This window comes from Bos javanicus, chromosome 17, assembly GCF_032452875.1.
Source record: "Bos javanicus breed banteng chromosome 17, ARS-OSU_banteng_1.0, whole genome shotgun sequence".
Classification (NCBI taxonomy): Eukaryota; Metazoa; Chordata; class Mammalia; order Artiodactyla; family Bovidae; genus Bos; species Bos javanicus.
In genome coordinates this window covers 68623896-68841207 of record NC_083884.1, presented here as the reverse complement: position 1 = coordinate 68841207, position 217312 = coordinate 68623896, and the positions used below count along the sequence as shown (strand labels likewise).

The 217312-nt window shown below is 48.5% G+C and overlaps 4 protein-coding genes, 2 long non-coding RNA genes and 1 other non-coding gene across 10 annotated transcripts; 4 read left to right on the top strand and 3 right to left on the bottom strand.

Moving 5' to 3' along the window:
* The first annotated feature begins 3129 nt into the window (after window positions 1-3129).
* C17H22orf31 (chromosome 17 C22orf31 homolog) lies at window positions 3130-8598 on the top strand. 2 transcript variants are annotated; one of them, XM_061385267.1, is made up of 3 exons: window positions 3130-5213; window positions 5872-6318; window positions 7619-8598. In XM_061385267.1, exons 1-3 carry the CDS (start codon window positions 5211-5213, stop codon window positions 8045-8047), a joined length of 879 nt encoding a protein of 292 aa, XP_061241251.1. In that variant the 5' UTR covers window positions 3130-5210; the 3' UTR covers window positions 8048-8598. The 2 variants fall into 2 exon arrangements, with proteins under 2 accessions (XP_061241251.1, XP_061241252.1); XM_061385268.1 differs by having other exon boundaries at window positions 3131-5089.
* A 53-nt stretch (window positions 8599-8651) lies between these two features.
* ZNRF3 (zinc and ring finger 3) lies at window positions 8652-153564 on the bottom strand. The gene is made up of 9 exons (XM_061385241.1): window positions 152825-153564; window positions 69176-69301; window positions 20885-20959; window positions 20359-20490; window positions 18898-19008; window positions 17783-17950; window positions 15614-15716; window positions 13247-15010; window positions 8652-12198 (listed from the first exon to the last, which is right to left on the bottom strand). Exons 1-9 carry the CDS (start codon window positions 153122-153124, stop codon window positions 12155-12157), a joined length of 2823 nt encoding a protein of 940 aa, XP_061241225.1. The 5' UTR covers window positions 153125-153564; the 3' UTR covers window positions 8652-12154.
* Window positions 63367-70760, top strand: LOC133229052 (uncharacterized). The gene is made up of 3 exons (XR_009730465.1): window positions 63367-65011; window positions 67885-68571; window positions 69287-70760. It is a non-coding gene; the product is annotated as an uncharacterized LOC133229052 (long non-coding RNA).
* Window positions 153565-181941: 28377 nt separating the features above from the next.
* Window positions 181942-196823, bottom strand: LOC133229039 (uncharacterized). 2 transcript variants are annotated; one of them, XR_009730460.1, is made up of 4 exons: window positions 196696-196823; window positions 192182-192258; window positions 188177-188247; window positions 181942-186437 (listed from the first exon to the last, which is right to left on the bottom strand). It is a non-coding gene; the product is annotated as an uncharacterized LOC133229039 (long non-coding RNA). The 2 variants fall into 2 exon arrangements; XR_009730459.1 differs by lacking the exon at window positions 192182-192258.
* Window positions 196824-196886: 63 nt separating this feature from the next.
* Window positions 196887-201885, top strand: XBP1 (X-box binding protein 1). Its single transcript, XM_061385232.1, has 5 exons — window positions 196887-197171; window positions 198219-198315; window positions 199085-199213; window positions 200310-200455; window positions 200750-201885. Exons 1-5 carry the CDS (start codon window positions 196945-196947, stop codon window positions 200934-200936), a joined length of 786 nt encoding a protein of 261 aa, XP_061241216.1. The 5' UTR covers window positions 196887-196944; the 3' UTR covers window positions 200937-201885.
* Window positions 200074-200145, top strand: TRNAG-CCC (transfer RNA glycine (anticodon CCC)). The gene has a single exon. It is a non-coding gene; the product is annotated as a tRNA-Gly (tRNA).
* A 2525-nt stretch (window positions 201886-204410) lies between the features above and the next one.
* CCDC117 (coiled-coil domain containing 117) lies at window positions 204411-215485 on the bottom strand. Of its 2 annotated transcripts, XM_061385230.1 has the most exons (5): window positions 215163-215485; window positions 214416-214469; window positions 210033-210257; window positions 209455-209592; window positions 204411-207339 (listed from the first exon to the last, which is right to left on the bottom strand). In XM_061385230.1, the coding sequence occupies exons 1-5, from the start codon at window positions 215342-215344 to the stop codon at window positions 207102-207104; spliced, it is 837 nt and encodes a 278-aa protein (XP_061241214.1). In that variant the 5' UTR covers window positions 215345-215485; the 3' UTR covers window positions 204411-207101. The 2 variants fall into 2 exon arrangements, with proteins under 2 accessions (XP_061241214.1, XP_061241215.1); XM_061385231.1 differs by lacking the exons at window positions 214416-214469; window positions 215163-215485 and adding an exon at window positions 211668-212392.
* Window positions 215486-217312: the final 1827 nt, after the last annotated feature.

Genomic DNA, 217312 nt, shown 5'->3' with positions numbered 1-217312 from the left:
TGGTTATAATAACAAGAATAGTAGGCGTTCACTGAGGATTTTACTGAGCTCTCAGCAGGGTACAGGGTTTGTCATCATATTGCATGTATGACAGTCACCCTACAAGGGAGGCACCCTTACCAGCCCCCTCATACACAGATGGTTAATGGCTTGCCCAAAGATCCCCTAGTGCGGAGCTGGGCTTTGACCCCAGTGGGACTTCAAGACCACACACCTCATCACCCACTGTGGTGCACTGCCTTCTTGGCTTTGTGGCTTCTAGCAACCAGTGCTCCCTGCGTGGTCCAGGGCTGGGATTAGGGTGAGGTGAGTGAGGCATTGGCTTTAAGCACAAGGGCCCCCAAACCCAGGTGGTGCTAGTGGTGAAGAACCTGGCTGCCAGTGCAGGAGACATAAGAGATGCGGGTTCGATCCCTGGGTCAGGAAGATCCCCTGGAGAAGGGCATGGCAATCCACTCCAGTATTCTTGCCTGGAGAATCCCATGGACAGAGGAGCCTGGTGGGCTATGATCTGGTGCTGCTGCTGCTGCTGCTGCTGCTGCTAAGCCGCTTCATTTGTGTCCAACTCTGTGCGACCCCATAGACGGCAGCCCACCAGGCTCCCCGTCCCTGGGATTCTCCAGGCAAGAACACTGGAGTGGGTTGCCATTTCCTTCTCCAATGCATGAAAGTGAAAAGTGAAAGTGAAGTTGCTCAGTCGTGTCTGACTCCTAGCTACCCCATGGACTGCAGCCTACCAGGCTCCTCCATCCATGGGATTTTCCAGGCAAGAGTACTGGAGTGGGGTGCCATTGCCTTCTCCAGGGCTACGATCTACAGGGTTGCAAACAGTCAGACACAACTGAAGCGATTCAGCTCCAAACTCAGTAATTAAGATAAATATTTAATCAAGTTTAAAATATATTAAATATATTTAATGGACTGTGTTTTTGAAAATTATTTTATCTTTGGCCTTGCTGGGTCTTTGTTGCTGCAGAGACTTTTCTCTAGTTGTGGAGACTGGGGCCACTCTCTAATTGCAGTGTGTGGGCTGCTCACTGCTGAGCCTTCTCTTCTTGTGGAGAACAGGCTCTAGGGCTCATGGGCTTCAGTTGTTGCGGTTCCCAGGCTCTAGAGCAAGGACTCAGTAGTTGCAGCGCACAGGCTTTATTGCTCCTAGGCATGTGGGATCTTCCTGGATCAGTGAGGGAACACTTGTCTCCTGCATTGGCAGGCGATTCTTTACCACTAAGCCACCAGGGAAGCCCTGGACTGTGTTTTTATGTACTTTTTAAATTAAAAAAAAAATTTTCTTGGCTGTGCCGTGTTGCGTGTGGGATCTTAGTTTCCCCAATCAGGGATTGAACCTGTATCCCCTACATTGAAAGCACAGTCTTAACCAGTAGACTGCCAGGGAAGTCCCAGTGGATTACATTTAAATGCAATATTTTTAAAAACTCTAAATGAATGCCCAAAAAACTCATGAACAGAATCTTAAATTTTTAAATAAAATCAGGATCTCGATTCCTGATTTTCCTTTAGTCTCAGACTCATCTCAGCACAATACTGTTACTGACCCTGTCTCCTAGCTTCTGAGTCAGGCAACTAGTGATGGAGAAGAGACGCAGTAGTTTGTCTTTTCTGACAGAGGTGAAGCGAGAAAAAGAATTTGGTTTTGAACATAATGAGTTAGAGATGTCTGTGGGGCATCTGGTGGCCACGTCTGAGAACCCAGAGCCAGGTCAGAAGGGGTTAGCAGGGTAGGCAGGACACCCTCATATCACATACTTGGCCATGAGAGGTGTGTGTACGGCACATGTGGTCTAAATCACTGGTCCTCTGAGTTTGCATCATGGCTCAGGAATCTACAAATTCTCTCATCCAGAGTTTCTCTCTTCTTTCCTAAAACTTCTGCATCACGAACTTCGATGTGTTCCCCTATGGGTGTGGAAGTTTACTTGCTTGGGTGTTAAAAACATCTTCTGTGGAAATTAAAAACAACTAAATTCCATTAGAATTTGAGGATGGGGCATGAAGGAGGAAGAGGAGAATTCATATGAATTGGCTCAATTTCCTCTTTATTCACCAACCCTCCAGAAAAAGAATAGGAGCTAAGAAAAACTACAGAGAAGAAGAGGGGTAGTAAAGGAGAAAAAGAAAGAAGAAAGATTAATAGAGCTAAAAATACAGTGAGGAGAGCCTGGCTAAACCTCAGAGAAGGGCAGATGTGTTTGCAAATAGAAGTGGTGATTTAGATATGTCAGGAAGAAGAACTCCAAAGGATGGGTGGAAAGTAAGAGTTATTTAGACTTAGCTCAGCACAGTAAAAAAGGTTCATTGGCCAATCAAACTGAGGGACATCTTTCTGCAACACGGAAGCCCTACGGCCTCAACCCCAAGTTCTCTGGACCAAGGGTTGGCACCAATGATGGAAACTTTTGCCATGGTTTCAGGACCCTGGACCAAATGCAGTCTTTCCATCATGATTTCATACTTCTGAACAACCTTCAATGGAACAACCTCTGTTAAAGACTACTTTGTTTAATGTATCCTCATATACCCACTTCCCTGTGCACCTAACACAGCAGGGGACATTCGAGACAACTTCTAAAACCAGGGGGAGAAACTTCCCTGGTGGTCCAGTGGCTAAGACCCTGCACTCCCAATGCAGGGGGCCTGGGTTCAATCCCTGGTCAGAGGACTAGATCCAACACGCCGCAGCTGAAGATTGCATGTGGCACAATGCAGACTGAAGATCCCGTTTGCAGCAATGAAGGCTGTGGGCAGCCAAATAAATAAGTTTGTTTGTTTTTAAAGAAGACCGTTGGTACCATTTTGTGAGATGATGTTGGTAAAGAGTCTAGAACCATGCTTTGGACTACAGTGAGCATTCAATCAAAACAGGTTTTACAGAAATAGGAGCAATCAGTTCAGTTCAGTTGCTCAGTCGTGTCTGACTCTTAGCGACCCCATGAATTGCAGCACACCAGGCTTCCCTGTCCATCACCAACTCATGAGTTCACTCAAACTCATGTCCGTCAAGTCAGTGATGCCATCCAGCCATCTCATCCTCTGTGGTCCCCTTCTCCTCCTACCCCCAATCCCTCCCAGCATCAGAGTCTTTTCCAATGAGTCAACTCTTCACATGAGGTGGCCAAAGTCTTGGAGTTTCAGCTTTAGCATCAGTCCTTCCAATGAACACCTAGGACTGGTCTCCTTTAGGATGGACTGGTTGGATCTCCTTGCAGTCCAAGGGACTCTCAAGAGTCTTCTCCAACACTACAGTTCAAAAGCATCAATTCTTCAGCACTCAGCTTTCTTCACAGTCCAACTCTCACATCCATACATGACCACTGGAAAAACCATAGTCTTGACTAGATGGACCTTTGTTGGCAAAGTAATGTCTCTGCTTTTGAATATGCTATCTAGGTTGGTCATAAGTTTCCTTCCAAGGAGTAAGTGTCTTTTAATTTCATGGCTGCAATCACCATCTGCAGTGATTTTGGAGCCCCCCAAAATAAAGTCTGACACTGTTTCCACTGTTTCCCCATTTATTTCCCATGAAGTGATGGGACCAGATGCCATGATCTTAGTTTTCTGAATGTTGAGCTTTAAGCCAACTTTTTCACTCTCCTCTTTCACTTTCATCAAGAGGCTTTTTAGTTCTATAGCACACGTCAAATTACTCTGAATTATTGGTAAACAACATGAGGATTACTTTTGGGGCAGTGTCAACTGAAGAAGACAGAATTTAACAGAGCTTGAAGAGTATGTATCAGCTGCCATCAGTGTGAAGAGCTCTGTGCTAGAAAGAGATTCTGAGTGCTCTGAGAGGCAGAGCAGTGTTGCTCAGTGATTGAGTCAAAGGCCCAGAAAAGTAAATACATTTGAGTGTTTGGAACGAGGTGGTGAGGAAAAGTCAACCTCAAGACGGGAAAGGAGCGAAGGGAAACAGAGACGCGGTTTCCTGTGTCTTGCCTTCCTGTTCCCACAATGCGGAATAAAGGCAGACCGTAGCCCCAGAGCCAGGTCGCACTTCTCCGGGGCTCACCAACTTTGAAAGGATGCCTGCCTGACCAACCTCCAGACGTTCGCAAACCCTTCCCAGAGACAAACCCTTTCTGATGCCCTGCTCTAAAACTGACCCACCTCTCAGGAGGTGAGGCCGAGGCTCCGCCACTGAATGGGCCCCATTGTCCTCCTGAGCCTCTGTGGGTCCAGATGCTGGCGGCCTGGAGGTGGTTCCATGGCGGCCTGCGGTGCAGTCTGCCTGCAACTTTGATTCACTCTGGGGACAAAAACAAAAACAAACAAACAAACAAAAATCAAACAGGCAACACATGTGATTCCAGGAACTCCTGCCAGACTCATGCTCTGTTTTTCCATCATTTCGCTCTCCTCCTCCCCCTGGGGAGGGAGCCTCCTTTGGCATTCTGCACATGAAATGTCAAAACCCCCAACGGGGCGAGCACCTGATAAGGAGCTCAGCATTGCCCAAGAGTTCCCAGGAAGAGGCGTCTTTGTTCTTGTTTCAAGCCCTTGACACTGCTAACAGCTCTAATTACTGCATTTGCCATGGGATGTAAAATAAAACCACATTCCAGAAACCATGTAGTCTCCCCGGGAGAGACATGCGGGCAGAGGTAGGTGCCCAGGGCTGCAGGAACGTGTTCTTTCATTTCTGGTCCCTAACCTTGGCAGCCGTTCTGAGAACGTAACAGTACCTTCTTTATGTGCACGGAGAAGGGCCCTTGTGCACAGGTAAAGATACATCTCTCTACCTGTACCCACAAACCTGGTCTGCATATTTGAGTATGCTGCGTGCAGAGGGTGCTTCTTAAGAATGTCAGGACCTTCAAAATTCACCCGAGCCATTTTGGGGGAGAAGAGGGCTAGAGAAGTTCCTGAGGCTGTAAGCACAAGAAAATAGAACTTCTTCCAACATAAATCAACTATAAAAATCTGATGATGTAACACCCACCCACACCCACATCACAAACCAAAGTGACATCACAAATACTAGAGATAATGGTTCAAAACTGCCTGTATGAGAGCCAAAATCTAAACAAACAGCAGTTTGCCCATGCATGACTGAGGCAGAGAAAGACAGGTGATAGAAATATTAAAACAAAGCAAAACAAAACAAAAAACAAGAGAGAAAAAGGGAAAAGAAAATACACATTTCTTCCCCCTACTAAGCTAGCTAAAATAAAGTTTAAGGCAACTGAAATATGGTAAGGTGATTTTATTTTATTATAGATGACATTTCTTAGAAAGCCAGGTCTCTTTTAAGTGTGTGATTCTAATCTCTCCAAATTGTTCTCTTGTTCTTGGCTGGTCCTGGGGAATGGAGGCCAGCATCATTTACATTGTGCTTTTGCCTTTATAGACCCCAGAGTATATTTCCCTGCTTAGCAGCTTTTCTTGGCTCATGGCAGTCTGGTTAGAAGCGATTTCAGAACTTGGCGGGATTTTTACCTGCTGTCATTTCTGGGTTGCAGCAGAGTTGAGAACTGGCTACAGCTCTATAGGCAGCTCAAGTGATCCTGTCTCCCATTCCTCTCCCACTGTGGTTTCCCTTAGCTTTCCAGGAGACAGAAATTGCTTTTAATTCCTTATAAATGCTCCCCAACCCTCCCTCCACTTCCAGTGCAAGCATGCTATGTTTGAGAAACTGACCATCACTGTGACGTTGTGAAATTACTATTGCTTTCCTACTTGGTACAAAAGGCTTTGGTGAGCAGGAGAGAGGATATGTAGAAAGGTTTCTAAGAGTTTTTGGGGAAGGAATGGTCTTTAAAAAGATGTTAGTACTTTACCTCCAAAATAGACCTTCTAGTCTCAGCTTGAGAATTGGTCTTTTTTATTCCTCTTTCCCCCTTATGATTCTAGCATCCAATCTATGTGAGACGAGACCCCAGCATCCCTGCCTATGGGCTCCGGCAGTCTATCTTACTGAACACCAGGCTCCAGGACTGCTATGTGGACTCGCCAGCTCTCACCAGCATCTGGACAACCAGAATGTGTGCTGAGCCGAACACCACTGCCCCCACACCAGGTCCCACCTCTTCTTGGGAAGTTGTAAAGGAGCCAGTAATTGCCAGTTCCTTCTCCCTGGTGAAACTGGTGCTCAGGCGACAGCTGAAGGAGAAATGCTGCCCAGTGCCACGCAAGTTTGGAGACGCAAAACCCTCCAAGAGATTAAAGCCCAGGGACGATGCAACAATGAAAACCACCCAGCAGGGCGGAACAAGAAACTCCATCAGTTGCAAGAGCAAGCAGCCAGCAGGGCAGCGGCCAGGCTCGCTCAGGCGCAGGAAGCCTGCAGGAGGTGTCGAGGTAGGAGAGGGCCGGTGGTGGAGGAAATGTGACAGAGTGGGAAGAGGGAAAGGTGAGCTAGGGATTCCCATGAAGAAGAGGAAATCCTGAAGTTAAAGATGGCATGCGGGGGTCGGGGGGAGTTAGGATGGGGGTGGGGGGGTGATATAGCAGAGAGAAGACAAGATCCGGGGTCATGCCTATGTGTCCTCTGCTCAGCTCGAGAGGAGGACAAAGTGGTTTTCAGAAGCAGAGACAAAAGGAACTTGATGTGAAGGGAAAATGAAGATGAGAAAGGCTCAGAGACACACGCCTGAACCCCAGAGCTGAGCCACAGATCTAGCTATAAATCTGAACATGGAGAGCTTGGCATCCAGAGGCCTGACAGGAGTCCAGCTCTGTTACTCCATGGTGGCCAGCAGAGCTCAGGAGGCCACTGTGCGGGAACCTGCTCCATAGCACAGGGAGCTCAGCTTGGTGCTCCGTGATGACCTAGAGGGGTGGGATGGCAGCGGGGGTGGGGATGAGGTGGGAGGGAGGTCCAAGAGGGAGGGGATGAATCTGTGCATATATATCTGATCGACTTCATTGTACAGCAGAGACCAATACAACATTGTAAAGCAATTATAAGTGTTAGTCACTCACTCATATCAGACTCTTTGCGACCCCTTGGACTGTAGCCCACCAGGCTCCCTGTCCTTGGGATTCTCCAGGCAAGCATACTGGAGTGGGTTGCCATTCCCTTCTGCAGGGGATCTTCCCGACCCAGGGATCAAACTCAGGTCTCCTGCATTGCAGGCAGATTCTTTACTGAGCCACCAGGAAAGCGGGGTAATTATATTCCAATTAAAAAAAGAATGCCTCCTGGAGCTAGTCACTCAGGGTTCTGATCCCAAATCTGACTGTAATTGGCTTTTGTCATCTATAAAACGGGGAGTGACAGCCCTTCCTTCATAGGGTTTCAAGAGAATGAAATGAGTTAGTACACGCAAACAGTTTTCGAGCCGAGGCTGGCGCTGAGTAGATGCTTGGGGTCCTGTGTGGCACTCTGTAGGTGACAGCCGTGGCCCACCCAGTGGCTGCGTGGCCTTGGGCAAACCCATTCCCAGATCCTTGCCTTTAGAGCCGTCTCCCGCTGACCTTCCAGTGTTGTGGCAAATCGCTCGCAGAGGCGTCCCTGAAGGAATTCAGTAAACTAGAACATGCTAGACAAATGTTGGTTGTGGCTGTAACCAAGACTCGGGGACACAAATCCCAGATAATTATTCTGAGCTCCCTTCTCAAGTTTTAGCTTTGACTTCTCTGCTTTCTTCCTGGCTAGAGTAAAGAGAGTTCAAAGGAGAAAAAAGCGACGGTCTGCCAAGATCTTGAGAGCAGATATGCTGAACATGTGGCTGCCACCCAAGCGCTACCCCGGGACATGGGGACAGCGTCCTGGAAGGGCCAAGCCTCGCTTCCCGAAACCAGGAAGAGGCAGCAGTTGTCCGAGGACGCATTAGTCATCCACGGCCTCCCCACTGAGAGCTACCGGGCTCTGTACCATTCTGTGGTAGAGCCCATGCTGTGGAATCCTTCTGGGACCCCCAAGAGGTACAGCCTGGAGCTGGGCAAGGCCATCAAACAAAAGCTCTGGGGGGCTCTGTGCAGACAGGCTGCCGCCCCCGAAGATGCTCAGAAGGACCCGCTGCCGGGCACGAAGCAGCCGGAAGACCACGAGGAGCGTGTTGAGGAGGCTGTACCCAAGAAATAGCTCAAGAGGGAGAAATAGGAACTAGAGCTCACAGGATTAGGATGTTCTCTGCTGGATGTCTGAAAAATAAACACCACTTTGCACCTTCCACACGATCTCAGAGCGCTTTACAAATCAGTGACTACCTTCCCCGGGGCAGGGGGGGAACCAAGCACGGATGGGTAGGAGATTCACTTTAGATGCAGGGCCCCCTCTCCACCTTCAGGGTTTGGTCATTCCCAGGCTGGACACTTAAACCTTTTTCCTACAAGTCCCTTTTCCTTAAAGAGGGGCTGGAGGGCCTCAGTCTTCCAAGTAGGAAAAGGCCTGGCAGGTAAAGTCGATGGTTACATCCAGCCTATGGTCCCTATTTTTAAAAAGTAGGCTCCTGGGATTCCCCCTCCCCTGCCACACACACAGACACACAGGGCTGAGCAGAAAACTTGCCACCACCACCAGGGACATACTTACAAATGCTCGCCCGGGACATCACCCGGATCCCCAGTTACCTGAATTCTGTTTACACAGAAGCCCCCGTGGGTGACAGGCACTGCTTCAAGCACAGGTCACCTTTGTGGCATCTGTAAGACCTTTACCAAACAGAGCAACGACAGCATATAACACATACTTGATAAAATTGTATTTTTTTTTTTACAGTCATTTGTACAATTTGTTACAAAACCATAGAAGACTACAATTTGTTTTAAATCATTTTTGGTCGGCAAATATGTAAAATCTGTGTGCAATTATCATGTATTTACAGGGCTTCATGTTAGTCATTTTCAATGATTATTCCAACAATGTCACACTCTCAACATAAGACATGGCTTAAGATAAATATATTAGTAAATAAATATTCTGAGAACATATTTCCATAAATGAAATGTGCTGCTATACATATACAGAATATACATAAGTTGTTTTCTAGCCTTTAAAACATTTTTTAAAAATGGTAATGTTGGAGAAGGAGCCCTTAGACAACTTTATTACAAAATCTTTACAGCAAAAGTCTTTACAAAATATCTTTTAAGTGCTACGGGAGAAATATTAAAAAAAAAAAAAAACATTTTAAAATAGTGCCTTGTTAGACCAATACAATAGAGTTTATATAAAGAATAGAAAAAGGCAGTTCTGTGTAAAAAATAATACTCTTGATTAGTAATTATTTTTTAGACCTCATTTTAAAAGCATTAGTCCTGCATGAGCTTTGAGTAGGGGCTAGCAGCACATTAGGGAGGGTGTGGGCCGTGGGCAGCAGAAGGAGCTTTACAAAACGGTGTGGGTTAGGGTCAGGGTCAAGGTAAGGGATAGGCGAAGAGACAGAGAGATAAGGCCAGCATCCCAGGGCTGTGGCCACAAAGAGGTACCTGGTGGTCCAGAACTCCCCAACCCCCATTTTTCACTGGTTCCAGCACTCTTCAATCTACAAGGCTGCCCTACACCCAAGGCTGGGCCATCGGACCACGCCCAACAGTCACATTCCTGCTCATGGGTGTGTGTGTGTTGGGGGTGGTTCTCCATGGAAGATTCGAGGCTTCTAGTTTCCACGTCTCCATAACCCCCACATGCCCCAGAGAGGCCACTGAGAGAAGATACTTATCATTATTGGAGTCTTACGACTTCAAAGAAGACAGTTCTTTTGACTTGAATGTGAGGCAATATAGTCGGGTCATTATGCTTTGTGACCCAACACAGATTTAAGACAATGGTTAGAGATTTCAAAGTCTGAAAAATTCATTGTTCTGTTTCTACCACCCTATAAAATATGAAAATTAGATGCATTTCTTTTGCCATCTGTAGTTACTGCTCTTTTCAAATGAAAATTGGACACATTTATTCTAATAAGCCCAGTTGAAGCCACATGTTCTCCTCATCCATTTATTGCTCAAGGCTGTTGAGGAGTGGTTTTTTTTTTCCCAGTCGGGACTAAAGCAAGCCACTTTGGCGGGGGGGGGGGGGGTCGGCTTTCAGACAAAGAAGAGGATATGCACTCGAAGGCATTAAAAATAAACAAAAAAAAAAAAACCACAAACAAACAGAATCTCAACAATGAGAAGCTGCTTTTTGTAGTTCATGTTAGAAGCCCCCACTCGTTCCCTATGCAAGTTGCTGTCCTCTGCAGCTGCTACTCTCGGCCCCAGGAATAAAGGCGGCCCAGATCACACGTCACCCGCTCAGGCGCTGCCCACACCCTCACCAACAAGTGTGCCAGGCACAGGTGGGGCTGGGGGTGGGGGTGGCCCCAGAGGGATGTCCCACGGCAGAGGCTGGGGGACAAATCTCACCACAGTGAGCCCCTTAATGGGCAGATGGCTCAATCGTTTGATGCTGAGATTTCTTTCTGACAAATCCTGGCCAGAAGTAAGCAGATGTCCTCACCACAGGCTGGGCTTTTTAAGACAGGGATTCAATAAGATTCTCATTCAAAATGTTCTGGTGCAGACCCTGGGCTGACTTCCCCTGGGGCAGACTAGAGAAGAGTCTTACAGCCCCCTGGCAGAGGTCTCCACTTCCCCACCTATGTGGGGGCCAGGACTCAAGGTTCTATTCGGCAAATGAGCATTTCAGATGACAACAAACACCTGCTGAATAAATGAACAAGCAGAAATGACCAGAAGAGTTAGCAGACACAAGGGGTAAGGTGATTAGTTTCCTTTAAAAAAAACACACCAAAAAAACTTTTTTTTTTTAAGGACAAGAAATACATTGGACAAACAGGTTAATGATCCCTGATCTGAAACAGCTTTAAATAGTTTCTCCCTTTTAAAACGGAAACATCTTTTAAAAAACGGTTTGGGTTTTTAAACTCTCCCTCCCTCTTAAAACGACAACAAAAGAAAACGAAAGGCTGGGACAATATACAAAAACCTACCCTTTGGGGCTAAACTATCTGATAGTCTCTTTCTCTCTGTCTCATGGAGAATCAATACATACATAATAGTGCATTAGGTAGAAAGGATAGTAGACATTTGCAGGCGAGATGAGCAATTTCAGCCATGAGGCAGAGGGCTGAACAACCCTGAAGCGATGGGATGGGAAACTTTCATACGGAGCTCAGACCCTATGGGGTCCCTGCCACGCGCCCCTAGGAAGATATCCCAAAGTCGGAACAGTCCGGGGGCGTGGCCGCGCCCGCTGGGACGCATGCGCACAAGCCCACTCTGCGCCAGGGTGCCCTCCATCCCTCCCCTCCCCCAACTTGGGTCAGACACCGAGGCTGCAAAACCATGTACATTCATTCCTCCTGGGTGTCTGTCCCCACACCCCACATCGAACCATCTCTGCAGCCAGCGGCGGGGAGCCCAAGATCGGGGCTCTGTCCTACCTAGGACGCGGACCAGGGGGGACAGCCTGAGGACGCTGCGCAGAATCGTCCCTGTCACCCTGGGGCTTACGTAGCAATGGCTTGTCCCGGCTCCCCAGTGCGGCAGACCTTCCGCCCGACCCCCGGCTGTTGCCATCAGCGGCCTGCAGGTGCGGGCTGAACAGGTCTGGCTTCCGAGGAGGCCTGACGCTTTGTACGTTGGGATTTGCCACAAGAAAGAAAGAGGCAGCATTGCATTGTTCCTCAGAGTTTGTACCCATATCAACTAGCTTTACTTCAAGTTTCTGGTTCATTTTCTAAGGCAGGTGTAGCCCTGAGCTTTTCAAAGGCCTGAGCTCCCTCCAGGGAGACAACAGTATCTACACATGATGTGGTTCAATTAATGCAGCAGTGATTTTTTTTTTTTTCAGCAAAAGTTGGCAGTTAGGGTTCTTTAAAATATATATTTAAATAACTTTTTACATTTACATATAATATCTTAAAAAAAAAAAAAGCAGAGAAGTCAATCCCACACACCTCAGAACCCCAAGCACACACACTTTACAAAACAGAAGAGTAACATGTTATCAAAGAGGCAAAAGACTCAGAATTTTGTCTGTTGGTTTGTTAATGGGGGGCGGGGGGGGGGGTGGTTTGCCACAGGTGGCTCACATTTTGGGTTGAGAAGGAGGGCTCTTTTTATTACCACTTTTGTGTTTGTCAAAGCTAAAAAAATTTTTTTTGTTGTTTTCTTTTTTCTGTAGGAAGTCAGAGTTTGGAGTCTCCATACAGTTCCCATTTCCAAGGAAGAGTTCCTTCGGAGCTCAGGCTCCAGGGCTGCCACTGTCCACCGGGCGAGATATCAGTCCTGGGAGAGAGAGAACCACCATCAGGGGAGGCGGCCGGCCCCGCAGCCTTTGGGCACCACATGCGGGGACCAGGCAAGGGACCCAGGGGCCCATCCCCTGGGGGCGCTTAAACCGAGATCTGCAGGAGAGAAGCGGCAGAGGCACCTGGGGGCTGGGACCGCCTGGCATGTTAGGGGGACAGGATGGGGGCACGGGGTGGATGACTTCATGAACAAGGAGGGAAGCAAGAGGTGATCAGAGGGGTTGGCAGGGCCTGATCAGCCGGGAGAGGGGTCTACATTTCTAAAATTCAGAGGGTAATGGCAAGTCAGTGAGGGGTTTTCTGGTGTAAAGACAGACTTAATGTTTAAAAAAAGACAACTGTGGTGCCGACGTGGAACAGAGGACAAGATCAGCCAGAGGAGACCAGTCAGAAGGCTACTACCCTCACCCTGGAGAGAGGGAATGGGCCTGGCTGCGGACAGCGGGTGGGGAGCAGCGGAGACCCTTGTGGGGTTTACTATGCAGATGGAACGGTCCCTGTGCTACTCAAAGGTGCTAGGCTGCCCATCGTTCGCCCACTCCTGAGACAAAATGTATGGAAACGTTATCGCAGTTTGACCATGTCTGTTCAGCCTCATAATAAAAGATCTGGACTGGAATTCTGCATGTCTTTTAGCTAAGTTTCATTTTTCTGGGGATTCCCCTTTCTGGATGGGGGCAAACCAGCACACAGGGTTCTCACAGACAGACCGTGGGGCCCAGGACCCTGAAGCAGGAGGGGCAGGGCAGGCTCAGGGCTGGGGCCTGGGCATCTGGGTGGGGAGCCCTGGAGCAGAGGGTGCAGAGGGTCGGGTGGGCTGCATACCCGGCATCTGGGGGAGAGGTGAGGGATGCACAAGGCCCCCAGGTCTGGAGCTCAGAGGAAGGGGTAGACGGGGGAGTACCACCTGGAAATCACCAGGTACGGATGGGGTTTAAAGCCAAGTGCACCAAGAAAGTCACCCAGGAAGTGACCATGGGGAGAGAAGACCCCAACCCGGGCCTGCTGTCACCGTCCGCTCTCACCTGCAGCCTTGGGGGATGTGGCGCTGGACTCCCGAGTGTCCCGGAGAGCTCTGGGGGAGCTGGCCCCGGGGGCCCCCACATCCTCCGGAGGGCAGCCAGGTGGCCGTGGTGCCCTGGCCGGGCAGCACAGAACCCGCTCTTCTTGGGCTGCTCCCAGGCCCCTGTGGGGCCACAGGGCATCCGGACCGGGAAGCGTCCCCCCCCAGGGGCCAAGGCCACGGGTCCCCTGGCAGTCGGAGGGCAAGCCCAAGTCGCTGTCCACATCCTCCGGAATGATGGGGACGCGCTGGCTCAGGTCCCGGGCCCCGGGGTGACAGCCGACCGGGGGCTCCTGGGCCAGCGTGTACTGCACGCGCACCGAGCAGTCCTCGGTGTAGCAGCCGCTGCCCCCGCGGCCGCGGGCCACCTGCTTCTCTTCATAGAAGCAGCAGGGCAGGCCCTCGTACTTCACCCCGTCCGTCCTGGGCAGATGGTCCGGGTGAAGGCCGTACAGGCCCTGGGAGCTCGCGGGCTGTGACTCCCCGCCCGGGGGGCCGCACCCCTCACAGGGCGGGGGGCCCAGGTACAAGGCGCCGCCCCCGGCCGCCCCCGCGCTGGGCTCTGGGGCCGGGGCCGGGGGCTCGCAGCAGCAGGCGCACGACGGCCCCTCCCGGGCCCCCTTCCAGGTCCTCCTGAGGTCCGGGGCGGCGCTGGGAGAGGCCTCGAGCCCCCCTTGTGAGGTAGAGCTGTGGGGCCCCCGGGGCTCCAGGGAGGAGCTGCTGCTATAGTTCATCTCCAGGCTGCAGGTGGACAGCTGGTCCCCCGAGGCGGAGGCCGAAACCGAGGCTGGACCGGGCCAGGGCTCCCCCCGTGCGGCGCTGGGGCCACGGGCTGCTGCCGGGGGCTCTTCGGGGGCCGGGGAGCCATCGAGGCGCACCATGGGGCCCCGGCCCGAGCCCCCCACATCGCCAGCGCGACAGGGGCTGCGGCTGCGGTAGACGAAGGGGTCGTAGTCGCTGCTGAGCGAGCTGCGGAAGGTGGAGCAGCTGCCGTACACGCCCTGGTTGCTGACCTCCGTGCAGTCCACCACCGAGTCGCTGGACGAGCAGCGGCACTGGCCCGAGCTGCCGCTGCTGCTGCTGCTACTACTGCTGTCGCTGCCCGGGCCGTCGGCCAGGTAGCCGCTGCACACCGAGCGGTGGCCGTGGTAGCAGCTGAAGCTGGACGCACTGCCGCTCTCCAGGGGCGAGGCCGGGGCCGCGGGCGCGAAGAGCAGGCTGCCGCCGCCGCCGCCACCCGGGGGGAAGGCCCGCGCCGGGCTCCCGGGGGCCAGGCTGGGGGGCGGCTGCCCCTCGGGCTCGGGGTAGCTGAGGCCCCGGAAGTAGTAGTGCTGGTACATGGTCTCATACTGCGAGAAGCACGCTGCCTTGGAGAAGCTGCGGCCGCCGAACTTGGGCCTGCGGAAGGGGGGCGCGGGCGAGTAGGGCCGGTGCTCCAGGCCACAGCGGTGCGCAGCCAGGCCGTGGTCCAGGTGGAGGGGCGGGTAGCCGCGGATGTAGGCGGGGGTCTGCGGCGAGAAGAGGCCTTGCTCCCCGCGCCGGTCCACGGTCAGCAGTGTGACCGGATTCCCGTGGGCGTCCATGCTGGTCCTCGTGGGGTAGGTGGGCACGGCGCCGGCCCTGTGCACGCGGCCCGGGTAGTGCACTGGCAGGATCACCCTCTGCTGCCGCCCGCGCGCCAGGCTACTGGTCTCCACGCACACGCCGCTCGGGTTTCCCTTTTGTTCTGGGGAGAAGCACAGGAAACTGGTCAGCAGGCGGAGTTAGAGGGGCAGACACCGGCAGACTGAAGCGGTTGGCACCGAGGGGTTCTGACCCATTCTAAGCTCCCACCAAACCCGGCCACGCGGGCAGAGGCCTCCTGCTTCTCCACTCTCAGGGTGGTCACTCCTATTAGGGTCCATCTCCCACATCCCAGCTGCTCTGAGTGACAAGAGCCTCCAGAGAGCAACCGAGACCGGAGAGGAAAGGCCCTGACCCTCTTGGAAAAGCAGCTATGGGGAGGGCACCCTGCCTTCTGGGCCCTCAGGCTCCCCCACAGTGACACAGCATCATGTCACCCCTCTTGTCCTGCTTAAGAGACTGTGGGCCCGAGGCCTGGAGAGGCCAGGGGCCTGGTCCAATGTCAGGAACCCAGTCGTGTCAAAGCCAGAGCTCAGACCCAGGCTGACCCTCCAGCAGACCTCCCCAGGCCCCCCGGTGCCTCCAGGTCCTGGCGGCAGTGCCTTGGTGGTCTGCCGGCTCACCAGCCGTGGTGCCCGTCCTGCTCCCACTAGGCACCTGGGAAAGACAGTGCCTCTTGGCAGGGACAGAGGCAGCGGAGCGTTACCTATGATGTTGTGTCGACAGTGGGGGCAGGTGTGGTGCTGCAGCAGCCAGGGGTCCACGCACTTCCTGTGAAAGCGGTGAGTGCAGGGGATGACCCGCAGTTCCTGGGGCAGGAGAGAAGACACAGAGCCTGAACGTGGGCCCGGGCAGAGGGCGATCGCACATGCTTCTTTCTTCCTGTGGGGCCAGAGTGGACCAAGGAGCCCAGTGCACCGTGGCGGTGCCCAGAGGCTCTGCCATCCCCATCTTTGGCTCCAACCATGGTGCTTGGTGTCAAGGGAGGAAGTAGGCTCCCTTCTTGCCTCTGGAGGAGGGCACTCACATTTGGGCACTCACACAGGCCCGCCAGAGCTGTGTGCTCGCACAGGCTGCTCAGCCTGGGGCGTGAGGGACAGCTAGGTGCGCTCCAAAACCTTTTGCATTTCTGGGATGGTGGCTGGCTCCGGATACCCAAAATGAGGTGGGTAGAAAGGACGATGCCTGGGATTCATGACTGACACGTGGGACAGCAAAGGGGTAAAGCTGTCCCACCTTTCCCTTCACTGCACCCTCAACATTCACCTGAGGGCACGTGGTCTGTAACAAAACTCCCAACATGGAGAGGAGGTGATGGGGTTCTGAGGCAGGCAGAAATGCCCCTAAAGTTCCTGCGCCCAGAGCACCCTCTGGACTTGCCACTTTTGATCTTCCATTCTCGGACCAGCTAGCCGTAGTCACATTCCAGCTAACCCCTAAGGCTGTGCCTGACCATGACCAGAGTCCTACCTAGATTTTCTCATGTGACCTTGGTGATTACTGGGAGTTCAGGCCAGTCTTGGGCTCGTGTCATAAGCAGAGGCACAGAGAGTAAAGTTACTCGCCCAAGATCGCAGAGCTAGAACCCTCCTGGGCCCAGATGAGAGCTCAAGCAGTCTGCAGGTAGAGACTGTGTGAGACCGTTCATTTGAAGGCCTCTGTAAAACCTTGTTTTTCATCCAACAGTCTACACAGTGGCAGGACACTTTCATCAAAGGGGCATCAAATGCCTCCAACTAATTCTGAAGTGGTTTGCCCCCTTACTCCCTCAAATGTGTGTGTTTACGTGTGTTTCTGCACGGAAGGAAATGAAGCAGATGTAGGAAGTGACTCTCAGTGAATGATAACAGCGTTCACTGTATGCTTCTTGCAACTTTTCTGAAAGTTTGAAATTTTCAAAAAAAAAGCTAGAAGGACAAAGGAGACATCACATCCTTTGTCCTTACTTTTTTTTTTCCATACCAACCTGGCTTGTGAGATCTTAAATCCCCAACCAGGGATCGAACCTGAGCCCCTGGCAGAAAAAGCGTGGAGTCCTAACCACTGGACCACCAGGGGAGTCCCCTCCTTTGTCTCTTTATAAGAAAAATGGGTGTAAGTGTTCCACACAGCTTTCAGGAGAGGACTGTATGAAGCTGAGTCCCAGAGTTTTCAGATGAGCAATGCGAAAATTAAGTCTTGCTGTTGTTCTGTCACTAAGTCATGTCTGACTCTTTCCTTTCTCTCAGAGTTTCCTCAAACTCATGTCCACTGAGTTGGTGATGCTATCCAACCCTCTCCTCTGTCGCCCCCTTCTCCTCCTGCCCTCAGTAAGTGTAAATTAATTAATTTAAATTTAGTTAATTTAAGAAGCTCCCTACCCCTTGTGGCTCAGCAGTAAAGAATCTGCCTGCCAATGTAGGAGACCAGGGTTCGATCCCTAGATCAGGAAGATCCCCCAAAGAAGGAAATGGCAACCCACTCTAATATTCTTGTCCAGGAAATCCCATGGACAGCAGAGGAGCCTGGTGGGCTACAGTCCATGGGGTTATAAAGAGTCAGACACGACTGAGTGACTAACACTTTCACTTTCTTCAAATGTAAATTAACTGTAAATATTCTTAAAACCAGAGTTACATAGATTACTGATCAACTTGTGTCCAGCCAGGTCCCCGGGAGAGAGTGTTTATGCATGTGGCCACCCCGTTCCGGGGGGGAAAGCAGTTGGAAGGTCTCAGGATGCCCCCAGGACACTTGGCAGGCTCAGCCCTTATCCCACAAGGCTGTGGGGAAGGCCCGTGGGGCCTGTCCTTCCCGGTCCCGTGCGCCCTCTGCGGGCCAGTCCCCCTCATCCCTGGCTCGTCCCCACGGGGCTGGGCCCCGCCCCCACCATTACCTCCCCGTCGATGTACTTCTCCAGGCAGATGGCACAGTCAGACGTGGAGCTGCTGCTGAGCGTGTCCAGGGCCCCGCAGCTCCCCTCCCGGCGTCCCTTGCTCTTGGAGTTGAACTTCCTGGTTTCCATCTTCTCCAGGGCCTGCACAGCCAGCCTATTCATGGAATTCTGTGCAGCAGAACGTGGCCCGTGTGAGGGTCTGGGTTGTGTTAACAGCGGCGGTCACCCCCCGGGGGGCCACGGTCAGCCTAACGCTAGTCTCCATCCAGCCAGGACAGACTGCTGAGGAATCACTAAACATGGAGAGACCACGGCCCAAGAGCGCAGGTCTTCCAGACTCCCGAGTGTCCACCACATTGGCCTAAGCAGCAGAGCCGGCAGAGGTCTGCTTGAGTTATTTGGCCAAGTCTGCTCTGGGCTAAGGGCTCCTCCCTTCACTGAAGAACGTCCCGAGGGCCAGTGAATAACGTGTGGGGGTGCTCTGCACTTGGCAGACTGGACGTGCTCGACAGACACCAGCTGCTGCTCTGTCACTGACGGCCCACCCGACCCTTGGCGCTGTCTCTCTCTGGGGACATCACACTGCTACACCCCTGAGAGTCTGGACTCCTGAGTGTCCCTCCATTGCCCTCTGCCCCTAAACGGTTCCTTCCTGTAACCACGCAGTGCTGTGTCAGCCGGGGCACTAGCGTGGCTCCTCTGTTCATTGAGAATCGCCTGGAGAGCTTGGTAGATGCAGATTCGGACGCAATAGGTCTGGGGTGAGGCCTGAGACTCTGCGCATCTCCCAAGCTCCCAGGTGATGCTGAGCCTGCTGGTCCCCTGATCATATCTGGGGAGCAAGACTCTCGGGCTCCATGTTAACATTCAAACATTTTTTTTGGAAAAACCTGTGGCTGGAAACAGCACCAGCGCTTGACCCTTGTATTGAGAGGACCGGCCTTTTTGGAACAGAAACAGCTCAGTGCTCTGAGCTCCGCTCTGGCTTTTCTCCATCTTTGCTGACTCTGGGCCAGCAGGGAAGAGGCTGCAGTGTCGGGGCAGGACCCTGCCCTGGTCTGCACTGGCAGCGGGGCCTCGGGGATGAAGGTGATGGGCCGCTCTGGGGCCATTACCTGACTGCGTCGCTGCTTCAGCTTGATTTTAACAAGGAGGATGAGGCAGACCAAGGAGACCACGACGAAGAAAGCCAGGAAAATCCCCATATCGAAGTACTCAGTGGGTTGCTGGAACAGAAGAGACACAGTGAGTCACGGCGCTCTTCAGCCTGGGGATGGGCACACGCGCTGGGTCGGCTCTGGGCAGCGGAGGGACGGAGCCTCTGGGCTGCGTTTCCCCTCCTTTGTGGGACACGCCAGGGCTTCTGCTAACAGGCACCCTGTGCACTCTCCAGGCCCAGGGAGCGCCTGCAGTGCGGCCAGGGGAGGCCTGCCGGGGTCTTAGCCAGGCCTCCTAACAGCTGGGAGAACTCTGCTCACTGAGCCCAGCTCCCTGGGGAACAGTGTAGAGTCCGCCGTACCCGGTGGGAGAGGCCCTTCCAAATAAACACAAATATCACATTTATGGGACAAAGGAGCGAGTGTCGTGTTTTGAGGGAACAGTGATTACTAACCGTATAATTAATGGTTTACAACAACTCAGAAAATTGTACGCTGCTTCCACAAATATCAGCTTCCACTATAGTGAGTCATATTTACCAAAGCGCTCTTTTTTCCCTTTAAAAAGCAGCCCGCAAGTCGGTTCTTCTGCAAACTCCCTCTAGTTTTAGTTCTTACCTTTCCCTCATGGCATACAGCCTCCTAAAACCTTACAGCCACCTGATCTGGGATGTGCATTTGGCCCGCCGGAGTGGAGTTTTGCTCACTGAATGCTACGAGCATCTGGGTATTTTTTGCGAAAGGATCCTCCTTTATGTGAATATTCCAATATTTGGGAAGAGGAAATAAACCATCTATGGAGCACCTGTCCCAGGTTCCTAGAATCTTGAGCCTGAGGTTGGGCAGAGGATGCCAGCAGCATGGCTTTAACACAACTATAAGAGAAGCCTAGAAGACAAAGCTGTTCATTAACCACCTGGAGGTCGTGAGCTCCCATCCCAGTTGAAAGCTTACATTTCCAGATTCTAGTACACGTTAGGGAGTTTTGGTAATGCACTTGCCCCACAGGAAGGAGGAAGCACAGGCTTTATCCTCTTAGTGAAGACCCACGGGAGGAGGGAGACCCAGGAAAAGCAGCTGAGAGTAGGACGCCCTTCCCTTCAGTCCTTAGTCAGCCTTTCATGGGAAGATGGGGCAGAAGAGAAAAAAGGACAGGAAGTCACCCAGAGGGGACACCGGGTGGAAGAGACACCTGGTCACAAGTCATCTATATCTGGAAAGGCTTTTCAGATGCCCTCAAGTAGAAATGGTAATCTCTCCCTGGCCTCCGGGCTTACATCTGCTACAAACCTGCAGGTCCCTGGGGCGCGTCAGCGGTTTAGATGGGGAAAAAGCCGGAAGCAACAAAAAAGGCCGAAGCCGGAAGGGGCAGGTGGCGAGGGGGGCAGGTGGCGAGGGGGGCAGGTGGCGGAGGCTCACTCGAGGGGGGCGGTGTTGGATCCGTGCGCGGGCCACTTTCTGCTTGTTGACGATGTTCATCAGCTTGATGGCGTCTGCGCCCTTCACGTACACCACCGGCCTCTTGAGCGGGTCTTCCGAGCCCTGGTTCAGCTAAGCAAGGACAGAAGGTGCTGCTTAGAAGATGTAATTACTTTCAAGAAGCCAGAGAGAGAGAAAGAAAAGCTGGAGGAAAAGAACATGAAATTCCCTTTCGAAAATCCCCAAACACCAGCATCATAGGCTGGGGGCTCCCAGGCAGATGAAGCTGAGGATGCCCCCCGTTTTAGAATGAAGGGTATTTGACAATGCCTCCCAGCCCCCTGGCTCTTAACCCCTCTTGACACACTCGCTTTGGAGGACAATGCACAAACACGGGTCACTAATGAGGGCAGACAAGTGCAAGGGCCCCGAAGACCCAGGTGATACGACTGTGAGAAGCCAGGCTAAGTAAGGGAGGTGCTTCTCTCAGGGGCCCTGCAGCCTTGGCCTGGCCCCAGGAGCTTACCTGGTCAATAGCTTCTGGGTTCTCGGACACATCGAAGATGACTGCGGTGGCTCCCCGCTGCACCGCTCGCTTGGCCTGGGAGAGTGAGAAAGAGCATGTAGGGACGTTCCCACAAAGCTGGCCTTGGAAATCTGACCTGTATTCGAATGCAGAATCTGATGGTCACAAACTTATGTGACTGGAAGAGTTACTAACTTTCCTAAGCCTCAACTTAAGTGAAAGTCGCTCAGTCGCGTGCCACTCTTGGCGATCCCATGGGCTATACAGTCCATGGAATTCTCCAGGCCAGAATACTGGAGTGGGTAGCCTTTCCCTTTCCTTCCCCAGTGGATCTTCCCGACCCAGGAATCAAACTGGGGTCTCCTGCCTTGCAGCGGATTCTTTACCAACTGAGCTATCAGGGAACCCCAAGCCTCAACTTGCCTGTTTTTTTTTCTGTTTTTTAAAGGAGGGGGTGGGAGTGGGATGGGGGTGGACGTGGGTAGGCAACAGTGCCTTGTTCAGTTGAACCTGAGAACTAGATGAGATAGAAATGGTAAAAATAAATAACTAGGTACTCAATTAACCTCTGTCTCCCTCTTCAGCCTAAGCCTTAACATCAGACTACAAACTGACAACCTGCCCCGTCAGCATAAAGGTACTGGTTTCAGTAATTTCTGCTATGAACACAGGGTCACTGGCAGTAAAAGCACATGCCTTGGGTCCTTCTCTTGTGGTCTCCTCTCCCCCGTGTCGTCCAGCCCCGCAGTTGGAAGAGCCTGTGACTATGTCCAGAGGAATCTCAAAATGGTCCGTTTTAATAACGGACATGAGCTGAAGACCTTTGGAGATGCTGTCGGGTGGGGGGAAAGGCTAGGAGAAATAATTGTAAATGGGGATTTAGAGCTGTTGGCTGCCAAACCTGGCCACACATCAAAAACCACTTGGGGAAGTTTGTAAAGCAGATTTCCTGGCTCAGACCACAGAGCCTGATTCAGCAGGGCTGGAGTGAGGCCCAGGAAACTGAGTTCTGAAAGTTTTCTGAGGATTCAACCATTTGGGGAACTACTGATCAGAGATGAAATGTTTTAGGAACAAATGAGAAGCGGTGGAATTCTTTTTTGGGGGTGGAAAGGATTCCTTTCCATCCTGGTGAACCTTCTAGTTTCATGTCCAGCTAAGGGAACAACAGGGTAAAGCTGAGGAAGAATCAGACATAATCCTTGCTTTTAAGAACCTGAATCTTGTTAGGGAAGCAAGACTCCTCTAAAGGTGAGGGGTGGGGGAGGGGACCAAAATGAAAGCCCAGCCTTCTGTAAGATGGACAAATAATGGCCAGTACTCAGAGGTCAAGAAAGCCTCTATGGGCCAGACTGCTTGAGAAAGAGCGAAAGCTAAATTCCTTCCATAGAAATAACCACTACATGGATACAGCATGGGAAAGCAACACTGAGCCTTAGACTGGAATGTGGCTAGGGCAATGCTCCATCAGCCCTCTAGAGGGCAGTCTTGCCCCACAGCTGCTACAATAAGCCTGCTCCCTGCACTTGGTACAAGCAGGACAGTGAACTCTTCGGGATACAGCGAAGCCCTCGGCAGCTCAACGAGCTCAGGCACCTGAGTGCTGTCCTTGTTCTGCTGAGGACCCCTTCCCGTTGGACTGAGATTCGCTGTACTTGGTCTGCTCTGCCGCTTGCAGGTCCCACCCTGGTTCCCCACTGGGTGCGCCCCAATCAGGAGGAGCTCCTGGGTGCTGTCCCTGGCTCTTCCAGACAAGCTGCCGATGCGGGGTGGGTCACCAAGTCTCTTTCAGTCCCCAGTCTCAGTTTCCCCACCGGTAAAAGGGGGACAGAGCCTGTGTCATGAAGGACTAGTCTCGGCCACTTGTAGAGGCAACGGGCTGTCCAGAGTGCTGCAGAAAGAGCTGTGATGGCTGTCACCTGCCTCCAGCAAGAGAGGATGTGATGTCCCTGTGAGAAAGTTTGGAGCCAGATGGTGTTACTTTCCTCCAGAAAGCTGTTTAGGGGCACAGACCCCTTTGCCTGAGGTCAGCAGGTCCTCGGGGGCCACAGTAAATGGGTGCCAGTCTTCTGCTCAGGGGGTGTGTGAGTCACTCAATTGTGTCCACCTCTTTGCGAACCCATGGACTGTAGCTCACCAGGCTCCTCTGTCCGTGGAATTCTCCAGGCAAGAATACTGGAGTGGGTTGCCATGCCCTTCTCCGGGGGGTCTTCCTGACCCAGGGATCGAACCCAGGTCTCCTGCATGGCAGGCAGATTCTTTAACAAGGAAGATCCTCCCAGCCTTGTTCATAAACTGGCTGCCAATGAGGAAATAAACAGGATCTCTCATTCCTTTACTGGCTTTCAGTCCCTGCACATCAGGCAGCACTGGAGGGGGCTGGGCATGCAGCTTTGTCTTGCTTGGGAGCCTCAGTGGAGGGCGCACCAGTGTCCTGGTTTCTCTCATGAAAACAGCAGGTCAAGAACATGGAGCTTAAATCCTGTTTATAGCTCAACTGCAGACACAACCAGGTTAATACACAGGGCCCAGGGCACCTATATTTTGTTTGAGAAAACAATCATTCTCACAGTGGCTTACTTTAAAAATTAGGTTTGATGTAAGCTGCTGTTGAAGTAAGGCTGTATTTCCCGCACATAGGACTGGACACGAGGCGGGTCAGGAGTACGTTCAGAACTCACTTGTCAGGAGCAGGCTTGGGATTAAGAATGTTGTTGTTGTTGGGTCTGACTCTTTGTGACCCCATGGACTGTAGCCCACCAGGCTCCTCTGTCCATGGGATTTCCCAGGCAATAGTACTGGAGTGGGTTGCCATTTCCTCCTCCAGGGATAGAACCTGTTTCTCCTGCTTCACAGGCCGATTCTTTACCACTGAGCCACCTGAAAAGCCTGGGTTTAAAAACAGGCCATGAATGATCTACACTTTGAAAATGACACATTGATCATACTATTCCCAAAGCAAATGAAAAAACGTACTTGGTCACACAGTTCCCCCTCACCCCACATTTTCAGTTTGAAAATGGATGCGGTGTCCTTGAACGCGTGTTCATGTGTTAGATTTTTCACGTCTTCTGTAGTCAAACTTGGGCTGGAGAGTTACTTCAAAGCCTCATCTTTATGAAGTCACACACCCAAATGTCCAAATTTCTCAAAACGAGGCTGTTTCAATGGATGTCTAGGAAGATGCCTTCTGGTGGATGCTGCTAGACAGTCATTGTAGCTGAGCTTAGCTGGAGAGGGCAGTTACCCCTGATCTGTGCACAGACTAGATTAAGAAGAAGAGCTTGAGAAGGGCGTGGGCAGCAGAAAGCAGGTGGGAGGACCAGGCCAGGCCTCCCAGAAGCAGCCGAAGGCCTCTGCCCACCCTTTCCCGTGCTCCACTCACACGGGCACGTTCCCACCCTCCATCACGGCGGCTGCTTCCACCAGGCCGGCACAGGTCGGCCCCAGCCAGCAGGTGACCACAAGCCCCACAGCAGGATGTGGACTAAAAGGCTGTCATGGTTCCTTATTTACCTTTCCAGGCCTGCTAGACCCGAGGCGACAACGTCCACAGCCACTGAGACATGTCACAAAAGCGCCAACACCTGCAGACTTACGTCTTGCAGAGTACAAAACGTCAAGCTCTAGAAGACAGGGTCTTACGTGACTGGCACTTACTGCAATGCAAGACCCCTGTGGTTATTCAATAAACACTTATTCTGAATGATAGCAAGTTTGCCTGGGACTGTGCTCTAGGGTTCCTGCTCCCTGAACGTGGACTGTTGTCCTCCGCCAAGGAAGTGCTTCTATCGATATGTTTGAGTCTTGAATTTCTGGATGCATACTGTGCATTCTGCTAATAGTCCCACTGCCACCTTGTGGGTGAAGAGACCCACAGCCTAGAGTCTGCTTGGGTTTCGATTAAATTCAGGAATTCCAACCAGGGATGGACCTGGCACTGACCCAGAGTGTGTAGTTACACCCAGACTGGGTTTGGGGCCTGGTCCTACACCACATCAGGGCTTCCCAGGTGGCTCAGTGGTAAAGAATCCGCCTGCCAATGCAGGAGCCACCGGAGATGTGGATTTGATCCCTGGATCAGGAAGATCCCCTGGAAGAGGGCAGGGCAACCCACTCCTGTGTTCTTGCCTGAGACCATCCCATGGACAGAGGAGCCTGGTGGGCTATAGTCCACGGGGTAGAAAAGAGTTAGACATGACTGAGCGCACACACAGACTCCCACCCCATAGCTCCCCTGCAGAGCCCCTGGGAACAGACCGCTTCCCCGTTTCTTCATCAAGCACTGGATGTGGGGTCCCCAGTGCTTAAACTTTACTGTAGGAAAACTTTCGGTGGAATACAGCCTGAATCGGAAATAACCCAAAAGATGGCCCACAATCTCTCCTTTGGCCCTCACACCTGACCAGAGCATAAGCCAGGAAGCTGGACTGTTAGCACTGATACAAAGACTTGTGTCTTCAGCCTCTTACAGGAAGTTCTGATATACGGGGGCTTCAAGCAGACTTTTTCTTTATTTGCCTCTATTGAATATAAGTCTGTGTTCTGGGGTTTTTTTTTTTTTTGCACTTATCATAATCTTCCAACAAGTCATTTAAAATTTTTTGTTAATATCTTTAAGGCTGTGATAGATCCCTTCAGATACCCCGCTCACTCATATCTTTTTGATATTTGGGCTATTTCAGTTTTTTTATTCTTACAGTTAATGCCATGTTGAATGAATCTTGGCTTACACTTCCAATTCTCCTAGGATGGAGGCCCAGGGCCAAAGAAAATGAAGATTATTAAGAATCTTTATACAATCCACATAAGATTTTAATGCTCCTCTTTATAAACCCACTCAACTCTTAATTTATCTGCAGCAAGGACAAGATAGGAAGACAAGGACAATAAAAGACAAATTTGGGTCAACAGTTTTAACTTCTGGATAAAGTGGCACATTGGGGAGCTGGCTAGGAAGGAGGCTGACAGTCTGAGAGTAACCCTCCAGGAGATACTTCACACGTGTAAAGACCTCCAGAGTGAACTATAATCTTACCTAGCCTATTGATGCTTCAAGGTCAAGTTCATGTGCAAAGCCTCCCACGTAAGACTGGTAAATGCTTCTCTTTAGTCAGAAGCAGCTCTTACCCGAGTTCTAATACCTATAAAGATTTCTCCTCTGCCACTTATCACTTTCTATGATGCATTTTCCCCTGCAAAGGTGACCATCTTTAGTATTTTTGCAATTAATAAAAGTGACATACTTGACATGAAAATTCAAACATAACTCAGAAGTTGAAAGCAAAAAATAACCGACTTAGTACCTCCTCAAATCCCAGCTTTATAACATAACAGTGTGGTTTATATCCTTCCATGTATGTTTTTTTTTTAAATTCATGTATCAGCAGGCATAAAGTGCATACGTATATACACTCACATATGAAAATACACTTAAAAATAAATTGGATGTATATAATGTTTTATAATCTGTTCTCAACTGTTTTCCCCCTTATCTCAACAATTTACTCAACAACCTTATATGCAGTATGCAGAAAAGCGTTTTTCTTCTTACCAGCTACATATAGTCTTCCAACACATGGTGGACCGCCTCTCTGACAGGCATTTAGGGGCTCTCTGCCTTTTCTCCATCAGGATCAGTGCTCTATGTACAGTCTTGTACTCACATTCTGGTGGCATCCACTCCTTACATCGCTACACGTGGTCCTGCGGAGTCAGACGGCGCTAACATCTCACATGTAATTGTCTTGGCTGGCTGCTAGGCTCACCTGCCCTGGGGTCTGTGGAGCCAGGACGTACATCTGACCCGTGTCGGTGCCCGGAAAAGCCTAACAGAGCAGACTGCCCTGGGTGGGCACAGCCCATACTCGACAAATTCACATAGTAGGCGGCGGCAGTTTAATTCTCTTTGTGGTGCCATTTATGACTTTATTCGTTCGATGGTAGTAATTAACCAGTTACTGTGGGTGCTAGGCCGGGAGGATGAACACGGTGAGCAGGACGGTGGCTGCCCGGTCCTCACGGAGGGTCCGTTTCACCAGCAGTGTTGGGGCAGGCCTTGCTGAAGAGCCTTGGGGGAGTCGTAACGAAAGGTCTGAGTGTTCTGTTCCGAGGGCCAATGAGTTCGAAATGACCCGCCTGGAGCCACCGATCCCACGTTCCTATAGTAGGTCTCAGGGGATGAGACACCGTCCTGGTTAGCGTCCTTTGAGAAATATCGCATACGCTAAGGCTCTCAGCTACCTGGCAGCCCTAGTGTTTTCGACACAGGACCCTTTCTGCAGCAACTTCTGTCCATACCTTTCCTTCCACGGGAGAAGCTTTGGGACCCAAGGCTCTGTGCAAACGGCTGGCTCAGGTGACAGGAGTCTCACTGCCTAACTACTCCCTGGCTCTTAACGCATGGTCGGAGGGGGAGGGATGGGCCAGAATCTACATTTTGACCTGGAAGACAATGTCTAAAGGAGGTGGTCCCTGGTGTGAAAACACTCAATTAACAGTTGACCCTCAAATAATGCGGGGGTCAGGGCGCTGACCCTCTGCACAACCGAAGGGAAATCGCCATGGAACTTAGAGTCACCCTCTGTATACTCGGCTCCTCAATCTCCAAGGTTCCTCCATGTCCACGGTTCCGTGTTCGCAGATTCAAGCCCCTGGGTTATGCAGCATTGTACTATTGCCCACTGAAAACACCCGTGTCTAAGTGGACCCATGTTTCAAACCTGTGTTACTTGAGGGTCAGCTGTATACAGTGCAATGTGACAACTACTTAAGAAGGCCAAGTGTGTGCCAGGCACCCCAGGAAGGATCCAAGCCAGGACCTTCTAGAGGCGTCTGTCTCCACACACCTGCTGTTGTCCTGGGAGGGGGAAGAGATCTCGGTTGGCAAGCAGCAGGTAAGGGCACTGAGGTCTCCCCCTTTCTTACTCAAGAGTGTTCACGTGCAGCCCTCCTCCAGCATACACAGCCATATGACCCACAGTGGCAGAAACCATGGTTATGGGGAATCCAAGATGGCACCAGAGGCCCAGGGCTTAGTGTCCACGACCTGGCAGCAGCTTCCTGCTTCAGCGGGTCCCCGGGTTCCTTCTGCAGCTGTTCCTGGGGCAAAGCTCACTGTTCCAGCTCAGGCTGATAGAGGTGCATGTGCCTACCCTTCACGTGGTCCTGGCCTTCTTATAGCCAGGGCTCTCTCTGGAGAAAGGTGCCCCACGAGCGCCATCCAGGGGCCAGGCTAAACCACACCCCTTTGCCCTCACCCCGACGCTCAGCCGCTCACCAAGTTTTGCTGATTCCGTCTTCCACATCCATTCGTTGTTTTCCCAGCCCCACTACTGCCATCCTGTATCGGACACTACAGTTCTCACGTGAGTCACAACCACCACCCCCCTGGGGGCTCCGTAGCCCACCCCACCTTCCCCCAGCGCCCCCCACCCCCCACAGGGTCTCCATGCAGCACAAGAGGGCATTCTCTGAATCGCAGACCTGCCCTGCCCCACTCTCCTGAATGACTCTGTGATGCTCTTAGAGTAAGACGTGAGCTCTATTTAAAACGGGTAACCACCAGGGTCCTACAGTACACCCAGGGAACTCTGTTCAATGTCACGCGGCAGTCTGGCTGGGAAGGGGGTTTGGGGAGAATGGATACACGTGCATGTTCGGCTGAGCTCCTCTGCCGCCCACCTGGAAGCAGCACGACACTGTTAATCGGCTATCCTCCAAAAAATCAGAATAGGATGTGACTCCGCCGGCTTTCTGTGAACTCAACCCACCAGCCCCGGAGCCTGACGAGGCGGGGCTTCTGCAGCTCCTTGCCCACTCTCGCCCGTAGCCAGCCGGGCCTCCTCCAGCTCTCACAGCCGCAGGTGCTCCTCTCCGCACCCTGGCCCGCCCGGTCCCACTGGAACAGCTCTTGTGACATCACACTGTCACTGTTTACTTAAAGTGCCTCCCTCACTAGAGGGCAGCCAAGGCCTCAGACTTCTTTCCCGCTCCATTCCCAGAATCCCGCAAAGAGCCTGGCACAGGGTAAAATGGCCTAGAAACGTCTGTTGATTGACCTAAAAAGGATGAGCTTTCGCCCCGGGGGTTAGCATCAAACACACCGAGCCCTGCTGTTCCAAGCACGGGCTGTGGCTCACTCCAGGCCACCTGGTCTCCTATTTCCTCTGACTTTCCGAGTGGCCGAAGGTTCATTCTCTACCAGATCTTCTCGGAAGTCGGGATCCTCCGCTGGGCAGATGTTGGCAGTTTGGTTTCTTATGAGCCGCGGCCGGGTCTTCTGCTGCAGTGCTTGCGTACGGGCCTTCTACTGGTGGTTGGTTCTAACTCAGGAATTATTCTCTCTGGGGAACCTCCACCCCAGTCCCTGAGAGTGGCTCTGCCTCACTGGGGATCTTTATGGGGTCCCAGGCCTCTTGTGGGCAGGTCTCTGATGTCAGGGCACTCGTTGCATGTGCCCCTTCTACTCCTGGGAGGAGTGCAAGCCTCCCTGACAACTCTCAGCAGAGGACAGCTGAGCAAACCACCACCTCCAGGTACATGCGCGGGCACAGACGGCAGGAGATGTGCATTTTCACTGTCCTCTCGTCGCTTAGGAAAACCTGGCTTTCCTTCCTCCTCGAAGACTGATGGGAGAAACTGGCCTGCATGACACAGAGGGGCAGCGCGTGGACACTGGGCTGCCCACCCACCCTGCTGTCAAGATCCCAGAACGGGCGGCAGATTCCAAACCCCCAGACTCAAACATGCCCTTGGGCAGAGCCATGAGAGACCAAAAGTGCAGGCTTGTGAGGCTCGTCCACCTGAGGCGTGAACCTCCAGGCACGGTCCCTGCCAGCAACGCAGGGCCCCCTAACAAGCCCTGCTCAGGCTGCCACTGGGGCAGGGGCCTGTCCACACACAGAGACCACCAGCCAGACGCGGAGACACCCTGCCTGATGCTCACCAGTCTCTCTTGGCTGGTCCCATCCTAGCACAAACAAGCCAGAGCTCCCCAGGTCCCTGCGTGCCCCTCCCTCTGGACACCGCTAAGTGGATTCTAAAGCTGCCCTCCTCACTTTTTCCTTTCCTCCTCCGCCCCTGTGTTCTCGGCTGAGTGACCACCCAGGCACGGGGCTCTTGGGCTTTCTGGTCCGCCGCTGCGCCCTGAAGCATGAGTCACCGCACGACAGGGGACACTCTTTGCCAGCCGAGGGGGCTTGCAAGGCCCGTCTCACCAAGTGCCCTGTTTTCCTACAGAAACCTTTCATTCCATAGGAAATGAGGTCACACACCGGCGCCCATGGGTAACCGGTGAGAAAAGCCTGGTGCCAAGGAGGGGGCGGGCGTCAGAAGAATTGGCCAGAAAAAAAAAAAAAAAACCAAAAAAAAAAAAAAAAGACCCTAACACTCTAACCGGGCAGCGGAATCACCTGCTGCTCTGCGGGGGCGGGGAGGGGGGGGTGGGGTTCTGCAGGGGAGGGTTAGGAGGGAGAGGAGGTGGGGAGGGGCACAGAGCTTAAGAAAATAACCTGGTTTCGTTTCCAGTATGTAGGACAGATAGGGTAGTTACTGAACAAAATTTGCAGGGCATGTGTCTGGTTTACTGCCACGACTTGGGAGACCCTAATCCACTGCCTAAAGGGAGACCAACGCAAAACAGCTCCAACCCAGTGAGGGGGTGGGTGTGGGGAAGTGCGGGTGTCGGGCGGCCAGGCGGGCTCACCTTCCGGGGGCGGGAGGAGGCGGATGGGGGAGGCGGGTGGGTGGTGCGGCCCGGCCCGCTCCATCGGCTCCTGGCTCCGGGGCTTGGCTGCAGCCCGGCCTGACCTTCCAGGTTTCCCTGGCCGGAGATCAAAGCGCCGAAGCCACAAACACCGCTCAGAACTCCGAGGCCCTCCCCCACGCCGCGGGGCCGTCTTCGGGGGGGCGGGGGTTGGGGGGGGAGCCGGGCTCCCATCCGGCCTCCTCTGACCCCACCCCGCCGGCCGCGCCCCTCCCGCCCGGAGAAGGTATTTCTCGCCATAATTAAAGTCATTAAGCCCTCCCGGGGCTCGCGTCGGCTGCGGGTTCCGAGCTCCGGAACGAATGTGATGCATTTTAAGTCCTAGTGAAGATTATGCCGATCTACTTAGGAGACATGTAGCAGCGAGAACTCAGCGGTTAAGTTAGTGGTTAAGGCTGCCTGCGTTTAAATAGTGTTATTTATTCTCAAAATATGTAGCAGCCCCACTTAATTTCTCCTAATTAAAGGAACCGGCAGGAGAGGCTGGGGGCCGCGGCCGTGTCACGGCGCCATCACCAGGTTGGTACCCTTCACGAGCAGAAAACGAACGGAAATGCGGTTCCCTAGATCTTAAACAGAGACATTTAGACCAGTTCCAAGAAACACAACGATCCTCTTTGTTTTAACACCTTGACGAGGAGCACCCAAACCCGGGAAGCTGTCCACGCCCTCCTGCGCCACCGCGCTGCCGGGTCAAGAGGTGTTGCGGGGGGGAGGGGGAACCTCCGCAGGTTGGGTTGTTCCTCGGGAGATGGCCTTGCCTGCGACAGAAACTTCTCGAAGGACTTGTTAGCTGCTGTGTCGGGTTGATGAGTTTCCAGAAGCCCCACTTGAGGCCAGATCTTATAAAGTCAGCAACTAGAAACTTCAAAAAGGACCACCCCCTTCTCTGCATTCGGCAGCTAACGCTTGTTTAATATAAACAAGTGTTAATTAGGTGGCGGGATCGGGCTTAACAACAGTGCCTGCAGAGACTGAAGACCCGACAGGCTCCCTTCCACTAGGAGAGCAAAGGCTGGGCTCCTCGCAGAGAGAACCATCAAGCCTGGCAGACTTGCTTCTCAACCTTGGCAAGTCGTGGGGTGCAGGGCAGCCTGCAGGCCTGGGCCCCTGCCCTGGAGATGCCTATTTCAGGGAGCCTCCCCCTGCAGGATTTTTCTGAGTTTCTCAGTCAGTTTTAAAATTCAGACAGGGCCGAGGTACCACTGAGTCAGGAGCTGCATGAAGCCTCTGGGGTACCTGTCAGAGGCACATTCCGAGGCCTCTCCTGGTTCAGCTGAACTCAGATAGGTCCAGAAGCTAGGTAACTAGCATCCCAGGCAAAACTGCTGATGAGGCAGAGGAATTCCTGAATCAGGTGGCAAAATGAAAACAAAAACAAAAAAACCCTAGGATAGTCTGATTGTATGTTTTCTTATTTTTATTAAGAGGAAGGGAATCTGCATGAAAGAATTTCTGCATGCCCCAGGCAGGCTTGCTTTTCCCATCTGTGGGGCTTGGGGGGAAACTAACAAACCTTTAAATAAAATAAATGCTACCATCTATCTTGAGGGCTTCCCAGGTGGCTCAGTGGTAAAGAAATCTGCCTGCCAATGCAGGAGACTCCGGTTCGATCCCTGGGCGGAAGACCCCTTGGAGGAGTAAGTGGCAACCCACTCCAGTATTCTTGTCTGGAGAATTCCATGGACAGAGGAGCCTGGCGGGCTGCAGTCCATGCACAGAGTTGGATGCACACACGCATACATATCTTAACATATACACCTTCATAGAGACTTGAAAGGCCAGGTTCTAACTGTAATTTCTCCAACTCCTTGGAGTTCATTGTCGGAATGTTTCGGTATGGAGAAAGCTGACCCCCAGGCCCACCCTGCATTTGGGGCGGGGGTGGGGTGGGGCGAGCTTGTGCACATGCGAGGGGTCACCCCAGCCTCGAGGCCAAAGTCTACCCACCCTCCTTGGGAAGAGGGCTGTGCTGCCAGGGTACCCTGCCCCAGAAGGAGGATCCTGGAGGAGAGAACTGCAAGGTCCTGGAAGCCAGCACAGGGCCATCTTGGGGGAGATCTGGGATCCCAGAAACAATTTAGAAGGGGGCTTCCTCTTGGATTGTCTTCGAGTGGCCAGAAGCTGTAGAAACTGGGCCTCCCCCACCTGGTCTTGGGACATGCCTGCCCCAGAGCATCAGACCTAAAGAAGGAAAGTAACGTGTTATGTAAGGGTGAGGCAACGAGTGCTTTCAGACAGCCCTGAGCCTGCACAGCACGTCTGCAGGTGAGGTGGGGCTTGTTCCTGGTTTAGAGCTGGACAGCCAGTGGTTACATGATACAGCCGTGGTATTGTGGGGAGCTGAGAATGTGACATCAGCCTCTCTCCATAATCCGAGGCTAGAGAAATACTCATGGTATCCTGCTGCTGCTGCTGCTGCTAAGTCACTTCAGTCGTGTCCGACTCTGTGCGACCCAATGGATGGCAGCCCACCAGGCTCCTCCGTCCCTGGGATTCTCCAGGCAAGAACACTGGAGTGGGTTGCCATTTCCTTCTCCAATGCATGAAAGTGAAAAGTGAAAGTGAAGTCACTCAGTCGTATCCGACTCTTCGCAACCCCATGGACTGCAGGCCACCAGGCTCCTCTGTCCATGGGATTTTCCAGGCAAGAGTACTGGAGTGGGGTGCCATTGCCTTCTCCGCATGGTATCCTAGGGGTTTCCAAAAGTCAAGCCTGATGGAGATGCGTACAGACATGAATGGTAGTCCACTAACAGTTTATGTGTGTGTGCACTCAGTCGTGTCTGACTCTTTGCAAACCCACAGATTGTACCCTGCCAGGCTCCTCTGTCCATGGAATTTCCCAGGCAAGAATAGTGGAGTGGGTTGCCATTGCCTCCTCCAGGGGATCTTTCCAACCCAGGGATCAAACCTGCACCTCTTGTGTCTCCTGTGTTGGTAGGCATGAGCCTTGGGGAAGCCCCACCCACTAACACCTTAAGTAAGTATTCTATTTTCCAACCCCACAATGAAGTTCCAGGTATCTCTTATCCTAACCCAGCTAGACTCCCTGCTCTTTAAAACTCCCTTTACAAATGCCGTGCAGCTCACACAGTCGACATGAAGTGGGGTGGCAGGGTGGAACGTCCTGCTTATGTACAGGTTAGCTGCTTTGAGAGCTCATGACTGTCTCAGTCAGAAGCCGTTCGTTCGGGAGGTCGGTCCACTGGTCTTTAGGCAGTGCGGGCTCACAGGCGGTACAGCCTCACTGGTTCTTAAGGATCTGCCAAGCTTGTTTCACATCGGTCCTCCCCTGTGTACCCTACTGTCATGATTCCTTGTATCTGTGACTTGTATTAGGACTTGAGTGATATTGTTTCATCGTCTCTTAACTTTACACCAAAGTCATTTATAGCAGCAACAGAACCACACCTCTCCCCCAGCCCACCTTGGGCAGAGTTGCCAGGTGCCCCTCAGCCCGGGGAGGGGTTTGATGACACCCCCCCAACCACGGTGGCCCTGAGGAAGAACAGTAGCTAGAAGGTGACTTGGGAATGGGTGGCTGACCCGGGTTCTTTTAGCACTGCTGGTGTTTAAAGAAAAAAAAATCCGGCTCACCTCCCCATCTCTGACTGTGAGCACCTGCACAACGGGGATGATGCTAACAGACGAGAAGAGAAAGCGCCTGGTGTGCGGTAAGCCCTTCAGCACCCTCTCCATCTCGATGCAGTAGGTATACGAGGAGTGTCTCCTTGGGGTCCCTGGCCCTCCCCGTGACCGCCTGTGTGCAGGCTTCCTCTCCTCTCCAGGTCCCTCCTGCAGGTTCAGTTCCCACACAGAGCAGCAGGCACTCTGCTGGACTCACAGGGACTGTACCTGTGGAAGGTTCTGGAAGTCAGCGTAACTGTGCTGCACACTGTGGACACACAGGAACCTCACGGTTTAGGCACAGAACCAGGAGAAGGTGGTCAGAAACACATCTGAATGTTCTGGGAGCCTCTTAAAAACACGGGGTGGGGGCAGGCCCTCCCTGGAGACCGGGGGCCCAGGGCGGGAGGCAGACCCCGCCTCTGTGGGGCTGAAGGCTCCCTGGGTTGATCCTTGGGCACAGCTGAGAGCTGCACTGCCAGACTGAGACCCTGAGGGGGCCAGAGGATGGGGCAGTGGGAGTGTGCTGCTCAGCCCTAGCTTACCCATCCCTTGTCCACAGCCAACCCCCCGACCCCAGCCCCGGTCCCAGGACAGCCTGATTCCTTTCTCAGTCGGGCTGTTTGGTTTCTAGAAGCCCACTTAGGCTGCTGTAACTCAGACCTAAGGAAAGCGCTCAGAAAAATGTGCTTCAAGGCAATAATTGTGCTTCTTTCGATGTCTGGCTGAGGAAATGGTATGTGCCCCACTCCCCCACCAAGCAGGAGGCTCAGAGTCAAAGGTCAAAGGTCTGGGGGGCAGTCACTATCCCAGGCATCCTCCGGCAGGGTACCTGGGACCCTGCAGGCAGCAAATGTGCCAAGGCCCTCATGCAGGGCCAGGGGAGGGGCTGTGGGCACAGAGCAACCGCCTACCCAGTAAGGGGCAACTTTAGGGTTCACTGCAGAGGATCTCCCAGGGCCCAGGGGCCTGCATACCCTGACTGGACAGAGCAACAGAATGAGAGTTCAGAGGAGTCTTCTGTGATAATAGGATGATGAAAATTCAAGATGAGACTCTGAAGGATTCCATTTCCAAAGTCCCATTTTTCTTCACAATACCCATGCTTTCTTGAACAAAATCTTCAAGCACACCCTGAGCCAAGTTAGCCACAGAGCTGGAATCCCACCTGCCCACCTCAGATCCACTTCCCTTCGGGAAGTCAGGACAGCTGTGCCGCTGGGAGCCCTTCTGGGGACGGGGACTGGGGGTGTGGAGGGGGAAGCTGGCGAGAGCAGCTGAGATAGTGGGGCACGCTAGAAAACATCATGGGAGTTCCTTCAGCCCAGAAAGGCCATATGCTAGTGTCTAATTCAAAGAACAAGCCTTATAAGCCCATCTCTATAGACCCAACACATTCCAGGCCTGGCGCTCAATAAACAGCCACCACAATGGTGGTGGTGATGGAAGGGGAGGGAGACAAGCTGAGCAGGCACTGAGCAGGTCTTCCTCAGGCTGAGAACAGACCCGAGCTGGAGGAGAAAGAGGTTCCTGTGCATCCCTACCCGGCATCAGGGTGGCGGCAGCAGTTACTTCCTGGGTCCACAGTCCCATCCTGCCCACCGCCTGGGCTGCAAGGCAGTCGGGGGTGATCACTCACCTGTGCAGAGAGGTGGAGATCACTCACCTAGAGAGAGGGAGCTGGACCAACAGGGGAAACAAGTGGATCGAGAGCCCAACCATGTGGGACCACCACCTTGAGGGATGCTCCAAGTAGGTGCTCCAAAGAAGAGCTGGGATGGGGGGTGGTGCGTGTGGCTGGGAAGGGCTTTAGCGGCCAAACTGCCCAAATGAAGAGGAAGGGAAGGCTGGCTGGGAGCGGGACACGTGAGGTGCCGGCTGAGGCCGAAGACCTTGCAGACACCGTCAAGTCCTATGAAGGGAAGAGGCGATGCCCTGTAACGCGACGGTGGTTACACAGCTTGGTCCCTGAAGCCACCGTGTGGATACTGACTGCTACTTTGTTGCTGTTGTTTAGTCGCTCAGTCGTGCCTGACTCTTTACAACCCCATGGACTGTAGCCCCGCCAGGCTCCTCTGTCCTTGGGATTTCCTAGGCAAGAATACTGGAATGGGTTGCCATTTCCTCCTCCAGGGGATCTTCCCGACCCAGGGATCCAACCTGCATCTCCTGCACTGGCAGGTGGAGTCTTTCCCAGTGAGCACCGGGGAAGCTTACTGCTGCTGCTGCTAAGTCTCTTCAGTCGTGTCCGACTCCGTGCGACCCCATGGACTGCAGCCTACCAGGCTCCTCTGTCCGTGGGATTTTCCAGGCAAGAGTCCTGGAGTGGGTTGCCATTGCCTTCTTCAGCTTGACTACTACTTACCAACTAACTCTCCTTTTCTCTCGGTAGCAGGCAGCAGGCCCACAGGTTAGTTTCCAGCACACAGCGTGCAAGAGCCCCTATGGTGTACGGACATTTCTGGATCACTAACTGAAATTGCATTTTTTTTCTGGGAGGGGTGCCCTGACCCCTACACAAGGCTCAGTTTGCTTGCTCTATGCTTACAGGCAAATGTGTAATTCTGACAGTCTTCCCCAGGAGTTATTTATGTACCACATATTTCTCGAGTGCCTACCATGATGGTACAGACATATGCTGAGCAGGCCCAGTCCTAAAAGATTTAATCCCTCTTAGCTTGGAGCTGCAGCAGTCACACTGGGGGCCCTGTATGCAGAGCAAGAAATACCCCTTGAATGAAGGAAAAACGGGAAAGGCGGGAAATAAGGGGAACAAAGGTGCCTGCCGACAGGGCCCACGTGTCTCTGCTTTACGTCAGACCTCAACTCATCATCCCGGGCAGGGCATACTGCCTCGGAACCCTCACTCAGCAAATTCTAAAACACCTCTTCTGTGTGAACACTCATAGCGACAACAAATACACAGACAATTATTGCTTCAAGAAGGCAGATTGATTTTAAAGTGTAGTTTGATGGCCTTTCACTGTGCCAAAAATTGAAAAAAACAAAACAAAACAAAACAAAACCAGTTAATGACTTTGAAAGTCGTTTATAATGAAAGAGACCAAAGGGACTGTGAACCACAGAAAGGTGGGGTTGGGCTGGATCGCTTCCTTTGGTCAATAATGGGTCGATGACTGTGTCATTAAGAAGAGGACTTCTTGCAAAGGAACAGCTTAATCCCAGGAAAAGGAAAGAGTAAAAAGGTTACATTAAGGGAATCAGGGATAATCTCTATCAATTACCCAGAGCCTTTCCTGTTGGGGAAGTCTCAAAAGAAGAACAGGAAAAGAGCTGGGTCACGATCCAGGTGCTTACGCTTTGTTTCCCAATCCGAGGGCTTGGCGGGCTGGCTTGCGGTAGGTAAGCGGAGAGGGCTGAGACTACGAGTGGGGTGGGTGGATGTTCAGTCATGCCCCACTCTGCGACCCCATGGGCTCCTCTCATGGGATCCTCCAGGCAGGAACACTGGACCGGGTTGCCATGCTCTCCTCCAGGGGATCTTCCCAACCAGGGATCGGGAACCTTTGTCTCCTACACTGGCAGGTGCTTTCTTTGCCACTGCGCCATCTGGGAAGCCCATGTAACCCACCCACCCCCACCCCCGAAAAACAAGCAGGTGATGGTAGAATATGCCAGGGCTGGTTCAGGAGGCACCCCACCATCAGGCAGGCAGTGGGGGACTGGCAGGCATCCTTGGGAAGCTAAGCAAGTCAAACTGCGTTCCCCCGCGGGAGGCTGGCTGCTTGGAAGGACCAGGGAGCCAGATCCAGAAGAGAAGGTGAGCCTGCTTCTCCTGGGCACCAATATGGCCCAGCTGAGGAGCCGCCGCAGTCCTCACACAGAGGGACAAAGGGGGCCTCTGAGGCAACGCTGACCTCCTCGACTATGGTCCATCTGAATCGATTAAGTGTCTCTCGGTCCTGGAACGGGATTAAAGAGCACCTAGCCCCACGTCCCAGATTTGCAGAGGATGCGGTGACTTCCCGAGGTCAGAGCACACTGGCAGCGGGGGAGGGCGTTCAACTCACATCCTGTCGGCCCTGCCCCCCACTTCTCTGTAGCCTATTATGTTGTGTCATGTCTGAGCTTTCCTTTTGGGAGAAAATCAAAACTCAGGGGCGTCCAATGGTAGTTTTCCAAAAATAGCTGAAAGATATATTTAACCGGTACCTATGCGTTAGAATATAAATATTTTGCATATTATCTTAAGCAGTCGTTTACTAGAACATTCCTACACTAAGAGGTCTGAAACCAAACATTTAAGGAAAGAGCTGTTAAAAAGAAACCGATCTGTGAAAGGAAGACGGTGAACTGTAATGAACTCGATAGCAGACAGGTGTATGTTAGCCTTAAAAGGAGATGGAGTCTTGAAGTGTCAATTCAAATAATTTCAAGTGAATCGAGTTCATTATTAAAAAACAAAAATCCTAAAGTGAGTACTTTTGAAACAACACAGGGGTCCCCTTATTTCCGCCCCATATACTGAATGTGCTTCTACTGGGCATTTGCATAGCTCAAACTTAGAGAGCTGACTGAAGTCCAAGCTTCTCTCAGAGCACCCAGAGCCTGCTCTTCTGACAGCCACACCATCACAAAGCCCAGAGCCCCCTGTCATGAGAACACGAAGATGGGCTACATTCAGATTCGACCGTGGGCAGGGATGAACCAAGACTCCCAAGTACTGGGTTCCCCAAGCCCTGCAGCCCGACTTCAGTTTGAGCCCCCAAGGGAAACGGTGCCCAGGATCAGGGTCTGACTGACAGTCAGGAGGAGCTTAGGTTTGGGGAGGGGTCGCGTTAACCGGTAACAGATGAGGTTATAGATTAACTCATTGCTGGCATTAGTTGGTTAATGTACAATTTGGTAGGTAACTTCAATAGTCCTGGGCCAAGTTCAGAGGGAAAAAAAACAGCAGTGTTCCCTTTTCTCCTTTAAAATTTTAAAAGGAATAAACTGCTGATACAATCAGCATGGATGAATCGCAAAGTATGCTAATTATGCTGAGTGAAAGAAGTCAGATTAAAGAGTCCATATTATATGATTTTATTCATATAAAGTCAAATTAATCTACAGAGGAGAAAGCAAATAATGGTTGTCTGGGGACTGGCAAGGGACAAGAGAGAGGGGGCAGGGAAGGGTTTCAAAGAGGCAAAAGGGAACTTTTTGGAGCGACAGAAAGTCCATATCTTGACTCTGGTCCTAGCTTCATGGATGTGTGTGTGTACGGGGTCGGGGGGGGGTGGTGGTAAAAACTTATCAAATTGTACACTTCAAATATGTACTATTATACATCAATAGAGAACTTAGAATTGGGGGGGGGGGAGAATCCGGAAACATTCTTTCCCCATTATTGCTCTTAACTGCTTAAAAGCAAAATTTTTAAGACACAGATAGTTTTCATCATGTGAATGCTGTTAGCATTAGCTGATATAGGAAAATTCTAAAGCTGGTTTTAAAAATTATCCAGACTGAGCAAGATTAAGACCTCCTTCTGATACATCTCGTCTCAACATTCTAAAACCAATCCACTCTCGGTGAATCTGGATGAATGGGAAAGCTGGGCCGGCAGTCCCGAGCCCCTGGGGAGTTGGACTCCCAGGTCAGTAGGTGGGAGAGATGATCATGTGTAGGGGGGATGATCAGGACTGGAGGGGATGGGGGGTGGCAAGTGTCCCTGTGCACTTGCTCCAGCTGCCCACAGTCCTGGGAGTCTACTGGCCTGAGCGATTCTTTAAAAATTGATAAGGCGGATAAGAATCCACTTGCCAGTGTAGGGGGCGCGAGGCTCCATCCCTCACTGGGGAAGATTCCGTGTGCTGTGGGCAGATAAAGCCGGTGACTACTGAGCCTGCGCCCTGGAGCCTCTGCTCCGCAATGTGAAGTCCCCGCAGTGAGAAGCCCAAGCACCACAACGAAGCCCCTGCAACTAGAGAAAACCTGCTCGGAGCAACGGAGACCCAAGCGCAGCCGAAAATAAATTGTTATTTTTTTAAATTCTGGACTCTCTGACTTCCTAAATAGGTGCCCGTGAGTTCGTTGTTTCTATCTGACTTGTAGGCTTCCCGCTCGGAGAGAAGTGAGCCAGCGATAGGACTCTGTAAGGTTGTTCAGGGGATCAGACAGTTTGTGGGTGCGGAGTGCGTGGCATGGTGTGAGCACCCTGAAGGCACCAAGGAATGGCAGCTAGGATCTAGTCTCAAATGAGTCATGGTGCTAACAAGTGCTGATTGCTATGAATCAGACAATGCTGCTTTGAGAGAAAGGAATTTGAGTCTTGAACCGGGTATATCCATGTGTTTAGGAATCGTTTTAGCTTGCTGTCACGAATACCAGTGGCACTGGCTTTCCCCTGTACCACCTTTAGCTTTCGTCTGGAGCAGAACCGAAACGGTCTCCTCCACAGTTAGGTGAGTCGTCAGAATTTAAAGTGCTCCACCGTGATCTCCCATCCTTCCTGGGTCAATTATGAGTTACACGGTTGACCCAAAACATCAAATAGCTCCTCTGGTCAAGTGTTAACAAGAAATTCACACCTATCAAGGGAGACAGAAAAGAAAATCTGGCCACAATACTTTGTGGCTCCTGCCATCAGGAGCTAGAGTTTAATTCTACAGCCCTTGGGCTTGAGCTTGGTCCTATCGCTGGCTTTGGCCAATGGTTGGTTAGCACATGTGATGTCTGCGGAGGCTTGCTAAGTGCCTGTGCATTGGGCTGGCTCTCTTCTGCTGCTGGGAACCCTGAGAGGACCACGTGAAGGAGCCTGGGCCAGCGTCCTGGCTGATGAAGACCATTTGTGGGGCAAAGCAGTACTCTCCTGGTTTATCTAGAATACAGGGACCAGACCGTCCTCTCTAGGCAAGCATTTCTCTCCTATTTCAAGGCTCTTGGATGAAAAAGGGTTGCAGAGGCGGCTTTGTGCACCACTGGGCATGCTCCTTAGAACAAGGGGAGCTTTGCCCAGAGGGACATTTCTCCAGCTGAAGTCATGTTGCTTGAGATACTGCACCCTGCCCACCCCCCATCCCACCCCCCACTGCTCCCCAACGTAAGCCGCCTTCAGCCAGGTCAAGTTCTTTAAATCAGAATATGAAAAGTTTTAGTTTCAAATAAAAAACTCCTTGGTTAATCAGTAATCACTTAAATGCTAAGAGGTCACTCGCATAAAAGGAACAAATACACTTCTGTTTCCACTACTTCTAACAGGTAATTTGCAAAAATCCCTAAATTCAAGCTTTATCTCAAGTCTCATTAAATTAACCCTTGAATTTAAGTCCCTTAAATTAACCTTCATTGAACAAGTGAAAGGATGGCCTCATTCAGACTCTTCCCACTATAATTATTCAGTGTTAGCAAGACTTTACTTAGCAGAACAAAGGAAGTGGGTTCTAGTGCAACCTTTTATTTGCTAGAGCGCCCATCCCTTGCCCTGGCAAAGCCTTGCTTCTCATTCACCTTTTTTCTAAAGAGAAAGTTCTCTAGCTCATTACAGCCTGTGCCCACACTTGCATCTACCTTGGGTGGTCAGACACCACATCACCTTCTCACATGCACTTATCATCGTGGCTGAGGGGACGCAGGGTTGGTCTGGTGTCTAGATTTTCAGGCGACCGCGAGGTCAGTGCACCGGAAGCTCTGCCGTGAACTGTGGCCATGACTTTTGCCGGGATCACAGACATTATCTAGGGATGGCCAGCTGACCTCTTGCAACATTATTTAATTCAGAGTAGAAGACACAGCTTTCACCAGCCAAGCCGGTTTTCATTGCAATAGCTTGGGGATGTTTTTTTCTTTTCCCCTTTCCTTCCTTCCCTCCCTTCTTAAAGCCACTGGGAGAAGGAAAGAAAAAGTCTGGAAGGAAGGATATTAACCCAAAGCAATACACTGAAACCTAGGTTTTAATTAAAGTTTTCTCTTGTTTTAATATTTATTTATTTAGCTGTGCTGGGTCTTAGTTGCAGCAAGTGGTATCTAGTCCCCTAACCAGAGATCGAACCCATGTCCCCTGCATTGGGAGTGCAGAGTCCTAGCCACTGGACCACCAGGGAAGTCCCTCCATTCAAGGTTTGGTTAAACATTGGGTTTCTTAGGCTACAGCTAGCCATTAAGGAAAAAAAAAAAACTCATACAGTACGTTTTAGGCAATTATTAGAATAAAGGTTTTACATACAGCACATCCTTTAACAGCACTCAGTACATTAGATAACTTTTAGAGGATCTGAAAGAAGTTGTCACCAAATAATCAAGCATTAATAGATAATATTTAACAGGATACCTCAAATAAGTTGTTAACTTTCTGCAAGACTCGAGTGCTCTCGCTCTATTACTTGGCAGATGAACATATATGGAAGCGAAGTTCCACTTGATGGTTAGAAAGTGACAGGAATCACAGGAATCAAGAGTGCGACCCCCCCATGCAGCAGATGTGCCAAAGAGCAGGTCCCGGGTTGGGTCGGTGCAGAGGCGGGCGCTGGGGACGTGGTGAGAGGTGTGGGAACCTTGACTCTGGCAGGCTCTCCGCTTGAGGCAGCCTATGTGCAGCGACACTGCAGCCAGCCTCCCACCCGTTTACTGGTCTCAAGATGCACATAGCAGCCTGTCGTGTGTGTGTGTGTGTGTGTGTACTTGCCAGGGGTCTCTGCGCCCCCTTCACTGCCCACTAGTCCCCTATGGGCAAGGGACCTATCTATCCGAGTTACCACTGTATCGGCAGCATTGAGCAGAAGACCTGGGACACGGGATCTTCCCAAGGGCTCATCAGGTAAAGAATCCTCCTGCCAGTGCAGGAGACACAGGAGATGTGGGTTCGACCCCTGGGTCCAGAAGATCCCCTGAAGGTGGAAATGGCAACCCACTCCAGTATTCTTGCCTGGAGAATCCCATAGATGGAGGAGCCTGGCGGGCTACCTACAGTCCGTAGGGTTGCAAAGGGTCAGACACGACTGAGCGACTAAGCACGCACGCATGGGGACATAGGAGCTACTTCATGAACAGAGAAATGAAATCCAAAGATGTAGTCGGTTCTTCTACACAAAAGGGAGCTGCTGTGAGTCGAGCTCGTTGCATCCTTTCCCCACTGCTGGGAGCCCTGGTACATCTTTGCCTCTGGGCAAATGCAGGGGTTGCAGTGAGATGGCCTACAAGCTCTCATCCCCACCCTGGCTTCTATGCAGTGCGCTGAACTGCCGGGGCTCGGGGATCCCACGGACACGAGAAATCACATTGCCCAAGCAAGCCTGGCACACAGCTCAGGCAGCTCACAGGGTGACTGCTCTGGGGGGACTGGCTGAGGGCATGCAGGGCATTAACAAATAACTTCAGATGACTGAGGGCCATCAAAGATGCCACCACTATTAACTGCCTTGTTTAGAAAATTTAAAAAGTGGGGCGGGCGGGGGGGGAACATCAACCCTGAATATTCATTGGAAGGACTGATGCTGAAGTTGAAACTCCAATAATTTGGTTACCTGATGTGAAGAGCTGACTCATTGGAAAAGACCCTGATGCTGGGAAAGAAGGCGGGAGGAGAAGCAGGTGGCAGAGGATGAGATGGTTGGATGGCATCACTAACTCAATGGACATGAGTGAGCAAACTCTGGGAGACAGGGACGGACAGGGAAGCCTGGAGTGCTGCAGTCCATGGAGGTCGCAAAGAGTCGGACACAACTGGGTAACTGCACAACAGTAACACAAAGCAAGAAAAACAACAGGGGTACTTCCGGTGACATTTCTCATCTCTTCCTAGGGGCAAGATTTTGGCGAGGATCCTCGGGGTCAGCCCTTGGATGTCTTGTGTGCTTTCCCAGCAGCAACATGGAAATAACCAGGGCAAGAGGAAAAATACAGGGGAAAGATATTTAGGGAACAATATTAAAACTATGAAGACTTTGGCACTGGTTTTTTCTTTTTTTCCTTCAGAGCATGGAGATATTTTACCATTATTAGCAATGCTAGGCTGGTCTGGAAAAAGACCGCCACCAGTATCTGTGACGTCTGTGGTTGCTTATGTCAGAGAATGGTGCCCAACCCTGCCCCCAGTTCCTCACGCTAATGGAGTACAGCATCGCAGTTCTCTGTGTCACTGTGCTGACAGTCACACTGGCAATCAAGAATCTGTGATCGAGTTTGGTTCTTAACACTTGGGCCCTCTTCCAAGCCCGCTGTCGTAACAAGTTTAGCAGGCAATGGTATAAGCTGTTTATTAGGTACAAAAAGAAAAAAATAGTCACTTGGTCGTGTCTGACTCTTTGCAACCTCATGGACTGTAGCCCACCAGCTCTGTCCATGGAATTCTCCAGGTAAGAATACTGGAGTGGGTAGCCATTTCCTTCTCTGGGGGATCTTCCCGACCCAGGGATCAAACCCGGGTCTCCTGCATTGCAGGCGGATTCTTTACCATCTGAGCCATCGGGGAAGCCCAGGTACAAGCCATTAGGTACAAGCTGACATGCAGATGACTGTATTCCCTCTTTTCAGTCTGATACAGCTTTCTTTAAGTTAGCCATGAGTGTGTAACATGGCGAAGATTTTTTTTATAACAACATGGGTCAAGTTGCTACCACGTTCTGTCACTTAAGCACAAAACTTTTGAAAAGCAAAAAGATAAATCGAGGGCATGGTGGGAAGGTTTCCTTTTGTCTTATCTTTTTATTTTTTTTTTATTTAAAGTTTTTTTCAAAAAGTACTTATGTATTTATTGGCTGCCTCACACTGGAAGATCCCCCAGAGGAGGGATCAAACCCATGTCTCTCTAGTTGTAGCTCCCTCAGTTGTATGCTGATCGGAGGCCTGTGGGATCTTAGTTCCCCGACCAGGGATCAAATCCATGTCCCCCGCATTGCAAGGTGGATTCTTAACCACTGGACCACCAGGGCAGTCTCTGTCTTATCTTTTTAAAAGGATCAATGGGACCTCTAGAAACTTGGTTGTCTTATCTGGGCTTCCCTGGTAGCTTAGCTGGTAAAGAATCCGCCTGCAATGCAGGAGACCTGAGTTCAATCCTTGGGTTGGGAAGATCCCCTGGAGAAGGGAACGGCTACGCACTCCAGTATTCTAGCCTGGAGAATTCCATGGACTGTATAGTCCATGGGGTCACAAAGAGTCGGACCCAACTGAGCGACGTGCACTTCACTTTCGTGTCGATCTGCCTATTTCCCCGGGACTTCAAGTAGTTTCTAGAAGCTCTGTTGAAAATTAAAGCATGGATGCGAGGCTGGAACCAGGCCAGTAGCTGGCGCTGATGGGAAGCTCCTCACAGGCATCACCCGGCCCGATGGTGGACAAGCTGCAGTGGCCTGACCACAGGCACAGCATGAACAGACAGACTCCCTGGGGCTCCCTGAAGCTGCACTTCAGACTGTCTGAGTGGGTTGAGGGCTTCTGGGAAACAGGCGCAGTGGACATGGCCCTTGGGCTCAGGACAACAGGAGTGGGTGGCAGTGGTGGGCTCCTCCCCAGTGGGGGCATGGACTGTTGGTTAGGAATCCATCTGCCCTGTTCAGTTCAGTTCAGTTCAGTCACTCAGTCATGTGCGACTCTTTGCAACCCCATGGACTGCAACACGCCAGGCTTCCTTGTCCTTCACCAACTCCTGGAGCTTATTCAAATTCATGTCCATTGAGTCAGTGATGCCATCCCACCATCTCACCCCCTTTCGTCCCCTTCTCCTCCCGCCTTCAATCTTGCCCAGCATCAGGGTCTTTTCTAGTGAGTCAGTTATTCGCATCAGGTGGCCAAAGTATTGGAGTTTCAGGTTCAGCATCAGTCCTTCCAATGAATATTCAGGGCTGATTTCCTTTAAGATGGACTGGTTGGATCTCTTTGCAGTACAAGGGACTCTCAAGCATCTTCTCCAACACCACAGTTCAAAAGCATCAGTTCTTCAGCGCCCAGCTTCCTTTATAGTCCCACTCTCACATCCACACATGACCACTGGGAAAACCACAGCTTTGACTAGACCTTTGTTGCCAAAATAACGTCTCTGCTTTTTAACATGCTGTCTAAGTTGGTCATTGGAGAAGGCAGTGGCATCCCACTCCAGTACTCTTGCAGGGAAAATCCCATGGACGGAGGAGCCTGGTGGGCTGTAGTCCATGGGGCTGCTAAGCGTCGGACACGACTGAGTGACTTCACTTCACTTTCACTTCACTAGGTTGGTCATAACTCTTCTTCCAAGAAGCAAGTATCTTTTAATTTCATGGCTGCAGTCACCATCTGCAGTGATTTTGGAGCCCCCCAAGATAAAGTTTGTCACTGTTTCCATTGTTTCCCCATCTATTTCCCATGAAGTGATGGGACCAGATGCCATGATCTTCGTTTCCTGAATGTTGGGTTTTAAGCCAACTTTTTCCCTCTCCTCTTTCACTTTTATCAAGAGGTTCTTTAGTTCTTTGCTTTCTGCCATAAGTGTGGTGTCATCTGCATATCTTAGGTTATTGATATTTCTCCTGGCAATCTTGATTCCAGCTTGTGCTTCATCCAGTCCAGCATTTCCCATGATATACTCTGCATATAAGTTAAATAAGCAAGGTGACAACATATAGCCTTGATGTACTCCTTTTCTGACTTGGAACCAGTCTGTTGTTCCATGTCCAGTTCTGTTGTTTCTTGATCTGCATACAGATTTCTCAGGAGGCAGGTCAGGTGATCTGGTATTCCCATCTCTTTAAGAATTTTCCACAGTTTATTGTGATCCACACAGTCAAAGGCTTTGGCATAATCAATAAAACAGAAGTAGATGTTTTTCTGGAACTCTCTCGCTTTTTTGATGATCCAAAGGATGTTGGCAATTGGATCTCTGGTTCCTCTCCCTTTTCTAAATCCAGCTTGAACATCTGGAAGTTCACAGTTCACGTACTGTTGAAACCTGACTTGGAGAATTTTGAGCATTACTTCGCTAGCATGTGAGATGAGCGCAATTGCACAGTAGTTTGAGCTTTCTTTGGCATTGCCTTTCTTTGGGATTGGAATGAAAACTGATCTTTTCCAGTCCTGTGACTGGACTGTTACACATACACAAGTGGAAGAACCACCATCTCTAGGCTCAACTTCTAATGCAAAGGACAGAACTGATGGGCAAAGAGGAGTTGGGTGGCCTAGGGCAGGTCTGGAGTTACTTGGGGGCCTGGACAGAGCCAAGAGGTGGCTGCGGGCAACTGTCCTCCCCGAGACTTGGCATATTCATCTTAAAGGAGGTTGGAAGTTGTGACCATCAGAGGAGACTCTCCGGACCCAGTGTGGCCCAGGGCTCCGTGCACAGGGAATAGCAGCTCAGGAGAGGCGTCCTTCCTATATGCAACTCCAGAACGTGCCATTTTCCCTCAGGAACTTTTGAAGGCGCTCATTGGGCACAAGCATCCAGTGACCCAGCAGGTGACAGCATAAGATGCGCAGGCACATGGCTTCTCACGTGTCCTTCCCACGCCTCCCAACGTGACGGACGACGGACTCCCTGAAGAGCACCGAGGAACGGTGCATAACTCGTGCTCATCTTCATCATCTAGAATCGTCCAGTTTGTTCTGTCCTCTGCCCACAGCCCGGTACTTTGGGCGCAGAGAACACTGCTCATTTGCCTTTTTAGGACAAGAGAGAGAAAAATGAGTGAGACCATCTGTGCTAGCCCCTGAGGGTCCTTGGGCAAATCAACGATGTACACAAGACAGAACGAAACTGGTGTGGGTAGATTCTCTACACCTGTGATACTTCGGGATATTCAAGAACTAAGAGGTGAAAGTGTTAGCTACTCAGTCATGTCTGACTCTTTGAGAACCCATGGACTGTAGCCCACCAGGCTCCTCTCTCCATGGAGTTCTGGCAAAGATACCAAGAGGTGATGAGTCTGAAAAGGAGCACGGCCCCTCAGCCTCACGGATGTGAGGCTGAAGACATGAGAGGCCCTGCCACCCGGTTCCAACTCCACCTTGGCCTCGGCACCTCCAAGCGGCAGCGCCCCTCCGCTGCTTTGCATGTTGTTCGCACTGTTCTCCTTCGGGACTTGAGAAACTTTGCTTGCAGTCTAAGCGTGGATTTGAGCGGCTCATGGGGCGAGGGGCGAGGGGGCTGGGGGCGGTGGTGGTGGCCTGGGCTCCAACTTAGCCATCGGCTTCAAACGACCTGGTCAGTCCAGGTGACCCGGCTCTCGGCCCAGCCCGAGCTCTTTGTCTGGGGTGAGGCCGGTGGCGGGGTGCCCCCCGGCCGCGGTGGTGGGCCCGCATTGTCAGCTTGTTGCTTCTTTCCCCAAAGAGGATCTGGTTACAAAGAGGAGCTGGAAATGTCTTTGCACACAAGCAGAGACATGGCGGCCCTGCAAAGGCCCCAGGGTAAGGATTAAAGAAAAACAAAATAGAAACCCTTCCATCTCTAATTAGGGTCTTCATTTGCCAAAGTGCCATTCCCCAGCAGGAGAATTTACATTCAGGCCGTTGCTTGGAGTTACTTGGAAAACGTCTCCCAGCAGGTTGGTTCCTCGGCTCGGGCGCCTTTGAGCCAACAGTTTCTGGTTACTTGGAGGGGAGCTGCCTGCATATTGTTTTAACTGGCCTGGCTTCAGCAGCCAGCTTAGCTGTGTGAACAATCTCCCATTCAGAATCGAAAGATAAAAGCACAGTTTGGTTGAAAAATCTTTTCCCCTCCCGCCTTTTTTTTTTTTTTAAACTTGGGAATTATAGGTTTTGGAACTGGCACTATTTCTCTCATACACAAGCGTGTTTTCCCCTCCGCCTTGGTTCCCCGCCAGCAGAGGCTACATCCTGGAGCGCCGCCAGCCGCCAGCCCCCACTTCCTCACCATTCACACCGTGGGGCCGGTGGCAGCTGGCCACGGAGGCCAACAGGAGCTCCCCGTTTGCGAGAGGTCGACCGCAGAATAGTGCGGCCAGCCTGCTGGACCCCTGCGGCCGGCCTCGGAACGGCCTCGGAACTTTCTGTGTGGTTCCGTATCATTCTTTGCATCCACAACAGCGCATCTTCCAACACAGGGAGTCGAGAGCCCGGCCTGGGAAGCAAAACGTTCTCTTCCTTTCTGGAACTCTCAGGACAACAGTAAATTCTAAACCGAGACTAAGGAGTAGGATGTGTTTCCATAACTTTCTACGTGTAAGAAAAATGTTAGCGGGCGATGAATTAAGGAGCAAGTGCAAAAGAGAGAAGAGACATCAGAAGCACAAGGCCACAAACAGAAAAAGAAAAGAGAGAATCTGGATCTCAACTCAGTTAAAAAATGGGCAAAGGACTTGAACAGTCCTTATCCAAAGCAGATATACAAATAGCCAATAAGTACAAGAAAAGATGCGCACCAACACTAATCACTGCGTGTGTGTGTGAGTGCTAGGTCACTTTGGTCGTGTCCAACTCTGTGCGACTCCATGGATTGTAACCCACCAGGCTCCTCTGTCCATGGCATTCTCCTGGCAAGAATACTGGAGTGGGTTGCTGTGCATTCCTCCAGGAGATCTTCCTGAGCCAGGGATCAAACTCACGTCTCCTACATCTCCTGCATTGGCATGCAGGTTCTTTACCACTTGGGAAGCCCTCACTAATCATTAGGAAAACGCAAATCAAAATCACAATGAAAAAATCACCTCACACCCCTAAAGATGACTATGAGAAAACAAAACACAAGAAGTGTTGAGAGGATGTGGAGAAAACTGAACCCCTGTTCATTACTGGTGGGAATGCAAAATGGGGCAACTGTTGTGGAGAATGGTGTGGTGGGATCCCTCAAAGAGTTAGGCACAGAATTACCATATGGTTCAGCACTTCTGTTTTTGGGTATAGACCCAAAAGAACTGAAAGTAGGGTCTTGAAGAGACATTTGTATATCTGTGTTCATAGTAACATTATTCACAGCAGCTGAAAGATGGAAACACCCCAATCATCCATTGAGCGATGAATGCATAAACAAACGTGCACACACAAAGATATTACTCAACCGTAAAAAGGGAAGAAATTCTGATACGTGCTACAACATGGACGCACCTTGAATACATCGTGCTAAGGGAAAAGCATATGAAAGGACAAACATGACTTGACCCAACTGACAGGAAGCACCTGGAGTAATCAAATTCACAGAGACAGAAAGGACAGTGGTAGCTGCCAGGGAGGGGCTAGGGAGAGGGATGGATGGGGAGCTGGTGTTTAAAGGGTACAGAGTCTCAACTGGAGAAAAGGAGAAAGTTCTGAGATGGACGGTGGTGATGGTCGCACAAAATGTGACAGTACTTCATGCCACAGAACTGTACACTTGAAAATGCTTAAAATGATAAGTGTTAGTCGCTCAGCTGTGTCCGACTCTTTGTGACCATAAGGACTGTAGGCCACCAGGCTTCTCTGTCCACAGGATTCTCCAGGGAAGAATACCGGAGTGGGTAGCCTTTCCCTTCTCCAGGGGATCGTCCCAAATCAGGGGTTGAACCCGGGTCGCCTGCATTGCAGGCAGATTCTTTTCTGTCTGAGCCACCAGGGAAACTCCATATATACATACAGAACCACAAAGCAGAGAGAAGATTCAGGGTAAAAACAATAAACGCCACAGGGGAAGGGAAATTAGAGCCCCTGTTTGTGTTCGTGTTGGCCGGGCAGGTTCTACCAAGTACCACTTCAGTTCAGTCATGTAAAAATCCTCTTGGAGTCTACATTTTAAGACCTCTTTGAGTTTATTCCTCTTTTTACTTAAACTGCCACAGAACAGCAATTTACAGCAACATTATAGAAATGCCCAAACTGGGATTCTGTGTCTGGGCCTAAGCACTCCCAGTTCCCTCCACTGCGTGCTCCTCTTTTGCACACCTCTTGACATGCTCCCTGGAAATGCCCTCCCTACCAAAGGGCTCTTCTGTCCTCTAAAACCACGAGACCCAGTCCAATCTCTCTTTCTGGCCACCCCACCCTGGGACACAGCAAGGGCTTTGCTATTCCTGCCAGCCCTACTCCAGGAGTTTCCCTCCCTCCTGCAGTTTCTTACCCCAAACCCAACCATCCTTGAGAGTTCAGGTTCCCCTCTTCTGGAAGCCTTTGCTCGCTAACACACCACCAGTCCAGAAAGACTTTTAAGAGAAAGTGATGTATGAGCAAAGACCTGAAGAAGTCAGTCCTGAGGCTCTCTCTATGATGGCCTCATGGTGCCCAGAGGGTGGCTCGAGCCTTATGGACATCCTGAAGCTGCCTGCTAACGGTTGAGAGACCAGGGCAAAGGAGTGTGTGGGAAGCTATAGTTCTGAGACTTCAGATAAAATTTACATCCCTGTACACATCCACACCTTCAATCACAAATCCTGGCCCAATAACTGAACAGACCTCCTTGGTAACAAAAAAGATTAACTGGCTCCCGAGATTATCGTAGCTACAGAATACAGACAAACCACAGAACTGAAACTGGAGAATCAGTTTCGAGTGGTGAGAGACATCTAAGTTTCCCAATCCTTCTATGAAGCTGCCAAGAAGGATAGTCACTGGCATTTTTTGTTGTTGCTTAGTCACTAAGTCGTGTCCAACTCTTTGCGACCCCATGGACTGCAGCACGCCAGGCTTCCCTGTCCTTCACCATCTCCCAGAGCTTGCTCAAACTCATGTTCAATGAGTCGGTGATGCCATCCAACCATCTCATCCTCTGTCACCCCAAGGGGTGAAAACCCAACCACATTCTTCTGAAGAATGGCTAAATTCAAGGCAAGAGCCTGTGTGGTCTCCACCCGCCATCCCACGCCCGTCTCACCGAGTTCTGTCCTGAGAACACACAGAAAGAAAACAGTCCTCGTTCGTTCAGCCTTGCAGTGCTACGTCCAAGTCAGACAGGCCTGGCCCTGGGGAGGAAGGCGAGGCAGAAAACCCAACAGGTTCAAGTGAATCAAGACTCCTCTCTTTCCTAGTTTCTTCAAGTCACATGACCGACAAGCTAACAGGGCCAAAGTAAATCATCACACCACATTAACTTCTGCATGTTGAGGTGGATCAAGACTCTCGAGAGAGTCGGCTCAGACCCTGGATCACCCCGCAGCGCACGTGGGTGATCCGCAACCCCAAGACCCCACGGCCAGACCCTGAACAGCTCACCGTCTCCTGCTCCCACTGGTAAGAATACAGTTTGGAGCACGCATTCTGCCCACCAAACAGGACGTGGTGAGGATGACATTCTTGAATACAGAGAGCTTGTGCCACCATGGTATGTTCTAGCCTCATCATCTGAGCAGGCAAATGAGAGAGGGACCGTTTCGGGTAGCTTTGTAAAAAGGAACCAAATTGAGTTTTTATAGACAGGGCAAATGAGCAAGAGAAAAAACAGGACGTGTGATCAAAATATTATAAAAGGCAGGTGGCTTAGTGGTAAAGAATCTGCCTGCCAATGCAGGAGACACAGGAGATGCAGGTTGGATCTCTGGGTCGGGAAGATCCCCTGGAAAAGGAAATGGCAACCCACTCCAGTGTTCTTACCGGGAGAATCCCATAGACAGAGGTGCCTGGTGGGCTACAGTCCATGGGGTCACAAAGAGTCAGACATGACAGAGCAACTGAGTACCCACACACGCAGAGCTAGGTAGCAAATTAACAGCTGGAGAAACATCCAGTTTCCCACACGCCTCTAGTTCAGGAAGCCCAAGGCAGAAATTAACATTTGGGCTCCGAGGGAAGGGGGCAGGCCTGATATCTGAAAGGTGAGTTCTCAGGGGACATTTCATCTTTTAATTCTGGCAACACCATCCAGGAGCCCTCCCAGATCATTGACACTGCCTCTGTCTCTACAAATGATGTGAGAGGCTCCACTCCTCTGCGTTATTCAACAAAGAGTGAAGACAGAAGTCAAGCCGGGAGGCGGGGCGGGGTGACTGCTCCGCCATCTGTGGTCCTGGAGGAATGAACAGGTACCACCCGGACCACCCTGGCTCCTGGGACACGAAGCAGGGCCATCTACATGGATTCCATTCTCTGCTGACCCTAAAGACGCGGGTCTAGCAGAGGAAGTCACCCACGACCTGCCAGTCCCACCACCTGCTGGTCCCACGACCTTCCTCAATCCAGCCTCCTCTCCCTTGCCCTCTCCTGCCCCAAAGGAGGCCACTCTTTTCCAACTGTAAGGGGCTCGGGCTTGGTTCTTTCCTTCAGTTTCAGAAAGGCTCCCCAAACTCTCACCAACCTGTGATCTCTACATCCCATCCAAGCCCACCGGGGCATGCGAGACCAGCGCACGCCAACACACACTCAGGCGGCAGAGCCGCACTGGGCGGAGGGGAGGCTTCCCTCAGCCCGGGCAGTGAGGGTCAGAGGCCTGGCTCGGAGGAGCCGCTCATTGTGTGGCCGCCTGGGGCAGGCAGTGCGAGCGCCCGGAGGGGAAAGGTTCCCTTTGAAGCACATGGCGCTGAGCGCTTCCCAGTGACCATGGAAACAGGCACAGTGGGTTCCCAGCCTGAGAACCAGCGAGAGCAGCCTCGATTCAAACGTCAAACACACACGGGGGTCTGAAAAGCGGAGGCAGGAGGGGCAGACGGCCCGCGGGGGCTGGCAGGAACTGAGCGGCTCCCTGGTAGGAGAATCTGGCCAGTGAAGCCAAGCAGGTTCACGGGGTTTCCTTTTCATTCCCGAGGCTTTCTTCTCGCTCCCGTCACTGCCCCTCGGGTCCCATTCAGCACCTCATCAGATCAGTAGAGCCGGCCCTTTGGCTGGCCTGCTGGCGGCGGGGCCTGGAACCCGGAGGGAGGTGATCAAAGGAGCCGCCCCGTGCTCCCACCTCCCTCCTTCCACCCTCCTCCTCGGATGAGGCCCTGCCAAGGTGATCCAGTGGAGGCCGCTGGGGTGGGGGTGGGGGGTGCGGGGTGCGGGGCAAGGAAGAGAGGCAGCTTTCATGTCTGCTGTTCTCTTCTCAGAAGAGACGCAAGGCATGGTTTGAACGGAGAAGACACACTACTGGCAGAGTTACCTCCCTCAAGGATGTCTCTGCTCTTAAACCAGGGACCCAGAAACCACCTAGACTGATGTGCTCGTGGTGCACCTGGATGCCGCCCCCGGATCCTCGCCCCCCTGAGACTTACTGCTTCCGGGTCCTCTCATAGTTGTCCACCTCCCAACACTCAAGATGAAGGAAGTTACACTGAACAAGTTATCTGCGATGCTATGCCCCATCTCTTCAGGGTTCCAATTTAAACGAGGGGTCGGGGAGGTGGGGGTGGGGGTGGGGGGAATCTATCTGTGATTTTTTTTTCCCCAGCAAGGAAGCGGAAGTGATGTGATTAGAGTCTGTTAAGGAGGAAAGCTCTTGCCCTGACTGATGAGAATCTTTTCTCTCGGGTGGGACTGAATCAAAGTCCAACAGCATCCTGCTGGGCACAGGGCCAGGGCCAGTGAGAGAAGTGAGCCCACTTCTCAGCCTGGCCTCATGGCTGCCACTGAGCAGGGCAGGCTTTGGCCCTGACCAGCGGCTCCTGGGGAAGGTGGTGTTTGGACAGGCCTGTAATTTGAAAGGCCCATTAGGTACCTTCTCCCTTTCTTACCTTTGTTGGGCTGCCAAAACATTTACTTGACTTCTTAACTCTAAATCTCTGAAACACACCTGCATTGCCTAAAACAGGCAATTTTCTTAGTTTCTCTCATTCAGAGAAGAAAGCCCAACCTAAGCAGAGATGACAATAGCACAGAGGGATAAAGAGGGTGGGGGCCTGGGAAGAGATGAGGCTTTATCTAACACCAGCTTCCTAACAGAACGCAACGCTTAAGAGATGGGTACATACTGCATTTGTCTTTAATTTTTGGGGGCGGGGCACGGGTTGGTTTGCAGGGCAGTGAGCATAGTTGAAAGCAATTCTACAACAGGTAATCCTTTTGCAAAACAAACTGATTCTATTTTGACCTTTAGGGGAAGAGTCCATTTCCATGTCAAGTAAACATTCTGTGTGGTAGCCTACTGCATCCAGTCATCCATCCATCCATCTAACATACTTGTGATAGAAAAGCCAACTGCACTGTAATACAAGCAGAGGAACTGAAGACTGTGTTAACAGGAAAAATGGGGTGTGTAAGCAACAAATAGTATTTTCAGGGTCTTAGATGAATTTCTGCTGCTGCTGCTGCTAAGTCACTTCAGTCGTGTCCGACTCTGTGTGACCCCATAGATGGCAGCCCACCAGGCTCCCCCATCCCTGGGATTCTCCAGGCAAGCACACTGGAGTGGGTTGCCATTTCCTTCTCCAATGCATGAAAGTGAAAAGTGAAAGTGAAGTCGCTCAGTCGTGTCCGACTCTTTGCGACCCCATGGACTGCAGCCCACCAGGCTCCTCCATCCATGGGATTTTCCAGGCAAGAGTACTGGAGTGGGGTGCCGTTGTCTTCTCTGAGATAAATTTCAGATGCCGCAAATGACACGTGCACGTGTGCTCCGTCATGTCCAACTCATGGACTGTAGCCCACCAGGCTCCTCTGTCCATGGGGATTCTCCAGGCAAGAACACTGGAGTGGGCTGCCATTTCCTTCTCCAGGGGATCTTTCCAACCCAGGGATTGAACCCTTGTCTCCTACATTGGCAAGCAGGTTCTTTACCACTGGGAGCCACCAGGGAAGCTCTATACATGACACAAATAACTGCAAAAAGCTCCCCCCCCGCCCCACCCTTCTCAGTGCTTCCGACCTCATGAAAAGAACCTAGGAGAAGAACCTCACGTCTAGCAAGTGAGATGCATCTGCACCACCGGCTCCCGCTGCCACGTGGGTCTGTCTATCAGCCCTGGTTTCGGCCAGGGACTTTCTGAAGCACATGCTTGCCAAGGCTGAGTGGTCTGAAGTGAGGCCTTGCAGGCCGGCGGTGGTTACGGCCAGAACTCAGAGGAAGGCCCCCACACTGCCCGTGTTCTTGGGAGGACATCATCCCAGTCGATGACTCTCGACCCCAGAGACACCTACACCCTCTCTGTAGAACAAGGGTATGGCCAACAGTTAGGGAGTTCTTTTCACAGTGCCAGTGCTCATTGCAAAACCTTTTAAGAGAAAAGTTATTTTGGAAAGATTTTTCAAGATCCTGAATGTTCTAAAATGGGACTTGTGAGCCACTGTCTTCTCCAAGGCACTAACAGCACAATGGAGGTGGGCACCTCGCTGACAGCTGTCACTCGCCTACATCCTTCCTGTAGCACTTCAAAATTGGCTCTGTCTTTCCCTTTGTTTTGGTAGACTGTCTTGTCTTCTCTACGTAAGCCTGACAGAATATAACCTTAAGCCTGAGAAATCGGGTCCCTGAGCCTGGTCGGCGGGGGCACCCGCGTTCATAGGCATCTGCTGGGATTCTGGGAAGTGGCGGGCCAGTGTCTCCTGGCCCTCTGTTAGCTTTAAGCTTCTTGAGGGGGAAAGACGGTAAATTCTTTATTACAAATCCCAGGAGGGCCTTAAATATATGACCAATAAGGAAAACTAGTGGGTCTCAGTAAAAGAGAGAGCTTTCCTTCTAGTGATAAACCATAATGGAAAAGAAGGTGAAGAGGAATATATATGTGTGTAACTCATCACTTGGCTATACAGCAGAAATGAACACAACATTGTAAACCAACTATACTTCAATAAAATTTAAAAGAAAAAAAATGAGCTTTCCAGAGATTTCTTTGGCATGATACTAAAAGAAAATATCGATTAACTGGACTCTGCTGAAATGTAAGCTTTTCTGCTCCAAAGGACACCATCAACAAAGTGAAAGAAAACCCCCAGTATAGGAGAAAATATTTGCAAATTGTATATTTGATAAGGGACAGGTATCAAGGATATATGAAGAACTCTTAGGATCTGAATAGCTATTCATATTTCTTCATAAAAGATATGCAAACTTTGAATAAGCACATAGAAAAGGCGCTCAATATCATTATCCAACAGGGAAATGCAAAGCAAAACCACAATGAGACACCACTTCATACCCAGGAGGATGGCTGTAATCAAAAAGACAGATAATAACAAGTGTTGGCTAGCATTTGGAGGAATCATACACTGCCGGCAGTAGTAAAGAACGTGCGGCCCCCTTGGGAAAATAGTTTGGTAGTTCCTCAAAGGCTAAACAGTTATCACATGACCCAGCAACTCCACTCTTAGTTACCTACCCAAGATAGATGAAATCCGATACCTACACAAGATCATGCACACAAATGTCCATAGGAGCATCACCCTAGTAACCCCAAAGCAGAAACAATCTAAATGTTTTTATCCGCACATCGATGGATGAACAAGCGACGAACACACACAATGAACTGTTATTTGGCAATTAAAAGAAACAACGTGCTGACAGCTCACTGCCACGTGGATGAACCTTGAAGACATCAGGCTAAGCCAAAAAGAAACAGGTACAGAAGTTCACGTTCTGCATGATTCCATATGTATGGAATGCCTGGGATGGACGGGAGATGAGGGCTCAGAGGTACATGGTTTCTTTCCGGGTTGATGAAAACGTTCAGACATCTGATAAGGGACTTCTGTCCATTATATATAAAGACTATGAAAATACCAAAATTAATAGTGAGTGATGGTGGCCCAATTCTGTGAATATACTAAAGTCCACTGTGTGTCCACATGTGTGCTCGGTCGTGTCCGACTCTTTGTGGCCCCGTGGACTGCAGCCTGCCAGGCTCCTCTGTCCATGGGATTTCCCAGGCAAGAATACTAGAGTGGGCTACCGTTTCCTTCTTCAGGGGATCTTCCTGACCCAGGGATTGAACCCGTGTCTCCTGTGTCTCCTGCACTGTCAGGTGGACTCTTTACCACTGAGCCACCTGAGAAGCCCCCCAAGACCACTCTATACTTAGATAAAAAGAAGCCTTTGTGTGGGAACAACCTGATCCGTCATTTCTTTTCTATTTCTGTGTAGAGTCCAATCATCTGAAAACTTATTTCTTGAACAGAAATGGGTAGAAAAATTTTGATAGGGAAAAGATCTTGGGCATTTCAAAGTTGAAATAGGCTTGACTGGCAGTTGGTTTTAACCACTGTATACACCTCCTAGTAAAACTTATGTGTGTGTGCTGAAATGGAGTGAAACTTGGATATGATGATGAACAGATTCTGAAAGCAGCTCCCCATGCTGACAGAGTTGGGGCAGGCTATGATATACTTAGGGGTTTCCTGGTGGCTCAGATGCTAAAGAATCTGCCTGCAATGCAGGAGACCTGCGTTTAATCCCAGGGTCAGGAAGATCCCCTCGAGGAGGGAATGGCAACCCACTCCGCATTGCCTGGAGAATTCCATGGACAGAGGAGCCTGGCGGGCCACAGTTCAAAGGGTTGCAAAGAGTCGGATACGACTGAGTGACTAACACTTTCATACTTTCATGATATACTTACTGAGTGGGAGAGAATGAGGTTTAATTAGAATTCCCTGGTCTAAAGAATAGCAACAGCAGGCATTTGCTGTGTTGATTTACCGATGGATTAATCCTTTTAAATGTTTTTGTAAGCAGGACTTCCCCAGCAGCCCAGTGGTTAATACTCTGCACTTCCACTAAAGGGGGAATGGGTTCAATCCCTGCTTAACTAATTCCATATGCTGCACAGCGTGGCAAAATTAAGTAACTAAATAAATTTGCCAAAAAAACAAAAAAGTGTTTGCAAACAAGCGTATTTTACTTAACTCGGGGGGACTATGTTCTGAAACAACAAAAATTAAAACAGTGTGTTATTGGCCTTAAAAGGAATACAGAATCTGACAGTAGATAATACTGTCTGCTATAGGTTTCAGTAGGTCAGAATATGTTATCTTTTTAAAGGAGGAAGATACATAAAACGAAGGAAATGACAACTTTGAGAAAGGCAGAGACTCTAATTAGCCACTCCCTGATGTTACACATCAAAATAAATTGAGTGATTTAAAGATGTAATATATTACAAGAAAACCAATGATAACAGAAACAATGCAAAAGGCAAAATGATGCTAAGCTTGCGAGGGAGGGGAGAAAATAATTAACTTTATTTATTTATTTTTTAAAATAATTAACTTTAAAAGCAATAGGAGAAATCATGAAGGAGTGATGGCTATGTACAAACTTTAAGCTTCTGCATGCCAAGAAAGCTAAAACAGACAAAATTAGTAAATACAAGGGCCAGTTTAAAGACATTCCGAACAAGGAATTAATATGTTACTATTAAAAAAAAAAAAAAAAAACTACATTAAGATCCACCCATAAATGAGCAAGGGGCCAGAATAGACAATTCACAAGAGAGGAAATTTAATTAGTAGATGGAAAGATGCTTGGCACTTAATGCTTGCTGATAATCAAAGAAATGCAAAGGAAACAATGAAGTACTATTTTTATCTTTCTAATCAGTAAAGAAACACAGTAACTATAACGGTCAGTGTTAGCTGTTTGTTTCTGTGGAAAATGGTTCACACTTACTTCACTAGTGGCAAGGTAAACTGAGGGAGCTTTCCTGAAAAGCAATTTGCAACTGTTTGCAGCAAGAGTCCTTAAAAAATGTTTATGTCCTTTCATCTATAATCTGCTCCTGGAATATTACCATGAGAGAATAATTCAAAGAGAGAGAGAGAAAAAAAAAAAAACAACGGAAGTCCATCTTACATGAAGAAAGCTTTCAGTGTGGCTTCTTTGTAAGGACTGAAAATAAAACAGAAGCCATCTAATTACTGAACCGTGGGGGTCGACTACATAGTGGTATGTTCCACTGTCATGTCCAATGAAAGGACAGGTTACAAAAGTAACAAAACTGGTCAAATGACTAGCATGCGTTATTAAGTTTAAGAAGGCAGAATAGAGATGCACACCTTCGTAATAATTACATTAAACATCAGACTTGGACTCCCTGGAAGACTGGAAGGGAATAAACCAAGACTGACAGTACTTGAATTGAAGGAGTAAGATTAAAGTTGGACTTTCCCCTTCGGTTTTTCAATAATCCATAATTAATTGTTTCATGCAACAAATATCCACCAAGTGCCCAATATAGGTACTAGGCACTGTTCTTGGCACTAGGAATATAGGACTGTGTACAATTATTATATTGCTTTAAAAAAAAAAAGAAAAGGGACCAGAAAATTGTTAGTTATAGAAACAGTAAAATAAGTTAATGCTATAAATTTGGGGTATATCTTTAAAATAAGGGATTATAAAATGTTAAGATTCTATTAATTGAAACTCTAAAAAAAGGGAAAATATTACAAAAATAACTCATCTAAAAAAAAAAATCTAGGGACTTCCCTGGTGGTCCAGTGGTTAAGACTCAGAGCTTCCACTGCAAGGGCAGGAAACGTGGGACCCCTTTATCCAACCCCTTAATCCAACTTTATGGCCAAAAGCAAACCAAAAACAAACAATTTACTATATTTACAGATTTTTTTTAAAAAAGATTTTGAAGCTAACCGCTTTAAAATCTGATTTCTAAAGACTGAGCCAAAATAACAAAGGTTCCTAGCAAACATCATATTCTTTTCTCTGAGGTTCATTTAAGAGTCAATACTTGTGAAATGGGCTTCCCAGGCGGCACTAGTGGGTAAGGAACCTGGCTGCCAATGCAGGAGACGTAAGAGACGCAGAGGAGGAAAAATAGCCCAAGATCTTCAGGCAGACTAGATATTTATTTTATCCAGCAGTGCTTAGAACTACTGGAAAGTGTTGGTACTCTTTAGTATTTTTATAACTAGCAAAAATGAGGCAGGATTTAAAGGGTTTCAGTATCCCAATTGTTAAGACTGTCTCAAACTTAAAACAGCACAAAACGTATTAGACTACAGGGCCCGAAGTCTGATTTGGAAAGTAAGATCACCAAAGCAAAATGCTACCTTTTATCAGATGAAATACAGTGCTTTCTGTACGGGGAACAAATTCGAAAGACAATGAGGCAGAGAAATGGCTTCTGTCCACAGTTAGCAGACAAATCTGGCCAGCATCCCTGCTCCTCTGCATCTGCACCCAGTGGGACTCTCTGCCCAGCCTGGGCAGAGAGTAAGTAGATGGAGCCTTGGGGCTGATCTCCAGAGATGCAGGTCACCTGACTTGGAACTGTTTCTGTACACATTACCATGACTTACTGTGTTAGGTTCTAACTTCATTTATAATTCAGAACGGCCTCTCAAAAGTAGACAAGGTCATCGGCTACTTTAAAATTTTGTTTATTTATTTTTGGCTGCACTGGGTCTTCATTGCTGCGCGGGGGCTCTAGAGCTTGGGCTCAGTTGTTGTCCCGAGACAGGTGGGATCTTCCCGGACCAGGCATCAAACCAGTGTCCCCTGAATTGGCAGGTGGATTCTTTACCGCTGGACCACCGGGGAAGCCCCATTAGCTACTTCTGATGGTCTTTTCTGCTGGCCTGTCACACCAGCCCGTTTCCTAGGACAGTCTCGTTTGTGGCCTCTGCTCTATTGAGAGCCTGGTTCAGTTGGAGGGGACAGTAGCCAGGGGAGTGCTATGAGCCAGGCTTCCCCCGGTCCGGGGAGGTGGCCGGCAGCCTCAGACCGCCAGAAACATTATTTTGCTGTATTCACTCGCTCTACCGTCAAAACTGCCTAAAGCCTTTCAGGGGATTTCAAAGAAAAGTTTCGGTTAGCCTTTTATAGCTGAAAATGTCTCAGATCTAGCTTTAAAAAAAAAAAAAAAAAAAGTCTTGTGCTTAATATAGCCTGTTAACCAAGAGGTTCCTGGAAGATTTAGGTGAAGAAGAAAAGCATCCCATTAAAAGTTTGTGACTTTCAAACCAGACACAGGACGTGAGAAGCAAAGTGGTATTCCCTGAGATTTTCCTTTTTCCATTCATATCATGCCAATCTTTTCTTCCTGATCTGATTTCTTTTACTAAGTTCCTTTCTTGCTTTCCTTTTTAACCAAATATGGGAGGTATGTACCCAAGTGCTCCTTAAAATAAATCTGAGGAGCCTTCCAAACTTCCTCTCCAGCCAGAAACCCACCTCATCTCAGGAGTATGTTTACAGCGGGGAGGAAACTGATATTTGCCGAATATTCACACCCTCTGAGACTGACGGACGTCATTTTTTAAAATCATCACAACGCTCTTTACAGAGGACAGTGTGGAGAAATGAAGACAGAGGGAGGTGAACCGGCCCAGGGTGAGGTGCACAGAGGAGTGCAGGGGGCCTGGGTGGTGAAGGCACAACGCATCCGTGCAAATCCTGCTCCCCACACTCCTCACGCAGAAACAAACGTGCCCTGACGCGGATCACGCACTTCAGCCAACACACCACCAGACACCATGGCCCTGCCTTCGTGCCAGAGGCCAGTGGGCACAGAAGCAAGAAAGAAGTGGGAATTAAGGGTCTGCTCAGGGAGACAGCACGTGTCCCAGAGAGACGGGGCTTCTCAACGTTGACATTAGTTAACATCCGGGGCCAGAGTGTCCTTTGTTGTTAGGGAGGCCTGGCCTGTGCATCGAGGGGTGCTGAGCAGCAAGGCAGCATCCCCAGCTTCCACTTGCTTGATGCCAGCAGCAGCCCCACCCCACCCCCACCCTCTCCTGGATATTTCTGTCTGAAAACCAAACAGGTCTCCTGATACTGCCAGATGACATTAGGGAGGTGTGTGTGCGCACACGCGTTTTCCTGCCCCCCACCCCCACCCCAGGTGAGAATCGCTGCAATAAAAGGCCCCAGGTGACGTGCTCTGGGAAGGTGTGACACAGATAAGTGTCCCAAACACAGGTGCTCCTAGGGATACCATGGCAAATTGCTCGGTCACAGTGCCCTGAGCTCAGGTATGTGGCAAACTTCACACTTACTTCCCAGCAGTGCCTGTGATGGGGGGGTGGCTGCTAAGAGACCCTGCTCCAGTCGGCCAGTACCTTCCTTTGGCTCTTGAGACACAGCCGGGGATCTCATTCCCAGGGGCGCTAGGCTGGGCTTGGCCTAGGAGTCAGGGCCCCCAGGGTTGCAGGGGACACCCACCTGTGACCAAACCCCGGATGAGGAGGGCACGATGACCCCCACTCCCATCCACCACCCACCATTCATCTCCAGAACTCTTCCACCTCCTCTCTGAAACCCTGGCCCCATTGAACACTAATTCCTCATCCTCTCCTCCCCGCAGCCCTGGCAACCACCACTTTGCTTCTGTCTCTAGGGATCTGACCACTTAAGTAATGGCACTGTGAGTGCTGAAAGCTACCGAAGGATAATAAGGGAAGCGGGGAGGGAGAAAGAAAGGGAGCTTGGGCACCAAGAGCTGCTAGTTGATTTGTGTCTCTGGCTGTGTGTGAACCCGGCATGCACTCTCCCCCGAGGTCCCTCCTATCTCCGGAAGGTGGAATCGGGCAGAAGGGTTTGGTGACCGTCCCAGGCCACGTGGATCTGGGGGCTGGAACTGGGCTTTAAATTCAGGTTAGTTTGGTGACTAAACCCAAATCTTAACTGTTATGTGTTCCCGCTCCCCCCCGGCTGTCTTGAAAACAGTAAATTCCTTTGATTCTGTTTTCTGTCTTGCAGTCGCTTTGGGCACCAAGGGATCTGTTCTCTAGAAGAAGTTACCAAGAAACACTCCGAGGGCTGGCCGTGGGGTTCCGTTCTCCACCGACCCCTCACCCCTGGGTTTCCCGCAGCTCAGTCTCACGGGACGGTGGTTCCCAGCAGTGTCTGCCCACCGTGCTCGGCCAGGAGGCCGCCCCAGGTGGAAGCAGAAGAGGCTAGGTGGAGAGCTGGGAGATCTGAGGGCGAACGCGAGGTCACCATCATCGGCTAAAGCCTCATCAGAGCTCCCAAAGCCTTGGTGTCTGGGCCCGTTCAGCTCCGGAAACACCCGCCAGCACAGTAACCTGACTGACCCTCTCCCTAGACCTAGACACCATTGCCAAGCAAACTCCCCGGCAAACCTTCAGTGGCTCCCAGCTTCCTGGGGGATGGAGATGAAACCCTGTCATCTCAAAGCCTCTTCATGCCCCAGCAGCTTTCAATACCCGCCAAGGAACCTGCTCCCACACTCCCTGCCTGCCTCACCCCCTCACACAGCCCGTCCAGCCACTGGCTTCTGGGGACGGCCCTCAGTTCAGGACAAGAGGAAGCAGCTCCTCTGGGTGCAGGAACCAGAGCGGGGGCGGCTTGTGAGTGCACATGTGACCTGGTGCCCGCAGGGGCTGCTGAGGCACAGTAGCCCAGAGCTGGCCCTCGCCAGCTTCCTTCTTGAAAGTGCATCTTCCACCACCCCTGCCCCCGCAACACACACACACACACACACACACACACAAACACACACAGCTGGGCAGTTCCAGCATGTTCCCAGCCCCAGATCACAGCTGACAGACTAAAGGGAGCACCTGATCCAAGATGCATCGGATCAAGGGATATTAGGGTGCTGTTTCCCCCGCAGGAGATAGCGAGTGGGAGTGAAATGAAGCAGATGCCCAGAAGACTCGGGGAGGGACCCCGGCACTGAGCCTCATGGTCGGCAGCTGCAGTGGAGCACAGCACCCCCATCTCGGGCTCCCTGACGACATTCAGAACCTCAGGAGTGGATCCAGCTGTGGGCTCAACACAGCTCAAGCGGGGTTTCTACTCAAAAGAACCAGCACTCCTCACGTGGCCAGTAACCACTGAAGTGCATCCAATTCTTAAATGCAGAGAAACCGCCAAAGACAACAGGAGCCAAGAGGAAGACACCACCATCGGAGAGGCAGCGGGACAGGCCTCATCTCAGATTTTGGCTCAGCCCCTGGGAGTCATCTGATCTCAGGAGACGTTGAGATGTCCTCAGCACAGGATGGGGATCTAGACACGGCCCCGGGGTTGGCCTGACGATGGGAGGAGACGCTGCGTGGGACGCCCTCGGCTCTCGGTGAGTACCCAGCACACGAGGGCTGCTGTCACACCCTCGCGGGGCGTCCACTGAGGGCTGGGCGCTGCGCTCGGGGCTCCCCGCAGAACTCCCACCACAATGACAGGGGCGGCGTGAGCCCGGGTGAGTACAGGCCCCCAAAACTGAAGGGACCTTTCCAAGGCCACTCAGCCAAAGCTAGGTTCTCTTTGACTTAAGCCACCTGCTTTTCTTGTCTTTCTGCTAACTTCCTGCTATCCTCCTGAAGACTGCAAAAGCCAAGTTCAAATCTGTTGACCATCCTGTGCTTCAGAACCCTAAGAGCCCCCTCCAGCGTGGGGTGTGGGGTACGGAGCTCTGCCCTGCTTCCATGTTTGGTGACTCCAGGCTGAGCAGGCTGTGTTGGATCTGAGCAAGTCTGGTATGTTCCCTGCCATGAGGCTGTCCATGCGGTGGCCGGACGATGTCTTACCTATCCCATAGGATGCTTTATACAATAAATACTGCTTGAATTAAAGGGCTGAAATGCCTGGGGCCTAAACACAGACTCTTCCAACTTTGGAGATGGTTGAAGACCCTTACTTTCAAAAGCAAGCTGCTCAGAAATGTCTACTTTATTCTGTTTTAATTTCTGAAGACTTAGATCGTTGCGGGTAACACAGCCAGTGTTTCAGTGTTGCAACTAGAAATCTCTGAAAGGTAGAATCTCAAGGGAAGCTTTTTAATATGATACAGAAGTACAACATATCAGACGAGCAGGGAACCCAGGACAGCCTTGTCACATGATGTGGAAGAGAGAGGCCCAGGAAGTGGAAGGGACTTGCCCGGGGTCTGGCCTGGAACCCTGGCCAGCTGCATTCTGGGGGGCGGGGTGGGGTAGGGCGGCTTACCCCCATCCCAACTCTGCAACCCCCCCCAGGCCCCGAGCTGATCCAACTGTCTGCCTTTGCCTCCTCCAGAATCAAAAAGATTATAAGGAGAGGATCGTAAATCACTTTTCTCTCTTGAGTTTACAGTGTTCCCTTTTTTTGAGGAGTTCAAAAGCACTCAGTAATAAACCCAGGTGATGAGTTTATGTCTTTCACTCTTAAAATGAAACTTTATTTGAACTCCTGGAGAGGCATTTAACGTTGTTTTAATTTAGGACATTCCTCCAGTATTGCAGCGTTTCGCCCCATGGCATTTTCTGTGGGCGGGTAGGTGAAGGGCGTGGGTGACGGGGAGGGAGAGGGGTCTGTGTCTCCCCTTCCGGGTACAGGCCCTTCCAGATGCTGGCGGACCCTCCCTTGTATGGTTTTCAACAAGTCTCAACATCCACAGGAGGAGGAGGGGGCCCACCCGCACGCCCACGGGGACTTGGCTGACCACCTCCTTCTTGCCCTAGCTGCTGAGAGCAGAGGGAAACACGCCTGAGTGCAGAAAACCACGCCGAGCGTCCGTGGTGGGGTGGACCACCCTGCTCATCCCACGTTACCCTCTTGCCACTGTGCTTGCTTGGGGGCTCGGGAAGAAAGAAAGGGCAAATGGCAAAGTAAATAAAACTGAAGCTGGAAAAAAAACTTCTTCTGAAGAAGAAGGGAGAGGGCAGAAGAGAGGGAGGGAGGGAGCGAGGTGAGGAAGGAGACAGGGAGAGAGGCTTGGCTCCGGGTACCTCCTCAGTCAGTCCAGGTTTTGGGCAAACGCGAAACTGCCCTGCTACCTCTGGCCCTGGCAGTTTTGCTCATGACTTTATGCGGGTGTTAAGCCAAATTCAGTCACTAACCACATGTGAATACTGCCTGGCCACCACACAGCCCCTCCAAACAGAACCATGGCGGCAGGGACAAGGGGTCGGGGACGGCCTATTGCTTGCAAGCAGGCGGAATCTTGTGCTGAGGTCCTGCATTCAATACATACTTGGTGAAGGAATAAACATGACAGATACTTAATGGTGCAGTATACGTCAAGAGTTTCTATTCCTTCTGGCTTCGCGGGCAGGCAGGCCAAGCCATACACAACGCAAGTCACACCCACTCCATGGCTGTTCCAGGTAGAGAAGCAGCAGCTGGGTTCTTGGAGTGACTTCAACACCGCTCGGGCCCCAGGGGACCACGGCGGGTGGGGCCGAGGAGGCCATGTTCCAGCCCATTTACAGACGTAACAGACGCGCGGGTGGAGGCCCACCGGACCGCGGCCGAGCTGCTGAGCCCTGCAGAGCAGCAGCTTCAGTACAAAGGAAAATATCCTACTGGGGGAGTGTTAGCTACAAGGAGAGCACTGTGCCCAAGCCCTGGATGTGGTTGGCATTCCTCCTAGGAAAACACTAACATTTTCTCGAGGGGGTTGCTGCTCTCTTAGCATCATTAGGCAGCATGGCCACCTATTTAAACGACGAAGGATGGGGCCTGGGCCGCCTGAAACACATCGAGTCGACTTCGTGAATTGTAAACCAAACAGGCAATAGTCCCTGTGGGGGTTTTTTTGTTTTTCCTTCTTCTTCTCTAAAAGGGTGGTTGGGGGGTGGGGCGGGGGGGAGGGTGTTCCCTGGTGGCTCAGTGGTAAACAATACCCCTGCCAGTGCAGGAGACACGGGTTTGATCCCTGATTTGGGAAGAGCCCACATGTCTCAGAGCAACTAAGCCCACGCACCCTAGGGCTCGCGCTTCGAAACAGGGGAAGCTACTGTAATGAGAAGCCCGTGCATTGCAACTAGAGAAGAGCCCTCGCGGCAATGAAGACTCAGCACAGCCAAAATCAAACCAAGAAGGCAGGGGAACTTGACAAGTGGTCGGAAGCTACCCAAGAAGACAGATGGGACAGAAACATCACAGACCCGTGAGGGTCTCCTGGTCCAAAAGTCTTCAAGGAAACACTGCCTGGGACATTTTCCTTCTCTCTTTCATTTTCGTATTTAGCTCTTTATTTGGCTTTGCCGGGTCTTCAGTTGCGGCATGCGGGATCTTTAGCGGCAGCATGCAAACTCTTCGTTGTGGCAGGTGGGATCTAGTTTCCTGACCAGGGATTGAACCCAGGCCTACTGCATTGGGAGCGTGGAGTCTTAGCCACTGGACCACCAGGCAAGTCCCCTGGGACATTTTCATGTGTTGGAAAAGGCTCTCAAGTGCCCTGTATCAGAACCACTCTGCTCTGGGGTGAATCTCCTCAGGAGGTCAGAACCAGGACTGTTTCCCCCCACCGCCCCCGCCAGTTCTCTCCCCGTGATACCTAGACAGCTGTTTCTGAGAAGATAAAAAAACATCCAGGCAATAACACTTATCCTTAGGCTGTACTGCCGCTCCTCCAACCAAAATCCTAGCAGCTTTCTCCAGACCTTTCTCTTTACCAAAACGATCCGGTTTAAAACAAGATGTCATCTGTTGTATTTTGACATCACTGACATATGGTTTTCCAAAATCAATGGACCTCTATCTTTTATCTCATACCACAACCAGAGGTAACGCTGACCCTAAAAGAGTTGTTTTTTATTCTTATAAAGTACTTCTAAGTGGAAGAACAAAACAGTCAATGGCAGCAGAAGTTTCTGGAGCCCTCTCTCTGCTACACGTTTTGTCTCTCATCTCACCTCCTGACCGTCCTGTGAGGTAAGTTCTAAGACAGGACCGTAATTGCTGTCTGCCATTCGGAAACCAAAAAAGCTCCACAGCCCCCAGATTTTTCCATAACTCAGCTGGCAGCAAAACAGCAAGGCCCTGAGCTAACACCAGGCTGTTTAGATTCCAGTTGTCCCACTAGGTGTGAATATCCATGCAGGCAGCTACCAGGCTCTGCGTGTGTTCGGTTACTGAAGGTGGCTCCGTGTCTCCTTAATACAAGATATGTGCACCTGAGCACCTTTCTAACCCCCCCCAAATCTCAGAATTCTGAAATATCTGGCCCCAGGGCTGTAAGATAAGGACTGTGAATCTCTATGATCAACCCAGTTTGCCGATAAGAAACTGGGAATCCCCGAGGGCGAGAGACCTGCTCGAGGCCACATGGCGGGCAAGGGCAGAGGCCACTCTGAGGCTGCGGCTGCCACCAGTGTCCAAGCCGCTGACCACCCTGGGGCGGGGGGCTGCCCCAACACACGACTTCAGCCAGGAAAGAGCGCGGTGCCAAAAGGGCTCTTCTCCACACCTGGCTATTTGAGGGCGTGGATGGCACCGGTCAGAACCGGGGCAGGTTGGGGGAGGGCCAGGGGCTTACCTTGCCGAGGACAGTGAGGCATGGTTTCGGGTCCAGCTCCGGCTGTTCCAGTTTCACCACTCCGACCCAGCCGTATTCATACAGGTCCTCTTCGTCATTGTTGTTACACAGGCCCAGTGGGTGCATCTGGGAAACAAGTGGGGAGAAAGCTTCAGTGGGCAGGCTGCAGGCCTGCGGGGCTCCCGCGGTGCCCGTCTCAGACGCCACAGTCAAGAGCAACCTCGAAACCGGAAAGCATATGGGATTTCAGCATAATGAGCGGAACCCTAGGGAGAACACGGTAGGACCGCTACAAATAGACTGCATGGACGCTGTCTCACTGCTCTGTAGGGAGCAGTCACCCAAGGCGGATGCCATCTGATGGAAAGCAGAAAAAGAGAAACAGCTTAACCCCCACGTAAGGGCCGGTCTAAATCACTGTGAAATGCCGTGACGTTCAGCGGCAGTATCCCAGACTATTTGGCTTCCAGACCTGAACAACACATCTACTTCAGCTGATGCAAGAGGACCTGGAAAAGTAAGGAATTTATGGAGAGACCACTAGCCATGGGGCGGCATCGGCAATAAAATTAACAGGCCGTTTAAAAGCCACTCCTGGTTACCGGGAGATGGGTGACATTCTTTTGAGGTTTTCTTCAAAATTTGGCAAAGCCCAAAATCAGAGATAGGTAGAAGAGCTGGTCAAATTTTTACCAGGAAAAGTGACGTCGGTGGAAGCCTGAACACAGAATGATGCTGCCGTTTACGCTCACAGTTCAGTGTTGAGTCTGGTATCAGACGGAAGAATCCCTGATAACCATCCAAGAAGAGGAGGTCCTCGAAGATAAACCTAACCTACCACGATGTTAAGGGGTGTATCACGGTGCTAAGCTCTTTAAATAACCGGAAGAAATATGTCTTTAGGTTCCTGACATGAAGAACCCACCCTGTTAGCCAGAATAGATCAATGTCCTAATCTACAGAGCCTGGGAATATGTTATCTTAAAAGACACAAGAGACTTAGCGATGTGATGAACTTTGATGTCTTGGATTACCTGGCTAAGCCCAGTGTAATCACAGGGGTCCTTACAAGGAAAGGGGGAAATCGTGGAAATAGGGGAGACATGACCAGGGAAGCAGAGGTTGGAGTGATTTGCTTTGAAGATGGAGGTGGGAGCCAAGAGCCAAGGAAAGCAGGTGGTTGGCTTCCAGAAGCTAGAAAAGACGAGGAAAAGGATTCTCTCGCAAGCCTCCAGAGCGAATGTAGCCCTGCCAACCCATTTTTTTCACTTCTGACCTCCAGAAATATGCGAGAGTAAGTCTGTGTTGCTTTAACCCATTCGGTTTGATGTAACTTGTTACAGCAGCAAATAGGAAACTAAAACCTCCTAATCCCCCACTCATTTTATGGATAAAAATGTTTTGGCGTCCCATGATAGTCATTGATATGTGAACATTGTGAATGGACTAAACACCTCTGAACTGTACACTTTATTTTTTTTTAAAGAGGATTCGTAAGTTGTGCTTTATTCAGATTTTGAATCTTACAAAGCAGTTTAAAGAAATGAGGCTGATCTATAGACTAGTACAGACATATCGAATCACAGTGACATACAAAATGAAATTGAAAAGTATATACAGTTTGACACACACAAAATTTTAAATGCATTTTTTACTGATATATTTATGAATATAAATTCTCAAAAAAAATTTTTTTAGAAAGGATACATGCCAAATTCCTATCTAATTTTCTTCTTAGAGAAGGAATTTTGGTATTTATGAACATTCAGAGGGACTTTGAATTGTATACTTTAAAATGGCTTAAATGGTAAATTTGATGTCAATTTTACTGAAATAAAAAAGCTTTTGGGGGGACTTCCCTGGTGGTCCAGTGGCTAAGACTCAGCTCCCGGTGCCGGGGCCCAGGGTTCAACCCCTGGTCAGGGAACTAGATCCTGCATGCCACAGCTAAGACTCGGTGCAGCCAAATAATTAAATAAATGTTTAAATATATATATATATATATACATATTTAATGTCCCAAGAGTTTACTCAGAAACTACTGTCCTCAGTCAACGCGGAGATCCACAGTGTAAGACAACAGTGATTTCCACTCCTCTGGAGTCTAAGCCAGCCCTGTGTCCCTCAGGAGACCCTGTCCTCAGAGTCCTAGCCCCACCCCATGACTGACAGTTCCGCACAAGCAGGAAGGCGGAGCAACGGGGCAGGCGAATTCGGGATCTACATCTGGAAATTAAAGCTCTGCAGTGGCCTGAGGTTTAAAAAAAGGGTTTTAACCGTTGCTGAAACCAGCGTTCCCTACCCTTTGACGGTCAGCCCATGCTGCGCTTACGATGCTCACACTTTCTCATGGGGCACATCCTGAGAGATGCTGGGTCAGGGACAGCACAGGTACACGAGTGAAGAAGAAACGAACTTAAATAGACGTGACTCAAGCCTGACGCTGACATGCCTGATGCCAACAGCAAGGGCTTTGACGGGGAGGAGATGGAGGGACAGAGGGAGAAGAGGGGGCATGGGAAGGCGGTACCAGGAAACCAGAGCAGCAGGAGCTGGAGGAAAAACCGGGGCCCTTTGGCAGACTGGGCAGAGGCTCAAGCTATGGAACAGGACATGCAGGCATGGGAGGGACAGCAAGGGGGTGCCCTGAGCTCGCAGAAACCCCCACTGCACACGCCTCCCACACACTGAGGTCCCCCTGGAGCCCTGGCCTGCACCCCACCTGCAGACCCTCCCCTTCTCGGCAGCCATGCCCTCCCACTCCCCTACCAACCCCCAGACTCCCTTTCAGACCATTGCTGGGGTGACTGTGAGCAGCTCTAAGTGTCAGCCCTGTCAAGGGTGTTGACTTCTGAACAGGGATCAAAGACTTAAAAACCAAAAGGAATTTCTGTAAAGTGCCGGCGGGTGTCATGGGTTGGTATGGGTAGTTTGTTTTCCCCGGGGAGGGTGAAAGGGCCCCCAAGATCGCATCTCAGCGCATCCAAAACCGACCTCGCTGTCTCCACTGACTTTTGAGCTCCTCTCCGGAGTTCTTTCTCTGCCGAGTTCCTTAGAGTTCCTTACTCTAGTTTGTATTTCCAGAGGCCTGACCTGCCCGGCCTGAGAACGCAATCTCAGCCATGTCCCAGGTGTAACTGGTCTCTTCCATCCACCTGCCATATACTGTCTAGTTGGGTCTTTCTCAACTCAGCCCTGATGACAACATCAGCTTCCAGAAGTGCCTGCCGCCCTAGGTCTCCAAACATTCACATCCTGGGGTCCTCTTTTTCCAAGGGCTCCATGCTATGGGGTCTGTAACATCTTATGGGAAAACCCAAACCAACTTTCTGGCCAACCCAAAGCTAACAAAAGCATAAAGAAAAAAAAAACAAAAAGACTCAGAAACCTAGAACAGAGCTTGACAAAAACTCACTGGAGACAGAATACTTAAAGAGGGGAAGGGCAGCCTGAAATGATGAGAAGATCAGGAAAACTCCTAGGTGGGTCCACAGAAGAACAATGCCAGTAATTTACAAGCTACCCTAAACTGTGAGGATTTAACAGAAGATCTGTCTTGTGTTGTAACTCTGCTCTTGCGCTCTCAGAATAACTTTGTGATGTCAACATTCTTGCTTAAGTTAACTGAAGGCAAATTCCCAGCTGGTCCTCTACAGTGAGGCTTGACATTAAGAAGCTGTGTCTAGAGACTTTCCAGGTGGTCCAGTGGCTAAGACTCTGCACTCCCAATGGAGGGGGCCCAGGCTGAATCCCTGGTCGGGGAACTAGATCCCACAGGCCACAACAAAGACTGAAGATCCTGAGTGCCACAGCTAAGACCTGGTGCAGATAAATCACAGAGTTTGTTTTTTAAAAAAAGAAGAAGTTGTGCCTCTTGCTGTTTTCCTCCTGATTTTGTTCCGAGGGGTGTTTGGGGGGGTGGAGAGGATGTGAGCTTTGGAATCATGTAACCATGTTTTAAAACCTGCCTCTTACGAGGCACATCTCCTTGGGCAGATGATTCAATTTCTGTAAACCTCTACTTGCTCATCTGTAAAATGGGAACAGCAGCATCTGCCTCAACAGGGTGCTGTGAGGATTCAATGAGACAGAACACATCATCATAGTTGCACAGCAGACGCTCCATCAGTGGGAAAGTCCTCTCCTTCTTCTCTTTCTGTAGGCAGGTCACGCTCGCTTGCAAGTCACACTTCTGCCTAGAATCCTCTGTCCTTCAAGACCAGTTTCAAGGTCAGCCCTTCCATGGAGCTTTCTTAAATGCACCAGTACAGCTAGAGGCTTGCACCCCTGTGTTCCCAAACGCTTTACATGGTGCTTGCCACAGTTCCTTCACCATCTCCTCAGGGATGGGCAGCTGCTTCTAGAAGTCTTCTCAGAGGTCCCCTTTCACCCCACCCACAGCCTTGCACCCAAAAGGTACTCAATATATGACCACTGCTACCACGCCTCAGCTCTGCTTGGAAGTCATTTGGGCCTCTGTTTGCCTAGGTGAGGGAGCAGGACAAAACAGGTCAGAATTTCAGCAAACGACTGCATGAACTTTAGTGGAGGCGGCTCTTACAGCCATTGATCCCCAAGTCACCAACACATTCCCAGGACTTTACTGGCGACCTCAGGATTTCCTAGCAACAGCACAGGAGCAAAGGCTGCTCCTTCTTGGTCACCACAGCCGGGCTGGCAGGGGCGGACAGCACTCTCGAAGTGAAGTGCGGGGAACACAACGCCGCCTCCCTTCCCTGGGGCAGGCCCACGACAGGGCTTTATCAGGGTGGTGGAGGGGGATGAGGAATAGAGGATAAATTTCAAATTCTCTCACCCTGGTCTGACCTCAGAAGTTGCTGTCACCTCAGATAAGATGAAGGAATAAAGTGAGGAATAAGCAGGCATTGGATCAAGGGCACAGGGAACCCAACAGAGAAGAAAAATAGAGGGAAATCCCAGGATGACAGCTATGCCACTGGCCGGCCGGGCGAGCAGCCCAGATGGGGCCAGAAGGATGAGCACTGCAGACAGCACCAGATAATAAGCAAACAACAGCAGCAGCCTGGGTCATCACCCAGGGGGTCTGGCAGTACTGGGCAGAGTGTTAGAGTTCTGAACAGGAGAATGAAATGTGATAATTATACAGCAAACTAAAGCAATGGAGGCAAAGGGGACAATTATTAGCTCCGGAAAAAAACCAAAATGTCAACGCCAGAATTGTAAACCACAGCAGGGCATGGCATGCAGGACCTGCTTGGGAATAGTGACAGCCATAAAATGTAAATCCCGATCTAGGCATTAATTATCATGTGACTACACTGGGAAAATGCAGAGATGGGAAATGTGTGACAGGGGGCGATGCGGGGGGCGGGGAGGCGGAAAGGTTGGGGCTGGGGAAGGGATGAGGCGGGTAAGAGAACAAAATGTCCATCTTCCATAGGAGGAAGACAAAAAACGTATAAATGGGCTAAAATATGAGGCAGTATAAGCATGCTATTTAGAAATTGACAGAAACTTAGAAATATTCCTTGAGGTGAACAATAGAAGAAACCACTAAATAACTGAAAATAGTTCCCTCTGAGAAGAGCAATCGGGAATGGCAACAGGTGCCCTGGAGGAAGCCTCTTTTTACTAAAAGCCATGAAGTGCCCTTTGCCCGTTATAAATGTACACGTGCTTCAGTTTGGCTAGGATCTTTGCAGGCACTGCTGGACAGAACACCTTCCTCTAGGTGTTCCAGCCGATTCTCTGGGTCCTGCAGGGAAGTATTCCATCGGGCCAAAGAGAGACCCCGCAGGCAACCTGCACAGGACCGTGGCCTTGGAGGAGGGCCGTCTGGGATGGCTCTCGGGAGCCCCCAGGCCCAGGGTTGGCGATGGCGGGAACACAGCTCGGGGAGGACTCAGGGAGAGCGGTGCAGAGAGGACCCGCAGCCCACGCCACCCCCACAGCCCAAAATAACTTCCGGGTGGCACCAGGGTGTGACGAGGACTTGGGTGTTACAGAGGTGGCAGACACAAGGGGCCCTGGTTTTCTCCCAGACACAGACAGATCCTATAACCTCCAGGAGGGGTGCCGAACGACCGACCTGCACTTCCCCACAAGGAGCTGCTCAGGGCCAAATGGCTATCAATGAGTAGAGCAGAGTCCTGGCCACCGGCGGTGCCAGGAATCAAGTGTCTGGCTTCATGCTGAAATATGAAGATGGACCTTCTTCAAATTTCTCGGAGCCTGATGGGGTTGGCTATCAGGGTTTCACTGTTTTCTTAATGGACAAAGACTAGAGGGAACTTCAAAGCCGAAAGGCTATGTCAGACAAGGTTAAATAACTGAAGAAAACAGAACCACTTTCCCTTGGGGACAGGACATCAAGCCAGGCTTTGAAACCAAGACCCGCTCTTTAAGAAGCTCTCAGTACAAAATCCTTGAGATATACCAGGGCGCTTTCCACACGTCTGAAAGGGCAAAACTGAAACCGGGGCTGGTGGAGCTCTTATCCAAGGTTACAATATCTCCACACTCTGCTGCAAGTTTAAAATAACTTCAAAAGGGCCGCCTGCTTCTAAGTGGGTTACTGTTACACTGGAGCCAAACACGGAACGAATAGGAGGAGAGACATTTTGGTCTGTAATATTATCTCATCAAAAAATTCCTGGGGATTTAAAAGGGAAACTTCCTTCCTTTTGTCCTCTCGCCGCCCGTCGACTAGGGTAGGGTGTCAGTGCGGTACAGGGTTTCACAGCCCCGGACCTTTTCTTAAAAGGTGTGGTGGCTGCGGTCAAGACTTATAATTTATGTGAAAGAGTGGAAAAGGACAGCTCCACCCGCTTCTCTCTTGAATCATAAGGATTATTTTTTTTTTCTCTTCTATGTACAAAGAAACAGCTCTCTTTTGCTCTTTGAACAAACATCTTGAACCTCCTTCTGGAGCTAGAATCCAGAGGGCCTCGAACACAGTTTTTCTCCCCCGGTTGTCATAGCAATGGGAACAGAAAGTACCACAGACAGACACAGAAAAGGAGCTGGCTGTTGCTGCTGTTTGCTGGAAACTTCGAAGTGGGAATTGTCTGAGGATTAAAACCAGTGTTTCTTTTGCCGAGGACTCTGGTTTTCTGAACATGGTCTTCTGCCATGGGCATCACTTTTTAGAGAAAAACCAAGAACCACGTCTACCCTTTTTGCTTCCTCTTGGTACCAAAGAACCACTGAGAAGCTGCCTGTCGGAAGCTGTGCAAAGCAGCAAGCATTTCAAATCCACCTTTTCACCTGAACATCTCCAGGCACTGAATTTGGTCAGATGATTATGTTGAAACTTAGATATAGCCCTGTGTCTATCCCAGGTCTGACTTTATAGACCTTCACTTAGAACTTCCAATTCTGACTCCAAGTAGGTGAGGATATATTTCCTAAGTTAAATTTTATTTTCTAAAAAAGAAAAAAGTATCCAATAGCCTATAGAAAACCATCTGAAAATGTTCTGTTCTAAAAATGACTCAAAGTGACTCATACCACTACCTGATGACAAGAACTGAGCTCCGCACAGAAGTCCACGGACACAGTTTTATTTTAATTGCAAGATGTAATAAAGAACACCTGATTGTTCCTACTATAAAGAAGGTAAGGGTTTGGTGCCTGTACACACCAAAGAGTTACTAAATCAAGAAGAAACATGGTGGAGGGGAAAGCAAAGTGGGCTTCTCATTCTCCCAGTTTTACAAACAACTATAAAACCACAAAATCAACAAAGCTACGTGGTGCCAGTCTTAAACTAGAAAAATGGAACAAGTGGAAACAGAATTCCAAAAACACATTTAAGTTGTTATAAGGTCTTAATATGACGTAGACCAGGGCAACATAAGAATGGAGAAAGGACTCACTCGATAAACTGTTGGAACAGGTGTATAGCAACGCATAGAAAAGCTCAGTTTGGCTGTCCGTAAGCTATTCTGAGAATTGATGAGGCAACTTGAGTTAAGGGAAGCCCTTTAGGGAAGCTTGAGAATAACAAAAGGAGGCAGAAAGAACAAGATATTCTTAAAACGTCTCCATGTTATCAGTAGCAGAAAGGAATGAAATGATGATTATAGGATAGACATCAATAGGTTATAGTAAGAAAACTGAGAGACCGTCAGCCTTACTGTGGATTAATGCACAGTAAAACCACCAACGTAAACCAGCGCTAACCACAGGGGAGGGCTGCTGGGCACACGTGGACTCGGGTGGAATCTGTCTAGCAACATGCAACAAACCCGAGATCCTATGACTTCCTTTCCCCCATAATTCCATTTTTAGAGAAAATACTGAGGAATTAATCTAAAACAAATAAGTCAAAAACAAACTAACTAAATAAAAGAAGAAACACAATCCTAAAGGAAATCAACCCTGAATATTCACTGGAAGGACTGATGGTGAAGCTGAAGCTCCAATAGTTTGGTCACCTGATGCAAAGAGGCAACTCACTGGAAAAGACCCTGATGCTGGGAAAGATTGAGGGCAAGAGGAGAAGAGGGCGGCAGAGGATGAGATGGTTGGATAGCATCACTGACTCAATGGACATGATTTGAGCAATCTCTGGGAGATAGTGAAGGACAAGGAAGCCTGGTGTGCTGCAGTTTATGGGGTCGCAAAGGGTCAGACATGACTTAGTGACTGAACAGTAACAACTTTACATGATAAAATCTTCAAGTAGTCCCCCTCCAAGCTATGAAAACGTAGAAAGAAAAAAGATTTCCCTAAGAGTATATAATCAAACCAAACAACATGCTTAATTTATGGGATACTGTACAACCCTAAGAAGATAATGATGAAGATAACAGGGTATAAAAAGTACCATGTATGAAATTGTAAGAAAAGTGTATTCATAAGGCAACACCTATTCAAAAATACCATCTGCAGACGGGCAAAGAATGCAAGGAGACAACGAATTTTAAAAGTTGATGGGTTTAGAGTATAAGGATAGCTGGAGACTTCCCTTTTGTGGATTTTAGTATTATATTCATCCAAACCAACATTTGCTGAGCGCTGACCCGTTCAGCGCACTGACACTGCACAAGAGAATGTGATCAAGGCCTATTGTTGGGACTTCCCTGGTGGTCCATGGTTAAGACTTCATTTTCCAACGCAGAGGGTGTGGGTTTGATCCCTGGTCCAGGAGCTAAGACCCCACATGCAGCCTGGCACTGGGAGCAAGTGATGGTCAAACAGCACAGGCTGCGTGCAAGGGCTCAGCAAAGAAAACACAGGAGGAAATTATTATACACCAGCACACAGTGAGGAATCAGCCATGAACACTATCCTAACCAATGATGACAGCAGCTTAGCTCCAGTCATTCTGACGCGCCAAACTTGCTTAAGAGGCCACCTGATCACAGAAACACCTTACCAAGTTACACGGCGATTTGACTTCCTTCCTCTGAAACACATAAGACAGATGGACAAAAACGCTTGAAACAAAAATAAAGCTAAAAATTCTTTCACCTAGAAAATACACTGTGAGCATGCTAAATTGCTCAGTCATGTCTGACTCTTTGCTATCCCATGGACTGTAGCCCACCAGGCTCCTCTGTCCATGGGATTCTCCAGGCAAGAATACTGGAATGGGTTGCCCTGCCCTCCTCCAGGGGAACTTCTTGACTCAGGGATCAGAGCCCCATCTCTTATGTCTCCTGCATTGGCAGGCAGGTTCTTTACCACTATCACCACCTAAAGCCCCAGAAAATACACTTCTTCACCCCAAATATGACAATAAAGGGCAAGTCAGGGGTTCTTTATAAAATAAAGACAACTCCTGAGATTTGAGGGGTTTCTTACAAGGAATACGCAGGGAGAGAATGCAGGCTTGCTGTAACTTTGAGTCATTTTCTGAATGCAAAGAAAGTCAGGCCTTGGGGAGGGAGATTCATTACATTACCTCCCAGTCATGATTCTAATTTATTTTCATTCAGAATGTCTCCTTAATTAGTAAAACGTAGAAAGTAAGATGGGAGGAATGAGCCAACAGTTGCCAAGTAACCACTCTGGATGCAGAGGGACTCAGCACCGTGTTGGGAGCGGGCTCTCTGGTGTCCAGCCTGGGGGCAGAGCGTGTCCTTTCCGCTGACCCCGTGGCGCTGCCCTGATGTGTTGGACGTGGCTGTGAGCCGCTGGCCAGGGTGGCTTCCGGCACTGCCGCTTAACTTCTGGCCACCTGGGAAGAGCCATGCAACCTCAGAGCTTGCTTCCCGTCTGAGGGCGGTGCTGATCCTGACTACGTGCATGTATTCCTGAGGTTAGCTGCAGTGGGCCCGTGTCCCGGCAGGTGGCCAGTAGGGCAACACATCTGACACCAGAAGCACAAGCAACCAGAGAAGAAAACAGATCAACTGGACTAGTGACACATGGAAAGGACACCCTCAAGAGTGTGCAGAGACAACCCACAGGATGGAAGAAAATACATACAAATCACATATCTGATAATGGACTAAAATGCGGGAAAATCCTTACCACTCAGTAACGAAAGGACAAATTATCTAATTAAAAAATGGGCAAGGGATCTAAATAGATATTTCTCCAAAAAAAAAAAAGAAAAAGCAAATGCAAATAAGCACATGAAAAGTTGCTCAACATCATTAGCCATCAAGGAAATGCAAATCAAAACCACAATGAGCTACCACTTCATACCCTTGGTGCTGGGCTGTGCCTAGTCACTCGGTCTTGTCTGACTCTTTGCCACCCCATGGACTATAGCCCACCAGGCTCTTTTGTCCATGAGGATTCTCCAGGCAAGAATACTGGAGTGGGTAGCCGTTCCCTTCTCCAGGAGATCTTCCCAACTCAGGGTTCAAACCCAGGTCTCCCGCATTTCAGGTGGATTCTTTACTGTCTGAGCCACTAAGGAAGCCCCCATACCCTCTAAGACGCCTGTACTCAGAAAGAAAATAACAAGTGTTGCCTACCAGGTGGAAAAATTAGAACCTCCATTCACTTCTTTGGGAACTGTGGAGACAGGACAATAATTTTGCAAACAAACAGAGTTACCATCAGACCTGGCAGTTCCACTCCTAGCTACATAACCAGCAGATATGAAAACATACACCCACACAAACACTTGCACCTGGAAGTTTATGGTAACATTATTCGTTATTCCACCAAAAAGGTGGAAACAACCCAAATGCCCATCAGCAGGTGAATGGGTAAGCAAAGCGTGGCACACTCACACAAGGGCGTATCACTTGGCTCTACCAAGGAACAGAGTCCTGATACATGCTACAACACGGGTGGGCCTTGGAAACATTAAGCCAAGTCAGAGAGACCAGTCACACAAGTCCACATCTTATATCGCTCCACTCATACGCAGGTCCGGCACAGGGAATTCTACAAATACAGAAAAGAGATTTGTGGTTGCGTAAGGCTGGAGGGTTGAGGAGTGAGAGGCTGGGGAAGTAGGACCTAAAAGGGACAAGGTTTCTTTTTTGATATGATTTGAATGTTCTAATACGGATTGTGGTGACACTCTACAGCTCTGCGAATATACTAAGAACCACTGAACCCTATCCTTTATACAGTGAACTGTATGGTGTGTAAATTATATCTCGACAAAGCTGTTATGAAAGAGCTATGCAAATAAAGGGAAAGTTAGAAGAGAAAAAAAAAATAGGGCAGGACTCTAATTAAGAGCAATGGTATGGCGTGTTGAAGAGAATGCAGTCCTGGAGGTCATTTCCTCGGGAGTAAAGTAGGGACAGGGCCTGCATCTTCTGAGTTAGACAGCAGGAGCCATCGGTAAATTAGGATCCTGGGGCTGGGGGTGAGGGGTGTGTATCGAGGCACAGTGTCTAAGAGGGTGGGGTCTCTAGGAAGAGGGACAACGGGAGAGTGGAGCGGAAGCACAACCATCCCCACTCCCTGTGCCCGACCACGGACCCAAGCAAGAAACTGTCACAGGAAAGCAGGACCCCAGTGATGGATCCAGAACGGGGTGGGCGGCAAGAGCCTGCAGGGAGGGGACCGGTGCCTCGGGGCCCTCGAGGACCCACTAGCTCCACCCACAGGCCCCGGGTTCACCCCTTCCCGTCCTGCCTCTCTGGAATTGCACTGGTGAGTTTCCAGACTGGAGCGTTCAGAAAGGGACACTGGATGAAAACCGCCTGATTAAAACTGTTCTGTGTTAGTCTGTTAATAACAGGGGCGGGAGGATAGGGAGGAGAGGAGACCACAACAATAAAAGCAATAAATCATACGCTGCGCTTTCCCACCCTGGATGACCCTGGGCGAGTGGCATGAGGGCTCTGTTTGTGCCCGACAGCTAGGGGAACGCCTGCCCCCTGCTCACCCAGTGGGAGTTTGGGGAGGATTAATGAGATAGTGTCTGAGCCTCCAGGCCCCCTGCAGACACCACTGGGTCTCAGGCATTATCAGCACAAGCTAGGACAGCCCTCTGCCCTTTCCTCACCTCATTATGACACCTAAGCTTTATTACGTCTGCTATTAAAGTTCTCACTCTAAGAGTGTACCACAGAGGTCACAACCCAGGCTGGGTCAGCACTGCCTGGCCAGCCTTGTTAACACCAGTCCTTAAACCCTGCTCCTCAACAACAGGGCACCTTGAACCTTCAGCAGGGCGCCCGGCATTTGATGCCAGAGACGGATGGTTTAGAAGGCCCTCTAGGATCTCCCTGGTGGCTCGGTGGAAAAGAATCCACCTGCCAATCCAGGAGACACGGGTTCGATCCCTGGTCTGGGAAGAGTCCATGTGCCAGTAAGCCTGTGGGCCACGACTACGGAGCCGGCGTACCTAGAGCCTGTGCTCGGCAACGAGAGAAGCCACCTCACTGAGAAGCCCGTGCACCGCGACAAAGAGTAGCTGCAGCCAGAGGAAGCCCGCCTGCAGCAAAGACCCAGCATAGCCAAAAATAAACAAAACAAATAATTAAATGAAGGTCCCCTGGATTTGGGGGTTTTGAGACCCCTTGCTTCATGTTACCACCCTTACCCCTCAACATTCAGGACCTGAGGGAAGTGACCTGGGCCAGGCTGGGGAGGGGCGTGGGGACAAGTTCCTGGAGTCTTCAAGGACTCTGTTCCTGGGTATCAGACTCATGGACCGGTTTTTGCAGGGTTTAATTTCAAGGCTACCAAACCCAGGAGACCAGTATTTCAAAGCGAAGGCAAGGCCACATTGTGTGTGTGTAAAACTGATACAAAAGTCTATACGTGGGCCTCTGTCTTCAAGGGTCTTTATTCAGTTGGGTCAACTAACATTATAAGTTTGTTGTGAAGATCAGAGATAACACACATTAAACTTACAGAGTGGTGGATTATAACAGCTGCCAACACTTATCGTGGGCTTGCTGTGTTCTGGGCACCGGTTTTCCAGTTTTACAGGTAATAATTCACTTGATCCTAACAACCTTGAGTTAGGTATTCCTAGTATTCCCCGTTTTTTAGATAAGGAAATCGAGACAGAGGGGTTCAGTGATTCGTTCAAGGTCACACCCAAGTCAGTGGTAGAGCTGAGATTTAAACCCAGGTAGCTTTTACTCCCCTGCCACAGTAGACATAAAATACGACCCCATTCATATTACCTTCTTGGTGCTGAAAAGAAAATGAACATGTTTTCTCCAACCCAAGTGCTAAGAATGGTTCCTATCCTGATACCGTCTTAGTTATTTGGTTGACCTTGAGTTTAAACAGTGAGAGAAAGGAGAAGGGTCGACAGGGATGTGGGTGACAAGGGACTCTAGAAGTGAGGCATCATCCACTCTGAGGGGCGGCAGAAGAGAAGCAAATAGGTTCCCCAGTGAAGAAGGCTTCATGACCCTGTGCCTCCACAAACCAAAGTTCCAAATCTGGGAATAGGCAATCATTCAGCTGAACACCAGACCCATTTAAGACAGAAACAGCCACGGAAATAAAAATGCCATGACGGTGGCCACATTATCTGATATACTGTTTTACATCTCAATCCCTTTATTTCTTGAGAAAGCATAAGTGGGTGGGGTCGGAGGGAGGTCCAAGAGGGAGGGGATATATGTATACATATATAGCTGATTCACTTCACTGTACAGCAGAAACCAACAATTATACACCAATTGAAAAGAAAAGAAAAAAAGAAAGCATAAACCGGATGACTTTGTTACATAAGAAATCTACCCACCACACCCCCATATCAAGCACAGTTGACTCTCTCCATAAATCAGTAATCTTCCTAGTATGTCTCCTGTCTACTTTCAGATACTTTTCCCAATGTTCTGACTGGCAAAAACCTAATTCCTACCTCTGCAAAGCTCCTAGGTCCTTGTCTAAATGACGGGGGAAAATGTGAAACTAAATTAAACCTCTGAAATTCAACGGGTACCAAAAAGTACCTAGGCAGGAAGAAAACTACCAATCTGTATCAATTTTTCTAACCTGAAGAAAAAAGTAACACACAATAGCAAATCATAAGTGTACCAACTAGGTCCAGAAACATGTTAATAAAGAAACAAGTCATTTTTTAAATTGGGAGGTGGCCAAAGAAGCAGGAATGCAGCAGGACTTCAGTCTGTGTGTCAGCATAGGAGGACAACCAGCCTGTCTTCTCATCACCTTCCCCAGGATGTAGGAGCCCATTGAGAGAACCTGGCTTGGTTCTAGCACCAAACAACTCCAGATCACCCGGGAAGCCTGTTTATCTGATTTGCCACCTTGAGGAGAGGTGGACAGAGCACAGGCTCCGGGCAGCAGCCTCACCTCAGTCTCCTATAGCCGTGGCCTTAAACAGGTCACTGTCATTCAGCCCCTCGGGTCTTCGAGCTTCTGCATCTATAAAACGTGGCAAGAAACACCCCGGCTTGTACATCTTCCGATGTGGTGGGTAGCAGGGGGTGGCCTGCAGATGGTGACTGCAGCCATTAAATTAAAAGATGCTTGCTCCTTGGAAGAAAAGCTATGACAAACCTAGCAGCATATTAAAAAGCAGACACATTACTTTGCCAACAAAGGTCCATCTAGTCAAAGCTATGGCTTTTTTTCCAGTAGTCATGTATGGATGTGTGAGTTGGACCACAAAGAAGGCTGAGCGCTGAAGAATTGATGCTTTTGAACTATGGTGTTGGAGAAGATGCTCGAGAGTCCCTGAGACTGCAAGATCAAATCAGTCAATCCTAAAGGAAATCAGTCCTGAATATTCATTGGAAGGACTGATGCTGAAGCTGAAACTCCAATACTTTGGCCACCTGATGTGAGGAACTGAGTCACTGGAAAAGACCCTGATGCTGGGAAAGATTGAAGGCAGGAGAAGGGGATGACAGAGGACGAGATGGTTGGATGGTATCACCGACTCAATGGACATGAGTTTGAGCAAGCTCTGGGAGATGGTGAAGGACAGGGAAGCCTGGTGTGGTGCAGTCCATGGGGTTCCAAAGAGTCAGACATGACTGAGTGACTGAACAAAACCAAGAGTGTGGCTACTCAGACGCAGGTCCCCTTAACGCTCAACGAGACAAAATCTGTGGCTGCTTAAGGACTTAAGCAGCAACCTCCTACCTTAGCACTTAGGATCAAGGCTTGAGATGGAGTAGAATGTCTGCAGAAAAAGCACCACCTGAAAACTGCCACTCCTGGGACTGGACTTCCCTGGAGGGCCAGTGGTTAAGACTCCAAGCTTCCAATCAGGGGACGTGAGTTCGATCCCTGCTTGGTTTGAGGAACTAAGATCCCATATGCCACACTGTGCAGCCAAATAAATAAATAAAGTAAAATAAAAATGTAGTTTTTAAAACAAAAACCAATCAAACAAACAAAAACTGGCACTCCTTCATAGGTTAGCAGTCTTCTCTCTTTTGGTAGTTTGGGAGATTTTTGCTTTATGCCCACATTGGGCTATGGTACTGCCACATGTCCAGGTGTGGACTTGTGGGTTTACTTTAATTCACCTTGTTAAAGCAAAGCACTGGGTGTGTTTCATTCTGAAAACTTGTATCTTGTTTTGCCTCTGGAAAATTCTCAGGCTTCCTCTCTGAATAGCACTTGTCTGCCACTGGTCTGTCTCTCTTCCTCAAGGGCACCTATCAGATCTGGTTGAGGCTCAGGTCTTCCCTACATGTGACCCAACTACTCTATCGAAACATTTTTACTCCTCCTCTTCGGCATTCTGCGTATCTTCCAATTCACTAATCCTATCTGTATGTTTGTCCAGTATGGGGCTTCATTCATTAAGATTTAATTTTCGTTCTCATTTTTCATTTCTGGCATTTGTACTTTTTTTTCATACCTACCTATTAATACTTCCTTTCTGCCTGTTGTGCTTCCTGTTTTCTTATAGCTGTACTTTCTTCCGTCTCTGATAATTCTAAACATGCATTTTACAGCCGGTATCGGATTGCTCTGTTTTCATGTAACCCTGAACAAATTAATCTCTCAGTGTTGATTTGGCTGTCTATCTTTAGTACTTCAGATGTACTGGAACTTTGGTTTGCAAGTCCACACGGTCAGAGTTAGTCAGCAGGAGGTGGAGTGGAGTAAGGTGGGGGTGGGAGTGGGGTGGATCTCTTCTGCACCACCCCTCCCCCACAGCCGTGTGGTCACTTCTCCCAGGATCCGCCTCATGTTGACAGGTCAGGACTCCTAGCACACAGTAATGCCGGCAAACTTCAGTCACGCCTCCAGGTGATGCTGGCCCACGAGTGGGCCGCAGGCTTGTGTCTGCTTCTTCCCGGTGCCCTAGACTTCACCCTGAGCAGTAATTGTCTTGGATGTTTTTAGCTTCCTTCCACAGCCAGAGCGGCCAGCCCAGACCTTGTTTTCAGCAGTGAGTCTGGCTCGTGGGCTACTTTTAGTTCCCTCTGCCCCAGCAGAGCAGGGCTCCCAGCTACACAACCTACTTCCAGACTCCCAGAGGATCGGGGCTGTGGCTTCAGCATAAAAAGGCTGATGCTTTTTATTTGGTTGTGTGTTTTTCACAGATATGTCTGTCTTGTTTTTGAGCATAATTGCATCTTTAATTTTCTTTTTATATTTGGTGTTTAGAACTAGGGGTGGGGTAGGGGGGGCAGAGAAGGAAAGCGACTCCAAATTAAACAAACACTGAGCAGAAGGTGAATATTTAAACAAAGACTTAAAGGAGGTTAAGGGCGAGAGTCATGCCTGGAGGAAGAAAATTATCCCAGAAAAGAGGGAACAACCGCAAGTGCAAGAAGCCTGAGGCAAGTCTGCAGTGTCTGAAGAACAGAGTGAGCAAGGGCTGATGGAACGAGGCAGAAAGGTGAGGGCTTTACCGGCCCTCCTAAGTAGATGTGAAATTCTCAACAGAGCAGCAAGAGGGCTGGGCTTGGGTTTTAACAGTGTTGCTCTAGCTGCTACATTTGGGGAAAGATGGGTGGGGAGAGTGGCAGGAAGTGGGAGCGGAGATGAAGGGACACCAGCTAGGAGGCTCCTCTGAGAACCCAGAGGAGAGATGACGGCGGGTGAGAACAGGGCAGACGTGGTGAAACCGGTTGGGTTCTGGATATAATCTGAAGGTAGAGCAGCAGAAATTGTCGATGGATTGGTCGTGGGTTGGGGAGAGAGACAGTAGTCAGGAAGGGCCCCAAGGATAGAAATGCTATTGCCTGAGATGAGAGAGAGTGACAGAACAGGTCTGTTTTGGAAGGAGTTCAGTCCTGAACACTACAACGAAAGCTGGGCCTTGTCTTACTACAAAGATACAAAAATGACTGTAAGACTCAAAAGAAGACTGAGGGCTATTATCCAAAATATATAAAGAACTCTTAAAACTCCATAATAGAAACACAAACAATCCAATTAAAAATGGGGAGAGGATTTGAATAAAGACTCCACAAAGGAAGAGACGAGGGTGGCAAATAAGCGCACGAAAAGATGCTCAGCATCATTAGCCATCAGAGAAATGCAACATCAACACAAGATACACTGCTACACACCCAGTAGGAGGGCTGAAATGAAAAGACTGATAATATGGAGGGACGGTGATGATGTAGAGAATGGGGACTCTCACGCGCTGCTTTCCGGAAGGCGAAGTGGCACAGTCACAGTGGAAAAGCAGTTTGGCAGCTTCTTATCAAATAAGACTCAGACCTACCGGGTGACCCAGCCATTCTACTCCTGGGCATTTACCCAAGAGAAATGAAAACATTTGTCCACACAAATCTTGTACTCAAATAGTCATAGCAGCTTTGCTTGCAAAAGCCAGAAAGTGGAAACAACCCAGTGTCCATCAACAAAGTAAATGAATAAATAAGATCTGGTGTGTACACACAATGGAATATTACCCAGCCATAAAGAGTTACAAAACACGGATGGGTGCTTATAAGACAGATGAACCTCAAAATCAACACACCGAATAAAGCAACCCAGCCTTCCTCCCCTCCCCCCAGAAAGGGCACATCATGCTTGTTTCCATTAATGCAAAATTCTAGAAAATAGAAGCTTATCTGTAGTGACAGAAAGCAGACCAGGGATTCTCTGGGGCTGGGCCAGAGGAAAAGGGATGGGCGGCCAAGGGACAAGACGTGTTCAGGGGTAATGAAAACATTGGTTGTGGTGTTGGTTTCACAATGTCTACATCTATCAAAACTTCCTACATTTTACCTTTAAATGGTACTTAATGGTATATAAATACTTTAATTAAAAGTTTGTTGGTTTGTTTTTAAGGAAATTGCTGAATTCAGGGCAAAAAACAAAGACAACATTCTAAAAAGAGTCAGCAACTCCACCATGGGACTCTCCACCCCAACCAAACGTCACAAACGTCTCAGTGCCGACACTCAGTTATGTAAATAGGCTGTTCACTCATAAACACGTGATGACCTGGGAGAGGAGGAAGAAAACGTTCCTTCTCTGATTCAGCTCTAGCGTAGAACCGGACCAGGAAAACCAATACGAGACGATGTCTTTTTTAGATCACGAGTGTGGATTTGGCGCTTCGGGCTTTGTAAACCCTAATCTTGGTGGAACAGAGCCTGAGGCGGAGAGCAGGGCCCTTTGGGTGTCTCACCATCCCATCAGAGGCAGTGTACTCGCTGAGCCACACGAGCCCTCTCTGCTTCACTCTTCCGAAAGGACATTCCCGCTACCAGCCAGTGTGCATAGAATAACTTTACATCTGACGCACAGGAACTAAGAGCAGTCCCTTACCTGTAACTCTGCATTCAGGCTTTTATTCTTACAAACCCAAAGAGTGCACAAACCAAATTCCAGTCAGAGACCGGTAACAGTGAAATTCTTAAGGGTGGGGGCAGCAATGTGGCAGCTCATTCACCCCACCACACCTCTCCCAACGCAGGCTATGCCTTCCCCCATATGGGTTCATCCATACACACACCACCGTGTCACTGTGCACCACTAACAGCACATGTAGTGTGACCACATGTAAACATGGGATAGAAGATAATACAGTCGTCCATCAGTATCCACGGCAACTGGTTCCAGAATGCCACCCCCCCACCCCCCATTCTCCTGCATACCAAAATCCAAGGATGCTCAAGTCCCTTATACGAAATGGTGCATATTTGCATATGATTTGCACAGGCGGCGCTAGTGGTAAAGAACCTGCCTGCCAGTGCCGGAGATGTAAGAGACCCAGGTTTGATCCCTAGGTCGGGAAGATCATCTGGAGGAGGGCATGGGAACCCACACCAGTATTCTTGCCTGGGAAATCCCGTGGACAGAGGAGCCTGAAGGGCTGCAGTCCAAAGGGGTACAAAGAGTCAGACATGACTGAAATGACTGAGCACAGCACATACACTCATCCTTCTGTTCACTTTATATCATCTCTAGATTAATTATAACATTCAACACAATGTCAACAGTTGTAAATACAATGTAAATGCTAAAAAGTCACCAGCATGAGGCAAATCCAGTTTCTGCATTTTGGGACTTTCTGTGTTTTGGGACTTCCTGGAATTTTGCTTCCCAACCGAACACTTTCCATCTGCGGCTGGCTGGACCCATGGCCGACAGACGCTGGTTCTGGATTCTGTCGTGGGAGGCTGCCTGACCCGAAGAGCACTGGTAACATTTCAGAACAATGACTAGAGACAGAGATCGTCCCTCTCTGGGAAAAACGAGCGACCGCTTGTGTCTTTTAGGGAGCTGAACCGGAGACTGTTCGAAGGTGGCCTGAACACGTGTCAGTGCCACAGACAACTACATCACACCCTCTGCGTCCGGAGCCTTCCATGTAAGGTCAGAGGCCACGGAAGTCCTTCAGTGGAGGCTGTGGCTTTAGGCCAGGGCCGTCTGGCAGCACCTTCTGCGGTGAAGGGGACGCTCTGTTTCTGCACTGATACTGCGGAAGCCATGAGCCACATGAGGCCGTGGAAACCGGGGGAACTGCACTTAAAGTTTTACTTAATCTTAATGAATTCAAATTCAAGGAGCCACACCTGGCTAGTGACTGTCATGTTAACTTTAGACTCTGAAATCTAATATTTCCCTATGATCTCAAGAGAGGGGGAAAAAAGTCTAGAGATACTCTTAACTCTGTCCTCCTCAATTATCTTAAAAGTCAGGATTGGCTCAAATCTAGAAGATAAAGACATGTGTTGGATGCCGCAGGCTTGCAGGGGAAATGCTGTGGTTAAGAGATTTTGTTTGGGCAGCACCATGCAGTGCAGAATAAAACAACACCACGGGGAACCAGCAGTGAAGGTGTTCTGGGGTCAGAGACCAGTGGGAGGTCAGGTGACGCAGGAAACTCGGGAGCAAAAGGCAGGGCTCAGGCTGCCGGTGATCTCCCTGGGTAGTCTCGGGCAACAAAAATCATTTTTTTCTTTCTGGACCTCAATTTCTCAACGATACACAAGATTTAACCACCCGCCCCATCTAATTCACAGAGCTGTACGAAAGGTAAGGTAATGAGCACCTAAGAGTACCAGGGGCTCCCCTGGGGGCTCAGATGGTAACGAATCTGCCTGAATGCAGGAGACCCAGGTTTAATCTCTGGATCAGGCAGATCCTCCAGAGGAGATGGCAACCCACTCCAGTACTCTTGCCTGGAGAATTCCACGGATAGAGGAGCCTGGCAGGCTACAGTCCTTGGGGTCACAAAGAGTTGGATACGACTGAGCCATGAAGGGGCTGGAGCCCACAGGAGCCTGGCAGGCGATGGGCACTGCTATGGTCTGAATGCTTGTGTCCCCAAATAATTCCTCTGTTGCAGTCTTAGCCTCCAAAGGTGATGGTATTAGTGGATGGGGCCTCTAGGGGGTGCTTACGTCAGGTATGGCATCAGTGCCTTGTGAACGAGGCTCCAGAGAACTCTCTGGCCTCTTCTGCCCTGTGAGGATGCAGTGAGAAGTCTGAAGCCCAGGAGAGGTCCCTCACCAACTATGCTGGCACCCAGATCTCAGAATTGCAGCCTCCAGAAAAGTGAGAAATAAGCTGTTCCTTATAAGCTGCCCAGTCCATGGTATTTTGTTGAAATAGGCCCAAAGATCTAAAAGTCTGAACAACAATGGAGACTCCACATCCGGAACTGAAAACACCCTGATTTCAGAAGGGAGCATCAAGGCAGACCCACGGGCAGCTTTGTAACTCCTAAGAAAGTTGCCCCAAATAGGTCTTTTTAAAATACAGTCCCTGTCAGACTTCCCTGGTGGTCTAGTGGTTAAGAATCTGCCTGCCAATCAGGGGACACAGGTTCAATTCCTGGTCAGGGAAGACCCAAATGCTGCAGAGCAATTAAACCCATGCACCACATCTACTAGAGCCCGCGCTCTGCAACAAGAGAAGCCACTGCAATGAAAGACCTGCGCACTGCAATGAAGCATAGCACCTGCTTAGCACAGCAGCCAGGGAACACCCGCACAGCAACGAAGACACAGCAGGGTCACACACACACACACACACACACATATAGTGTATAGATCCTATCAATAGAATCCAAGATCCACAGAATCCAAGAGCCTTGACTTCGGATGGGAACTCCAATGCTCAACCCTTCCTGCTGGATCAGACTTCCAATGTGGTGTGGTAGCTCAGAAATCACCAGCAGTTCTTGCCCACTATTGACAAGAAGCCCTGGGCACTGTGAGGTGAGCAGTCTGGTGGGGACTGACTTGGGAACGGGCACGAGGGAACCTTCTGGGCTGGTGGTCACGTTGTTCCTTATCTTGACCGAAGAGACAAAGGCTGAGTTCCGCAAGGAGCCACCGGCTGGTATACTTAAGATCTGCACATCTCATTCCATGCAAATTTTAACCACGAAGAAGGGACAGTAAACACACAAAGAATGCCAAGTCCAGCCATACACATAACCCCAACCAGAATCTCCGGGACTGGGCCACAGACTTAGGGATTTTAACATGATGCTCATGAAGGTGAACTTCTGAGTCAGCTTTGAAAACTATTTGCCTATGCCAAAGAAAACAGGTCAAGGGTAGACAAGCAGGATAATTCGACTTAGGCTTCTCACTTTCTATCTGAAACTGACTACATGACAGGAATAATAACTCGATGCTCCCAAGAAGTAGTGGGAAGAACGGTATAACAATGGCCGATGCGGCTGCTGCTAAGTCGATTCAGTCGTGTCCGACTCTGTTCGACCCCAGAGACGGCAGCCCACCAGGCTCCCGTCCCTGGGATTCTCCAGGCAAGAACACTGGAGTGGGTTGCTATTTCCTTCTCCAATGTATGAAAGTGAAAGGTGAAAGTGAAGTCGCTCAGTCGTGTCTGACTCTTAGCGACCCCATGGACTGCAGCCTACCAGGCTCCTCCGCCCATGGGATTTTCCAAGCAAGAGTACTGGAGTGGGGTGCCATTGCCTTCTCCGACAATGGCCACTATTTGACAATTATTGTTATTTACAAAAGTCGCAATTGTATATGGTAATAGGATGCCATTACTTCTAGATGCAAACATGTGCCTTGGCGAATGGGCATCTTTTTATCCATAGAAGAGCATAACCTTAATTTACAAGAAGTCCACTGGGAAAAGAGGTTTATCTCCCTTGTGAACTGTCCTGCTGCCCTGGGGGGGGGGGGGGGGGGCGCAGGTGGCAGCAGCCAGGGGGTGTGGCAGTCCAAGGGCGAGTGCCCACCAAGATGCCTGGTTCTAAGGCTCGGGGGTCACTTTCCATGTGGGAGTCAGAGAGCTGCTGGGCCAGAGGCTTGTGTAAACTGAGCCTGCTTCTTCCTCCAGGAAGACCAGCCTGTATTTTCTTGTTTCTGAGGTCTAATTATTTTCAACAAAACTGGGATTCTCACCCCTTGGTCTTAAGATGAGCTTGAGAAGCAACTCGGCTTCCCTTGGGAAGGATGGGACGGTGAGGTCCAAAAGGTAACCTTCCGGAGCGCTTGTGATGGTGAGGACTTCCGGACCAGAAAGGGCGCCCTCCTCCAGGGCCCGGCCTTCCCTCGAGGCTGCATGCTTCCCTGCTGATGACCCCGGTTTCGTTTAGTCCTTGCTATAAGATGCGAGGACAAAATGTACCAGATGCAAGTCACTCGGTTTTGAACACAGTCAACTTGTTTACCTAGAACTGAGAGAGAAGCCAAACTGGGAAACGGGCCAAATGAAGGAAACTGGAGGAGTCGGCACCCACGGAGGGCAGGAGGACCAAATGCAGCCAGTCCCCAGCCCGAGGCTCCTGGAGTCTCTGTGGCCACCAGGGCCACTCTCTCATCCTCTGCCCCCGTGGGCAGCAACCACTTCCGGGTACACGGTCTTTACACACTTCAGTGCAGGTCATATCCGCTCCTTCGCTGTAGATTTACGGCCCTGTGCAAGAGAAGGGGCCTGTGCTCAGGAGGGGACATGTCCAAAGAGACGGGGGGGCTGCTGGACCCCTGGGCAAACCAGCCACTCTGAGCCCCCTCCACCGACAAGGCCCTGAGTCCCTGGGTCATATACCTTCCCCAACAGGGAAAAATACATGACTTTTCAGTTGTTTTCTGGATCTGAGGGAGACAAAGGTAAAACCAACTTTTATCCATCTTCAAATCAATCAATGACTGATCTACTGGCCTGCCTAGTAAGCACTCACACAGTTGCTGGTAGGTGACTAGTATTCTCGGCTCTTATTAACAAACGGACAGAAGCGTCACTTGCTTTTTGAAGCATCCTTCTTCCCCCTCAAAGTTCTCCACACTCCCAGATGGAGAATAAACTTGTTCCCACCTCTTGAATGGGTGCAATCTTGGGGAGGTAGTATATTGATAATATTACTAGGTGCAACGTGATGAACAAGGTCTCAGAAACAGTGAGCTAGTTATTATCCCATCAGAAAGCAATTTGTAAGTTTATAAACCTGGTCAATAAGTTTACTGAGCATCCTCTGGGGGTCAGGCACTGTGACAGGTGCTGGGAGTGGTACGGTGAAGAGTCACGCCAAGGATGTCCCCCTGCTGGAGGGGCTCTGGATGACAATCCTCGGCTTGCAATCCTGTGACTGAGCCTTATCCGGTGTCACCAGAGCAGGACCCCGGCTCTGCAAAGCCCCTCGACAGAGACAGAATTTGGAAAGCACTGCTCTGGCTCCAAACCACAGACAGTGATGTCGTACACCAGGTGTCCTAAACCAAAGACACTGGGCTTTCCCAGTGGTCCAGTGGTTAAGAATCCGCCTTGCAAGGCAAGGGACACTGGTCCAGGAAGATCCCACGTGCCTCAGAGCAACTAAGCCTGTGCGCCACAAGTACTGAAGCCTGAGCGCCTAGAGCCTGTGCACCACAAGAGAAGCCACCGCAGTGAGGAGTCCACGCGCCGCGACCAGACAGCAGTCCCCGACCGCTGTGACTAGAGAAAGCCTGAGTGCAGCAACGAAGACCCAGCACAGCCAAAAAATAATAAATCTTAAAAAAAAAAAAAAAAGACGCTAACATAAATCTATAAATCTACACTGCTCTACAATTCTCTTCCAAATGCAGACAGCCTTGAACAAACGCCCTGTGGTCTGTCCAGTATTACCTTTCTAGATCTGATTCAAATTTTCCTTCTTAACAAATCAAGATGTGCTGGGAGAGGGAGGTGCCCCTCAGCACTCTGTGCCGCTGGACCCCACTTAGCGGCTGAGCCCCCTGAGAGCTAAAGACATTTTGGAGTGAAAAGCAGTAGTGGCTCTTAGGCCCAATTTTTCCTCCAGAACTGACCCGGCCTGATTTCAAAGCCCTCTGGGGACTATTTATCCCCCAGCCCTGAAGGGATGGAGACCCCCGTCCCCTCCACACCACTACAGGAGGCCTTCAACGCCCAGGGGTCTAAGAAGCAGGCATGCCCCTAAGAAGGCATGAGTCTAAGAAAAGGCTTTCTCAGCTCTCTGGCAGATAAAGTTAAGGCAGGAATGCGTGAAGCCCTCCACACGCACCTCACATACTGCTTTGGGCAATTAAGTGATTTTTTTTTTTCCTTTTTGCTCAGCTCGAGGCTCAAAGCTAGTGGGGAAACTGTCTCCAGCAGAGCAGGTGACTTCAAAGGACTGAGAGGCAGGCTCTGGCTCTGCAGACACGCCTCTCTTCCTGGAGGAGCAAAGGCAGAACCGGCTTCCCCAAATTCCTCGTGCTCCTGCTCCTTGCTTGGTCCAGCCCCAGAGAAGGGAAGGAGCGAAGAGTCGGGAGATCCCTTTGTTTCTAGGAAGCTCGGGATTTCATCCTGTGAAAGACACTGCTGCTAAAAAAAGAAAGAAAATCAAGGAAACAGAAATGAAAGGCTGCTGAGAAAATCGAAAATATGTCATCAGACACTTCTGCGTAATAGGAAGACCTACAGGTGTTGGCAGGAATGACCCATCACCCCTCCCTACCTTACCTGTTCTACACACTTGTCTGGTCCCTTGTATTTCAGGGCAGGCCTCGCACAGCACTTGACCAGCCCACTTCCGTTCCGGGAAGCAGCCTGTGAAGAACACGCCCACTACTTGAAGGCACTGCTGGCCAAGCCAGACATCCCTGTCTCTGACCATCTCTGTGGTATTCAACGTGCTCCAATGATGGGCAGAGCCACCGACCATCAACCAGGCGGGCCAGCTGGTCCACCAGGTGGGCGTCCCTGTCTCAGAGACGGAGAGAACCCTTTGCAGCCCACCCTGCCCAGCGGAGAGGACCTCAGTGGGCCATCGGGCGGGGGCGGGGCGGGGCAGGGGGGGCGGCAAACGGGAGAATGGCTTACTGTCGGTTTCCCAACCATGTTTAGTACTGGAAGTCCTATCGACCAGCCCTCAAGTAAAACCACAGAGGATTCAAGGTGGTACCCAGGCGGACTTTTGAAAACAATACACATATGTTCATTTTAGCATGGGTTAGAAAAAGTTAACTAGCACAAATTCTTGATAAAAATCTCCTTTCAAAAATACCATTTTTCACCAAAGCTCAGATACCATCAACCAAACGCGGCAAGGAAAAAATTAACCTAGGACACACCATGGGTTTTGAGACATTCCAGTGTCAGAGATGATACGATACCAAAAAGGAAAGCCTCTAAAAATCAACAGGATAAGTTATTTCAGGTTTTAGAATTACAGTCACTTTAAAGAAAATTTTCAAATAAATAACCGTGGCTTGCAGGTACAGGAGGAACTGTGAAGGTGTTACGAGAATAACCATGTCATACAACAAGAGTGCACAGAGCAAGCCATGAGCCATGCCTGCTCCAGGGGCTTTACGGAACTGAACATATTTCATCTAGAAAACAACTCCACGGGCTTCCCTGGTGGTCCAGTGGTTGAGAATCTATGCACCAATACAGGGTACATGGGTTTGATCCCTGGTCTAAGAAGATCCCACCTGAGCAACCAAGCCCATGAGCCATGACTACTGAGCCTGCTCTAGAACTCGGGAGCCACGACTCCTGAGCCCACATGCCCTAGAGTCTGTGCTCCCCAGCATGAGAAGCCCGGGAACCACAGCTGGAGAGTAGTCCCTACTCAACGCAACTAGAGAAAAAGCCCATGTGGCAATGAAGACCCAACACAGCCAAAGATAAATACATCTTTCAAAAAAAATTTTTTTTAATAGTTAAAAAAAAAACCCACGACAAGGTACCACATCATGCCTGTTAGAGCAGTGAACTGCAGCACGAGGGGGCTGGTGACCTGCCCAATGTCACTCTCTTTCTCTCACACACTCAGACACACACACACACACTCACACACACATACACACACACACACACACTCACACACAGTGCAGAGCCCAGCCCAGCACCAGGCATGTGGGTCCCAGCTCCCTGCTCTTCTGAGCCTCCCCAGAGAACTCTGGGTAGGACCATGGGAAATCGTGGATATGCAACCATTTCTGACTTACAAAAATGGCAAGTTCAAAGGATTCAACCTAAGAGCTGCATGAGCCATTTGTTAAATGTCTGATTAACAGCTGGCACGTGACTGACTGGAGCCAATTCCTTTCAGGACAGAGTGGAACCTCAGTCTTGGGCAGTGCGTCCCTAACCTCAATCCAAACCCCAAAACTTTGGGAATATTCTAGAATGTTTACCTAAAGCCCTCTTCGTCTTCTTCAAATTCTGTCTCGAGACTCAGATTTCGGTCTCCAGAATCCACTGGAGCACATGAAGGGATACTGGAGGAGAAACGTATAAAAAGGAGAAATGCAAGTACGTTCCTTTCCTCAACTGCAGGACTGGCCTGCAAGCAGGTTCAAAGCAACCTGGAGAGACAACTGACGATTCTCCAGGTTGATCTTTCATGGGCTGTGGCCTCACCCCCGTCAAGCTGTGGCTAAGCTCGTGGCAGGAGGGCAAGGGCCATAAGTCAGGGTTGGCCAAATATTTCTCCAGATGAATGATTTGGTTCATCAAGGGCACAGAGTATCAGGGTTTATGCCCAGGGTCCGTTTCTAAATGTGATTTACGTAATACATGACCCCCAGAGCAGGGACCCCCACCCGCCCTGCCTTTCCTGTCGCCACCTGCACACGCGGCCCGGCTCCAACCAGCACCCTTCACACACTGGTCTCATCTGCTCTCAGATGAATGGGGCCCCTGGGGTTGTGCAACATGCTGGCCCTTCCTGCATGTATAGAGAGAAGGGAGCTCGGGTTTCTAATAACTCTGGGCAGATGCCCAGAGAAGATCTGAAGTGAAGCAGAAACCTGATACACAAAACTGTGATCATCACAGAGGAAGGCAAGGGGAAACCTGGATCTTATTTTAGGAAAATGCTTTATTCTGACATTTAACTCAAAATACCTTAATGGTCAGGGACTCTGGGCAGGTTAAAGACTACTCATTCTAAGAACGGCATGGTCCCCCGACATTAGGAACCTCTTTTTATTTCTTTGTAACTTGCAGAGCTCATTCTCATTATTGATATACCTCCACGGACTCCTAATTCCAGAGAAGTTATAAATACGCACGTTCTCAAACATGTTCTTTTTTTTTCCCCTAAATTGTCAACAGCACCAGAAAAAATTAACTCGAGCCCCAGAAGATTATCTTCATAAACATTATATTCTTAATAGGAGTAAACTACTCTTTTCCCTTAAGCAAAATAGGACATTATGCAGCGCCTTCTGTGTTCAGCTTTCAAAAACGTGAATGGGAACACTTTCCCAAAGTCACGAATATACAAAAGGACCAAACAAAAATCGCAAAAAAAACAACAAAAAAAACACATGAAAATGAAAAACTTCTCTCTGCCGAAAGGAACGGCTCTTTGTTGATAAAAGGGAGGTTCAAACATATTTTAAATATTTTTAAACAAAGGCCTAGCTGATGGCCCTTAATCCATCCATCCAGTTCAACTTTCGGAGCAGGCAGCTGCTGCTGAGAAGTGCCCGTCCAGAAGGGAGGGCCCGGAGGCATTTCCTTAGCGTCCCACATTCCTGGGGGATACGGGACTTAGCCAACTTAACAGCGATTTGCAACCTCCAATGCGAGCACGACAACATCTTCATAAAAGTTTTACAAGGACATCCTGCCAAGAACCAAGCTACCACGAGAGAGGAGAGTTGCGGGGCCCTGGAGTACCCCCAGCAGCTCGCTTTTCTTGGCCACCGCTCCTCCCAGTGTGGCGCACACAGGCGGCCAGCGGCGGGAACCCACAGGAGGGTCCCGGGGAGGAAGCACTTGCGGCAAAGAAGATACCCACTCTGGCTCAGCAAGACAGGGGGCAAGAGGAGGCCGGGCAGGGGAAGGGATGGAGGCGAACGCCTGGAGTTGCCTGCCTCAGGGTGCAGTCCCGCCCCCCTCCATCCTTCCGGGAGACCTCACCAGCAGGAGTGCTCAGGGAGCCTGGCTCTGAGCATGACCCTCACGGGGTGGGGGTGGGGGAGGCGACACGGGGAGACCGCCCGTGGTATGACCTGTGGCGCAAAGGCCCAAGGTGAACGACAGAACCATGGGGTCCTGAGACAGCGCGGTCAGCCGTGCAGCCGGTCTCCGTGTCCTGGGGCTGCCCCGACAAACGCCACAGACTCAGCGGCCTCAACACCCGCGCACTGTCCCACTGTCCTGGAGGGCAGCGGTCAGAGAGTGAGGTGTCTGAGAATGAGTCTGTCCCCGCCTCTCCCCTGGCTTGCGGGGGCGCTGCTGGCGACCTCTGGCACTCCATGGTTTGCAGGGTCACCGGCCCGTCACAGCTTCCCATCCCCGTGTTCTCCCTCTGTTCACGTCTGTGTCCAGATCTCTCCATATTATAAGGACACCAGTCATATTTGATCAGGGCCCACCTGAATAATCTCCTTTTAACTTGATTACCTCTGTAAGGAATCCATCTCCCTGGAAGGTCACAGTCTGAGGTACTGGGGGTTAAAAACCTGACATGTGATTTTTGGGGTGGGGGAATGTAATTCCACCCATAAGAAGACTCTTGGAGAACCACGGGTAGGTGAGAAAGGAAGGGCCCTATAAGAAATAAGCATTTTCTTTTCTTTAACATCTCTTTCACAATAAGTAACTACAGAACCCACAAGTCTGTATTACAGTGCAGGAGTAAATTAAATGGATAATTTTTTTTTTAAGTGGGTGGAAAGATGTGGGAGAGAAACACAGGCAAGGTGCCATCACAGGGGGAAACAGGAAAAAATGAGGTGTAAAATGATACATTCACAGACTGTTTTGGCAGAGGCCTGTTGCCAGTAGCTATACAGTAGACTCTCCGAGTTTGGCAAGATATAAAAGAGGACGAGGCCCAAAATACATTAATGGCCTAGCTATGGCTTTAGATCGAGTCATAATTGGCTGGGAAACGGGGCTCACCTTACAATTCCGTGAACTGCTAAGTTTGAGCCTCCTGCCATTCAGGGAGGATTTACGTGGCGAGGATCGGGTCACTGCCAGCCACTGGCCCGGGCTTGAGCTAGACACCCACCTGGGGTTTTCAGAGGAAGGAGTGTCCTGAGAAACAAGACGCATGGAAGGAGGCCCTAAGGGGACCCTACTTTCTCAAACTCAAAGCATGAAATGAGGAAACACTACATTTGGCAAAGACAGGCAATGAAGAGGGTCCTTTACTTGGAAGAAAAAAAAAGGCGGAAGGCATATTAGTTCTAAAAGGACCTCATTGGTAATGGCTTTGTGATTCTGAATATTGCTGACGACTGGGAAGAATGTCCAAGCACAAGGTGTATAAAGCACATGCGAACACACAGCCACTATCATCGGGCAAGTGTCTGCTCACATGTGGCGCCAGAGAGGCACAACCACCAGAGAAGAGAGCAGCAACAGACATTCATGCTCTGCCGTGACCTCACGGACTGTAGCCCACCAGGCTCCTCTGTCCACGGAATGTTCCAGGCAAGAATACTGGAGTGGGTTGCCATTTCCTCCTCCAGGGGATACCTTCCCAACCCAGGGATCAAACCTGTGTCTCCTGCATCTCCTGCATTGCAGGCAGATTCTTTACCAGTGAGCTGCCTGGGAAGCCTCACCGGACAGCCAAGTGCCTTCAAAACAATTTAATCCCAATTTCCATTAAATTCCATCTAGCCCATGGGTTCTGAAAGTCCAGTCTACAAGCTCCTGGCGGGGGTAGTTTAGGGGCAGGGTTTGTGTTGGTCGCTTGGTAGTGTCCAACTCTTTTCAACCCTGTCGATTGTAGTTCGCCAGGCTCCTCTTTCCATGGAATTCTCCAGGCAAGAATACTGGAGTGGATTGTCATTTCCTTCTCCAGAGAATCTTCCCAGCCCAGGGCTGGAACCTGGGTCTCCTGCACTGGCAGGCAGATTCTTTACCATCTGAGCCACCAGGGAAGCCCCAAACGGGTGATGGTTGCAGGAGTGAGGGGTCCTTAAGCCTTTTCAGAGAACCTGAAAGTGCACAACTATTTCTGTGATGACACTAAGGCAGCATTTGCCTCTTACACTGTGCAGCACACGCACTGATGGTGTAAATGCAACAGTGGGAAAAGAATGTCGTGGGAATCAAGGCAGTGGTGCCAGACCGCACTCCTGATGACTATGCACTTGCAGTCGGGGAAAAACAGTTTCCTTAAGAAGGTGGATGAAGCAGGAATTCCCTGGCGGTGCAGTGGTTAGGACTCTGCACTTCCAATGCAGGGGCAGAGGTTTGATCCCTGGTTTGGGAACTAAGATCCCTCATGCCACGTGGCACAACCGAAATTTAAAAACAAAGAAATAAAGAAGAATGTTAATGAAGCAATACTGATTAAAGACACTGATGAATAAAAGCTATTTTTATTTAACTTAAAAATTTTTTTATTAGCATTCAACTCCCAGTGAAGTGAAAGTTGTTCGGTCATGTCCGACTCTTTGCGACCCCATGGACTATGGAATTCTCCAGGCAAGAATACTGGAGTGGGTTGCCATTTCCTCCTCCAGGGGACTCTTCCCAACCCAGGGACTGAGCCCAGGTCTTCTGCATTGCAGGCGGATTCTTTACCAGCTGAGCCACCAGGGAAGCCCTCAACTCCTAAGTACATACTTTTTAATATTCTGTGTGAAAAAATGAGAAGTTTGCACAAAGCACGTCTGTTGCATACCAAAGCACATGGTCGCCTCATGATAAAGTCATACAATACCATGTGACTGTGAGTTGCAAGCTGAACTAGCCACTTCTTAATGGGACGGCATTTTTACTTAAAATTTTTTACTTAAAACATACAGTTATACGGACAGGTACAGGGCAGACATTTTCTCAGAAATGAATGAAATGAGCCCGCCACTTCAAGAAAAACAATTGATAATATTTGTTGCCAATGATAAAATTTGAGCTTCCAAGCAAAATCAGAAGTTGGGGAAATTTGTATCTACCACCATGAGCTTGACAGAATCCCAGAACTACTTAAAGGCTTTCCTACTGAGAAGAATGAGGACAGTAACAAAGGTGATTTTTTAAATACTGTATGATGAAATGTGTCCACATTTGAAAGAGCTGAGTGACTCAGTGAATCAGTACTTTCTAAATGACCAGCGCATGATAATACAAAATCATTCATTAGTAACAGATCCCTTCAAAGAACAAGCGAGACCAATGGATTTCAACAGAGCAGAGCAGGAAGAGTTCATTGATATAGTTTCAGGTTCCACTTTATACCTTCAAGAAACTTCAAGAAACTACCTCTTCCTGAGTATTGATACAGTATCAAAGAATATCCACAATTACCTTGAGAAGCTAAGAAAGTACTCCTCTGTTTTCCAACTACATATCTGGGTAAGGCCAGATTTTCTTCATATACTTCAATCAAAGCATATCAAAACAGACTGGGTACAGAAGTAGGTGTGAGAATCCAACTATCAGATAATATGAAGCCAGACACTAAAGAGATTTACGAAAATACAAAACCAGACCATTCTTCTCACTGTATCTCCAAAATATAATTGTTTCATAAAAAATGTTAGTTACGTTAACATGAAATGGGCTTGTTATTATTTTAAAGTATATTTTTAAAGTTTCTGTTTTAATTTCTTATCTGGCAAATATCAGTAGGTTTAAAAAACGCTCAGAGGAAGATATGACAAAACTAGGCAGTGTGTTAAACAGCAGAGACATCACTTCGCCAAAGGTCAGTCTAGTCAAAGCTATGGCTTTTTTTCCAGTAGTCATGTATGGATATGTGAGTTGGACCATAAAGAAGGCTGAGCACCAAAGAACTGATGCTTTGGAACTGTAGCATCATAGAACTTTCGATGCTAAAGAAGATTCTTGAGAGTCCCTTGGACAGCAAGGAGATCAAGCCACTCAATCCTAAAGGAAATCAACCCTGAATATTCACTGGAAGGACTGATGCTGAAGCTGAAGCTCCAGTACTTTGGCCACCTGATGTGAGGAGCCGACTCGCTGGAGTAGACCCTGATGCTGGGAAAGACTGAGGGCAAAAGGAGAAGGGGGCAGCAGAGGATGAGATGGTTAGACGGCATCACCGACTCAACAGTCAAAAATGTGAGCGAACCCTGGGAGACAGTGGAAGACAGAGGAGCCTGGCATGCTACAGACCATGGGGTCACAAAAAGTTGGACTTAACTAAGCGACTAAACAATGGCAATACAACTTTCATAAAGAAAATCTCTTTGTGTTCCTTAATACTTAGCATTAAGGAGTCTTACCATAAAAAAGGAACATACCTACTAGGAAGACTATAACCAAAAGAACAAAACAGACAACAACAACTGCTGATGAGAACAGAGAAATTGGAACCCTCACACACTGCGGATAAGAATGTAAACGGTACAAGCATTTGGAAAGCAGTCTGGGAGTTCCTGAAAACATGAAACACAGAGTTCCCACGTGACCTAGCGATACCACTGCCAGGCTTATACCCAAGAGAAGAGAAAACAGGTTCACACAGAGACTTGGACATGACTGTTCACAGCAGCATTGTTTATAATAACCAAAGAGTGGAAACCCAAATGATCACCAACTGATGAATGGATAAACAAAATGTGGTGTTCATACAATGCAACATTACTCAGTCATATACGGTTAAAAACAGGATACTAATTAAAACTCCGTCTAGACACCTGTAGATTCCCACATGTCCCTATTTAAAGGGTGCAAAATAGAAGGGAGTGTTAAAAAACTAAGCCCTTTTAGGAGAGCCAAACCAAACTTCACTAGTCCCTCACACAAGATGAATCCAACAGAAGCCAGTTTTATTCATATTCCAGCATTCTAGACTTCACTCTCAATGCCTTCTCAAGAACTGACTGCTCTATTTCTCTTCCTCCCAGCTTTATGAGTTTCCCAAGTAACTGGTGACAGTGATGGCTGAAGAAGTATAAGGCTTGTAGCACAGCTATGATGAGTAAACCAACCTCATAGTCAAGTTCACCTCAATAGACTGAACAGTCATCTGCTACTGCCAAACACAAATGAAACTCACCTTAAAGTCCTCAAAACCCTCTCCCGCCACTCTGATTCCCCTAAATAACCTGCTCATAAAACCATCACCTGCGAACACTTCTTCTTCCCTCCAAATCACAGACATGTCCTAATAAAGGCAGAGTCCATAACTAGTGCTTTCAACCGCTAACAAACAGAAAAGGCCCCGAAAGCACGCTCTCATTCATACAGCTCTAGCAAATGGACAGTCTACCTGGACTCTGCCAAAAACAACCAATCCAAACACCACTGCCCATAAATTAGCAAGTCACTTTGAAGTCAGGCGTCGCTGCATGATTACAAAAGATGATATATTACCTTATTGAATTCCTGCTAAGGGACAGAACTTCCTTTTGGATAAAACTGTAACTTCTTAAAGCTGCAAAGCCATTTGTCTCACAGAGAATGATGGTGATATTAATTAAAAGAAAAAAAAAAACTCACAAGCACATTCTAATGACAACAACAACAAAAGAACAGATGCATTATCTTGGTTTATGTATTTTAAAAATAGTTAGCTTTAGAAAGTATGTGAAAGTGTGTGTTAGTTGCTCAGTGATGTCCAACTCTTTGAGATCCCATGGACTGTAGCCCACCAGGCTCCACTGTCCATGGGATTTCCCAGGCAAGAGTACTGGAGTGGGTTGCCATTTCCTTCTCCAGGGGATCTTCCCGACCCAGGGATCAAACTCGTGTCTCCTGCATTGGCAGGTGGACTCTTTACTACTGAGCCATCTGGGAAGCCCACTGTGTTATTATATTCTGCTTTTTTTCACTTACGAGCATTTTCCCTCAACATTAAATACTCTCAAGCAATTTTAAGGTATGCATGGAACTCGACCATATGAACAAAAGTACTATCACTGATCCAGCTCTTGATTGTTACATATTCTCATTATTGGCAGTTTTTATCCTAAGTAACATACTAGCGAACATCCTCACACGAAAATCTTGTTAGGTACCTCTGATTTTTCTTTTTAGGATAAATTTCTAGAAGAAAAACTGCTGAGTCAAGGAATCAGAATATTTGTAAGCCTCTAGATACATGTGCTGCTGCTACAAACCACCCTCCTACCAGCAGTGCATAAAAACAGCTATTTTCTTATACCTTTTACTAAAACGGGTTCTACCACTATATTGGCCTTTGCCATTCAGGTACGTTAAAAATAAATCAATAAATAAGGCCAGGGGGTTTTGAGGACTTTAAGGTGAGTTTCATTTGTGTTTGTTTTAATCCAGGGTTCTTTCGAAATCCTTGCTGTCCGGCCTCGTTCTCTCCACGGCGCAGCCACAGGGCTCAACAGAAACGTGCCCAGCACATAAGGGGCTGTCCACGCCGGACAAGGGCCATGTGTGAGGGGATCCTAAGCCTTTAAAGAAAGAGGAAACTTGATACTTCGGGGGGAAAACACGGGCGTTCAAGTGTGTGGAGATTCAGACACTCTGGTGATGCCCAGAGCTCAAATTATATCAGGAGGCAGGTTTAGTGCCAACATACAAACACTGGCGGGGAGCGGGGTGGGAGGCTAATCTCACTATGATAAAAATGAAAAGGAAACCCAATAACTTCAGTAAGGAACTGCTGCGGCGTCTATTTCCAAATTATCTCACCACCAGGGCAATCCTACACACTCAAAAGTATGTTCAGTTCAGCACGAATGTCCCCTCCCCTCCCCAACCACCCCCAGACCTCATATTCTGGAAAGAGAAAGCACAGGCTGAGGGACCCTGGGAGCCCTGAAAGAAATGTGCTAACAGCAGGCCCCTACCCCCAGCCTGGTAAATCTCTCATCTATAATCCAACACAAGAGACAACAGGCAAACAGCAAGAGGTCATCTTCAAAGAGCCGGTTGCTACGGGAAGCGAGTGTAGAGGCAGCAAGCATGTCCCCATCAAAGTCCGGCAGCTGCAGAAGAACCACAAAGGTATGGCGCGCCCCTCGGAGGGGAGCACGGGTTGGGGAGGGGGCGGCCGGGGGAGGGGGCCCAGGAGGAGGAGGAGGAAGGAGAGAGGAAAACATCAGACCGGTAGCAGCTGCCCAGTGGAACATAAAACCCGGCAGTTCTGTGTGGCTCAACAAGGGGGAAAGAAGGGAGAGAAGACACAAGCAAACAGCACTTCCTGAACTTGCCTTTTTAAGTGCTAGTCAGAGCTGTGGGCCTACTGGAGAGATGGCCAGAGAAAACCCACGGCTGCGGAAAGAAAAACACAGCCATGAGCGATAAAATGGCAAGGACCAGCATAAGGGGCTTCCCTGGTGGCTCAGCGGTAAAGAAACTGCCTGCCAATGCAGCAGATGGAGCTTCAGTCCCTGGGCCGGGAAGATCCCCGGGAGAAGGAAATGGCAACTCACTCCAGTACTCTTGCCTGGGAAACCCCATGGACAGAGGAGCCTGGTGGGCTGCAGTCCATGGGGTGGCAAAGAGTCGGACATGACTTAGGGACTAAGCAGCAGCAACTAGCTTTAAGCACCACCTCAGTACAAAAGTGATCACCTCCCGGTAGAAAGATCTCTAAAACCTTGGTCCCAAACGGCCCTTTCCCAGCAGAGCAACTCCAGCCACAAAGAAGAGTGGACCTATCTGTTGTCTACAGCATCTAAACAGGGGAATCTGAGTGCGCCCCTTAATATGAGTAGAAGCTATCCTCATTTTTCCAGGTGTAAGAGGCACAGAGTCAGCAGGCTCCACAGGCTCTAAGTGGACATCTCAGAGTCCCTTTCACACCTGCGCTCTCCAGCCCCAGAAATCACACGGGACTTGGGGGAAGAGACAGTAGGAGAATCAAGTCCCATTGCTGCAGGACGAAGGAAGACAGGTTTTGGGACGCGCCCCCGGCTCATCTGGAGGCCGGTCTCCTAGCTCCCAGGCTGAAGGCCTTTCCACTCCCGGGTGACAACCATAAAGGCCCGGGGACGAGGAGAGGGGCGAGAGGCTTGGTCTTCGTCTCTGGCAGCTACTGAATGGCTTGACGTGCTCTACAGAACTTCTGAGAGAAAACGCTTCCGAAGGACAGTCTGTCTGTTGGTTTCAGTGGGTACTCACGGCCGTCAGGCCCCCAGGCAGGTGGACACATCTGTGCGTGCTCGGCCCGCTCCCTATGTCTGTCTCACGTGGTTTCGCTGAGAACGTGCTCAGAGCCTCAGAGAAGGTATCGTTTTGCTCAAAGTGATTTCCTGAAGCAGGTGAGAGGTTCGTGGGGCTAGACGTACAAACGCAAGAGGGTTCAGGTCCAAAACTTTACCAGGGAACCCTATCCTGTGAAACGCTGTCTCGGAACCATATCCTGTGTGAAAGGGCAAAGTTGAAGAGGCACAGGTGATCTCTTCCAGGGTAAACACTCGCAAGTCAAAGACTTTCGCAATCTGTTTTTATCAATGGCTCTGTCTTCACCACGTTTTGCGGATATAAAATGTGCTGTGCTAAAAAATAAAAGGACAAGATTTAAATGGCCTTTTCAATAGGCCAAGACTTTTATCTGGGTTTGTCCTCAGCCAAGTGGAAAAGAGTCAACACGAAATGAAAAGAAAAAAAATAAAAATTTCAAAAACTCCTCTGAATTCAAATCAACAGACATAAATCTGCGGTCCTCCAGACACCTTCTATGGCCACCCAGCTGGTGAACAAGCGACCGCTCCTAATCGGCGTGCCAGGGCCTCGCCACTTTGTTCCTCCGCCACCAGTGATGCCGCCATCACAGCCTTTCTGAGAACCCTGCTTCTACTCTTGTGGGCTTTTTGTCTTGTTTTCATTCTCAAGAAAATGAGAGAAGTACGGGGAGAGATGCAGGCACTAATCTATGTGAAGAAAGACTTCTCAAGGCCCCTCCACTGTCACTGAACACATCAGAGAACTGAAGACAGAAAAAGATGAGGGGGGAAAAAAGAGAAAGAAAGAAGGAATTCGTGAGGGTGATTCAAGTGCCTGAAAAGGAACAACTGTCCATAAAATGAACAACCTCAGTTAAACACATTTCTGTTATGTTGGGTCATTTTCATACTTTTTTTTTTTTGGCTGAAGCCATTAGAAGCTTCTGGCTGCAGTGGTAATGATAAAGGAGAGTTGGTCTCTGATGCCACATCTCCCTTACAGTTCACGACTGGAGATTTAGAGGCAAAACCCAACCCCCTAAGCCAGAGAATCAGACTTGCTCCTGCCCCCTCAGCCTTCTGAGGGCCCAGAGGAAGACCTCCATGGCCCCAGGTCAGGCGCTGGCAGCCTCTGAAGGGGAGGGCGAGGGCCTCTGAATGACCAGATTAAGTCTGAATGGAAGAAGAACCTGTGATTAAGTTTCCTGAATAGTTGGCTCTCATAGGAGGAGCAAACTTCTTTAAAAAAAGGGGGCAGAAATGTAGCATGGCTGTTGCTGCCTGTCAGAAATGGGAATCCCGTTCTTTGAATCCAGAAGAGTGGATTTTCACATACTCATGTCAAGCCCACTTTCCAACCAATATGTGGGGGTTTGGCCGATTTTCCAGGGAAAGAAGGAAAAACAAAAATAAGACTGCCTTGTTTCTTCTCAAGATGACTGTTTGGACGGTTCAGGTCGACATGGAATGTGTTTTAACCACCAGTCCCCCAGGACAAACTCAGAAAGTTCTCCAAGCTATTACACAGCAAAGAAGCTAGTCTTTCCTTTAGCTCACTTCACCGCGTCTTCAACCAAAACTTTACAATATTATTCCAGCTTGACTGGTCCAGAATCTTGGCTAGAGGCTTCTCTACCCCAGGCATACATAGGAAAGGAAAAGGGCAAACTGCATTTTATCCACCCTGTGGTGGCCTGGTCACAACTGTCCTGGCTACGCGAGATGCCTGAGGTTCTGTCCAGCTTTCCTAAGGGGGTGGGGTATCAACATAAATCTTTCTTCCCGGCGAAAGAGCCAAGGATTAAGTTAACTCATGACGAAGACTACTCATATATCAAGATAGAGTTCATTAAAAAACTCTTGCTGAGGAACTTCTCTGGAGACCAGTCAAGTGGTCAGGCCTCCGCCCTTCCAACACAGGGGGTGTGCGTTCTATCCCTGGTCAGGAAACTAAGATCCCACATGTTGCACAGTACCATCAAAAACATAAAAAAATAAATGAAAAATCTTGCTGAATAAAATGTGCAGTAACCCATCCGTGTTAAAAATTCGAGTTTGGGTGTAAAAGGTTAACATCTGGGAAAGTCTTCCAAGACCATCCATCGTGTGTAAGCTTGACCACCTTGGCAACGAGAGCATGCGCCCCTCCTTTATAGCACCTGGTTCTGCAACTGATATTCAGTGTGTTTCCATTTAACCTCAGGGGACGCAAGAATGAAAGGCAGGGACCCTGCAATTGCCCGGGGCAGAGAAGGCACGAACGGGATAACTGCACACGTGGGAGAGAGGTGTCAGCGCCAACAGCGAGGACCACCGTGAGAAGGCAAAACTGGGACTCCCCCGGCAGCCTAGTGGTTAAGAATCAGCCTTCCAAGGCCGGGTTCAACTCCTGGTTGGGGAACCGAGCCCACGTGCCAGGGGATGACTAAGCCTGCGCGCCTCAACTGAACAGACTGCATCCTGTGACTAGACAGAAGCCCGTGCGCCACAACAAAGCCTGATGCAGCCAAAAGTAAATAAATAACGATTTTTTTTTTTTTTTAAAGAAGGCAAAATTGGGCATGAGGCATCCCGGGAGACCTTCAGGATTTGGTCTTAAGAGATAAAAAAGACTGTGAGATGCGGTTCCTCCCTTATTTCCTGTCTGGAACGTTCCAAGGATTTTTCAGTGCAAGTTTCCACTCTGCAACTGATGTGGCAGAGATTACATGCTTATATTTATGAGGCCCACTATGTACAGAAAAAAATACTTAATACGTATTTATGTATATTGAGCATAACAACAGCGAGCTCTTACCATGCATCTATTTAATCTTACAGCAACCATAAGAAGGTACTCATGGCAAAGACTCAGAGAGGTCAAGCGCCTTACCTTGGGTCACTCAGCTGACTATGAACTCAGGTCTGATCGCCAAGCCTGAAGCTCCACTCCCCTCTGCACCTCTGTCCTGCAACAGTTCCAGGCACACGTCCCCTCCTCTGGTGGAATTTTTTTTAAGGCGTCAAAACCCCATCAGTAACTTAAAACCTCTGATGTAGTTCTTTGTTTATCTGCATGTCTTCCCAAATAGCCCGAGTTCCTAAAGGACATCCTTCACCTTCATATTTGAGCACTGCGTTTGGCCCACAGGAGAGCTGAACAAACACACCATGGTCACACTAAGCGGAGAGGCTCGTGGCACTCAAAACGCCAGGGGGACCTCCCTGGTGGTCCAATGGTTAAGAATCAGCCTGCCAATGAAGGGGACACGGGTTTGATTCTTGGTCAACATGCCACAGAGCAACTAAAGCCCTTGCGCCAGAACTGTACTGAGCCCTCTCTAGAGCGCCTGAGCTGCCGCTATTGAAGCCAGCACTCCTAGAACCTGTGCTCTGCAACAAGAGATGCCACAGTGAGAAGCCCACGCAGCACAACTAGAGAAAACCCGCAGGCAGCAACGAAGACCCAATGCAGGCAAAAATAAATGAACCTTTAAAAAAGGGGTGGGGGGGGGGCACTTAAAAGAAAAGCCAGAGAGCATGCTGCAACTAGAAAGTCATCAAAGGGTTTTGCTCACTTCACCTTCCTGACCCTCAGTCTCCTCATCTGTTAATAAGGATAATAATGATACCTGTTTCGTAAGGTTGTTTTGATAAGTGCATGAGATAATGTATGCTAAAGGTGAAGGCCTGGCAGTGCCTGGAACCTGCTAAGTACTCCACAGAGGCGGGCAAATAATGTCTCACCTCCAGTGTAAGATAAAAGGGAGGCATGCCAAACCTCACCTTTTATCCACTAGATTAAGAATCTGGAAACTGATGAGATATTATTAGGTTTAAAAAGAGGACCAAACAATGTGTGCTATCCATCAAAACACAATGGGACAGATCTAGATACACCGACAGACAGAAAACGCTCAAGACACATTAGATGAAAACAGCATGTCCGAATGTGTGTGTCTGTCTGTCTGTCTGTGTGCAAGTGATGAGTACATAAGTGCACAGAAAAATACTCTGACATATACAGGTAATGAGATGGAGGAGTGAAGAGGCCTTTTAACTTCTGTCACTATACAGTTCTGATATTTGAATCTTAAGGGGAAAAAAAATATTAAAAGGAATATTTTCATTAAAAGCAAAAACAGTGTGGAGTTTATTTACGTAACTGCAGTGTACTGGTGTTGGTCTCTTGGTTGTGACAAAGGTACCATAAGAAGATAAGTTACTAACAATAAGAGAAACTGGGTGCAGAATATGCGAACTATCTATTCCATCTTTGCAGCTTATCTGCAAGTCTGAAACTATTCTAAAATTAGAAGTTGGCTTCTTTCAAAAGCGATAACCTCCACAGCCCAGAACCATCTTTGCTTTAAAAAATCTGTCCATGTAAATACGCCAGCACATGTTCACTACATCTCAGAAGTTAACAGCGGTTCTGAGTGGTCAGATTGAAGACAGCGCTCATCTCCTTGTCCCTGCGAGATCCGTGGTTCTCAAAGGGGAGTTGTCAGATCAGCAGCAGCAGCATCTGGAAACTTGTTATAAATGCAATTCTCAGCTGCCCCCATCTCCAGGGCCACTGAATCAGACTCTGAGGTGGGGCCAGGTGATTTTGATGCACACAAAAGTTCGAGAACACCGTTCTAGATGACGGAAACTGGCTTTGTCACGAGTGTCACTGTTATAGTCAAAACAACAGAACAGGCAGACTTGAAAAGGAGCTTGGAAGTGTACCCAAAGCAAAGAACCTGGAATAAAGACAGGTGAACCGAGCGCACTGGTGGGGTACCCAAAACCCAGGCCACAGCAGAGCCATGCCAAGGTCGGGGCCAAGTGACTTGAAACCTGAAGGCGGCGGGGCTTGATCTCCTGTGACACCAAAGTGGGCTGCTTCTGAGGGTCCCCGCAGGGCTGCCTCTGGGGACAAAGGACAGGAACAGGGACAGGTCTGTGTGCTTGTGTCTGAGGTCAAAGGACTTGAGATATCCTGAAATTCCACCCTGGAAGCACCACGGCAGGAGAACAACACCGAGAGGATCGAGAATCGTGACAGGGGCTTCCCTCGTGGTCTAGTGGCTAAGAATCTGCTTTGCCATGCAGGAGATGCGGGTTCGATCCCCGACTGGGGAACTAGTATCCCACAGGCTGTGAAGCAACTAAGCCAGCGCGAGCCGCCAACTGCTGAGCCCAAGGGCTGCAACTAGAGAAACTGCGCGCGGAAACGAGGGGTCCTACAGGACACGAGGATCCCACATGACGCAACTGAGACCCGGTGCAGCCAAATAAACAAAGACTTAAAAAAAAAAAATCGTAATAGTCATACTCAGAAAGCGGGGCAACATCTGAAGCATACAGAGATGTGACACCCAGGAGCTTCAGGTCAGCACCGCTGCCCCACAAACGCCTTCGAGCACGTCCTGCTTCACCAGACCCGCGTTGCACGCCACGCTAGTGCTTGGCTGTGGTGCCCCAGTACCCCTGTTCTACTCCGAGGAGCCCTGGGTCAGCAGTCTAGCAACAGAGCTAGCAGATAACAGATAAACCGCAGGAGAGAAAAACTAGGCACACAGCTGGTGACGGCAGCATTTACAAGAAGAAGAGGGGGGTACGAAGGCTACTCCTTTCTTAATCTGTATACTTTTTCACTGATGAGACTGTAATGTTTGCTTGAATTACAGGAGCTCTGCCTTAAAGCAATTTTGGGGGGTCATTTTTTTTTTTGCCACACCAGGTGGGATGTGGGATCTTGGTTCCCAGACCAGGGGTCGAACCCACACCCCCTGCATTGACAGCATGGAGTCTTAACCACTGGACTGCCAGGGAAGCCCAAAAGCAATTTTTAAAAACAGAATTTAAGGCCAAAAATTCCAGGAGCACTGGGCAATGTCGATCAATGAATGGCCTTTGATGCCAACTCTCAATGCACCTCATCAGCTCTTTTTCCAGCGGGGTATTTGAGAGTAAATGAGAGGCGGAGAGAAATGGCCACTCCAGACCACTCTATATAGAAACAGGCTGAAATTTTAGGGGGCCCTCTGGGCTGAGAAGCTATTAGATGCCATGGCTCCAAAGCAGCGAGGTGGCAGGGAGAGCACTCCAGAGGGGCTATTCAGGAGCCTCCAGCATCTTCCCATTTGTGAGTTTGAAAGTACTTTTGTTCTTCTCCGGGTTTAAGTTTCTGGGTCACCCGGCCTTTTGTTCATAACCCATAGATGCATCTGCAGTAGGGCAGGACCCCCAGCCACGAGCGGCCTCAGGGCATCAGTACCTCCCCAGGGCACTCACTGTGTGTACCTGCACCTCGCCATCACTGTCTCCATGAAGTAGTTGTAACGAGTGCCCCGAAAGGAGGCTTCCCAGGTGGCTCAGTGGTAAAGAATCTACCTGCCAGTGCAAGAGATGTGGGTTTGATCCCTGGGTCAGGAAGAAGCCCTGGAGAAGGAAATGGCAACCCCATTCCAGTATTCTTGCCTGGAAAAGTCCATGGACAGAGGAGCTTGGCGGGCTACAGTCCATGGGGTCGCAGAAAGAGCCTTCAGACACGACTTAGTGACCAAACAACAAGACCAAAACAGGAAAAGAGGTACTGTTCATCTTTATACAGTGAAATAATTACTACAGCCCTCTCCCCCAGATCCAGATAATTCTGTGCGTGTGTGTATTAGGGGAGCAGGAGGTGTTGACAGGAGGTTACAGAATGTAAGACGGCAAACTCTATGTACCCACAACACCAGTGTTTCGCTGGATAAAATCAAGAATCCTCCTTTGTTGCAGCCTAATGTTTAGTCTCATCCTGTTTTAGCATCTCCTCGGAGGAAAAACAAAGCTCCCACTGCCAGAAAATGTTCTGAATAATTGTTGATAACAGATAACAGCAGAGGAAGCCCTCTGGTTAATATTTAAACACAGGCAGGGGTAACATTTAACTCCTCAGCAGTTACGACGCCCACCAGAAGACTCCAACGTGTGCTTCCCGGGGCCCCTGGCTCATGGGGAACGCTGACTGCTCCGTTCAAGTTCAGGAATGTCCCGTCAAAAAAAGAAAATCAGAATAACGCCTGAAACGCCTTCTAATTACCACACTGCTCAGACTTGAACCGATCCGTTTTTTGAACACTGTAATGCGCAATCCCCTAGTTTTAACAAGTAGATTCCAATAATTTCTAGAGACATTAAGCAGAAGAAAGGAAAGATCGTGGTGGAATCAGGGTATAATCGAGAAGAATGCATTTGTTCTTGAGTTGAGATGATATTTTAAAAACCACAGCTATTAAAATACGGGTTTGCCATGAAAAGAAAGTCTCTGTTCTAAAATGTCAGATGACATGCTGTGGAAGATTTGGCTGTTATTATAGATGGACTACACACACACACACGTACGCACACACACACAGACAGACACACAACACTTCTAATGAACTTTGGCAGTCTTTGTCTCCATATAATTAGAAGTTTGGCTTTCTGTCTTTCGGGCAGAGGGAGGGAGAGGCAGGGGCGTAGGGGAGAGGGAAGGGCCCGGCTCAGAGAGGACCCACACCGAAGATCTGCTGCTGGTAAAGAGAAGACAGACATGGGGTGAACCTCCTGGGGCAGGGGCGGGGGAAGGCTACTGGGGGAGGGGGGATGGCTGATCACAGCCAGCAACACCCAAGACAAGGACTGAAGGAAGGTGGGGTGGGGGGGTCAGCCCTGCCTCCAGGCTTCAGGACTCCAGTTGCAGAAGGCACCACTCTGGGGTCTCGCCTCTCAGCTCAGCTCACTGTTGGGCGCTGCGGCCTGGGGACAGTCGGTGAGGACCCCCTGCTGCCGCGCAGCTCCCTCACCCTCGCACTACCCGAGCTTCTGAACCTGACGGCAGGGCCCCGGTCTTCTACAGACAGACAGTTTGCATTCACGCCAAAGGTAGCGGGAGCCAGGAAAAGCCAGGTCCCCTCCACTCATGCGGATCGCAGATCAAAGATCAAAGAGGCAAGTGGTTACATTCTTACTCAACAATGTTGAGCTGCTGCAGGGTTGGTTTTTTTTTTTGTAAATTCAAAGCGGTAGAGACCTTTGAGATGCAGGCCTCGTTTTACAGGTGAGGAAACCAAGCCCAGGAGAGGGCCAGGCCTCCCCCAGCCCAGATAAGCATCAGCTCCCCCACCTCCCATTGCCCCAGGCACACCTCCCTTTGCTAGGCTTTCATCTTTGATTTCAAATAGGCGCTCCGGGATATGTATGGGCGGGCGGGGCTTAGCTGGTCCTCTCTGCGCGGGAGCAGGGTAAGGCCATCACCTGAGCCCCAGCTACAAGGAGCCACACACAACCCGGCCCTTCCACAGCCTCTGCTCCAGGCGGGCCCTGGGCCTGGCGTGCAGCCTGCACTTGTCGCCGAATTCAGGTCCCCCAGGCCCTCCATGGTGAAGCCTCACCACGCTCAGCGTGTCCCCATCACACCTTCTCTGACCATGGAAACCGCACCTGTGTTTTGCCAGGTGACCAGAGCTTAGCTGTTTCTGGATCACACATTCACTGCACGTCCAGCCCCGGGGAACTGGACAGGCGGGGGTCCCTCTGTTTTCAGCATGACTGCGGTGGTATGACAGTTCCCTGGTATGATGCTGGATCCGAGTCTTTTCCACTGCGGTGTTCCTAGCGCCTGGCATGGATGGATGGGCTTCCTTAACCAAGCGCAGCCTCCTGGATGTTTCCCCTTCTGTCAATTCGCATGTCAGAAGACCAGTGCTAGCTTCAGGGCAGAATCTGTGCTGCACTAATAACAATTTGCATTAATAATTCCAGGGTTTCCCTGGAATGCTAATTGCAACACAATTGTGCTATTCTTCAAGCTACAAATGTACTCACAAAATAACCTCTTCACTTACTGGGGAGATTCTAGCTTCCCAAGGTGGGAGGAGGAGGAGGAGGAAGATTACAAAAGAGTGACTGGATGGACTCAGTTTCTCTGATTGGTGACATTCCACAACAAAAGGGCCTTCAACGTCTGAACATCAGCGTGAGAGTCATCTAACCATTCAAGAAGCCTCACAAGACTGCGGACAGCTCGAACGCTGGTCAGCCTGACGATGCAAGAGTGAAAGCGGCATCCTGGCAAAAACACACATCATTTCCTACTGTCCAGAACACCCTAGGATGTTGCACTGAAACGATGACTTCTTTTCCTCCAGGATGGTGCAGACTTACTCTGCAGGCACGTCAAAGCACCAGTGCAGGACCAGGGATGAGGACCCAGACCCTCCAGCCAAGCCCCCGTGTCCCCACCTCCTGCCCCTCACCCCCACCTGCGGTCTGCGTTCACTGAGAAGCCAATATCTCCACTCAAGCAAGACCTACGACAACAACAGAGCCACACCACCTGGGTTTGCCAACAGGAGTCGAGAGCGGTTTCCCCAGTTATGGGTATGGACATGCTAGAGAAGACTCTCGAGAGTCCCTTGGACAGCAGGAATATCCAACCAGTCCATCCTAAAGGAAATCAACACTGAATATTCACTGGAAGGACTGATGCTGAAGCTGAAGCTCCAATACTTTGGCCACTTGACGCCAAGAGCGACTCATTGGAAAAGACTCTGATGCTGGGAGGGACTGAGGGCAGGAGGAGAAGGGGGCGACAGAGGATGAGATGGCTGGATGGCATCACCGATTCAATGGATTTGAGTTTGAGCAAACTCTGGGAGATAATATAAGACAGGTAAGCCTGGCGGTGTTGCTGTTCATGGGGTCACAAACAGTTGGACATGACTTGGCGACTGAACACCACCAACGAACAATGGGTATGAACACTGACTGAACAGTCGCTTCTGCTTCCTATTCTGTCCCAAAGCGCTCAGTGTGATGGTTCCGCTGTCCTGTGGTCAGAGAGCAAGAAGCAAACACACACCCTCAGAAGAGCAATCCATTTGCAGACTTGGCAAGAGCTGACTCACTAATAACACACCAGGGGCCCCGGGGCACGTTTGCAAAGGTTCGTCCGTCGTGTCCCTTAGGTGACCTGCCTGGAACCTGCAGGATGACCTGCATGGTGGTTAAGACCAGGGTTACTAATCACTCCAATCTGGCAGATGAGCAACCAGAAGGTTGCGGTCTCTAAGGTAAGCTTGGGGTCTCTTGCTCCCAGATCTTCCAACTCCTGAGGCTGCCCACACTTAGGAAAGGGCACTGCCTTCATCTGGAGTGACTCTACTACTTCAGAAAAGAGCAGGGGCTATCAACAGAACTGCCCAACACGCCACTGGCTGGTACCCACTGCAGATGCCTGGCCAGGAAACCATCTCCCATTAGCGAGACTGTATGTGTTTATAGATCTGTTTGTCCTTACTCTGTCTGATATGACTTTATAACTAAAATAAATCTTAAATGTTACCAAAACATTGAGTTTTAGTCTACGAAAACTAAGTCAAAAAATGTGGAAAGAAAGATTGAATGAAGGCAAGTAACTTTAAAAATGGTTGAGAACTAAATGCAACTTTTGAAGACTAGATGAAAAGGGGTAGGGGGAAGGCAATTTCTAGAAGCTTTGTATCAGAATGTCTGATAGCTTTGCAGGTGTTTGTAAGTTTTCCCTTTGCTTAGAAAAAAAGCCCAGAACTGTGAATTTTAAGAAATAGATCAAGAGGAAGGCTAAAATAAGGCTTTGAGGAATACAAATCAGTGGTCCCATTCACAAAAGCCTGAGTCTGAATGTCTGCTTTTAAACTTTTTAAATCATTCCCTGATTCAAGTGAACTGACCTTGTTCAATCACCCAGCCATCTACAGGTCCCAACAGTATCAGCTTATCACAAAAGGCACACAATCTGTTGTCATCTGCCAACTGATTTCGGTCCCTGGCCAGTGACATCTTAGGAATTTCTGGGCTCTCACACAAGGAGAGGGCTTAACATAGTTTAATTCTCATGGCTATAGGAAATATCCCTACACAGAAATTCATCAGTAGCCCGGTCAACCTCAACTCAGTAATTAACCCTAAAATGTTTCTAAAACAATGGTTCCTAACTACAGGCAGTTTTGTGCCACTCCCCCTGCTCCCCACACATACACACACATCTGGAGACATTTCTAGTTGTCATAACTGAGAGGGAAGCTTGTTACTAGCATCCAGCGGGTGGGGAGGGGTGGCTGAGATGCTGCTCAATGTCGTCTGAAGCACGGGACAGCGCCCCTGCCACCCCCGACCGACTGAGAATGATCCAGCTTAAAATGCCAACGGTCCTGGGATTGAAAAAGTCACCTTGGAGAAAGGGGTTTCCAGACCTGTGGATTCTGTTTACATCATCAGAAAAGCCAGCCTTTGGACAAACCAAAGGAAGAGGCGATTTCTTCCCTCTTGACTCAAACAGGACTCAAAGGCCACCGGCTTCCTGGTATTCCTGATAAAACTCCCAATCTGTTGGCAGGAATTTTCAAAGACCACAATTTTCGTGTATGTGGTGAAACAGCACAAGAATGCTGGTCAGTTCTCTTTTTTCTTTCACATTCCATGAGACCTCCAATTATCTCATGGATGGTGATGAAAATGAACTGAAACGTTTGTCCAGAGCTTTGTCTTTAAAGACTATAAGCAGATGGAGAGGCGAAATTGGTTTGGCTTACTGTGACAGAAGGCCTGTGGAAGAAGCTTTCCTTCTATATCGCTTTCCCATGAGCATTCTAGTGTCTGAGCATCTACAGAATATAACCACTTAAAGGCTGGCTACTACAGTACGAGAAGCCTGAATGCATCCTGTATGTTTTAAAGCCAGTTATTACAGCCATGTTGAGACACTTAGAGAAAGTTAAATATATCAGGTTCACAGGTGTGACGGTGACACAGTGGTTAGCAGCACATCCTTAGTCCTCACTGGATGTATGCTGGAGTACCGAGGGGAAAAAAGTCAAGGTACTAGCATCTTTTGAATGGCCAAAACAGAAAAAAAAACTCACACACCACAATGTGTCAGAGTATAATGTAAGCAACTATTAACATTTTGCCACACTCAATTATTCATTCAACTTTTCCATGTGTTTAAAAACTTCAAAATAAGAGTTGGGCAAAAAAAAAAAAAAATTAAAGACCAAGATAGGGATTAGGGAGACAATCAAATCACAAGTATTGCTGGATCTTGGGTCCAGACCAAAGAAAGGTCTCCAAATAGAATCAAACTGGAGATGGTGGGCTTGGCATCATTATTAAAAAGGCTGCAGAGCTGCCTTCTACCGTTACAGCAAAATTAAACAGGTACAACAACCCTGGAGCAAAAGGCACACCCTGCAGATTCACAACACAACTCATGTCACAGACCTCTCAGCATCCTGGAGGCACCACAGAGGCAAAGTCAGGTCATCTGGACACACACACACACCTAAAACTGAAATCTCTCTGAGCCCAACCCCTTAACCAGGGAAACCAAGATTGAAATGAAAATTTGCTCCCTACACACAAAGGAAGAGCCTACCCATTCTCTGAAGAAGAATCAGGTAAGCCTGAAGACCTGGTCCATTTCCTGTTTATAACAGTGAAAGCAAGCACTTCTCCCCTAGAAAACGTTGCACACGCCCGCGATCCCACTGGCTTGTTCTGAAGGAGACGCAAAGCCAAGCGAAGCAAAGAGAAAGGAGGAGGCCGGTCTAAGTGCAGCAATCCATGGTTCCCTTCAACTTTGCAAAGCTTTTCACATGCAGGTTTTACACAGAAATCAAAATAGCTTAGGTCTCCAGGATCCTTCAAGCAGGTTTACAAGCAAGAGTGAAGGAAGGCCTTTCAACTGAAAGGGTTATACAGCAAGCTGACTTTGTCAATTCCTGTGAGATTTCCCTCCAAAGCACAGGTTCATACTAATATTCCAAGAAACATGACTTGTTTTACTTACTTAAAAACAAATAATAAATTAAAAAAACAATACTGTTCAAACTAGAGAGCCTTAAACCCAATTTCTTTAAAACCTACCAGACATTCCACCCAGCTGGCTAACTGTTCACTCTACAGTAGCGTCCTTTGTTGTAGGAAAATGTATAGTCTCTGAGCCTTGCAGCATCCCGGGGCCACATCAGCAGGCAGCAGAGGTCAGAACAAGACTGAGAAGAGCAATGGGCTCTGGAAGCTTGAGGGGACAAGTCATTCAAACACATCAGGTCCCCAAAGCAGACTCCATGGCCCAGGTGCAACCTTCTGGGTTCTCCTTTGAGTGCCTAAAGAAAGAAGCAAGATCCCTGGGTCTGCTCCAGCTTGAGAGAGAGAGACAGACAGATACCTCGATCTGAAAGTTGTAAAAACAGAATAAAAAGGGAACCTCAAATAACCCTGTCACATCCATTAAAACATCTGAGCACCTACCAAATACATGTGCACCGGTTTCAAACATGTAAGACACATCACGTGAACAGATGGACAGATACGTGATACAGCAAGTCTAGTAAAACGTTAACGGTAGATTGTGGATACAGTCATTCATTATAAAATGCTTTTTCTTTTCCTCTATGTCTGAAATTTTTCGCGATAAAATAGTGGGGGGAGGGTTTTCGTAGATGGAAGAAATCTGATTTATAGTTTAAAAAAAGGATAAAAACCTCCCAGTCGTACTGTCAAAGAGCTTACAGACAATTTGACTTGCATGGACAGAGGCCTCTTTGGGGCCAGAAGAGAAAAGACAGACTAGAAAGATGGCAGGATTTGAGCTTGAGTTACAAGCAAGGACACAAGGGAAATGGATTTGGGAACAGAAGAGAAATCTGCTTTTTACACGTGCGGGCTTAAAGTGCCTGTAAGATGCCAAGGTGGGTGTCGGTCACCATGAACTCGGCCTGGCTGAGCACCTCAGACCCCAGTGATCCCAACCTCTGATGTGGGAGAGATCCCGGGAAGGAGCTCAAGGCCCAGCAAGCTGGCCCGCTGTGGAGGACTGCTTTACGTTTGCAGCTCTGTGTCTGTAAGACGATGGAGCAGGGCTATGACTTCACTCATGGAGGTATGTGTGGCACAGGCTTTTGCCAATGTGTGTACTGAACAAACTGCTAAAGGCAGACACACCGGCTTAAGCTGGGAACATTCAGGTCACCCACATGTCTGTGATTCTTATAAAAACTTGGAGGACGTTCAGGCTTGGGGTGCTGGGGATCCTGGCATTCTACCACATTGTTGGGGACCACCTCCCCAACAGAAAGCCCTGTCCACCAGCCTCAGGCAAACCTCTCACATCCACCGCGGAGGGGACAGGTGAGCAGGAACAAGCAGAGGAGGGGCCCCAGCCCCCCCTGCCTACTTCTGGTTTGTCTCCCACCTGGTTCACCAGGTGCGCTCCCAAGGCTGACTCACCCACCAGAGGATGCTGCTTTCAAAATCTCAGGAAGGCCACTTGGGAACAAACCCGACCACCCCCAAGAAAGGGACAAAAAATCAGCTGCTCCTAACAGAAACAGTTTGTCTTTTCCGGAAAACTCCGGCAAGTCCAGCTAAGAAAACTCTCCATGCTTGGCGCATTCCTGCCCTACCCGCCCCCCACCCCCCACGACCCACCACCCCTCCACCAGGCTTGGAGCCCTCCAGATGCCGGGTGCCCTCCGCGGCACACGCTTCACCTCTCTAAACAAACAAGGGGTGTCTTTGTTTAAATTAAAAAAAAAAAAAAAAGAACCTGTCTCACAAGCTGCGATTACATCAGCAGAGTCTCTTTCTCTGCATCAATCGCGGCTGCTCGGCGGCTTTGAAGCGCGGAGCGCGCGGTGCCCTTTGATCTTGAGGTTCCCGCCCCGGGGGCCAAGCCGATACCATCGCGCGCCCACGCGGGAAACCGCGGTCCACACCGGGACCGCCGATCACAACCCAGCCCCTAGACTCGGCTGCCAGGGCCGGGACGCTGGAGATGGCTTACCAAGCGGAGCGGGGAGGAGACACCACTGACTCAGAGATAACCTCTTCTGGGAATAGCACTGAGGTTACGTTTTTACAGACCCACTATCTTTTAGGGAATATTTACAGATTTTTCAATGTTTCCAGATTAAAGAATGATACGGGCTGGCTCTGCTTCAAAAGAACGGGAGGGGCGGGGAGTTGATGGCTTCTAAAGCAGGTGATGGCGGCTGGCTGGGTTAGGGGGTACAGTGGAGGTACACGGTGTACAGGACACCTTTCTCTCCACTTGCGAATACAAGTAGAAGACTGTCTACAATAAGGACTTGAAAAAGAAACCAACCTCTTGACACTTTGCTATTTTAAAAGGTTATTTCTCATAGACTTTTTATTTTAGGAAAGAGAACAGCGGTCTGACACGGGGATGGGGTGAGGGCGGAACGCATCAGACTTTCCAACTCTGCCCCCAGGGCAGTCGCTGGAGCGGCCAGGGCACACGTGGCTCAGGCGGCCAGGTCCCCAGTGCCATCCCTGAAGCAAGAGGAGTGCAAGGGCACCCCTGTCAGGAGCTCCTCATTGGTTTAAGGGCCTCAGCCTTCTTTAAGAGAAAGATGAGAACCCATCTCTCCCCCACCAAAAAAACACCCACAAATGCAGGACAACCTGGAGGAAATACCAACCCCCCTCCCCCAGATCCATTACTTACAGAAATCAGATCAAAAGCGACCCTTGGAGTGCTCCAGCTTGCTCTGTTTGGACCACTCCCTCCCTCAAAGGGCTACAGGTTCGTGTCCAGTCAGTGGCCTCCCAACACCACCATGGGGGCCAGGGTGCACGGCACACCTCTGGGTTGCCTTGCAAGGCCGACCCTGCTCCTTTCTAGTGCTGCGGCCTTGGGTAAGCTGCCTAGCCTCTCCCAGCCCGTCCCTGAATTCTGTCAATGGAGAGTTATTAATGACGACCCTCTTCTATTACAGGCTTAACTGGGGTGTAAGAAATGGGGGGGGGGGCAAAATGCAAGAAGGAAAATGTATGTGGGGACGCAAACATGATTCTACTGGGTACTGCAGCTGAACAAACCACACACAGACTGGGCACCGAAGAGTTAGCTTGGAAACAGACAGGGTCCAGGACTGTTAGGTATGTTCAAGGCCAGAATTTCATACGCACACAGGCCAGAAGGCAGAGGAAAGGGCTGGGAAGGAGTGGACAAGCGGAAATAAACCCTCTCCATACAGGTGGATCCTCATTTGGGAGCTCAGACCGGAAACCCCAGTGAAGATCATCAACCCACCTGCACCCCTCAGAGTCCAGGGCACAACAACGAAAAACTTCGGAAAGGGTCCAGGAAACAAGATACAGTATCATAATAGCTGAGAAGATTAGGAATATTTTTAAGAGAAGAATACAACTGCAATGGTGTGAGCAGAGATCCAAGAAGTGAGATCGGGGGGAAAAGTTATCAGAACACTGAAGTCAAAGACTAAAAATAAAAGGGCAACCAACTGGAGGGGAGCAAAACCTCAACAGCAGATTAAAACTGCACACACTTACTAGCGTTCATCCTGAAGGGGTCTAACTCCAAAAACCCCACTCTAGACTGGTTCCCAGTCAGATCACACACATTTTAAAATGTGCAAAAATTCCCCCACTCATTCAAGAGTTTCTGATTTAAAAGCATATTGATTCTGGCACAGCAAGATCTCAAGATCTCTCTGGCACAAAAATCTCTCTGTTAATTATTTTGGAAACTCATGGATCAAGTCTTTCACTCCTATCAACAGAAAAAATGTTAAGACTGCAGTCCCAGAGCCTATGTAGCCTCCAACCAAGACCCTGCGGAGTGCTGGTGCAACTCAGAAGGCCTGCCTCTGACCTCAGTAGGCTTGCAGTCTAGTGAAGAGGCAGACACCACCCCTCCCCCCCGCCCCACAAAACGTATTATGAAGTGACAGACGCATGACCAGACCAGGCTTTTTCAAGTTCAGGGGTAGCAGAGATGGTTGGGTGCAGCCATGATCCAGGAGAGCCTCCTGGAGGTGGCAGACTTGAAAGATGGGCAGAAAGTAAGCAAAGAGGCAAATAAAGTCTGTTTGGAGGAGGTGAGTGATTCTACAGTAGGGTATCAAACTGCAAAGACAGATGGGGAGCAAAATGCCAAGGGCTTTAGAATATTAGGGTAACACAGGGTTTAGACTCCATCCTACAGAGAGTCAAAACGCTCTTAAAGACTCGTGAAGAGGAACATGACATCTGGCAGGCGAGTAGCAGAGTTGAGGAGGGGATGCGGGGCCCTAGCTGAAACAGGCCACTGGAGGGTGGGGGGCTTCCTGCTAAAAGAGAAATGACTGTCCCTCAATGAACCAAAGAGAACCATGTGTTCAGGCTGCCAGTGTGGCTTTGCTGGGGAAGGGGGGCATGTTTAAACAAAGGGGCGAAGATCAAAAGAAACTGTTTGCAAATGAGAGCCCTCCTACTCCTCTGACTTGTCATTTCTAGTCCTTTCATCTACTCTCCTGTTTGAAATTCGGGTGAAAAGGAAAAGCATGTGGCCAGTGGCCTGCTGGCCTGGACCTGGGTCTGGCCCCATGTACAACTGGGGGTAAATCACTCAAGCTTTCCCAACCCTCTCCCTCCTTCACTGAGGAAGGTCAAGGATGGGCTCTCAGGTCCCTTGAAGTAAGTGCCAAGTCTGGATCTAGGCTGGGGTAAGACCAAAAGTTTACAAAGAAGATTCCCAGAGGTACACCAATGCCCAACACCAAGACCTTCAGCTGCAGGAAAGCCACCATTACAGAGCCCTGCAACCGTCTTCCTTCCTTCCCAATGATAGAGAAAACAGCATTTATGTTATGAAGACAACACAAAGAACTTGAAAAGTTCCTTTTCAAAAACCACAAGTGGGAAAAAAAGTATTTAATTCAAATACAACCAATCAGCAAGAATCAACAGATGAACATAACCATCAGAAGGAACGGAGTTCAATGTTCTGCTTCTTTCCCGAAAAACAGTTTCTGACCAGGCTTGGGGCACTGAATTAAATTTCAACCTTCGTCACTTAGTGTAACTCAGAGCAATGAAGAGTAAAGGGTTTAAAATCATCTTGATTGGGTCTGCATTTCCATATTTGTATCAGGAGGGAGTAAGACCTTGGCCAAGTCATTTCACTTCTTTAAAGCCTCAGTTTCCTCATCTATAAAATGGGAACAAGGGCACTTAACAGCACAGAGTTATTGTGTGAAATAAATATGGTCATCTGCGTTGGGTGCTTAACGTCATGCAGGCATTATCGTGATCACGTCCCAAGGCAGTGATACATGTTAGCCCTCTGGTATTTTAAATCTGTGGCCCTCACCCCTTGTCTAAAGGAGACAGGAAGTAGTGTCATGAGAAGTAAGGAATCCATATGATAAGGGCACCTCCCAGCAAAAAAAAAGGACTGCAAACCCCACTTCAGAAAGAACTTGTGTGGCCCCATTTGTGGGGAGAAACAGGTTGGCATTCTTCCCCTAGAATCTAACAGCTGCCTCTCCTCTCATCTCACCCCGACCCCTCCTCGGCTGCAAATACTCAAGGATTAAGAAGACATTCAAGCTTTGTTCCGTCTCATTTCTGCTCTGGCATTCTCTTCTGCCCTAAATGCCGTTTCTGCTCCACAGCAGCGGGCCCTGCACTGCAGAAGGGTCTTGCACTTTCAGGGTGCCCTCGAACCTTGATTTCCACGGATCCTTACAACACGGACATCCTGGCGGCAGGAGCCGCCAGCCCCACTTTTCGGACAGGGACCCCCAAGGTTAAGAGGGGTCGGGGCATCATGCTGGCTCTCTCAGCAAGGAGTCCCAAGTGTCGGAATCAGAACCTCCCGCCCTGAGCCCACTGGTTTTCCAGGCTGCACTGCTCCGATCTGAATCACAGGCGGGATCTGTGGTGGTTGTCCCACGCCCGCGGGGGGCAAGGAGCCTGGCTCAATCCTTGAGGACTCCGTGGAAACACCAGGGTTTCCCAGAAACCCGAACGCCACCCCCACTGGAGCAGCCCCTAGGAGCTGTGTGGTCAGAGGGGCTCCTGCCTGCGCCAGGAGCTGCAGTCTAGCCATCTCTCTTGGGGAGAAACACTTTTTGCAGAAACTTTAAACACAAACACACGCGTGCACGCGCGCGCACATACACATTGAGGAAGCCAGCCGCATCCCCACTGCAAGCTGTGAAATGTGTGAGGAGACTCAACCGGCCGGTGGGTCACCAGGAAGGCTGGGGGCTCGGTCCCTCCCCCTCAGACTCCCCGGGAGAGACGTGCGGGAAACAGGCCCCGCTCCGGGTTCAGTTCTCCACCAGGTTTTACCCTCCGCCGCTTCTCCCCACACTTCAAAGGAAGTATTTTTGTACAGCCCGGGGAGGAGTGTAAACTGGCCAGCTGCTTCCAAAGCAGAGCCGTTAACCCTGAGAGGGCCGTGGGGGCCTGGTGGAGTCGCGGGGAGCCGTCTCAGCCCACACCCAGGCTGGCTCCCCACCCCTCCAGCAAGGCGGCGCGCCTTCCAGAGGCAGGGCTAAATGGAAACTCCCGCTAACAAACCAGGCCTCTCTCTCTCTCTCAGTCCCTCCCTGAGCCACACGAGGGGCTCAAGGGCTCAAAAGCTAGCGCCAAGTCTGACCCCTTGAGGCCTGGAGGCCTGGGGAGAGCCCGCCCACCCTCGGCGGCATCCTAGCAGCTGAGCCCCTGCTAAGCATGTGGGGCAGCGCCCGGAGGGGGCCAACCCTTCCCCAGGACTCCCAAGGGCTGCCTGGAAGGCCTTCCAAAGGGGCAGGGGAGGGAAGATTAAGACCCCAGACCCAATCAGCTCTCCATTCTCTCCAGATTCTTCACCCTCCAGAGACTGTGTGGACCCAGAGCCAGAGCCAGCATCCTCAGTGCCCGCCTTGGAATCCGAGGGTTCCTTCCAGACCTGGACACTGCGCTGGGCACGCTCCTGCTCACCAGAGACCTAACCTAGCGGGCTTCTCCGAACCGACCACCCGAGACACAGTCACCTAGGGGCTGCAGGTAGGGCAACGAGGGCTGCTCTCAAGAGTCTACATACCTTGGCCTCTCTTGTGTTTTTACCCCTACCCACACTATCTCCAAGGACCTACTAGAAACCCCAGGGCGTCCCGGGAGGCCCCAACCACACCAGGTGGGCCTCTGCTCCCGCCACCTGGCTGCCAGCTTCTGGGCAGCCCTAGAGTGGCGGGCAGGTGGGTGTTTGTCCCGACCCACTGGCAAGAGCATCCTGTAATTTCCTGACACTGAAAAGGATGCTATAAATAGTTAGTGTTTTTAATGTCATCGGGCCTCCAGAACAGAGGGGGCCCAACAGCTGTGTGGGGCCGAGGTTCTGGGCATCTCAGAGCCAATTTGGAAACCCTGGGTGCTGCAGTCAAAGTGTCTTCAAAGAAAGGAACTCCAAGAGTGTTGAGCTCCATCTGAAGAGGCTACAGTGGAGGGAGAAGATGAGAAACATCCCTTAGGATTTACAAACCACTACTGAGCAGAAGTGTGAGTGGCCTCTTTGTGGAAAGATCCAAGCGGCCAAAGAGGAAGCAGCCGGAATAACCCCCGAACCCCAAGCTGCCATTTCTGCTACATTTGGGCCTCTGAGACACAACAGGACACTCCCAATCAAATAAGCACAAGATGATTCAGAGGCTTCGTTTAGTCATTCAACAACTTTAAACTTCGCTCTGCCACATGCTGAAGATACAAAGAACAAAACAAAAACAAAAAAATAGGCCTTTTGACACTTAATCTCTGGTGGAAGAGATGTGGACAATAAGAAGTAAAACAGTCTTCACAAGTGAAGAGGATACCTTATAATCTTAACTCTAATTACACTAGAACTTGGCATAAGAGTATGTACCTAAAAGGAGTTATATTCAAGTAACTGAATTACTTCAAGGCTCTCCAGACAGCAATTACACTTCAAAAGAATAAACACATCTCTCCATTCATTTGCTCCTTTGAAATAACTATCCCCACTGGCTTTCCTAAAACTGAAGTATAAGGAAGGACAAGAGTGGTGAATAAGATTGGACCCTGAGTACTTAACTCTCAACATCGATGCCCGAGTCAGAAGGAGACTCATGGTCAGCACTGCTCTCGTGAGGGGCTGTGTGTGTGCGCACGTGTACATTTGTCAACAGCCAGACCAATTCGGGCAAGATTAAAGATAAATATAGTAAAGTTGCTACTGAAACTTAGGTGTAATTTCAGCCTTTAAAATTTTTCCAAAAAAGTCATCACAACTATTTGCTGGAGGAGATATTAGAATTAATTCCATCTAGAATATAGCAAGCAGTCCAGGGTACTCGACGTTGTATCTTCCTAACTGAAGCAAGTCTAGAAGACTCCCAAGATGGTCAAGGATCTCAAAACCATCTCATGTGAAGAATAATGGAAAGAGCCAGGGTGCTCAGCGAGGAGAAAACCAGTGTTATCGGTTCCATCGGTGGTGGTGGGTGATGACCACCTTCAAAGACATGACCACCCGTCATGTCTTAGTGGCTCTGTGTGTTACGGTTGAATTGTATCTCCCCAAAATCTCCATAGTGAAATCCAAACCCCAGGACCTCAGAGTGTGACCTTTAAAGGGGTGATCGGGTTAAAGGTGAGCTCTAATCCAGTACGACTGGTGTCACTTTAAGGAGAAATCTGGACAGAGCTGATCACGGAGGGAAGACCACGCGAGCACGCAGGAAGAAGACAGTGGGCTGTCTGTGAGGCAAAGAGAAAGGCCTCTGAAGAAATCAGCCCTGCCGCCACCTTGATCTTGGATGTGGAGCCTTCAGAACCATGAGAAGACGGATTTCTGCCACATGAGCCACCTAGTCTGTGGTGCTTTGTTCCAGGAACCCGAGGATGCTAACATACTCTAGAAACCAGAACCAAGGCATGGAGTCTGGGTCCGTATAAGGAAGAACCTTCTGACTTCAGCACCTCTGCAAAAAGACGCTGCTTCCCTGAGGGGCGTGTGTGTTGGGGGCGGGGAGCTGAACAGCGGCTGAGTCCCACCCTCAGGGCCATAGCAGAGGCTGGGACCTCATCAGAAGCCACTGAGTCAAAGGGAGGGATGCCCCTGGCTACAGAGAGCTCAACTGCTGACAGTCTCCATCAGGAGGGTCAACCCCACTTGAAAAAGTTAAAAAAAAAAAGAAAAAAAAAGTCCTAAGTCAACACTCTGTGAAATGTGACACATTGTTGGAGAAGAGTTTAAACTCATCTGGAGTCTCCTCTTCACACTCATGGGGAGAGCGGCTCAGCCCTGCTCGTGTTACATTCTTCCTACAGGCAACCAGAGCCAGGAGAGCGTATGTAATCTTCCCATGACCAAAGTAGACAAACCTGAAAGAGGCACGTCCATCCTACTCAGCCCAGTGCCTCCAAGGAAGCTGGGCCCCAAAACCCAGCCGCCAGACTCACAGCCTGAGGGTCAGGAGTTGGGGAGGGTGGCCAACCCCAAATCCAGGATGTGAACCCAGCCCAGGAGCCGAGAGAGTGCTCCTTCCAGAGGCTCCTTCCAACGCGCATTGCATCCAACTCCGACATGCCAACCGCAGGCCAGTCTGAGGGGCTGCTCCACGTGAACGTGGGTCAAACGCAGGGCCGAGTCCAACAGCGAGTCATTCAGGACGTCTCAGTTGCCAGCCCGCTCCTCTGTCTTATCTCCCACAGCTCACTCGGTTGCAACACTCTCGCTCCTTCCTGCCCCTGACAAACGCCCAGAGGACAGGCTGCCTGGACCTGGTGCTGGGCTTGATCTGGTATTGCCTCCTATCCGGTTGGAAGGTATCACTGCTTAACTCTCATGAGTCTTCCCATGCTGGTAGAAATTTAAAGTCTTCAAAGACAGGTGCTGTCTCTTGGTTCTTTATACACTCTGACCCCAAACCCATCCATCACCCAAGTCCAGAGAAGACCACAAACCTGCTAAGACCAGATGGAAGAAAAGGGCCCATCACAGCTGAGAGGCGCTCGGACGGCTCTTGGGGGGAATGACTGTCCCAGGGCCCTGTGGGAAGTTGGAAACCAACACAGTCTTGGCCTTCCATGCTCGTGATCCGACAGGACACTGACAGGGTGAACGTGGTCCCTAAACCAACCCCATGCCAGCCAGCTGGAGTGGAGTTTCCGCAGCACCTTGGGGCCTTTGAAAAAAGAGAGCTGTAGGATCAAGGATACTCGTGAAATGCCAGCTTGAACAGAGTTCAATTCCTTTTCAGTGGGGTTTTGCTGAGCCATTAACTCACTACTGAGCAGTCTAAGTCTCCAAGATGGAATGATGAGAAACAGCATTCTCAGAGTTAGCTCACGGTGGAACCCTTTCCAGAGCATTCTGTAGGACTGGGTATCTTTCAGAAGGTGCCTTGAGAAAAGCTCGTCTTTGAGGCCTAATCCAGAGAAATCTGCACTGGACTTTAGAAAGGGTACCACTGTTTTAATACAGGCCCTAAACTCCCACAACATTCCCAAACCAAAATAAACCAAGTCGGCCAGTAAAGACCAAGATCAACAAACGCAAGACAGCCTCAGTCTTCCTCCCCGGGAGCGTGTGCTCTGCACCTGCCATCTTTCCTAGGGACAGAGAAGCCGTAATTGAGTGCTTTGGTGAGGAGGAGGGCTCCTTGATCCCCAGATGTGATCCAGCATAGCTCAGAGATAAGGATCAAGCTTTTTTTTTTTTTTAAAGTGACTTAAGCAGAAAGGAATAAAGGTCACAAAAGAGCTGAAACTATGAGAGGCAAGGAAAGATGAAAACAGAAAATTAAACATTCTAGAGAGAATGCCACCCGGACTGGCCCTGGTTCATTCTGCACCTCTTGCCCTAAATTAAAAAGCTGACATGTGCTTTGGTCCTGGCTAGAGCAAGCAACAGCTCCTGGAACAGGCTTCACCTTGGTTACATATTTCTACTTTAAACATTCCAGAGCGGCCGACGGCCTCCCAGGAACAGATGCTCCTGCTTCTCAGGAGGGAGTTAGTTCCTGTGGAAAGTGTTTGTTTAGTTTGATTACAACTTTGAAGAGGGGCTAGGAATTCTGGCCCAAAAGAATTTATTGGTCAGGCCCTCTGCTTACATAATTTGTAAACAAACAGAGTTTATCCTTGTGTGGCTCATTTGGCTCAGTGGCTGGATTTAGAAAAATATATTCCTCATTCATGTGGGAGAAGCCACAGTCAGGCCTGTCAATAACCAGAAAAATGTCCAAACCCAGCCTGTCTGTCACTCGATTGCCTAATCCTAACGGACGTCGGAGTCGCTCTTGGGAAACCCAGGACTGTCAACAGATGGAGCCCCAGCTGAAGGGCTATGGGCAGAACCTGAGAGGCCGCTGATGAATCGCTCCCCCAGAAGTTTCTATGCACTCATGGTATATTAAAAAAAGAAAGAAAACACTCAGAAAAAAAGGGCCACAACAGCAAATTTCCCCAGGGTGTCATGAATGGTTGAGGGTACGGGTGGAGAGCAATTTGTTACTAATAACAGTTAAAGGCCAAAGTTGGCATGTAATTTATTTATCTTTAATAAAGTGAATTCAAGGTTTTCACTCGAATGTCACTTACTCCCTTACATTCCAGGCTGTTCTCCTCGGGAAAGGAGAGCACAGCCCCCAACTGAGCCTCTGGGTGGCTGTGATTACAAACCCTGCTGCTGGCTAGGGAGCCTGGAGCAGGGGGGAGGTCATGTTATCAAAAATCCAGCCGTGCACAGGGACCTCCTGACCGCATGGAACCGTGGCCCCCATCAGCAAAAAGAGTCAAACACCTTCACTGGCATTCAAACCACCACCCCCCACCCAACCCCCTGCCGCCCCCGATCCATCCCTTGCTTGCCCTCTAAAGTTCATTTCCTCCCTGGTTCTCCAGCTTGGGCGGCTCTCCCCTTTCCTGCTCCTGTCCCACCCCTGGGCACACAGATCTGAGCCCCCGAGAATCTCACCTGGCCCCCACGCCCAGTTCACGGATGTAGGCGCTGAGGCTCAGAGGGGCTGGCTCCCCTGGGGTCTCACTCATGTGACAGGTAGGGGAGGAGGTTGGGAGTTCTGTCTCTAAGCAGTGCCTCAGCTTGCCACCAGCACGCTCCACACGCCATGGGGCCTCCTGGTCTACTTGTGACCCCCACAAGCTTGGAAAAGCCCTGTCGGAGGCCGACCCGGCCCTGGGTCTCAGCAAGGAATGTCCCCCACCCACCCCCTGAGATCCAAGTGCTGGCCTTCTTTAAGAACCCAGCTGGAGGTGAGCCCCCAAGAGCTTCGCAGCAATGCTAGGCACTTTCCCGCAGCCCGGGGCTTGCAGTACTCACTCCAGCCCTGTCACCATCTTGGGGGCACAGTCTGGCTTTCTCGCTGGCCCAGAAGCACCCCCTCACCCCGGCCCCGGTCACTCAGAAGGAGGCCCGCAGTGGTTCTGTGCACACTACTGGGAAGATGTCAGGCCCACATCCATCAAACCGCTCCAGGAAAGAGGGCACAAACGCGGCCGGACACACCCTTAAACACCGCCGTGCCCAAGAACACAGAACACAGCCCGCGGTGAAGAGACTGGGGCCGCCCGAACCCACAGAGACAGTGCCGCGTCACCTCACCTCTCTTCTCACTCCATTTCAGACCCGGGGTCTAACGGAGAAACTGAGGCTCCCGGGCACAACCAGATTTCATCAAACTCGTTGCGTAAATGAGGAAGAGACATGGGCCAGAAGGAGTCCCTTTCTTCTTTTCACTGAACATTTATTTCCAGGAACACAAGCCTATGGACCTGATTTGCAGAACCGTCCCCTACCAGCAAGAGCAAATTTTAGTTTATTTTCTAAGAAAATCAGTACAAGTGAACACCGTCCTGGACGGGAGGCAGAGTCCATGGCAGGGCGGTGAGCGAGGCCAACAGGAAGCCCCCAGGACAGCCAGGCCACACTAGAGGCTGCCAGCTCCCAGGGGCTGCCCATCCCCAGAGCGCAAGTTTCCACAGAGACTTAAGACCGGGCAGGGCTTCGGAGTTCTGGAAAGTGGTTCGAAACCAAAAGAGCTCCTGTAGGCAGCAGGCCTGACAAGCCCGAGAGAGACGCTAGGCCTGGCCTGAGAACCCGCGGTTCCTGCTGGACCATCACCTTCCTCTCTGCTCCCCACCCAGACAGCTCTAATCCCCAATTACAAACACCCAGACTGCAAGCACAGGTCCTGTCACTGTGTTATCAGTGCGGACGTTCCCTTCTGATAAAAACCTTCTGAGCAAAACCACACAGCATCCTACTGACCACACAATCGGGCCAGCTGAGCCAGAGGAAGGGGTGTGACGCGCACTGGGTTTTGCTCCTCGTTTCGACAGCCAGAGTGGGGGCAGGACACGCCCCACGGGGCAGGGGGCACGTGGATGGTCCGTGAGTATCACCAGGAAACACCAACACTGCCGTGTTCAGCCGCAGGGGCACTAACTCAACCTCCCTGCACTTCTTCTGTCCAGGTTTGCCAGTGATGCCCACTTCTCTCCAGAATAACCTTGCACGCTCCCCAATGCTACTGGGAGGTGTGCTTTCAGACACTGCTGCTTCATCCTTGTCTGTTGCTGACGAGCACCAGGGCCCAAGGACAGAAGGACACTACCGAGATGCCCAAGGGAAGGTAAGGGAGCAGGGGTTCTTTGGAGAGAAACCTGGGCTTCGCTCAATTCTCATGGACACTATGGAGCTGACCGGCAGCACATTTCAGTCGTATGCCGCCTCCTCTCATTCACCCTTCTTCCAAACTCTCCTTTCAACCGGTTGCTGACTTAGCTGCATGGAAGCTACTTTGATGGGAAGCTCGTCTACTATTTAAAAAAAGCAGAAAGCAGGACCCCCTGCTGTGCTGAGCAGAGTGACCCACCCTGGTGGGTATCTTCAAATGGAGCCAAGTAGAAAATTAACACTATTTTCATGGTCCGCTGGTGTATTTACAAAACACCCGCCTCCCACTGAAAGCTTGCTAACTCAACGAAAAAGGCACCAAAATGACCCGAAATCTGTTTTAGGAAAGAGGCTTAATTAATCTGGGTTCTTAAAGTATACAGAAGAGAATAGCAACCTCCTTCCAGCTGTATCATTCGTTCGATTATGCTTTTTTGTTAAAAATATGTAACACATCTTATTAAACTTGTTATCAATCAACTCAACAAATGAAAGCTATGAACCACCCACTCTGGACCACGCAAAAGTTCTCCCGCCCCACCATCCTTGCTCCTGGCAGAAGGGCGGGGAGGTGAAGAATGGGACTTGTGTTTACAGAGACAATGAAATGAAGCAGAGAAAAGAGTTACAGAGTGCCGGTAATCAAATCTGAATATGGCGCTGGGTTGGAAAACCAAATCAAAGCAAACCCTTATCAACAAATCCCCATGGAACCAGACCATGAGAAGGCACGGCCACCATCTGGGCTCCGTGAGGAACAAAAGGATCACCACCTGCTCCCTTGTCGAGTCGCCGGTACATTCGCAAGGACGGTGCAGTTCTCGTGTGTGAGAGACCAGGAAAATTAGGGAGAAAATTAGATGAGGTTAAAATAACAGTTGACGGATAACACAGAGCCACAGGAGATACACTGTCAAATGCCCCCGTTTGGCACTTTGGGGTTTCATGTGAAAATGACTTCAGGAAACCTTTCTCCAGGTGGCAATTAACATTTTAACTCAAGCTCCCCCAAGGGAAAGGGAAATTTCAGGAGGGGGAGGGGACGCTTCCTTAGCACAGGGCACTCAATCCGCAGGTGCTGAGTGAGAGAAGGCAGAAACCCACGCCTGGGACTCCATCCTGGGTGCCTCCTGAGCACTAGGACATCTCTGCTGCGTCCACCACAGTCACCTGCTCCGCCTGACTGTCTTTCCAGCAGGACTGTGGACTCCAGCAGCAAAGCCAGGGTGCTAACGTGTATTAAGCACTTACTGTATGCTTTACATGAATTAGCTCACGATCCTCTGGAGGTATGAGCTATCCTGTCCCGGGTGAGAGATGGGGAGGCAGAAGTTCAGGGAGGCTGATGACCTGGCCAAGGTCACGGCCTGGCAGTGGCAGAGCTGGGATGCACATGCTGGCCCGACTCCCGGGCCGTGCTCGGCACGAGCCTGGTCAGCTCCAAACTCTTGGCATGCAGCTGGCAGCCATCATGACCTGTAAGAGGCGAGCAGACCACCGTAGGGTTTACGGGCCTCAAACCACCTTAAGGCGAGGCTGGAAACACAGTCCTGCGCTGCGGGCCAGCTTCTCCAGTCACTAGTTGCGTTAAACCTCCCTGCACCTTGGTGTCACCCAGTGACACAGGGATGGAACCTCCTACCACTCGGAAGCATCCTGGGGATCCAGTGGGACCAACAGTGTAAAGCCCCAAGGGCAGTCTCTAACGTGGTATTCTTTCATTGATTCAAATATTTCACCAACCACCTATGTGACCTTCAGCCCCCAAAGCCTCCCGTGCGGGAGGGGGCAGAGCCAGGGGTGGTGGAGCCAGCCATGCAAGGTTCCAGACCAGGTTAATGGACAGCGGCCGAGAGGTAATCCCTTGGGTAGTTTCACAAGCAGAATGTTTACCCAGAGTCCAGCCTGGGAGAAACCACTGTCCTCTGTCTTGTCACTGGATTTGATTGGTACCAAGTTTCCTTTTCCTTTTCCTTAATGGTTTAACAAATCTCCGTCGCAGCTCTGTTTTTCCCATTCCCGAGCCTGAGGTCTAAAGGTTCTCTATTACTTTTGGCCAGGAAGTCCAGCAAAGCCAAATGGAGCAGGCCTGCAGAGATCAGGACAGGGTTCTGTCTCTGTGTTTCCTGCCCCAGCTACGACGGTCCTTGCCAGAGTTACATCATAAATCAGGACGTGCTGGGGCCCGGTCGAGATGCACAGGCGGAGCCTGGTCATCCATAAGGAGACACCTCCACACACATTGCCCAGGTCTCCGTGTGGATCTGAAAGCCCTCAGGTCAGCCAGAGAGCAGATTCCTGAGCCAAATCAAGAAGAAAAAAAAAAATCTCAGCTTCTAGAAAGTCAAGGGACAGTAGAAAAAAAGTGCCCTAAGCAATGTCAAGCGGGCAGGATGATACAGAGAGGTGGTCTTTACCAAAGAAGCAAAAGGAAGGGTCAAGCCCGTGTGTGTGTGTGAATGCACCCAGAGAGCCTTCGCTAAAGCTGCAAAGGAAACAAAAATAAACCAACGGGATAAAAGGAAGGCTGTTGCATGAGGGAGAACTTTTGCTCCAGTTTTTTTTTTTTTTTAAAAAGAGAGAGAGAGAAGAAAAGAAAAAGAAAGCACACACTGAAATGATCTAAAGCTGCCTATAAATATTTGGAAACATCAAAGGCGGTCCTGTTAAATTAAAAATGCTGTCACACAGATAGGAACTAGCCTCCAGCGCTCTGCCAGCTTCAACATGTGAGCCTGTGATCTGAGGAGCGAGGGCTCAGCTCCTCGAGAAATCTGATTCACTAAAGAAAAAAGTGAACGAGCAGTTGAGTTTTAATAAGGGCATTAAATACCTTAGGAATGAGCTAATTAGAGTTTAACTCTTTCAAGATTGTCCGAGCTCTTAAGAATGCTGTAAAGTGAGCTCCCTCCAGAATCTAGTTAAATCAGTCTCGAAACCTGCAGTGTAAAAGAAAAGTATTAAAATAGCACCTTAGGACTTCAAAGCTGGTAAATCCCACCAGGTCCCCAGCAGAGGCCGAGGGAAAGGAAGGGAGGAGGCCGGCCCAGAATCGTTTTCAAGGTAAGGTTAGGTTGCCTGCTTATTTAGAGCCTGCTTTCCCCCACCCTACCCCCCGCACCCCCGACCAGGTAAGGAGAGCTCACCTCCTAATACCAAATTCGTTCTTCCTGCCCTGTGAGCGGGCCCTTCACCTAAGCCCTTCTTCATGTCCTGACCCCGCTCGCATGCCTTGCGAGAAATGAGAGCCGAGCCCCCCAGTCACCCAGCAGTTTCCCAACACACATTCAGAGTCAGGATCCTAAAGAATTCCCCCATTCGTGAAGTCCCCCTCAGGATAGCAGGTCCTTTCAGGAACAAGATTCTCTGGACTTGAAGTAGAAAGCAGCAGTACCTCTTGCAGAATGCAGAGAGAAAACACACCTGCGCGGAAGAGAAAGGGCATCTTTCCATCACCCTGTCTCAGGAATGTGGGAGAAGGGGGCAGGCCGAGGTGGAAACTACCGTCTCCATTCAAGGAGAGGAATGCACTGCCCGGTCTTGGCAAAGGGGATGGGGGGAGTTATTTAAAAAAAAAAAAAAAGCCCACAATGCACTCTGGTCATTCCCATTTTTAGAAAAAAATCCAAGTGCCTAACTTGGGGGCTTAAGATTAATGAAGTATTTGCTTTGGCATAATCGCACACCGGACCGAACCAATCATGGAAGTCACTTGTGTCTGCCTCAGGTCCCATATAATAGGCCTCAAGAGCACAGCCTGAGCGCATCACAACATCCCACGGGCCCTGGCTGGATCCAGAGCAGCCAGCCACCACCCCGCTTCCCTGCGGAGCAGCCGTGCCCGCAGGCAGGCCGAGTGGCCTCAGGGACAAGGGGCAGGCTGGTCTAGAAGCCTCGTTTCCTGTGCACTGGACTTGAAGTTCACACATACGCAGGCCTGTGGGTGTGTGTGTGTGAACACAGGCCCAAGTGACCGAGCTCGGAGCCTGAATGGTGACCGAGCTGTAGGGCCAGCCTTGAGCAGGTGGAGCTGCAGCAGAGCTTCTCCCATCCCCCAGGACACAGGCTGAAAGAGGGCCCCGGGGATCCGTGAGGCATTGAACGCCCCGGCCCCTCGCAGACACTCCCAGGACAGAAGAGCCACGGGTGCAAACGGTCAGGCACTGAGCGTGTTGGGAAATGATTCCTACAGTATGGTCATGTCTCCTGTTGATGACTAGCATCTCTGGATTCTTTAACCTTGATCAACGATGACTTCAGAATAAAAAGCTTCAGCCGCGCGGGAACGACACCATGAGTGTTAGTATATGTGAGGAACATTATGCAAGTATGCACATTGCTTTCTTCATCATCATCCTTTCATCACTAGAGCGAAGTGCATGTTGTAACTCAACTCCGTTTTACAGGTGAGGAAACTGAGACCCAGAGAGGCATGGTCACCTTTCTACAGCAGGTAACTGGCAGGGTCGGGTCCAAGCCTAGGCAGTCTGCTCTGCTGCCTCTCACATCAGCAAAGGAAATCCAGAACCACCAACATTTGCATACAGTTTAAGGAAGCCGACAAGTCCTGTGTAGCAAAGGTGCTAACTACGGCTAACAGCCACACCAATGCCTCAAGACCCGGCCGTCCCAACTCCTGAAATAGGCTGGCTCAAGGTTATAACACAGAACCGAAGAGCACTCATACCCAAATCAGGAGATAGGCCGAAAGGTAATTTTTTAAGTTGGTTCCCAGGAAGGCATGTGTATCTTCTCCCATAAAATGCGGTGCCATTTCTGCTCCACGGAAGGCCTGTTTAACTGGAACACACCCAAGGCCTGAGGACCCCACTCCAGGCAGCCCAAAGCAAAACAGCAGACAAGCAGAGGTTAAAAATCCCTGTACTAAACTCCTGACTCACCTTGGGATCTTGTTTCCTAACTTTACACTCAATTCTGACAAACGTGGCTCCCTGGTTTTCTAGGAATGGACTACAGAAGGCAGGCAGGCGCAAATCGCATTTGCTGAGAGAGAAGCCTTGTTGGGGAGGAGGGAGCAAATTTACAGACAGGTGCCTCACGACTGCACAACTCCAGGGGGCACTGTTGGATCCACGTTAGGGCAAAGAAACGCCAGGTATCTTGAGGAAGGGGCAGCTTTCCCTCATTCATACAAAGGGACACTGTGAGTCAGAGTGGGTAAATGTCAAAAGGTCGAGCCCCCAGCCCTGCCCTGAAGACAAGAGCAGTCCACTGGAGAGTCATACAGGCGACCCTGAGTCACCGAGCGACGATGACACGTGTGGTCACATCCCCTTCTGCAGCAGTAAGTCTCCATTCAGAGGGGTGGGGGCCGGCCCTCTAACCACGAGGCCACCTGAGCTGTTGACGCTGCCCCAGCCCGACCTCGAGGGACTCGGGTCTCCCCCTGCAGAGGGGCGCTCGTTCCGAGGACGGTGCCCTGGCGCCCCATCCCATTCTACCATCGGGACCTCCCATCAAGCTTACTGGGCCTGATAAAGCCCCTTCCGGATGTTTCACCGCACACACCAAGCGCCACAGAATCAATTCCGTGGAATGCCATTTGCAAAGGAGCAGACAGCATCCCAGGGCTGCGTGGCAGAGACCGCTCCTCTCCCTGCCCCAACTCTGAACGCCCAACCTTGATAGCTGGACATCCTGAGATCCCACTTCTGGGCAGGGGGGTGGCACCTGCCACCATGGTCTCTGCTGAATATACAGGATCAGAGAGGGGAGAGGATAAGCCTTCCTGAAATGGGGAGCAGGGAGGAATGAGGATGAGGAACTCGGGGAGGGGGAGTCCCTTATCCATCCCGCCTCATGTTCTTTCCCTTTCCCTCCCTCCATCACCCCCATTGGATCAGAGATACCAGAGGGCAAGAGGTGTTGGCAGGAGGTGGGAGGGGGGGATCTGTAAATTTTTAGAGACTGAAGAGTCCCTATTTACCCTGCAGCAAGTAGGGTAGACGGACTTCCCAGGTGGCTCAGACGGTAAAGAATCTGCCTGCCATGGCAGGAGAAACGGGTTTGATCCCTGGGTCGAGAAGATCCCCTGGAGAAGGAAATGGCAACCCACTCCAGTATTCTTGCCTGGAGAATCCCATGGGCAGAGGAGCCTGGTAGGCTACAGTCCATGGAGTTGCAAAGAGTTGGACACAACTGAGCATACAAATACACATGTGCGCGCACACATATACAAGGAGGGAAGACACTCATACCTGAACTTTGACAAGTTTGCAAGGGGGCAATTAAAACAGGCTTGCATAATTAAGAAAATTAACTACTGTTACCTGAGCATGCAGTAAGAATTCTAGGGTTTCCTACATCTTCTAGTAGGAGCACGTAACAGGGAATCATTCCACTTGGAATATTCGAAACTATTCTTACCCCCCATCCCACTGCTGTTTCAGAGCCTCCCCCTTCCAAAAACAAGGTTGGCATGGCAACCAGAGCACCAGTCACTGTGGTCCCTAACCACATCCGCCAGGGCCTGGCGTGCTGAGGCGTGTGCCAGCTCTGTTGTCTGTAGGGCACTCCTGGCCACAGCACGCAGCGAGCTATAATCAAGTCAGAAACCACCGCATTCGTATAGAACTCGGCTCCACATAAATATTCATTAAATGTGAAAACCTATGGTGATGCAATGTTGAGACTGCAAATTTAAACACAAGAGTCAGGAAATGCAAAAATTACCGCTGCCACTGGGCCCTGAATCACCCAGACGGCACGTTTAATGCCAAGCAGTTTGTGTGCGTCCTAGAGATTTAAACCCAGTAACACCAAAGCTCCAGAACTACACGCTGGCTGCTCACTTAACTCCCTGGGGGAGGCTGACGCTTACCTGAGGGGCCTTGGAACATTTCTGGAGGGGACATGCCGTGAAAAGGTGTGACTAGCCTCCAGTACAAGTGAAATATAACACATCACAGATATGCTATGCTAAGTCACTTCAGTCATGTCCAACTCTGTGCGACCCCACAGATGGCAGCCCACCGACTCTGAACTATTTCTGAAGGTCCCAGCACCCATATCATAGCCACTGTTTCACAAAAACCAATAAATAACCGAAAAACCTCAACATGCCAACATGTACACAACAAAGCAATAACTTAGTAATTCCCAAATGTGTACGGTGGGCCGCTTAAAGACTAGAAAATCATGTTCTTTAAACTGAAACTCTTAATTCCTTCCACTCGTAGTCTGCTGGCCTCTTTGACATCTATTTTTGTGCATTTATTATTCGGCTGTGCTGGGTCTTGGTTGTGGCACTCACGATCTTTATCTTCATTGCGGCAGCATGTGGGATCCAGCTCCCTGACCAGGGATTGAACCTGGCCCCCTGCATTGGGAGCACGGAGTCAGCCAGTGGACCACCAGGGAAGCAGTCCCTGCTGGTCTCTCTGGAGTACTACTGTCATCCTCTAAAACTGCTTCCCGGACTTCCCTGCTGGGACAGTGGATAGGAGTCCACCTGCCAATGCAGGGACCATGGGTTCGATCCCTAGTCTGGGAAGATTCCACGTGCCACGGAGCAACTAAGCCCGTGGGCCGCCACTACTGAGCCTGCATTCTAGAGCCCAGGCTCCGCAACGAGAGAAGCCAGAGCAGGGGCTTCCCTGGTGGCTCAGTGGTAGAGTCCGCCTGCCAATGCAGGAGACACAGGTTCGAGCCCTGGTCCGGAAAGATCCCACATGCCTCAGAGCAGCTGAGCCCACGGGCCACGGCTACTGAGTCTGTGCTCTAGAGCCCGGGAGCTGCAAGCCCCACGTGCTCTAGGGTCTGTGCTCCACAGCAAGAGAGGCCGCCCCAAGGAGAAGCCCAACACCGAGACTGGAGAGGGGCCCCCACTCCCCGCAGCTAGGGAAAAGCCCATGCAGCAATGAGACCCAGCACAGCCAAAGTGAATCAATAAAGAAAGTATTTTTCAAGAAAAGAAGCCACAGCAATGAGAAGTGTGCACACCACAGCTAGAGAGTACCCCCGCTCACCCCAAGTGGAGAAGCCTGTGTACAGCAACAAAGACACAGTGAAACCAAAAATTAACAAATAAAATTTTGAAAAGTGAAATGGAACTGCTTTCCATCCAGCATCTAAACACAGCCTCAGCCAGAACTTCCAAGGCCAGAGGTGGGGCGGTGTGCGGGGATCAGGGAGTTGACAAAACAGCTCAGTGCAAACGTAAGAATGGGTCCTTCGGGGGCTGCAGATAATTCTTACCATTTCCCCAAACACCAGCTTTCTAAGTGACACCAAAATATGGCACATTTTTTAAAAGAAACATACTCCCTAAAAGTCTAGGCTGAGATGTCTCTTGTCCAGCATGCTCCGAACACTGCACCCAGGCAGCCTCGCCAGCCGGGAAGGAGTTAGATGGTGCTATGGCTTTATCCCACGTCCTTTTTCCAGGCCCAGAGAACAGAAGCGAGGGGAAATTACTTTGAGAGTCTGGTCCATCCCAACTATTTGGAATAGCCCTAGGACACACCCACGTCTTGTGAACGGTTTCTCCAATCACAGAAAGCTCTCCCTCAAAAAGCCAAGTCTTTTATTTATTTATTTATTTTTGGGCTCCACTAACACCTCCACCTCTACCATATCCCTAAGTATCATGATCTAGAAGAATTTCAGTTCAGTAAATTTTTAAGAGCTTTACTGCAGGGCAACAGGGGGGATGAGGAAGTCACAAGCCTTCTCTGCTGGGAGCCGTTACTTTGTGGGGAAAAAGAAATAGTAAGGTATGGAAGATCAGCTGAGAAGTGAAAAATGGAGTGCTTGAGTAGAAGGAACCCACCAGCAGAACTTGGGAATGCCTGACGGGAATGGCTGGAAGTCTAACCACAGGTGAAAGCTCTGGGGAGAAGAGAAAGTGGACTAGGGGGCAAAGGTGGGGGTCGGGAAGGTGCGAGCCACAGAAATGCACCCCTGCGGAAGGTCTCAGAGCGAGGGAAGCCCAGGACCCATTCGGGAAATAAAAGCAGGAACACCCAGGACACAGGCCCGCGTCCCAGGCCGGCTCTGCGCTCAGCAAACAACGGGAAAGACTCTGATGGAGGGAATGACAAGATCAGCGGTTACTTGGGAAAGATGAAGCGGAGGGGAAGAGCTGCCCGGGGGAGGCAGACAGAGGCAGGGAAATGCTGAGGCGGCATCTGCTGACGCGAAGGGGCAAGGTCAGCAGGGAGGGAGCAAGGGCACTGTTTCCTCTGACTTGGCCACAAGCTACCTCGATTTACATTTTGCAAAGGGCTTTGCAAGTCACGCTTGCAACATTCTTTACATGCCATTAGCCGCCTGCCTACCACCTACTCCAAGACTGAGGCACTTTCTGAAATGATGCCAAGCCTCCGGGTACCCAGTGGTGGTTCCAAAAATCGCATAAAGGTGCTGAACACACAAATGTCGAAGGCGCGTAAGTAAAATTAGGTACAAAGAAACGCCTTCGACGTCAAGTGTGGGACAAGCCTTGGCAGCTGGGACAACCTGAATGGCAGATGGCCCTCTGGGCAGAATCCAGGAAAGGCGCTCTGAGCTGGGAGGACGAAACCAGGAATACAGGTGAAAGTTCGGTGGGGGGGGGGGGGTGCCCTAAAAGCGCGTGGAAAATTTGCTGGAACCCGAGCATCAGAGAAGGATGCTGCTCCAGGGAGACCAGCACCTGGACCAATGAGACCCGAGTTCTAACCCCAGCTCCTCCTGCCACCAAAGGCTCGAGGCCCTTGCCCACAGCACCCTCGCTGTAAAAGGAGATCGGGGCCATGGCATTCCAGGGTGCCCTCTGGTTCAAACAGGAGCTCTCATAGTCAAAAAAAACCAAGGAGCAGAAAGAGAGAAGGGACAAAGATGGTGATGAAGGCACGCACCAAATGGCTCCAGGAACAGAAGCACCCTGTCAACCGAGAATACTCTGGTTGGTCAGGGGGGGGACATCCCTTGTGGTCCAGTGGCTAAGACTCTGTGCTCTACTGCAGGGGGTGCAGGTTCAACCCCTGGTCAGGGAACTAAGAGCCCTCGTGCCACGCGGGGCAGCCAAAAACAGCAGCAACACACAAGAATGCTCTGGTCATGCCAGGGCCACCGCGGCCCTCCCCAGTAGCAGAACTTGAGGCTCAGAGGGTGCAGTGAAGTGTCATGAAGTCACTAACGGCCTGGCCGTCTGACACACAGATGGCAGGGGAAAGACAACAGAGACTTGCCAAGTGCAACTTAAAAGCTTTAGGCTCCAAAACTTCCAGCGAGAGAAAGGATGGCAAACACCACTGCCCACGGGGGCCCCAGGTGCTGGTAGGCGCGGGATTGTTACCCGTGAGTGCGGCAACCCGCTGCAATGCAGGGGAAGCTTGTAAACAGGGGCCTGCGCCCCATCTGAAGAGGGCAGCTGCTGTCTCACTGGAGCAGGCTGTCGCCACGTGGGAATGTGGACCCTACACTGCCAGATCTTTTCGTGTTTCGAGAAGAGCCAAAGCTCCAGATTTTTATGTAAAACTTCTAGATTTTTAACAGGGATCAAACGAAACAGCAGGAAGCCGTTTTCCGCCCGTGGGCCTGCTGTTTAGGGCGCCCTGACAGTCTGGAGCTCCGCTCTAAGGCACCCCTGCCTTCCACACGCTGACAGCAGCGCCACTCTGAATGAGGGGACAGGGAGAGAGGCGGGGCAGAGAACACTCCAGGCAGCAGCACCCTCCTGGGCCACAATCTGCTGCCACCGGGCGTGCCCACCACAAGGCAGTCCCTTCCGTGAGGTCTTCTCTAGGCCTCGGAGCGTGGCCATCTGCCCGGCCAGACGCTGCGTCCCTGCCCAGAGCCCTAGGGCGCCTGCTCCTGGATCGGGCTCAGACACACCTGCCAGTGAGGGACCCAGATACCACGCCAGGCACCTTCCTTTTGATGCTGACAGTCGCAACTCAGATCCTCGTGGCAGAGGGGGAAAGCCAGTATTCTACCACTTACTAAGTCACAGGAATACACGGGGCTTCCCTGGGGCTCAGGTGGTAAAGAATCTGCCTGTAATGCAGGAGACCTGGGTTCGATTCCTGGATGGGGAAGATTCCCTGGAGAAGGAAAAGGCAACCCACTTCAGTATTCTTGCCTGGAGAATTCCATGGACAGAGGAGCCTGGTGGGCTGCAGTCCACGGGGTCGCAAAGAGTCGGACATGACTGAGCAACTAACACACACACAGGAATACACAAGCTTTCACTCTTGTGAAGTTGTTTTTCAATGGGTTGCTGTTCAGTTGCTCAGTCATGTCCGACTCTTTGCGACCCCATGGACTGCAGCATGCCAGGCTTCCCTGTCCTTCACAATCTCCCGGAGCTTACTCAAACTCATATCCACTGAGTCAGTGATGCCATCCAACCATCCCATCCTCTGTGGTCCCCTTCTCCTCCTGCCCTCAATGGGTATGTTTGTTTTGTTTTTTAAGAAACTACCCATTGTGAGCAGGGGTGCGTGGAAACACGAATGCCAGCCTGGCTGGGGAATATAAACCAGCCCTGCTCTTTTGCAGGGGGGACTGACCACACACGACAGGACCAGGGAAAGTATTCCACACAGGCATCCCGATCCTAGAACCTGAGTCTGCGAAGGTAGTCAAGGGATAGAGAAAAAAAGCTCCCCACAGCAGCACTTATAATAACGGAAAACAAGACACTAAAAGTGTTTTGGAATATTTATTAGTAAGAGGGAAATACTTAAGGTACACAAAGGGTCGTTAACACTATATAGTGTTTTTTCCAATTTTCTTAAAAATCTGAGTGCGTAGGAAAAAAAAAAAAGGAAAGGAAAGATATCCCAAATCACAAAAGGTTAACAGAGGTTACGTGGAGGCAGTGGGACTGATTTTCTTTTTCATACTTTTCTTTATTTTCCAAGTATTCGACAATAAACATGTATGATTTTTATAATTAAAGAATAAATTACAGATGATCTGGTTTTTTAAACAGAAATGTTGGCCCTGATGAGAGGTAATGTAAAATGAATCTATCCTAGCCTTTTTGCCCAAACTGTATCTAAGTACACCCAGGTCCTCAAGCAAGCAGGTCTCGAGGTTTGTCTTCAAGTGACCCAAGCTCGATCCCAGCTCTGTGGCCCTGAGAAGCTTACTTACACCCTCTGCCTCGGTTTCCTCTGTGAAGTGCAGATAATTCAACGGCCCACTGTGCATGGAGAGACCATGAACATGACACCTGCAAACCACAAACTGTGCGGTGGGTGCACAAGGCTGCTTCTTCTCTAGGCTGTATCCACAGCAGGAACTCAAGAAACGCCTGCTGACAAGTTAGCGCACTCGGTTTAAGTGAAAAGAAAAAATCAAGTTTAAACTCTTACAGCACTGAAGGGTTACATGCACCTGATCGAGCACCACTCTTAACTCTCTTATTTTAAAAATGCAGCAGCTTCTGTACCAGGAGACCAGAAGCTCCCATTCCAACATACATTTCCCTGTGAAACTTCTAGAATCATCAGAGTCTTTCTTCACCAAATTGACTCTACACACTGAATTTCTAAACAACCATATCACACTGGCTGCTGGGGCGAGAATGGGGTTAATGTCAAGTCTTACCACACATCTGAAGGGTAATAAAAATAAAACGCTCTCCCTTGAACCACAACAGGCCGGCTGACCTCATTCTCTTCACACTATAGTGAGTCAACAGAGCCGCTCAAAGTCAGAATTTCAAACATCTCATTCAAGCGGCAGATGGAACAAAGACCCTCTACTCTTTACGGTCTCCCCATCCTGTTTGGCAGGTATAAAGGCACCTCTCTGCAGAGGGGTTATCAGCTTTTAACCTCAAAGGTAGGTAAAAACAAAACAAACAAAAAAATGAGCAGGAAAGGGCCAAAAGGCACAAATCCACGTACTGTGTCATTACGCAGACGTGCTTCTTCAGAATGGGCTGCCCAGGCCCACTTGTCACCCCTGGGCCAGGTGCACCCCTGGTTTCGCACAGCTGTGTCCTCCCGGAGAGGGCCTGTGGTCAGCATGCCGCCCGCCCCCTCCACTCTGCCGCCTGCGGGCAGGGCCCACGCCTCCCTCGTGCCCACCTGCTGCCTCGCCCCGCACAGGGTCGGGGGCACAGAAAGCAGCGGTGAACGCTGGCCCACTGCAGGAATGCAGACCCACGGGAGGTCTTAACCGCCAGGAGGACAGGATGAGCAGAGGAAAGCCACAGCTTCAGGTTGTGACCATCTATGAAATCAAATTTCAGATCACAGGGGAACGCGCAGATTGTGTAAATAAAGGAAGAAAAGCGATGAACACAGGACGGGGCCTCTTTGGGGAAAGCCACACAGGCTGTGAAAGGGCTCTGAAAAGCCAGCTACAGGAAGGAGGTGTGTCTCACTTCAGAGATCTCTTTAAATGCCAGAGCGCCACAGCCATTCCGAGCTCCCCGAAGCCAGAAAACAATGGACATGCCATCGAGCGACAGCGGTGCACTTCAAGTCACTGGCCCCTCTTCCCAACCTTGGCGGATCAGCTCTTCATGAAAAAAAACAAGGTAGAATGAGACTGTGTGATTGAAAAAAGGAAGAGAAAAGGGGAAGGAAGGAAGAAGGAGAGAAGTCTCTAAGGGCAGAGGGTCTTCTCACTTGAAGTTACCGGCTCCTCTCTTGGTCCACCACTCTGGGTTTATACTGACTCTAAATTCCACCATCAGTTGCCATAATCTCATCCCAAGCAGAAGAAAGTGCCAAGTGAAGCAGGCTTGTGAAAACAGAAATGGCTGGGAATCACACAGAGCTGGGTTTTAATCTGAGCCCTGCAACTGACCTGCTCAGCATCTTCCACGCGTGACCTTAGCTCTCTGGGCTTAGTTTCCTCATCTGAACACCTGGGCCATCCCATTTCCCTCGTCCACTGAGTTCAGGTGCTGTACCCAGTGCCTGGCGTGCAGGAAACACGGGATCACGACCACCTATTTTTAAGAGCTCTGACAGAGGAAGACTGAAAACTCTAAATTAAAGGAGAAAAGCAGCCACTTACACGCGGGGTGCAGCTTTACGAGACCTGGCTTTCCCCAGTCAGACACCTGATCACTAAGCTCGCTTCCAAGGGGGCTCTCCCTGGCACACTCGGCCAAGGTCCAGCTGAGGATGACAGAAAGGCCCAAACCCGGGAGCTGGGAGACCCAGACAGTTCTCCAGGGTTATCTCAACCTCACTCACTTCTATGGACCAACCCCCTTCACTTCTCTGGACCTCAGCCTCCTTCCTCATCTGACACATTAAAGGGCTGAGTCTGGGTCTTCAGATTATTGAAATGGATTTAAACGTCCTTTTTGTCGTGAACTGTGAATCCGCATTCTCCAGACCTGTGCAATGCCATCAAAAAGCAAAGTTTTCATATGACATAATATTCAGGGTAATGATAATCCTGAATACCAAACTTTTACAGTTATGCCCAGGGACATTAGGGCCTGGCCATGAACTGTTCTTCATGTGTCTGTCCATCTCTAACAGCTGTCCACATTAGGCCTCTCTCAATAATCAGGGTGTTATCATGAAAAGAATGTCTTCAGACCTTCACGACGCCAGATACCCTACCCCTGAGCACACATGCAGACACACGTGTGTCACTGTCTCACAGCCCAGGATGACAACAGCAGTGGTTCCAACCAGAGCCATTCTTTCCATCTAATCAAGCAAGTTTCTGCAAACAACCACCAAAAAGGAAAGCTGATCCCAGAATGTATTAGCCAAAGCATATGAAGCGGTTCTCATCAATTCTCATAAGATGGTCCACCCTGAATCCATCATTCATTCACTGAATACTGGGTGTCTGATAAGCAGCAGGCACTGGGGACCAGGGACGAGCAGAAACAAACAGGCCTGTGCCCAGGTCCACGGAGAAGCAAGCAGTGAGGGGCTGCTCTCAAGGCGTCTCAACATCAACGGATGCTCTGCTTCATTCCCAGTGAACGCTGAAAAGACACACACCTGAGTCCACACTCCCACACTCTGCATTCAGAGCCTCATCTTCCTGCCTTTCACCATCTAAACGCAGAAAATTCTTTTTTTAATTGAAGTATAATTGACCAAAAACATTCTGTTAGTTCCAGGTATACAACACAGTGATTCAATATTAAATGCAGAAAATTCTTGGAGTGACTGTCTTTCCATTTCTCCCAAGGATAATGCATTTCACTACTACAGATAGGTGAACTGGAGAGAAATTAATCCATTAGAGATAAAGGATGCCTTCAGAACTAAGGGCTCAACTGTGTGTGGAGACCCAGTCAGGAGCAATTATCATTTATTCACACAGATCTAAAGGAACAACAGTACAGTATGTGGTACAGAACAGGGCTTGAGTAGAAATCCATCAAGTGAACACACTCGACAGAGACACATAAACCTGTAGGCTTCTCAAGGACTCCTGCTAGCCTGAGCCGCACGTCACTGCCTTCAAATCCCCAGGGATGGATGGCTTGACAACGAGTACTGGAGGACTGCTTCTCTTTTTCCTCTTAGAGAGGAGGGGCATCAGAGAACCCACCTTGGGGAAAAATTACACATCTTCTCAGGAAAATAAAAGTGCACATACATGGGATTGTATGCATAATTTCAGGGGTTCACAGGCCATCTATGGAAGTCTGTGACCCTCAGGTTAAGAACCCCTATTCTAGACTATGAAAAATTAGACTTGAACAAACGTCAGGACCTAACCAACCAACTCCTATTTATTTAACGGTAATAGGAACAAAGGAGCCAGACAGACCTGGGTTTCAACCCAAGTTTTATCATTTGCTACCTATGTGAGGTTGCAGAAGTCAAATAGCCTTTCTCAGCCTCAGTTTCCTCATCTGTCAAATGGGTCAACAACAGTTGTTGGTTCCATGTTAAAGACGTAGATGAGCAAACACATGACGAGCTTGGCATGGTGCCCTATACAAAAGAAATGCTCCTAAAGAGAAGCCAGCATCACCCTCTAGTTCACAGGCTGCACACTTATCCTCACTCCCACCTTCATCTCCATTCAGAGCTGTATTAGTAACTCCCATGGCATCTCAGGGAACGAGACAGAAAGTAAGAGCTCCTAAAGAATTCACGAGGTCACAAAACACAGCCCTGATGTCTTCCCCTAAATCAAATGCTTGGTTTTAACCTATGAAGGCCCTTCTGACAAGACAGTCAGCGATCCCTTTTTGTGTAAATCCAGGTCAGCTGTCAGCACGCAATTGTTCTATTAGGTCAAGTCAATTTTTAGAGAGGCAGGCCTGTTAACTTAAAATGGAGATGAAAAGAAAGTGTTTGATCAAATGCTAAACTGCAGAAACACACTGACAGGGAGACAAGGCAGAGGAATTAGTTTCCTAAAATTATTCTCTCTGATACCCTTAGTTAACATTGGCTATTTAAGGACCTCACTCAAGCCTTTCTGACCCACCACTCAGCTCTCCTCCCAGCCCTCGTGGTTAAAGGCACTGGCTTAGTTCTTAAATGTTCTCAGCAAGCTCTGTTTTTAAGACCATTCAACACTTAATCCAGGATCCAGAGGCCGATTTTAAAGTTACACAAAACCTACCATTCAGATTTCTCCTACAAATGAATTTCTCAAGCGTTTCTAAATATTTGACTTCAAGGGGGAGAAAAATACATTTCCATTTAAAACAATCTTTCACCTCTAGCTATGCAAATTTTCTTTGTTTGCTTAACCAATTCACATACTACTAGCCAGGTTTAATTGGGTCTTTATTTAACATCACTAACCATGTGAGCTGAACAGCCAAAGTCTGAAAGTTTCAGATAATGATCTCATTAATAGCAACAAATTGGTTCAAAGATGAAATATGTATCAATACATCTAAGAACCCTTTAAAGTTCCACACTTCAGAACTAAAGGAGAAGTGTAATTACTTCCTCCAGCGTTCACACTGTATGCTTGACACTTACAAACAGACGGGCTGTAATCCTACATGAATAAATAAAATACTAAAGTAGTGAACAGCACTTCATAGCCACATATTGTTTCCACAACTTTCACAGACGAAGATGTCAAAAAAAAAAAAAAAAGGAAAAAGGATCTCTCTTCTTTCAGAGCACAGTGATGACCTTGGGAAAGTTATTTAAGCCTAAAATGCACAAGGAGAGAATCAACACTCTTAGTGACTAATCTCAAGATTTGAATTTCCCTCTCTCTCTCTCTCTCTGTCTTTCTCACTCTCCTCTCTCTTACACACACACACACACCATTCTTTACCAGGCCTCCTCCTACCCCAACCCATGCAGATGAATGAACAGGTATTCTAATTAGAGGTATCTGGGCAAACCAGACTGTGATAAGGCATCTACTCTATAAACAGACACAGACACATACTTTCATTGCATACAATACAGAGTGGGGGGGAAAAATCAGTGATACAAACCAATTTCCTATCTTAGAATTCTTAAAGGAAAGAGTCTCTCAGACAGGTTCTTTTCTCCCCTAAAGCATGAAAAACAGTGCTACAGAATCCCACGGCAACGAAATTAGTGCTGTAAGTGCTATGATTTAGGTTTAGTTAAAGGAAAATAAACTCCGTTCTGAAGACCATAAAATATTAAACAGCAAATTATGCAAGAGTTTTTTTTTTTTTTTTAAGATAGTAAATAGAAGGAGGCTTGAAAAGTTCAACAAGGGCACTTAGAAAATCTGATTAATCTGAAGCTGAAGAAACAGCCAAGTTGTTTCTTCTACATTCTCATTTCTCAAGCAAAAGGTGACATTCTCTCTCTCGGCAGCCCTAAAACATCAGTTTCCCTTACAAAAACTTTCTTGGGGGCTGACAGGGGCCACGCTAGTTCCTCCACTCAGGAGTATTCCAAGAACTAATGAAAGCATGCCAGCCTCGGTACACACAGCCGTGGGAGCCACGCCGAGCTCCTTCTGTGCACACAGGTTCAGCAAGCAGGCCTCACAATAAAGTTATCAAAGATGTAGAGAACACTAAGAAATGACTACTCAGACAAACTCACCAGTGTTACTGCAGTTATAAGGGAATTAGGACACTTATTAGTGATTGCTTAACAGGTAAACTTATTAAATACCATTTAAGTCATTTTTCTTTACTTAGCAGTTGTTGACTTTTTTTTTGGCAAGGCTAATGGACTACAAAGGAGTTAGATAAGCACTTCAAAAACTTTCAAAAGAGAATAGATTCCTTCTGCCAAATTCACACAGTATCTCCCCACTCGCAAGGATAAAATAGTTACAAATGGTGTGTTTAAACTGCTAATTTTGTATTAAATGGCGAACCCAAGATTATCTCCAAAGCACTGCACTACTCATAATGGATAGCTCACCAGACAACCTACCAGGGAGAAAGTACAAGTTAAAACACTGCAGATAAAAATCGCAAACTTCAAAAGTCTCCTTCAAAAAGTGAAGTGCCATGATTAAAACATCTTTTCTCTTAGAAAGCTGTAAATCAAACATTTTCTACAGGCATCAGGCCACAGTGAAAGCCTCAAAGAGAAACAAGAAGTCACAGGAGCAGGCATTAAGATTCAAACTGTGCTTGAAGGCTGCAACTGAAAGAAAGGCTGCAGGAATCTTCAGCAGACCGTGGTCTCTAAAGCTTATAAATTAAAGACTATAACATTATCCCCCTAAAAAGTCCAAAAGCTTTTAACATACGTGTAGTCACAGAACTCAGACAACCTGTGTTTTCCCCCTTCCATCTGTCCTGCAGAAGTCTGAGATGGGGACCTAAGGACACACCTCTAAGGGCCAAGCCGCACTGCCCCCTGCCCTAACCCTGCAGAGTTTTCAGTCTGCACCAGGGGAGGGGAAATGAAAGGCTGCTTGCAGTTAATTCCATTCAGTCCCCCGCTCTTCATTCATAACTTATCCAAGAGTAAAGAGCACAAGGCCTCAAAGCTTGGAGCCCCTGCAGCCATCCCCTCACCCGCAAAAGGTTCAAAGACAAGCCAACCATTTCAAATCACTCCCATCCCAGGCACGCATATTCACCCCGGTAAGTGCGCTGGCTGTCTACTAAGTTGATAAAATCACAGCCAAGGAAGCAGAAAGGCATCTACCCAGTTCACCATCTGCAGAGGCTTGGGCTCAGAGTCCCTCCTCCACAGAGAGGGGTTCTGCTGAAAGCTCGCTCTCCACCCCACCTCCCCGCCGCCCCACTCCGCCAGCTTCCTTTGGAATGCACACCCCTTTCATTCGGAGCAAGGTGGAGGCCCTGTCAGTGAGCGACCCTTCTCCCGAGGTGCAGGCCCTCTGCACCAGTCCTTGGCCGAGGAGCGGGCAGGCTGCCTCCCTCCCACTCTCTCTGTAATCTGAGGCACGCAGCGAGGGCTGCTGCTCCGGCCACTCCGGGGCACCCGCGATCCCCACTCCTCCGCCAGCTCCCGCTGCCTCTCCTCCTGCGGCTGCTGGTCCAGCGCCCCCGCGGGATTGTGGGCGCCCAGGTGAGGCTGGCGGCAGGTTCCAGGGGGAGACCCTCGGACAAGCCTGGCTGCTCCCTCAAAGAACCTGCACGGGTGGGAGGGCACAGCCTGCGACTTGGAACGAGCCACCCCATCCTTCATCACTTGTCTCGCCGAAGTTGGCACTCAACAGGTAGTTCCCGGGACTTCCACCTGAGGTAAAAGCGAGCGCCCCGACAGCCTGAGGGGGCTGCCTCAGCGTGGGCGCCCGGACCCGGGGTCTCCCCTCCCGCTCCTGGGACCCACGCGAGGCCGAGCCCCACGTGCGCTCGCCCCCCCACGGCGGCGCCCTGGAGGCCGCGTCCCTCCCGCCCGCCCGCCCGCTTGAGAGGGATGCCGCCGGCCTCCTCACCGCCCCTCCCGCCCGCCCGCCCGCCAGCCCGCGGCGGGGTCGGCGGGCGCAGCCCCCGGAGCCATCTTGTGGCGGCAGCGGCGCGGGGCCCGGGCGGCGGGCAGCTACCTGCACGATTTCGCCCTCCGCGCTGAGCGTGGCCCCGGCCCGCGAGAAGCGGCCAGTGAGGCCGGTGGTGTAGGTGGTGTAGTCGCCGCTCGGGCTCGACTCGAACAGCACCACCTCCACGAACGCCGTCTCCTTGGCCCGCGCCGTGCCGGGCCCCGCGGCCGCGAGCAACAGCCCGAGCAGCAGCGGCAGCGGCGGCGGCGGCGGCAGGCGGCGGCCGCGGGGGCCGCGGGGGCGGCAGCGGAGGCGGCGGCGGCGGCGGCCCGGGGCCCCTGGGCGCCCGCCCGAGCGCGGCCTCATGGTCCTGCGGCGGGAGGGCGCGGAGGGCGGGCGCGGCCGGGCATAGTCGCGGGCCGGCGGAGGACCGAGCGCGGGCGGACGCCTCACAGCCCCATCGCGGCGGCGGCGGCGGCTTTGTGGGTCGCAGGCTCGGCTGGGCTCCCACGGCCGTCGCGCCGCGGCCCTTTCATCTGCTCCACGTGAGGGGTTATCCCCGCCCCGGCAACGTCGTGACCCGCTCTCCCCTCCCTCCCCGCGCTCGACCGCCGCGGCTGCCGGGGGGGCGGGGGAGCGGGGGATCGGATCGGGTAGGCGGGGCGGGCGCGCCGGCGGCGGGGGTGGAGCCGGACGGTGGGACACGCCCCCGTATCCGCCCCGCCCCCTCGCCCGCCGTCTGCGCTCCTCCCCTTGCTGTCGCTCCGCCCATCGCCTACCGTCTTGCCCCGCCCCTTCGTCCTCGCTCCGCCCCTAGGCTCTAGCCCCGCCCCTTCTGTCGCGCTCCGCCCCTTCTGTCGCGCTCCGCCCCCGCCGCGCCGCTCCCTCGGCGGCAGACATTTCTCCTCCCGGTTCCTGAAGTTCGGCGGGAGTGGAGAGCGCATCCTGCTCCGGGGCGATGCGTGTCCTCTCTGGAGGCCCCGCGCCTCCTAGTCTCATGCAGAAGTCAGGTTCCTGTCCTTCCTTCCCGGCTCCCTGCGTCAATCCACAGTTCCTGGGAGCCGAGCCCCCGCACCCGGCTCTCAACCCCCACCCCCACCTCCAGGATCGGAAGGGAAAGGCTCTGGCGGTCTGGGGCAGTTTGCTGCTGGGCCATTCCCGGGCGTGTCGGGTTCTTGCACTGGAGTCGCTTAGACAGTTGTGTGTGTAAGGGAGGGAGGGGGTGGGGGTGAGAAAGCCATTAAGTCTTTTGGACTCTGATAGAGATAATCTTTCTACAGCCTCAGAGGCTGTAACTGAAACATCCCCCTCGATGGAAGTTTTGAAACTTCGATTCTCTCCTGAGCAGAAGTCCAGAGGATTCCAACGCCATCACACTTTGTGCGCGGAGGATAGCTACCAAATTAACGTACCTAAGACATGAGCTCCAGGATTCAGGGGTTCCCAGTCACCCAGAAAAGAAACTTTGGATTTTCTTTGGAACATGCCTTTTTCTACCTCATCTATTCCTCTGAGAATCGATCCTTCCTTCGAAATCCAGATTCAATTCCCACTTCCTCCGTGGAGTCTTCCCTCTCTGACCAGAATGGCTTTGTTCAGATAGTGGCAAATATTTGATTGGGATGGGCTGCTTCTTCAACTTGCTACCACACCCAAAATATTAAAAAGGAAACTCACTGAGAATTGTCTTGGGTAAATAATTTACCAAGGTTACAATTTAAAGTAGGGGGAGAAAAAATAAACTTTCAAAACATGGAGTAGCAAATACACTTGAAAAAACCCCCACAGGTCTGTGTTGCTGAATTTGGACCACCCAGAGCTACTGCTCAGGAGAGGAACAGGTGGGAAAGCAGGGTTCTGAAAATGGTGGCATTTTAGTTTCTTCAGAACCAAGCTTCACCAGTGCTTACTGAACTGGGCAACATCAGGCCTGACAGTGGTCTCCCTTCAGTCCTTAATGGGGTGGTCAGTTACTGCAGCCCATCAGTTGATGAATGGATGAACAAATGTGATATATCCATACAGTGGCATATTAGCCTTCAAGGGATGAAGTACTGATGCATGCTACAAGATTGATGAACCTTGGAAACAAGGTTTTCAGCGCTAAGTGAAAGAAGCCGGACACAGAGGACCACATGGTACATGATCCCTTTTATATGAAATGTCCAGAACTGGCAAAATCTACAGAGATAGAAAGTAGATTAGTGGTTGCCAGGAACTAGGGGGTAGATGGAAATGGGTGGCAATGGCTAATGGGTTTATTTTGGGGGTGATAAAAATGTTCTGGGATTAGATAATTTTGTGATGGTTGCACAACTCTGTAAACGTATTAAAAGCTATTGAATTGCACACTTTTTTTTAATTGCATGCTTTAAAAGGGTGAATTTAATGGTATGTGCAGTATATCTCAGTACAGTTGTAAAATAAATATTACAAAATCATCAGTGGGTTTTTTTTCAGGCAAACATACATATAACACACAGGATACTGTGTAAGACTATTTTGTGTTCTTTGAAGTCTAAGTTCAAATCTCACGCCCTCGGCAACACTTACTCAGGACACTCTGTTTAAAACAACAGAGTGCTCCCGTCCCCTTCTCCCAATCTCCTTTGGTCTGCCCACCCCACCCCCACCCTTAGCACTTATCACCTCCTAACATACTAAATAATTCACTGATTTATTTTTGTCTCTCCTTCATGCCCCATAAACACACATGCCAGAGAGCAAACTCTATAATGGCTAGGATCTTGTCTTATTCACTGACTTAGGCTGAGGCTGCCTGGCCCAGAGTCGGCACTCAATATAAATATTTCTTGCATGAATTAATGACTAAATGAATGAGTGATAAGCTCACTGTTGTGTATCCCTCTCATTTTGCAGATATGTGGGGCAGCTTGTTAACAGCTGTTTAGGAGCACTGGGCTTCATGGGACCAAAATAAATTCTGAACATGGAAAAGAGTAACAGTCATTCCCTCAGGGACTGTGATTAAGATCCTGTCAAGGGTCAAAAAAGAAACCAGTTTAGATTTTTTTTTTAATCTGCTTTTAAAAAGGTGCTTTTAATAAGACACAAGTCAGCAACACAAAGTGGGGTGTGTGTGTGTGTGTGCGCGCGCACACACCAACTCACTTTAGTAGTGTCCAGCTCTGCAGCCCTATGGACTGTAGCCTGCCAGGCTCCTCTGTCCATGGGATTCTCCAGGCAACAGGCGTGGGTTGCCATTTCCTGCTCCAGGGGATCTTCCCAACCCAGAGATCGAACCCGCATCTCTTGTGTCTCCTGCATTGGCAACTGAGTTCTTTACCACCAGCACCAGCTGGGAAGTAGCATGATTCACCTCTCAGCAGTAAACCTGTCTAGAGATGGAAGTGCTCAGTGAGTAATGAAACTTCACCAAAATCTGCTGGGCAGCGAGGGGAGATAGAAAGTAACTTCAAATAAGAAGGAAGGCTTAAAGGCCAGGAACAGGGCTGATAGGGGGAAGTGAAGCAATGCACGTTCACTATCCAAGACTCCCAGTCACCCCGAGCTTAACTCATCTTGGTCGTCTCTCTCGGACACAGCTCAGACGAAAGCAGTGAAGTGCGGGCGCGTCAGCATCAGCTAGCGCTGCCAGACCCTGAGCGAGCCTCACTAACTCAGGCCAGAAACCACACAAAGCTCAGGAAGCTTTCTGCCATCCGTGTTCCATTTACATGATCAAATAGTGAAGTTCACAGATGTGAGGCCAGTAAAACCTATGCTTTAGTACCTAAAGACACTGTTATCTGTGCTAAATCAAATCACAGCCATATTGTTCTTGAAAACAAAAGACAGGAAAGAGTCAATATGCCTAAAGGGGGATTCATTAAACAAATTATTTTATGGTACCTCTATGTAATATATAATGGAACACATATAAATAGTCATTAAAAAGAATGCAATAAGGACTTTCCTGGTGGTCCAGTGGTTAAGAATCTGCCTTACAGTGCAGGGGATGTGGGTTTATCCCTGGTCAGGGAAGTAAGATCCCACACACCAGAGGAACAACTAAGCCTGCACCCCACAACTACGGAAGCCTGCAAGCTCCGGAGCCCACGAGCCACAACTAGGGAGCCTGTGCGCCTCAGCTAAAGATCCTGCATGACACAGCAGGGATCCCACGTCCACAACTAAGACCCACCGCAGCCAAAAGAATAAATAAGGCCTCAAGCAAAGGAGTGAAAAAGGAAAAAAAAAAAGAAAGCAGCAGCACTCTATGAACTTACACAGAATGATCTCCAATGTACACCACTCAGTGAAAAGGATATATAGATGGTATTCTACAATGGAGGGGAGTGACGAGGAGGCGACAGATCTGCGACGGCTTGCAGACATGAACAGTGTGAGGAAGGAGCTATAAGAAATGAATGGTGGCCTCTGGGTGACTGGGAGGCAGGGAAGGGAGGGAGGTGTGCCCTTACCTGTATACCCTTTGTATATATTGAATTTGTTCCTGAGTGACTGATATTACTATTATCTGACCTGTTAAAGGTGCTTTCCAGGTGGCGCTAGTGGTAAAGAACCCACCTGCCAATGCAGGAGAGTTAAGAGACATGGGTTCAACCCCTGAGTCCTGAAGATCCCCTGAAGGAGGCCAGGGCAACCCACTCCAATGGTCTTGCTTGGAGAATCCCATGGACAGAGGAGCCTGGTGGGCTACAGTCCATGGGGTTGCAAAGAGTCAGACACGACTGAAGCAACTTAGCACAACAGCACAAGCACGACGGGAGTTACGGAGAAGGAAATGGCAGCCCGCTCCAGCGCTCTTGCCTGGAGAATCCCAGGGAAGGGAGCCTGGTGGGCTGCCGTCTATGGGGTCGCACAGAGTCGGACACGACTGACGTAATTTAGCAGCAGCAGCGTGCAAGAATTATCTCCTTTTAGTAAACTGTGCGGCAATCATAGTATTATTTAAGTTGCTAAAAGTATCTCTGGTAGTTCCTAGCACCCTTCTGAATGAACAGATGAAACTCCTTAGGTGACTATTCAACAATACAGGTTAATATTTGGAAATTTATATTATGAAACACTTTCACAGGAAAATTTTAAGTGGCATCCAAAAATCGACAGCAAACTAGCACTCGTGACGGACTTGAGATGTGGCCAGTAAAAGTAGAAATGTTTTGTTCTCGTTTTGTTTTAAAGAGGATGCCTGCTTTAGGACAGAGTTTGAATGCAATAAGGTTCACAGGTTAAATCTTCCTTTACTTGGGCTCTAATTCAAAGTACAATAAAATTTTCCTAAAATGTAAAAAAAAAAAAAAAAAGGAGAGTTAGAGAAGTCACACTTTCCTTCACAAAGTAAACTTAAGAGTTTGAATTTCATCTTGTTTCTTTAAGGAGATTCAAACTGAAGACATGCTAGCGTTCTTCCACAGCCTTTATGTCTATTTCTGGAAACTTTTAATTTATTGTATTTAAAGATCATATAATTCTCTTGAAAGGTACAATAGATATTACACAGACAAGTAGCGGCAGTTCTTTCAAAACCCTTAGAAGTGTCTCTTCTGCCTTTGAAGTACACCATCAATCTCCATCTACTTTGAGCCTCGAGGCGGAAGGCCAGGCTGGCCCCGATTCATCAGTGGTTGAAACCCTGCTTCAACCCGTCCCTGATGTGCAGTGGCCACCCAACCAGGAGTCACAAACTCAAACAACGCTCCAGGGGCCAGGGAGGGAATGTGACTGAGTGAGGTGGGCCAGGTGTAAGCAAAAATAACCAGCAAATAAGAAGGTAAATGGGCTTCCCTGGTGGCTCAGACAGTAAAGAATCTGCCTGCAATGCAGGAGACCTGGGTTCGATCCCTGGGTGAGGAAGATCCCCTAGAGGAGTGCATGGCAACCCACTCCAGTATTCTTGCCTGGAGAATCCCCATAGACAGAGGAGCCTTGGCGGGCTGCAGTCCATCGGGTTGCAAAGAGTCGGACATGACTGAGCAACTAAGCACACAAGAAGGTAAATGGCAGAGGGCCCTCAAACAGGAGCACCCTTGGGAGCGGTGGCCTAGGAGCACATGGTAGGTCCGGGACACTCCGAGCATCATCGCTCTGGGGTATGTGGGCCCAGGGTTCACGGATCTTCTGAGCTTTAAGAAAGAAACAAAACTCCAAATGTGTCTGTAGTGTCTGTTGGGTTTAACATGTTTACAATAGATTTTAAATATTTATATTGCTGTGTGGGGCCAAATAAATACACCTCCAGGTCCCAAAATAAATACAGTTTGGGCCCAAAAGACAACGGAGAGAAGAATGACAAAGCAAATGTTGATTGGACCAGGTTGTAAAACTGTTGCTTCTCGCTATTGAGATGGAGAAAGAAGAAGAAACGCAGTATCTGAGAAGTGTAAATGCTGCAGTGTATAATGATAGCTGAGCTTCCCTGGTGGCTCAGACAGTAAAGAATCTGCCTGCAACACAGGAAACCGGGTTTTGATCCCTGGGTTGAGAAGATTCTCTGGAGGCAGGCATGGCAACTCACTCCAGTATTCTTGCCTGGAGAATCCCATGCACAGAGGAGCCTGGCAGCTACAGTCCATACAGTCGCAAAGAGCCAGACACAACTGACTGTCACACACACGCATACACACACACAGATAGCTGTATGTGCGGGCTGCACCTATGACCACAAAAGGAACCTCTTTTCATGATGCCATATCTAATTGAGGTGGAAATGTAATCATATACCTACTTGACCAAGAAAGACTGATAGTGGATAAGGGGGTCATTAGAGCATCTAAAGATAGATGAGTGTACTTATGGTTAGATAGTCCTTTTTTTTTTTTTTTTTGTGAAACAAACATATATACTCCAGGAACGTACAGAAGAAACTGTTATCCAGACTTGTTTGAATAAAGGAAAAAAATTTAAGTCTGGGATGGGAGAGAGGCATAGTGAATCCTTTTTCTTATGATAGAAATCCAACTCAAACTGCCTTAAGATTAAAAAAAAAAAAAAAGTGTGGGGGGGTTAATGATTCACACAACTGCAAGGACCAGAAATAACTTTGATTTCAGACACAGCTGGGTCCAGCGGCTCAAAGGATGTTATGAGGTGCCGTCTCTCTCCTGCTCTCAGCTCTGCTTTCTTCTATGACATCACTTTCCCTGGTTTCTACAGAGGCGGGTCCCTCTTCTCCAGGCTCACATCACCCACTTTGCCAACACTCCAAGTGGAGACAGAGCTTCTTTACTCTAGGTTCCAACACTAATCATGGGTTGACTCTCATTGGCCAAAGCTGGTTTATGTGCACCTCAGTGAACCAATCACTGTGGTCAGGCAGGTGGACTACACGGATTGACTAGGGCTGGTTCAAGGTGTTCTTCTCTGGACCTGGAGATGAGGGTCAGTCCCTTCCAACCACATGGACTAAGATTGGTTGACGACTGCAAGGGGAAGGAATGCTGGGCAGGCAAGACTCACAAAAGCAAAACTAGATGCCATAGTCACCTCCTCCTTCCCCTGCTCCCTACATTGTGTGGACAGGTGTTTTCCTGGTACTTAAAGCAGAAAAAGGGCAGAAATGGTAGGGACCTAACAGAAGCAGAAGACATTAAGAAGAGGTGGCAAGAATACACAGAAGAACTGTACAAAAAAGATCTTCAAACCCAAATAATCACGATGATGTGATCATTCACCTAGAGCCAGACATCCTGGAACGTGAAGTCAAGTGGGCCTTAGGAAGCATCACTACAAACAAAGCTAGTGGAGGCGATGGAATTCCAGTTGAGCTATTTCAAATCCTAAAAGATGATGCTGTGAAAGTGCTCCACTCAATATGTCAGCAAATTTGGAAAACTCAGCAGTGGCCACAGGACGGGAAAAGGTCAGTTTTCATTCCAATCCCAAAGAAAGGCAATGCCAAAGAATCCTCAAACTACCAAACAATTGCACTCATCTCACATGCTAGTAAAGTAATGCTCAAAATCCTCCAAGCCAGGCTTCAGCAATACATGAACCATGAACTTCCAGATGTTCAAGCTGGTTTTAGAAAAGGCAGAGGAACCAGAGATCAAATTGCCAACATCCGCTGGATCATCGAAAAAGCAAGAGAGTTCCAGAAAAACATCTATTTCTGCTTCATTGACTGCCGGGAGCAGGAGCTCCACCCATGACAAAGGTCATGGGGAAGGAGGCTCGGCATACGCAAAGGTGGGATCGAGCCTCAGGAGTCCCCCTGGAAATTCTCGAGCATCTACCCCCAAAACCAGAGTCTGCCTACTTTCTGCTTTGTGCTCTCACCTACACCTCTGACTTTATGGGAGGCTGTCCCCCACTACCTCTCTCTGAAAAAAAGAGTTAACTTACAGCTCGAGTGTTAATAAAGTTCCTGGGTGTGATAGTGTTTCAACCTACAAACTCCTTTGGAAGTCCTCTAGCCTGCCTGAATAGGTTTTTCCGGCCACATGTCCCAACTGTGAGAGGCATGAGATGTTCTAAACTGTCTAAATACAGATTCTTTTGAGCAGTTAAAAGATTGATTAGAAATTGTATTGGTGAAGGGTTTTTCACTTGTTGGGCCAATGTTTGCTCCTAAGTCTCCATATCCCTTACCTGCTGTGTCCCTGGCAGTGTATTGATTAATATGATTGGTGTAAGTAGTAGCTCTAACGTTTGTAACCTTGGACCCTTGAGTTAATTCTTTTTCTTGTTATAGCCCACCACACCTGTGCTCTGTAGGAATGCAACTTTATCTAATACTTTTGAGGGTGGCAACTGACTAATCACCTTTAGAGAAAAATAAGTTTTCTGAAGAAAGGGTCTTAAAATGTTAACAGGCCTCCGGGCCAGAAGATGATGCAAATCACCTAAACTTTTGCATATGATAAGTTTTCAGGAAGAAAGCCTGGCATGACTCTATCCCTTCCCCCATTATCCTCTATGCATAACTTAAGGTATAAAAACTACTCTGGAAAATAAAGTGCGGGCCTTGTTCACCGAAGCTTGGTCTCCGCATGTTGTTCTTTCTCTCACCTTCTGGCTGAATTATTCAGCCTCTTTTCTCCACTGAATTTCCTCACTGAGCTATCCTTATTTAACCACTCTTTATATCTTTAATTAACATTTAAGTAAGCTGTTGTTTCCTGATCGCCGAAGCTGTCTCCCCTTTGAAACCCCTGGATCCACTGGGGCTGGACCCCGGCAATTGACTTTGCTAAAGCTTTTGACTGTGTGGATCACAATAAACTGTGGAAAATTCTGAAAGAGATGGGAATACCAGACCACCTGACCTGCCTCTTGAGAAACCTGTACGCAGGTAAGGAAGCAACAGTTAGAACTGGACATGGAACAACAGACTGGTTCCAAATAGGAAAAGGAGTACGTCAAGGCTGTATATTGTCACCCTGCTTATTTAACTTATATACAGAGTACATCATGAGAAACGCTGGGCTGGAAGAAGCACAAGCTGGAATCAAGACTGCCAGGAGAAATATCAATAACCTCAGATATGCAGATGACACCACCCTTATGACAGAAAGTGAAGAAGAACTAAAGAACCTCTTGATGAAAGTGAAAGAGGAGAGTGAAAAAGTTGGCTTAAAGCTCAACATTCAGAAAATGAAGATCATGGCATCTGGTCCCATCACTTCATGGGAAATAGATGGGGAAACAGTGGAAACAGTGTCAGACTTTATTTTTGGGGGCTCCAAAATCACTGCAGATGGTGATTGCAGCCATGAAATTAAAAGACACTTACTCCTTGGAAGGAAAGTTATGACTAACCTAGACAGCATATTCAAAAGCAGAGACGTTACTTTGTCAACAAAGTTCTGTCTAGTCAAGGCTATGGTTTTTCCAGTGGTCATGTATGGATGTGACAGTTGGACTATAATGAAAGCTGAGGGCTGAAGAATTGATGCTTTTGAACTGTGGTGTTGGAGTAGACTCTTGAGAGTCCGTTGGACTGCAAGGAGATCCAACCAGTCCATCCTAAAGGAGATCAGTCCTGGGCGTTCACTGGAAGGTCTGATGTTGAAGCTGAAACTCCAATACTTTGGCCACCTGATGTGAAGAGCTGACTCATTTGAAAAGACTCTGATGCTGGGAAAGATTGAGGGCAGGAGGAGAAGGGGACGACAGAGGATGAGATGGCTGGATGGCATCACTGACTCAATGGACATGAGTTCGGGTGAACTCCAGGAGTCGGTGATGGACAGGGAAGTCTGGCGTGCTGCAGTTCATGGGGTCACCAAGAGTCAGACACGACTGAGCGACTGGACTGAACTGAGCTGAAAGCGGATCCCTTTTAGAGTTTCCATCACGTTGACAACATTCGTCCATTTCCTCCTACTGTTTCCTTCTACTGGACCATTTAACTCCTTGAGGACAATGACTACACCTTTCACTTAGGCGGCGATTCCTGCCAAAATGCTTTATGTACAGTTGACGCATGATAAAGATTTGCTAAAATGAATGAATGGCTCTTCAGTCTATGCCAAAATTAAGTCTTGACATTCAAATCATCCTTCCAGCCTCTCCTGCATTTTCCACAGCCTATTGGTCAGCATCCACCTGTAAATACTGACATCCATCTAGCCAGCTACTCCCTTGGCCAGGTTGGCCTCCATCTACACTCAAAGCACTCATCATGGAGGAGTCTGGAAAGGCTGATCACCCAGTTTTCTGATCACAAGACCTTGCAGTTGAAATGTCTGTCACAGAAGCCTTTTGACTAGGCTGCTCAGCTTCTCATCTCCACTCACTTGAGACTGTGTTTGAACAAAACCACCCTCCCTTGTGGGCTTCCCTGGTGACTCACTCAGTGAAGAATCCACCTTCAATGCAGGAGACCACCTGCAATGCGGGAGACCCAAATTCGATGCCTGGGTTGGGAAGATCCCCTGGAAGAGGGCGTGGCAACCCACTCCAGTATTCGTCCCTGGAGAATTCCATGGACATAGGAGCCTGGCAGGCTACAATCCATGGGGTCACAAAAGACCTGGACACGACTTGGTGACTAAACCATCATCACCATCCTTCTTTGTAATAGTTGGTTCCCCGGCTGAAGTCAGGACAAGGTGCTAGTGAGCTCACGGGCAGTGTTGGATCTGGGAGGGCTGGGGAGACTACTTCCTACCATGTGAGATGATAACAGAATCTTCTGTTTGCTAAGCATTTGTTATGTGCCAGGCTTTGTGCCAAGGACTTTGCACGTGTTATCACCTTTGATCACTCCATGGGAACCACAGCGTCCCCATTTAGCGGTGGGGGAGTGGCGTGCATGCCTGAGGTCGCAGAGGTAATAAATGGTGAAGCCAGGATTGGACCCAACTCTTGCTCTTAACCCCCAAAATAGAGGGAGGAATAACATTAATACTCAGAAATCCAGCTGGGAGATTATGTAATCCCAGAAAAAGAGAGAGAAGAGGACAGTGTCTTCCTAAAAGCTCTGCTGGTCACGACTCTTGTCTTTAAAGAGGCCCAGCTCTGCTTACTGTTCTTAGGCTCCTAAACATACCCCGAACCTGAATTCATTCCCCTTTTGGCTAGAGCCAGCTCTATTTGTTTCCCCACCACTGACAAGCTGTGTGGCCAGGCCAAGTTCTCTCCCTCTCTGCACTTGGGTCTCCTGGTCTGCGGGATGTGGGTGGGCAATCATCGCCTGCCTCAGAGGGTTGGCGTGAGCATTAGATGAGAGCATGACGGCTCGCAGAGGACCCTGTGATGGCGCATGGTGAAGGACCCTGTGAAGGCGCCCGCCTGTGGGGGCCGTGAGCTCTGGCGCCCCAGCTCTGAGCCGACAGCCGGCTCTGACTGTCCGTGCCTCGGTCCGCACAGCGCCCGCTCTGGGTCTCCTTTGTGGAGAAGATGCTCAGCAAACGCTCGCACCAGCCTGTGGGAACCTTGAGTGGCAGACTCTCCTGATAAGCGGGACTTCTTCATGTCCAGGCGACTCTAGGGTGGCCGACACTCCTGTTTGTTTCTTCAGTGAGTTAATGATTTACCTCCAGTGTTCAGTTTTGTTTAAACAGACATGACCCTGTCAGTGCCCAAGGCCCTGTCTCCACCCAAGTGGCCCAGGGATCAAAGAAGCTCAGAGACACAGGAAACCGCCCACTGTCCCCGTCCTGGAACTGCCCTTTAGCCTGGGGCATCCACCCCTGCACCGCTGCAGGGCTGGGTTAGACCTTACCCATCCTACTGTTAGTCACACGCTGCTTAGCCCTTAGTGTCTCTTTGAGACCTGTCTGCTGCTCTCCAGCCTCTGTGGTGGCTCAGGCATCCACTGCCTCACCGCCCAGGGCTCCCTGGGCCGCCCAGGGATCCCTGCTGCCTCTCTCCTTTGTAGATGAGGTATCGCAAGGGGTCTGGAGTGGATTCATTCATTTTATTGGGAGTCAAGGGTCCTTTCACTGTGGCCCTGTCACTTATGCCCTCTCTATGGTCATCATCCCCCTTCCTAGACGTGAGGGAGTGGACTTACCTCCTGGCTGGCAGTTTCAGACAGGCTGCATCCCACTGCCCACCTCTCTAGTTCCCCAGTCTGGGCTCCGCATCCATCAGCTTCTCTGGTTCCCCCTAACTCCAGCTTCCCATCCGTATGAATCTCCTAGGGCTGCTGGGACAAATTCCCACATACTCAGGGGGCTCATCACAACAGAAATGCAGTCTCTTACAGTTCTGGAGATCAGATGTCTGAAATTGACGTGTCCCCAGGACCATGTGCCCTCTAAAGACTCTCGGGGAAATATGCTTCCCCAGCTCACCAGACTCTGGTGTCTGTCCAAGTTCCCTGGCTTGTGGCCACTTCACTAAGGCTCTGTTTCCATTTGAACATCGCCTTCCTCTTTGTCTTTTCATCTTCTGTCTCTTAGAAGGAATCTGTCATTGGATTTAGGACCCAGCAGGTAATCCTGGTGGCTCAGACAGAAAAGAATCTGCCTGAAATGCAGGAGACCCAGGTTCAATCCCTGGATCAGGAAGATCCCTTGAAGAAGGGAATGACTTACCCATTCCAGTATTCTTACCCGGAAAATTCCATGGACAGCGGAGCCTGTGGGCTACAGTCCATGGAGGTGAAAAGACTCGGACACGATTGAGTGACTGACACTTCACTTCAGATAATTCAGGATGACATCATCTTGAGATCTTTAATTATACTCCCAAAGACCCTTTTTCCAAATAAGACCATACTTACAGATCTTGGGTAGACGTACTTTTTGGGGGAGAGTACCATTCAACCTACTACAAGCAGTATTAACTGAGACCAGAAGAAAATGGACTTTAGGTAGTAAGAACAAAACCAGTGAATGTCCAAAGTAATAGAGAGCCTGGTCCATGTTCTGGAGCACGGAATGGTGAGGGGTGAGGGCAGGAATTTTGAGGCAGAGTTCGTGAACGACCTTGCAGACTGAAACAAGGAATCTGGGGCCTCTTCTTGCGGCATGGAGAGTCATGGAGAGTTTTAAGTAGGGGAGTGACATTAGCTGATTGTCATTGATTATTGAACATCTGGTGAACAGACAACCTGTTATCCAGAGAGAAAAGAGGGGAGGAAATCCCTGTACCACCATGTCCCCCCAAATCCATCTCAAGGAGATTAAATTGCTCAACTTGAAAAGCAAAACTTCAAAAGGAGAACATTGTTTTGACTTTGGAGTAGGAAAAGATATCTTAAACAAGTCACACCATAAAGGAAAGGAGAGACAAATTAAACTTTAATCTTCTGTTCAACAAAAGACACTATTAAAAAAGGAAGACAGTAACCACAGATGGCAAGATTTTCACAACACGTCATCAACAGAGATCAGTATCGGGAAGACCTAAAGAGCATCTATGAACAAATAGGATAAAGATAAGCATCCAATACGGGCTTTCCTGGTGGTCCAGGGGTAAGACTATGTGCTTCCGCCACAGGGGGCTCAGGTAGGTCAGGGAACAAAGTTCAACCACCCCTCAGTCACATGCCTACATGTATATATTTGCAACAAAATCTTGCTCATGCATACAAGGAGGTAAGTCCAAATGTTCAGAGAGCAATTGTTTGTAATAGCAAAAAAAAAAAAAGGAGGGGGAGAAAATGACTATGATGAGAAGAATGGATAGATGTTGTTCATTCACCATGAAACAGCATAGAGCAGGGGAAGTGAATGAACTAAGCTACATGCCTCAACTTGGTTGTTTTATAAATGCTAAGTAAAAAGGTAACGACACACTGCATGATTTCTTTTAAATCAGTTGTACAAACATGCAGAACAGTACTACCTTTTGGTAGGGCATACATATAGATGCAATACAAAGAAATCCAGAGGAATAATAGACATCAGGTTTGGAATAGGGTTCTTGTGTGGGAGAGATCGCAGAGGGGATACTGTGTTTGGGGGAGGTTTTATTTCTTGAGCCTCTTACGTGTGGAACCTAAAAACTACAACAAACTAGTGAATATGGGAAAAAAAGAAGCAGACTCACAGATATAGAAAAAAAAAAAGCTAGAGAGGGGAGGGAAGCAGGGAGGGGCAGTATATGGGTGGGGGAGAGGAGACAGATACAAACTACTGGATGTAAGACAGATTATAGGATGCACTGTACAACAGAAGGAATATAGTCAATATTTTATAACAAATGTAAATGAAAGTAACCTTTAAATACTGTATACAAATTTTTAAAATGTTTTTAAAGTACAAAGAAGAAAAAAAAGATAAATATGTTCTCAGAGAAGGTCCCTACAAAAATCCATATCATGTTCCCTTGGAGTTGTTTGGTGTATTTGCCCTTTGCAATGTATTTTCAGGTATGTGACCTGTCTGATTTGACCTGCATAATCTGAGATAGGTAAAGCAGGTCTAATAATCCCCATTGTATCGGTGGGGAGACTGAGGCTCTGAGACGTTTAGTCACTCGGTTAACAAAGGGTAAGGCCAGGAACAGAACTCAGGTCTCCTGACTTCTAGTCCAGTAACACTAACAGGACATACTGACTTGAACCCCCTTTTAAATGGATGGTGGCTACATCACACAATGGAGCTATCTTTCAGGAATGAAGCCCTAGTTCATCCCAGATTCCCTTAGAGGAACCTTATCTTTGTGCCTAAGTGTAGTCACACTGTGTGCACATCTGCGTGCTCAGTTGCTTCAGTCATGCCTGACTCTTTGCGACCCTATGTGCCGTAGTCCGCCAGGCTCCTCTGTCCATGGGACTCTCCAGGCAAGAACACTGGAGTGGGTTGCCATGCCCTCCCCTAGGGGATTTTCCAGACCCAGGGATCAAATCTCTGGCTCCTGCATTGCAGGCGGATTCTTTACCACTGAGCCACAGGGGAAGCCCTACATTGTGTACCTGGATGTGAAAATTCCAAGCAAAGTTCTGAAGGTCAAGGGCAAAGTTAGTACACACTTTCCTATCTCTGAATGGCTTTGGAGCATGCTGACCATTCGACGAGCTGGGCCTTCATTGTGGGTCTCCTTGCGTTCAGGCCCTGGCTCTCCTTCTGTATGCATGGCCTCCATGGACCTTCCCATCACATGCTGGTCTCACTGTGATATCACAGCAATAGAGTACTTCCAAACTGTTTTCTTTTCCAAACGAAATCTCAGTCTACATCTCAGTGTTCCTTCTTCTGGTGGTCCATTAGTCATTCACAGGGCATTTATCACCCACATGCCTTCCCTCCAACCACACGCAGGATTCATGAGAGACAGAAAAGCAATGGATCCAAGATTCATGGGCGATTTTGCCCTGTTCCCTTTCACGGAGGTCTGAGTCTCTAGCCAGCCTGGTAGAAGGTGCGGGTTTGGGGGTTTAAGGTTTCAGAAGAGGTGGGGGAATCATCTTTCTGCATCAACCCCTACATCTAACAGCTGAAGCTGTAACAGCAAAATGCGTTCCAATGTTCGGATCGCCCCCTAGTGCTAGAAACAAGAACAACACACTACGGCGTGGTTGATTAAATCAAAACCCTTCAAATTCTAATAAAAACCCTAAATCCTATTGGATTAGAGAGGAAGTTGAGGAAGGGAAGGTCTACAGAGGGAAAGGGAATCGTCAGGACATACGGAAACTTCATGGTGAAGGCAGGACTAGAATCAGGTCCTAAACTTGGACTCCTGTATTCAGGACACACACCACAAACTGATAATCTAAGAAATACTTTTCTCAAAAAAAGCAATGACCCAATGTAGTACATGCTATAAGACATAGACAAATTCATACAAGTTTTTTTTAGAATGCAAATTATATGAAGGCAGAGACTTCGGCTGACGTACCCCAAGCATTAATTAAGGGTGATGACAACAATAGTAGCCTTACTACCTACTGCGCTATGCGCCAGACGCTGAGCCTAGTAGCACTAGGCTGGTGACCACCACCTTATCTTCCTTCTTTCACTCATACAGTGTAGATGTAGAGCTGGGTTGAGATACAGTAGAAAGACACGGAGAGCTTTCTGTGGGCCTTCAGAGGAGGAAGCAATGTCTGGGTGAAAGGAAAATCAGAGTGGAAACTTGTAGGTGACAGGAGGTTGAGGAGGGGAATGTGGGGAGGGCATCAGAGTCTGACGGAACAGGATTTCTTTACCTGCTTCCGGGACGGAAAGCTTGAAGTGGGCCTCTTGACTCTCTGTCAGCCTTCTCGAAATTGATCTACAGCTTCTGAAACCAAGAGCTAATGATGTATTCCTGGGGCTCCCTGAGCGGTCTCTGATAATTTTCCTTCTAAATCTCAAGTCCACAGGAAAGTGGCAAGACGAGTCTACACAGCTTTCACTTAGAACTGAAATTGTTAACCTTCTGTCCTGTTGTTCTGCTTCACTTTTGCTGAACTGTTTGAAAATACATTGCAGATGTGAAAACATTTTACTCCTCTACACTTCAAAATATATCTGTTAAGGACAAGGACATTTTCTTATATAATCACAATATTATGTTTATGACCTTTTTTCCCCACACTTAGCCATGGTTTTTTTTTTTTTTTTTTTTGGCCACATAGCAAGTGGCATCTTAGTTCCCTAGCCAGCGATCAAACCTGTGCCCCCTGCATTGGAAGCGTGGAGTCTTAACCACTGGATTGCCAGGGAAGTCCATGTTTATGATCACTTTACTATTCTGTTATAATACTATAAACTTAAACGACTGAAGCGACTTAGCAGCAAAATAAACATATTCTGTATCATCCAGATGATCTCTTTCCATTACAGCATTACCAATAGGTTACATTATGCTATAGTAACAAACAGCCCCTAAACCTCAGTGTCTTGTAACAGAGTTCTTTATTACTGTGTTATGCTACATACCCATTACATATTAGCTGGTGCTTTGCTCCATGTTACCTCCCTTCAAAAGTGAAGCATAATACCAAAGTAGCCCCAGATCTGAATATTGCTGGTTGTCATTACAGAGTGGAATAGAGCTCTGAAAACTCTCATATCAACAATGAAATATTCTAGCCCAGTTTGCCGCTCACTGCTCCATAGGGGGCAGAAGTCAGAGAGGCAGAACTGAGCCACTGCAGCCAGCATCATCTCTTTGTTTTGAGTGGTAATATAGTTCCAGCAGAACGACATCATCTGCGACTTTCCCTAGCCGTCAGGTGGTTAAGACTGCATGCTTCCAGAGGGCGTGGGTTCAATCCCTGGTTGGGGAACTAAGATCCTGCATACCATGTGGCCATAAAAAAAAGAAAAGAAAGAAAAACAACATCATCTGTCACGTTAGATTGTTGACAACTGTAATTTTTATTTGCAAATGTGGTTTTATAGTTCTATAAGGTGCTTATACCTAGTGTTATGTTTCTGCATTATAATAAAAGCACTTAGTGAATAATGTGGCAAGGAGAGGGTCAGGAAGAAGTGTTTTCCTTTTTTAAAAAAAGTCCATTTATACATTATCCAGGTTTAAGGAACAAAAGCCTCCAGGATAAAGCCCAAATCCCTAGGCAAGACTTCAAAGGCCCTTTGTGATCCCGTCCCTGAACATGTCTCCAGCCTCGTCATCTCTACAGCCCCCCTTTCTTGAGTCCCCTGAACCACTTGGAGCTCCCCAGCTTAACATATCTTGCTCTCTCAGGCCTTGAATAAACTAGGAATCGGTTTGGCCCGTTTAACAGAAAGCTCAGCTTACAATGGCTTAGCCAGATAGAGGTCTTATTCTTCTCCTGTAACTGGAAGTCCGGAGCGGGGCAGCCGCGCGCTTGTCTCACGGCTCCACGATGCCAACGGAAACCTCCTTTATTGAAGGACGGTTGGTTTGCAATGTTGTGTTAATGTCAGGTGTACAGCAAAGCGATACATACATTCCTTCACAGATTCTTTTTAAAATTTTGTACTCATGTTTATTTCTGACTGTGCTAGGTTTTCACTGCTGCGTGGGCTTTTCTCCGGTTGTGGCAGGTGGGGTCTAGCCTCTAGTCGGGGGGTGCGGGCTTATCATTGCTGTGAATTTTCTTGTTGTAGAGCACGGGCTCTGGGGCCTATGGGCTTCAGTCACTGTGGTTCCCCGGGCCCCAGAGCACAGGCTCAGTAACTGTGGCACCTGGGCCTAGTGGCTCCACGGTGTGTGGGATCTTCCCAGATCAGGGATCAAACCCATGTCTCCTAAATTGGCAGGCGGATTCTTTACCACTGAGCCATCAGGGAAGCCCTTCTTTTTCAGATTCTTTCCATTATAGGTTATTACAAGATACTGAATATAGTTCCCTGTGCCATACAGCAGGTCCTTGTTGTTTACAGCAGGGAGTTTCTGTTAATCCCAAACTCCTAATCTATCCCTCCCCCTTTCCCCTTCGTGATCATAAGTTTGTCTCCTATGTTTGTGAGTCTGTCTCTGTTTTGTAAATAAATTCACTTGTATTTAATTTTTAGGATTCCACACATAACTGATATCAGATGATATTTGTCTTTCTCTGACTTATTTTACACAGTATGACAATCTCTAGGTGCATCCATGTAGCTGCAAATGGCAATATATCATTCTTTTTTTATGGCTAATATTCCGTTGCGTATATGGAGCACATCTTCTTCACCCATTTATCTGTCCATGGACACTTCAGTTGTTTCCAGGTCTTGGCTCTTGTAAACAGTGCTGCCCTGAACATTGCGGTGCATGTGTCTTTTTGAATTAGAGTTTTCATCTTTTCCAGATAGATGCCCAGGAGTGGGATTTCTGGATTTTATGATAGCTCTATTTTTAATTTTTTGAGGAAACTTCATACTGGTTTTCATAGTGGCTGCACCAACTTACATTCCCACCAACAGTACAGGAGGGTCCCTTTTCTCACACCCTCTCCAGCATTTAATTAATCAATTGCTTTCAGCTGCTCTGGGTCTTTGTTGCAGCACAAAGCTGTAGATCAATTTCGGGAAGGCTGACAGAGTCAAGAGGTCAACGTCAAGCTTTCTGTTCAGGAAGCAAAGAAAGAAATCCCGTTCCATCAGACTCTGATGCCCTCCCCACATTCCCCGCCTCACCCTCCTGTCACCTGCAAGGTTCCACTAATGTAACTTTTGCCCAGAAATTGTTTCCTCCTCTGAATGCCCTCTGAAAGCCAACGGGCTTTCTCCAGTTGCGGCACACAGAGGCTACTCTCCTGTTGCGGAGCACAGGCTCTAGATGGGCTTTCTCCACACTTCTGACTCCCCAGTAGTAAGTCAGAAACGGTCACAGTCACTTTTCCCTTTACCATGGGATTTGTCACACAGATGCTTTTAATCTTGATACAGTCAGATTTAACCATCTTTTCCTTAACGGTCTGCAGTTTTTGCATCTTCTTTAAGAGATCCATTCCATTCTGATGTTCCAAATATGTTTGTTAAAATTTCTGCCAAAATTGTAAGGTTTCATGTTCCACAGAGGGAGCTTTGATGCATCTGAAATTCGTTCATGGTCTGATGGGACAGAGTGAGCCGATCCTGTTTTCTTCCCGTACAAAGAGTCTGTTGTCCCAACACCATTGCTTCCCTGCCGACCTGCTGGTCTGGTGTCTGGGCTGAGTCAAAGTGGGCTGGTTCCTCAGCCACAGGACAGTCCTGGCGGGGCAGCGCCCTCTTGGGCATACAACTTGCAGCAATGCTTTAGAAGCTGCGTGGATGAAGGAGACCCCCTTTAGGGTTTTCAGAAAAGTTGCTGTTCAAAACTTTAGAAAGTATGGGCAGAGAGTGAAGAGGAGTCCAAGGTCATAGTTACAAACTCAGGCTTTAGAGTCAGACAGACCTAACCTAAGATCCCACTTCCCCTCTCAGATGAGTTATCTCCTCCTTCTTTATGGCTGCCCCTCCCGGGGACCCCCTGATCCAACCACAACATCACTCCCCAGCTCTTCCCTGGCTGCCTAACTCTGCACCCCGCTCCACCCCCCAATCACAGATGGCTCAGGTGGGTGCTGGACAAAGGGAGCCCGCTCAGAGACTGGGACAGCCAGAGATTCTAGTGCAAGAGATTTATTGAGGAAGGACCCTAGGGAGGAACATGGGAGGAACTGAAAGAAGCAGGACAGAGCCAGGGAGGAAACTGAGCAGATGCGTGCTTTCAGGAGAGGTCTAACCACAGCCTGATCCCACAGGGAGCTCGGGGGTATTTATTACACTGCAGAGTCTGTCCTGCCCTGAGGCCAGGGAGCCGGACTTTAAACCCCACCCTGTTAGTCAATCATTGGCCAAGGGCCACCCGGGCCGTGTGTGTAACCTCTCAGGCATCTCCTGGCAGGGCAGCTCCTGTTAGCTAAGAGAATCCTCCAGAGAAGGATGGAGCCATGAGCTTTTAGCAGCCAACACCCAGAACAGCTGGGAAGTGGGTGTACCAGTGGGCAGGGCACCAACAGTGTCCAGCCCAGAGACCAAATCTCCCTACTTGCTGCAGTTCATCATAAATTAGAAAGAAATAGTTGAAACAGAGTCTAAGGATGTGATGATGGGAAAGGTTTAGTGAAAAATATGTTCTTGGACATGTCTTCACAAAGCTTCGTCAAAGAACGATCTATTTCACTATTTGATGCCTGTTATGTAATGTTAGTTTAAATTGCTCTTTGGCTTTATTTTTTTCTAGTGACAAAATAAATCTAGGTTCATGGTAAACTATTCCTATGCTAAAGTAATTTTATCTTAGCAAGTAATGTCAGATGGAGAAGGAAATGGCAATCTACTCCAGTATTCTTGCCTAGGAAATCCCAAGGACAGAGGAGCCTGGCAGGCTGCAGTCTACGGGGTCACAACGAGTCTGACGTGACTTATCAACTAAACAAGTAATGTCATACATCCTAAAGGAATCAACCCTGAATATTCATTGAAAGCACTGATGCTAAAGCTCCAATACTTTGGCCACCTGATGCAAAGAGCCGACTCATTGGAAAAGACCCTGATGCTGGAAAAGATTGAAGGCAGGAGGAGAAGGAGCGATAGACAATGAAATGGTCGGATGGCATCACTGACTCAGTGGACATGAGTTTGAGCAAACTCTGGGAGATAGTGGAGGACGGGGAAGCCTGGTGTGCTGCAGTCCATGGGGTCACAAAGAGTTGGACAACGACTTAGTGACTGAACAAGAACAATGTCATACAACCTGTCCCCACACATCCATCCTGAGAGAACCACTGGTAAGAGTTAGAAGTATATTATCTCAGCTCTTATCTCTATGAGTCATCTTTTGGAAAGGTCTAGAAAGCAGAAGCCAGAGATCAAATTGCCAACATCTGCTGGATCATGGAAAAAGCAAGAGAGTTCCAGAAAAACATCTATTTCTGCTTTATTGACTATGCCAAAGCCTTTGACTGTGTGGATCACAATAAACTGTGGAAAATTCTGAAAGAGATGGGAATACCAGACCACCTGATCTGCCTCTTGAGAAATTTGTATGCAGGTCAGGAAGCAACAGTTAGAACTGGACATGGAACAACAGACTAGTCCCAAATAGGAAAAGGAGTATGTCAAGGCTGTATATTGTCACCCTGCTTATTTAACTTATATGCAGAGTATATCATGAGAAACGCTGGACTAGAAGAAGCACCAGCTGGAATCAAGATTGCCGGGAGAAATATCAATAACCTCAGATATGCAGATGACACCACCCTTATGGCAGAAAGTGAAGAGGAACTAAAAAGCCTCTTGATGAAAGTGAAAGTGGAGAGTGAAAAAGTTGGCTTAAAGTTCAACATTCAGAAAATGAAGATCATGGCGTCCAGTCCCATCACTTCACGGGAAATAGATGGGGAAACAGTAGAAACAGTGTCAGACTTTATTTTTCGGGGCTCCAAAATCACTGCAGATGGTGATTGCAGCCATGAAATTAAAAGACACTTACTCCTTGGAAGGAAAGTTATGACCAACCTAGATAGCATATTCAAAAGCAGAGACATTACTTTGCCAACAAAGGTTCATCTAGTCAAGGCTATGGTTTTTCCTGTGGTCATGTATGGATGTGAGAGTTGGACTGTGAAGAAGGCTGAGCACCGAAGAATTGATGCTTTTGAACTGTGGTGTTGGAGTAGACTCTTGAGAGTCCCTTGGACTGCAAGGAGATCCAACCAGTCCATTCTGAAGGAGATCAGCCCTGGGATTTCTTTGGAAGGAATGATGCTGAAGCTGAAACTCCAATACTTTGGCCACCTCATGCAAAGAGTCGACTCATTGGAAAAGACTCCGATGCTGGGAGGGATTGGGGGCAGGAGGAGAAGGGGACGACAGAGCATGAGATGGCTGGATGGCATCACTGACTCGATGGACGTGAGTCTGGGTGAACTCCGGGAGTTGGTGATGGACAGGGAGGCCTGGTGTGCTGTGATTCATGGGGTCGCAAAGAGTCGGACACGACTGAGTGACTGAACTGAACTGAACTGAGAAAGTAGAAGAGGTCTCATTAAATCTGACCCACTGGAAACCTTTAGCAAATATACTTAATGGTAACTTTGAAAGCTTTCTTTCTGAGATGGAGAATGAGATGACAGTGTCTGCTCTCATCACAAATATTTACCACAGTTCTTTAGGCCATTCAAGAGGCAATATTTAAACCATATGGTATGGATACACAGACGGAGAAGGCAATGGCACCCTACACTCCAGTACTCTTGCCTGGCAAATCCCATGGACGGAGGAGCCTGGTAGGCTGCAGTCCATGGGGTCGCTAAGAGTCGGACACGACTGAGCAACTTCCCTTTCACTTTTCACTTTCATGCATTGGAGAAGGAAATGGCAACCCACTCTAGTGTTCGTGCCTGAGAATCCCAGGGACAGAGGAGTCTGGTGGGCTGCCATCTATGGGGTCACACAGAGTCGGACACGACTGAAGCGACTTAGCAGCAGCAGCATGCAATACTCCCGATTGTGCGTGCAGAAAGTTCAAATGAATGAAACATAAACTGTAAAAGAAGTTAATTTAGCAAGTTTGCTAGATACAAGGTTGATATAATAGCTGGATTTCTACACAAAAACAATTTTAAAGTGAAATGTGAAAAAGCACCATGTATAATGGCATCAAAATTAAAACATGTAGCTCAGTTCAGTCCAGTCGCTCCCTCGTTGTGTCTGACTCTTTGACGGCAGCACACCCTGTCCGTCACCAGCTCCTGGAGCTTGCTCAAACTCATTTCCCTTGAGTCGGTGATGCCAACCAACCATCTCATCCTCTGTCGTCCCCTTCTCCTCCTGCCTTCAGTCTTTCCCAGAACTGGGCTCTTTTCCAATGAGTCAGTTCTTCACATCAGGTTCAACACAGTGTCTTTACAAATACAAACAATTAACATATACACACTACTATATATAAAATAAACAAGAGGCTACTATATAGCTAGGGATGTCTACTCAATACTCTGTAATAACCTATATAGGAAAAAGATCTGCAAAAAGAATGGACATATGTACAACTGAATCACTCCGCTGTACACCGGAAACTAATATATTGTAAATCAACTACACCCCAATATAAATTATTTTTTTAATTTAAGTTAAAACACACACACACACACACACACACACACACACACACACAAGGCTTCCTTGGTGGCTGTGGTAAAGAATCCACCTGCCAGTGCAGAAGACGCAAGTTCTATCCCTGATCCGGGAAGATGTCACACGCCGCAGAGCAACTAAGCCCACGTGCCACGACTGTGAAGCCGCTGCTCCAGAGCCGGGAGGCGCAACTGCTGAGCGCATGCGTCAAAGCCACTGAAGCCTGCGCCCCCTAGAGCCTGTGCTCCACAGCAAGAGAAGCCGCCGCAGTGAGCCCACACGCCGCAACTAGAGAGCAGCCCCTGCTCGCCGAGAAAAGCCTGAGCAGCAGTGAAGGCCCAGCACAGCCAAATACACGTATATAAAAGAAAAAATATATATATACAGGAAAAAAAAAACCACCAACGACTATAAAACATTACTGAGAGGAAGTGAAGGATTTCTGAGACGATGCTTGAGTTCCTCATAGTGAACCTTCTCCTTGAGCCCTGGGTGATGCTGTCTTTCTATAAGCACTGAACAAATTAATAGCAAAGGTTTACTTCTTTTATTAGAAACAGTGGCAAAGATGTGACATGCACACTTTCCTGGGTCTTCAGAACAGTCCTGTCCACTGTTATCTCCATTGCGCAAGAGGACACTGAGAGTCAGAGAGTTCCAGTAACTTGCTCAAAGTCACACAGACAGCAAACTCACCCAAGCCTGTCTGACTTGGGTAACAGTGCTCTGAATCACCACTGAAATGCTAGAAACTCAGTCTTAAGATTTGTACCGAGGCAATAATTTTACGTGCAAGGTTGTAGGAACGTTTCTAACGTGAGATTTCAGAAATTCGACAAAATGACCAAGACTGATTCTTATGCCAGAACCCCTGGGTGGGAGTCAACCATTGGAATAGTCGTCACTTGCACATGCAGTGATGACAAATGGCCACTAGATGGCCCTGCAGCTCGTTACGGTGTCCGTGCCCTCTACCTCGGCCTCTGTTCCTGGTGGCCAAACCACAGAAAAAACAGAGAAATGACAAAACTGTGCAGAATGCGGGGGCTTATTTTTCAAAAAGCTCAGTGTACTAAATGTAAAAGACCATCCTCTACTCTGAGATCATGCCCTTCTTACTTTGGGGGATGGTAATAGATGGTTACCCTTTCCTTAGCAAATATTCTTTCTTGGCAAAATTGACCTATCACGGGATACCTTTTAAAAAAAAAAATTGGCACCTCCCTGGCGAACTAGTGGTTAGGACTCCACAAATCCACCACAGGGAGCTTGGGTTTGATCCCTGATCAGGGAACTAAGATCCCACGTGCTGCACAGCAAATCCTTCCCCCACCCCATCCCCCTGGCCTGCTGACCTGCTGACCTCAAAAAAAACAAAAACAAAAAAAACATGCTAAACTGTGCATTCAGAAAGTCTGGGATCAGTAGAGTACTAGCTTCTCAGGAAAAATGGATCCAGGTCAACCATAGTAGTGTGGTGTAAAGGTTCTCAGCCCTCCAGGCAGCAGCCCTTGAAAAAAGCTACATACAGTACCTAAGAAAGTTACAGACATAAATACCACACTTAGAAGCTTTTTTAAAAATAGTGAAATGGAAAGTTGATAAAAGAATCATCAAGTCAAGGGAGTGCAGAGTCAGTAAAAATTTCCCAAGGGAAATAGTGACTCAGTTGTTAAAACAGCTGGAGTATCAGGAAGGTAGAAGATGTGAGATGGCTAGAGAGAGAAAAAGGCAAGAAATCTTTTGGGTTTTTTTAAGTTCATTTACTTGGCTGTGCAGGGTTTTAGTGCAGCATGTGGGATCTATTAATAGCTCCCTAACCAGGAACTGAACCCATGCCCCGGGCTTTGGGAGCACAGAGTCTTAACCACTGAACCACCAGGGAAGTCTCCAAAGGAAGAAGTCTTGTATAGAGTTGCAGGTCAAGGCCCAGCTAAGGGATCGACAAGAACCTGCCTAGGCCTGGGGATGTTCTGAAACGGAAGGAGAGGGAATTGGGCAGGCTTTTGCTTTGCACTTAAAGATGGTGAGTCTCTGGGTGTGGCCAAAAGGCCACAGGGATAGGTGTAGAAGACCATCCAGTTATGGACACAGCTATTGTTCTCTACGTTTTTTTCTTTTCATAAGAACTGTTAAAATGTGAGCCCCTCACTCAGTCTGGCCTTGCTTCCAGACGTCTAGACTGCCTCCCGCTGCCCACCCTCACCAAGTCAGTCTGCTGCTGTCTTTCTGTGTTTTCCTCAGTGTTTCTTTGGCTAATAACTTCCAGTGGGAGGGAGGCTCAAGAGAGGAGATATATGCATACTTACAGCTGACTCATGTTGTTGTACAGTAGAAACCAACACAACACTGTAAAGCAATTATCCTCCAGTTAAAAATAAAAATCAGTTATTTCCTTAGGCCCACTCTGTACGGTCACGGCTCTAATCACTGTAGGCCCTGAATCTTCACCACACGCATAATCCCTTCCAAGCTACCGGTGAGGAATCTGAGACTACAGATGGCTGCTGGGGATTCTCCCAAGGTGGCCTTCCCTCTTGGTCATGCAGGCAGATCCTAGGTTCCTCCTGGGCGAGTCCTTTGGGGATTGGGCCAGGCACAGTTAATCTGAAGCTTTGGGGTGTGTAGAGGAATTGGAGTCTGAGCTCCAGATGGGGAGAAACAGGGAAAGTCCCCAGGTGTCACATTTAGGGAAGCAGGAGTTGAGTAAGTTTCAGCTGGGAAGCCAAGATGAGTATTTGAGAGCAAGCCAGCCGGACCAGTGAGTCTAGGAAGCTGTGCTGAGAAGAGCCCCACAGACCACGGGAGTGATGGCTAAGAACATTCTAGGGTTGTGGGGAGGAGGACTGTACACCACCTGGAATCTATAACCACAGAGGGCGAAGGGCAGCAAGAAAGGAGGCTGGTCCCAGGAGTCAGACACACCTGGAGGTGGAGGAGACTGTCCCTGCCTAGGGCCCAATCTCCTGTCTTGGTGTTCTGAGCTCTTTTTTCCTTCTAATTAAAAAGAAATGGGGCAGCGGCGGGGGGGGGGGGGATGCTCCATGGCATGAGGGATCCTAGTTCCCCAACTAGCGATTAAACCTGTGTCCCCTGCATTGCAAGGCGGATTTCCAACCGCTGGACCCCCAGGGAAGTAAGTCCCTGGCTGACTCATTTTTTAGTGAGAGTTCTCTTCCTGGCTTGCCAATGGCCGCCTTCTCCCTGTGTCTTTACGGGGTAAGGAGAGAAGAGAGAGGAGCTTGCTGGTGTCTCTTCTTCTAAGGACACTAACTGTGCTGGATCAGGGCTCCACTCATCTGACCTCGGTCAGTCAGTTCAGTTGTTCAGTCGTGTCCGACTCTTCACGACCCCATGGACTGCAGTACACCAGGCCGCCCTGTCCATCACCAACTCCAGGAGCTTGCTCAAACTCATGTCCCTCGAGTCGGTGATGCTATCCAACCACCTCATCCTCTGTTGTCCCCTTTTCCTCCTGCCTTCAATCTTTCCCAGAACTGGGGTCTTTTCCAATGAGTCAGTTCTTCACATCAGGCAGCCAAAGAACTGGAGCTTCAGCATCAATCCTTCCAAAGAATATTCAGGACTGATTTCCTTTAGGATGGACTAGTTTGACCTCCCTGCAGTCCAAGGGACTCTCAAGAGTCTTCTCCAACAATTAAAAAACATCAGTTCTTTTGTGTTCAGCTTTCTTTATGGTCCAACTCTCACATCTATACATGACTACTGGAAAAACCACAGCCTTGACTAGGTGGACATTTGTTGGCAAAATAATGTCTCTGCTTTTTAATATGCTGTCTAGGTTGATCATAGCCTTTCTTCTTCTCTCCCTCCTTTTAATTTTATGGCTGCAGTCACCATCTGCAGTGATTTTGGAGCCCAAGAAAATAAAGTTTGTCACTGTTTCCATTGCTTCCCCATCTATTTGCCAAGAAGGGATGGAATTGGATGCCATGATCTTCATTTTATGAATGTTGAGCTTTAAGCCAGTTTTTTCACTCTCCTCTTTCACTTTCATTAAGAGGCTGTTTAGTTCCTCTTCGCTTTCTGCCATAAGGGTGGTGTCATCTGCATATCTGAGGTTATTGCTATTTCTCCTGGCAATCTTGATTCCAGCTTGTGCTTCATCGAGCCTGGCATTTCCCGTGATGCACTCTGCACATAAGTTAAATAAGCAGGGTGACAATACACGGCCTTGACGTACTCCTTTCCCAATTTGGAACCAGTCTGTTGTTCTATGTCCGGTTGTTAACTGTTGCTTCTTGACCTGCATACAGATTTCTCAGGAGGCAGGCAGGTAAGGTGGTCTGGCAGTCCCATCTCTTTAAGAATTTTCCACAATTTGCTGTGATCCACACAGTCAAATACTTTAGCATAGTCAATGAAGCAGATGTTTTTCTGGAATTCTCATCTGACCTCATTTAACCTTAATTACATGTTCCAAATACAGGTTAGGGCTTCACTGTGTGAATTAGGGGGATGGAGGGGCAAATACAACATTTGGTGCATAATAATGATATACTAAAAATCATTTGCTCTTTATTCGAAATTCAAATGTAACTGCATGTCCTACACTGTATCTGATGATCCTACTCACACAGCTGTGGTTTCTGATGCCCTTCCGTGTCTGGGACTTTGGGATCAGCCAGCTCAGTACTCACAACAATGCTGCTGGGGGTGGGGTGGGGCATTTATCATCCCTGCTTTCACCCTAGGAGGAAGTCATGCCTTGAGAGGTTAAGCAACTTGCCCAACATCACACAGCTACCAACTGGCCCGGGCAGATAGATGAGGCAAGAATCAATCCAGCTGAGGCAGTGTCCAACCCAGAGCATCTGACTGCAAAGTGAGGCTGGTGACCACCTTGTCAAAGCCCCTCTCCAGAGAGGGCTACTGTGGTGCTCAGGACCAGGCTCCATTAGCTCGAAGCACATAAAGTTCTCCGAAGTGAAACTGTGTGTGCGTACAAGCCACACGCCCACAAATGAGTAATAATGCAACCTCCTCCCCTCCAAAAATTGTATTCACAGAACAAGCAATGAAGTACCAGCAAGCAGCTCTTCCAGGCAACACCTTTAAAAATGGATGAACTGACTCCAGGAAAGAGTGTCAAATCAGTCCAAGCAAATAATGCTGGAGTGAGGGCAGGGTTACTTTCCCTGTGTTCCAGTGGCTAAGACACTGCACTCCCAATGCAAGGGGCCTGGGGTTTGATCCCTGATCAGGGAACTAGATCTCATATGCTGAAACTAAGACCTGGTACAGCCAAATAAATAAGTAGATAGATATTAAAAAAAAAAAATACTGCTGTGTCCTCTGCTTTTTTTTTTTTTTTTGGCCCCCTCACTAAGCTTTCGCAATCTTAGTTCCTCGACCAGGGATTGAACTCTTGGACCCTCACCAGTGAAAGTTTGGAGTCCTAACCACTAGACAACCTGGGAATTCCCCACCTTTCCTTTTTTTAATTAACTTTTTTTGAAATTTTAAATGAGATATATTAACATCAATAAAATGCACAGATCTTAGTGTACAATTCATTACTTTTGGACAGTTGTATATTTTCTGTAACAATTGCCCCAAAACAAGATGTAGACAATTTCCATCATTCCAGAAAGTTCCCTTGTGCGTCTTTCCAACCCTTTCCTCCCCGCACATGACCCCTGTTCTGATTCCTGTCACCAAAGATGAGCCGGTACCTGAGCATCAGATGAATTGATTCATACAGATCATGTGCCTTTGTATCTGGCTTTTTAACCTTTTCTTTCATTTTTGAGTGGGGTGAAGTTCACATAACATAAAAAGCATCATTTTAAAGTGTGAGATTCAATGGCATTTAGGACATTCACCATGGTGTGGAACCACCACCTCTATCAAGTTCTAAGACATTTTCATTACCCACCCCCAAAGCAGGGGTCCACACCCTCCGGGATCTAATGCCTGATGATCTGAGGTGGAGCTGATGTAACACTAATAGAAATAAAGCGCACAATAAATGGCATGCATTTGAAATCCTGAAACCACCCCCGGCCCAGACTGTGGGAAAATGGTCTTCCATGAAACTGGTCCCTGGTGCCAAAAAGGTTGGGAACAGCTGCCCCCCAAGGAGACCCCGCCCCCAACAAGCTCGCACTCTCCAGTCCTTTGCCACCCCCAGCACCTGGCAACTGATCACCTGCTCTCTGTCTAACCTTTACTTTTTATGGCTCATCAATCCTCAACCGTCTGGTTAAAGTCCCACGAGTAGAGAGGGATTATTGAAAAGAGAGCCAAGGAAGAGAAAGCAGAAGGACAGAAGATCAAGGCAGACAATCAACCCATAAAGAAAGACGGCATTCCAGATGATCAAGCCTTGAAGAAGGACAACATTCCTAACCAGGAAGAGAAAGACTATTCTTTCTCTTGAGGGAAGGCTTCTGTTCCAACCAGTCTTAAAGCCTGCTCTAGTGCTATCTTGGCAAGTGGTGATTTATTTTCTTATCAACAAAGCACAGTCCAGGGGCAATGTTGAAACAAGAAAAGCTCCACAGCTGGCTCTCTGTACAAAAGGCATTGACATAAAAACCAAAGTAAATGTTAGCATCCTGGAAACAGCAGCAGGTGTTTTAAATACAAGAATAGCAGCCGGTTTGGGAGAATTGTGACCACCTGCTAAGCAGTATCTACTCAGAATTCATCTAAAATGGTCATCATGGGGATGGATGGTTTCTGACTTCTGGGCGTGTTCTGCCATCAATCTTCTTGCTTAGTCTTTCTTTGCAGGGGATTTCTGGATAATTTTCATGTTTTCTCACCGGATTCTTGTTCACCATCATGTGCTTAGCACCTAAAACCTAAGATGGTGCTCGGCACAGTGTTAGTTGCTCAGTCGTGTCCAGTTCTTTGCTGTCCAGTGGCACGTGGGATCTTTCCAGACCAGGGATCTAACCTGCATCCCCTGCATTGGCAGGCTGATGCTTAACACTGGACTGCTGTTACTTCTGTGTCATAGACATTTGTGTGCGTCTCCTCTTGGACAGAAAAGGTCCATGTGTTAATATCCGTGTATCATCCAGAGAACTCGTAAAGAGCCTTTTCAGGTTCCAAGCATTCACTGAATATTTGCAGAATTAAGGAATCACCAATAATTCCCAACTAGATACCAGCACTGAACTAAGCTTGAACTCTCAGAGGTTAACTCTCTTGTAAGTTTGTTAACTTTGGCTTGAATTGAATCTCAATGTCCCTGAAAACAGCAACAAAAAGTCAAAGGAAAGGACTCTCATGGCCATGATGGAATATTCTAGAATCCTACTGTGACTTCTGACTCTGATTCCTTGAAAACCCTTGTGAGATGGGTCCTATAATTATTTCTGGATGAGTAATGGGAAAACAGAGGCTCTGAAAAGTGAAGGACTTGTGTGGGGTCATAGAGTGTGTGAGTGGTGAAGTTCACACTTGAACCCAGGCAGCTCGATTCGACCCTCTGCAGCTCTGCCCACCAGTCCGTGCTGCCCAAGGCAAACTGACCCCTGCAGCCAGATTCCCGTGTCACTGAGTTGATCTCCTCCACTTCCAGGTGAGGAGCAGAGACGTATACGAGGCAGTGCTAGGACCAGTGCTCCGGGCTCCCGGCTCCCAGCCCACAGGCACATTCTCCTGTTTGCCTCTCAAAGGGAGGCCTCACTGGGGACCTTGGGTGCCCTGCCTCAAGGCCTCCAGGTGCTATTTACTCAGTTAGGTGTGGGCTCTGCCTGGCTCCCAGGCTGCTGTTTGCACAGTAAACGTCACCCAATCTGTACCCCCACCAGTGGACGGGAACAGCGACTGAAAGGAACCTTCTTTTGCTGGTTTCGGACACCTTGACTTGGGTTTTCAGTTTCTGTGTCATACCATGCAAATTACTGAAGGTCGCCTCAGAGGCGTCTCGTCCTAAAAGCAGTGGGCCTGGCCTGGGTCCTTTCTACGCCTGTCCAACCTCCAGAAAGCCAGACAACCTCTGAAGTCACAGGGATGCAGGTTTGAATCCCAGGTCAACCACGTGACCTTCGGCTTACCCTCTCAGAGCCTGATCATCCTCCTCTGAGAAACAGAGCCAATTCCTACCTTGCCGAGAAAAGAGAGCAGAGGCTAGGAGTTATGCACCATGCCCGGCTCACGTCCTGTAACTGTTTGCTCATGTTCTAATAGTGACTTATTTCACACATCCTCATGTTGGGTTCTTTGAAAATAAAAGGAGCTTTGTAACTTAGGAGGGCCCAAACGAGGTTTCTTGTTCTTTGTGACCCTGATTTCCCGTTACCTGGCTTCTTCTGGGAAGAGGGTTCCAAGAAAACTTTCAGAAGTAGAGAGCAAACAAACAAGGAAGATTTTAACCGGTTAAAAGAGACAGCAGATTCTGCCTTTCTCGGGAAGGCCACTGCCTATGGCTCACTCATCCACTCATTCAGTAACTTTACCTCCCTGATCGATTGATTTCCAACCAGCGGTTCCTGTTTTCCAACCAGGATATGCAAACAAAAGCACTTACTGGAAGGGAGGTCTCGGGGCCTCTGGATTTCATCAGCTGCCCACTCTCCCAGGAGAGCAGGTGGGACCAGTCGAGCCAGAGGCCAAGGCCAGGAGGCAGGCTAAACATTTCAAGGTCTGTGGGGCCTCTTCCTCTTGAGTTTTTAATTTCAATGGGATGCACATAAGAAATGCCAAGGAGGAAGCAGTTGATTTGTGGTTGCCAAGCCAAGGAGGGTACAGAAGAAAAACAAGATGAAATGGAAAAGGTCAACAACCTCATTGTGCAAAGTGAGGAAAGCTGCAGGCTCGAGGGAGGGTGGCGGGAGGGGGCACAGACGCAGATCCCAGAACCCCAGGCTCCCACCTGGCTCCTGACCCCGAGGGATAACTCCTCCAAGGGACTCAGGAGAGGGACAGCACCCCCTGAACTCAGATACCCCAATGTCCCTTCTGTCTCCTTTAAGGAGAGAAGCAGAGTAAGGAACTGGGGAGTGAGTGAGTGTGCAGAATTGAAAACCAAACAAGGGAAGGGTGGGGAGGATGGGAAGGTATCTTTTCTCTCTTTCTTTCCTGTCTCCATTTCTAAAGAAAAGTTGTTGGTTAAAATGAAAATATCAAGGAAATCTTGAAGGAGGCTAAGGATGAGGGTAAGAAAGGGGCAAAGGATGTCTCAGGAGAGTTGGAATACATATACCGAAATCCAGAAGGGTCTTCTTATCCACTCAGCCTCAGGAACGGTAGCAGGTGTCAAAGGTTGAGATATGGTGTTAGTTTCGGGTCTTTTTTAGCCCGGAATGAACTATTACTGCTTTCTTGAGATTCTAGCTCAGGGGCCAGGTGGCATCTAGCTTCTCTAGCAGGGAGAAGGAGCAGGGGGAAAAGTAAAGCTAAATCCTACACAAACTCCTGCTCATCCTTCAAGGCCTCATGAATATTACCTCCTCTTGGAAGCCTTCCCTGATGGCCCTGCAGAGCTAGGCCCCTGCTCCTCAGTCCCACCCCTAAGGGTTGCTTACAGTTATACAACATTAGTCACTTATTATCTGTCTCCTCTTCTAGATTCTGCTCCCAGAGAGGAGATAAAGGCAGCACAGCGCTCAGGATGAATGACTGACTCCAAATCAAGGTTTTTCTGGCTGTGGTTCTAATCATAGTGTTGGAAAAATCAGTTCATTGCACATGGAACAGAAATTAAAAAAAAAAAAAACAACTACTGACTGCAAATAGTTGAGCACAGGTGAAGGACGGAAATCTTCAGGAGAACCTCAGGTCAGTGCAAACTGTTCTCCTTCTTGTTCTGGTCCCTGGAAGAGTAAGGGGACATTTGCTGATCAAGATTAGGAGTGTCCCTTTAGAAAACTGTTTTCAATTTCTTCCCCCCAAATGTTTAAAGTTACACGTAGACAACACACTTCCTGCAAGCCTGAACAAAGTTGATTTTTCAGGACACTGATGAAACACACCAATTGAGAAATTTTATTTTCATCCAAAGCTGTGCCCAGGGTGGCTGTCTTCTCTACCCCTTTCTCTGTTCTGGAAAGTAAAGTCAGATTCAGAGGCCCTTTGATTTGTAAACTCACCTGGTCACCTGGAAGGTGAATCTAAAGGATCCCTGGCATGTGGCTTTGGGATGTCGGAGAACCTGCATTCATTCCTTCTGTGGCAGTACCTGTTCCTGGACAGCGCTGCCCAGGGTGGGAGTCTGAGGCTGGCGGGTGGGCACTCCGGTCACCAGCGTTTTGTTATCTAGTGCCGAGGAGGCTGTTTGTGGGCGTGAAGGGCTCAAACAGGGGGTTATCTCTGCTGATGTCAGTTTCCTTCAGATTCCAAGACAGGGAAGGGCCGCCCCGGTAAGTGAAGGGGCTCAGACTGGACTGCCTTTGCTTCGGAGCCTGGAACAAGCTCCTTCCTGTGTTCCAGTCACTCAGGCACTGTTAGGTTGCTTTCAGGCACATGCCTGTCTTTTCGAGTAAAAACAGACAAAAACAGGGCCTCCCAGGGGGCCCAGTGGTAAAGAATTCACCTGCCAATGCAGGAGACGCAAGTTCGGATCCCTGATCCGAAAAGATCCCACGTGCTGCGGAGCTCATAAGCCCATGTGTCACAGCTACCGAGCCTGTGTTCCAGAGCCCGGAGCTGCAACTGCCGAGTCCACGAGCCACAACTACTGAAGCTCGAGCCCGTGCTGAAGCCACCACAGTGAGAAGCTGGCACACCACCACTAGCCCCTGAGATCATTCCGAAACTAGAGAAAAGCTCGCACGGCAATGAAGACTCAGGACAGCCAAAAATAAACAAATAATTTAAAACAGAAACAGACAACAACAATGAAAAAAAAGCTCTTCAAGAGATCCATGGTGTATTCCTGGTCCCCAGCAGAGCCAAGCACTAACCCCCACCCCGTGCTGTTCAAGTTTAGCAGTTGGTCCCCCACCTCTGGCTCCCGTGCAGGCATAGACCATGACAAGGGCTTTTAGGAAACATGTTGTGGATCCTAAGGATTGTAATAAACTCTATAATTCTGGAACTCTAGGTTGGGAAACACAACTCGTTTTCAAACACAAAATGATTCTGTTTAGTATGAAACAACAGAGTCCCCGACTTTTTTTTCTGGCTGCGCCTTGTGATTTGTGAGATCCTAGTTCCCCGACCAGGGATTGAACCCAGGCCCTCCACAGTGAAAGCTCGGAGCTAACCATTGGACCGCCAGGAAGGTCCCAACAGGGTCCTTTTTTAAAAAACTGCAGATCCCAACCTCTTCCTCCCCAGATCCTGCAGCCTTGCTCAGCTGTTCTGTGCAGAGCAACTCCCACGAGCCCCCCAGCCCCAGGTATGGCATCATCCAGGCCCCGCCCCGGAATCTCACTGGAGGTCACAGGTCTGTGTACCAAGGCAATGTTGGCAGTTCTTTGCTGGGAATGTTGTCCTAGGTCACACAGACAGAACCGGTCGTCGGCAGCCTGTGGCCAGGTCCAGCCCACCCAGGGGACATGCGGGCCTTTTGTCCTCTTGTTGGGGGAGGGCGAAGCTGGGGAAAACTCACCTGGTGTCCATCCCTATGACGCCTCTCCTACATGTCATCCGTCACTATGGTCCACCTTCATGGGCACTTTTCTGCATGTGATCAGTGATCAAATTTTATATTCAGACATATTTTAAAGACTTGGACCTACCATTGCTCTACTTGGCTTTCTGGGACCTGTCAAAACTCCTGGCTACCAGATATCAAAAGATAGAAGGAAGGATGAGAATTGAGTGAAACTACAAAGAGTGTGGGAATGACACGTGGTATGAAGGTGGATGACCCTTGGTGAGAGTAATAACATGAATTGTGATGCTTTCTCTGTGTCATGAGCTGTGTTTAACATATTATCTTGGTCGACACTTGATTCTCATTTTCCTAACAGGGAAATTGAGGCTGAGAGGTCAAGTAACTTGTCCAAGGCTACCTAACTAGTATGTGTGAGAGCTGAAAACCTGCCCGATGTCCATTTGTCTATGTCGCTAGCCCAGGCCTCCAGCTCCCAGGTTGCAAGGACTGTCCTTACAGGGTCTGGAAATGGAAGATGCATGGTCTCTGTTCTAATATTCTAGGAGGCAATCGTAATTCTCGTCCTCCGCTCCCAAGGCTTTTCTCTTTTCGTATTTCTTTTATTCACCAAACCAGAGTTTGGTCCATATTTTACCCAGCTGACTCTTGGAGCTGCATAAATCCTGGATGTTTTCATGAAAAAAAGTTTATGAGAGAACAGAAAATGTACAGCTCGCTATCTTTCCCCACAGGAATATTAGATGTACAAAGGTAGCTATAAATAAAAGACAGGAGGATTTTTTCTTTTTTTAATATTCAAAGTCCCTGGGCCATTCTCAAGAAATCTTGTCTCCTACAGGCCAGGTCAGGATAAAACTCACAGCATCACCTAAAGGCAAGGCCATCTCATCAAACAGGGAGGGATTCAATTGCTATTATTTTAGAGTCAGAGCCTCAGGGTATGTATGTGTCTGGGAAGGTTGAGTTTAGGTAAATCCAGCACTGCAGATAAATATCACTTACTGAAATTAGTCATGAAACATTTTGCAAAAACAGATATACCATACGAAAGCTAAGCAATCAAAACCAAGGCAGGATCCTAGAACAGAAAACAGAAAGTAAGGGAGAAACTGTTGAAATCCAAATAAGGTCTAGAGTTTAGTTAATAGCACTGTGTCAGTACTGGTTTCTGAATTTTGACAAATATAACAATGGTAGTGTAGGTTGAAAACACTGTGTATGTGTGCTCAGTTGTGTCCATCTCTTTGTAACCCCATGAACTGTAGCGTGCCAGACTCTTTTGTCCATAGAATTTTTCAGGCAAGAATACAGGAGTGGGTTGCCATTTCGTACTCCAGGGGCTCTTCCCAACCAAGGGACTGAACCCACGTCTTTTGTGTCTCCTGTTCGGGAGGCGGATTCTTTTTCATTGTGCCACCTAAAAAGGCTGATAACATTACGGGAAGCTAGAACTGTTTGTGTAGGGGAGTGGGGCGGGAGGGTGGCATAAGGGAATTCTATTGGCCTTGTAACTTTTCTGCTGATCTAAAATTATACCCCAAAAAAGTCTATTAAAAAAAAATTTCACAACCAGCACATTGATATTTATTTTCTTAGGACTAATGAAGGGCACCTGCCCCACTGTAACTTCTTTCAAGTAAGATAAAACTTGCTCCTCCTGCTGCCTTTGAACCTTGGTGTCAATAAAGGTACTGACAATGGAGAGTCTGTACTTTCTTCAAAAATACAAAAACAAACGTTGAGCCATTTACTGCTCTGGGTCAATGCCAACTGTAAAAGAGAGTCATGTAATATCTTTTCACTTTTCAAAGAAAACTTTTCCTTTTGTTACTGTCTGCTCCCTTTCAGGCTCTGTTTAATTTACTGAGCAAATGAACAGCAGCATTTTGCAGAAGCCAAAGGAGTATTGAATTTCTTAGAGCCTTAATACACACAAATGAACTTCAGGAAGTGTTGCAACTCTTCTCCAGAAAGGGGTGGGCAGCCCGCAGGATTGAAGGAAGCATCCGCCAGCAGGACCAGGAGGACTTCCTGCCCACGTGTTGGTGTCTTGTTACTCAGATGGTTCAAAACTGTCTGCCTTTAAACACATACTCATGAAATTAAAAGCACTAGAATCACTAGTCCTAGCAAACCAAACGACTGCATCCATTTCTCACGGGTAATGAATCCCTGTGGTTTCAGGTCAGTTTCTTAGCTGTGACAGATGGACCACAGTCATGTAAAAGGACAATGTTACGGGGAAGGGGAACTGGGTGAGGGGTGTAGGTAGCACTTTCTGACTAAAATACAACTTTGATTCTATTAAGGAAATAAAAATAGTGTATACAGACTTTGGCTTTTCACTCTTTCCCTTATCATTTAAGAATTTTTCATTTCTCTTTGTGAGACCATAAAAAGTTGTCTTACAATTTTTTGCTCTCCTTTACCATCCAGTTGGTGTTTATAACAATAAGCCATGTAGCACTTTCCTGCTAGAATCTGTCTCTTGACTATAGCATGAGTGCCTATAAAATAAGATACCAGGCATAGGCATAGGACACAGGCATCTTTAACAGTGAGTGTCAAAATCATGGTATCAAGGAGCCAGGATTCCTGAAATCTATTCCCATTATTGTCCTGGACCATTTTAATATCTATTTTGTCAATGAACAGGGAGATTACAAAGATGAGTCAGATGCAGTCCCTGCCTTCAGGGAGCTTACAGTTTAACATGGAGATCTAGGTAGGTAGGCAGTACTGCCGATAATCATAGGCAGCAAGTTTAGAGCAGTGGATCTTAACAGTGGGTGGAGGGGGAGGTCTTGGCTCTCAGGGACACTGATCATGTCCAGAGACAATTCTGGTTGTCGTAATGGGCAAGAGTGGGGGTGGGGTGCTACTGGCATCTAGTGAATGCTAGTAAAATTTCACAATGCACAGGACAGCGCCTCACCCCACAACAAAGGATTGTGCAGCCCCAAATGTCATTAATGATGAGGTTGGGAAACTAAGGTTTAAACAGAGAGAGGAAAAGGACATTCCAGGAAAATGATGGGACTGTAGTATGGGACAGATAGATAAGCTGGAAAAGTGTAGCTTTAAGATGATTATTTTGCCCCTTAGAACTTACAGGTTGTTTTTTTTTTTTTTTTTTCTGGCCACAAAATAGTGATGCTATAATGCTAAGTCGGAGAAGGCAATGGCACCCCACTCCAGTACTTTTGCCTGGAAAATCCCATGGACGGAGGAGCCTGGTGGGCTGTAGTCCACGGGGTCGCTAAGAGTTGGACACGACTGAGTGACTTCACTTTCACTTTTCCCTTTTATGCATTGGAGAAGGAAATGGCAACCCACTCCAGTGTTCTTGCCTGGAGAATCCCAGGGACGGGGGAGCCTGGTGGGCTGCCGTCTCTGGGGTTGCACAGAGTCGGACACGACTGAAGCAACTTAGCTGCAGCATAATGCTAAGTGCCTCATCTCTTTTCCTGGTATTGGAAGGGAACTGACAAAAATTTTGTCTCTGGGATCCACCTACTTCCTGTCACTCTACTTCTTCAGCAGTACTAGTAGCCCATTCACAAGAACAACAAAGACAGTGTTTGGAAAATCTGACTTAGGGCATCGTGTAAGTAAGTGTCTGTAAAAGTGAGGATTGTGTTGTATGGCAGATAATAAAAACCCAGGCACCATGATAATTCTACTTGTCACATGTAACTTGGGATCTGTAAGCAGGCAGTCTAGAACTAGGTCAGGGCTAGATGACCACTCTCTGACGGCATCAGGAACCCAGCCTCGTTCTGTCTTTACTCTCTGACATCCTTAGTTTGTGGCTTCCTGCCTCATGTTTGCAGGGTGGCTGATGAATGTCTCAATCTTTCCACTGTCATCAGCATAGCAGGCAAGCAGCACTGCCCGGGGGAAAAAGGGGCAACAGTCAAAAGGCGTAAGGCCTCCCGCAGAGCCTTCATTTAACAAGCTTTCCCGGAATCCTCTCTGCCTACTACTTCCACTTACCACTGGCCTGAACTTCATTCCACATCTACTCAGAGTTTCCAGGGAATTGGGAAGCTGAATGTTTTCAGTTAGGCAACCTGTACAAAAGTATTATTATTATTTTTTTATAAGAAAAATAGAATATATGCTGCGTAAATAACTAGAAATATTGCCTTAGTGCCTTAAAATGAGCACATTCCAGGCTTTAGTAATGAGTCCAAGACAGACCAGCTTTGTCTTGAATTCTGCTTTCAAGAAAATGGTATTATGTAGCAATCTGCCAGAGTAATTTAAAAGATGTTCTGTCTTTTAAAGCATATTGCAGACAACCTAACAGTTTAATAGCCATTTAAAAATATATTTATTTGAATGTCTAATGTGTACTCAGCACTATACTAAACACAAAGAAGTGTAACACATGCTTCTGTTTCTAATGAGCTTTTTGAAATCCAGTTGGAGAAACATAACAATGTGTACACAAATGGAAAGCTAGGTAACAATGAAAGAGTTAAACAACAATCTGTACTAGCAGTCTAAGAAAGCCTTGTGGGACTTCCCTGGTTGCTGAAGAATCCACCTAGGAATGCAAGGGGACACGGGTTTAATCCCTGGCCCAGAAAGACCCCACATGCCACTGGGGAACTAAGCCTATGCACCACAGCTACTGAGCCCATCTGCCCTAAAGCTCGCGTTCCAACACGAGAGAAGCCACCACCACGAGAGGCCCCAACACTGAGGCCGGCGCACAGCCAGCGAAGGCCAGCGCAGTCAGGAATAAAGTTTTTGTTTTTTTTAAAGAAAGGAAATCACTGTGGTAACAATTTAAGGAAGAATCATCTATGGATCCTAGAACTGTGAGTGAAAATCTAATGAGGAACAGGATAGCTAGAAATCTTAAAATACCTTTCTTATTAAGTACCAGTACTAATTAACTTCAGGGGGTACTATGGTAACCAATTGGTAAGAATTAACATCACTAGTTTGGGGACAAATGGTCATCTTGTGTCTCCTGATAAGATGCACTGAGAAGAGCACAGCACCATCTGTGTATTCCTGCCCATTCTACTTTCCTTACAGGTTTTATCTCAATGCAACATAGTTTTATGCTTAAAAGTCTATTGTTGATTACCTAATAGGCTACCTTGGACAAAAAATACATATATTTAAGTATTTTAAAGCTTTTTTCAAACCATAAAAAATTATTCTGCATGGAGCTATTGTAACAATTTAAATTATGACAAATTTTATAAGCCTTACCAAAACAACTTATATTCCAAATTTTGGTAATTATTAAACACACAGCAGATTAATAGTACTTATTGCTAGAGTGAGGCAGGATTCAGCATTAACTTTATTCCTTTTTTTTTTTTTCATTAAAAGAGTGCCCCCAAACTTTGTTTGTATACCTAAATGGATAAGTAAGGAAGGCATATTTGGTTATAACAATGCCCTTCAATTGTCTGAACATCTTTCGACTTAGAAGCCAATGATAATGATTTATCATTAAAAATTATGGTATTGAAGTCTTTGCTGACAACTCAAAGGAGTAGAACCAATGGAATTGGAAAGGGATTTGATACTCAGTGATGAAGGTCATTTCCTTTTCCAATCTCATCACTAGTAGCTTGATAGGTCTATTTGTTCCTGCTGCTGCTGCTGCTAAGTCGCTTCAGTCGTGTCCGACTCTGTGCGACCCCAGAGACGGCAGCCCACCAGGCTCCCCCGTCCCTGGGATTCTCCAGGCAAGAACACTGGAGTGGGTTGCCATTTCCTTCTCCAATGCATGAAAGTGAAAAGTGAAAGTGAAGTCGCTCAGTCGTGTCCAACTCTTAGCGACCCCATGGACTGCAGCCCACCAGGCTCCTCCGTCCATGGGATTTTCCAGGCTAGCCCCAGACATTTTTCTACCTCAGGGCAGTACACCTTGGGAAGATTAAGCATGAGTGTAGAGTGTTACAATGGAGACTGAAAAAGAGAGGTGGGAAAAAGAATAAATAGGCAGGAACTTCCCTGGGGGTTCAGTGGCTAGGACTCAGTGCTCCTAATTCAGGGGGCCTGGATTTGTTCCCTGGTCAGGAAACTAGATCCTACATGATGCAACTAAGAGTTTGCCTGCCACAACTAAGACTCCAACTTTAGGATTAGGCTTAAGACCTGGTGCAGCCAAAAAAAAAAAAAAAAAAAGAATCGCTTGCCACCTGTGGTCAGTGGTTCCTGTAGTAGATAGAGCAGTTCTTGAATTTTAGCTTCAGATTGCTTCTGGGTTGTTTTGGTGTATTTTTTTTTTTTGCATTGACATTTATTTAGACTTAACGTTCTAAATTAAGAGGAGAAGCGGATGAAGGAGGATGAGATGGTTGGACAGCAACACCAACTCTATAGACATAAGTTTGAGCAAGCTCCGGGAGTTGGTGATGGACAGGGAAGCCTGGTGGGCTGCAGTCCATGGGGTCGCAAAGAGTCAGACATGACTGAGCTACTGAACTGAATTCAATGTTCTACTCTTTCTTGCATTTCACAAAGACTAAGAACTTTGTGTTTTGTATATTTTAGAGCTCTAATCACAAGTGCCTTGTTTTAAAATATTAATGGCATCTGATGCAAGAATTATCAGAGTAACCTTACAGAAAGGATATAAAACTGTTCAAAGGTTTGGACAAGAGTGTTCATGATTCCACGGAGAGAAATCAGCACTGGGTCCAATGACTGGTTTTGAGAATGATTTAACATGTTTATCAAAGGTTTTTTTAAAAGGGCCTTGAAAACAAACCTGGGGGAGTTAGTTTCAACATTCTATTTCTACCCCATTGACCAAGACTAAAATGCAATCCTCCTTTCCTCCTCTGCCCCAGCTCTTGTACCTTTTCCATATAGTTACTTATTTACACCATGCTGGACTGATAAAATCCTCATGCATTTTCAAGTCTAAATGATTTAAATTTCTTTTAGTTGCCTTGAGATTTCTTACACAGTGCCAGACATTCTTTTGGTCTTCACAAATATTAACTTAAAAGTCTTCATGACATTTACATGGCTTTTCTCAGAACCTCTTACAGCTTTTCAAGGTCCTTTAACAGGAACATGTATGTCTTAACCAGAAAGCATTGCAAGGAATTTCCCCCAAATGTTCCAGGGCCAGGAGTGAGTCCTACCCTGCATGCACTTTAGGACCCAGTTAGCTCAAGGCTGATGAGGTTAAAAGGGAGGCTGGCTGCTTTGTCCTGTTCTCTGATCAGCTCCTCTCTCTTTTCCAGTCAAAGGAAGCAGCCTGTGCTCAGGATGCTCTGAGGTGGGCCGATCAGTTTAAATAAAATCACTGAGTTTACTCCTCCGGTTTGGAGGAAGAAAATACTAGGAGACTCACAGTCCAGCCCTGGGGATGACCGAAACCATGCCTTAAAGGGGCCTGTATACTGAGAGATTGAATTTTCATTCATTCCTTCATCCCAACTTGTTTTCTCACCACCAAAAGATAACTGAAAAGCTAGTCTGACTTAATAACACCAAAGAACTACCTGGAAGCATTCTTTCACTCTTTGCCTACCTTCCAGTCACCAGAGATTCACTCACTTCTGGGTCCCTTTAGGGCTTTCTCCGGTGGCTCAGTGGTAAGGAATCCACCTGCCAATGCAGGATCTTTAGCTTCCACCCTTAGGTTGGGAAGATCTCCTGAAGGAAATGCCGACCCACTCTAGTTATTCTTGCCTGGGAAATCCCATGGACAGAGAAGCCTGGCAGATTACAGTCCATGGGGTCACAAAACAGCGGAACACGACTCAGCCACTAAAGAACAACATCCCTAAGAACCTAAAACAGTGCTAAGCACAGAGTAAAGAAAGGGTTGCTTCGTGACTCCAGGGAACTTAACATTTTATAATTTGCTTCAAAAAAGTGAAAATGCCTGTGGAGGGCGTTTCCTCAGGTTTCTCCATTTTAATATTCCTGTGTCTAAACTGGTCCCCAGCTACAGTTCGGAGGCCCCTCTTTCACAAGTACCCCACCCCCACTCCCTTTGCGCCATAACAGGCAGGCAGGAGCCCTGAATCTCCTATCTTTTATACACATTTTTTTTTGTCTTTTCATAAATAAATACACGCTCATAGCTGAAAGTTTAGAGAGGCAAAGAGAAACGAAATTACAGGCACTCCTGCATTCTGAGAGAACATCACCAATGGTTTATTAAACCTTCACTATGAGGTAAATCTAGTTTTAAAACGTGCGATCTCACTCCCTAAGGACTTACTTCGCGGAATTTCTCTGCAGGCTATTTTTTTCCTAACCCAAGGCCAGATTCGCGCTACCCTTTGGATTTTCCACTCAGCCCCGGGCCCGAAGTGGCGCACAAGATACAGTTTTCTCAGGCGGGGATAAAAACCTCCGTCAAAATTCCTCAGTCCGGAAACCTAGCGGTTTCTAATTAAACTCTCCGTCAGCATAGGGGGGGAAATCCATTTAGTGAGGAAACTCCGCCTTGTTCCGGACCCTTCCTCAAGTTCCCGGGCCCCACCCCCACCCTGCTCTCAGGGACCCCGCACCTGCTCCTAGACTTCTGTCTGTGGCCACCGCGCAAAAGGCTCGGGCGCCCCCTGCGCAAGACCTCGGTGGCCACAATGGACGCCCTGGTCCCGCCCCCTCAGGATCCGCTGGGCCAATGGGCGCAGAGGTAGGCTTGCGTCACGAGGCGCTGGCCAATCGAGAAGGGCCACGATCGTAGAAAGGCTGGGCCCGGCGGGGCCGGCCCACTGGGCAGCGGCGGCGCGCACTGGCGTAGACACGCTCCGGCCATGGTGGTGGTTGCACCCGCGCAGAGCCCGGCCGCCGGGGCCCCTAAAGTACTGCTTCTGTCCGGCCAGCCCGCTGCTACCGGCGGAGCCCCGGCAGGCCGGGCTCTGCCGGTCATGGTGCCGGGCCAGCAAGGGGCCAGCCCGGAGGGGGCGAGCGGGGTTCCGCCCCAGGCGCGCAAGCGACAGCGCCTCACGCACCTGAGCCCCGAAGAGAAGGCGCTGCGGAGGTGGGCGAGCGTCGGGGGTTTGGGGACCGAAATCGAAGGCGGGACAGGGGCCTGGGGTCGCGCTGACCGCCTGCAGCGTTCGGGCGCCGGTGTCTGGCCGGTCCGCTGCCAGCGTGGCGCGGCGCGGCGCGAGGCGGGGCGGGGCAGGGCAGGAAGTCTGGACTGGCCGATCCATTGCGCTAGGTGAAGTCCAGGGCAGCGCAGGCTTTTTTTATTTCTTTCGTTTCTGTCTCGTTAGAGATGACCAGAGCAGGGTACGCTGGCACCTGTGTTCCAGGCCCTTTAGCTGTGTGACCACAGACCCCTGGTTCAGCTTCTCTAAACTTGGGCTGTGACGTGGAGCCATGGGTTTACCTACTTTTTTGGAGGCTCACGGAGCTGAAATGCCAGCTGTTGAAGGGACTGTAAGCAGTATGAGGCTCCTCAGTCAGTCTCTGCGTCCTTAAAAATGGTTATCTACTTCCCGAGGTCGCTGGGGCTGTGGAGAAATGCCTAGTACTTACTCCTTCGTAAATGTTATTATGATCAGTGTGCTTTTTTGTGATTTATGAAGTGCCCCCTGGACCAGACATGAGCCTTGGCTTTCAGCACCAGGAGGAAAGTCGCATCAGCCTCTCTCTCTTAGAAGTTAGGTTGTTACGTTATCGGCTGCAGTAGCGCGATTGCAGCCTTCGCTAGGTTTAATCAGTCCTGGTTGGATCCTTTTTGAGGGGACTGTAATCAGGAAGCGATGGGAAATAGAAAGGGGAGGGGAAAATATCTTATGATGCAAAATGAGTAATATTTGTGTCCAGCCTGTGCTGTGGCGGGGACGAGGCTGAGGTGGGTGACGCAATACGGGGGAGGATAAGTAGGTACTGCTAGCTAGATCCACAGAAGGTCGATTTTTTTTGTTTTTTTTGGTTTTCTTTTATTGAGGGGAGGAGCCTGAAGTGTATTTTACCATTACTGTATACCGTAAATTAAAGTGAAAGCACCAGCTGGCCAAGTTTTCAAATAAATAAGGTTTGAGATGATTTAGTGTGGTATGTCTCTTTCTTTTCTCAGGAAACTGAAAAACAGAGTAGCAGCTCAGACTGCCAGAGACCGGAAGAAAGCTCGAATGAGTGAGCTGGAGCAACAAGTGGTAGATTTGGAAGAAGAGGTAAAAATACTTATGGCCAAACACTTTATCTTACATCCATTGTGTAGCTTTCCCTGGTGAATGGTTGGTTGTTTCATCTCCTTTAGAATACAAAAGTTAAGCAAGTCTAAGTTAGGGTAGATTGGTAGTTTGTTAAGTGGTGAAGCTTGATGAGAACAGAAGTGATTGACCCTCTGGTATTTGGTGCTAGATCAGTCTAAATTGATTGTCGGTGAATTACAGCATTAGAACAATGTTTAATCAACTAGTACTAAGAAATGAGTAAAAGCTGATAGGAAATCATTGCTTAAATTTTCCTGATTTAGTCCACCAACGGTTCCCTTCCCCTTCTTGGGCCCACTTGTTACCTAAACTTAAATTGTTGCCGGTTACACATCTTGAATACATAAAGAGTATTTGTGGTGTTCTTTTTTTTAAACGTGTTAATTTTACAGCTCACCACTACCACTTTTATTATTACCTGCCAGTTCAAGATAGGATTTTTTAAACCATCACATCTAAATTAAAGCTACTAGTTACTCTTTGCTGAGGTCTCTATCAGTAGTTGGGGGCACTTTGTTATATGTGACCCTCATGTAATGGCACTTCTTAAATAGCTTATTTTTTATATTTATGACCTTGCCTTCTGATATGTACTATGAACAACTGTGTAGAGTTTTCCAAAAGATCCAGGAGAAGGAAGGAAAACCTGCTGTAGTGAAACTGTCAGGTGTGCTCTTAAAGTGAAAGAATGAGATGTTTTAATAGTGTCTTCTGAACTTTCTTCCAGAACCAAAAACTTTTGTTAGAAAATCAGCTTTTACGAGAGAAAACTCATGGCCTTGTAGTTGAGAATCAGGAGTTGAGACAGCGGTTGGGAATGGATGCCCTAGTGACTGAAGAGGAAGCAGAGACCAAGGTGAGTTATGTCCTTTATTTGGTGCCATATGTAAGAACTGGTTTTAAGTGACATAACCTCTTTAAGGATATTCATTTTTCAAGGGTATAGTGAATAGTACTAAGTCCTAATAACTGGAATAAGTTACACGACTCTCTTTAAGAGCAAGTACTAACAAATGCTGGTAGCTGACATGTGTCTACAATGCCAGCATTGAGGAGAACCAGGATAAGAGTGGCAGTCAAACCTGACTTTGAATGCTACTAAAATTAAAATAGCTCTTTGATGAATATGAATAAGAGAAGGGATTCTTTGTGATAGACATACCTTTCTGATGGAAGCGTGATGTGTGGGTTTTAATTTATGGCAAATCCAGTGATAACAGATACGTGGTCTAAGGTTGACTGGCAGTTCTGCTCTAAAAGTAATGTTCAGAACAAACTTTAAAAATAATAACATGGGTTCGACCCCTGAGTTGGGAAGATTCCCTGGAGTAGGAAAGGGCTTTCCACTCCAGTATCTTGCCTGGAAAATTTCATGGATAGAAGAGCCTGCTGGCTACAGTCCATGTGGTTGTAAAAGGTTGGACACGACTGAGTGTCTGAGTACAGCACTATCCAAAAATATTATGGGCCTCAATTCACTACAGAACTTTATTACTAGGGATGTTACTCTTATTGAGAATATAAATAAGATAATAATTAAGAATAATAGTCCTGCCTGAATCTTAGCTTGGGGAAGAAAAACATTTCATCGTACAGAAAATAAAAAGAAGTTAGCCTTACCTCTCTTTTCTTTTCTTCAAGGAAGACTCAAAAAAATGGAAATACCAGATGTGTAAGGGAAAGATTTCAGCTCTAAAGAATAATTTTCTAGGGACTTCCCTGGTGGTCCAGTGGCTAAGACTCTGTGCTCCCAATGCAGGGGCCCAGGTTTGATCCCTGGTCAGGGAACTAGATCCCACATGCTGTCAAGTCAGACCCAGCATAGCCAAAATAAATGAATTTTAAAAAAGTTTTTTTAGCTTTCTTAAAAGTTGAGAATCAATCTCCTGGCAAGCATTTCCCTGGGGACACCCAGCTGTTGGAGCTGTTCACCGACTGACCTTTCCTTCCAGGGGAGTGGAGCGGGGCTGGTGGCCGGGTCTGCTGAGTCCGCAGCACTCAGACTACGTGCACCTCTGCAGCAGGTGCAGGCCCAGTTGTCACCCCTCCAGAACATCTCCCCATGGACTCTGATGGCATTGACTCTTCAGACTCTGAGGTAGGGCTTACTCAGATTTTACTAAAGAGCTGTTTACTCGGTTCCGTCTGTGTGATGCCTGACACCCCTAACCAGACAGATGCGGGCAGTGCAGGTTTGGTTGAGTTGGGGCTGAACATTGACTACCTCCCTGTTCCCAGGTGGTCTAGGACATGAGTGAAGGGTACATGAGTGGGTCTGGTGGGTCCCAGAGATCATTTTGTAGCAGAAGGGTTAGTTTACATTATGGAACACTAAGGTCAGTTCTCAGTGTACTCTTTAGCAGTTGAATGCCATTTATTTTTCCTTTTCTAGTCTGACATCCTGTTGGGCATTCTGTTCAACTTGGACCCAGTCATGTTCCTCAGATGTCCTTCCCCAGAGTCTGCCAGCCTGGAGCAGCTCCCAGAAGTGGACCCAGAAGGACCCAGTTCCTTACCGGCCTCCCCTTCTCCATCCCTGGGGACGTCATCAGCCAAGCTGGAAGCCATTAATGAACTGATTCGTTTTGATCACGTATATACAAAGCCCCTAGTCTTAGAGATGCCCTCTGAGACAGAGAGTGAAGCTAATGTGGTAGTGAAAATTGAGGAAGCACCTTTCAGCCCCTCAGAGAAAGATCACCCTGAATTCACAGTCTCAGTGAAGGAAGAACTTGTAGAAGATGACTTCATTCCAGAGCTGGGTATCTCAGATCTGCTTTCAACCAGCAACTGCCTGAAGCCATCTTCCTGCCTGCTGGATGCTTACAGTGACTGTAGCTATGAGGGTTCCCCTTCTCCCTTGAGTGACATGTCCTCCCTGCTTGATGCAGACCATTCTTGGGAGGACCCTTTTGCCAGTGAACTCTTTCCCCAGCTGATTAGTGTCTAAGGAGTGATCCAGTACTGATGCTCTTGACTGTGACACTGCCTGGAGGACAGCACAAAGGCCTGTGCTTCATCCAAAAAGCCAAAGTAGAGGGGGTGTGGTCCTAGAGAATTCCTTTAAAGTATTTGTTCAAGCCTCCTAGGTCACCCCAAATATTGTCTTTTGACCTTTAGTGGTCCAGGGTACATAGATACATTACTGTGATCCAGAATTACAGCTTCTGAGGGTGTACCTTTATCTTAAGGGCGGTGGTTTGCCCTGAAGTACTTACACAAGGGTCACGCGATAAGTGTTTCAGACATGGAGTTAACGAATGGTCCTTTATCAGTTTCTCTTTTCCCTTCTCAGCATCCCAGGCTTGCCTCCGACTTTAGGTCCTTTAGTTTGCTTCTGCAAGCGGAACACCTGAGGGGGCTCCTTTTCCCTCATGTACAGTTCAAATAAAGATCAAGAATCTTTTGTAAAATTACAGAAAACTACTATGTAAATGCTCGATGAAATCTTTCTGTGCTAGTGTAACTTTTGGACGGTGCTTTCTCCATTTATTTAAAACTACCTGTGCAATTAAAAAGTACAATGCAGTGTCTTTGTTCTCCGAATGTTTCTTGAACTTTTCAAGTCTTCTTGTTCTTTGCGGGTGTTTCACTGCCGTGGTAGTGATTTATCCAACTTCACTGAGCCACTTTTTACAGTGAGTGAAGGCCTTTCCCCCTTAATTACCGCCTGCTTCAGTTCCTGGCTGCCCTAAGTAATACATTCTGACCAGTAACTATATTTGAGACAGTTTCTTCAGCCTAACTGACCAATATTACAGCTAATAAATGGTAGAGCTAGAACATTTAACCGTTTTGCCATAATATCTTGTTACAGAAGGACATGCTATTAAGTATCAATATGGCTATTGATATTACAGAGATTAAGAGCATTTTTTAGACTCAGACTCCCTGAGTTCAACTCTCCCACCCATTTAGCTGGGTGATCTTGGGCATAAAATACCACTTATTTCCTCATCTCAAAATACCTTATTTGCCCGCCTCTAAGGGGTATGATAGTATCTCTAAAGGCTACTAGAGGATTCAAATAAATGATGCATTATAAGCACCTTGTACAAAGCCGGGCACCATCCCAAAAGTTGATGGTTATCTCCTATTCCACTTTGGAAGGGTTTTAATCTCTTAAAAGAGTTATATACACTATAGAACATGTTTCACAAAAGAATGAACCTGTTCAAGAAAACATCCTAGAGACAATATGACCTTCAAATTACAGACTAATAACCTCATCATGCTGCCTCTTTTCCTCGGGAAACCACTTAAGATATTAAAGGAGTTCCCTAATTGATAAAAATTATTTCACCCATGCCAGCATTCTATGCCAGTATTTACTGACTACCTCCAGGGAGGTCAGTGAAGATGGGATTCAAAGAATCCCAAGTAGCAAGGCACAGCAGGCTATGGTTTCAACCAAGTATATTAATACAAAGGAATGCCTTTGGTGTGACTGGGAGCATGCCCAGAAGCACACTAGTAGGCAAGACAATCTATGGTCACTGATGGCCAGAGTTCAGTCCTAGTGCCTAGCAGTGCAAACGTGTTTAAGCTCTGGGTTTCTGTTTTGTAAATATAAGAACAGGCTTCCAGCTGCCCCCACAATTAAAAACCTTATCACTTGATTTTCTAGAACTGAAAACTTCAAGTGCTGAGAATCTATTTAGGGATTAAGTAAATGTGGGTTTCCCAGGTGTGTCTGTAGTAAAGAATCTGCCTGCCAAGCAGGAAATGTGGGTTTGATCCCTGGGTTGGGAAGATCCCCTGGAGAATGAAATAGGAATCCATTCCAGTATTCTTGCCTGGGAAATCCCATGGACAGAGGGGCCTGGCAGGCTCCAGTCCATAGGGTCATATAAAGAGTTGGACACAACTGAGTGACTCAACAACACAGACAAAGGTACAGATATGTTTTAGCTTTCAAAATTCTAGAACAAGCATCTGAAGATTGGGGTTCAGGTAATTTACATTAAGTGACATCATGAAAGAAACAGCTGTATTAACAGGAATAACGCACAAGAGTATAGATTATTTGAGTGTTCATTTCCTGCACAGATGGGTTGAAAATGACTCAACACTGTGCTCAGACCTGAGAAAACACCTGACATTCAAGGGTATCTTCATATTGAAACACTAAATTGAATAGTTAAAAAATGAAAATCAGGATCTTTCCCCACAAAACCAAAGCAAGATTCCTATTAAAAGCCAAGTTGTCCATAGTTCTGATTAAAAGAAACAGGTGACAGATGGCTAGACACCAATTCCCTGACCCTTCAGACACCAACGTGTGCCTGCCTTCCTGCTTTCCTAGCAGGTGTGCTGCGGGCGCAGGCAACGTAGGGACAGACGTGTAGGCAGAGGACATTCCTACACCAGGAATTCTCATCTTCAAAGACATTCAACCAACCCCGTGACTTCTAAAGTTAATGAAGGGACAGGAAGACTGGCTTGTTTACCTGCCAACCGGTTTTTAAAGACAACATCCTGTCTTCTGGAGCTGTACTCTAACACTGTATTCTAATTGCATGAAGTTCATCTCATATGCCACACTGGTAAGAGTATTTGAACCAAACAGATACATATACGACTGTATTCCCTCAAGGTGTTTAAAGTTACATTGCCTGAACTATACCCCTTACTGTAGTTTATTTCAATGAAATCTAAACACGTTAGGTATTGCTGTCAAGAAACTGTATGTAAAACCACTGCTCAAGTAGGAAGAACCCTGGACCTGGTGAACTGATTATACTAAATTGTCACTATCTACTTAGGCTTAGTTTTCAAATCTATAAAAATAAATTAGGTAACTTTTAGCTGTGATTTTCAATTCAGGTAGAAAAGGTAACTGCATTGAAAACTCTGCCCACCCACAAATAGGGATCCACATTTATCCAATAATGGTCGTAAACATACAGGCAATACTGCCACCCAGTGACCTGTCAACTCAAGAACGGAACGACCCTGTTACTGAACATTAAGGACTTTTCCTACTTCCTGGACTTGCCCAAACTTGCTGATTTCAGTTTACTTAAATGCAGAAATACAAATGCCTCAAAAAGTCCAAAACACTTAAGAAGTTTTATTGAAAACAATAAAATACAGAAACACCATATTCTCATTTTAAAGTAAAACTGACAGCATCTTCCAGAACTTTCCTAGTATTCCACCTTTCTTATCACTATTTAAAAAACAAAGCCAAGTCCCAGATCCAAAATAATCAATGAACCTGCTGGTAAATATTCTTCTTATGGTTAGAGCTACCACCCTACTTTCTTTTTTTTAATTGGACATTTGCACCTTTTCAAGAATGAGTAGCAATTTTTGATTAATATCTGTAAGAACTGGACTTACTTTCTCCATATTAATTAAAAAACAAAACCACACACACCCTAATCAAACTCAGAGGAAATATACATTTGTTCATTAAAGCTCACCTGCTTTAGATAACCGTTTCTCATCACACATTAGCATAGTAAGCCAATGTTTGATCCATGCTGTAAGTTTTACAAAATGAAAAGACCTGTTAATTCCCGAGGGAAACCTTAAGGCAAAAACAAAAACCTTACCCTACAAAAAGGGAAACAAAGCAAGTCATGGGGCCTGTGGAGACGGCTCAGATGAGTAAGCACCACAAGGATGAAGAAAATTTTTGTACAAACGAATGCGGGTTTAAAGAGGTGCACTGAACATCCATGTTTCCCGCAGAAATGATGATCGTGTCAGATAAAATGACTCCTGAAACAAGTTCTGCCTGGATTTCAATTAAACAGAATCCTGCTAGTTCTCTCCTACATAAAGCTGTGGTATCAGAGCCTTGTTCAGAGAGCTCTTCCTACTGTTCACTATACAGACCTGGATCCCAGGCCTGTCCAACACCCCTACAGAGGACAGTGTAAGTGTGTGTGTGTCCTTTGGAAAACTGTCATCTCTTCTTCACCTCAACACTGGGCCTAACTCCAAATTCCAGGCAGTCACTTCCTCTTTATGAGCTGTAGCAGAACTAACTTTTTATCTGGAGACTTCTTTAAGGCTACAAATGTTACAAGTTGGTCCCATTAAACAATGACCTAGAGGCAGCTGACATGGCGTGAATCAAACACGTGCATGTTTCAACAGAACACAGTTTACATTCATCTCTAAATCTGAGATTAAGAAACTAGTAGCTGGTTTCCAACTGGTTTCAATACTGGTTTGAAGTCTGAATAATTTTACTGTGTAGACATTAAATATTTTGTTTAAATATTAAACATTAAATCTTTTCCTGACTATCCAGACAGAAATAGAAAAAGCAGGAACTACAGGCAGAAGAAACAGTCTAGTTAACAGACTTGTGACTTCTACACCATCTGTAACAAGGGGAGGGACTTCGGCATGGGTTTCAAAATTGCCTGGGAGCTGCCTCCTAAAGTCACCTCTACTTGGCATAAACCATTTTTTTCTACACAAGGTATGTGATTCCTACAAAAGAAAAGAAACCCAGAAAACAAAACAAAAAGAACTGGGGTGGTCTCCTGCTGTCTGATTAAAGGGCCAGTATTACACTCATTTAATAAGTTATAGTGGGTATTCTGTAGCACTAAAGGGACGGTCACTTTACTTTGTACTACTGAGTCCTTGCCACGCAGAAGAGCTGTTCCTGAGAAAAAAAATACTTCAATCCTGGTTACTCTCAAGAAGACACCCTGAGCCTGGGTAGTGTCCTCCGGATGATGATTTCTGGCCGGCAGGAAGCTATTCTCTAGTAACTTCTAGGCTTACTGCACAAAGAGTTGAAGCACTAGGCAAACTGGCTATTTCAGTAAATCTCAATGTCACTTGCATGTGCTCAGTTAATTATTCAACCTTTCCTAAATTAACATTAAAAAAAACCAAAAAACAACTTGCTTCTACAGGCACATTTCTTTAACTACTGAAATAATATGCTGGGCTGAGCTGATACGGCACTTCCTCAGGATGACTTAAGGAAGCTTCTCCCAGAGCCAGTTCACACACTGGTTACCTCACAATCTTCTAAACTATCACTCAAAGTCAATTAGGCTGTAAACATCACTGAAGAGCTGGGTTTATGGATTAGGGAAACCGAGGAGCAACAGTAGCACACGGCAAAACAAGCCTCGGAGGAAAAACCTTTTCTTTGTATTTTCCATTGCATTGTCAAGAGGCAAGGAGGGGAGCCACAACACTACTGGCTATTTAATCAATAAAGCTACACTGAACTGACAACTAATATACAAATTTCAGAGCCTCTGTTAAATTCCCCAGCAATAGGCCTAAGCTACTGTCATCCTCCTCCTCCCCAGTAATATCTAGTTACCATTATAAACAGAGCTCATTTATCTGAAGTTGTGGCTCAACTGTCAGGGCACACTTGTAGTAGGGAGAGCACTCTTTTTTTTTAATGCATCTTTTTCAGCTCAAGTGTCTGAATATTCTCCAAGTATCTGAATGACTTAGATGATGTGACAGATGACTTAAAAGTCACATACAGCTTCTACACTCAACTCTGCAGAATGTACTCTCACATTCCTTTAATAAGCCCCCTAGAAAACTGCTTTTCCCTTGAGACAAGTTTCCTTGGCAAGAAGTTGAAGTTCAAGAAATGGCTACCCAAAATCAAGAGTCCCACCCCAAATCACAGGTGGAGATATTACACCCGTTTCAAAACTTTCAAGTCCCTATACTGTACAAGCAGGCTCATGACTGAACACATAAGCTCTGCAACATGACAACTTTAGTGTAGAAACTGGTTTCTAGAGTTCCATCTCCTCTTCTGTGCAAGCAGCTGTCTCCAAACTATTGTAAACAGGCAACCCTGTTGGCCGAGGTTCCAAGAACAGTTCAGTTCTTTGAGGAAAGGCAGTGCCAGCAGCTGCGTGCTTAGTTTGGCTCTCTCCTGTGTAGTTCTTAGCATTAGATGACGGCTTTGGCTTATCAGAAAGGAGTTCAGGGAGAGGTTTCCAGAGCACAAGCTCCATGGAAGGACGGCTCCTAAGACAGGAAATACATATCTGTATCAACAACTTTACAAAGCAGAAATAAAAGACATACGTTGAAAAACTAATGTTTGCAAGCTAGTATATAAAAATTGATGGGAGGACTTCCCTGGTGGGCCGGGGGCTCCACATTGGGAAGACACTCCCAATGCAGGGGCCCGGGTTCCACTCCTGTTCAGGGAATTAGATCCCACATGCTGCAACTAAAAGATGCTGCGTGCCGCAACTAAGATCTGGGCAGCCAAAAAAAAAAAAAAATCCAAAAATAAAAACCAAAAAAAAACCACGGATGCAATGTGATAAAAATAGGGAGAATTATGACAATCCAAACTTATCTTTACAAAGGCCACTCAAGTGCATAAAATTTTAGAGTTCTGCACGCATTGTAAGCAAAGCAACTGGCTGCACTGAATGCTGTGATTAGAATATAAATGTTCAATATGAAACACAGAGGCCCTTGATTTAACATTATAGTTTCTTCTTAAATTGTGGTTAGTATTAGCAGACGTCGGTTTTTATCTTGTACTAAACCATTATAAATAAAAAGAAACACTGGCTAAATACACTAAAAATATCTCAGCAAGCCTTTTGCTTATTAGTACAGCTATGAAGTATATAATGCTTTGTGCAGTAAGCCACTATCTGTGTCTACCACCCCACAACCTATTTCATCTAGTGATGGTTTGATGGTTTCTGGGACCCAAGTGCAAGGCAAAATAAAACACAAACAATGAAGAACACCCCACAAAGGTTAGCTTCTGGAAAACTACCAAGAGCAGCAAGTGCTAATGCTTTACACTGGGGGGCAATGTGACCTGCTTACTCGTGGCTAAACTATTTACCCACCCTCAGGGCTGGGTAGTTAATTATAAGCTCAAGCTAGGAGGCTAATGCAAAACCCCATGAGCTAACATCCAGCAATAGGAGAAACCACAGTGTCTAAAGACAGTCATCTACCTAGTACCAGTGGGACTGGTAGCCTAAGAGAAGTTTTCAGATATCTGACACTTACTCTCACAGTACCAAGTCTACTGAAAGTCTTTTCTAGGAAACACCTACAGGGCACTTTATATCTTGCCTACTACAGTTGGCCCTCCATATCTGTGGGGTTTTGATTTGGACCATTTTATATAAGAGATGTAAGCATCCCTGGATTTTGGTATCTGTAGGGGTCCTAGAAGCAATCCCCCATGGATATTGACAGACAACTGTATTTTACAGAGTAAGGGACCATCTTGAGACCATCGAAGTCCAAGGACGATGATTAGTCATTATCATGAATTACAGGCTACCATTAGTTTTATGTTAATGGGGCCCAGGCTGCTTTGCTTTTTAGGTTCTTACGCTTGCTTTCATTTCCTCTGTCTCACAGTGAGATACAAATATGAGCTCTAGACTGTGGCCTCTGTGATAACTTTTTTGACTGCTGGTAAACTTTTCACTTTTTTCCAAGGTCTTAATGGTGGTCCAAGATAACTGACAGAGCCACGTAAACAGGTAGTTTTCAAGTGTGGTTCTTACAACCTATCACAGTAATTTGAGAGAATGGGTTCTTTCTTGCCAATCCTCCCATTCCCAAGTATTAGACTATGGGTGCATTTCCGGACTTCAAAACCACCCAGGGGTAAATAGGCAAGGCAGCCACTCCTGTGAACTTCCAAATCCCACTTGCACAGCATTCTGCTCACCCCAATGAACTAAGAAAAGGTCTCCAACCTGGGCTAAACATAAAGCCTACTGAGCTTTCACTTAGTTGGTGATCAGAAGTGTTTAGAGACATTGGTTCTTCCTTTTAAGATCATAACAGGGGACTTCCCTAGTGGTCCAGTGGTAAAAAATCTGACTGCCAATGCAGGGGACATGGCTTTAATCCCCTGGTGCAGTATTTCACAAGCTGAGGGTCAAGCCCATGCAACGCAAACACTGAAGCCTGTGCACCCTAGAGCCTGTTATCTGCAACAAGAAAGCATCACAACTGGAGAGTAGCCCCAACTGCTGCAACCAGAGAAGGCTTGTGCACAACAATGAAAACCTAGCACAGCCAAAAATACATTTAAAAGAATTTTTAAAAAAGATCAGAGCTGAATGGAAACGAGAAACCAAAACTTACATGGACTCAATCATCTTTTTTGTAAAGATTTCATCAAATTCCCTCTTCAAACCTGTTTTCATGGTATCAGAAAGGACAAGGCTGGGGAGACGGTTAATATTTCTGTCAGCTTCAACTTCTTCATCTTCGTCAATTATTCTAAACAAAGGCAGACGCAAAGAAAAAAAATTATTTGGTTAAACATATATTCTATTAATTGGACAAAATTTTTAAAATAAAAAAGGATAAACTCAACAGGTGCTACAGCAAAAGGTTAAGTAAAGTATGAAACTCTACTTTGGAGAGAAGGAAGTATATACACAAGAGCTACATTTGACAAAAAAGATACCAAATTTGAAGGCTAAAACCCTCATAAACCAAAAAATTAATATTCAGAGATAGTAAATGAAAATATTTAGTACAGTTCTATGAAAAACGCTTACTTTAACATTTAAAGTGCATACTTTAAGCTTCTTGATTTTTATTGTTTGACAGGCTTAGGATTAAGGAATCACCAGATGATGAATTAGACTAACTTGAAAGAGAGGAGATGTTACACAGGGACAACAAGAAGCCAGACGGATATGCTGTCCATTTACCTGTCCTCAATTTCCTGAAGCCTCCTTCGGGCAACTTCACACTGTGGTTCCCCCGTTGTCTGATCCATCTCTTCACAAATAACATCTAACATGCCAGGTGCAGAAAGGCCACTAGTGCATGGATTTACTCCATGACCCTCTATATCCTGATGTGCACAAAGAATCCAGTCATTAGGACCAGCACAGAGCCCTGCTTCAGTTAGCCTTTTCTTTCTTACTGGACAACTGAAAAAAAAAAAAAAAAAAAATCAATGAAAATCCTGACTGATACAAATGAAACATGTATCACCACCACTGCTAATAAAATTCTGCTATGAAAAAAACTCTTAACTTTTGACAGTATGTGATTACAAGATGGAAAATCACGCATTTTCTTTTCTGTCATTCTCACAGCCACCCTGAGATGTTTCCCTTAACATCTGTCAAATTAGGTTGCACCTGCAAGATTTTGCCTTTCCAGATTAGAAGCGTTTGACATGAGAATTTAAGAGTCATTCTTACTTACTCAGCTCTGGAAAGGTCAAGTGGAAAGTAAAGAAACCAAGAATCACAAAGTAGCGATTCAGGGCCAGCCATACTTTTTCATACTGCTGCTGCTCCATTACACTGGGCATATGAGGAGGTGGTCTGCAGGCATCCTATATTCCCTTAGGGCAAAAACACATGCTTCATCAGGTCTGCAGCAAGTACGACAGGCGCAGGTGACACTGCTCATTTCTTGGTTCTTGCCAAAAATGGTAGAGGCTGTCATTTGCTCTATGGGTCCCTTCCTAATGGGGTGCACTTTTCTCCCAGCTTGCAACATAAACTATCTTCACTTTCTAGAAAATTTTACATTTCACTGAGACCATAAGAGTTCAATTCAGATTACTCTGCACATGTGGAAACAACAATGTAGAAAACTAGAGTGCCCCCTCTAAAGTGTCACATAAGGTGAGTTGTATTTTGGGCACCAGATTCCAGAGACAGGTGCTGTATCCTCTATGCTTTTCATAGAGGATTCTCACTAAAACCTGCCTTGTTAGGGAAGTTCAACTGCTCAAGCTCTTAACACATACTAGTATTTGTAAGCACTACAACATGCCCAACATTTAGTTGCTGTTTAGTCACTAAGTCATGTCCAACTCTTTTGCGACCTTATGGACTGTAGCCCGCCAGGCTCCTTTGCCCATGGAATTTTCCAGGCAAAAAACTGAAGTGGGTTGCCATTTCCTTCTCTGGAGAGCTTCCTGACCCAGGGATCGAACCTGTCTCCTGCACTGCAGGCCGATTCTTTACTACTGAGGGGTGTCCTGAACAGACAACCAGCCCTGCTCTGAGTATTTAGACCAAAAGTACGTTATTGCCTGGATATCACCAAGCACAATCTCAATCATATGTTTAGCTTATTATTAGTTTTAACTCATAAGTGAGTATTAAGAATGTCTCTCCATAAATTAAACACTTCTTTAATACTAAGCTTATTATTAGTTTTAACTCATAAGTGAGTATTAAGAATGTCTCTCCATAAATTAAACACTTCTTTAATACTAAGGTATGCGATGTTCTGGAAAGCAGAAGAAAAAGTTATACACATTAAGAAATCATCTAAGAAGGAGCAGAACAACTTTATAGAGATCAATGATGATTAAGTACCAGAGAAAATGGGACATAAAAGACTTTAAAGTTCTGATAAGAGCCACTGAAGTGGCAAGCAGCAACACACTTCTGGGCGTTCGACATCCAACTGTCCAGTCCCTTATCCTCTCAGGGCCTCAATCTCTCCATCTGCAAATTAAAGATGGTTAACTTTTAAAGTCAATGGTTTTTACACTTCAAAATTTTTATTTATGACATTAGAATTATTTAATAATCTCCTAGGAAACTTCCCTGGTGGCTCAGACAGTAAACAATCTGCCTGCAATGCAAGAGACCTCAGTTTCATCCCTAGGTCAGGAAGATCCTCTGGAGAAGGGAATGGCCCACTCCAGTATTCTTGCCTGGAGAATTCCGTGGACAGAGGAGAGTCTTGGGCTACAGTCCGTGGGGTCGCAAAGAGTTGGACGTGACTAAGCAACTAGCACTTCCACACTTTCAAAAGATAAAAGCAAAGAGGTCCTTGTGCATCCACAGCAATCCCAAAGCTATAAAGAACATAAATGTTGTCTGGTCTAGAGGTTTTTTATTTTAAATTTTTTGGCCATGCCACATGACACGCAGGATTTTAGTTCCCCAATCAGGAATCAAACCCACGCCCCCTACATTGGAAGCATGGAGTCCTAACCACTGGACCACCAGAGAAGTCTCAGATTTTTAAACTGAGGCAACTTTCAAATCTACTGTCTTGTAGGTTTATTATCAACCTGGTGAGAAAATTAAAAGTTTCTGTTGGCAAAAAAAAAAAAAAAAATCACACAAAAGGTGAAAGACAACAAATCTGGGAAAAACACAACATACATAAAAAAGACCAATAAGTCAATAAAAGATCTGCAGAAACATAAAGAATTCACCCAAAATGAAACACAAATCGCTTAAAAGGAAAAGATGTTCAAAATTGTATATAATTTACAAAACTTAGAAGTGATCTAATTTAATTATAAAATGCTTGCACTCATAAAAATACATATAATAATTATAAAACAAAAATCCATGAAAGTAATATTCAAAATACAGAATGCCATCAGCATCCCTATATGGTACTCTATTCCCTCCTCCCCGTAAGTACACACTGCTGCTGCTAAGTTGCTTCAGTCGTGTCCAACTCTGTGTGACCCCATAGACGGCACCCCACCAGGCCCCGCCGTCCCTGGGATTCTCCAGGCAAGAACACTGGAGTGGGTTGCCATTTCCTCCTCCAATGCATGAAAGTGAAAAGTGAAAGTGAAGTCGCTCGGTCGTGTCGGACTCTTAGCGACCCCATGGACTGCAGCCTACCAGGCTCCTCCGTCCATGGGATTTTCCAGCCAAGAGTACTGGAGTGGGGTGCCATTGCCTAAGTACACACAGTCTTTTATAATAACCACGTCATTTTAAAAAATATACATTATCATGTATGTAAATATGCAATATTAAAAGTTTTCAGTTCTGCCTGGTTTTGACCCTTATATAAGGAATTATACTGAATATGTATACATTTGTGCTATGTTTCTTTTGTTCCTACTATGCTTATAAGACACATCTGGGTTGGTAAGTGTGGTTCAGTGTTTCTTTTTTGCTGAACTGAACTTAGCAAAAATTTATTATGTTCAGATACTGTTAAGGGACATTCCAATTTTGAGCCATCATGAACAAGGATGCCATAAACTTTCTTGTACATGTCTTCCGATGAGCATGTGTAGTGAAAAAAAAGAACTGCTGGGTAAATGGGTATGTGTGCCTTCAACTCATTCAAAACTGCTTCCCAAAGTGTTATAGCAATTTACATTCTTATCCAATAGTGTCTGTGAGTTCCTGGTGCTACAGAACCCTCCAATATCTGGTAGTGGAGTACTTTCTCACTGTGCTTTTAATATGCATTTCCCTAAAGACTGATGAGGTCGAATATCTTTTCATTTGTTTGGTCATTTTGATATCCTCTTTAGGGGATGTCTTTTACTCCTTTTCTTTTTTAGACATGCAGTATTTTCCCTATCAGTTAAGAGGTGATCAAAAAGTTTGAAAATACAATTCTGATGAGAAGATGGAGAAACACACATTCCCAAAGTTTAAAGGAGTATAAATTGCCAACAACTTGCTTAAAATTCAAAATGCATACATTTAAAGATTGAGCAATTTCCCAGCTAGGAATCCATTTATCTAATTACAAACACAAAGAACTTAAGACCAGGTCACTTTAGATTTGTTAGTATTAAAATCCATCACGGGGAGACTGGTTAATTACCTATTCCTAGCCTTACAACAGAATTCAACTCAACTGTTGAAAAAGAAATGAGATAGAACTCTATGTGTCCATATGCAACAAGTTACAGGAGAGTAAAATGAAAACACCAGTGTTGCAGTGTTAACAGTGTGTTACTAATAAATGTAAAAAACCAGAATTATACAGCTATAAACGTGCACATTTTTACATTATCTTCCTTAAGGGGAAACAGGCAATAAGGATAAACCTCTGGGGAGAACTGGGAGCATAAAATTTTGCCTTCTGCTAATTTTTAAAAATTTTGTGCATGTAATAATACTCATAGGCCTCAAAGTTCAAACATGACAATCGCTTATGCCTTAAGAAGCTTCCCTCTGACCTGCCCAGCTCACTGCTCTAAAAGGCAACCTGTGTTGTCAGTTCCTTGGGCCTCCTTTCAGAGACACCTGATGTTCCACCTTTTCACTTAAAAACAAATAGTTACGGATATAAAATAGGTTAAATTAAGTGACCGTTAAGTGACTAAAAAAGCACTTGAAACTTACTCATCCTCCTCCTCCTCCTCTCGCTTGTGTTTCTTTCTACAGTGAGTTGAAATACTGTTAAAACAAACAAACAAACTCAGTCAGTTGAGAAATTTACTGAGCTGGTACTTTCAGCATCCACTTTCAGGCTCCGATAATCTTGCCCACCCCACTACTATCAGCTCTCCCCTCCCTTGTCCTGTGGTATGGATATACAGGTCACACGGTCAGTCAGGTAAAGTGTTGGCTGGTCCTGACAAAAATCACACTGAAAGCTAAATTCATTCGGTCAAGACTGGGAGAGATAAACTGGGGCGACCAGCGTAGGGAAAACCTATCGGGGAAAGCACCATGGTGAGCACTTTAGTTTATGATCCCACTAGAAGGACCCATTTCTCTCCCAAGTTGCGGATGAGGAAACTCAAGAGTCCGAGAGTCGCTTAAAGTTGCCAACAACAGCTGCCGGGCGGCAGTCCGGAGGGAGCGAGGCGTGTGCGCGCCCAGGGCAGCTCCAGGCCCGGGTCTGGCCGGCTCCCACCCCCGCACGCCCAGGGTGAGCAGACCTCTCCTCACTCCGGGCGCTAGCGCGCCGAGGTCGGAACCGGACCCCCGCGCTGTGCGACCTCCGCGATTTACGGCAACCGCCTGTGGGGCTATGTCTCCTCATCCTCAACTTGAGGTTGAAGAGCCCCCGCCAGGGTCGCGAAAAGGGTCAACTAGCCCGCGCCGGAGCCTACACCCGCCCCCGCCGCCCGCCGGTCTCCTCACCGTCCGCGCGCCGCGCTCCCGCCGGAGCTGCTCGGGGTGGCGCGAAGTCCCGGCCGCGGGGCCAGCTCGGCGCCCTCCGTCCCCGGCGGGAAGGCCCGACCGGCGAAGGCCGGCGGTGGCTGCAGGAAGTCCGAGCCACCGCTCAGGGGAAGGCCGCTAAACGGCCGGCCGAGCGCCGCCATCGCCGGGGAGACGAGGAGGCTGCGCCCACGGCCCCGGCCGTCCGCGTCCCCGGGCTCGGCAGCAGCGGCCACAGCGACTGCCGAAAGGTACCCGCCTCTGAGCCCGCTTCCCGACCCCACGTCACGCCTTCTAGAACCCTCCACCCCAAGCCGCCCGGAGCACGCCGGGATTTGTTGTGTGTGGCGAACTGCTAGCGCGAGGGCTGCTGGGAGCTGAAGTCCTTAAGGACTACAAACAAGATGGCTTGTCGTCTTCGGGGCTGGAGTATGGCCCTACCTAGCAGAGGTCCTAGGTCCAAATCCTCACTCGTCAAGTAACCTCTATATCTCAGTTTTCTCAGTAGTAAAACCCGAAAACAGTAGTACCTATGTTTTTAAGATTGACAGGAGAAGTAAATGAATTAAAACCTCTAGAGCCCTTAGACGGAGAAGGTGATGGCACCCCCACTCCAGTGTTCTTGCCTGGAGAATCCCAGGGACGGCGGAGCCTGGTGGGCTGCCGTCTCTGGGGTCGCACAGAGTCGGACACGACTGAAGCGACTTAGCAGCAGCAGCAGCAGAGCCCTTAGAAGTTCTAAGTTAGAACACTTCTTGGCACATGTAAGTGTTAGTCGCTCAGTCGTGCCCGACTCTTTGCGACCCCATGGACTGCAGCCTGCCAGGATCCTCTGTTCATGGACTTTTCCAGGCAAGAATAATACTGGAGTGGGTTGCCATTTCCTTCTTCAGTCTTCGGTGTTTTAATGTAAATGAAGTTGGTGACACTTTAGAGGAAACGGCATGGAAGATCAGGAAAACCCTCAGAGTTCTCCTGAGCGGTATTGGCAAGCCTTCCAGCCTCTCTCTGGGGGCATCTAGAGACAACTGCTTGCTAAAGGGCTAGCAGAGTTGGCCGTCCCAACCACCGATCACGACAGTTACTTCCCATCTCAGGAAACGGCACCATCGTCTAGTCTGAGTTGCTTATACCAAAGTCAATGCCCTTCAGTCAAAGACCACCAAGAACTCACACTTGTGTTGCATATGGACACATAGAGTTCTACTTCATTTCCATTTCAACTGTTGAGTGGAATTCTATTGTAAGGCTGTGTGTGCTTAGTAGCTCAGTCGTGTCCTACTCTTTGCGACTCCATGGGCCTGTAGTCCGCCAGGCTTCTGTGTTCATGGGGATTCTCCAGACAGGAATATTGGAGTGGGTTGCCATGCCCACCTCCCGGAGATCTTCCCACCCTAGGGATCAAACCCAGTCTCCCGCATGGCACGTGGATTGATACTGTCTGAGCCACCAGGAAAGCCCCATTGTAAGGCTAAGTGTAGACAAATCTAAGTTTTTTTGTATATATTTGCAAGTAGGTAAATGGATTCCTAGGTGGAAAATTGCTGACAATGTTTTTAAAATAAACATGTTCAATACAATGAGATGCAATGCACCAAATGTTTGTGTCCATTGCACCTCATTGTATATTAACCCAGATGGAGTAGAACATGAGGTTAAAAACAAGAAGTCGAAAGAAGCAAACATCAGCAACGAGCATTTATTGAGCACTTACTTCCCTGGTGGCTCAGACGGTAAAGTGTCTGCCTGCAATGCAGGAGACCTGGGTTCAATCCCTGGGTTGGGAAGATCCCCTGGAGAAGGAAATGACAACCTACTCCAGTACTCTTGCCTGGAAAATTCCATGGACTGAGGAGCTTGGTAAGCTACAGTCCCATGGGGTGGCAAAGAGTCGGACACAACTGAACAACTTCACTTTCACTTTCTTTCACTATGCTAGGGCACTGCTTCTCATTAACTCCACCACAACTCTGTACTTCCCTGGTGGTTCAGACAGTAAAGAATCTGCCCATAATGCAGGAGACCCAGGTTTGATCCTTGGGTCGGGAAGATCCCCTGGAGGAGGAAATGGCAACCCACTCCAGTGTTCTTGCCTAGAGAATCCCATGGACTGAGGAGCCTGTCAGGCTATA

Coding starts and splice junctions, on each gene's coding strand:
- CCDC117 (XM_061385230.1), bottom strand. CDS start 215,344: ATGGCGGCGCTCGGCCGGCCGTTTAGCGGCCTTCCCCTGAGCGGTGGC. Junction 210,258..214,415: donor GAGGAGGAGGAGGAGGATGA/GTAAGTTTCAAG, acceptor TTTTTTTTTCAG/TTGTCCAGTAAGAAAGAAAA. Junction 207,340..209,454: donor AAAAAGATGATTGAGTCCAT/GTAAGTTTTGGT, acceptor TTCCTGTCTTAG/GAGCCGTCCTTCCATGGAGC.
- C17H22orf31 (XM_061385267.1), top strand. Junction 6,319..7,618: donor AGCCTGCAGGAGGTGTCGAG/GTAGGAGAGGGC, acceptor CTTCCTGGCTAG/AGTAAAGAGAGTTCAAAGGA.
- ZNRF3 (XM_061385241.1), bottom strand. CDS start 153,124: ATGAGGCCGCGCTCGGGCGGGCGCCCAGGGGCCCCGGGCCGCCGCCGC. Junction 17,951..18,897: donor TGAAGCAGCGACGCAGTCAG/GTAATGGCCCCA, acceptor TCTGCTGCACAG/AATTCCATGAATAGGCTGGC. Junction 15,717..17,782: donor AGAAGTACATCGACGGGGAG/GTAATGGTGGGG, acceptor CTCCTGCCCCAG/GAACTGCGGGTCATCCCCTG.
- XBP1 (XM_061385232.1), top strand. CDS start 196,945: ATGGTGGTGGTTGCACCCGCGCAGAGCCCGGCCGCCGGGGCCCCTAAA. Junction 198,316..199,084: donor TGGTAGATTTGGAAGAAGAG/GTAAAAATACTT, acceptor ACTTTCTTCCAG/AACCAAAAACTTTTGTTAGA. Junction 200,456..200,749: donor TTGACTCTTCAGACTCTGAG/GTAGGGCTTACT, acceptor TTCCTTTTCTAG/TCTGACATCCTGTTGGGCAT.